At 40.7% G+C, this 286,606-nt stretch overlaps 18 protein-coding genes, 1 long non-coding RNA gene and 2 other non-coding genes across 29 annotated transcripts; 12 read left to right on the top strand and 9 right to left on the bottom strand.

Moving 5' to 3' along the window:
• Positions 1-3,463: 3,463 nt before the first annotated feature.
• On the top strand, positions 3,464-18,423 carry pcsk1 (proprotein convertase subtilisin/kexin type 1). The gene is made up of 14 exons (XM_067587971.1): positions 3,464-3,857; positions 5,177-5,281; positions 5,371-5,493; positions 8,587-8,733; positions 9,868-9,944; positions 10,638-10,726; positions 11,441-11,613; positions 12,022-12,234; positions 12,434-12,534; positions 12,658-12,891; positions 14,047-14,204; positions 14,296-14,429; positions 14,672-14,833; positions 16,167-18,423. Exons 1-14 carry the CDS (start codon positions 3,675-3,677, stop codon positions 16,587-16,589), a joined length of 2,322 nt encoding a protein of 773 aa, XP_067444072.1. The 5' UTR covers positions 3,464-3,674; the 3' UTR covers positions 16,590-18,423.
• Positions 18,424-19,627: 1,204 nt separating this feature from the next.
• LOC137181888 (globoside alpha-1,3-N-acetylgalactosaminyltransferase 1-like) lies at positions 19,628-23,020 on the top strand. The gene is made up of 3 exons (XM_067587969.1): positions 19,628-19,873; positions 21,071-21,133; positions 21,462-23,020. Exons 1-3 carry the CDS (start codon positions 19,840-19,842, stop codon positions 22,418-22,420), a joined length of 1,056 nt encoding a protein of 351 aa, XP_067444070.1. The 5' UTR covers positions 19,628-19,839; the 3' UTR covers positions 22,421-23,020.
• Positions 23,021-27,063: 4,043 nt separating this feature from the next.
• On the top strand, positions 27,064-43,346 carry ell2 (elongation factor for RNA polymerase II 2). Its single transcript, XM_067587968.1, has 12 exons — positions 27,064-27,259; positions 30,248-30,295; positions 31,262-31,386; positions 31,500-31,663; positions 34,582-34,841; positions 35,302-35,426; positions 36,258-36,330; positions 36,413-37,091; positions 38,413-38,485; positions 39,643-39,814; positions 40,292-40,336; positions 40,515-43,346. The coding sequence occupies exons 1-12, from the start codon at positions 27,086-27,088 to the stop codon at positions 40,629-40,631; spliced, it is 2,055 nt and encodes a 684-aa protein (XP_067444069.1). The 5' UTR covers positions 27,064-27,085; the 3' UTR covers positions 40,632-43,346.
• A 4,412-nt stretch (positions 43,347-47,758) lies between these two features.
• On the top strand, positions 47,759-53,175 carry glrx (glutaredoxin (thioltransferase)). Its single transcript, XM_067587967.1, has 3 exons — positions 47,759-48,009; positions 49,861-49,992; positions 52,669-53,175. The coding sequence occupies exons 1-2, from the start codon at positions 47,803-47,805 to the stop codon at positions 49,972-49,974; spliced, it is 321 nt and encodes a 106-aa protein (XP_067444068.1). The 5' UTR covers positions 47,759-47,802; the 3' UTR covers positions 49,975-49,992; positions 52,669-53,175.
• On the bottom strand, positions 52,671-73,929 carry rhobtb3 (Rho related BTB domain containing 3). Of its 2 annotated transcripts, none has more exons than XM_067587965.1 (13): positions 73,413-73,929; positions 72,734-72,965; positions 71,656-71,848; positions 69,113-69,270; positions 68,652-68,760; positions 65,841-66,036; positions 65,489-65,685; positions 61,188-61,297; positions 59,764-59,869; positions 58,738-58,911; positions 54,339-54,505; positions 53,899-53,995; positions 52,671-52,809 (listed from the first exon to the last, which is right to left on the bottom strand). In XM_067587965.1, coding segments are annotated over exons 1-13 (1,860 nt in total). In that variant the 5' UTR covers positions 73,415-73,929; the 3' UTR covers positions 52,671-52,690. The 2 variants fall into 2 exon arrangements, with proteins under 2 accessions (XP_067444066.1, XP_067444067.1); XM_067587966.1 differs by having other exon boundaries at positions 72,734-73,068; positions 73,413-73,928.
• Positions 73,930-76,254: 2,325 nt separating this feature from the next.
• On the bottom strand, positions 76,255-79,855 carry rfesd (Rieske (Fe-S) domain containing). Its single transcript, XM_067587964.1, has 4 exons — positions 79,706-79,855; positions 78,578-78,737; positions 78,181-78,215; positions 76,255-77,890 (listed from the first exon to the last, which is right to left on the bottom strand). Exons 2-4 carry the CDS (start codon positions 78,732-78,734, stop codon positions 77,609-77,611), a joined length of 474 nt encoding a protein of 157 aa, XP_067444065.1. The 5' UTR covers positions 78,735-78,737; positions 79,706-79,855; the 3' UTR covers positions 76,255-77,608.
• A 647-nt stretch (positions 79,856-80,502) lies between these two features.
• On the top strand, positions 80,503-82,948 carry nudt2 (nudix (nucleoside diphosphate linked moiety X)-type motif 2). Of its 2 annotated transcripts, none has more exons than XM_067587962.1 (3): positions 80,503-80,619; positions 81,639-81,827; positions 82,170-82,948. In XM_067587962.1, the coding sequence occupies exons 2-3, from the start codon at positions 81,668-81,670 to the stop codon at positions 82,490-82,492; spliced, it is 483 nt and encodes a 160-aa protein (XP_067444063.1). In that variant the 5' UTR covers positions 80,503-80,619; positions 81,639-81,667; the 3' UTR covers positions 82,493-82,948. The 2 variants fall into 2 exon arrangements, with proteins under 2 accessions (XP_067444063.1, XP_067444064.1); XM_067587963.1 differs by having other exon boundaries at positions 80,511-80,619; positions 81,697-81,827.
• A 3,035-nt stretch (positions 82,949-85,983) lies between these two features.
• On the bottom strand, positions 85,984-95,818 carry ube2r2 (ubiquitin-conjugating enzyme E2R 2). 2 transcript variants are annotated; one of them, XM_067587961.1, is made up of 6 exons: positions 95,598-95,818; positions 94,674-94,863; positions 91,793-91,879; positions 91,445-91,542; positions 90,670-90,804; positions 85,984-90,521 (listed from the first exon to the last, which is right to left on the bottom strand). In XM_067587961.1, exons 2-6 carry the CDS (start codon positions 94,848-94,850, stop codon positions 90,236-90,238), a joined length of 783 nt encoding a protein of 260 aa, XP_067444062.1. In that variant the 5' UTR covers positions 94,851-94,863; positions 95,598-95,818; the 3' UTR covers positions 85,984-90,235. The 2 variants fall into 2 exon arrangements, with proteins under 2 accessions (XP_067444062.1, XP_067444061.1); XM_067587960.1 differs by having other exon boundaries at positions 95,197-95,817.
• Positions 95,819-97,210: 1,392 nt separating this feature from the next.
• ubap1 (ubiquitin associated protein 1) lies at positions 97,211-106,272 on the top strand. Of its 2 annotated transcripts, XM_067587959.1 has the most exons (8): positions 97,211-97,386; positions 100,100-100,125; positions 100,910-100,958; positions 101,100-101,224; positions 101,363-102,178; positions 102,317-102,475; positions 103,018-103,119; positions 103,326-106,272. In XM_067587959.1, the coding sequence occupies exons 3-8, from the start codon at positions 100,919-100,921 to the stop codon at positions 103,464-103,466; spliced, it is 1,383 nt and encodes a 460-aa protein (XP_067444060.1). In that variant the 5' UTR covers positions 97,211-97,386; positions 100,100-100,125; positions 100,910-100,918; the 3' UTR covers positions 103,467-106,272. The 2 variants fall into 2 exon arrangements, with proteins under 2 accessions (XP_067444060.1, XP_067444058.1); XM_067587957.1 differs by lacking the exon at positions 100,100-100,125.
• A 921-nt stretch (positions 106,273-107,193) lies between these two features.
• dcaf12 (DDB1 and CUL4 associated factor 12) lies at positions 107,194-117,055 on the top strand. The gene is made up of 9 exons (XM_067587950.1): positions 107,194-107,616; positions 109,690-109,980; positions 111,817-112,095; positions 112,624-112,684; positions 112,811-113,004; positions 113,392-113,457; positions 113,663-113,825; positions 114,706-114,884; positions 115,068-117,055. The coding sequence occupies exons 1-9, from the start codon at positions 107,557-107,559 to the stop codon at positions 115,224-115,226; spliced, it is 1,452 nt and encodes a 483-aa protein (XP_067444051.1). The 5' UTR covers positions 107,194-107,556; the 3' UTR covers positions 115,227-117,055.
• Positions 117,056-117,479: 424 nt separating this feature from the next.
• Positions 117,480-130,701, top strand: ubap2a (ubiquitin associated protein 2a). Its single transcript, XM_067587948.1, has 27 exons — positions 117,480-118,665; positions 119,275-119,412; positions 119,815-119,892; positions 120,173-120,283; positions 121,694-121,856; positions 121,989-122,069; positions 122,152-122,215; positions 122,949-123,046; positions 123,213-123,271; positions 123,369-123,439; positions 123,734-123,923; positions 124,025-124,295; positions 124,420-124,724; positions 124,879-125,105; positions 125,503-125,785; positions 126,632-126,671; positions 126,844-127,018; positions 127,198-127,243; positions 127,368-127,689; positions 127,784-127,875; positions 128,171-128,221; positions 128,318-128,411; positions 128,489-128,905; positions 128,993-129,097; positions 129,185-129,252; positions 129,366-129,557; positions 129,902-130,701. Exons 1-27 carry the CDS (start codon positions 118,654-118,656, stop codon positions 129,995-129,997), a joined length of 3,849 nt encoding a protein of 1,282 aa, XP_067444049.1. The 5' UTR covers positions 117,480-118,653; the 3' UTR covers positions 129,998-130,701.
• A 1,288-nt stretch (positions 130,702-131,989) lies between these two features.
• nop56 (NOP56 ribonucleoprotein homolog) lies at positions 131,990-138,552 on the bottom strand. Its single transcript, XM_067587949.1, has 12 exons — positions 138,406-138,552; positions 137,070-137,159; positions 136,869-136,983; positions 135,874-136,038; positions 135,415-135,613; positions 134,948-135,135; positions 134,361-134,512; positions 134,061-134,161; positions 133,385-133,533; positions 133,026-133,147; positions 132,719-132,835; positions 131,990-132,459 (listed from the first exon to the last, which is right to left on the bottom strand). Exons 1-12 carry the CDS (start codon positions 138,535-138,537, stop codon positions 132,154-132,156), a joined length of 1,836 nt encoding a protein of 611 aa, XP_067444050.1. The 5' UTR covers positions 138,538-138,552; the 3' UTR covers positions 131,990-132,153.
• Positions 132,922-132,989, bottom strand: LOC137182324 (small nucleolar RNA SNORD57). Its single transcript, XR_010928324.1, has one exon. It is a non-coding gene; the product is annotated as a small nucleolar RNA SNORD57 (small nucleolar RNA).
• Positions 134,629-134,748, bottom strand: LOC137182316 (small nucleolar RNA SNORA26). Its single transcript, XR_010928317.1, has one exon. It is a non-coding gene; the product is annotated as a small nucleolar RNA SNORA26 (small nucleolar RNA).
• Positions 138,553-138,674: 122 nt separating the features above from the next.
• mlnl (motilin-like) lies at positions 138,675-143,838 on the top strand. 4 transcript variants are annotated; one of them, XM_067587955.1, is made up of 6 exons: positions 138,675-138,779; positions 141,512-141,699; positions 142,260-142,390; positions 143,175-143,276; positions 143,425-143,530; positions 143,711-143,838. In XM_067587955.1, the coding sequence occupies exons 3-6, from the start codon at positions 142,271-142,273 to the stop codon at positions 143,716-143,718; spliced, it is 336 nt and encodes a 111-aa protein (XP_067444056.1). In that variant the 5' UTR covers positions 138,675-138,779; positions 141,512-141,699; positions 142,260-142,270; the 3' UTR covers positions 143,719-143,838. The 4 variants fall into 4 exon arrangements, with proteins under 4 accessions (XP_067444056.1, XP_067444055.1, XP_067444057.1 ...); XM_067587954.1 differs by lacking the exon at positions 138,675-138,779 and adding an exon at positions 139,469-139,526; XM_067587956.1 differs by lacking the exons at positions 138,675-138,779; positions 141,512-141,699 and adding an exon at positions 141,748-141,846.
• A 290-nt stretch (positions 143,839-144,128) lies between these two features.
• zgc:64106 (uncharacterized protein LOC393348 homolog) lies at positions 144,129-156,018 on the bottom strand. Of its 2 annotated transcripts, XM_067587952.1 has the most exons (7): positions 155,909-156,018; positions 154,536-154,696; positions 149,634-149,873; positions 149,246-149,335; positions 148,782-148,970; positions 148,134-148,243; positions 144,129-144,567 (listed from the first exon to the last, which is right to left on the bottom strand). In XM_067587952.1, exons 2-7 carry the CDS (start codon positions 154,690-154,692, stop codon positions 144,388-144,390), a joined length of 966 nt encoding a protein of 321 aa, XP_067444053.1. In that variant the 5' UTR covers positions 154,693-154,696; positions 155,909-156,018; the 3' UTR covers positions 144,129-144,387. The 2 variants fall into 2 exon arrangements, with proteins under 2 accessions (XP_067444053.1, XP_067444052.1); XM_067587951.1 differs by lacking the exon at positions 155,909-156,018 and having other exon boundaries at positions 154,536-154,847.
• A 9,206-nt stretch (positions 156,019-165,224) lies between these two features.
• Positions 165,225-170,747, top strand: aqp7 (aquaporin 7). The gene is made up of 6 exons (XM_067587944.1): positions 165,225-165,594; positions 166,948-167,074; positions 167,191-167,328; positions 167,487-167,605; positions 167,744-167,961; positions 168,199-170,747. Exons 1-6 carry the CDS (start codon positions 165,457-165,459, stop codon positions 168,395-168,397), a joined length of 939 nt encoding a protein of 312 aa, XP_067444045.1. The 5' UTR covers positions 165,225-165,456; the 3' UTR covers positions 168,398-170,747.
• Positions 168,777-172,638, bottom strand: tpgs2 (tubulin polyglutamylase complex subunit 2). The gene is made up of 7 exons (XM_067587945.1): positions 172,467-172,638; positions 172,249-172,328; positions 172,073-172,160; positions 171,455-171,595; positions 171,171-171,284; positions 170,844-171,007; positions 168,777-170,365 (listed from the first exon to the last, which is right to left on the bottom strand). Exons 1-7 carry the CDS (start codon positions 172,540-172,542, stop codon positions 170,147-170,149), a joined length of 882 nt encoding a protein of 293 aa, XP_067444046.1. The 5' UTR covers positions 172,543-172,638; the 3' UTR covers positions 168,777-170,146.
• A 73-nt stretch (positions 172,639-172,711) lies between these two features.
• Positions 172,712-187,812, top strand: kiaa1328 (KIAA1328 ortholog). The gene is made up of 12 exons (XM_067587943.1): positions 172,712-172,824; positions 173,352-173,387; positions 173,502-173,776; positions 173,911-174,011; positions 174,186-174,301; positions 179,978-180,102; positions 181,135-181,517; positions 181,640-181,858; positions 182,005-182,094; positions 182,303-182,403; positions 182,673-182,781; positions 187,397-187,812. The coding sequence occupies exons 1-12, from the start codon at positions 172,770-172,772 to the stop codon at positions 187,623-187,625; spliced, it is 1,839 nt and encodes a 612-aa protein (XP_067444044.1). The 5' UTR covers positions 172,712-172,769; the 3' UTR covers positions 187,626-187,812.
• Positions 187,813-192,838: 5,026 nt separating this feature from the next.
• celf4 (CUGBP, Elav-like family member 4) lies at positions 192,839-280,877 on the bottom strand. Its single transcript, XM_067587947.1, has 14 exons — positions 279,933-280,877; positions 259,042-259,124; positions 213,589-213,637; positions 205,630-205,758; positions 204,596-204,675; positions 203,954-204,094; positions 202,303-202,441; positions 200,900-201,052; positions 200,347-200,457; positions 199,273-199,335; positions 198,820-198,900; positions 196,795-196,938; positions 195,458-195,651; positions 192,839-192,964 (listed from the first exon to the last, which is right to left on the bottom strand). Exons 1-13 carry the CDS (start codon positions 280,213-280,215, stop codon positions 195,524-195,526), a joined length of 1,584 nt encoding a protein of 527 aa, XP_067444048.1. The 5' UTR covers positions 280,216-280,877; the 3' UTR covers positions 192,839-192,964; positions 195,458-195,523.
• On the top strand, positions 199,243-203,483 carry LOC137181873 (uncharacterized). Its single transcript, XR_010928198.1, has 2 exons — positions 199,243-199,397; positions 203,000-203,483. It is a non-coding gene; the product is annotated as an uncharacterized lncRNA (long non-coding RNA).
• Positions 280,878-286,606: the final 5,729 nt, after the last annotated feature.

Raw genomic sequence — 286,606 nt, 5'->3', positions numbered from 1 at the left:
GTAAAACAGAAACGCTGAACCATAAACTAACCATAAATGTACTCTGAGTTTAGCAGGAAGTGCAGTTGAAGTCTTTACATCTATTTGCCTCGCCTAATTGATTTTAGCTGAATTGCTGTCTGTTGAGGTGGTTCACCAGTCACTGCGGCCTCATCTGCGTCATACTTCAGCTAAAAGCAGCAGTTTTCCTTCACTGTCTGCCTCTGGAGCTGGAAAAATAATTAGCTGATGACACACAGTTAGACTTCTGACCTCATTTGACGAAACTGGTGTGTATATTGGTTTTGTGCATTGGTGTGTGTGTGTGTGTGTGTGTGTTCTCTCAGTGGAATAAGGAAGGCTGCATGAGTGATCTCAGGTCACTATAATGAAAAGAATAGTGAAACGAATACTCAGAGATAATGACGGATGATGCAACGAATCAATGAAGACAGATTTAAAGATTTTAAAGAGCTCTGTAATGAAACTATGGCCTGTTGCAAACAACTGTCCATCATGCTGTTTTTTCTCTGCAGCTCTTCAGCTGTGTGTGTCTCTCTTGCGTGACTGAGTGTCTTTGTCAAAGCAAACATTTGTTGCTAGGTAAAGGTGGATTATACCGCTGATCTGGTGCAGACCTGTTTGCACACAGCCAGATGACCGAAGGTATCAGTCAGTATGAGTTATGATAAGTTTAAATCACAATGACTAACAAGCTTATTCTATTTTTAAATAAACAATATTTCCCTGAAATTTGTACATTGAATATAAAATAAAAGAGTCCTTTTGTATAATTGTTGTGTAGTTTGTGTAGCTCTTTTTGCTGTGTTTGTTTGCTCTTAATTAAACAGTTTGTCTGACATGAACCGTGTCTCCACATCCTCCATTCTCGTGTCAGAGAGGGGAAAAGAACATCCACTCTTACAACACCTTTATCTGCGTATCCTTGTACACACCTGTAATTAGAGCTCACTGACCCTCTGTTTCCATCAGTAAACAACTTGAATAGCATCTGAGGTCGGCAATAATATTGTCATAAAAGACTTCAAATAACAGCCTGCAAACAGGGTGCAGCAGAGTGACAAAATAGCAGAGGGACACATTATTCTCGATATTTTATAATTTAAAAACAATACACATTAAATTATCCAGTGCTCTTTGATTTCCTGAATGAAATAGTAGCAATGCCTCCAGAACATTTCTCATTGAAGCATTGGGAACCATAAAGTGTTTTACATTCACATTAATCTCATCATGATTGTTCCACCATAAAGTTGAGATATTCATACATACTCTCACTGCCTCTTTTCTATAATAACAAATGAAACAATAACCATTTTGATCATTTGTACCATCATATATACTCCCAAAGTGAATGTGCAGCCACAGAGCTGGTGACTTTTAAGTAATGATCACATAGTGATCATATGAAGCAATTAGTGGTAAACAGCAATTATAGTTACTCTAGTATATAATTAAGAGCAATTTTGAGGTGCCTGTACTTTATTTCCATTTTACGCTGCTTCATATCTCTAATCCTCTACATTTCAGAGGGAAACATTAAACATTTTTATCATAATATATTTATCTGACTGTCATAGTTAATACAAATATTAATATTTCACATTCAAAATAAATGATAAGTTAATAAAAAAGATTGTATTATTATTATTTAAATGACTCAAAATGATTTGATTTAGCACCACCAGCTACAACATTAACCCTCACATGCTGTTCATATTCTGATCCTTCACAGTATCCCTTCATCATTAGTCTCTATACCAAACTTCTGAACCTTCTCAATACCTGATCAGTCATTAATGAATGGATGATTAATCCGTAATGAAGCTTTCAGAGAGCAGTGATTGTATTCTTTAGGGTTTACACCATTCGTTTATTTAACTTAATATTAAACTTATTTAACTCGGATCACAGCTGCACAAAAAAACCCAAAACAACAACAACAACAGCAACAAAAATAAACAAAATAGCACCTTGTGCATTGTATGTATTGTACATAACTGTTTTAGTGTTGTAAATAATTGTTGTAAATAATGTAATCTCTCTCAGACTTTTGCTGCTCTTCTTTATTATTTAATTTTTAACTTAATCTATTGTAAATTTGTTTTTGTTTGTTTGTTTGTTTGTTTGTTTGTTTGTTTGTTTGTTTGTTTTTTAAAAACTGACTGGATGAACCAATGAGCATATACCTTATGTCTGTGCAATAAAGTCTTCTCAATTCACCTTGAGTGTTAATGTTGGTCTGTTAGATGAATTTATTCACAATCAGTAGGCTGACAGGTTGAAATATTTCCATTTTTGTTTCCCTTCCTAAAGTGATCCAGAATATGATTTCAGACTAAATGAATGATGTGTTTTAATGCTCTTTAATGTAAAAATTGGTCCAATTTGACCTGAACAGTATGTAAGGATTCAAATGTAAATGCATCACTAATAACAGTCCAATAAAATAACACTACAAGTACGTGTAGCTGATAATACTTCTGTTCTTTACTTCAGTAGCATCTGTAACGCATTTTCTCTGTTGTATTTCTGTTTTTTTTCTTACAGTAAGTAAATTATCTGAATACCACTCCCACTACTGCTTGTCTCTGACTAATCACTTGTAATATAATTAAGTGAGTCACACTGGAACAACTAATGAACATCTGCTGTTTTATTCTGAATGTTATAATTGTCCTCTGACCCAGTTTCCTCCACATCGCTGTGTTTGGTTTCAGTTTCAGCTCATCTTCTGATATCAATGTGCGGTGTGGACGAGGAGCTGTCTGCGGTGCTGAAACCTCTCTCTCTCTCTCTCTCTCTCTCTCTCTCTCTCTCTCTCTCTCTCTCTCTCTCTCTCTCTCTCTCTCTCTCTCACTCTATCTATCTATCTATCTATCTATCTATCTATCTATCTATCTATCTATCTCTCTCTCTCCTGGTGACTCGCCCACAACCTGTGGACAGAGAGAGACCTACAGTATTATCGATCGAGTCACATTTCTTGTCTCTTCCGTGTTTTCATCAAAAAACAGCATAAGCGCAGATACATATTGTCACAGCCTGTGTTAGTCTCATGCAGATTACGCAGACATTGGTTGGGGGATGCGAAGGAGATGCAGTAGAAAGATGCTGCACCACAATCCGCCTCAGAATGATAAAAAATCTAAAAGTAAACACGTTTATATGATCAAATCAGATGTATCTTTTTTGTTTTATGTCTTCCCTGTCCTCTCCTCCTCTTCTTCCTCCTCTTCCTCCTCCTCATCCAGGTAGAAGCTATGGGATATTTTTAGTCGGATCTCCCCCCTCCCGTTTAGACTTTCTCCCAAAGGGACTCGAACTCACATCTTAGCAAAGGTAGACGCCAAACTGACGTCAGAGCATCCGTAATTTGACGTGTGAACACCCCCCATCGCGACCACACACACACACACACACACACACAAACACACACACACAAACACAGAGCGCACAAACCAGCCCTCCCCATCACCAGTATTTCCTTTCCCACGTTCCCTCCATCTCAGCCAGCTGTGTCTAGAGGAATACGACAGAAACAGAACACAAGGAGATTTCTTCATTATCACCACAAAAAGCAATTATATCTCTGAGTTGCAGCTGCTTTCTTGGGAGCATCTAAGGCTGTGAAGAGGCTATTCTTTTTCTCCTCTGGTTGAATTCGCCCTGAGATGGAAGTGAGATGTCGTCCAGCGGTGATGTGTTGTGTTTTCGCCATCCTCTGCTCCGCGGTTCCTCCGTCGGTGGGATACAGGGACAGACAGTACCTGAACGAGTGGGCAGTGGAGATCCCAGGCGGACTGGCCGCTGCGGAGGCGATCGCCAAGGAGCTGGACTACGACTTTGTCCGACAGGTAGGCACCAACGCTCTGGAGCGGTTCCCAAACGCAAAAGCATCAGTTTAGACCTTAAAAATAAAGCTTTAAATTACTCTAACATGAGGTGTGTTTGTTGGCATAAAAGGAAACCTGAAAAATCATCCAGCACAGCTTCATTTTAATATCAAACATCTAATTGAACACTCTCCAAATAGAAACAATTAAAACAAAATGAATCATGAAATATTAATTGAGCCTCAGCAATCTGTAAGCTTTGGACTGTGTTGTAACAGCAGACCAAACAATAGCTGTATCAATTATTCTGCTTTGCTAGATAAGGCCATTAGTGTTGGAAACTCATTGCTTTTATGATGGTCCAAAAGCACACATTGCATTCAGCACCCCACTAAATTAAAGGAGGTGGATTTAATCAATCTATGACTCACTGTTTACACATTTCTGATAAACCACAACTGGGACGCGGGTGTTCATTTCCCTCTTTCCCAGTATTATAGTCTGACTCATGTTGTTCTTTCCTAACCAAACACATCAGGTTCTTTGTCAGTTTTAAGTCGAGCTCATTAATTTCTATGAAACCTGTAGCTCTGAACAGCAGCCATCAATGATTAACAGATCTCTCAGGTGTCACAGACACTGAGACACTCTGCATCCACTGAGTCAGAACTGTCATCAGTCTGTGCAAGCTTGTTTTTATATCATGTAGCATTCATTCTTTTGCCCAAAGCAAATGACAATAAGTGCATTCATCCTCACCAAAAATGTTATAGTATGCATGGTTCAGTTGTAGAATGGACACATTGTCGCTTTACTCGAGACATCTTAATGCTCAGCATCAATCCATGGTATTAATGTAATGACTTGATATCCCCACAGAGTGATGTAATATATCCTGAGTAAAACATACACACCTGTAGGTTCTGTACATTCTGCTTACTTTGTTTTCAATAGGAATAAAACCTGCAAATAGTGTATATCTCCTGGTGTGGTAGATTGTTTGTGATGTCCAACTATGCAAAGTAGATCACCATCCACATAATTTAAAAACACATACACTGTATCAACATATTTTTTGCCATCTGGAAACGAGTGTGGTTGCTGGTGGAATAGAAATACAGTTTCAGATGTAACGCTGTAGTGATGTTATAAATAAGTCACTCTCTGAATGAGCAAACTGTTTTGTGTTTGTTCCTCCCTCAAAATTGAATTCCTGCAGCTTTTGTTAGAAATAATCATGTTTCTAGACTTGCACGGCAGGCCTCGGTGACCAGATGGCTGGTATTATGTCATTTCCTATCAAACACTCAGCTGCATCTCTCGTGTCTTCCTCTGTGCAGATTGGGGCCCTGGAAGACCATTTCTTGTTCAAGCATCGCAAACATCCTAGCAGAATGAAACGAAGTGCCGAACACATCACCAAGCAACTGTCGGAGGATGATCGGGTGAGCGGCATTTTTTGACTCTTATCTGTGCAAGTCAGGTCTTCTTGTCTCACCATAAGACATTAAAGTAACCACCTGTGTGCGTGTAGGTGCTGTGGGCAGAGCAGCAGTACGAGAAACGTCGCAACAAGCGAGCATCCCTCGGGGAGTGCAGGGACTGCCCGGTGGACAAGCTGTTTGATGACCCCATGTGGAACCAGCAGTGGTACTTGGTGAGTCTTTGAGAAAGCTTCAGGATCATACAATAAACACACGACACATAACACTGAATTAAAAATTACAAATTAAAAAATACATGAGGAATTCAACAAGTGCCTGGATTTAAAATCTAGTTTGTGCTAGTTTAAAGATGTCTGTACACATGTCCTTTCCAGTGCTCCATAAACCACAGATCTAGGTTGATACTCACTTTACCAGTCATATGTTGCCTACTTTGTGTCTGGTTGGGCTGTCTGTTCACCTGCAGCCAATCTGTTGAGACGTACTGATGCCCTGCGAGTGCTGGACAGCTCCACACTGCTCACTGCTCTGTCTTCTCTGGGCCCTCATGCTTCTAGCATACACAAGCAGTAAAAACTATCTACTCTCTCATAACCCCCACCACCAAAAGACAAAAACACACCCAAAACAATGAAACAATAGCATGCTATCAAGCAGTTCTAGCCAAAAGAGCCATTTGCTTAATTGGTAAAACAGTCTGTGTGGAGATGAGAGGGGTGGAGAGACCATAATCCAGCAGGATGGAGTAGAGTAGAGCATTAAGTCCCAATTTACCCTGAATGGGATGTTTTAGCCCATTGAGGCTAAGTAGTAGCAGAGAACAGTAGATTGTCACAGCTGTGCATGCCTGTGCAGATCCATTACTAACACTTTCACTTTATCCTGACCGTCAGCTGACCCTGACATTGCCACTTTCAATGACATCTTTACTGATTTTGATCCATAAGCTTAGAATGAACTGTCCTGTTGACCACAGTGTATACAAAGTAGTTGAATGCATGAGAGGGGAAAATATGTCTATTTTCTGATGCTGCTCATATATTTATCAAAGCAGATTAACTCAACATATACATCAAACCACCAGTAGCTCATAATTCTGAACATCTTTTACAATATGTAATACATTTCTACCAACATGGAGCAATGACTTTTCATCTAAATGTATCATTAATCAAACAAATTAAAACTCAAGAATCAAAATTTCACTATTACACATCATCCCACATCACCAGGAGTAATGGGTAAATCACGTCAGCCTGATTGGCTATTAAATTGATCACATTCTGCAAAGCAGGGTCACTGAATCATCCTTAGCTCAGTCAACGCCATTAGTTTGTCCATGCTTTACCACAAGATGAAGAAGTGTATGTAAATGTGTGTTGCATCAGCGTTTGTGTGTGTGTGTGTGTGTGTCTGCATTTGGGAAAGAGAGAGAGATACATATTACGTTCTCTTAGCGTCCACTTCTCCGCACCTGCTCTAACTGAACATGAGTCACACGCTTGTGGAGCATAAGAAAACAAATTGACATGAATCATTTTTGCCGATGAGGGATGATGACACTAATGGAATTGGCCTTAAAGTGCCGCTTAGTGTATTTCCACATGAGCCCATGTCTGTGTCACTGCAAGGGTCATCTAAAGCATTGTGATTCACTCGCCTCGTTCATTCACAGATGAAAAAGCTACGTAGGAATAGGTAAGACACTGGAGTGAAAAAAGGTTTTTAAATCAGCTATTTCGATGTGATAATCCCACAGGGAATTGGCACCAATATACCAATATTTGCAAATAAAGACGCATATTATATCTCATTAAAAGGAAACGGGGGGTAATAGTATATATGTGTGTGTAGGGGGGTTAAAGGGATTGAAAGGGAACAAAAGAATATAGGCGACTGATGCAGTGTAAAGAGGTGCCACAGGTTAGAAGACGGTGACGTTGGCAGACCTGATGATCACTGACATTAGGGGGGGGTGGTGGAGCTGTGTGACAGGGGCAGTGGCCAGTGGCTGAGGGATGTAATGGCAGAAGGGGGGGGGGGCTGCATGGGCCCAAGAACCGGATGAGTGTCTCCATCTATCACGAGTGGGTGACTGCCTCATAATTTAATCAGGGAGTGACTCATACTTGTAGCTTGAAATTCCTCTTGCCTGCACGGCTGTGTGTGTGTGTGTGTGAGAGAGAGAGAGAGAGACACAGAGTGTGCATGGAGGGATATGTTTCTCCTCTGGCGTGTGTGTCCACTCACTCGTTTCATATGCAATAGGTGCAGCGAGACTTGCATAAGCTGCTGTGTGTGTTTGCTGCGTACCATTAAAATCTATGCATGGCTGACCACTGAGAGCCCCCCCCCCCTGCTGCTTTACCAGCATCAACAAGTGAGTCATTTGGCGTCACAAGAAAACAAGCAAACTGTAGATATGAGCTGGTTGGGAGTAAAAGCCTCTCTGGCAAATTGCTACCCAAACACATTGTCTGAAAGTGTGATGTGCTGCATATCTACATTGAGATCTGTGTCCGCTGGAACTGATGCTGTCCAAAAAGAAAGAGATGTATGATAAAGAGATGCCCCTCGCAAGACGATAGGGTGAAAAAAAGAGAATGAAAGTGGGAGCCGAGGAGAGGAAAAAAGGCGATACATCACAGGGATGAGTCACGTCTTGGGGTGGTGTTCTGCAGTGTCTGTGCATAATGCGCAAAGAGCAAAGAGAGTTCTTTTTTTAGTCTTAGCTGTTTCCAGCTCTGAATCATACTCTTCCCCAGGCAGGCAGGCAGGCATCGGCTCTGTTCGCTCTCCATTCCTCCCTGCTGATTTTCCATTTAAAACAGGCTCGGCACCCCCCCTTCACTCCTTGCATGTAATATTAGATAGCCTCAGAGATGGATTTCTAAATAATCCGACAGGGGGATTGAATGTGAGTCAAGCCAGAAGAGCAGTGGGTTTGAAACACAGCGCATCTCTAGGCACTGCAAGGCATCTTGTGGGTTAAATTAATCAGGGGAGTTGTATTGGGCAGCTCAAAAGCCTGTATCATTATGACTCTCTGGCAGCAGTCTGCCTACAAGTGGCCGTAGGAGTGGACTCGAGTCCTGACAAAAGAGAAGCCAACAATCCAGTAATGAATTTCTGTAAAGGTCAGTGGAAGAACTGGCAGGCTGAGTAAGCTGGAGGACTCTACTGTGGCTGACCTTTTTAGCATATATGACAACACTTAAAAAGCCTGTTTAGATGAAGTACTGAGATATAATCATAATTTAGTTTTTACAGATGTGTAATTTTGTCATTTTGTCCCTTTCTTCCAGCAAGACACACGGACCTCTTCTTCTCTGCCAAAGCTGGACCTGCATGTGATCCCCGTGTGGCAGAAAGGCATTACAGGAAAAGGAGTGGTCATCACCGTGCTGGATGACGGACTGGAGTGGAACCACACAGACATCTACTCGAACTACGTAAGACACCGTTTCCATGGAGACAGCCCCGTCGTCTGGGCCTGCCGTTGCCATAGCAACGCTGCTGGTGACACCTTACAAGGCGATTCATAAAGACAGTAATAAATCTTCTATATGATAATGTCTGCCTCTAAGGAGCTTTTTGGTTTTTAATTTCCAGATGCAAAAAGGGCATTTTGCTGTAAAGGCAGTTCAGCTATGAATGACTATAATCCTCATGTTTAGGGATGCAGAATTTGAAAATATTTCTCATTCCTCCAATAATGTTTTTGACAGTCTGCAAGGAGATGCAGATAATTATGTGCTAATGAAAGTGAGCGTGGTTGAGGTTCCATTCTGGCATAGTTTTTCCTGTAACTCTAAAAGCCTTAAAAAGCCCCATCTGTGGTTTGGTTTCATACAGTGCTGTTGCTCTCAGAAGCCAGTGCAGAGAACGAAAGAGAAAGAGATGGACTGTGAGGGAGGGGAGAGAAGGAAATAATGTATGACAACAGAGGTGATGGAAACAACTCCCACTCAAATTAAGTTAACACTTACTAATCAAAGAGGCTCAATCAACCGAGACGTTCATCCTTAACAATCAAGGCATATGAGTGGCATGCATTTGCATCACTTAATACCTGTAATTCTAAAATGACAGACACGGGCATCTGATTTCAATCAGATATTAAAGCTGATACTTTGAACTAGAAACTGAGAGGAAGCTTTAAACTGAATAATCATTTAAATGTACTTTTTTTATAAGAATAGGCCTACACTAAAATGTTTACATTTTATATTATATTTGCTAGTGCAGGAGAATGATAGGAAGGCAGACATGACTCATAAAGTGTGACAGAGAATGTAACATTCATGACGTACCACACACAGTGTAGCATCTTCTCCAGTCATGACATGACTCTCAGGCAAAAACAATTGTTTCCAGCAATCTGAATGCATCGACAGCTCACCGTCATCCTCAGAGTGACTGCTTTCATATATTTGTTGTTTCACTACTTGGTCAACTCTATCATCACCAATCATATATCTCTATGACAGCAGATTGGTCGCTGAAAAAACTGTACTGCACACTGACATCATCCCCAGCTTTTTGAAAAGAGATGCCTGATCATTTTCTGTCTGTTGTTTTTAAAGGATGCAGCAGCCAGCTTCGATTTCAACGACAACGACCCGGACCCTTTCCCCAGATACGACTCCACCAATGAAAACAAGTAAGATGACTGTTGAGAAGTGCAGGAAAATTGGGACAAATCTGCCACTGCTATTTATCAATTTAAGACAACCTCATAATGTATGGTTTCTTTGATGATGTTCTCTCATTGGAATGTGCTTAAAAGGACTTTGTTGCTTTGACTATTGCAGTTTGCATCCTAGTGTAATAATAAGTCCATAATAGACATGAATTGCTGGAACATGGTCAGAGCAGATTCTGCCAGTTGATTTAAAAAACTGTTGGATTTTACAGCTTTTAGACTCAAGCACAATTGCTGCTCTTTTGTTAACAGAATACTCAACAATTCAAAGCCTATTCTATTAATATTTGCAGCACCATACAATTTAAGTACCTCCATTTTCAGATGACGCAGAGGACCCTGTCATTACGATCAATACCTTCTGCTCTAGACATGAGATTTTGTGAAAGAAATTATGTAACCAAACAATATAGTGGGCGTCTGTAATGGGTTTTGCATCCTCTGAAATAATAAGGGCAGGCCAAATTGTTCAAAATAACCATCAGGGAAACTGCAGTGAAATTCCTGCAAAAAGCAGCATGTGATGTTTTCTTTTTTTTAATTTCTTTTGTACAGAAAATATGAAAGAATATGTATATATGTCCAATAGTGTATATATATGTCTAAGAGTGTTTATGACATAATAAATGTTAATGTGTTATTTGTCTGTAGGCATGGGACCAGGTGTGCTGGGGAGATTGCCATGCAGGCAGACAACAATAAATGTGGCGTTGGAGTGGCATACAACTCCAAAGTTGGAGGTAAGAGCTTTTTTTATACATATTTTAGAAAGCTACATTACATCATATAATCTATGTCAAGGTGCACATTTGTAAAATAGAGACTTATGACTTGATTTAAATGATTGTGAATTACATCGGTTTATGTATCAGAAATGATAAACAATAGAGGCGTGTTTTCTGAAAGCTGTGTCTAGTGGATGCTTGTGCAACCATGCTTGTTAAACAGGATACAGAAGAGCAGGACGTAATAAAGGAATTAATTTATGTGGGCGTCACTTTTCCTTTAGATACCCTGGCTGCAACAATTTTATTTATTTTATTTATAGCCAGTAGCGAAGAAAGATTTCCTGATGGAGACCTAATTTTTTTTACACCAGATGGTTGCATAATGTCACTCTCCAAAATTACTGAGCTCCAATCCACCTGAAAAATGGTTTGCATATCAAGGCTGGTTCTTAGTGTTCCAGCAGCTCCTTAATATATAAACATTACAAATCTTATTTCCCTAAAACAAAAATAATTATATTCATAACCTTTGAATTAAGGGCTTTAATACATTTTCTATTATTATCTTTCTCTTAATTTATTGTAACGAGGTAGTAAATTGCAATAGTTGATCATCTTTACTCTCTTCCTAAGGAGAGGCCATAAATTGTCAATACCAGAAAATTATGAATAACCAAAGGGATAACTGATCACTCTGGTATAATATTCCCGTCTCTTTCTGCTTAGGAATTCGTATGTTGGACGGGATTGTGACTGATGCCATCGAGGCCAGCTCTATTGGGTTCAATCCAGACCATGTGGACATCTACAGTGCCAGCTGGGGACCCAATGACGATGGCAAGACAGTGGAAGGTCCAGGTCGGCTGGCTCAGAAGGCCTTCGAGTATGGTATCCAGAAGGTAAATAATGAGACAGGCCCGATCTCAGACTGAAGTTCCTAAAGGGAGCTATTATCTGCAGCACTGATGAATCAGATAGAACAGAATCAATAAGGACGATGTCATTAGTTGCCAGGAATAACTCTTCTAATGATCAAGTACCAGTGGTTGTAGTTGTTAGCAAAGGTTTTGCATTGGTTTATGTCACACAAATTTCAGTCAAAACATTAAAAACACTGAAACTTTGTGCTTTATTACACCAAATACCATCAAATCTTTTAGATTTCTATATAGTATTATGAGATCATCAGCATCAGTATTGTATACATGGCATAAAATATGTTTTTAGTGACAGCAATAAGTCAAAATTCGATACAATAACACATGTAGCATTTCTTGCTTCAGCTCTCTCCATCATGTCTTCTGCAGGGTCGTGGTGGGAAAGGCTCTATCTTTGTTTGGGCATCAGGTAATGGTGGTCGCCAAGGCGATAACTGTGACTGTGACGGCTACACAGACAGCATCTACACCATCTCAATCAGCAGCGCCTCCCAGCAGGGCCTGTCCCCGTGGTATGCTGAGAAGTGCTCCTCCACTCTGGCTACAGCGTACAGCAGTGGAGACTACACTGACCAGAGAATTGTAAATAACTACGCTTGTTTTGTTTTGTTTTGTTTTGTTTTGTTATGTTATGTTATGTTATACTGTATTTTATGTTGCGCTACATTATGTTACATTACGTCATGTCAAGTAATGCTATGGGAGTGTTTTTCAAAGGACATCATGTTATTCAAGGTTATCTTAATCTGTGAATTTCTTGTTCTTGCCTGTTTGCTTTCAGACGAGTGCTGATCTGCACAATGAGTGCACTCAGACTCACACTGGAACATCAGCCTCTGCCCCACTGGCTGCTGGAATATTTGCTCTGGCACTGGAACAAAAGTATGTAATACTGCAGATGAAAGGCTCAAATAACCTGTATATTATTATTTTTTCTAATGTTAGGGTCAAAATGTATATCAATATCATACTCACTGGCCTCCCTGTCCATCTTCCCTCCCTCAGTCCAGATCTTACCTGGAGAGACCTGCAGCACATTGTGGTCTGGACCTCAGAGTTTGATCCTCTGGCCAATAACCCAGGCTGGAAGAGGAACGGAGCAGGGCTGATGGTCAACAGCCGCTTCGGTTTTGGCCTTCTCAATGCCAAAGCCCTGGTGGACCTCGCTGACCCAGCCACCTGGAAACATGTACCAGAAAAGAAGCAATGTATCGTCAGGGATGACTCGTTCCAGCCCAGGTATGTGAATGTCTGACAGCTGCTCTCTTTTACCTGATTTTGTTAGAATGATACAGTATCTAATGCAAGAGAGAGGAAGAGGGAAAGTGAGTTTTATTTGTCCTTACATTTTGGGTCCAACAAAGCAAACAGACAAAACCATCTGTGTTATTAAAGATGCATCTGTTGCTTTTCAAATGGAGTCATAACAATAACAATAACTCTTAAGCCTGGGAGGGTTTTCTGTGCCATGATAATGAATGAGAAAGGGTTTTTTTTTTTTTAAATGATGACAGCTGTGATCATTTAATTTTGAGGTCAATCATCAGCCATGAGTACTTGTTGATAAATGCTAATTGCTAAATGGGATTAAACGTCCAAATGCAAAGCTGTCAAGCACAGACAGAAACTCAGAGGAAGCATTTCCCCTTCTGTTGTCTCACTAAATGCTCTGTTTGCAATGCTTTTTGGATTAATGACCTGAGGAAATCAAGGGCAAAAGCTAACTGCAACACTCTGTCCTCGAAACAACCTTTTGATTTTTGCATTGTTCCACCAATAAGCAGCAGCTTTGGCCAGCTGTAGTTGACAACTCTGTGCTCCTTTAAGTGTCCATTTTGCAATTTGCTTTGAATTATGAGACTCAATAGCACCGTCACCCAGTTTCCCCATTACCTTACTACATCCCTGTTTAATCCAGAGGATTTGGCTCTACATTTCCGTCAATGCTTAGTGGTCTACAACTCCCTCCAGCTTTATGCCAGCTTGAACACGGAAATCCTTTCATTCATGTCTGGGAGAGTTAGGGATTAATTGTTTTTTGCAAATGAATGACCAAAGGCATTCAAATATGCCTGTACATCTTATGTATGCTTGTGATGTGCTGAATATGTCCCAACGACTTCATTGACCCCATTCAGAAATTGTTTTGGGCTCACTGTGCATTCATTTTTTTTTTAACAGTGTTCCAGTTTTTTTTTTGCATGAAGGTTAAACTGTTGGATATTTCACCATTATTATACAATAATATGTAATGTGTGTATGTGTGTTGTTACCCAGACTCTTGTACAGTAATGAGAGCTTGTCAGGGAACTACATGGCACAAATGATAGACTTCTGTTGTTATGGGGAGCTGTTTGTGTGTCTCATTCGCTGCTATTTTAATGCATCCCATAGGGAACTGAAGGCAGCAGGGGAGATCACTATAGAGATTCCAACCAAAGCCTGTGCGGGGCAAGAGAACGCAGTCCGCTCATTGGAGCATGTGCAGGTGGAGGCCAGCATTGAGTACACCAGGAGAGGGGACCTACACATCACACTCACCTCCCCAGCAGGTTAGAAACATGCGCACACACATGCAAACACACATGTGAGAGTGAAATAACAAAGCTCTCAAATGATCTTTCCCTTTTCCATTTTCCTCAGGCACCAGTACAGTGCTGCTAGCTGAGCGAGAGAGGGACACATCCTCTAATGGCTTTAGAAACTGGGACTTCATGTCTGTGCATACGTGGGGAGAAGACCCTGCTGGTACATGGACCCTGAAGATCACTGACACTGTGAGTTACACACATATTTGGTGACAAAATACCCTGTTTGCTCTTGCTTGCTTGACTATTTGCTGTTAATACAATTATAGAAAGAATTGCCCCTGTTAAACACAAAAAAGCAGTTACGAAAACTTTTATGAAAACAAAAAAAAGGCTTATATGCATTGTGTTATTATGCAATATGTTGGCTTGTTTGAGCTCCTGTCAGTCCCTTCTGAAATTAAAGCATCATTATTCCCATTATTCCACAGTCGGGGCGTATGGAGAATGAGGGTCGGATTTTGAACTGGAAGTTGATTCTTCATGGAACATCAGAGAAGCCAGATCACATGAAGAAACCTCGAGTGTACATACCCTACAACGCCGTGCAGAATGATCGCCGTGGTGTGGAACATATGGATGACATGATGGAGGTGAGTATAAGTGCAACTGTGGTTAAAACTAGAGATAAATGCCCACATAGACACCTGGTTTGGATGTTAGGGGAAATATATGTCGTGTGATGTTAACATGTGGGTGTATTTTAGACTTAAACACATAACATTGGAGGCTGAATCTAGTGATGCTGAAATTACACTTGATTACACAAAGTAAAGTTAACTCAGGCGTGACTCAAATGTAACAGTGTTATCAAATACTTGATAATGTGAAGTGTGACAATGCCATAATAGTGATTTACGTAACTCCCAATGGCATATATGAGCAAAATCTCAAATAAAATGCTGTAGACATGATTAATACAGAAATGTATTTAATTGGTAAGGTGAACATTTCAGGATATTTTATTGTTTATTTAACAGAGATGATGCATAATACATTTACTGTACAAGATAAAGCTAAAAGCCTATTTCCATGTGGAGTCCCTGTGTGGAGGCTACCATAACTATTATATTTATTTAGAGATCCTAGGTAACTAAAAACACACTACAATCACAAATGAAGCAATAGATAACAGTCAGTTGTGGTGAATTAAAATATTACACTTTGAAAACACCATCAATAATGTCAACATCATTGAATACAAACAATTCATTCATCAGTACAAGAAATTTCCAACCAGACACGTAGTACTAATGCTGGCCAACATAATCAGTGTATCTCAGCTCAGTGACTGCAGATCTGTGTAAAAGTACAGCATCCTCCGATACTCAGTGGTAAATAAATTCCACATACCAGCTGCTGAAAACAAGAGTTTTGACCAAACTTTGCATGAACCTTGTTTAGGTCTGGTCTGTAACATGTGATCAGGATAGTGGTAATGACAACCTGATGTCCCTCCTACAAATGCAAATTATGTCACAGAGACATTGTTGTACATATAAAGGTTTTTGGAAATATATTACATACACAGTGTAATATATTTGTGTGTGAAATATTGTCTTTTCCCTTGGTCCTGTTCTCCAGCACATTGGATTTGAAGTGAAACAATGAGGTTCAAGTGTTAAAAGTGCAAGTAAAATTCTAAAAAGTTAGTTTACATCCACACTGGGTAAGCAGTTTAGAAATTATATCCCTTTTTATATCCACAATTTTAGCACTGTGCAAAAAGACAAAGAGAAAGTTTAACTTCACATGCACTGTGCTGGAGTACAAACACATACTGTATCATGAAACTATAACGCTAAATGACATATCATTTCTCTTGGAACCAAATAATATGGTACACAGTTATGTCGTCTGTCTTTAGATGCGCACTCTGGGATCATTTTTGTCTCATGTCTCCTCTCTGTCTGTCTGGTGATACAGGAGCCCACTCAGGCCCATCCACCTCCAAAGACTGAGACTGCACAAGCCTCCCCTCCTTCCAACCCAGAGAAGGATCCTCAAATTCCCGCAAATTCACCGTACTCTCCCACCTTGGCCCTGCTGCGTCTCCTGCAGACGGCCTTTAACAGGCAGACCACAGCACTGCAGCAGCCGCAGTCCGTAACCAGGCCCTTCTCTGCCTGGAGGAAGCAGCAGCCGGGCAGGAGCCTCTCCCCTCCTGCTACAAGACTCCCTCCACAGAAGCTGTACCAGGCTCTGGACATGATCAACAAGTACCGCGGCCCGGAGGACAGTGTCTACAGTGACTACAGTGATGGCTTCTACAGCACCAAACCGTACAGGCACAGAGATGACCGACTGCTGCAGGCCCTGTTCGAGATGTTAGATGATGATCAGAAGTGAAGGTGTGGAGGAGAGAGGAGAGGAGAGAAGAGGAGAGGACAGGAGAGGAGAGGAGAGGAGAGGAGAGGAGAGGAGGGGAAACACGGAAGAGGGGAAGCATGGTTACGTGTTGGTTGGGGAGCAGAGGAACAAGGCAACGAGAAGAGAGAAAGCAGAGGGAGATGAGAAAGGAAGAAGAAATGCAAGTTTGTGTAACTGTTTTGTTCCCCAAAATGCTGCATATCTTATCTCCTGACCTTCATTTGCCAAACACCACTGATAATTTCTTCTTTCATTAATTCGTTCAGTTGTGCAAAATTTCAGATACTTTGTTCCATGAGTCCACACGTGATTCAAAACATGGATTCTCTGCTAAACACCGTTTCTCCATGTAGTAAAGTGAAAGCATTTAAACCACAAGAAAGGAGGGGTGGGCCTTGTCTCTCTTCTCTTCACTGCCTGCTCAAGCATGCCACATTTAGAATATAAGTTTTGTAATAGTATCTATATATTATCTATATATTATACAAAGACAATGATTGTAATATGGTTTTGAAAACACTTTACATCAAAAAATATTCACTTTCTGACTCAAAAATCCTGTTTCTGATCATATTTTGCCATTTTTCATATGTCCTACATATTGTAGTTTGTTCAGTGTGTTTTACACTATAACAGGACACCTACTCACTTTATTCACATTGGGGGACAAATTGATTTTAAAATAACAGACATGAATCATTTAATTAGAGTCAATTAGAGTCATTCAAAATGGAACAAAGATTTAGATCGCCCACATATTTGAAAAATTTGAACTGTGTTGACAGATGATTTATTCTCAGGGTGTCAACAAAGCTCAAGTGAGTTGCAGAATTGTTTTCTGAACTCCTCTAAGAGAAATATATAAAATATGAAAGATTATATAATATAAAAGTATGCAGATGAGATGATACTATTAGAAGAAAAACCTTAACCAAACTCCACTCCAGTAGAATTGTATGACAGAACTGTGTAGCTATACATTTAAAGTGAGAAAAAAAAAACACTAACTGATGATTCTTCTTCTTGTGCAATTTGTTTAATTTTGTATAAGTACAATGCTGCATTAAATGAAATATTTTTCTATGGATCCTCATAGTTTATGGAAATAATATATAGAGTATCAAACCCTTAAACAGTTTATTTTCTTGTGGCATAGTTCACTCGATTACTGCAAAGTCAGTGTAGTTATAACTACCAATGAACACTGCCAAATTCTTTGCTGTCAAGCTTCTGTGTATTTCAGTGAATGTGCAAATGGCTAATATGTTGTTTGTTCATCATCTGTAATATGCCAACTATAAAAAGTTCCTTGAATCCTCATATTTGCAACTGAACCACTTCTCGGGTATTATTTATTTGGTATTAATGGACCTATCACAGCCAACCAGAAACTGTGTAGAATAGGGGCTCTGCACTGCAAACCTTCAAGCACATTCATCCTGAACGCCTTAATATATGCTGTAATAAATGTCCATACTCATCTCCACATGGTGTCGATCAATTTACAGATGCTAGTGTAAGTTTTTATGACATGAATAGTTATGAAGCCTCTATGCAGAGTCTCTATCCTCCAGCATGGAACTGCCTGCCCCGCTTCTCTGCCAACAAGGTGACAGGAAAAAGATGATGAAAGAAAACGCTTCATGTGCACCCTGTAATTTATCCATTCTTTAGTGTAGTGCTGTTTTTCTTTATGTTTTTTGTTTTTGACTGATGCTTCAGTCCAAAGTTGTTTACACAAACCAATATTATGTTGCAAATTCTGTATGGATGTACAAAAATAAGAGATTTATCGTAATAAACTGCAAAGTGACATCTTGAGTCTTTTTGATTAGCAGTATACAATTAATAAGAAATTAAATTTTTATTTTGTTCAATATGTAAAATGACTATATTATGAAAATTGAGTAATTAAAGTGCAAAATTCTAATTTGTCCAATATTTAAGTTTATGACCAAATACCTGCAGAGCTAATGACATTCCCATCAGCCTCATCTGTAGGCTACCTTGTGTTTAGTACTAATTAGCAAGTGTTAGCATGCTAACATGCTAAACTAAAAATGTGACCAGTGACCAGGGAAAAAACTTACCTGCAAAACATCAGCATGTTAGCATTGTCATTGTGAGCATGATAGCATGCTGACGTTAGCCTTTCATTCAAACGGCCGCTGTGCCTAAATACAGCCTCACAGAACTGTTAGCGTGGCTTTAGTGTAGACTTAAGTATGCATGACAGTAAACACCATTGCAAGTGTCCATTCATGTTTTAGCCCTCAGTCTTTCTGAATTAGTGCAGAAAATAATTGTTTCACTCAAACGCATGTGAAATTTCATCATGTAGAATTCAGGAACTAGATGATAAAGATCCTTTTGAGGGCTTTTTATTCATATAAAAGTCATATCTTTGACAATATATCTCTCTGACATGGTCTTTCAATATCCTCTTTGAAAATAACATTACACAGTATAATAGCTTGATAAGGGAGATTACAAAAAAAAAAGTGTGTTATCCATCTATGTTTACTGTTGACATGCTTTTTTCATTATATTTTATATTGAGTGCCACCACCTTGTGGACAGAAAAAATACAACATTACAACACAGTATGGTTCATAATACAGTTTTATGTCTTTCTACGTCCTAATTATTCTCTTATTCTCCTCTACACAGCATCATGAGATGTGTAAACTGACAATCTCAATGTGAAGAGAATGAATGTTTAGCCATAAAGGTCTACAGAGCTTTTATTGGGATTGGGAGTTGTTGAGCTGACTGAAGTTTTTTTTTTCATACAGAATCTACTTCTTTCTGCACTGTGTATATAACTTTACCTTTCAATATATACTTTTTTCTTTCCTTGTTTGTGTCTACTCTTCCTGTTCAACTCCTCCCATTTGCCCAGATTCCCAACACATCTGGTGCTTTGGTTTTGCTTCAAAACTGAATACTGCAAAAGCTTAAGGAGGAATGGAGGGGGGGCAAATACGTGAAGAAAAGGGAGTGGAAAATATTTAAAAAGCCAGGAGAAGAGAAGAGAGGGAAAGAGAGGAGGCAAGGCATAAAAAAAATAATCATGGGCGGAAAACTGTGAGTTAAACAGCACATTTCCAGGAAGAGACAGAGTGAGAGCATTAGAGAGAGAGACAGAGAGAAGCAGGCAGAGATTTTTTTGGCAAAAATAGTGGCCTCAGACAAAGGTTTGTGTGTTTGTTCAGCAGCAGGTCACAGTATGGCGCTGTTCCCATTCTGCAAGACGCCCGCAGGTCAGTACAACCTCAACAACTGCTCCACCTCTTCTACTTGTGTCATTGTTTTCCCTCACTTGTCATTGATTTGTGACTGCTGTATTTGTTCATGCTCAGTTAAAGCACTTGCCTTTAAGACGAGGAGACTCAGGTTTGAGCCAGCAAGCAAATGAAATACCAACGATTTTCAAAGCTTTTCTCAGAGATTTTCTATGAGCAATTTGATCCTGAAAATATGTCCAGGAAGGCAATTCGAGCACTTGATTATTTCAAGAAGTCTTGTGCATTCGTCTTAAATCTCTTGGCTGGTGATGCACATCAGGAGAACGTATGTGGAGAATAAACATCTACTTTCACTCAATTGTGCTTCCACTCAAGTTCTATCTCATGAAGTCATGTGAAACTTTTGGCTCTATTCCAATCTATCTTCTTAAATCTCTAACAGCCATCAGTCCTGTCTGCCTTCTGCTATTTATCTTTACTCATGCAGCTGTAGATGGCAATGTTTTATTACGTTGTATATCCCAGCTTGTTCAGTTGAGGTATCACTTGACGTTTTACTTAACTTCCTCAAAATCAGAACAGGACTTTGCCCTGTCCTTCACTCTGTACACTCTTATTATCTTGTTGTACATCAATAGTTAGACAGAATTCTACGAATTAGAATTTTATTTAAGTATATAAATAAAAACACTGTCCCACACATATCCATGTCTTACACTACTACCTGATACATTTTAATCCATCATACACACCTTTTGGCTTGAATAACTATCAAGTAATGTTATATAGCCTATACACATGCAGTGTATTGTGTAGGCTATAGTGTAAAGCATATATATTGCAGTATTGCACATGCTTTGGCGATTATATTACATTATTGGTGCAATCACAGGTTGCTACATTTTCTAAGGGAGATATTACTTCAACAGCACATTCTTTTCATTCCAGTGAGTTCAGGTCTTTCTACCTGATAGGGTTTTAAAGGAACATTTATAAGTAGCATGCATTTAATTGAAGAGCATAGCAGCTATCACTGATTTCATTACATTTGCTTTTATATGCAGCCACTTTTGTGTAAATTTTGAATTGCATCAAGGAAAATTTAACATGAGCCTACAATCGAGATATCAAAGTCTCTTTTATTTCAGTTATCTCATCTGTATATGTGCATGTGTTTATCCATGTGCATTTGTGTGTTTGTCCTCCAAATAGGAGCAGTCAGAGTGACCAGACTACAGCTGGTCCTGTACGGCTTTCTACTGTCTCTTATCATATGTAAGTGTACAGAAGAATTTGTGCTGCTCTAACATGTTGTGCCAGAACACTACAAATACACATAAATATTTTGCTTCTAGCACAGTAAATGTAAAATAGTTGTCCAGTTTTACAGTCACCTCAGTTAAACTAAGCGAAAATAGCTTTTTGTCTCTTTCAGAAAGGTTCCTTCCTTTCACCGACAGATTATTGCAAATATGCAGCATGTATGGTGAAAATCATTTCAATGACAACAGTATACTTTGTAAAAAACTGCCACTGCTATTTCTTCTACGGACAAAATGTTTTTTTGTGTTGAAATAGTAAATTGTGTATTTTGACTCCTCAGACTTCCTCCATGGACGTAAAGTCGGTGTCAGTGTGAAGTCACCTCATCCTTACTTTCATGCCGTGGAAATGGCTGGGGGAAGAGGAATGACAGACATGGCCGCTGTCAAGGCAGCACCAGCACAAACTCCTGTAGAGACACCTTGGGGTGCTCCTTTAGTGTGGGGTGACACCCGCAGCTCAGCTTGGCGTAGGACCAAATATGCACAACAGGGAATTCGTACAGGTCTACTAGCCCTAGTGGTGGGAACTTATGCGCAGTACATCCGGCGTTTCCTCTCCTCAGCAGAAACCTACTTTCTCCCTGGTCAGATGGTCACATACTACATTCTCACAGATAATCCCCGTTCATTGGATCCTTCCATTGAGCTGGGGCCTGAACGAGAGCTGAAGGTTGTTCCTATTGCGGAGCTGCCTGGGTGGGGAAGGTTGGCGCAGCGCCGCATGACTCTGCTCGCTGATGCCATCAGAAACCCAATTGGCAGTGAGGTTGAATATATCTTCTGTGCTGACGTTGACCAGGAGTTTGTGGCCCCTGTGGGTGAAGAAATCTTTGGAGATCTCGTGGCCACGTTGCACCCAGAGCTCTATGGGATGCCACGAAATGCATTTCCTTACGAAGTCGAAGAAGTCTCATCAGCTTGCGTAGAGGAGGATGAAGGAGACTACTACTACACCTCTGAGCTGTATGGAGGGCTGGTTTCTGAAATGTACAAACTGGCTCGTGCCTGTTCTTTGCTCATTCTGCAGGACCAGGCTAACGGGCTAACGGCCAGGGGCCTCGAGGAGAGCTACCTGAACCGCTACCTGATCGATCACAGGCCGACCTGCGTGCTGTCACCAGAGTACAGCTGGTGGGACTCGGACCTGTCTGCTGATGTACCTGTGCAGAGGCTAGTCTCCTTGGGGAGGCAATGTGAGGCTTTCGATAAGGAAAAGAGAGAGCAGTACAGATGTTGAGGACAACTGTTTTTGTGTTAAATTTTCTTTGGAGAGGATCTCTGCTCAAGCACGCATTTGCATTTTCTTTACCGCACTTTGGAATTGTCTTTTCATTTTCTGATCTCTTTGCTAGTAAATGCTGCCTGAAATAACACAGAAGCAAACTGCACAATCTGCTCTCAATTAAAGAGCCATTTGTGTGAACGGCATCTCTACATGCTCACTATCTCCCCCACACCAGACAAAAAAGAAATTGACCTGTCTCTTTAAACGAAACACTGTCCTCTCCATTAATGTCAGCCTCGGAGATACTGCTCCAGTGGCTTTGTGGTCAGCTGCGATAAGAGTCAACAGTGTAAGTGCACACTTTCCCCGCAGTGGCCAATCATTAACTGCAAGAGCTGCTGTTTCAAGGTCTTTAAATACCAGGTGAGGGGGAAAATGGATACAACATGATGCTGGTTCTCCAAGCTACACATGTATAGAAGCTACCGTGTATAAGCTTCAGCAAAAGCAAAAACAGTTTTGAAACTGGTTCAGGATCTATGTAAGACGTTTTTCATAAAAACTGTTATTTTCCCCCGTCTATGCGGTGAAGTAAAAGGTAAACTCAAATGGCTTCATGTAGGTGGTTGTTATGTTGTCTATGTGTCTGCCTCCCTCTCCCTCTCCCACACACATACACACACACACACACACACACACACACACACACAAACACACAAACATGCTCCCACATTCACACTCTGCTTTCTCATCCTTGTGTGCTGTGTTTTAATGGGAGGGTTAAACAGCAGCAGATGGCTCTTTCTCACTGCCAACAGAATCTGTCCTCAGGGCCAGATCGCCACGTGGAGTTGAAGTTGGAGGTGAACTGCAGATAATCCTATGAGACTAATTTTCAATTGTTTTTCACTAAGAATCCAGATGATCACTGCTGGCCACGCACATTTTTTTTTTTTTTTACACAGGCTACCTGCTGGCTATCCATACTGAGTGCCCCTTTTCATGCCATAATGCAAAGCAGTTTAAAGAATTATTGGCTTTAATCCCTGTCATGTGGTCTACTGGTGGTCAAGGAGCCTGTTGGCAGCAGCATAACTTAAAGCAGAGGAATAGGCAGTATAGGAATCCTCAACAGAAAAACCAACACGCCTTGCTTCCAAGATTATCAACATTAAAATAACTTTATTGAATGATAACAGATGGAAATCTCCCATGTGCAAACAAAGATAACAAATAGGCCTCTGTAGCTATAAAGAGAGGCTCACGTGCAATTATCATAATGTAAAGAGTTCTGACCTCTGCAAAAACAAACGGTACAGTCTAAAAGCTGTCTGACACTTGTTGTATTTCTTTTCCTATTATAAAGCAGTCAGCCATCCCTATAATGACACTTGTGAGTACACTAGCCAAAGTAGTAGTTGTAGTAGTTACGATAGCCAAAACTACATTAATAAAAAAAGTGAAAAAAAGTAACTTTCCTTCAATTTGCTATCGGTCAACACAGTGTAGTCTGTGTGTTTGTTGGTTTAAAACAATTGTGACCTGCTCAAACACAACTAAATAAAACCCATCAATTAGCACAACTGTTTATTATGTAATTGGCTAATTAATAGTTTGTCCCCAAAATAATGAGCTTAAGGTGTAACTTTTGTTTTTTACCACCAGTCTTGTTTTCTTTTTACTCATGTGAATGTGTCTGGCATGGGCCTGTACCATTTATGACTGCACAAACAACAAGAGCAAGTCAAGGTGAGTCAACCTCTCCTCTCTTTTGTGCTATAAATCAGTCCTGTACATTTACAGACAGTGAACACGAGGATAATTTGGCAGTGTGGAGTCTTCAGCTCACCTGTCCTGCATGTGTTTGTGCTGAAGGAGGGCGCTGGAGCATCTGGACAAAACCCAACCCCAGGATGTTGCTGTGAGGCAACAGTGCTTGCTAATGAGCCACTGTGCCACCGCCACGCCTGCTTATTAGTCTCAGTTACAGGTCACTTACAGGTACGCTGAACTGCTGGAGGCTTTTTGATGATGGTGCAATTACTCAGTCACGAGTAGGTGTTGATGATTTAATTCCCCTTCGCCTCAGTTGTGTTGTGTACTCAATCACAACATTGTAAATACATATTAAGGTAATTTAAGTAATGAGCCAATTCAGGTTGTACATCACATGGCAGATTCTCATCTGCCAAAATGCCACAGACAAATCATACAGTATGATCTCAGTAAGTACCGCACTTAACCCCAGCTCTATTAGGATGACCTATCTTTGAACTTACATGTGAATGTGTTCAGTCAATATCTCTTTGCCTTAAGTTGACTAAACCGCGTAGACAATATTTTAAAACCGTTATTGTGCAAACATACTGTAGTTCCAACAAACAACTCAATTGGCAACGTAGATGAAAAACTAATTCAATCATTATCAATGTTTAACCATAATCAGAACCACGTGAACATATGACCAGACACAGAACAGCAAAGTTTGATGATGACTGATTGACTTAGTTGATGTTCATCAGAGAAGCTTTTCATTCACTTTTTTCAGCGGGTGTGGGTAGCACTACTTGCTGGATTTTCCTTCATTAGCAAAATAGTAAAGGGTCACATGGGAAGGGCAAATCAGATTTTGAAAAGAAAACAGCAATTGTAAATGGAAAGACTCTGACCTTGCAACAAAAAAGTAGCATCTTTACTGATTTTTGGCTCGAGGCTCAAGCCACTAACACATGTCTGATTAGCACCAAAACCGGAGTCTGGCCGAATAATACACTTACTAATGATTAACCTCTGTAGTTATTCAGAGTAGCTTGAGGGGTAGACGGATATCTCTGGTGTTACTCAGAACTTTAATGAAAAGTAATATAGAAGAAAAAAATAGTGAGTAAGGAGTGAGCAATGTTATATCACCCCTATGTTGAACAACTAATTTAGCCACCTTTGAAAATACTAGTCAGTGCTCCCTCTTCATGGCAAACTAGTAACACAATTAAGAAGAACTTTACAGTTATCAGTAGTCTTCCTGGGTTTAATGTTTAGCCTTAAACAAAGAGTGTGTAATTTTAACTTATTCTTCACACTGTGCCCTTAAGCTTCCATCAGGTGACACCTTCAGGGCTTCAGTAAACACAAAAGCCCTAAAATCAATGAGACCTATCCACCCTAAAGCCTTTATTTAATTGTTTGCACAGCAGGCGGCCTGTCAGACAAACCAGAGCACCTTCAGGATTAAACAGACTTGGTATTTAAAATTAGCACGTATTTAAACAAAGTGAAAGCACAATACAGGAAATGCAATGCTCTGAGGCAAAGCTGCCAACCCAGTCAGAGTTGTGTTTCATTATTGTTGAGTAGATAAAGGTGTTGTTACAGATTTGACACTGTCCACATGTATGAATTTTCAAACAGACTTTATTAACCTCACACAGTGCTTGTGAAGTTTATTGCAGTTTATTTTGAGAAATAGGAAGAATCGATTTGTTGATGGGTTAATGTGCAAGAAGTTTCCAATAGTTTAACATCTGTGTGTGTGTGTGTGTGTGTATGTGTGTGTGTGTGTGTGTGTGACTTGTCAGGGGGATGGGTGCGGTGAACAGCTATGGTAATCTGCTGGATTCACACAAGCCTTTCCCCACCCTGCCCGAAGCTATGCCACACCAAAACATGCTGCCCTAATCACTAGGTCAAGGGGAGTGACACTGGGAGATAGTGGAGGTGCCACTCACTGGGGGGCACACTTTGTGCCCATTGTGCTGATGTCACATTATATCCCACATCATTAAAGAAACCACAAGAAAGAGGATTATAAGCCAATTATGGCTCTGAAAAAGTGGTCCAGGGTGACTCTGGCACATTATAAGAATTTAGTGGGTGCATGGGGGCTACAGCTCCTAAAAGTAGCTCAAATAAAAGATTGAATGCATTACTGCTTGGTAAAACTACTAAGCACCATTTATTACTTTATTAACCTCACGGAGTGTTTGTGCATGTTTGTGTTTGGCAGTTTATTTTGAGAAATAGGAGGAATCCATTTGTCAACTGATTAATGTGCAGAAAGTCTTGTACATAACAGGCCAACATACAGAATAGTGAAGTAGTTCACTATCTTGTATTTAGATTAGGTCAATATTTATTACAGGGCCTGCTAAACTGTCTTTGGACGAGAGAGTTGACACGATACAGTAGGCCTTTAGTCTACAAAAGCTACCTTTAACAGCTTCAGTAGGCTAGAATTAGTTCTACCATGTCAGCAGAATAGAGCAGGCAGAGGCAGTTTTGCCAAGAGGTAACTACATGTGTGCGTTTGAGAGAGCCTTTGGGCATACAGGGAAAAGGAAACTATAGCTGCAAGAGTTTTTTTTTTCTTTTTCTTATAATGGTTTAAAAGAGTAATGGCCCCAGTTTTGGTTCTCTGTAACACACACTCAAACCCCAGTTGAAGAAGTAAAGCAAATCCTGGTACACTTCTTAAGCACAATAATATATGTTAAAGGACAATAATATCAAAGCACGATGATATATGCCATACTGTAAGTGTAACGTTAGCTACTGTGGCAGTGTGGAAGTGAAAAACTAACAAGCTAGCAAGTGAGGACCAATCCAGTGTAACCAGCCGTGTAGGCAGCAGCTGTAGTCCCTCCCCGGGCCGGAGAGAGCTCAGGGAAGCCGGGCTGCTAAATGCTCCAGCCTCAGAGGGACGATGGTGGAGGGCTGGTAAAGATGGCGGCTCTCTCCGAGGATGGGAGGTACGGATTAAATTGTGGCCGACAGAGCGCAGATAGAATCACCGTTTTACACGTCAAATTGACCGAGACAGCACTGAGAGCGATAGAGAGCTACCAAAATTGCATGGTGAGTGAATCTGCCGTTTATTTCAATTAAAATGAGCCCAGACTGTCAGGGCTGACACGGCTCGTCTCAGCTGGGAAGCCCAACTGCCACGCACAGCTAAAGCTACGAAGTTAGCTAAGCTGTTGGCAGAGCGACTTTCTGCTTGTTTTTTTAATCATATTTTGTCATGTGTCCTTAAATTAATCAACTGAGCAAGATAAATGAGACCTTGGCCTTATGTTCTGGCCAGGTTTTACGAACTGACAAATGTTTTTTAACCTGGAAACCCTGTTGTTAAACTCAGACACTGATTAGCAGACGTTAGCTTTACGTTAGTCTGAAGCAGCTGTGCTGTCCATTTTTTTTCTTGCCAAACTAACGTTACTTTGACCAAATTAGGAAAGTGGTAATTTCATATCGACGAATACACCCGTCATCAGAGTACATATTTATAAACTAAGAAGGTGACACGTCTCATAAACTGAGTGTTTAACGCAAACACTTGGTTAACAAACGTGAACTTTAATTCGACGAGGTTGTATTTTTGTCAGCGCCTGGGTGCAAATATACAGACTGATTATGACTAATGTAACTTCATTAACGCTACAAGTTACTGGCGTTTCAAGCATGTCGCTGTCTGGCCTGCTTACCATATGGTTAGAAGTTTTAGCTAGCGTTAGTCAGAAAACCTAACATCACAACCTGGAAAGGATATGAGGCTCATAACTGCTTAACTTTATTATAAAATGTTGCAGTCCAACAAACTGCCACATTGTAGCTGGAGGATGCAGCTTATTTGAGTAAGTGCCTCAAGGGTTTACATGGTACACATTTTTCATTTGGGCTTGTCTGACATTTACTGACGTTTTTTGTGCATATATGTACCAATTAATGTCAAGAGTAGGCCAACAATTACAAATATAACAACCTCTATACATAAAAATATTTGGATACTTGCCCTTGCTGTCTGTGTCATCTTGTTCAAATGCATTACTATGTATTTATGTACTTTTTTAATTTTATTTTTTTTTAAGCTTTCAGCAAACTACCTCGTCATGTACTGCATTTCACCCCTGAGCTTGACACCGCCAGTCATTTAAAAGCTTTTGAAACTGAGTGTGCTAATAGGGCACTTGCATACCTTCTGGAGATTAAATATAACTTGTTAATCTTGAACTGTACAAATGGTGTAATCTTGTAGAGGTGCTACACAGGTGAGCTAATCTGGAGATACCTCTGCAGTCTGAGGTGCGGAGGCCTGAAGCCAAGTTACCTGACCTTAACTCTGCCAACAACAACGCCATTATATAACACTGACTGGGCCTAGGTCTCCACTCAGGGCTGATGCACTGTCGCATAGCATGGGGCTGTAGTGTTCAGAGGTCTCTGACTGCTTTTTACGGCACATAGTGTGTGTGTAAATATGCATGTCGCACACTATTCACACCCCTGCATGTGAAACTTTTGCTCATTGTCAGCCCGGTATAATGCAGGCGTTGCTTGTAGGGAAATTCATGTTAAAACTGTAGATATAAAGCACAATATAAAATGATTATTTAGTCTGTATCTGACAACTGGCAAATCGAGTGATCACTAAGTTGAAGGAATTCTTTTGTGACCAGCCCATGCTACAACCTTATTGGATGTGGTAATGTTGGTCTATACGCTGCATTGAACGGCAGCCTGCCATCTCTTGCTGACTGAGCAGCCAAAACTGCCTGCTTTTTGTTTCTGTCCCTCTCAGTAATGTGTGTTGTAGCTGAACCAGTGATCGAACTATGGAAGCTGGCTATCTTTGTCTTTCTGTGGTGATGTGAAATGTGATCAGAACTGTGTGTGTGTGTGTGTATGTGTGTGTATGTGTGTGAGTGAGTGTGTGATGGTGGGGGAGGGAGTCAGTCAGTCAGTCTTGGCTTGGGAGTAGCTTAGCTTTAACACAACTGTGACATGGTTCTTTCAGTCTGATTTGAAAATACACATTTTTATCTTTGTTTATCTCCATCTTGTTTCATGTATGAGTTGGCATGCATATTTTTCAATATCCATGAATGCAGAGAAGCTGTTGTTAATAAAATGCACATTCTACTCAAACCAGTTTGAAGCAGCATTTTAGAAGTCTATGATTTTAGCCAACTGGTTCTTCTGTTGGCTTCGGCTGTGTGAAGAAGCAGGGAGTCGCTACGCTTTCCTATCCCAACTTGCACTGCAGCAGAGAAGCCTCTGCATATTTGTGGCTGTCAGCGCCGTTTCAAGTAGCCACCAACACAAACCTGCAAGCCTACACAAAACAAAGATGTTTCAGAAATAACCTCTTCAAAATATCCACTGTGTTTGAGTGTTGTCCAAGTTCAGACACTTGTGTTCAGATGTCTAGCGATCGATTTTACATATCATACCACCTACCTGTTAACCTCTTAAAAAGAAGAAAATTAACATGGTTGCTCTGTAGATTGAAACTTTGAGACACCGTGCCAAACACTGGCTGCTAGTGGCCCGTCATCAAGTATTTTGTAACTAACTCATGGTGTGTGTAGCAACACTGGCACTAGTCAGCCCTTACTGGTGTGCATTTATCCCATTAAGCATAATAAATCGTGGCAAAGTCAAGGGAAAAGCCACAAGCTGACAACAAAACAACACTGTAAATAGATTCCCATAAAATAAAAATCACAAGCTACTTTGTTTAGTTTTACGTGATGCAGGATCTTCAGGGATATGTTTTGTTTGTTTGCTTTTTGGGGATTATGAAGACAGTTTATTGACAGTCTGCTAGGTCTGCTTGGTGTAACAGGACCCTAAGGCTCTGCTGCTGCTGCTGCAACCAAATGAGTTCAGAAGTGTCAGTCAAATAGTGTAACATGTCTTGCAGGTTCTAGACTATGTGTTTTCTTACTTTGGTTTTGTGTAGCTGTACTTAATAACCTACCAAACTAGAATAGCTCTCGCAAAGGTCCTTCACATTTCTTTGGTATCAGTAGGTGTTTAACTGTTGTTTCCCTTCACTTTCAGAATGTACCTTCTTCACGGCCAACGATACAATTCAAGGGACTCCAAGGAGTAAGCACTTTTTTTCCTTTTATGATAGGAGTCAGGTGAGCGATCACCTTCCCAATTGTGAATTTCTGATGTGGAATAAATAAAACTCTAGTTTTATTTCAGGTTGTCACCAGCAAGCTTAATTTGGTATTTATTAATGACATGTAATTTATGTATTAATTTGTTCATTCACTGAGTTGTATTCATTATTTATTGAGATGCCCCTAAAGTGTCTTAGAACCAATGGAACCACTGATTTACACTGTTCAGCTACTCAGTTAACACTGATCTATGTTACTGGTATACATTTATCATAGCATAACAACAAGTGTGTTTATTTATTAAGTGATCAGACTATACATTAATCATACTTATTTATTCAGCATTTCAATATATCCATTTTTTGCTTTACAAGATTTATAGTATTTTCACACAAAGGACAAGTTTTGTATTGCTTCAAAAATCATTGTTATATTGGAATTAATGTTGTTGTTACATTTTAGTTATTATCATTGCACATGTAGTTGTCAAAGCTAGTTTTGAGTTGGTGATTAATTTATGATTTATAACATAAGCTGTGTCCTCTATGTACACACAAACTAATTTCAGACCCTTCTGAAGTCTGTTAACACTGTCATGCACTGCTCGGAGTCCATGACGCACATGACACACATACAGCCTTCCCTTAGCTGCTGGGTCCTCACACACCTTCCTGTCTCATGCTAGTTCCTATGTTGTTCACATCAAACCACATAGCCCAGATGTGCATCTGAACTGTATGCACATGCACACATATTAGATTATAAGGTGAAAATCAAGGTGAGTTTTACCACATGGTAGGGTTTAATATATGGTAGCTATATATTAAAAAGTTAACACCATGTATATGATGATCCTCCTCACTTCAAGTAATCACTTGAGACACCATGCAGGAAACAATAAGTTATTTTTTTTTTCCATTTTTGTGTGGATTTTTTTTTTTTACAGCACATTAAAATTCCCAAGACCGATTCCTCCTCAAACTCCTCCCACAATTTTGATTTCTACCTGTCTAATGTGGGCAAGGACAACCCTCAGGGAAGCTTTGAGTGCATCCATCAGTATGTGTCAAGGTAATGGTAATCACTGGTCAGCTGAATCAACAGTTACTGTCTTACTACACATTGCTAGAACGTAATCCTCCTTTGCCTCACATTTCTTTCTCATACTCCCTCTTTGTCTGCAGCTCAGGGGCCTCACACCTGTCATTGTTGGAGACGGTACAGGACAAGGTCACAGTGTGCGCCACTAATGACTCCTACCAGGTGACCCGGGAGCGTATGACCCAGGCTGTGGAGGACACACGTGAACGTGGGACCAAAGTCATCAAGCCTGGGGGCCAGTACAGAGGCAAGGCCCTCGATACATTTTTACATATTGTCTAAAACCATCAAGCCTCTGATTTGCAACTCCCACATTCAGATGCCAGGTTGAATCCCCACTCACCAGCATGGCTTTACATCCTATCAACGCCTCTCCTCTCTTTTCAAACCCAGCCCCTTTTGAGAGACTGAATAGGTGAAAGCTGACAGCCTGACTCCATTCAAAGCCATTATTGCTACTGACTAAGCTATTCTGCCATCTCAGTCTTTTCCAGATTAGCAGTCTGACTGATAAGGGCCAAAGGTTGAATTATTTTTTTATTTTGAATTATTTTTCATTGACACACAGCCTGCCAAAATGATACAGAAAGTGCTGAGGTGTCACAGTCCTTGCAGTGAGTGTTGCCTGTGCTTAACACGTATTACTGCAACCAATTAAGACTCTTTTCCCATCACACTTGACGAACATAAACTCATGTAGACAAGTTTTCTGTCCATGGCATCAGCCAGTGCCTGGATTTGAGTCACACAAGCCGAACAGAAAAAGTCATCTTTGATAACCTAATTTGGCTCATCACTCTCAATAGCTTCTCTCATATGTCTTAACCAACACAGCACAGGTTGGGCAACAAAACAACTCAAACAACTCACTGATGTAATGTTTCATGCCAAATGTGTTTTCCCCTTTCCTGCCTTCCTCTCATTTCAGTATGTTTTTAGTCTCATTATTGACACTTGCTGTACAGTCCCCCAACTACAAAACAAATGCATGCTTAAAACACATACAAATTTAACACCAGCAGCCAGACAAGAAAGACTGGCTCACATGTTACTGAGGTATGTACCTGCTTACAGTGAATGTCAAACTGCTTTTTTGGGTTTAAGACTAAGATAATATAGTAGTTCAGATAAAAAAAAAAACCGACTCTCTCATTTGGAAATGGTTTGGCTATCAAAGACTGACAAAATGCAAAGTAAAACTAGGGAGGAAATATCTTGATGATTATATTATTTGTTTAAGTTTAAGAGGTTTCAAATTTCAGGACACCAATAGAAAATATTGTTAGGTATTTTCAACACTGTTTCCAAACTTGAAAAAGTGTTATTACCCAAATTCAAAATGCATCAGACCACAAAATGCACTAAATTTCAGAAGCTCTAATTGATTACTTTATAAAAATATTTTTCATTAAAATGTCCATTAAGCAGTATTGTAGTGGTAGCCTAAAAGTAACCCTGTGTGCACAGTGGAGAGGAATGCTTATTGTTGGCAAAATTCTTACATTTTACCTCGTTTATTTTGCTTGGAGAGTTGAATATGGCTGTATCCATATCAGCATCTTGTTGGTGTGTGCTCTCTGCTACATTTGACAAATCTTCAGCAGCACACAGTAAAGGGGCCGGTATAATCTGTCAGAAATGCTTATCAGATAGTTGAATAGCTTCAGAACCCACCCGCACACCTTTACAACATCAGAATAAGAGGGGCTGTGTAGGGCCATTTCTGTAACTTTTCAAAACTGCTAATCTGACATTCACACTCGCCTCATGCAGTGACTGGCCAGCTCTGTGGATGTGAGAAATTTGTCAGGGTTTTAACTTGTCTCTCTAGTTCTCTTTTTACATTCTTGACATAACTGTTTCACTTCTAATGTGAACAATACATCTGAAAATATGCGCCGTTATTCTCATATTTAGCTTGGACAGCCACATTTTTTCCATTTGAATAGTCTTTTTTTTTTTTATCAAGAATACAAAGTAAACTGTGGACCATCTGTATATTTAAAACTGGTTTGTTACATCTAACACCTTGTCAAACACTTCTTTGTGAAACCAGGACCAGAAGGCAAGTTCAGTCCACAAAATTTGTTAATTGAATTAAAAACTCCTCAGGCCTGTTTTTCTCGGCCTTGGGGATAGATTTGCATACAGTGGCCCAGATAGAAACTGGGAAACGAGAGGAGCAGCAGAGAAAAGGGGTGGGACAGAAGCTTGTCACAGCTTGTATAGAGTTAGCACCCTATTTACTGAGGGGGCTTTTAGCTACTTGTTTTCACAGGCTGGTAACTTCAGGTAACAATCTGTAACTGTATTTTTATCTTTGTCTGTAGCCTTTAAATGAGAGCTGCACAATCCTAATAATTATGAATACAGCGATAATATTCTGTTCAAATTTGAACATTGTAGTCATCAACATCACATGGTTTTAATAGGATCTAGTTGTGCTTGCTATGTAAGTTGTTATCCAGTCCAGTATGCAGAGTGACTTTCTCAAGGAGACGACTTACTGACATAACCTTTTCACCTACAGCAAATTGTCATTGGCCTATTGGACAACGTAAATTGTGTGTGCTTACACTTCCTCACATTGCTCCTAGTCTCTGGTTTTTGACAAGGAGGGAGGGGGAAGGTTTTCTTCTCTCTTCCTCTCTCTAACCTTAATCTCTTAAAGAGCTTTAGAATTTCATAATGACTGTGGAGCAGTATAGGGAAATGTACAGACACCCTGACTAAGCACATGGCTCAGCAACATGAAGCAGAGGTGTCTTGAGTTCTAATCACCTAGCCTTTTCCACACAATCACTTTTCCAAACTAGTCTTAGTTGATACAAGGAACTGCAGCCCATTATAGAGTGTAATTTAGTGGTTGCCCCCTTTCTCTGTGGTTGTGTCAGGTGGTAATTGGTGTGAACATTAGGACAATTGGGACCTCCTGCTTGAAAAGCTGAAAAAAAGTAATAGTAGTCTACATGGCAAAGCAGGTAGTTTCTGCCTGTTACTTATTAAATTGAAATATGAGGAACTTCTCTCTTGTTCAGTAAATGGTGTCTGTGACTGTGTTGAGCAAAATGACAGATATTTGATAATCTGATGTAGACCAGCTAGCTAACGTCACTGCAGAGAAAGAGGGGTATTTAACATTAAACAAACACTTTCTCTCTTTAGGAAAGAAAGTCCATATTCGTAAGCCTGCGCTATCAACCCCAGAGGTGGTCCCAGAGCGCAAACGATCCACACCCATCAACCCAGCCAACACTATCCGCAAGTGCCTTTCCAGCAACCCCGTGTCCCAGCGGCCGTTCCGGGACCGCATCATTCACCTGCTGGCGCTGAGGTCCTACAAGAAGCTGGAAGTGCTTGCCCGTTTGCAGCGGGACGGTATCAACCAGAAGGACAGAAACTCCTTGGGGACCACCCTACAACAGGTACTGTAAGATGGCTGTTCTTTTTTTATGGTTTTAGAGTCTCATAATATGTCTTATCAGTAGTTAGAGAGCAATTTAAAAGGGAAGCGGCCCAGTGATTGATAGTTCCACGTACTCTATTAAACAGATGGCCTGGCAGTAATAACTATGTTCTTTAATAGCTGATACTAGGTATTTGACACTAGTACTTGTATTCATCAAGTGTCTAATTTAATCCCAAAGATCCCCTTACCTTTCTTTAAACATGAGACCGAGATACACAAAAATCTACATCCGGTTCACAGTGTAAAGGCTTCATTCACTTTGACACAAAACAAGCCATATAATAGTTATTATTATTTGCATACACAGATGTCTGGCCAGCACAGGAAATGTGAAGTTTCTATACATAATGTATACTTCTCATGCTATTGTAGTTTAACTTTGAAATTGTGTCCATGTGTGTGCCTATATGAAACAGGTGGCAAATCTGAACCCCAAAGACAACACATATTCATTGAAAGACTTCATTTTCCGTGATGTCCAGCGAGACTGGCCTGGCTACTCTGAAGATGAGAAGGTCCAGGTTGACCGGATCCTGGCTCGGTACAGAAATGCATTCTTAACCTCAAGACATGCTTACTTTAACTATTAAAGCATTTACACTTTATGGTGTGAGACTACACTTAAGTATAAGTAGTAATTTAAAGTGAGGGTTGTATGTGGTTTTGGTTTTACAGTTGGTTGGTGCTTTGAGTGCTGCTTGAATTTAATATTGGTAACAATGGATTCCAAAGTTTTCGTTTTTTTTTAAATTTTTTTTTACTTTTGTTTAATGAATTTCTGTTCACAAACATGCCAGATATCCTGTGACTGTACAGCTGTGTATACTGGCAGCTGAGGGATGGTCAGTGGATAAGTGAAGTATGCTGCAGGACTGGTTTTAGTAGTTTATATGATGTCATTATTTTTCTTTCTCTATGTTGAAAACTTGTCACCACTGGGGCACATTGTCACTGACATGTATTCAAGGTGACCACAGCTGTTGTGCTCTACAGGCAACCAAACTAACTTTAAACAGCCACTTTTCAATCCTAGAGGGAGTGATTGCTTAACGATTATGTTAAAAGAATAGTTGAGCATTTTTAAAGTCTATCAACAGGTTCTCACCTCTCATGTAGTACACTCGTAGGTTTTAATTTGCAGTTTAATGCCTTTCTTTCCTTATTAAACAATTACATTTTAAATCATCTATTGATGTGATCCATTTTGCTAGCTTCAAGTCTCTTATTCCGTGCTTTTGTTAGCACATTGCAAACAATTGCTTTAATACAAGTATGAATTCATTAGCTGAGCCTGGTGAAATGATAGTTAATATGCTCTTTCTTTTCTGTTCCACCGTTCACCACTGATGCCACTCTCTCCTTTCTTCAACAGCAAATTAGGTCTTCCTACTGAGGCACTCTCATCAAGCAGTTCTCCCAAAGACAGTGTCCCTGCGTCCCCCCTGGTACCTGCACAAATACACACACATGCACACACAGACAGTGAAGTGTGTAACTTTCCTCTAAATTCTAGGTGTTCTCTTGCAGAAGCGCCAGCCAGACTTTGACTTCATAGATCCTTTGGCGCCAAAGAAAGCCCGCATCTCCCACCTCAGCAATCGAGGGCCAGCCGCATCTTTATCCTCATCCTCCTCTGACCGCCGTGAGGACGAGGGGAGCCCTGGCTCCAAACGCTCGTCCCTACCCTCCAACGTCACCTCGGGCCCTCCCAGCCATCTCCCCATCTCGTCCCACCCTCCTGCACCCTCTCACCAGCAGCCCAGCCCAGCCTCCAACTCCAACTCACCCAGCACCCCGGAGGGCTGTGGTACCCAGGACCTGCCCATGGACCAGAGTTCCTCCTGCAGGGACCCTTCACCCAGCCCCTTCTCCTCTGATAGGATCCTGCAGGACCGCTATCGGCCGCCCATCCCAGTCCCCAGACCAGCTGCATCCCCCAGCCCTCCTCCTTGCACCTCACTCACAGTTACCTCCACTGTCATCAGCAGCCCTCCCTTGTCCAGCAGTACCACCAAGAAGTTCAAGAAGAAATCCAAAAAGCACAAAGATAAGGATCGAGAGAGGGAGAAAGGGAAACGGACGGAAAGAGGCAGTAGTCCTCCCAGTGTAGCAGAGCAGGCTGAGGAGAGTCGTAGGGCCAAAAAGAAGCGCAGTTCTGAGGAAGCGAAAAGAGAAGTTATCGACAAGAATCCTCACAAAGATCAAGGTGTGTTTCTGTCTTGTTAATTATCTGCATCGGTGAACCAAATGTCTCAAAATGACCATTTACTGCTCTGCATGCACACCTCACATTACTATCAGCTATTTTTCCATTTTCCAAATTGCACTTCACCTTTTTTAATAATTTAATGTTACTTTAGGGAGAAATTTGTTCCCATTCATTTGGATCTATTACTGGTTTAATGTAGTTGAAGGCACATCTTCAGAGACACATTAATATTTTTAAAGGGGTCACTCGTAGTAACAAATCCAGTTTTTATCACCCAACTCTGCAGCTCTGTGGAGTGTTGCTTTGTACTTTGGCCTCTTCTTGCTTTCAATACAGTACCTTTAATTTGCCTAGCTATCATTTTCTCTAAAAAATTGAGTTCAAAATTCCTGTCTTTTCATAGTATTATAAAAGGGTGGGTCAGTGTTACATCACATGTTTAAAAGCACTCTGGAGACATTAGAGGATACACTAACAGAGAAAGGTGTATATATTATCAAAGTCAAACATTTATTTCTGGAAAAAATTAACAAAAACAAAGACCTTTGACATTCAGTAAAAAGTATTTTAATGTAATACAGCACAGTGGAAAATAATGGTAAACCAAAAATACATTGAAATACAGCTTGAGTCCAACTTTAAGAACTTTGCTTCATTAGGGCAACTTTGAGTAAGTGTGTATATATGTGTGTGTGTGTGTGTTTGGACTCACTAATTCAAGCAGCTTTGGCATGTCTTGTGACTGACATGCCTCCTCTGTCCAAGTTTCCAGACAGTTTATCTTTCAGACTTTGGATTGTAGCTCACCATGTTTCAGTGTTTATCTCTACACAGTCTCCTATGACCCACCCAGTTTGATTACTGTGATGCATGATGTATTTTGGCTGAACATGCTGAGGCATTGATCCGTGTTCTTCTTTACTCTGTGATCGTCAGTTCTGGTTCACTTCATACTGTTAATGTTGTGGGGGTAGTTTGAGACACTCTGCTGCTTCCTCAAGGTCTGTGCCCCATTTACGATCATGGAGTCTTGACGTTGTTTCACACTACACAACGAAAGTGCTGATCCTATGACACCTGTGGTGACGGTTGATTTTGAGTTTCACTCTATAAAACGTCAGTAACAGCTGTAGTAACAGCTGTGACTGTTGGGTGGCAGCAGTACATCTAACTGCAGTGTCTAATATATTAAGGGAAGAAAAAAGGATAAATAATCTTGAAGGCTTGTATTTTTTTTGTCAAAGACAGAGAAAGATTCTGTGTATTATTATTGTAAGTGTAGTATTTACATGCTAACACTTTACTTTTTCCTCCTCAGACTCTTCAGAGAAAGAGAAGCCAGTCCAATCTACTGAATTCTCATCTACAGTTGATATACCTGACTATGTAGTGTGAGTAACTGTAAATATACAGTATCTTAAAGAGCCCATTATGCTACAATGTGACCATCTTTACCTCTCAGGTCTCTCAATTTATCTCTGACACAAAAGAAATCACACAGTTTAAAACATTTGACCATAATTAAAGGGGATGTTAATAATAGACCCAAGCTTGAGAATTAGATGCAGCGTTAAACACATCTGTGTTTAATCTGTGCAGTCTGGTATTCTTCTGTCATCACTGTACTAGGACTGTTTTGTAGTTTCTTCACCATTTGTAATTACTTAAAGGAACGTGTCGTCAATGCCACATCACATATCGAGAAACTCAGTAGATGTAAAACATGATTCCCACCTTTCTTTAAAGGTTCTATGTGCAGAATTGTGACGCAATTTACATGTATTAATTATTTTTTTTATTGACAATGAGCCAATGAACGGGTTGTAATGTAACTTAAAATGAGACTTTCTCCAACTTTCTTGGTAACAGCCTTTGGACTCATTTCTATGTAAAAGACTGGAGCCAAATTTTACGCGAAAATCCAAGGGAGGTGATGTTTTCGCGCGCTCCAGAGTGCCTTGTCTCTCTCTGGCATAACGAAACAACACAAAAAAACCCGCGCTATCCAACTAAAAGCACCCTGTAGATATTAGCTCTCCAGCTAATTCGCTGCCTCCGTCGAACACAACACATTTCACAACAAAACAGCCCTGCAATGACAACATTATTTCCTCAACCAAGGAGCAGAAAACAAGCTCCAGATCGATAGCAGAACATAGCTTACCCCTTTTGTTTTTTCTGTTAGTAGTCCAAAGGTTGCACATTTCACAGCAAAACCACAGCGAGTTGCTGCCTGGATATGCCACATCCTGCAATAGTCTCACGCCACTGCTCGAGCGAGTGCGCAAGCAACAGGATGTTGACTGCAGCTCACTTAACCGCCACCAGTGTCACTAATGAGAGGGAATTTCTGATTCTTACAAACAGAACCTTTTTAAATATCGTGACTTTTACAGAGATGTAGGATGAGGAAATTTAGGGGAAGAGTTTGTTCATAGTAGAGTTCTGGTTTTAGTCTTGCACATGATAATTTTTGCTGAAATAATTGTATATGTGTATCCAATATCAAAAGATTAATTCAGTTTAATTCCCTTTCCTATGTTTACAGAAAGTACATGCCGTTGGTGTCCACGGACCAGCGACAAAGCTACAAGGATGACTTCAATGCAGAGTATGATGAGTACCGCCAACTGCATGCCCGTGTGGAGAACATCACCCGCCGCTTTACCCAGCTGGATACCCAGTGTCGGAAGCTGGTACCTGGCACCAAAGAGTATCAGGTCGAAACCATTTGCCTGCATATACTTGATTGATGTTGCTGTTATTCCATTGATTTCAGTATCTACACAGTTATATGCCAGTTTTTTGTTTTTGCTGATGCAAAATTGATGAGCAACATAGGAGGCAGGATAATTCTTTTTTGTTTGTATTTAATTAAAACGATTAGTGTTACATTTCCAAGTGCTCCTTGATGCACTGAGATCTGCAACCACCATGAAACAAACACTTTTAATGTCTAATGTCATCATGATTGATAAATTCTGAGCATCTGTGCTGCTGTTGTGCCAAGTTATCACATAGAGTTTAATGTCTGTTTAAGCTTGACATAAAATTTACAGTATTTTCAACCATACTGGCTAAATACTTTTTCCTGTTACAAAGTGAATGCAGGGTGTGAAGTTTGTAATATCTGTGAATGATATGCATTTGCATTAGAAGTGATCATTTTTTTAAATCGTTTTTATTTTATTTTACAGAAGGTGCAAGAAGAAGTCTTGAAAGAGTACAAAAAAATGAAACAAGTAAGTGAGGCAGAAGCCTCAATAGGGTGATTTATTTATTTTATTTTTAAGACCACTGAACTTTGGATTGTTCATGATTACTAACTACATGTTTGCTAGTAGATTTTTTTGTCAAATACAGCAAGAGTTGTGGTCAGATTGATAGCTTATGTGTATTTTTTTTTTTTTTTTTTTACAGCACAGCCCCAACTACCATGAGGAGAAACAGCGCTGTGAGTACCTGCACAACAAGTTGGCCCACATCAAGCGGCTAATAGCTGATTTTGACCAGCGCAGAGCCCAGGCCTGGTGCTGAGAGCACAGCACAGCCCACCAGGCCTCCCACAACATCTTCACTAATCAGTATTGAGAATGGAGTGTCGAACCAGGAGGGGGTGTCCAACTGGCTCTTATTTATTAACACCCCCACAGTTACTGCCTCCACAACAGCCCCCCTTCCTTCCCCTTTTTCTTTTTCCCATCATCCTTCATTCCTTCCTTCTTTTCTCATCTTTGATTCCACAGGCAGTATTGTTGCCTGCATTCTTGAAAATCTCTGACTCTACCCCCCCATCTTTTGCTTTCTCAATGAGCTCCTGTGGAATTTCATACCACTGGACGAGTGGAAGGGGCTACATGAGGTGTGAAGGAGTTTGGGGAAAATCTTTAAACTCTTCTAACCTTTGAAGGACTTTATCTGGCAAAAAAAAGAACAAAAAGTATTTTTGAGCATCAGAGAAAATAACGTATTTAAGTAAAAAAAAAAAAAAAAAAAGAGGGAGATCTATTTATTTTGGGACTCGTAGTGCAAAAGAGTCCGCAGATGATATATTAACTTTTGTTGAAAACAATGCAAAAAAAATTACCGCGGGCCTTATGTGTTTTGACTTTGTGAAGCCATTTTGCACGCAGGATCCATATGTCATCTCACTCGGCAATGACGTCTCTCTTGCCTCATTTCCTCTCTATTCACACAAAACTGTACTGGATAACCTTGCTTCAACACACTGCCGTGTGTCTGCTGAGTTTGAAGAGGAAGGAAATGAGACAGGCAGGAGAAATCAATGAGCTGGCTGAGAAGCAACAACAATATGTGTGCATGGATTGTAAATTTAGTTGTAATGGCCACGTGGAGTGGTGAGGGTGGGGTAACTAAAGGAGTATGTTCCCCTGTTAGCAGGGGGCAGTATTCCCTGCACCAACAGTGTTTAATGTTCACGGTGCATTATGGGTGCCTTAAGGTGTTTACACTCAAACGTCGAGTTAGGCCGACCCACAGGCTACACAATGGAACTACAACTGCCTGGCAACAGGTTGTGCGTGTGTGCGTGCGTGCGTGCGTGCGTGCGTGCGTGCGTGCGTGCGTGCGTGTGTGTGTGTGTGTGTGTGTGTGTGTGCGTGTGTGTGCGTGCACAAGCATGTCTGAGCAGGGGAGGAAGGAAGAGATGTTCAGTCTGAAAGGCGTCAGAGCGTTACAGATTGTATGAGTTTGTGTATTTGTATGGTTGTGGATCACGTGGAGTGAAAGGTAAAAAAAAAAAAACAGAAATATGGGGGAAAAAAAGTGAGAAATAAGAAAAAACAACAAAAAAAAAGCTGCTATAGTGTTTGACCAGCCAGAGCACTCAGGATCAACCTGGCTGGAGTAACAGTACCTGATCTTAATTGAAGAGATATAGAGGATCCTAATATTAATTTTCCAGAATGGTTCATCTCTAAACCTTGGAAAAGACTGCGCCCACCTCTTCAGGCAAACAGTATGTGTTTCTCTTCACCGGAGGACAAATCTGTATGATGTCAAATGTATTTGATTCTCAGTTTGAGTTCTGCAGAGCATTGAAAGATTTCAGAGTAGCATTTTTTGTTTTCAACATTGAAACAGATATTTAGTTAAATGAATGGATGAATGGATTCTATGAAAAATGAAAATTTATTTTTGAGTTTATTTCAACAAGGGAAAAATTGTTTACAAAACCTGTGTTAGAATGTTTGCCAAACATTAAATACTTTTCTGGTACTGCATCCATGGAGTAAAAATTTCTGATTGGGACTTAATTTTAGGATTCATTTATACTGGAATATGTTTCTCATTCACTGAAGAATAAATCCAATAATGTTGCATTTTGGGGTGTGAAGAGGAACTTAGTTACTGTGCCCCTAAATAAAAAAAAATCAACAGTTGAAGGGTATCGACTCTGACGTCTCTGTAGTCATCAGCTGGTCAGCCCCTTCTCAGCAGTCTGGTCTGAAATATATTCAGCTAGTGAGGACATGTAAGAGTCTGTCTCCTGTATTGGGGGAAAAAATGTAGCACCATTTTTTCCCCCCGCAAACTGGAGATTTAAGTAAATACGGGCCAGTTCTGTTCCACATATATTTTGGTTGTGGCATCCTGTCGAACAGTCAGTCTCTGCAGTAGACTGGCTGTATTTGTCGGCTGTCAGAGTCAACTTTAGTGTAATTGCAAACTTGGCTTAATGTGCTTGTTTTCTCTGAAGTTATTTTGGACAGAAAATCAGCACTTGTATATTGGAGGTGTAACAACAGCAGATAAAAATGTCCACAAGAGGCTCCACTCTACATTTACATTTATTACAGCTGTGGGATATAGGGTCAGTGTTTTGGTTTATTTTTCCTGTTTTCTTTAGGTGATTCTTTTGGTCATTCTCCAGAATCTGGCGAGTGCCACTCCAACCGCTGAAATAGTGCAGGAGGCCAGGGCTTTACATGTTGTCCATCACCTGCGTCATCCTCGCAGCCCTCCAAAGATTTCTGCTCCTATCAAAGACAGATAAACTTAAATGGGGTTTGAACAACAGCGATTAGCATATAGTGACTCATTATTATTATTGGAGGAAGGGGAGAAGAGGGTTAATCAAGAGTCTTAATGAGGAAGTGACTAAGTTTAAAAATGCCCTGGCAGTATTTGGAAAATGAAAAACCACTGAAAATCAAGTGAATTTTGAGTGAAATCTGATCCTGCCCACCTGAAAATGTACAAGGCATTTCAATAAAAATCAACTTAGTTTTACCTGGAGTATGTCTTTTTTCTCTTTTGTCCTTTTGTCTCCTTTTCAGCCATTTGAAATTGTTAAAAATCAGAAACATTTTATGCTTTAATGTATTGTTTTTTATGACAGAACTGCAAATGTTTTCAAAGCTGACACCATTAAAGCAAAATTTAAAGGATTTGGTTTTCTTGCATAATGTTGAAGTTATTGTATCTGAATTTAATGTGCTGGTTACCCAAATATCCAAGTTGAGTGTTATAAAGTGAGTCCAGATAGTGCTCTCACTATTCAGCTTTGCTGGATCCACTTCAACAATAAAACAATGTCTGCTAGATTAATGATGAGATACAAGATAAATCATTATTTGGACTTTGTTCTTCCGAGCATTTTTTAAGAAGTATCTTTCATCTAGCTGCTTTTATGTTGAGCAAGGAAAATATGTAGCCTACAGTACTGACACACATTTGGGAAAGACACTAGATCAGAAATGCTGATGTTTGTAAAACAGTGTTTTACATAAAAACAAGATAAAACGTATAACAAAGCAAACGCACCACCTGTCAGCAGTTCATGATTAAGATAACTTCAGGACGTTACGTTTAATATACAGTGTCCTTAAAAAGGTTCATATGTCCACTAGACTTGAAAGATTTTGGCACTGTTGTCGTACACTGATTATTTGCAGTTTCATGGTACATAAATACATCAGATTATCAGTCAACACAGATTTGGCTACTTCGTGTCCAAGGCTCTGTTGACCCTAGTTTTTCTTGGCATCTGCAGTTTATATACTTTAACATTTTATCCAAAATGCAGAAAATCTGATTCATACCAGCAACATCTGTACATAAAAAAGGGTCTAAATAGACCGCTGCCTGCAAGCAGAATCTGTCTTCAGGTTCTGTTACTTAATACCTGAGAAAAATAGGAGACTGGTTTTAAAGAGGTGACCTGAAAGTGTCACTGACTTAAAACATATATTTGGTTGCAGCCTGCATCATTAAAAGTGTAATTTAATTTAATAACATACTAAACCAACTTTGTTTTTCTTAGCATCAGCAAGGGAACTGAAATCATGTTTGAACTACAGCGAATTTAAGACGAAAGATGTGATATTGGACTATACTATGTTTTTTTGTGAGTAGATTTTATTTCCATGGTCAACCAGGACTGATGCAACCTGCTAAACCAGTCAACATTTACTAATAAATGTCTAAAAGAGAGTACTAAAGCTCAGTGAATGTGACAGATTATGTATTTTTTGATGCACCATAGATTTATTGGCTAACATTAATTGAAAGGCATAGACAATTCAACACTGACAGCACCATTAGGCATTATTTGTTTCAATATTCATTAAAGTACTAACAGACCTTGGTCTCAACTTATCTACTGAGCCTAGAAATTGAGGTCTGTCCAACCGACAAGAATATCGTAACATGAGATTTACTTATGTGAAGATTTGTTTAGAAGGTTATCTTATTTTAGTATTGGTTGGATGTTTTACGTGATTTGATTAATGGTTCGTGATTTGATAGATATATTCTTTATATGTTTATGTAAATTGGGAACTATATTACACTATGCAGCTTGTCTATAGTGTTTAGGATAGTTTATATTGGGTGGAGGGATACGCTGTACAGTGTAAGTGTGTGGTCTGACTGTTTTGACAGATATTGAAGTACACATGTTCCAAGGATGAAGCTGACCCCGCACCCAAAACTTAATATGAAACTTTGTGGTCACTTTTTTCACTTTTGCTGCTGAATTTTTCAGTCTCAGTTCAGAATTTTTCTGATTAGTTCAGACGCAAAGCTCTCATGTGGCTGCATCCCTATTAGTCATTTACATTTGGAGGGACAGATTAACGGTAAGTCGTACTACTTGTTGCACTTCCAGACCATTGAAACTGAAAAATTCTGAACTGAAACTGAGAAGTTCAACAGCGAAACTGAAAAATTCAGCAGCAGAACAGCTGTGAAAAAAGTGACCACAAAAGAGAAATCCAGATCAGTTGAAGAAATGTGGAGAGTATTGTAATCAAATGTTTTCCTCTTGTATAGTTTTATTGTAAGTTTTGCGTTTGAGGTCACTTTTTTGCTTTATTTTTCAATTTCAATGACATTTTTTTGTTTTGATTCTTGGGAGATAGTGTTCAATTATTATGAGACAAATTTATTCCCATACAAAAATATTTAATCAAGTAATAGTTAATGCTAACATACACCAGCATTACAATATTATAACTTTTGGAAAAACCTCTGCCTACAAAATGCTGTGTACACGCTTACGTGCTCGTGCAGGCGTGTGTGGTTACCTGTATCTTTAAGAAGGAGGGACCTGCCTCCTACGTCATCCTGATTAACTTAATTGACCAGACATGGAGCTCTCTGTTTCATCATTCAGACCACCAGCGTTGCCAGATTTATGATAATTATCGTATTTGTACAAAGACTTTGCCCTTGGTACGTTGTACAATCAATAATGCCAAAAGTCCCATAAAGGTACGATCATTTCATCATTTTGTGACACTTAGTAGTTGTAATCAGTCTAGGCTATCTCATTTTAATTTCTCTCCCTACACAATCAGGATAGTAAAATATGGATCATATGTCTGTATTTACGCATCTCTTCTCATATGATGTTTTCCAGCCAATCAGACTACCCCCTTCCACACATCATATAACTACGTCAGCAATTTTTTATGTTATTTTTTAAACAATGTGGCTAGATTTGTATGTGGTGTCAAAAAGTTGTTTGTCTCAATAAATATGTGTATTTTGGAAATTATACATTTACGTGTTTCTTCATTGTATGTGTAAGGCTGGAGATATATTTGCTTTTTAACCACGCATTTACATAGACAACCAGCTGCGTCGTGAGCGTAATTGTTGCGTATGTAATTTGCGTATTACTGGAAGATTCCACTAGAGGGCACACCAGAGAACTCAGGATATTAATAGAAGTTATGGATTTGCATGATGTAAAATCATGGATGTATCCGCCAAAAAACGCAAAGAAGATGCATAATGTAAAAAGTAAACATGGCAACACTCAAGGAGGTTACTGCTTTGTTACTTGTAGCATATTTGTCTCTGTGCAGCAGCAATGATATGTCGTACAGATGCATGTAATTGCCATTGTTATTGCTGTTCATGTGCCTACTGACCCTTGACCCTGTCATATCCCCATACTGCCCCTACTGTTCATGTTAGTATTGCATCTTGTGGATGTGTTATGTTAATTTCTGAGGACGTGCACAACCAACACTCCAAACAGACGCAGGATAGGCAAGGCAGCCATCACGTGATCGTGTACTTAGAAGCAAGTATATCTCCGGCCAAACCAGCCTGATTTATATTTCTGTGTTGAGTCTACACCGTACCCTAACCTTAACCTTAATCCTAACCCTAACCACACTCGTGAGAGTTCATCCCTCTGGCTGATCCAACCTATCAGTGCATAACCAATGGGTGGAGCTCAGCCTAGTCCAGCTCCACCCCAAATCACTCGTACAACTTAGTAGTGCTAGTTCAGTGAGCATCACTTGGAAAGGTGGCGGACAAACACAACTCGGAGCGACTGCTGGCTGGGCGGGCTCTTGAGAAAGAGGAGGATGACCCAGAGGAGGAAGACGGCCAAGTTCAAGACGGCTGTGACGACAGTGAGAGGGCAATGCTTCCTGAGACTGACCATCAATGGTGGGAGGCTCCGGTGGTCTTGGAGGATAGTTTGGTGAAAGATAAGCAGGAAGAGGGCACAACAGAGAGGTGGAGAATGTGAGTAGGCCTATGCAGCGGATTGTGGTTCATGAAACGTAATAAGTTTTACAAGTTGTCCTCTTTTCCTCCAACAGACTGTATGACCTATGATGACATGAGGAACCTCGCCATGGTGTCCTGCTACATGTGTTTAAGAGTCTGCAACTTCAGATACTCTGGATAATGTGATACTGTATTTATTTCAGTGCTTCACAGCATGGACTGATGATGATGATGCTGGCAAGATACACAAACAAAATTATTTAAGTCAACTTTCTGATTCTCAGTTTAAACAATGACCACAATATTGTAGCTGTTTCACCCAAATAAGAAAAAATTGGAAGCTCATGAGCTGCCAAAGTGGCCCATTTTAGGCCTACTAATGCACTTATGTATGTGATATTTATTTGTTTCATAAACTTAGTTATTTTTTGATGCATTTGTTTCATATTTAAGGAAATTAAATGGGTAATATTCTGGTTTTGACTGGTTTTGAATCGTTCTGTGACTGCATTCTGTGTCTTATTATTAAATTAAATACACTGGTTTAGCTATGACCTGTGCGTGTGTGCAAAAGTGCAATTTAAATAACAAATTGCATGAAGTTTAGGCTTCAATAAAAGAGGGGTGGAGCTGGACTAGGTGAGCTCCACCCACAGTAAGCACCCTTTGCCTCTTTTTTTTCCTCCACTTCACTCCCCCCGGCAGAGTGAAAATGGCGCAGCAATTTGTGCAGACCAAAATCAAAGGAGACAAAGTGGTGCTGTTCATCAAGCCCACGTGCTCGTTTTGTATCATGGCCAAAGACGTTTTGTCCAAATACAAATTCAAACCGGGACATTTAGAGTGCATTGACATAAGCGGCCGCAGCGACATGGGCAGCATGCAGGACTACTTCCTGGAGCTGACCGGAGCCCGCACGGTGAGCGTTTTGTAAACAACTGGACAGTTTCATCTGAATTATGTCCAATTAAGTTATTTATACCTCCAGAAACAACAGTGAAGGTTATTTGAACGACATATCAGTGACGCCACAGGTGATAAAAAATCACGTTTTCCGTGAACTGACGGAAGTTGAGCTTTTAATAAATCCATGTTTGTGTTCATATACAAGACTTCATAGCAGTGCTAGCTATATTAGCTAATATCAACAGTTAAGACACCTTTCTGTTTTTGGTTTATTTACTTCACTACACTTCCCCATGAAGTCTGTAAATGGTTGAGGATGAGATTTCATCAAAAGTTGAGCATTATGAAATAAATCAGGGCGTCTTAAAGAGGAACTGCTGCATGCAAAACACAACATGACCTCACATGACTCAGCAAAGTATAAAGACACGTCAAGATCCAAAACCCAGTATATGACTGGACCGACCGTGGATGGCCAATGTCTAGTCAGTGGTAGTGTCTACAATGTGACTTCCTGGATATTAAATGTTCATCTGCAGTTTTTTGTAGTGGTCCCAGTAATATTTGCTGGTAAATTGTACTGAAGTAGCATATCACGTGGCATGGTTAAGCCACGTTATAAATGCAGCTGCCAGAACAATACTTTCCATTCATGTCTTGGGATGTTTGATTTGAAAGAGAACTTATTTTAATTCTAAGTTTAACTATTATAATTACCTGTTAACTCCTCCTGCTCTTTCATCTGTTTCTATCTGTGGATGTTTCTCGTTTTTCACTCTGTATTGAGTGTTTTGTCAGAGTGATGGTTTTATTTGGGGTGCTTTAACTGTGTGCTTTGCCTCTATGCACCTTTTTTCTGCCTCTTTCCTGGTCGATGATCATGGAGAGGCAGTGGTGGAACTTGTAAATGACAGTTTTGACAGCATTTTCGATGCAAATTCAGGAGGCGTATCTCCACCCAGTAACTGCAGTTACAGTCAAATCAAGTGCACCTGCAGAGCACTGAACTGATGTAACAACTACATGAGTCACATGTTTTACCTGCAAGACTCCTGTTTTAATGCTGTTGTTCATCATTTGAGATGTGAAAACGTCAGAGAAATAAAAAGCTTGCATCCTGGTATTCAGTTATAAAATCCAAACGCACCACAGAGCGTCTCTCCTGTTGGCTGAGAGTCGATCACACTGGATGGTAGAGGAGGAGACGGTAGAGACACTGGTACGTGTCTCTTTAAACAGGAGTTTAGCCGACTTCACTGCTTTTAACACCAGAGCTGAGTGCGTCAGAGCTCAGAGCAGGAAACACAGTCACTCTGCGTCACTGCTGCCCTCCGCTTCCATCATCTTGCTCCGATTCATTTTGAAAGATGAACTGCCAATGAGGAAACTCCAACACAGCTGGCTGACCAATGGTGTAACTTCATCACTCAGTCAGTCAGGCAGTCACTCACGGACAACCGGGGTTATAGGGCTGATCTGTGGCTATGTCTTTGCGTGCATTAATAGGGGTGGCTGATAAGATAGAATATCATGGTATATCTAATTATATATTGCTGTATCGGTATATCCTGATACAGTAAATTTTATTGAAAATCAGTTAGGAAAACTTATACCAAACAATAACACACAAAAATAAGAAATATATATAATTACCCAATTCTGTCATAAAGCAGTCCTGCATATTGACCTGCAGCGTTGCCCATGAGGACCTAACACATCCAGAGATGTTACAGGACAATTACCAAGATAGAAACAGTATGGCAGAGTTTCTGACAGGAGATCAATGTATATTGTCTCATGGCATGTATCATAACCTTGAAAATAATCGAGTATCCCCAATTCTCTTGTATTCATTTAATTGTAGGTCCCACGGGTGTTCATTGGTGAGGAGTGCGTCGGAGGCGGCAGCGATGTAGAGGCGCTGCATAGGAGTGGTAAACTGGAGGGCATGCTGCAGTCTATTGGAGCCTTGCAGTGACCCTCTGAAGACCTGCAGGTACAGGACACCGCACAGACTCACACACTCCTGTGCCTTGGTATAGACACTCATGAAAAGTGAAAGACAAATGAGTGAAAGAGGGAATCCATTTGTTGTAGCCCACAAGAAAAGGAGGTGGGTGCTCAGAGGATCCAGAGCAAGCGCATGAATTAGTAACAGAAAGCTCTCATTAGTGTAGAAATGAACAAATGAAGGGAAATAAGATGAAAGAACTAATTGTTTGGTTGTAAAGACAGATGTAAAATCTGCTCTAAGCCCATAGTTTATCACATCCTGATGGAAATGTACAGATGGGTGACAAGTTAAAGGCAAACCCTGAATAAATGACTTGAGAAACATAATTAATGTAGACGCTTCCACACAGGGCACAAGGGCTCACTGAATGGTTTAATGAGTATCAAAATGATCTCAATCCAACCAAAAAGTTGAGACATTTAGAGTTTATAAGCTCATGATGCCCCCATGACTATAACACACTTTATGTTAGCTTTTGTTTCGTCATATATGTAAAACTGGCTAAAATACCAGAGATAGAAGAAAAAGTAATCCATAAAATGTACACACACACACACACCTGTACACACACAGCAGAGTACAGACATTCATGAAGTCTGTGGTATGTTCATTCTAAAACATGTCTTTATTTGAAAGTCAGACGTCATGTTATCTACAGTCTGTACAACACTGGCCCTTTGGAGCCACATGTGTGTCTCCACGAGTGTGGATGCAGCACTTGGACACACTTTGTTTTACAGTCCAGTGTTTCAGCTGCTGTTCACTGATTGTTTTTTTTTTTTTTTTCTAAGAGAAGATTTTGGATTTACACACTTGCATTGATTGTTGTGTTGCAGCAGCAGTCTGACATCATTACCGTCAGAATCTATCAGCGGATGCTTGCTTGTCCGATATGTACAGCCTGCTGCTGCAGTACTGGATACAAATACAGCTACACGCTGTTTGTTCACTATCAAATACCTGCACAATGTCACTATGAATGTTTTTGTGCATTAAGTTTGTTGGTTTATCTGACAGATTAGTTGTCTAACAGTGAAGCATTGATTACACCTGTTAAGTAGATATCAGTGAAACAGTAGACTGTAAAATAAACTGACCCATTTATCTCCTCTGAATGTAAAAAAAACAACAAAAAACAACATAAATGTTCACACACAGTATAGTTTACAAAAATAATTGCAGCACCAATAAATCATAATCTCATTATGATTAAAAACAACCTCTCAAATTAAAGAAGAGGATCAAATAAACACTGTGTATCCACCCAGAGGCATTGTGGCTTTTAGTGTACCAACTTATGTTCATGATATGATATTTCTCCCAACTGTTTACCCCTTTCTGTACATGTTAATGCTACAAAAGGCTTTTGCTTTTTTGTGGGACAGACATAGACAGACTATTATTATTTATTATTGCAAACAGATAAGGAACAGTTTAACATTATTTCATATCAACCTGCAAAGGACACAGTGTTAATATCCTGCTCACGCGCTGTAAATAAAAATTAAAAAAAAAAATACATAGTTTGATTATTGTTGTTGATTTGGTGTATGGAGCACATGATTTTTAATACAGGCTAGTTTAATTTGAAGATTTAACTGTGAATGAAAGTGCGATGGCCTCATTTGACACAGACTACGACCACAATGTATTCCAATAAAATCGGTTCTGAGACACTTACTGATGTTGCATTATAGATCTGAAAGAATCTAATAAATGTGTGCAAAAGAACTGTAATTAAATTGGTCCTGCTCGTATGCTAATCTGAGTTTCTGTTAGATTACAGATGAAAATGAGCATGAACGCGCCACCAGCAGCATTACTAGTTGCTTCACACTTTCCGCTGTGTTAATGTAGGTCACCGCTCATCTGAAATACTAATCGAGCCACTGGAAAGTGAGACGCTCAAGAGTTATTTCAACTTGAGAAATGATTATGCTGCATGTTCACATTATTTTTTTTTTTAGATCCAACAGGACACCGATGTGTCATAGGCCATGGTTTGACTGGAGAGGGAGCAGCCCTGTGTCCAGCATACAGAGGATACACATACCGACTTCCAGGTGTCGAGTAGAGAAGAAAACACCTTCCTGCTTGTTCAACCTGAAGTCGCGTTATCCGTTACTGTTGTCTGAACCAGTCTGCATATGACCCTGGTTTGTTTTCCAACAGATGTATGGTCATTTGATGTATCTGTACTCCAAACGGAGCCATTTTGTGTCACTTTGCAGCTTTGAAATCCACCATTTTATATCCACCGATAGAAATATAATCTCCCACAGAGCCTGTGGCCAGCCAGTCATTTTATATTCATATTGGGTTTTAAGGATCTGTCATTTTGCATTGCCCATGATGGAATAGTCATTATGCAAAGGACGCAGAGTCATTGCTCCGGGGGGGGGGGAAGAGAGGCGTGTCGCAGTGGTGTATGTCACTGCTCGATGATACTGTCCTGTTGGTTAAGGAGTCTTGTGACGTTTCCACTGCAGCAGGGTCTCTCAAAATCAGACCTTCAACCAGCAGGACAGACTGTAAAAACTGTTTGTTCTGTTTCTTCGTCTCACTCTTTGTCATTATTTTCTCCCCTGTATTCTCCCCTGCCTTCCCCCCCCCCCACCTCCACCACCACCACCACCACCACCACCATGTTCTCCACAGGGTTTCGGCATCCAGGTGGGGGTCACATGACTATGCAGCGGGACTTGCGTAGTTTGCGTCGCCGCTGCTGGTACTCGCTGAGCTCCTGCAGGTAGCCTCTGGACGGCCAGCGTAGCCTCTCCACCTGCTCACGCTCCTCCTCTAGAACACATAAACACAAAGACATATCATAAAAGTAAACTACCGCAAACACCGACTATAGGATGCTTTGCTGATAAAACAGTTGCATGAAGTATTTACTATACTTGGCACATACTCACACAAACACATACAGTAATAACTCCTTGGACTGTTGCCATGAACACGGCCAACAAGGCTGAAATATCTGATATGATTTTGTTTACACCAACAAGCAACTGAAGACCAGTGGTGATCAATCATGTGCTGTCTCTTTATTTTGGCCTTTGACTTTCGCTTGTGCCCTTCAGTACCCGTCCAGTGAACTTTAATGAGTTTTGTGTGTATGACTAATGATGACAATAAAATGTGCTACTGCACCTTACAGGAGCGATGCTGCAGTTAATCTTTTTTTAACGAGCCTGTCTGTAATTGCTTTTATGTGGCTTATTAAACACATGTGACTATAATACTTGAGAAACAATCAGAGTATTATAATCTGTATTCCTCAAGCCCTCAAACATAAACACTGCTAGCAGGTTTCATTCTGAAGGGCTGCTATTGCACAGATGACACAAAGCTTATTTTCCAGCTTTAATGTATCATCTTATACATACAGCAGATTCTGCTGTATGATGAGACCATACACATAAATACTGCCATATTCTCTATGGCAGTGTAGCATAAAATACAGAGGTTGTCACAGGTGTCTGAGATCAGATCGAGATCACTTATTCTCTAAAAATGAATTAAGTGAGAAGATTTAATTCCATTTACCAACTGATGAGTGGACACCTTGATTACACCTCATGTATTATGCACACCAGTAGGCCATTTGACAAAAAAACTGAAAACAAGCCTGGCATTCACACTTTTTCTAAGAGAGACAGACTAACCTACATACACTGTTTCAAAAAAAACACAGCAGATCCTAAAAAGCCTGGAGGCCCTCTGACCTAATTATTTTTCAATTTAAAGTCTGAAGCCTTCTAAAATTGAAATGGGCACTTCAACTGTGCTATCAGTCTGTGCTGCAGTTTTAGTTTGCATAACCATCACTCAGGAGGCTTATTCAGAATAGTCAGATACTTGTTTACAAGTTTACATGCTGACCTGAGAGCTCCAGGAAGTCAGGTTTGTGACTGAAGATCAGGTAGTTGTTGGCGATGAAGTGGAGGAGCCAGACGTACAGCTGCTCTGCGTTGTGACACTTGAAACAGAGACAACATGCAGAATAACAATTACTCTCTTTAGAATTTCAGCTTTTTAAAATGTGCAAAACATGAATATCTGTGGCAGACAAAGCCTAAAGCAACTGCAAGTTAAAAGATTAAGCTTGCCTCAACAACACATGGCACTGGGTGATTCTTTGACAAACAACTACGTTTTCTTTTATACACAGAATTAGCATCTCAGTGGCTGAAGGAAATGTTACATAACAATGAAGTAGTAAGTGGTTTCTTCAGACACACTACCTCCTGGAGGTCTGTTCATGCTCTCAAATCATCTCTCTTGCCCTCTTTTACCCTCACATACTCAAAAGTTGCACTGACCTTTGCTCGGCGGAGTAGTCGAACCACGCTGATACCCGTTGATGACAGCTCTCTACTGGGCATGCTCTGAAGGTAAGCGCACACACACACCTCACACAGGTGCTGCAGTCGTTTCACCTGGTACATCTCGGCGCAGACGAGCACGGCCATGGCCTGCAGCACACTGGCTGGACACACAAACACACACAACACCGTCTGGTATATATGTAGTATGTTTTATACATCACGTCACGTAGAGTACGTTTGTTCTAGATATAAACAACAATAGGTGGACATACTTTTTAAACACATTCAGAAGAAACCAGAGAAAATGCCTGACTTAATGATTGTTAGTCATTGTAATAAATTTGATCACAACCACACTGTGATTGTTCATTAAAGCTTAACACAACCAATTAACATTTAAGATATGTTGCATATCCATTAAATTGTCCACTTAAAGCAACGTTTTTATAGGGCACTTAACCGTAAGTTTATTTATTTGCACAGTGTACTCAAGGCAAAGAGTGCAATGAACATGGTTGAATGCTTGGACCTCTCACTGTAAAAAAAGTATATAATACATTGTTAATAAAGCATAAAAAATGTGACATTTAAACAAAAAAAAACTGATGTCAAAGCTGCACTAATCATTATTTTTATATTAACAATCGATCAAAGGTGTAATGTGAAAAGGGTTGCTTGTAGTGATGAACCCCCAGAATGATCACCAGACTCTGCAGCTCCCCTCATTGTTTTGGTATTCAGACACAAACTCTGCTCTCGTCAACCTTGTTTCTTGCTGCAGTAAGAAAAAAAAAAAAAGCTCTGATAAACTCACTCTGTGCTACCTTTCTGGGACCTAAAGACACCCAAGTTATCCACTAGCTGATGAACAGTGTGAGGCATTTAGAAGCTTAAGAGTCAGATATTTCCCTCAGGAGCTGGTGAAGACCATAACAGAGATAAGGACAGTGAATATTGGACGCCATCCGCCAGGTGGCCAGAAACACGACTCCAAATAATTGTTAATGCTGCTCTGTGTCTACTAGATGTCTAGACAGGCAAGTGATTGCTGAAACGTTCACCATAACAACTATCTGAGGTGACAATATGGCAGTGTTGTGCTTGTTCCACTGCCCCTCAAGTAACCATTCAATGAATGCTGCTGTAATTGGAAAATTAAGACATAACTGAAGTGCATAATATGGCTCGGCTACAGTATCACATGCTATGTTCAGCTATCATATGGTTCAGAAACAATGTTCATACAACGCTTTTCTTAGTCTTGCAAAGTGCTTCACAAAAAAAGACAAGATGAGCTAAATCAAGAAATGTATGTCAAGCCCTTAAACACAATTCTGAAACGCTATTAATCACAAAACAAGAATACAAACATTATTAACATTTTTCAGCCATTATATTTCTAATTTATTAGTCATATTTTACTCAGGGCAATAAACATTACCACCTGTTGTGTAAAACCTCTGACTGCATAAATTTCATGCAAATCTCTTAATAAAAGCCACATGATTTCTATGGTTACAGCACACATTATCCTCACATGGACGACTTCTTAGCTGTGCTTTTGAATCCAACTCATTAGTCAAATCACATTAAACATATCAATAACTAATTTCCTATTGCTCATTCTGAGCTGTCTAATGACATCCTTACATACGTGCGAGAAACAAACATTGTGCCGTCAATCCTATTATGTAATGTCACCATGTCAGCTAGAATTACTCCTGATGTAACCCAATTCCTGCCATTTATGTCAGTCAAACACCACCCTCAGCATCTTTCTGCAGCCTGCTGTAAACACTGATTCTCTGCATGCTTCTCTGACAGGTTGATGCACAGTCTGAGCAACAGTCATACAGAGGTTTTGTTATATATTGGCTTCACAATATTCTAAATATGTAACTCAACATTGGCAGTGTATTCTGCTATCATATGTGCAGTGTTTCTCTGAAATGAAATGCTGGAATCATGCTCGTCATTTGATTTCACACCATTCCTTTTGCTGGTGTGTTACCTTGCTTTGACCTTGAATGCTGAGCACTTACATAACAGTGCAGTGGCTGCAGCCTCTGGAGCTGTTGCATGACTTTAATTTCCTGTTCCCACGACACAACATCAAGCTGCATCTCTGGAAACAGCTTTCTTACCCTCTTTGTACCTAAGCTGGATCTTAAGGGTTGCTGGTTGATGTTTTTAATGATTTTTTCATCAAAACATCTCATGCCACAGAATAAAGGGATCATCACACCAGCTGGTTCCTTTGCATTGTCTATTCAGCGTCTTCATTAGCCTATATAACAATACAACAAAGGAGGCTTGCAGCCAGTGTTGTAGGTAACTCATTCAGTAATTATAAGTTACAGGTATAATATGACTCTGTTACATAACACATCACATTTTTGCGCTTTCTGAATCTGTAATCATCTGTAGTTGTAAGGCTCGATTCAAGAGGGACTGCAGTTGTGATATCACTGTGGATGTCATGAAAACGCACGCACACAAACACACACGCACACACACACACACACACACACACAAGTGCAAATCTTGTCACTCAAAAATGTATTTAGCACTTTTCACCACTAGGGGGCAGAAAGACTCAAAAATAAACTCTCAGCAGGGGACCTTAAAGACCTTTAAGACATGTTTTAGGATGTATAAAAAATCCTCTGCTTGTAGTAATTAGTTTTGTCCAACATGTTTTTTTCCACAAGAAATATTCAGTTACCTTATTAAAAATCCTTAAAATGACATATCCTCCTTCTCTCTCATTAGAAAAGTCAGACTGTATGACTATGCAAACAATTTAATTTCAAAAGTTTAACTGCTGGAAACAAGATGTCTCCTACTTCAAGGAAAAGTCCATTCTCAGTGTTTGTGCACTTGACGCTTCAAGTTTCTACATCACACTTGTGTAAGTTGCATACTGGGCCTGGATTGGCGCCAAACTAGTTGCAATGTCACAAATCATGCTCGTAGGTACACGCCTTAAACTCAGATTTTCAATGAGCACAGAGAAACTTTCCACTTTCAGCAGGTGAATGTAAAAACAGGCACCATATGTCAAACTCTGCACATTCATCATTCTGCACAGTGAAGCTCAAACATCCAAGTAACAAGGAACAAGAAGAAAATACATTTTTGGCTGAAGGGCGGACTTTAATATATCAGTTTATCCTGTTGTTTTGGCTAAACAGTTGCCCACTTACACATGTGGCAGACACAAAAACATCATCAACTGGAGTCCCTCTGGTCACTCGATAAAGGTTAAGTCTCTTTCTGCATGTTCAACTGTGTTCACCAGTCTTTCACTTTTACTCTCTGCCATTAGTCACTGGATGGGTACAGTTGGGATGCGTGAGCTTGTGTACGGAGAACAGATGCCTACAATTTTCACTGAACCAGAATTATTCGAATTGTTGAACCAAAACAAGCTGAAAGTGACTAAAGCTGCAGACTGAGCGTTGATTTTCAGTGGGATTGACACTATAAGCAAAATTTTCACATTACAAGGAGTTTCATATACTGTAAAAATATTGTTTAATGCAACTTTATGGTTGTAGAGGCTCCTCAGATGTCATTCTATGCATGTAGTGTACTGTAGCTCGGTTCCAACACCAGGGAGAATTATCAGCACTAATTACTTTGAAATTAAACACACAGTGTGACAGGTAGTGACAGGAAAACAACAACAACAGTAACACGTGCAGGACTGTGATCTGGCACCATTAAAAGCAGATGAAGCAGTGATGCCACAGCTTGATTTTGTCACCACTAAATATAATTTCATTTTAAGCTCAGTGCTGTTCTCCACACGCCTCCTGAGACCGACACTGGCAGCATGTCGTAGTCACACAGATGGCTGATGGGACTTGTCATCTGTGCTTTTGTTTTAGGCTGCGTTTAGTGAGCAAGGCCTCGAGGAAAACACTGCTGTAACTCTCTCAAGTGTTTTTCCGATTTAGGATTGGTGCTGATTCACACAGTACATTAAAATGATATCAAGGGTCCATTGTCCTTCTGTAAAAGAGTGTCTTATTTTGTTGGTCAGATCCATAGAATCTAAAGCGACTTTTATCTGAACCAACCATCTATTTTGACTTATTGTGCCTTATTAAACCAAGCAAACTCTATTTTTATTTGCAGCAACAGCCTGAGGGAGTAGTTATAGGCGGCTGAATGAATAACACACTGACTGAGGGTTTCCCAGTGCAATCAGTCCCAGCACCACACAAAATCTGCTACAGGCTTTAATTAGCCCACAAGATGAAGAGGAGAGGAGCGCACTTTTCTGGCTATATTTAGAGATGTGTTTTAGGTGCCATTTGGTCATTAATCTTACGCAGTCATAGTGGTATCGTTGAGTACACGTCTTGGCTGTGTGTAGTAAACTCACCAGGACAGCAGGAGTCAGTGTAGAGGTACTCCAGGAAGGACAGGAAAGTATCTGAGGAGACACCATGGATGGGCACCACTCGGCTTCGGGCCTCTGCATACTTCCCACTGAACATGGCCGCCATGACATCACAGCGCGCTACCAGCACTGCTCGGTGGGCTGGCAATACACTCCCTAGAACACACAGACACACACACACACATGTGCAAAATTAACATCTAGGTTTAGAATTTAGCATCTGAGAAAGTCCCAAAGAGGTGTGAAGTGAATGCATGAGAGTATAAACTGTCCATAATTAATAGGTTGAATCTTAAATAATAATAACAGAATACATCTTTGATCTTAAAATTCTGAGGATAGTTATAAATTCAAACACTTTTTCAAACAGTCCTAATATCACTGACATGTCACTTTCATCACAGAAGTATAACGCAACAGTTTGGCTTGATTTATGAGTAATGATCTGTCATAATGGGCCATTTAAATCACCAGGAAGCAAATGACATAAAAAGCCTGCGCACAAGTCCTGATATAATCGCCGTCATTAAGTGCCATTCACAGTCAGTGACAGCTCTGCCAATACTCCATCGGCAAGTCGAAGTTATAAAAAAAAAAAAAAAAAAAAAAGCAGAAATGAACAAAATATTCATGCAGAATTTTTCCTGAACTTTTTGGAACTTGTAGCTCAGAGGTGCAAGAGGACAAGAAAATCCGTCCTTGCATGAGATAAATATTGATTATGAGAGGCTTTGGGGCATTATTTCTGGATTTCTCTGTTTGATCCTTTAATAGAGAAATGGCTAAATGCAGCTCATGGAAAAGCTTTTGGCGAGATGAAACATGACAGAGACGGAAGGCAGCCCGTCCCTCGGAACGTTTTATCTTATTTCGTCTCCAAATGGATGTCCAGGCCCGGGACTGAGATCATAATTCAATCAAGGCTAATAAAATGTGACCTTCCTCTGCGGTGTGACGGAGCATGCAATTTTAAATGTTTGTACATCTCACAGATCAGCACGGACCCACCTTGCACCATGAAGATGACATCAGAGTAAAGAGGGGAGTTGAAGAGGTTGACGAGAGTCTGGGGGCCGAGCTGAGCCGCCCGTGCACTTGGGGTGTCCCTGGCGCCCTACATACACACACACAACAGAGAGGAAGAGGAAAGGACACAGAGGGTTAACATTCCTCTGCTGGATGTCAGGTACTAGTTACCAGCGCAATTGCCATTCTATGCATTTATACCACCTCCCCTGTGGAATACAAATGGCCCCTCTGCCAGTCTCGCTTAGCGCTACCCAAACACACTTGAACTGCAATGCCAAGAACGACAAATGATGGAACTGGCTAACACTGAAAACAAACTGGAAACCAGATGGTCGTCCAAAGCAGTTCATTATTAACTAAATCATGTGCGTTTTAAGACATTTGAAGAATGCATAATACAATATTTGTATTTACAGTAAAATGCACAGCACAGCATGTGAAACCAGCAGTCTGTGTGTGTGTGTGTGTGTGCGTGCGCACTCATTATTTGAAGTCCACAAATGAGTGCCATAAAAGCATCCCATTACCATTATGTGACCTTTCTCTGTCAAGGAAAGCAGAAAGAACTCCATATTTTCGCATTGCTGTGCTGCTGAGGGAGTGTTCGGCAAACACAGTCTTCAGTAGAATCAGTCCTCTTTGATTTCGTAAATCAATGGAAAGCGAACTGAAAGCGAATTTCAGCCGACCTGGGGGCATTTTTGTGGAGGACGAGATCAAATCATGACAGGACATTAGGATGTCTCATTGTGTTAAAGCGGGCCAGCCCTCTCTCACTGTGTCAGCTCGTCTCAACACTTCCTCAGGTAGACCTAGTTCTATCCAGATGGGTTGGTAGACCATGCATGGTGCCAAAGGTTTGTCAGACGCAGCCATGTCATATCTCCTGTTCTCTCTCTAAATATTAAAGTCTGCTGCCTAAGGCTTTTTACATGGAGCCACCTCATGTTTTCTAAAAAAGACACAGTACACGACATGTTGAATTTCAGAGCTGATGTCCATTGTGAAGTCCTCACAGATCTTGTGTCGTGCTTTTGCTCCTTTGAGAGCGTCTCTTGTTTATTTTGTGCTAATACCCACAGTATCTGAGAGCTGATTACGGGCAGTAATTATGTAAATATGCTAATTATAGCCACATGATTACTGCTCTGTTTCTAAACAAGGCCTTGCTAATTAAGGCACTGTTAGTTTGCAACTACAAAAACGTGTTTATACCTTCAAAGACCAAGTTTTACACATTACAGATATTTAACCTCTTTTGTTGGGGAGGGCTGATATCGCACACACACCATAGTATATTCTGGTCTAAGATTATGCAATCCTTATGGAATTTGTAGGTGTTATAGAAATTGGAGAGAGTATAAACGTGTAAGCAGAGTGATTTTGAACATATGAGACCTCACCCTCTCTCTGCCGATGAGTGATCGTATGCGCTCCATAAGCTGAGCCACGGCCAGCGAGTTCTTCAACTTCTCTTCCAGGGCCTCTTGGAGGTGATCCCACTCCCACGCTCCTACAAGACATCCACAAACACACTGATTCTGTGGACCCACAATAGTACAGTTTACAGAAACAAAGAGGCAAACTCTTCTCTAGCTGGCACTGAGCTCTGACCACCCACATACCTTACACCCAACTTTGAGGGGCTGTTTTTGTCAAAGTGGGTTTGTTCTAAAAATGTGTCTGCTTATATAATCTACAGTGGGTATGGGTGGGACGCCCAGTCCAGATTTCAAGAACGTCAGAAACAGTGACCCACGAGCCTTTACAAAACACATCAAAGACCATAATAATTCTGCCTCCACCTCAACTGGTTGATATGTCTTATTTTGTTTTAATTAAATATAATTTTAGTCTCTTTTTTTAGTCGCAGCACAAGGTGAACTTGTGAAACTATTAAAAACACAAAAGAAGACAAAGTAAAACTGCATTATCAAAAGGCAAACATTGATGCTGCATTTATTCACTTCAGAGGAATACTCCTGTATGTAAGCCTGCAGCTTGATTGGGATGGCGTGCTCTGTCTCACCAGGACATAAACAGACTGTCGAGGGAAGAAGGGAGCTGGACTGGGCAGGATTTAGCTCATCATTAGTTCATAATGACGGTATTTCGGCAGATAGAGGGATTACCTCAACACACGGTGGCGGATAATGACACTGCACAGCACAGACACCTCTTAGGCAGGGTGAGAGATTAGCTCGGTAGCTGTGGTGCTGATGCAGCCAGACATGAAAAACAGTACTGGATGCACTGGTAGATGTTGTTAAGAAGTGGGATGAAAGGGAACGGAATGAAAGGAAAAAATATATGCAAAAAAGCAAAAACTTCAAAATGCTTAGATCACATCTAAGTTTCAGTGTTGATGTGTTTCTTCTCACCCTCTTACACAAACACAAATGCTAAGACTGGATCATTTTTAGAACAATTAGTACAGATTAACACTCATTCCCCAACGGTTTTCCTTAATCTTATCCATAACTGCTACATTCCTGACTCTAAACCTTAACCTAACTTTAGTCAAATCCCCAAAACAAAGACACAAACCAGTGTAATTTACGCTACATTCAGCTGTAAGGAAAACAAACTAAATCCATTTTTGTTCCAAAAACATCTGGTTTGTGGTCTAGAATGTGACTTAGATGAGGTCAGAGTGACCACACAACACAATAATCCCTCTGTGTCATAAACATGTGCTAAACATGCACAAACACACAATAGCAACCCGGTGACAAATTCAATAATTCAGCAGCACACTACACAAGGAGACACAGTCTCACAGTGTTAACATCACACTAGCAAAGTCCACCGCTGTCTGTCCGCACACACACTCAAATCACAAAAACCCAGAGCAGGGAATTATAACACGCTGTGTGTTTTCAGAGGTATGATATTGTTATGGAAATTTGCTCTACTAAGCCAATTAAATTAGTTACAACTGACAAAAGAATTGAATTGAGAGCGTAAAACATTTGTCTCAACTCTAGGAAAGCAGAGTACAGCTTGTTGTGGGTTTATGAAACGAAGATCAAACACTGGCTCGCAGTGCTGCGAATGTTTCCGTGGGCAAAGAAGGCACGCATTCACATCTGATTAGCCAATTCAAGAAAATGCACAAATACAGAAATGCATAGACTGTATGTGAGGTCAGCTATTTTAAACATACAATCAGACCCACCACCATGTTTAGACTTAACATTAGTCATTTTTCACATGAGACTTAACATTGTCTCCCTGTGGCGTTTTATGGAAACGTGACATTCGTATTCTGCTCAACACATGCTCACATATTCCTCTTTGCGCTATTCTCTCCAAACCACATACACATACCACCCAATCACTCTCTCACCATCATATTATCTCCCAGAAACACAAGCAGCACCTCTCCTCTCCTTCAACACTCCGCCCCCTCTCTCACCCTCACGTCCCACCACCTTCGTTTCTCACCTTACTCACAATTTTCCACTCCTTGTTTTCTCTCTCCTGTTACTCAAAAAAAAAAAATCCACTCAAGGACTTTTATATGCCTGCGTGTAAACATACACTGCACCCACCGTCTTTCAACCGCTGGCTTTCTTATTCTTATTCATACAGTCACTCAGACTCAGTCTAACCCTATAATCTTCTTTCCTTCTCCGCTCAGCACACATACACACCGAGCTCATGTGTTTGTGTGTCTGCCTCTGTATGTGTGTACGTGTGTGTTCATTCAGACCATCAGTACCGCTCACATACATGTGAGGAGCTATGAATCAGATGTTAACACAGCTTTTTTGCCATAAGGACTCCTGCACGGCATGCAGCGTGTGATGAAGAGCTGGCATGCACGACCGCAGCAATCTAACATGCAGCAGGCACAGCACTGCAGACTCTGAGCTGCAGACTGTGAAGATTTTCATTACGGCACTGAACTCACAGAAAATATCACACGGTTGTTTAACTAGGCTTCATATGCGGAAAGAAATACACAACTACGGAACATTTTGCAAGCCCCACAATTTACAACATCTGTAAAGATTTTATGCCCCTACATGCCTGAATCCTTCTCATTCAGTTCATCATTTGTTAATGTAAATACAAGGTTACTGTAACAGGCTACAGAGTTTAATTCTCTCAACAACATGTTGTTAGCTGTCAAAATGATGTAAGTCCAGTTTCTTCAAAGACTCAGTGCCTCTGTGTACAATCCATCCTAACTGACATCTATAATGTTTCATAGAGCCGAGCCCGGTGGAGATAAAGGAATCATGAGAGGCCTTAGGCATCTAAGTGTAAATGGGTTAACAAAACACTGTGAGATCACACAATTGTACAAAAAATGATCAGGTCCCAGATTAAAATACTACAGTTGCTTACGATCAAGGACTTTTAGTTTGATTTCTGTTCCTCAGCATAACAGAACACTGGACAAGACCCAACAGTAGACAAACTGCCCTGCGCTGCCAGGAGACATTAATCATCACATCTAAGTTACTGGAAAAAAAAGAGTAACTGCTCTGATGTCAGTCCAGCTCTAATAGTCTTATTTAAACTCCAGTTGTAGTGTGTAGAACGTATCTAAAGTGTTAACAGGAAGCATCAAGGCTGAAACACATGCGAAAAAACATCACTAAAACATATTATCTTATTATCTAAACAGGGTTATCAATGGTAAATGCAATTCAGCAGTTTAAGCAGTTTGTAGCACTTGCTGAGCCCAGATTTCTCTGGACCAAGTGCATGTTGGCCTCAGTTTCGGAGACAGTTTTGTACTCTGATCTCTACTTTCTATTTGGCACTTCCCATGCAACTGATCCTGGTGCCAAACAGTCAGTTTGGGCAACTTCACCCTAGTGAAACTTCAGGGTTTTAATTAGAAGGGACAGGATGCTTTTCTCTGTTGCAGCCCTGTTGTTGTGATTTAGGTTTCTACATCTTTGAGTGCAGAAGTAATTTAGCAGCATTCTCTAGAATTCAGATATGATTCACCCACCTGGAGACACCTGGAGACACCATAATAAGTTTTCAGTCGTATACTCTGATATTAATTGTACCTGGATTCTTTTTATGACAGGGCTTTGTTTTAAAAATGACCAGAAAGAGGAGAGTCTAGTCTATTGATACATACTTTATATTAGTTGAAACAGTTAGTAGATTAATTGATAAGTCGATCAACAGGAAATTATTCTGCAAAAATTTTGGTAATGAATTAATTGTTTAAGTCCTTTTTATGGATGCAATGCCAGCTCTTGATTGGTCCACCACTTTTGTCAAAACCGAAATATCTCATCTAGTGGATGAATTGCAGACATGGTCCCCAGTGGACGAAGCCTGTTGACTTTGGTGATCCCTGACTGTTCCTCCAGCACCACCATGAGGTTCACATTGGACCACTATTTGATGGATTGCCATATAATTTGTTGCAGACATTTATGTTCCTCTCAGAATAAATTATAATAACTTTGGTGATCTATTTGTCCAATAGTTTGATTTATGAGCAAAGCTGCTAGAATGGTTGTAGACTCTTAGACTTGTTTAAGAAAAAATGCCAAAAATTCAGCAGTTCCAGATTCTCAAATGTAAAGATTTGCTGTTTTTCATACTTGACATGACAGTAAATTGAATATCTTTGGGTTTTGGATTGTGATTATGTGTCAACTTGGGCTTTGGGGAATTGTAATTTTGGGAATTATGTGACATGTTTCACAGTTTTCAGGTGGTTTACCTCTGTAAATGAACATGAGAGTCTCCCACAAGCACATACACAGGAGGGGGTCCTTCACCACTAGACGAGACAGCCGTCCAGTCAGGTGTCCCTCTGATCGTGGCATGTCATCAATAATCCCCCCGTCCCAGGTGGAGAGCAGCGAATGGGGTCCTCCATCCCGCTCTCTGCAAACACACCGCGACTGGGGACGTTCCCTGTCAAACCAGAAGATGAAATTCAGCACAAAATCCTTCACAGTTCTACTAAAGATGAGTTTGTAGTGAAGAGGTAAGTTCCTCCTGGCAACAGACTTAGATGGCTAAATAGCTCGTTAAGCTAAATCCTGTGAACAAGCTAATATGTCTCCTACCTGGTCTTGGGCCCCAGGAGCAGCTGTCTGAAGTACGGGCTGACAGCACACAGCACAGCCGCGTGCGCCCAGCCCAGTTCTTTCCCAGAGTCCCCAGCATAGAAAGCCACATCGGCGAACTGCACGCCACGCTCCAACAACCACTGCATGTCCTGGGAGAAGCTTGACTCCTCCACTCGTATAGGGGGAAGACGTGCTGAACGGAGGGAGCATGGAGGGTGTAAAGAATAGAGAGAGGAAGATAAGGAGGATGGGTTGAGTAAATCAACAATCAAGTTTGTCCTGATTCAGAAAATAAAAAAGGGAAAATCCAGCAAATTTGTTATATTCAACGTCTGTCCAGGGGCGTTGTGATTCACAGTTCAAGTATGTTCATTTTTGCTGAATATATCTTGTCTACTTCTACTAGTGACCTCCCATTTTTGTGGCAATGACTTTTGACAACTCAAGAGAAATGGGGTTCTCTACACTGCACACAGAGCAGGTAGAGAGAGACTAACATCTTTTACTCAAGAAAGACAGAGCAGAGAAAGGCCGAAAGTCATGTTGTGCTGTTGTGCCCTGTTGCTCAAGTTAGAAAAAAGTCAAAAAAAGGCTTCCAGATATGTTTGTCTTTGCACTAATGACAGACTTGCAAAGATGCAAGCAGAGGCTGCTGCACTGCATTCTGGTCTACTAAAATAAAGTTGTCATGTGTGCCTGTTGTACAGTGGATTTGTCCCTACGTCTCTTAATCTTGAGGGACTGACACTAAAAGTTGACCTTTACTTGTTATGTTTTAGATTGTTTTGGCAATAAAAAAAATAAAAAAAACATCAGCAAGCAACCAAATCAACCCAGCACACAAACACGTCTAAAAGCTTCTTTTATAAAGGTTAATGTTTAAAGAAGATGTAGGAAAAACCCAGACAACCGTAACAGAGAAATGATTTGCAGTGAACTGTGTAACAATGAAAACAAGAAAAAGGAGAAAAATGCTGCAATGAAAAAAGTACAGAGCTGGAAAGCCTGTCTGGAGCAACAACCCGTAAAGAAAGATTTCATAGAAACTTTGTGCTGCATATATTCATGAATTCAGGTTTATAAAATGTGGAAATAGCACTGAGCAGGAGAGTAAAAGAAGAGGGGTAAAGGGCTTCGCAAATCACTGTCTATTATATTCCCATGTATGCTTAATACACACTGCACCTCTGGACCTCATCTTTTTTTTATGGGGGTTCAGATTTGGCTGTGAAAACGTTGCTGTCCCTGAATCAGTGTCCGTCATATTTAATGCAAGCTACACTGTAAGTACAGTAAGGTGGTGTTGGACAGGCTCCAATAACTTCGCCAGCACTAGCTGCTGTTTTGGAAGAACTTAAAGCTGACAGTCATGCATCAGATTTAGACATGTAGCAGCAAAGTGTTCAGATCAATATTTAACACTAGTCTAACAGTGTGGTTTACCTTTAATATTTTTAGGTGATTTATGTTGTAAAAATTAACTACAGGTGAGTGCAGTTAGTTGGCTAAAAGTACAAAAACAGAGATACAAATTATTCACCTTCTTAAAGAAGGAGCTCTGGATTCCCATTTTTAAAATAAAACGATCATACTGGGAGTTTTGGGTCCTTTCTCTGGTGTGGTAGTGGTGCTAATAGATGAATGAATTTGTATGTGATTTTAGTGAAACTAGATGCTATCATATATTTATGTTAATTTTGGAAATTTTAAATTTGTACTTGATTATTTCGACTATTTAATATTCTGTTTCAATTCAAATACATTTTTAAAAACTGCTTTAAAATGACTTTCATCAATAGAAAGTCAAGTACTCCATGTCTGTGGTTCTGTGTTTTAGACTCTTTTGATCATGATTAGCATTGGCCTTTTATAGGTCTACATTTTGGGAAATATGCTTATTCACTTTCTTGCCTTGAGTTAGATGAGAAGAGTGATACAACTCCCATGTCTGTGGCGTAAAATAAAATATTCATACTAAGCTAAGCTAACTGTCTGCTGGCTGTAGCTTTATATTTACCACACAGACACGAAAGTGGTATCAATCTTCTCATCTAATGCGTATTTCCAGAAATGTAGAACTATTCCTTTAAATCTGTAACTGCCTGGACGTTGCTGCCACAAACTAAAAATGTTCTGCAATTGAGTTCAAACTCGTGGCCGGTTTTAAACAATAGAAAATCCTGAATTTCAAATAAGCCAATAAAAACAACATTCTCCATCATATTCATAAAAATTTAAAACACTAAACAGTAAACTGCAGCAGAAATGGTACCGGCAGGACAAATGTTTCTGGAGTTCACGGTGTTCAGGTCAAATACCTACACTGATTAAGAAAATTTGGTTGAAGATAAGCTTAATGAGTAATCCTCTCCAATCCCACAATCACTGAGCTGCCTCAGAACAAGGCACTAAACTCACAGTTGTTGCTGTGTCTCGTGCTGAAAAGAGCTCAGTCTCAAATTGATTCAGACGTCATTGAATAAAATTGGTCTACCTAGCTCTTGTCTCTCTTCTTATTTCCAGTTTGAAACAGACGATATTGATCTGAATAAAAACCTCTGTGCTCAGCTCTTTTTATGGCTATGTAAGCTCAAGAAGAAACAATCCCTTCAGTTCAATTGAATGATATCTATACACACCAAATGATGATTTTAAGAAACAATAATTACCTGATAATATAAAAATGAGATGACTAATTGAAACAGTAGTTAAATTAGTTCAATGAAATGAAAAAAACATTTAAAGTTTGCTGAAAAACAGTTAAAACTCTATAGAAACCAACAGGACACAGGTTAGTTTTCCTCTGACCTGGTTGTTCCAAGTGAGGTGGACGAAGCTCGTTCACTTTATTTCCTCGCCTCTTCTCTGGCCTCTCTTTGGCTTTGTGTTTCAGACACTGAATCATGAAGTACTCCAGCTGAACAATACAGAAATACACACCTTAGTTCAAAGACAAGGCACAAAAATAGTTGTTACATCATCAGTTCTTCGATTTGGAAACAACTTCCTTGGAAGAGTCCTTGTCTCCTCCATTCAATACTGGATCTGTCTCAAAATGCAGAGTTCTTTAATTGATAGGAATAGTATGAAAGCTTTGCATTGCAGCTGCTCAGCATAGTATAAGAACCACAATGCAACAAAAGCAATTAAGGGCTTATTCAATCACAGCAGCTGAAAAAATATCATGAATAAATAGTCTGCGGTGACATCTGACCCCATGTTAAATTCCTATTTTAATGATTTGACTCCTGTGTGATGTCCTCACTCACCACGCTGCCAAAGTAACGGCCCACGAACACATGGTTGAGAGAGGGCAACTCCAGGTAGGTGGCCCCCAGGTCCCGGGACAGCTGCAGACCTTCACTGTGAGGCACACAGCTGCTCCAGTCAGACGCACACAGCGGACACGTACAGGGAGGGCCTTCATCTGAACACAGAGAGGAGAAATAATGGTGAAATAATGCAAAGTGCATACATAGCAGAATCTAATAAATGTATGCAGGTATCTGACAAGCAATGGGTGAGTCATTGATATTGCATTATGCTTTTTAGAAAGCATGAACCTAGTATAATTGAATTACTAATGCTGACAATGCTAGTCCCATGTTTGACTGAATAGCTGCACCGGACTATAGCATACAGTCTGTAGAAAGAGCATTCAGCACAACGTTCATATTCATTAAAATATTCAACTAAAAAATTTAATTTACTGCCACACATACCCTCAAGCAAAATAGTCTGATACAAAATGTTAATATTCATACCAGTTTCTTATTAACTGGACAGAAAAGTACTAACTAACTAAAAGCATTTTTCAAAACAAATAAAAACAGAAAAAATATTTCACAAAACAGAACAGAAAACACAACCAGATGCTTCAACCATGTGTGGTTTTATGGTGCGGTTACCCTTCTTCCTAATTTCTCCAGTCAGAGTGAAAACATAAACATAACATTAGATTTAAAAGGGAGATAGTGCGTGTGTATCGTTTTCCGTTTCATTAAATAAAATAAATAATTACGTTTTTGGTTTTCTTAATTTGTTCTGAGAGACAGTGATGTCTTTTCCATTTCCATGCCTCCCTTTTTAAATCTTCACTTAGTTCCCCCCCCCCCCCCCCCCCCACCCCCTCACCCCAACCACCACCACCAGAAAAACATCTAGATCATCTTGATATGGCATATCTGCAATGGCACGTGGACTAGAACCAGCCATGCTATGGCACTGGGACCAAAGACCAAAGAGAAAGAATGAGACAGAAAATTAGAGGGATTAGCTTGAAGGAGAAAAAAAAAGCCCACAAAAAGACTGCACAAAGGAGAAGAGGGCCAGGGAGAGGTAGAGAAAATGAGCGGGACACACAGCTAAGTGCTGAGGCGTTTGATAAATCATACTCTAATAACCTACAGGCATGACACAGAGACGGAGCTAGACGGTGTGTGTGTCTGTGTGTGTGTGTGTGTGTGTGAGAGAGAAAGAAAGAGACTGAATGAAAACGGGAGTGTGTGAGTGTCTGACAGGCGGTGACTTGGCATATCAGTGGTATGTTTGTGTGCACGAGGGTGCGTGTGTGTGCCCTTGTATAAATCTGTCTATACTCCTGCGCTCGGTGCTGGTTTTATGGCTGCATTAATGCACGTACGGCAGCGCCACAGCTGTGTCTTAGGTGGTCGAAGTCGAGCAGCGGAAGCGCTCAGAGCTCAGCTGTCATTCTCTGCAGTCATGAGGGGATAGCATAGAAATATTCACAGCAGCCACAAACAAAAACACAAACAAAGGCTCTGGTCTACAGCTACCCACTCCCTCTCTTTCCTCCTCTCCCTGCAAAGACCTGACTTACACTGTGATCATTCTGCAGCGCAGCGCTGACAGGATCTCAAAGTATGTTGAGCAGGAAAGCTAAAAATACCTGCTGTATTTGATGAGCTTATTTACAGAATTTTGATTCAACAAAGGTCAGTGTGTCTGCAAAAACACTTGCACTGATCTATATACATATATGTATATCTACACTGCAGTGCATATATATATATATATATATATATATATATATATATATATACATGTTCACTCCTGATGTGTTGAGCAGCCTCCAGTAAGGCTACACCCTAATATGCTTCTCCTGCTTAACGAAGTCAGGTTGTTCTGCACTTTTGGGCCATGACAGTGTATATATTTAAGCTTGCACATGTGCTGTGGTAGCTCTCTTCTGCTTGCAAGGCTTATAACAGCCCTAAAATATAAACTTTATGTCTTGCTTTGGTGTGTTTCCTGCCGGGAAGCTGACAGCCCGAAGGCAGCCAAGAGTAGATTTAATCATGAGCATCCTCCTCATTGCTGTGAGGACATGCTAGAGGACACAAGGATCAGACAGGGATATCTCTAGACCAACACGATGAACATGATATTGTCCCAAAATCAAAATCAGTAACTGAGGCAACAGAAAATGAACTGTAAAACAGCAGAGAATGAAGTAATGACTGAGAGCAGTGGTTCTCAAACTTTTTCACATCCCGACCCCCATCTGATAGGATTTTTGCTTTTAGATGTTTTATTACAGAAAGTGTATGAAACCCATGACCAGAGTAATCATACATTCTGTCATTATGTTACTTGGATAGAATTATAGTGAAAATAAATTATTCCCCTTTTTGTTGGGGACCCCTTGGGACCACCTCAAGGATCCCTGGGGGTCCCCAGACCCCACTTTGAGAACCACTGTGTTAGAGGAACCGTCAGTTGTCAAGGCTTTGTTGGCAAAACTAAACTGACTCTGGCGCCAACCAAAAACACAGAGCAAAGCCATCCTCACCATTCAGCCGCGCTCCAACAGCGACCAGGATGACAGGCACACCCCAGTGCCTCAGTAGTGGGCGGAGTCTCGGGGCGTAACCGTTCCTGACTTGCTGGAAGGCCAGTTTGTCTGTGACTGAATATTTAATGACCAGGATATCTGCCTGCTCAAGAACCTTCCGCACGCTGGCCCAGTCGCTGTCCAGCAGGTCCTGGAGAAGCCAGAAAAGGACAACAAATATAAATAGTATGAGGTTAAAGGAGGACAGACACATGAGTAACACAACTCAGAGTTGCCGGCATAAGATCACACTCAACCCAGACCACAGATCTCACCTCAGATAACCCCAACCCTTCCCCTCTATGTCTCCCTAAATACCTAAGTATATCTCTTGACTTTACCCCCCAGGACCTGTGTGAGGCTAGCTGCTCTTAACCAACCTGATTCCACTCATTAGTCAGGGAAAAACACTTCAGAGAGCTTTGAGCAATTTGAATAAAAAAAGGACAAAGAGACATAGAATTAGACTGACAGACTTTCCCAAGCACCTCCCCTGACAGGGTTAGACAGCCTTATAATAGGACGCATACAGTGCTGTTACAAAATCAAAACAGTGCTTCATTTCATATGCTATTAAGAACAAAAGTTCTTTCATCAGTTTTTTGCGTGTGCACAGCATATTGAAATAGTGTCCTCCTAAAAATAGAGCCATTCTTATAAGCCTGCAATCAGCGCTGGAAGGCAAGTGGCCTTGGAATTTGAAATGTTGTACTTCTTCTGAGAAACAGAGGCAGAGTGAAAAGTGACGCACATATTCTCACAATGACAACGCTCTGGCAAAATGACACTACTTTTTCATGGTGTGTTTTGCCATCTTGGCTTGGCCTACACTTCTTGTGCAAGTCCAAATTAAATTTGGTATCACACAAGCAGGACCACATCTTAAAGAGTGCGGGAGAAAAGAGACACAGCAACACGTTAGAATGACTCTCTCTAAAGGGTGGACACATGAATGAGCAAAATTTGTGTATCCACCCCTGCAAGTCTCTCTGCCTCTTAGTCTGTTGTGCACACAAACAAACCACCAGGCCCTTACCCAGCTGGGACAATCCCGAACCACTACAGTGACATCTCCAAAGACACGTGAGGTGTACTCCATGAAGGCCGGGTTGTGCAGGCTGCTCTCCAGGTCGCAGGGTCCGACCAGCGCTCCGTGACCCAGGTAGCTCCACAGCAGGCCTCCCTGCAGCTGCCCCTGGCCCATGATCTCTTCCCCAGGCCCGACCCCTCCAGGGCACTCGCTGCCCAGAGCCACAATGTGAATGGACCTGCAAGCCAGACAACTCGTGGATGAGAGTGAATGGATGCATCAGCCAGCAGCATACAGGCAGAGGAGGCACCTCTGTTTCCTCTGGTCCTTATTATTCATGTCTATCACGGAGACAGTGCATCACTGTTATGTCACTGAAAATCTGAGAAGAAGCTTGGCAAGGCCGTTATTATTATTATTATTATTATTATTATTATTATTATTATTATTATTGTTATTATTATTATTATTGTTATTATTATTATTATTATTATTATTATTATTATTATTAGGCTACACCTGAGCGGGTGTTATGGTTCACTAAATCAGACTCTTATAAAGAAATATTGCTGTATTCATATGTATCAAGCTGTGATATATTGACAAAAAAAAATCAAAGCATGCAGCCATACCAGGACCCCCCCTCTTACATCCCATAATGAGTTGCAGCTTCAGAGCAACTTACATTGTGGTCACCGCGGTTTTGTTCCGCTGCTCTACGCTATGGAGCCCGTTTCCCTCACGGTGCGTTTCCACGCCAGTCTGCAGTCAGACTCGGCTTTTTTTCCGCAATGAGCCGCGGCTCCGCTCCGCCGTTAATCCCTCTCATCGGTGGCCGGCCCCCCGGGAGCTCGGCTGCTGGGGAGTTTCGCAGTCACTCGCATTTCTCCCCCCAGGTCTCGTTATTCATTCATAAAAGCGGAGCCCGATACCGTCCCGACCGACCGCAGAGGCACACCGGACAGCCCAGCCGGTGGAGCAGCAGAGTGCGCAAACAGCAGCGCCCATGGGCAGCCAATTGCGCTAAAGACAAACAAGTTGTCAGTCGGTAGGAAACACAATTAACGACGGAGAGGAGGAGAGGGCTGCCTCGCGCCTCGCTGTCCAGACCAGATGAATGACGTCGGCGGATAAAACAAAGTCTCACTGAACAACTGGAGCGAGAGAGAGAGAGAGAGAGAGAGAGAGAGAGAGAGAGAGAGAGAGAGAGAGAGAGGGAGAGGGAGAGGGGAGACACACACACACACACAGAGAGAGAGAGAGAGAGAGAGAGAGAGAGCAGCCGACTGAACCGAGAGTGGTCGCGCCTGACTCAGCAACACGCACACAAACACACTCACTATAGGACCATGCTGCCTACGTGAAGGAAATGCCCGTCTTTGTTTTGTTCAACTGACACATAGTTTTACACGTTGTTGTCTTTCCATAGACGTCTAAATGTCCTCTGGTGTCTGCAGTACACACAGCCCATGTGTGTCAATAACTTCCACTCTCTTGTCCTTGACTCACAAAGACAACCACCGAATTCAAACACATGAATAGAAACAAAAAAGAATTGCCAATAGGCACGAGCATGGGGTGCAATGTTAATGACAATGGTAACAATACCTATAATGAGAAGAGTTAGGAGATTATTTGCTGATGTAGCAAGAAAATATAAAATACTTGAGGCTTTGTTGTAGGAGTCAGTAGTAGATAAAAGGTGATAATGAGTTCTGGTTGTCCCTATTGGACAAACTCCAGGGCTTTCAGAGCTTTTTAAGAGGAAGAATAGCCTGAGCCTTAAAGGTTTAATCAGAGCCTTTTGTGTCATTCACAACCATGATGAATAATGTAACACATAAAACCAACAGAGAGTATTTAGGCCTTGTTATGAATGCCCTGCAACACCATAAATCTGTGCTGCTTACTTGCTGTGCAATACTTGCCTTCTTGAAAAGGACACACTGGCCCTGCTAGGCAGTTTCCCCAGACAGTCTGCTCTTTATCCTGACAAGCAGCCCTCCATTTGACCGACTGCAAATGACCACCTGCACATAATGGTTCCTGCCTTGTATCAAGATTCTCAATTTGACTACATAATCATATATTAATATTTAATGTGTAGTAACTTTGCACAAGTGCTCACCCTACTTGTTCCATAATCCAGGGTCCTGCATTTCTTGATTGTATTCAAAGCGTCACATAGGCCGAGGCCTTCAGAGTCTATTGTGAGTTTGCTGTAGGCCAGCTAGAGAGACCAACATCGTTCATGCATAGAGGAACATCATACCCCACAGCCTTTGTGTTCTCAGCCCATTGGCAGTTCTAGGGCCATGTCACCATTTTAGCCTGCACTGTGGATACAGAAACAAAGAAATAATCTGAATGTGACAGGCTGTCCTGACTTCTTTATATCAAATGGTTAAGAACTGAATAAACCTAATTCTTTTGCATATAGCTGAGAAATACAGGAAAGCTATAAATAAATTATAACTAGATTTTCAACAGGAGAAGGAGGTTAACAGGAAATGAGGGGAGAGAGAGATGGGTAATGATGAACTAAGGTCCTCCATCGGATATGAACCGGGTACATTACAATGCATGGTCAGTGCCTTTATAATATGTATGTATGTATGTATGTATGTATGTGTGTGTGTGTGTATATATATATATATATATATATATATATATATATATATATATATATAGTGTCATCTGAAGGGAGCTCCCTAGATCTGAGAAAATAACCCTGATGACATCATCAAGAGTATCTCAGTTTGGGAAAGCCTTACAAGTGCATTACAAACTTGGGTGATGGGAGGGAAATGTCGTGGTTTTGGAGCTTGACCCATATTAGGGACTAAAAGTCAGGATATCTCAGCCTCTTATGATGTCGGATATCAATGCTAAACATGGTCAAAATTCCAAAACTTGAGGTTAACGCATGTAGGAATGCTCCCTGCAAGTCATAAACGGAGGTTCAACCATAAACAGCTGTCTGTTCCATAGCCTTTGTTACTAAGGTTTTTCCATGTGTTGTTTTTGATGTCCACTTGTATATTTCAGATCGGATTTCAGCTCAGACATGTACAGATGTATTGGACTGGCTGCATAAAAGGTGAGTATGACTTAGATAAGGAGTTTTTAAAACTGTAAATCATGCAAAGATGTTCCAGTAGAGTCCCAGATTAAAAATATAGATCCGTAAATGTGCATAATATGACCCCTTTAAAGTAGAATAAGCTGTTTGTTGAATGTTCACAGCAACCTGAGCTTCTGCACAGATTGTGCACCAGGGGCCCTCCAGCCAGCCACAGTACCTGTTTGAAGCTTGCTGTCAACACACCTTATGACACCCTGGGGGGTTTGCTGAGTGTCTTACCTCTCTCTCAGTCAGTGGAGAAATTCTTTGCCAATGGACAAGGTACATGTCACAACAAAAATATCAAACGCTGGAATCTATGCAGCCTGTGACCTGATGTTTATGCTTTGTGATGTTATCCGAGGCAGCAAACGTACATGGATATTACAAAAAGAGTCCAATATTGTGGTATGATCTTTTTATTTTACATTAATGACTTTCCACTTTAGGGCATTATCGATCAGTATAAACCTTTTTATGTTATTTATTCAGTCACTGTATGCATAATACATGAGGAGTATTGAAATGCATAGGGATACACCAGTGTGGACATACATCTTTCTACCATTGCTAGAACAATAACTAGAAACTAGGGATGCACGATATTGGATTTTTTGCCGATATCCGATGTTTCCAACTCATTGTGGCCGATTGCCAATGCCAATACCAATATATGCACATATTTTTTTCCAGCCGGCTGAGGAGATAATTATGCATGCAAGCATAGATTGTACTAATTATGATCAAGAAAGACAATATATGAAGGAAGAACTTGGGAAGACTGGAGTTCAGGAGCTCAGCATAAAAACTTTGATGAACTTGCCAAATAGGTGGAGCAGTAGTTTTCTTTGAGTTTATAAAACAGACAGGATTAATGTGTAGGATTTAATCTCTGGTCCACACTCTGGAGCAGAAGGTGGCGGTAATGTACCTAATACGCTGGTTGCCAACCGCCGTTATAAACCAAAAAGAGGAAGTTTTTTTTTTCCAAACAGAGTGGTACATCCTGGCAGCCGAAGTGTTTCCGATCTGTGCAGCCGAACACAGCAGCTCCTCAACGGACTGTTTCACTTCAACGGTCCTGGTGTTTCCTCCGCAGGCTTTACTTCACTCAGCTGCCCATCAGGCCCGTTGCTTCTTATCCCCGGTTCTGCATGTGGATTCAACCGGAGCACTGAGCCCCGGTTTGTTATTCAGGTTAAAGTGGGCAGAAGCAGCGGGTCTGACGGGCAGCTGAGTGAAGTGGAGCCTGCGGAGGCAGCACCGGGACCGCCAGGGTGACACAGTCCGTCGAGGGAATCGCAGTCAGGCGGTGGAGGGGAAGGCGACATATCGGCCTCTTGTAATCGGCAGAAATGGCCGATGCCGATATTTCATTTCAGAGCTTTTATCAGCCGATACCGATAATGTGCCGATAATATCGTGCATCCCTACTAGAAACGATTATTTTATCAAAACTTTTATTTAGTGAACTACATGATGGTTTTGAGAACCAAACTTATAGGAAACAAAAATGTCAATTTGTGACCTAACTTTCTACTAAAACATCACCATCATGTAAACAATTGATAACGCAGAATTAAAGGAATTTCAAATGATCTGTATAATTAACTATATCCTCCTCACCTCACTAAAAAATTAAACTCACTTGAAAGCCTGCTGATTACTTGAGGTAGAGTACTAAATGCATGTCAGTCATCATGGAATCATTTAGAGGAGATCAGAGGAGACCAGAACAGACAATTCCTCATCCACAATCAAGATGTTTCCTTCTGAAGTTTCGCAGCTTCGGCCCTTGCCACCTTGCCGTCCTCTCCCTGGAAGTAGTCTGAGTCGAGCCAGCCGCAGTCCTCAGACATCGTGACATAGACATCCCCGTCGGTCTCTGTGACTGTGTGGGTCCGCTGCTTCACACCCTTCGAGAACCATCTGGGCTTTCCTTCCTGAGGGTCTTTGCCCTTGTATAAGCCCTCCCCTTTGGCCAGAGAGATCTTGTACTTGTGATTCGGACAAATTATGCACAGCTTGCCATCAAATTCCTGTGTGTGTGTGTGTGTGTGTGTAATAGAGAAAAAAAAGCAGGTAAACAACCTCATGTGGAAGAGGACATTTAGGACATTTAGGCCCTTTGGCACATTAACATTAGCATAACATTATATTAATATTATGCAGGTTTGATGTCTTAATTAAAGTCTCCGGTTAAGATTTTAAATACAGATGGAACATCCTGTGAGAGCATTAAATGTGATAAAACCAAAAAAAGTACAGCACTGTACTTATACTCAGACAAAAACAACTTCCAATCTCTTATGTCAAATGTAAACCTCACCTCGATGTCTCCATTCTGCAGCAATGTCCCAGCATCTGTTGAGAGGATGGAGGATCAGTGTATTGCAGAATAAGCAAACACTTTACAGCACACCAACCTTTCGCTGACTGGACACACTTTAGAGGCGTTATGAGCTAAAATGGCCCGTGGATAACAAAGACAGGCAGTCCCAGTGTTAAATGCCCCTATGACAGGATTACATTAGCTTCTTTTTGAATTGGTTCAGTGAAGGTCGGCATGTCTCAACAACACCTGATCAAGGCGTAAATATATAAAGAGAGTATTGTTGGGTAAAGTCTAGTGGCCATTTCAGATTTGCCTATAAAGTAAAGCATCACTTTCCTTCTCCCTTAAGTAGCAGCATGTTTGAGTTCAGCACTGGAACAAGTGTACTCACGATAACAGTAAGAGTCCATAGCATAGAAGGCTCCCTGGTGGCAGATGATCAGTATATCTCGACCCTCTATTGTTCTGAAAGAGCGCTTTGCTTCAATCAGTTCGTCTTTCTTCCCCACAAAGTGAGGCCCTGGTGTTGGCTGCTTTTTCTCCTCCATGGCCTTGTGAACAGGGAAAGCAGAAAATGTCACATTTTTAGATTTATCACAAAGAGCCACCTTATTTTTATTACAAGATCTGATGTAAGTATCCCACAATCAATGTGCAGTGCAGTAACAGTGCTGTATTTTTGGGTGAGAACTTCAACTTAAATCTTAACTACACATGAAAGTGTGTCTTTTGGATTTGTCACAAGGATTATTGTGTTGGCACCTCCCATCACAGCTGTCAGCTTAAATTTAGTCCACAACACCTCCAAAACATTCAGCATCAAGAATCCAAGCAGGACACGTCTTGACATTGATCAGCTCTACTCCAAACACACTCAGGCCAGCAATACAATTCTGAATATCTGTCTCAACACCAGCCTATCAATCAATATCAATCAATATCTGTCCCTCAAGGGATTGGAAGTGGAACTGTATCTATCTAAAGATTAAGGATTGTTTATTATGTGTTACACAGTACCCACCCAGAGATTACAGTATGTGCCCTACATGAAGACACAAGTAGGCCAAAAGAAAATGACATAAAACATAGATTTGCTATCAGAGAATTGGTCATCCAGTGACTAAAGTCTAAGATCTTCTCCAAGTGTAATCTCTGTGACAGTTTATACCAAAAATATCTCGATGCAGGGGAACCTGACCCCAAGTGATTCATGTATAGCGTAGTGAAATAATGAGCACTTCAGTGCAGGCTGAGTAAGCACAGTAGTAGCAGAGAGCGTCACATGTCTTGAAGCCTCTGGCTAAACCACAGACAGCTACATGCTATGAAGGAAGGAGCTACAGAAAACAGCAAAATGATGATTTTTGTTAGGAAAACAATACATATTCCTCAAGTGAGCCCATAGGGACGATATCATATACAAACATTTATTCTTTCAAATGTTATGTTTATCCATCCTCTCAGTTCCTACATATTTTTGGTTTCTGCTTGAAAATAAGAAAACACATTTGGACTTTACCTTGAAATTCAGCAGCAGTTTCTTCTCCGTCAAGTTGAACAACTGTACTGCTGACAGCTCTGGGTTACGTAGGAAGGAGGTCCAGTCTCGATAATCTTCAGACACAAGCTGTCTTCAGTTGCCCCTATCTGCTGTACACTGGGTACATTTCTTATCTGTTTCCCACAGGCACATCAGCTATTTGATTGTGAGGAATATTTATCAGTTTATCATTAAAGCATTTGCTTAATTAGGAAATGTCAGTCACAGGACAGATCTTATTTCTTTTCTAAAAATGATTATTATTTATGAGGACACTGTAATCTTATCAGGTCACCTGTTAAATTATTCTATTTCTAGTAGTAGTAGTAGTGGAAAGTAACTAATTGCTGTATTTAAGAACAGTTTTGGTGCACTCATCATGTTCTACCTCAGGTACTTTTCTTGAGTATTTCCATCTTCTGCTGCTATATACTTGTATTCCACTACATTTCATAACATTGAGAAACACTGTACTTTTTGCTTCATAAAATGTATTTGACAACTATACTGGCTAGTTAATTTGCTAATTAAGATTTAACAAACAGAAAATATGATCAGTTTATAAAATACATTGTTATAGATTAACGTACCCAGCAGTAGGTCTAAATAAAACAATTGGCAACTACAACACTAGAATAACAAAATAAACCATTTATAGAATTACCACTATATAATATAGTATAGTGTATTATTATCATTATTATTGTTATACAGCACTGAATAAAACGTATTTTTACTTTTTATTTTGACTCTGACTTTGTTTTACAAAGCGGAACTATTTACGTCAGTCTTTGTGGAGGACCGGACTAATTTATCGGTGCACCGCTGTGCTCTCTGCCGGTGAGAAAGAAACTGTTTCCAGTCAAATCTTGTCCCAGACCTGTCAGTAAACCGTAAGTTTCCGTCATGTTTTGAAGATAAGAAGATAAAGTAAACTCTCTGCAGAACAGCAAACATGTCGGCAGATTAGATAAATAGAAACTATTAACATCAAACCTGAGCAGGTCCAGTTGCTCCAGGCTGATACTGGACATCGGATCTGTGCAAACATGCTGGAATAAACAGATTTCTGTGCTCCTATAAACAGTCCTATTGTTGCAGCAATGTTATATACTGTATGGATTCAGACTCAGTCATATAAGTGACAGTGTTTAAATGGTAATGACTTACAAACCGTCTACTGCTAGTCAACTATTTAAAGAAGCCGTTTAGTGTCCTTAAAACGTTTGAATTCACAGATAATGAAAACTTGACCAGATGATGCATATTGCCTCACTTTGTTCACTTTATTAACGTTATCATTTTTGCTTGGCATGTTCATACTTACCCCATTCAAAAGCAACCACTCGATTGGTTTAGTCATCAAACAAATACTAAACTTAGGCAAATACTGTTTTTTGATAGTCGATTAATCGTTTTTGGTCACTTTTTAAGGATAAATGTCCAAATTCTCTGAATACAGCTTCTCAAATGTGAATTTTTTTGCTTTATTTAGTTCTCTATGATAATAAAGTGAATATCTTTGAGTTATGGACTGCTCATCGGGACATGCCCATATAGACATGAACCTTTTATTGAACATTTGTCAAGGCATAATGCACATCATCTGTGTCCCACCTGCATCGAGACTCTATCTGTCAAATACACTTAAAACATACTTAACTTTGTAAAACATTTGTGTAGATCTACCATCATGTAGAAACAACATTGTGACAATATATTAACATGATGCTTTACAATTAATCTTTCAAGTTACATTATTTTAAAATTCAGGTTTATGTAACAGTTTCCCCAAAAACGTTCATGAACTCACAGCCCTGAGAAACACTTTGCGCTGCCATGAGGGGAAGCTGCTCTTTATTTCTGCTATAGCTCTTCTTTAATACAGGCGTCAAACTTTTGTTTTCTATAGAGCAAATCTGGAACACAATGTAATGCAAAATGTGTTTGCGTGAAAATTCCTGGAACAGGAAGATGGCGCTCCGTGCCTGTGGCTTCATTGTGTTTCGTCGTCTCTTGAGCTGTGTTCCTCCATCAGACAACATCGAGTACCTCCTCTTGCAGACCTCTTACGGGGAGCACCACTGGACCCCACCTAAAGGTATGTACAAGTTCAAAAACAAGTTTTTTTTTTAGAGCTGCAACGATTAATCGATTAGTCGATCTACTGCAACTATTTTGATAAGCGAATAATCGTTTCAGTCAGTTTCAAGCAAAAATGCCCAACATTTTCTGTTTACATCTCCTCATATGTGAAAATTTGCTGTTTTTCTTTGTCAAATATGATAAATACTATTTTATGGTGAAAAAGTATTTTTTCAGCTTATTAATCAATAATGAAAATAGTAGTTAGTTGCAGTCCTAAATGTTTTTTTTACTGTCGCCACTGTTTCTACTTTTAAATGTCCTTTTTGCCAGTTACCTCTAACCTGTTCACCATCAGGTCACGTGGACCCAGGTGAGGATGACCTCACCACAGCTCTGAGAGAGACCAAGGAGGAAGCGGGGCTGGGCGTGGAGCACCTGCAGGTGATTGAGGACTTTGTGCAGGAGCTGCACTATGAGGTGCGAGGCAAACCCAAGGAGGTGCTGTACTGGCTGGCCGAGCTGAGAGACCCCGGGATGGCGGTGACTTTGTCTGAGGAGCACCAGGACTACCGCTGGGCCCGGCTGGAGGAAGCCTGCATTCTTGCCCAATACAAAGACCTGCAAGATACACTGAGAGCAGCCCAGAGACACTTAGAGGCTCAGCAGAACAAACAGTGACATGGCAGAGTGTAGACTGTACAGACAGGATGATTTTAAAAAGGGATGAATTGTTGTATCAAGTGCTTGTACATCAAGTACGTCTTCTAATTCATGTGATTATGGATGCTGATCAGTGTTGAGTACTGTAAGTCTTGGTTTAAATACTTTGTCTTCCCTGTGCAGTGTTCAGTAAGGAGGAGAAAGCTGCAGGTGCAGATTCCCTTTTGTCAAAGGTGAGCAGGGAGAAAATGAACCAGTGGTTCAATCAGTGTCTTTGCATCTTCCAAGTCATATACAATAAGATTGAATACATTAATGTCATTAATTTGAATGTAAATAAACTAAAACACAAACTCAGAGCACAAAACTGAGTGAAGGACAAACACAATCAAGGGGGCACCTATCACTATTATCACTAGAGTCCTGCTAGAAGTCAGTAATACACTGTTCCAATAAAATATATTTGAAATAACATGTTATGTCCTACATCTTGATATTTTGTCCGTTCAACCTGGAAATTTTGAAAAATATTAACATTTCAAAGAATTGATACAAGGGGAACTCACACTCCAATTGGGTGAAAACAGATTGCCAAGTGAAAATGTGCATGGATAAAAATAAATTGCAGGCATTAAATGCTGCCACAGGGTGGAGACAAAAACACAACTTCTTTTCACAACATTTCTCTACATTTGCTACTGTAGAGGAGAGAATACACACCTTAGATGACCCATGATTTCAGAAACAGCCTCAGGCTTTTTTCCCATCTCTCAGTATTGAAATAAAAATGAGATACACATTTCTCTTTTACAAATTAGTTCCTGTCCCAAAATGAAAAGCCAGTAATGGAGATCATTTTGATCATTATGTTAGACACTGGTCATAAAATTGAAGAGAGACTATTATTACGCCATCAGTCTATGTGGATGTACTCATAGATGTCAGATAATGAACACTGGGATAACCGTATTTGTCAGGGATAATATATTAAACTATATACTATACAGTATAGCACTGTGTAATGAAACCATTTGCAAATACATAGAAGTGCTGCATCATAAATTGGATTATGGACACATGAGACATTACCAAGTCTAACTTACGTTTTGTGAGTTTCTGTCCTAGTTAAGCTATTCACCTCCTCTGTGAAAAACAAAGTGATCAAAGGAAAGGAATAAGCTCATCTGAAACCGAACATCATTGGCAGCCCCTCCTTATTTTGAGATGAGATAATGGAAAACGGTTTTGTCTACAGGCAGCATGATCAGGGCAAAATTATATTTAATATATTTCTTTATCCAGTCAACTACTCCTCATTTTGTACAACAATCTAACAGTTTATATAAAATATATCCAGTGTGCTTGTACTCTTAGAGGCAAAATCTTAGTTTAAGCTAATTTGTAGCATTGACCAACTCTCTTTTGTACAAATGGTCAGATTTCCTTGAGTTGTATCCCTTCCATTGAATCATGTGTTCAGATGACAGATGATTTGATCTGCTCATCGGAGACTCGTTCAAGTAACTCAACTTGCAGCCAGTGTTCATGTAAATGTGGCTGTGCCTCAAGTTTCCAGCAGATCATTGCTAACTAAGTAGTGTTGTGATAGTGGGAAACATGGCATCAGAACTAAGTGAAAGTGTCAGAAGACAAATTGTCATTCTAAGCAAAGAGGGGCTTTCTCAGTGTCAAATCACAGCAAGACTAAAGGTTTCTAAGGGGGCGATGCATGGAATTCTAAAATGCTTTGCAGAAACTGGATCAGTTGTATCCAAAGCACGATCAGGTAAAGTGACCACACCAATAGAAGATCAATACATCAAGCTTAGTTCCCTAAGAGATAGAAAAGCAACTTCATCACAGATACACAATTTGCTAAATAAAGAACGCAAGACTCCAATCAGCAGAAGTACAGTCAAACGAAGGCTGTCTTGTAGTGGTCTCAGAGGACAGGTTACAGTTTCTAAACCACTTCTCAGGAGGGGGAACGAGGCCAAACGCTTTGGATGGGCTAAGAAATACCAGCATTTCACTACTCTCTACTTATTGAGGAATCCAAGTTTGAGGTGTATGGCAGTAACACAAGGGTGTATGTAAGGAGACGAACATGAGAGAGAATGATAGCATAGTGTATCAAACCCACAGTGAAACATAAGGTGTGAATATTCAAGTCTTTGGATGTTTTGCGTACTCTAGAGTTGTACACCTGCACCGAATAGACTACACTCTGACCCAGAGAAGTACCACTCCGTTCTTCAGAGACATGCTGTACCCTCTGGTTTGCATCTTTGTGGATAAAGATTCATTCTGCAGCAGGATAATGACTACAAACGCACCTCAAAGCTTTGTAAGAACTACTTGAAGACCAAAGAGGACCAAGAAGTGCTGACCGCCATGGACTTTCCTCCACAGTAACCTGACCTCAACCCCATTGAACATTTAAGGGGGGCACATGAAGACTGAGGAAGCCGAGCAGTCTGGAGTCCATGCCAGCTCGAGTGCATGCTGTCATTAAAGCAAAAGGGGGACATACCAAATACTAAGATATTATGAAATTCATGTACATTTTTCAGCTTTTCACGCAAATTTTTAAGCTGCTATTGTCATTTGTAATGAAAATAATATTACATTCAAAACAAATGCAAAATAGAAGTATCTTGACTAGCAGTCTCAGGCTTTTGGACCCCACTGTACAAGGACATGGTGATGCTGCAAGATTATATTAATAGCCTCTGCTGAAGAGATGAAATAAAAGTAATTAAAAAGACAAAATGTGCTCCAACCCATTAAGCAGAATAGAATCGCTCACTTTAATTAACTGCCATTTTTCTTCTGGGTACTGGTCAGTAAAAGTTCCCACAGGTAACCTGTGTCGTTTGACTCTCATGAGATATACACAGAATACAATAAAGTAAAACAGTTGTCCACTCTGTTGCTTTAAGACCCATCTGGCATCATTGAAGCAGTAATTAATTTTATGCCTGGCAGAGCAAAAACACTCCTCTCCAAACAATACAAGAGTGCAAATTATTCTGAATTTAAATGAGCAGTTCTCTTCCTGTTCAAACATTTACTTTGCAACTTGTTAATTTATGTGTTGTCTTATTACTGAGATGCATTCAGTGTCATAAATCATTTTAATTAGCTTGCAATTATGGACCATGTGGAATAAGTTTGGCCATCAAGGGTTTTAAAAGGGTCGGTTCACCCAAATTATGAAAACACATACTCCTTTACCATTTGTAGTATTTAACTACCCAGATAGTTTTGGTTTTCTGCCTTGAACTCAAGACATTAGGGGTGAATTGTTTTTGCTGCTCTTTGCTTTGAAAATGGACATTTATAAACTGTACTGATAATGTGACTTCCCAGAAACAATGTCAAACTGTTATTAAGGCTTATTAAAAAGTATTTTCAATGAAAACCACTCACAGTGAAGTCTGTGGATTCTCCAGAGAGACCAGGGACATTATTTTTGGATGGCAAAATAACCTTTCAGCAGGCTTCAATGACAGGCTTCAATACTGGTTTTATTTAGAATGATTTTCCAACTTAACCACAATAACGGTATTCCTCAGTTTGCATATCACTCCTCTAATTTTACTCCAAAAACCAACTTGCTGTGTTGTCTCTTTTCCATGACATGTGGGCTTAGCAACAGATATCAAAGCTATACTGCAAACAAAACCAACAATGTTTTGTTTTTTGTTTTGTTTTTTTTTGCTTTTTTTTTTTTTAACAATAGAAACTTTATGAGTGACATTTGCATCCTCACAAACACAAAATGATGAAGAAAATAAAATGAATCAAAGAAGAAACCAACAAGGACAGCATTAACATTAACAGGTGTGGACACATTGTGGTAGCACTGTGGACACACTCAGGTCAGTCTATTAAGTGTGTGACCGTGTGACATCCTCAGGAGGATCTCACAGCGTCAGTGCACACTTCAAAAAATACACACTTGTGCACACACATGCTCACACACACAGATTAAATGAACTAAATGATTTCATTCAGGGTTTTTTTTTGTATGTAACAGTGTGGATGGAATAACATCTCAACATCTTAGACTGCGGCCCTTTTTAGTGAATAATTTCTTAAGGTGAGTTTGGGAATTTACTCGAAAGGCCTCCTTAGCTTTTTTCCCATCTGCCCTCAGTAGGAAAACAAGGCATACATTTAAGTAAAAAAAGTGGAGGATTTTAAGATGGAAGAGCTCTAATCTCATCAGTCAATTGCTATCATACAGGCTACACTACACCTAAACTTTACTAAGAAATAGAAACAATGACGATTCCGATTTCCAAATTTGTAGTGGGGAAAACCTGGTTTCAAAGCAACAAATCAATATTTGGGAAATACACTTATTTGCTTTCTTGCTGAGAGTTAGATGAAAAGATTGATACCATTCTCATATGTGTTAAATATGAAGTCACTGCCAGGAGCCGGTTAGCTTAGCATAACACAAACTAGGGACAACCTGAAGTCACTGCTCCTGGCCAAGAAATAGTCCGGCCTGTAAGCCCCTATACCATCACAAATGGTAACTTTTACATTTCAGTTTTTGTACAGACTACTCAAACAAGTCCAACATGTTAATTAGTGAGCTTCAGAGGTCCTGGTAGGCTGTTTTGTTCACTTTGGGATGGAGCAAGGCTAGCTGCTTCTCCCTTCTTCCAGTCTATATGCTATGCTAAGCTAAGCTAACTGGCTGCTGGTGGCAGCTTCATATTTAACAGACACACATGAGATGAGTACTTATCTTAACTTACTATGACTTAACTTATTTTCTATATGGTGAGAAATGGGCAAAAAAAATGGGGACCACCTGAAGCCAAGTCCAGAATCTCTGACATCTACCCACTTCCTATTGTGCCTTGATATCACATCCTTTAAAGATCCCGTTTAGGAGTGGATTTCCTCTTGCCTTTAGTCTCTCCGCATCCTCAACAGAAGTCAGTCTCTGTGGGTTTCCAAAGCAAAGGGTCTAGGGGGAAAGTTTCACTCCTTTGGCTTCACATTAAAATGCAAAACGCATCTCTTAAAGAGTTTCAGCTTGAAAATCCTTTACATGCATCCATTGCTCCATAGTCTTTAAAATTAATGGTTGTTGGGTTGTACTTGGTTTCCTTGGCATAAAATCCATCCATTGGAATCAAAAGCTTTGTCCGGTGTGCTGTTGTGTTGAACAAGTCAACAGATTCACACCAACAACCATAAAACGCATCTCTAACGTGTGAACTCATGGTTTACTTGATGCCACACAAGTAATATTAGTCACATTATGCGGCTCTGTGTGTTCAAAAGTTTAATACTCAGAGGGTGTTTTTTTTTTAATCAGTCAAATCCTCAGCAAGTTCAGACCTCCCAAAACAGCACAGTGCAAACACACATTGAATGTTTTCTCAACTGGACAAAGTCCAAAAGGTCATTTGGGCAAAAATCACTCTAGTGACAGAAGTCTGCACTGATTCCACAGAGACACTGTAGTCAATAGATGAATAGGAAATGTAACTATACACGCACACACGCAAACACACACGCAAACACACACACACACACACACACACAGATAACAGGCAATCAGTGTCATATTCATTCAAATGCTAATGTGTAGCTAAGCTGCATGTTGATTTTGTCCCTGTCGATAAACATACTCTGGATGTGGTGTAGCACAGTAACAACGTCCAATTTTCACTAAGTTGCATTAAGCGTAAGTTGGAGTCACAGCGCAAAAATGTAACATTTTCACATCTATAGCAACATAATGTGAGCATCGTCTGGAGGAGAAAGTCATTAGTTCATATTTAGATTTTTTTGTTTTTCCATTTGAGTCTAACCTACCAAGAAGGAAACAACTTAAAAGGACTCTTATCAGGACCAACAGCAACACTCTGCTGGCGGTGAGATTAGAGACTTTCAGGTCACTCTCTGCCCTCTAATAACACCAGTGATAGAGAAAATCAGAAATAAAATGGAGGTGAGGAGCAGTTTGTGTGTTAAGTTTCTATTTTTACTGTTTTTTTCTCTCTCAGTGAAAGTCTTGTTGAGGCCCTGAGGTTTAAGAGGCAGAGAGAGGTGTAGGAGGCGACGGTAGAAAAGGTCTTCACCTTGTTGACCCCCAACCTAAATGAGTTTACTTTGAGGGATGGTGAAGGGAGCAGTTGTGATGGACACTACTGAAGGTGGGTCCAAGAGGGTGGAGTGAGTCACGGCAGAGCCTGGGTTTGCAAGTCTTAAGTTGATTGCATCAAAGTCGAACAGACAGGCGTGAGCAGGACAGAGATATTCTGCCATGGGACGGTGACAGGACAAGCCGGCCAGCTCATCGACTGGTTAATGAGCCAAACTAAATCATCCATTAGCCAGACTGTCTGCACCAGCCCAGAAAATACAAGACACAAGTCGAGGAGGACAAAATGTCAACTAAATAAACATTTAAAAAAAACATAAAGGAGACAAGGAAAGACATGGTGGATAGAGCGAGTCTTTTAACACAAAACCATACAATACCGAGGTTGACTCGCCAGACAAGGAGCTGACCAGCGACAGTGGGGTTCAAGAGACCACCACAAGGACAGTTTGTTTTCATCATTTATCAAAAACTAAGACAATTTATTTACTTAGCTGATGGTTTTCAAAAGAATACATTACTAATAACTGATAAAAGTATTTTTTTTATCTTTGGAAAGTGCTTGAAAGTAACTGTAATACTGCTGTAGGAAACAAATGATGGGAAGATTTTCTAAAAATGTTGTTTTGCCTTGTGTAAAGTATCATTCAAATATGAACCCATGTATGCTCCTTCTACACTGTTAATAGTTATTATGATTACTGTTTATGCCTGAAAATTTGTCTATCAAAAGAATTTTGCAAAGCAGCCATATTATTTTTAGAGGGCTGTAAAATGCAGGCTGGAAAGATTTTGAAAAAAAACAACAACAAACAAACAAAAATCAGGAAATTTTCAACCAAACCAGGACAGAGATGGCACCAACTGAATACCAGAGCATAAAGCTGGCATGTTTACGAGACAGAACTGCATCTGCATCCAACAGACAAAGCCAGTGGAACAAATGAAGTCCTATTCTGACTAAACTATAGTTAAAAGACCAACAAACTGTAGGAAACCACTTCTTCAATGAAACGAGTCCTGATGATTTAGTGTGGACTGAACAATACTGACATTTTACTGCTCTAGACTCGAAGAAACTTTTGTTTCAACTTCATGGTGGCAACCAAACAACTTGCAGAATAGGATGAGGAGCTGGTTGCATGAAAGTACAATACGAAGACAACGGCGCAACACGTCTCTACAGAAATACCGCTCTGTTCTGCCGATGCGTGCCATCGATCCTCATCAATGCGACTATTTAAAAACTCTCTGGGTGCTCTTAAACATTGCTGGAATAATTTCAATTCTCAAACTCTGCAAAATGTTTGTTGCCGGACAGAGTGCAAGCTGTAATTAAGGCAAATGGTGGAAACACCAAATCTGACTTTCAGTGAAAACAGTACCAACAAACTTTAGCTGAAAACTTATATGATAGTATTGAGAGCTGTTATTTGACAAGTCATTTGTATTAGTTTAATAAATGATGAAAAGTTTTTGGCAGTAGACTTTTGACCCCACTGTATGTGCACATACAAACACACACACACGCACGCACACACATACACACACACACACAGAAAGTAACACATAAAAGGAGGAGGGTGGCGGGGGGAGTTGGCAAGGAGCAGTTATCATCCAGATCATCATGAGTCTTCGTTGCCAGAGTCGTCCTGGTTGTCGTAATGTCTGGTGGACGTCCCACCGTCCTCCACGGCGCTGATCCCCCCCGCTTCACCTATGGACTCCATCTCGCTCTCATCGTCCTCCTCGTCCTCCTCCTCCATGTCGTCATCATAGAGGTCATCGTAGAGAAGGTCTGAACTGCTGTCCTGGGAGGGGACCCTGGTCTGGACGCAGTACTCCGCCAATGTGGTGGGCACCTTGACGCCATCGCGCTCAGCCTCTGCCGCCGTTGACATCACCTGTTTCCTGTAGCAAAATAGGAATAAAGATAAAGTATTTCCAAGTTAAGGACATTTTTGTTCTGATTACAGGGCAGCAACACACTGCAGGTCTTGAGTGTAAGCACAGTGTACATTTGTGTGTACATGGATGAAATATGCATACTGTGTTTTACCTGATAATCTCTGCATACTCCTTGTCCTTGCCTTTGCTGTCCCTCCATTTACGAAACATGACAGAGGCGTCCACATTGGCCGGGGAGAAGGTGTTGGGCTCATTGAGCAGAGAGATGACACTAAGCAGGATGGTCCTGATGAGAGAACAACACATAAACATGTGCGCACAAAAAAAAAGAGGACACTCCGATATCAGATTCTGTCGTCATCCCAAAGAAAAGCTGCGCACGGGCAATTTGAAACTGTAGTACACCGTCATCCCGGCACAGACGGAGGCGTTACTTCACCGCTTTCCCCTTGCAGCTCAATTACATGTTCCGCCCAATCTGCTCAGGTTCTCAAATGCAAACTCAGCACTTTACCTCTAGTCTGGGAGAAAAACGCATCTTGTTGACGTGCTTAATTTGAAAGAAAATCTTAAAGCTACCCAGCAGTAGTGTCTTGTTCTTTAGATGTAACACAGAGAACTGTTAATTTACACCATTCATTTATTAAACATAATCTTCATTTATGCAGTATGTACATCACATGACCTTTCATGCTTTTCTTTTCTTTTTCTTTTGATAGACGAGTGGGGCCAGTCCTCTACTTGCACCTTTCTTACTCTATGTTCTGTCGTTTTAATCAAGTTTATTGCACTTCATGGCTGACATCAATGTCCACATCATAGTTACAATAACAGAGAGCCTCTGAAAAGAGCATTTAGACAGCCTGTCTGTGCTGTAGGATGGATTAAAGTGCATACAGAGGCAGAAATCGTACGGCAGAGATTACCTGACGTTCTGTGTGGGGTTCCACCTTTCAGAGGGCAGCTCCCCGCTCTGAGGGTCATCGACAGGAGGGTGCAGGATGGAAATGCACACATCCCCGTTCTGGAGGGAGAGATAACCACTGACAGTCAAACAAACTGATACAGAAACATCCCTCACTTGCCAGTGTGTAATTTAACCCACATACAGTAAAAGGCAAGATAGCTTGATAAAACTAAATAAAAGAGTGATTGAACAAACACACAAACTAAATACACTGTATAACATTTGTCACAAAGGAGTGAAGTTGTTTTATTAAGCAGAAAACCATATAAATGCCAAATCAGCAGTGACAAATATAAAGATGTTTTACCTCATAGATGTTGGGGTGCCACATCTTGGTGAGGAAGCGGAAGGTTGGTGGGGAGTACGGGTAATCAACTGGGAACTTGATGTGAGCCTGGAAAAGTAAACAGAGGTTGACAGTCAAGCTGTGGGGTAGAGGATGTTTTGGGGATTGGAGTTACACATTGATATGTGAAATGTGAGAAAATACACTTTTTACATGAAAATACATTCAGGTCTGTGATCTTTTTCTGGTGAGAGAAATAAAATTCTTCAGTGATGCTTCAATAAACAAAAATGAAGTGAAATGCATGAAAGAGTGACATTTACTTCAAAGTTTCTGCACACAAGTCTAAATGACAGGTGTGTCAGATAATAGAAACCAAAAGGTTGAAGGATTGAATTAGGGCTGCAACAACGATTATTTACATTATAGTGAATCTGCAGGTTATTTTCTTGATTAATCAATTAATATTCAAGATTCATTCATTATCTTTTTACAACACAAGACTGTATAACGAAATGTAGTTTGTTTTTGTCTATAAAATGTCAGAAAATAGTGGAAAAGGACAGTTGTAATTCCTTAGAGCTCGTGGTTACATCTTCAGATGTCTTGTTTTATCTGATCAACTGTCCAAATATCGAAAGATATTCAGTTTACTACCATGTGTGACACAGAAAAGCTCAAAATCCTCACATTTTGCAGCCAGCAAATTTTGAGTGTTTGTGCTTAAAATAGAAATGACTAAAACGATTATCCGATTATCTAAACAGTTAATAAAGTGAGAACAAGTGCCTGACAGTGTGCAGAATTTTTTTCAAGAACCCTCAATAAAGCCAAATTTGATACAGCGATTTTTAATATCCTGTCCAGATTAGCACGATATGACAAAATGTAATGCAATAAAAACACATCTTCTCTTGACTGACAAGCCTTGCAAGTTGACTAATAACAAGTCTCTAACAACAAAGTGGCTTCCTTTTCACATGTAAAACATAACGACAGAGAAATATATAACACATTCAGCCACAGCTAGAATCACACTGCATAGCAGTTGAGTATTTCAATAATCTATATCAACAGTAATTAGAAATAAACATTTCAATAGACCTAGAAATGAACTTAAAGGTGCTTCTGGTTCTGTGTTTTCTTTCCAAATGATTGCGCAATTATCTAGGTGAAAGGCTTGTAGGCTTGGGTGTGCATGTGTAACACCACCCCAGCTCTCACTGAACTGCTCAGATAGGACTATCATTACTCCACAACTAGTCACTACACTGCTGCAGCCTTGGGACGTGAACCAGACAGATATAATAACACACTGACACGAGTTTCAATGTTTAATATCATAGTACTAGTAAAACAGTAGTAGGTGGCTGCTTAATGGCACAGTCAATTTTCTAGAAACAGAAAAAAGAAAAGATATGCAATCAGCAGCAGAAATAAAGATGATGAAATGTATATGCGCTCACTTTAAAGGCAAATATCAACCCTTTTTTTGCTACACTAGTCAATCTCTATTACCCACATTTCATTTAAATGCAGGTCAGTTACACCAGCACCGAACTAAAACAGTCAGAGCATTCCTGTCTCGTATACCAGACTCAACAAGTCAGCGTTAAAATTATATTTATTTATGTCATTATATGGGTGCCAAGGTGGCTCAGGTTTAAGCACTACAGCCTCAAAGCAAAGTCCTGGGTTCAGACCTGTCAGTAGGCCAGAGAAACTCTGTCTTCTGTGTTAGATGTCTTTTTCAAAGACATCTAGGGTGTGAACTGGAGACTCTAAATTGCCCGTAAATGTGTTTGTTTCTCTGAGTTTGTTATCCGTCTGACAGATAAGAAACTTCTTCTCACTGCTTCTCACAAAATGTACGTTAGAATAAGCTCTAACCCCCTCGTGACCCTGGACAGATTCCTCCATACTCTAAGTCTACTACTGCCACTTGTGTCTACTCTGGACCTATAACATCTACTGCATGTTTATCTGTGCTGGAAGAAGAGATCTCTCAACTGTTGGCTCTTGAGGTTTCTCCTTTTTTCCTTTCCTGTGATAAAATGGTGTGTGAACTTATCTGAACTGAAGGTCTAATGATAGAGGGTGTCTGTATGCTGCTGTACAGATTGTGAAACCCTCTGAAACAAACTTATAATTCAGGGATTTAAAAAACAAAAATGATTTGACTTGACTTGACTACAGATAATAGATAGATGTCACCGTAAAGGCAAAACATAACACAATCAACAAGATATAAGAGTAGAGCGCAGAAAACACCTGCTCTGTATTATTCTGGCCTTCCTGGAAGGCTACAGCATCACATCTGCATTGTCCTGACTTGAACGTGGCGTCTCGCTGTACTGAGCTTTCTGGATGTTTCACTGAATAAGTAACATGAAAGAAAGAAAGATGAATCTCATCATGCCCTTCTCTTTTACTCTTTCTCTGCGCTGAGGTGCCATTTATATCGGTCTCACAGCTAAAAATAGCCATCTGAGGCACAACCATCATACAGCGAGGGGGGAGGAGGCTGGACAAGGAGAATGGAGGGACAGGGAAGGAAGACTGAATTTTTTTTTAAAAGAAGAAATACAGGGTTTGCTCAGAGGACTGTAAGATTACAAAAAAGGGTGGTGAGCAGGTAGAGGTGAGCCAGGTCATTGCTGAAATATAGTTTTAAAAAGACTTTACATGATTTGACATATTAGCAGTGAATTACCTAGATATGTATCCTACTTCAGAAGGACACATGTGCACAGGAGCACCCCTGAACTATACAACATATTTATAATACGCTGCTGCTAAATCTAAATTAACTTTATGAATGCATCTTATTAACTAAACATGTCGCCTGCTTTCTGACCTCATCATTTTCTGACCTTTAGCTATTAGAAAGTTTCTGTCCCACCTTAAAGTAGCCTCCCTCATACAGGGTGTTGGGGGGCCCGAAGATGGCCACTTCCCAGTTGTAGAGGTCAGACTCCTCCACCAGTGTGATGCGGAAACCCTCCACTGGCTGCTCCTGCAGAGACTTCAGCTCCATCATCAGGGCCTTCTGGGAACTAGGGGTTGCCTGGTGGGCCATGTTAATCCCACTTCTGACACCAGTGACCACAGGTCAGGAGGAAAGGAAAAAAAATCATGGGCTTAATGATACAGTCAGGTATCTTTAAAATCCAATATATCTTACAGTTTCACAAACACCTACAATCTGTGAGCTTTGTTGGCACTGACATGAGTCTTTCTAGAAAAACGTTGGGATAAAAAAAAAAACAGCAAAAAATCTGAATAGATAACAGCTCAGCTGGTAAAATGAACACAACATTCAAACACAAACAGGATATGTGGCCTGCCAAGCTAGCTCAGATCACTGGTTTAGTTCGCAGGCCCTTCACTGGGGGGGCAAGCAAAGTTAATAAAAAAGTGTTTACCTCTGTCTCCTTGCACTGTAATAGGTACTCGTTTCGTTACAGCTGAAAACTGGAGGGTAAAGTCATTGGTTGTCCATGCTAGCCTGGCTATGTGTTGACAAAGAGACAGTGGCAGGAGCAGTGGGTTTTCTGCTAATGCCTATGGCTGGTCCTCGTGTTGTGTTTCCGAGATTCTTTGTGTGCCAGTGTTGACAGTTGACATGGAGCTAGTGTCAGTGTGAAGTCACCGTCTCCTGCGGATCATTCTCGGGCGCAGAAGAGCAAACTCGCTCCCCCTGACATCTCTCCGCGCTGCTGGCTCGGTTCGGAAACGGGCGCTCAGCTGATCCCTGCGTGTTTATGTTTGTTTATCTGCTCTCTGGCAGTCTCAACTTCTCCACACGTCAGCTAAACCCTCTTACCCGAGCAACTTGGTTTCAAACGGAGCAGCTCTTCTGCTCTCTGCCGTCCCCTCCGTCTCAGTGGCAGCGTTAGAGGCCAATCAATTCGAGCCTACGGTCGCGGAAAAAGGACAAAGTGAGAGGTTTTACACTCGCGAATTACAGTGGTTTTAATCGATTTTTATTTTCCTCCCATCGATGCTTCCGGCTATCATTGCGCGTGTCTGCGGAACGTAAAAGCACGTACGGGTCTGAACGTGACGTGCGCGCACTCGCTGCTGAACAAAACATAAAACCTAAATACAGTCACAAATGGGTTTATTACACAATTGTAGATATTTTGACAGTTAAACCTAACCCTATAAAAGCATATATATGTGTGTGTGTGTGTGTGTGTGTGTGTGTGTGTGTGTGTGTGTGTGTGTGTGTATGTATATATATGTATGTATGTATGTATATGAATGTATGTATATGCTGAACAAAACATAAAATCTAAAAACAATCACATATACAATAGATATTTTGACAGTTAAACCTAACCCTATCTAACCCTATAAAGGCGCGCGCACACACACACACACACACACACACATATATATTTTCATATTTTGATCAATAAAATGTCATAGAAGCTTATTGTTACCTTTTATTTCCTGTTCATCTTTTATTTAAATTGCTACATTAGAGATTGTGAGTTCATGGAAAAGGTGATTAACACTTGACATTGCTGCTTGTCAGAATCAGTTCTGATAACAATGAGTGGATGAGCTTTCCACATCATCTTTATAACCTAATTGATTGCATCTGTGGTGCCCTTATCTGCTGTCATCTTGAAATAAACAAAGGCATTTCGATAGTTTGGGAGTTTCATTTCCAATTTTAAAAATGTGGCTGCCTAAGTGGTGCATTATATTCTAAATTTGACCACTTCATTTCAGAAATGAATAAGATAGTAAGGTTTAGTTGGTCTGTCTACTAGAGTGTCAAGAAGATAAATCCGTTTTAATAGGTAGATCTTTGGTAAAGAATTGGAAAGATTACTCTCGATGTCTCTTAGCCTTTAGTCTCTATTCAGACATTTTGAGGGCCCCAAGACTTGTTCAGACAGTGATTAACTAAATAAAAATATAATACAACCACATTAAATTACAAAGAAATATATAGTTTATTTGCAAAGTTGATTTAAACATTAGTAGCAGGACATTATACACTTATCTGAGAAAAGACAATACTGAAGAGAATTACATTAAAGGGCAGCATAAAAAAATGGTATGAGGCAATTTAACGGTTAATCCAATAAACTCTTTGTTTTTACCATCATCGTCACCACCATCATAGATTTTTTTCTAACAAATACTACAGTAAAGATGACATGCAGTAAAAGTAATAACTGACAGTCAGATAAACTTCCTGTTTTTTTGTTTTTGTTTTCATAGTATAGTATTACATCATTGGCTTCCAGTTTAATTGAATGGTTGGTTTGAGTGTAAAAATAATGCTATTTTTTCCACAATCCTGATGTATACTGACACTCATAAAATAGATGTAACTTGTGTCTTCTTTTTTTTGTTTTGTTGCTGATTCCCACAGCTGGAGGTAGTTTTGTGATGTTCTGACGTCATCTAGGTGAGTGACGTCAGACAGGAACCAGTGGGAAGGAGGCTTGACAAATCAAGATGGCGTCCCACGTTGAAGCAGGAAAGAGACTTCAGTATAAATAAAACTCGTTCGCAGGCTAGTTTAAAATTGGAGTGTCACCTCGACGAGACGTCGTTTTGGATTTTGAGAGAAGAAGACGGAGCAGATACAGGTGAGAGGAGTCTGTGTTTGTGTGTTAGCGCAGGTTAGTTTCAGGGCGGTGGCAGCAGACACATAACGTTACAGTCAGGCCGAAGCTAAGTGTGTTAGCATGTACGGGAGCTTTCTCCCTTAAAAAACATGATGGTGACTGTTAATGAATCCGTTTATTCGACCTTAATACCACACTAATACCAAATCCTTATCTAAACTGTCACTGTGCGTTGGCTGTTAGCGCTGTGAGCGAGGAGTAACGAAATACAGTAATAGCTTAGCTTGTTGCTAATTAACGCCATCAATAACTTAAGTGATTCCAGCTAATGATTATGTCGTGCTTCAGTTCATTTGCTGGCGATATTACGAGTCATACGTGACAGTCGGGGCTTAGCTATTTAAAGTTAACTTGTCTGTAAATGTGACGAAGTACAGTTAATTCAGTTCCTTTCGTTATCGTTTTAAGTTAGAAGCCATGTAGCTTCCGTGAAGCTACTCCTCATTTAGTTTAAATTCCCATCCACACATTTATTAAGACATACAGAAATACTCTACTTTACAATAATGTGTGTCTAATGTCGTTTTTCTACAAAAAAAAGTATAATTACCATGTTGAAATCCATAAAATGGCATCTACTTCTTCTCCCTCATTAAAAATTCCAGTCAGTGAATCTGCAAATGTATTTCATTTCAAATGTGTAACTACTTTACGAAAGATGTCTACTACTTCACTGTTAAGTCAATTTTCAGTGTATGTGCACTGGAGGCTTCAAGTTTACACATCACACTTGTGTAAGTTGAATATTCGACCAGGACTGACTCCAAACTAGTTTGATGTCACCAATCATGCTAGTAGGCCCACCACTTAAAATTGGATTTTCAGTGAACACAGAGAAACTTTCCACTTTCAGCAGATGAATCAGAAAACAACCTTTAAGTGTCAAACTCTGCATATACATCATTCTGTACAGTGAAGCTTTAACAACTGTAAGAACAAGAAAATAAACACATTTTTTGAGTGGAGGAGGACTTTCACTATCTTAACAAGCCTTACTGTGTTGTTGTCACTGATACATTTAATATTAACACAAGATAACTTGATTTTAACTGTACTCTAAGTGTGAGTAAAGTTTGAAAGTTTCAAGTGGCAACTTAAGGTGAATGGGTGTTACACAACGTTACTAATAAGCTACTAATTATAGGTCAACTACCAAATTCCTATCAGTTAACGCTTAATAAGCGTCAAAGACATCGTCATGAGATAGCTCCTGATCATGTGTTGCCCCGCCTCCCAGTTCATACATGATGAGCCAGAGAGCTGACTGATGATTAATCTTCAATGGATGTGTCCAGTTTTCATGTGAGTGTATTTTAAGTAGCACGCCAGTAGGTTGCAATTTTTAAAAAATGTTTTAAATATATATTTAATAATTTTCAAAACACACACACAAAACCTACACCAACAAAGAAAGAAAAACAAAACCTCCAAACAAAACGAAAAAGAATCATGACAACACCTAAATCAAGAATCAAAGCCATGTAACAACAGACATTACAAGACTTGTGTAACACAAAAAGAGATCTACTGCATTCCAGTATTAGGCCGCTAGTTTTCAGAGAAAGAGGATAGGAAAGAAGAGACATCTGTAAAATGTCAATTCACTATAATTTCATGAGATGGGATTCACTCTGAAGGTTAATCCACCTCTCTGTAGTAAGTCTGAAATTTAATATGCTAAATGAACTAAAACTGGTTGCCAGATATGTGTCATTCCCCTTTTAAAGTAGTAGAGAAGCTTTCCATAGGTAAAACCTTGTGTAATTCTCTGTACTACTGTGTTACTGTTGGGGGCTTGTCTTCAATCCACTGGAACAAAACACATCATCTTGCTAGCAACAATAGTTTGGTTACGAGAGTATACTGTGAGGGGATCAAAACCTTCTGCCGAGAATCCCAACAAAGTCAATTTAATTTCCATATGCAAGATTGTGCAAAGCTAGAACTGTGCGATCACAGGGAATTGCCATATTAAGTGAAAATAAGTCCCCACCACCTTCTTATATTTTTTTGCACATGGGAGATATGTTTGGGCTAGTTGTTGAGAAACTGAGGAGGCTGTGACCTATGAAGTATTTTGGTTGCATTTTTACACAGATGTGTTTAAAAGTGTAGATTTCCTCATGTGTGCTGCTGGTCATTTCTACCCTGTTCAGACTGACACACACAGGAGTCACTGTCTGAAGGGAGTATTTGAGAGCCTGGGGCTTTTTATGACCGGTACTGGAAATGTTTAGCAGATTGCAATGTATTACTGACTCGTTTATTGCTAATCATTTTATATTCTCAACAGAAGGCATTAAATGAAACAATATTACTAGTAGGGATAGACTGATAACATTATTTTTATGTCCAAGCTTTTAGAACCTTTCGTGCTAGAGAATAACTTCAAGTGGACTATAATAAATCACATAGCCATATTTTAGCCACACAGTATTGATCTCTCTTTGGTGAAACCTTTCCTAATACAATGATGAGGGTTAAACTGTTAATCTGTAAGTGAATCTATGACTATAGTCATGTTTCACTCAATTATATCAGCATTAAAGCTGCATTAAGCATTTTTTGACAGCTGGGGGACATAAACACTTCAAACTGAGCATTATAGTATTGGATTATCAGCTGTTTATGGTTATTGTGTAAGTAACCTGTTAACCACCTACATGTCCAACAGACACAGAGCAACCCAGCTGCAGTCATGTGAGTCCAAGACCAATATCCACTTTCCTTTTTAGTGCTAGTTTGATCCCACAAATTCATGAGAAACGTTTTTGTCTTTCTTTGGCTTGCTAGATGTTCAAATGTCTTCCCCAGTCATTCATTTTCATTTTTGATGCTGAGAGAGAGCTGTATTGTAGGGTGTTGATTTTCAGTGGGGTAGTCAGTACTAGCAACCTGATCATGAGCCATTTGATTTAAGTACTTTTTCTAACAAATCAGCCCCTTTCAGTTGTATAAGTGGATCAAATTTATCACTTTTTCTGCTGAACATTGGTCTACACCAGCACACAGATCAAAGGTCTGTGTTCAGCAGATGGGAGAACAGTGGCTTCTCTATGTTGATAATGTCAGGCATTGTTGCACGGCATGACCAAATAACGGATTATGTGACTTAAGATTCAAAGCAGCGGAATGTGCAAAGCCAATGGAATAGTGAAGAATTATAATTTGAATAGAAGGGACTATTTGCGCTGCCATGTGAGAAAGTGTCTTTGCTTTCATGCTTCGATTTAAACTGTTGTGTAGGACCAAATTCTAGGCTCAGTGAAAGACAAACTATAAATATTAGAAACTACCATGACAAACACGCAGGACTGAGAAGCAGGACTGGAAAAATTTACCTTTGGCTGTTTTCATACTGTTTAATCATGGTGTGTTTTTACACATTGACATATGACTTATAATCATCAACTTTCTTCGTCATTTTAAAAAAAACATGGCACTCCTGCTGTTCACTAAGTGATGTACTAATGTCTTTTTTCAGAGTCTCTAAATGGCTGCGAGGAAGTCTGGATCAGATACATACAACAATGGTGAGGGGCTATTTTTAACACTATTTTCCTGTTTTACTGTTTGGCCATACTGAGGTGTGAGTAGTAGGTTCATGGTCTGCTGGTGTCTGTGGTTCCAGTGTCTGCTCTACTAGCATATGCTCACTTTTTATTTTAATTCAGGACCCATCAGCTACCTTGATGACGTTCCCTTCAAGATCAATGAAAAGTTCCGCTGCCCAGCCAAAGTGGGACTGCCTGTTGGCTTCTGTCTGCCAGACTGTGGCTCTTTGTTGGTGGACACACAGGTAAGTGACATACAGAGAGAGAGTTGTGTTGTGTTAAGCTGGAGTTGTAATATCATGTGGCTCTTATATTCATAATTCTGTTTTTTCTCTCTTACTCTATTTCCTTACTTTGCCCATCATCCCCATTCTTCCTTTCAGTATGACTTCTCTCTGGAGAAGCGTAGTGTGCGCTGGGGGTTTGAACTGGCTGAGGCCAGAGCAGCAGAGGCCAGAGCAGAAGAGGCAGCAGCCAAGCAGGAAGCAGAGAACAGGGAATGTTTGGCTAAGGCTCAGGACATTGATGGTGGTGGAGGGAAGAAACCCCTGTCTGCTGCAGACGACCAGGACCCTCCACCACCGGCGTTGAACCCCGTCCTGGCGGGACTGAGACATAACGCTATCCTCACTCCACTGCCGGCACCAAGCCTTGGCCCCAGGAAAACCCAACCTAGCACTCCTCAGCCACACAGCCTCAACCTAGCTGACTTTGAGCGGGAGGAGGACCCCTTTGACAAGCTGGAGCTCAAAACTTTGGACGATAAGGAGGAGCTCAGGAACATTCTCCAGAGCCAGCCCCAACCCCAACCTCCTCCTTCTGTATCCCCACCAGAGGTCTCCCAGCCAGGGTCAGCGTCACGTGGAAACAGCCCGTCTCCTCCCAGCACCAACACCAGCCTATCATCCAAACCTGGCTTCACCCACAAACCCAACGGGTTGGTTTCCTTGCTGGACATGGACAGAGTTGGGCATCCTGGGAGAGCAGGGTTTGACACAGATGATCGACCCTGTAACATCCGCTCTCTTAGTTTTCCCAAGCTTTCTGACTCTGACCCAGTGAGGTACAAACCACTCTCTGCACCCATCCCTGCCGCACGACAGAACCTACCCAATGGAAGTCCGCCAACTGTACCCAAGACGCAAGTCATTGTTGCTCCTAAGCCACCCAGCAACACCAAGAGCAGTGCACCAAAACCAGTAAGTATGAGAGTACATTTTGCATACCCTACTAACAGAATGCATAGTTTATGAAGGATATAGTTATACAGATAAACTGGAGAATGTAAATAAGGAATCTCTGAACCTCATTGACATTCACTGATGTTTCTACACTAGGTCAACCCGGGGACAGGATCTGCTGGTCTGCCGTGTGGCGGTGCCCTGCTCAGCATGACCCCTAGTGAGCGGCAGTGTGTGGAAACCCTTGTGGGCATGGGTTATTCTTATGAGGGCGTCCTACGGGCCATGCAGAGACAAGGGCAGAACGTGGAGCAGGTGCGACTCCCTCTCACCCCAATGCGCAGAAATTTGGATTCCTAGTATATTCTCTGTGACTTGGTTAACATTTTCATTGTGTTTTTGTTCTTGTGTTATTGTGTTCATTGAAACATCAATGTGGTACATGTGTAAATATAGCCTTAACTTAAAATAAAGGTGTTGCATTCACATCGTACAGTCTGTTGTTGTCGTGAAAGTCGTGTGGGATAAAATAACAACACAACATAATGGGTCATGTGGACTCAGATATATGCCAGATATCATTTGTAGCTGCTGGTTTTAAATGATGAACTAGCATTGGGCATATAACTTCTATAGATGTCGGGCACATACAGCAGAAAGAGGGCAATAAACGAACCCTATAGATTGTTATTAGGTAATTCCTATCCACAATCTAACCTCCTTTATTTTCTCAAAATAAAACTAGCCACATCCCATTGGCCTTTTATTTGTCATTTGTGTAACTGAATGTAATTTAAGCTTCAGTAACAATGTGATCAAAGCAGAGACATAATAAACATGCTTATTGTTTGTCTAAGGTACTGGATTATCTGTTTGTCCATGGACGTCTGTGTGAGCGGGGCTTTGATGCAAGTGCAGTGGAGGAATGTTTAGAGATGTACCAATGCTCAGAGGAAAAGGTTTGTACTTTTGGCCAGTAGGTAACAGAACATCTCAAGAAAAACAAAAGTTTACACATTGTGTTTTTAAGTTAATATGTCGAATCACTGGAAAGCTAGAGAACATTTTCTTTGAAATAAGAAAGACCACCTGTTCTTTCAGTAACTGAGCCAGAATGTATAGGTTATGTAATATTACATATTAACATTTTTCTCGTCCTCACCAGGCCTTGCAGTTCCTTCAGCTAATGTCGAGATTTGGCGAGATGGGATTTGAGCGGGATGCTATCAAAGAGGTGTTGCTGGTCCACAACAATGACCAGGACAAGGCTCTGGAGGACCTGATGGCTCGTGCTGCAGCAAGCTGAGCCAAGCTAACCAGTCAACCAAAGCCCAGCCAAGGGCTTGCCTCCCGCTACCACCCAACACAGCCCCTTTCCTTCTGCCTACCCTATCACACCATGCCCTGCCCTTGCCTCGGCTGTGGAAGGGACAGCTGGGAGACACTTATATTTCTCTCTGTGCTAAAACGTATTGTGTCTCAGCACTTCTTAAAGACTATGTGCCTAGAGTGGAGGGGTCAAAGTGTAACAATACTTCATGGTGGTGTTTTTTTTCCCTAATAAATCCTGGGGTTAGATTCCAGGATTTGGTTCTGCTGGGGTATTCAAAAATGTGAGGAATGACTGAGCTGGGAAAGAAGAGCTGGAAGAATTGGGCAGCGGCGCTTTTGATACCATTTTGATTTGCTTCCACTTGGAAGTGCTTATCTCACTGCGGGCCAAGCTGCAGGACCGAATGGAGAGGAGCTGGTGATGTGTGTGTGCATCACAGAAAAACAAGTTTGAACTCCTGAAACTCCTTAACAACTAAGCTGCCATCTTCCACTGCTCAATGCAGACCTAGTACATGGTGGAGGGGACAGGGGCCTTGAAACATCAGCAAACATCAGAAGTATAAAAAGAGAGGAAAAAACAAACAAAGGCACTGTCACCAGACAGAGAACTGACCCTCAAGAAGTGCCCTCTTTGTGCTGGTGCCCTGCACCTGGTTCTGTGCTGTTTAATGCTTTCATTCATTCATTCATTCATTCATTCATTCAGTCATTCATTCATTCATTCATTCATTCATTCATTCATTCATGTCTTTTTCTGTTCATTTGGGCACTTTTTCATGTCAGTGTAAAGATTTCCATCTCTTTGCTTTCTGTTTTAGAAATTGCATAATAGCTCCTTTGTCATTATAACTCAGAACATAAGAGATACTACTGCCCCAGTACGCTCTTCAACCTGCACTGGAATCACCTGCTAAAGAAGGGGGGAGAGATGGGGGAAGTCCCCCTGTAGGAAATATATAAGAAATATCCTATACCCCGCTGACACAGACGTGTCACATACTGCACAGGCGTGCACACACACGTTTCTTAATTATCAACTTATTTAAAATAGTACACTGACACTTTCATTTAAAAAATGTAGAGTTTGATATGATAATGTAAGATATGTTAACTTACAAAAGTGACACTTTTAACTGTCATGGACTTCTGTTTGCAGACTGGAAAAGGGTGAGTGGTTAAAAAAAAAAAAAGTAAGTGTATGGTTGTCTTTTTCAGCCACATCACAGTGCAATAGAGACATTTCATATTGTGTGACTGTTGACTGGCACTTTGAGCCACAGTAATTGTTGGGAGATAAGGAATGGTCCTCAAGCCTTGCTGGAAATTTGGATGGAAAGGTTTGATTTCAGTGATTTCTATCATTCGTTCTGTCATTGGACTTCATGCCACAAAATCTAATCAAACATGACTTTAGGTTGTTGACTTGTCTGTATGTATTTTTTTTCTCTCACATGGAATAAGAAGTGAGTGTTCATCTTTATTTTGAGGTTTGTTGGCATCTCTGCTGTCTTAAATGAAAAGTAAAAAAAAAAAAGGTTTAGTCTCCACATGTTAAAAGCATTTTCCAGTTGGGTGATTTGCTATTTGTTTAAAAGATGACCAAGATCCTTTTATTTTTATAGTATGTGTTGCTGGGTCTCTTGAGTTAAATGCTATGTATGTTTACGAAGCATGTCTGCTCAGTTGCACCAAAGGGCAAATATGGCAGAAACTTCCATAATCTTGACCTCTGTAGAATTGATGGGGATCGTAAGATGCATGGTAACAGATAAAGGGCTTAAAGTTAGCGAAATTTGAGAACTTGTTACTTTCCTTGTGCAGATCTAATACTTAATCCACTGTTCCACAAATACAAAGAGAACATTTCTAATCACCAGTCTATTTTAGTTTGACAAATGTTTTCATAGTGCATTTTGTTGCCAAAGCAGATCATATTTTACTTGTTTGATAGAAAATATTAGTCTGCAGAATATTAAATCTGCAGAATATACAGTATCAACTGGACAGTTCAAATTGGTGGCTTTCTCCTTTTCTTTGTGGTTAGAGAGCATCCCCAATACACATCCTAGTGTTTCCTCAAGTGACACACATTATAAATCTGTCCTTCAGTCCAATTTTAGCAGTTCTGTTGTGCTATTAGTACAGTTTGCTTGCACATTCGCTGTAGGCATTTAAAATATGAGCAAGGTGAGATGTTTGACCTAGTATCCACACTTCAGCCAATATTTTAAGTCTGATATGTGGTTCACATTATGATAGACAAATGTGTTTTGCTCTAGTTCTGTTTTTTAATTGCCTTTCTTCTTGATTTACTGTGATAAAAAGAGGTAAAAAGTACTCTTACCTTACAGACACATAAGTGGTATTATTGTCTCCATACATAACTTGTGCATGGGTTCCTTTATCATGCATAAAGCAAGCTGATGTCCACTTACCGCTCCTCCAACAGCCACACAAATTGGCATGAATGCAGTATAGGTGGTTCTGGACCTTCTCCATCAATTCCTCCTCCCATTTCTGTGATGATCTAGTTGTGTGGGGATTAAATGCAACTAGCTTATTTGGGGGATCAAGTTTAAGGGTTTGTACATCAGAGCCTCTTCTAAGTCATCACATAATGGAACACAGGGCTCTAATGAATCTAATCTTAATAGTATATTAAACGGTGGGTGAGCTGAGTGTTCTTTCCCAGGCTCTTGAAATGTGATTTGCAAAATGTCCAATTTCCCCTTGAATGATTTGGAAGTTCCACATGATTAAATGTCTACATCTTTTCAGTGGTGAGACTGTTGATTGTTGCTTTTTGAGCTTAATTTTATAATGGTCATTTTCTCAAGTATGATCACAACAGATTAAATGTGTTGACATAAAGCTGGTGAGGAAGCTCAACTCTCCTGCTCCTCCTTTTCTGTCTTCCACAGCAAATACACTGCATTTTTATTCTGTTTGTTCAGTTGACAAGATGGCAACAATACAAATGGATGATTGTCCATCCAGGTATTGTCAGTGGCAACTGGAAACGTCCAACTGCCAGCAGCCTAGTCAGCAGAAAAAAAGACTAATATGCAAGAAAATAGAGGCCATATATGTCCTGCCTGATCCCACCAGAGTAAATACACTGAGAAGATTTTATTGTTGACTGTTTCAAATTAAGATCCTACTGGAGGTAGTGCCCAAAATAATAAAACATATGATTGCTTTCCTATAACCTAAAAAAATCAAGGTGGCTACTAGGAAGTCCTTAATGCTGGTATTTAAGAAATACTCAAAATAAAAATTGTAGCCATGCCAGGGTACAGTATGTGACCTACATAATAGACACAAAACACATCCCAATAAAATAATTAATTAATAATTATATTTGTGACTCAGACAATCATATATTAAAACACTTTGAAGGGAGCACATACGTTTTTATATTTTTCTGGTTCTGTGGGGGATAATGTAAGTACATATATTTCCTAAAAATCAATTTAAAAAAATAAATGTTGATTGAATTCACATTCATACATAACAAACGTGCATATATGTGAACAGAATAAGATGTGAAGTCAGAAACAGGTCTGTTTTACCATTAATTTTGCAAAATCATAATATGTTCTCAAAACAGAGAAATCTAAATCATCTGATATGGTCTGACGCAGTTGACGTGAACGAGCACGCAATGACGCTCGAGTTCACGTACGACCTTGTTTTTGTTGATGTTTAATTTGAGTGCGGCTGCGCGCTGCTCAATGCTTTCGCCGTTGCTGACGCGACTCGCTAGGAAAAAAGAGTGTGTGAACCCTCTGGTTTTAGCTAGCGACTCTGTCAAACCTAATAGGTTGTACGGCCTGAGTGTAGTATTGTTTTTGGAGGCTAGGAGGCAAGCTAACGATAGTAATTCGGCAATAATCTTAGCCTGCGACCAACCGACCTCTCCCGTATGTGATCGCCCTTCCTCGTCGTCGGACGCTGCCAGCTAGGGCCAAGGAACAAAATAGCATATCGCCATTATATGATCCAGTGTCCAGCGTCAGTTTTACCCTCCATGTGGGTGAGGGAACTGTGTGTGTCAGACTATGGCGAGAAAAACAGTTAGCAGGAAAAGGAAGGCAGGAGAGCCCAAGGACCAACAACAGGTAGGCGGAAACCCGGTGCTAACCAGTCAGTTATGTTAGCATGCTAACTAGCACGGGGCTAACTTAGCCTGGTTTAGCTGAATTAAGCGATGTCAGAGGGATAATATTGATGACATTTTAACACATTAACAACTACATTATATCGCCAAGCAATCACAATTTTTGCCTTGTTTAAATAATAATACAATGTGTTCGCATTAAAAAGTCAGTACCTGCTAATGTTAGCATGACGTTAGCCAACGGCAGTCCGTTATCAATACGACAGCTAACGTTAGCCAAAGGTCTAGCAAACCTAATCTTATTAGGGCTATTATTTAATTGTAATTAAAATTTAGTATCTTTGCCTTCAGTACTTAACACTGACAGTCAGTTGTTCGGTTGGGGTAATCACTTGTCACCCACAGTCACCATGCAGAGTAGTGTTAATCTTTCTTTTCTGTTTTCCTTAAAGTAAACATTTATTAGGCATAGCTGTAGCTAACGTCAACGTCAGCTAAAACGTTAATATCAGTTAGCTCTAGTTAACTTACATTCAGACTAACCGTAGATCGGCTGGCCCAAAACAATGAAATTAACCTTTGATGAATTGACAGACAAATTATATTCCTCATCAGCACGAATATCTTTGCCTATCCAGTCGGTCCTTAACATCACGACTGAACCCAGTTGTGACACCATAAAATATGCTTTGACATACTGGTGGCAGATCTTTGTTTTAAAAATTATTGTAAGATCTGCTTTTACTGCATTGTATGTCAACTGTGTCAAGGCATGTCTCGGGCCTGAGGGGCCACCATTATTCACAGGTAAAACTGAACCACATCCATATTAACTAATTCAGTCTATTAATCACTCACACCAGACAAAAACCATCTAAGACTACTTGAAAAAAAAAAAAATCAAAAAACAGCCAGCAGCACTGATTCCTTTAAGACCCTGAGCATATAAATACTATATGTGTGTTTATGTCAATATGTTACACCACATATAATGGGTATGACTAATTTTGCCAGGTTAAAAATCAACAGTAATGTTTCAAATTTTTCTGTGATCTAAATTCAGATGCCTCTGCCAGTGTCTGTGTGAGTAATTAAGTGTTACAACAAAATATACACTTAAAGTGATAGTTTTCAATGTTTTATTTAAATTACTAGATAAATCACACAACTACGTTTAGCCACTTGTGTATACTTCTGTTGGTAGGGAATACTGTTGCTCTTCATGGATCCCTGAAAGTTTCCTGTGTGCTCAGCATTGTTTTAGCAGCTTTTAAATTAATGAAAAGTCACCCATCTGATGATGTCTTTTGATTATAAGACTAGCTTTTCTGGCAGTGACCTCTTTCATTTGTAAAGAGTCCCATAAAAAATATCTTGGCATTTTCACAGATTGCAGTTCTTTTACAATAATAGTGAATTAGTTTTTATTGTGCACTGAAATGTCAAAACAAACTAAATCAAAATAATTAACCAACAGCATAAACTGAAATGTTATTTTTAAAACTGGTGCTGTGAACTGAGGTTGTCCATTTTGAGTTGTGAATAGGAGAACTTATTTAATTTAACTGTACAGACCAAATTTTATTTTATTTGCCCATAGAAGTCTCAACAAACCACTCACTGCTGCAAAGATTAAATGTATTGACTGACAAAGAATGCGCCTGGTGTGTGTGATGTGACTCATCCTTGTGTGTTTGTGTGTGTGAAAGAGATTTTTATTGTGTTCATGACAAGTGATAATGCAGTCAGTACCTAGAGAGGTTTTATGAGGTATAATGACTAACAATAGGTGTAGACTTCACCTCCATTGTAGACAGCCAATAATACTGGCCTACCTGAGCAAGATGTATCAAATTCAGAGTGTGATTTTGCTGTAGTACTCCTATGAGCCACTATTGCTCTTAAATCTGTGCCAATGAGGGAGTGGTATCAAAAAAGGGATTAAGAAAGCTGAAAAAGATGTGACACAAATAGATCTTATTTATCATTCATTAACATCATTGCAGGCTTCCCCACATTTGTATGTAAAACATAATTATTGATTATCTATAAATCCTTTTTTCTCTTTCCTCAGCTGGGCTGGTGTCAGGCACCACACAAGCGGAGCCGTGTTTCATGTTCATCACGTCATGCCCAGCAGTGGTGGTGCAGTCGGCGCTCAGTGGTATGTGCCCTTCGGGGGCGGGAGTTCAGACCTCAACAGCAGCATGAGTTGCGGCTCCAGCGGAGCCTGCGGGGCTTTGCTGCCGGCAGGCTCCCTGGCATCCTCAAGGAGAGGGAGTTCTCTCTGGGGCGACTTAACAAGGTGTTCGCTTCACAATGGCTCAACCACCGGCAGGTGGTATGCGGGACCAAGTGCAACACGGTAAGATGTTATTTTGCTACTAACCTGCATTTATTGCTTAAGCATTCCTATATATTCCAAGGCCAAGACTTGGTGTTAATCAGAGAGTACTATCACTTAATCAGTAAGTGATTGATAATAAACAAAGAAAAGCAATTCTTAGATTATGACAGCTGTCATATAAACACCATAACCAGATTGCAGATAACAGAGCTGAATTAGCTGTCAGACTTTCTTGTTTAGATTCAGTGAAACAAAACGTAAAACAAAAGTCAGCAGGGTTTACCCAAGGAAATTTGTTAGAGGAGGTGATATATTCTCAGGTTAAGAAGACTAATAATATATTTCATTATATATAATAACTAGCTTTCAGTACATTTGAATAAAACCAAGTTGAAGTTGTCAAGAACTATCAGGTTGAAAATCTTTTGCAACAGAAAGAAGGAAATTGTGTCTCAGACATGGGTCTCATTTACGAGTAAAATGCTTGACCAGTCACTCTACTGTGAATATGTTGTTTCTATAATATTATCTAAGAGTGCAAGCAAACTAACATTCTTATTTCATAACAAGGCTTTTTGACTTTTATGTTAAGGAACTTGCGGTGTTATCATTGATACAGGGGCATATTGATTATGCCTGTTCTGCTTGGTATGATGGTTTAAATACTAAATTTGGGAACAAACTGCAGGTGATGTAAAATAATATTATTCTGCATTTATTAAGTGTTCCCTCAAACTCATGTTTGGCAATGATTTCAGAAGGTAGGACTGCTGCCAGTTACAGCTGAGCTCAGGGAAGAACAACAGAAGCTGCATCATATGTACAATATTACTTCTTTCACACAACCAGCTGTTAAAGAGGAGTGAGTCTTACAGGAGTTAAGCAAAGACTTAGGGTTACAGATTAATGAAGAGATTTTCAATGACATTTATACTGCAGCCATCAAATTGTCCCTGTTGTACATAGGTGTTTTCATGTGGGCGGTTTTAAAAATGTATTTTTGAAATTTTATTATTCATTTATTCTGATTTTGGATTTCAGGATTTTATCGTTTAGTGGTGTGTCTTGTGTTTGTCTTTTACATTTTGGGACCATGTTTCAAATAAATGTTTTCATTTTAACATGGTATCCCTCTTGATTTCTATATCTGTGATCCATAAATAAATAATATCATATCATATATTCTGACCTCAGTGGAGGCTCACTTTATTTCAGGCAAGATGGTCCAATTCCACCATAAAACAATGCTCTACAAAAATGTAGAGCATTGTGTTTGGGGAAAAAAGGCTGAGATCATGACAGAATTTCTAGGTGCTGATAAGAGGTGAACTCAGGATGGCTGAGGCTCAACAATTCCAAATCTGAGGCCATGTTACTCCATTTTGGTCCAAAATAGGTGGTTTGCCCAAACCGAGTTGAGCACGAGTTACTGCCTCAAGTGAAGTTTAGTGTGTTCACATCTTGTTCATAAGCCGAGCATGGTTGTACCTTCAAGACAGTGGCAATCATCATTTATTGGGACAAAAAAGTAAATAAAAAAATCCACCATCCAATAGGTGTCCACAGTTTTTCATATGCACAGCTGCTTTGGTTTATTGTTTTGATAAGAAGTGCAAACTAATATGAATTATGCACTAGCATTTCCAGGAAAGTGCCATGTTAAACTTTCTATCATGCGTTGACTCAGTAACTAATTTTAACATGATTTTGTTTCGTAGATCTGCCCTGATATTTCAATCAGATCACTGGACACACAACAACATTTATGTGTTTAGTTCTGGCTCAGGACTTTTCTTTGTTTTAACGCCCAAACATGTTGGGATAACCAGATGTCTTTTCTTCCTTTATCTGCAGCTTTTTGTAGCCGATGTCCTGACTGGGCAGATAACGCGTATTCCCATGCTGAAGGACAGGGAGTGTCGTGGTGGAGGCTCTGGGGGGCAGGGTGCGGTGGTGGCAGGGCGGCATTACCACCCCACAGCAGGCTCTCGTTCCCGGCTGGACCAGCAGGGCTGTGGGATCCACGCCATTGAGCTCAACCCCTCCAGAACACTGCTAGCCACCGGAGGAGACAACCCCAACAGCCTGGCCATCTACCAGCTGCCCACATTGGACCCTGTTTGTGTTGGAGATGTAAGTGGTTTGCATCTGTTTGAGTTTAGACATCCAGTAATGTGAACCACTCTTGGTCCACCATAACTTGTGTTGATGTAATCCTTTCAAACTATGTTGAACTGTCCGTTTTATTTGTAAAATCAGCTCCTGTATTGTTTCCCCTTGCTGTGGGTTCTTTCAACTCTGATTGGAGCAGCAAATACAGTAACTATACATGTTCTCTAGTGTGGCAGCTGCTCTCCACCTCCTTCTTACCGCCGCTATCTTGTTAACATTGAAGAGGAGCTAAACCATGTAATTTTGGTGATTATTTGTCAGGGACCATGTACAAAAAACATAAATCTCACATAAGGAGAAGAAATGTATTGTACCAGATTTAGCTGGTAGCTAATTTCCATCTGAAATAAAATTCTGTATTTCCATGATATGAAATTGTTAGTATTGCCCAGCCACTGTGTATCATTGGCTTTGCAGCTTGTCGAGCTGAAGCACTTTAGGTTGTATGAGACTTACTTTGCTTTTACATTATAGTGATTTGTTTTTTAGGATGGCCACAATGACTGGATCTTCTCCATAGCGTGGATCAGTGACAATATGGCAGTTTCAGGTGAGTTGTTTGTATCAGCTAAGGTGTATGAATGAACACTGCTGTTCGAAACTGTGAGGCAGAACACATTTTTAATGCAATTAGAGATAAATAACTAATCTAGATATGTCTTATTTATATTTCTAGGGTCTAGAGATGGCTCCATGGGCCTGTGGGAGGTGACAGAGGACGTGATGAGCCAGGCAGAGCGGAGTCAGAGTGAGCAGGTAGTACCCTCCTACGCCCACATCTCCCACCGTGCCCTCAAGGACATCCCCAAGGAGTACACCAACCCATACAACTGCAAAGTCCGTGCTCTGGCCTTCAACAACAACCATAAGGTAAAGTTCACCTTGACGCAACTGTTGAGAAATCATTTGACTGTGTTGTTCTTACAGATCTAAATTTACTGTTAGGATATAAGAGAGAGATAATTTGTCTAATTGCTTATTTATAACGACTGAAATATTTATGAGGGTTAAATATTAGTCAATGAGTAATCTGTGAGGATAAGGAGATCACTTCTCTGAATGGAGAAATTGACTACGATTAACAATAACTTTGTCAGTGAGAGTGTTTGATTCTAAAAACATAAAATGTACATTGTGGAAGCTTTTTTTTCTTCTTCTTCTTGCGAAAAGGTGATATGCAGTGTCTGCTGTCTCTTTATACATCTGCTTCCACACACCTCAGCATCTGTTATGTTCCCTTTTTCTTTTTTTTTTCAGGAGCTGGGTGCTGTGTCCTTGGATGGCTATTTCCACCTCTGGAAAGCTGAGCACAACTTGTGCAAGGTAAATAATACTATATCACAAATCAGTAGTAACTTTTAAATACTAGTTCAGTGTAATATGTCCTTTAATTATCTACTGTACTAAGCTAAAACTTGATACTCTCAATCGTTCAAACATCAGGATTGTACTTGATATAATTTATTCAGTGTTAAAGCTAAAATCCTTACTTGGTTCTCATTTAATACACTGTGTTGCTTCCCTCCAGCTGCTGTCCACCAAGCTGCCTCACTGCAAAGAGAATGTGTGTCTGGCATATGGACAGGACTGGTCAGTGTACGCTGTTGGTTCTCAGGCCCACGTCTCTTTTCTGGATCCACGGCAGCCTACACACAGCATAAAGTCTGTCAATTCCAGAGAGAGAGGAAGCGGTGAGTGATCCGTAAACTTCTTCTGTAAAAGAAGCTAATAGCAGAAGGCAACTGACCTTCCTAAACTACCACTACATAAACCGTGTGTCTCAACCTGTAGGATGCCATCTTGTATTCTTAAATATATGTTCCTAAACGAGCAAGCGTCCATCAACCTGTGGTTTCTGGTTTAGAAATGACCATACAGTATATAGGGATGATATCGTAGGCCATCCTCACTGATGCTGTCAGTCGATGTCACTCAGTGCATTCAGCAGCATGGCCTTTGATAGGGTAGTCCAACTCCTGGCCTCCCCCGTCACCACATCTCGTACCATACTTTGTTTATATTCCGGTATCAGGAAGATGGCTGGCACAGAACATCATGCATCAGTGCTGTGTCGGCAGCTATCTATAGTGTTACGGTGCTTTCAGACAGCAAGCAGCTGCTGACTGGCAACATCACTGTTTCTTGTTTTGAACTGCTGGCAGCGAGGCGCTACGGCTCCCAGCTACTGCCGATCCTACCGGCCTGTACATCACAGACTGCCGCTGTCCACCTAGTAAAATCTCATCACACAGCTAAATGGACCGGTGTTTATGCTTAAAAAAGAGGAAATGCTTAGCAACATATAGATAGTTTATTGTGCCAGACCGGATAATCAGAATTTGAAGCTGATGCTGCTCCAATACTGTTTCTTTGTTCTCTCTGTTTCTTCATTGATCTGTCTGCTCTCTGCTGTTGAAGAGGTGGTTAATTCAGGAAACTCAAGTTGGAAACCTCACTAGTTTCTGTGGTTGCCTTGTCTAAGTTAAGCACAAACAAGCGGGGGGAAGGTTGATGTTTACCTCTTGTTTACTCTGCTCTTAATATTAACAAAATGCATGTCTGTCTGTGCAGGGATCCGTTCAGTGAGTTTCTATGAGCACATTGTGACAGTGGGTACTGGCCAAGGTTCCCTCCTCTTCTACGACATCCGGGCCCAGAGATTCTTGGAGAACCCTTTGAATCCAGCTGGGGGTTACCGGAAGTGCCCAGGAGATGGCATCCTCAAGCTCACTACAGGGAAAGGCTGGCTGGTACATAATCTTTTTGTTTATTTGTATACATTAAACTTCTCTTTTATTGAAAGATAAGGTGCTAAACTGAAACGTACGTGATACAAATGTAATATTGTAGTTATATATTACTTGCATAGTTATGTCTCCCTCCTTCTTTTCTCCTTCTCTTCCTGATCTTCAACTCTCTGTGTTGCCTTTTAGAATCATGATGAGACGTGGAGGAGTTACTTCTCAGACATTCATTCCTTCCCCAACGCGGTGTACACCCACTGCTATGACGACTCCGGCACCAAGCTGTTCGTAGCAGGTGGACCTCTCTGTTCTGGCCTGCACGGCAACTACGCAGGACTGTGGAGCTAGCCTCTTCGTCCCCCTCCATCGCTCTGTCACTACATCCTCGTCCAGATTTTTATTTAACCAGTCCCTCCATCCCTCTCCCTCTTCAAGTCCATTGACATCACAGTCTTTGGTGTCTCTCTGTTTTGCATTTTGCTCACACGTGGACTCAGGAGCATGATCTTGCCCTCACCGTATCACAGCTTTGAATATTGTCGTTGTGTTTCTGTGTCCACATTACACTATCCATTCTCCTCCAGTTATTCCTTTGCTCCTTCCACCTAAGCTACACGAAGCGAAGTCTGCCACTGAGGAACTCAGAACAGTTTATAAAGTTATACAGGCGCTCATTTTAAACAATGACATACCACTCGCAGGGATTAGGCTATGGTCTTTTGCTGGCTTGTTTTTGTATGTAAGGATAGTGTTTCCGCTGCTTCCTCTGTGATAAATGACGGTGTCTTTGTGAAATGCTTGTGGAATTTTCTCCCAAAAGTTCCTTTTCATTCTCTCACTGAAATGGACGGCAATAAAATAAATAATAAAAAAAAAAGAGAGGGAGAGAGGAAGAAGGACTGAAGAGACAATTAATTTTGAAGGACTGAACCGGAGTGGAGTTTGACATTTGATAGAGAATATTTACTGGTTGGAACAGCCCGTCCTGTCCCACAACAATCACAAAGAACTTCTTTCTTCTCCCGTCAGAAGTAAAACGAAGAAGACAGCCTGCCCAATCGAAACAGGACTTTGTGTTCATATTGAGATGATGTAAAGGAGAAACATTAAGATTGCTAAATGCAGTGTTGTTGTTCTGCTATTAATCCCAACAAATGCGTATTTTATTTTTTTGACACTGTGTGATTTGACAGGCATACCCCCTGCTGATATTCTAATTTGCTTTATGTGTATTTATTTTCCCCTTTCTCTGTCACCCTTTTTCAAATGGTCAGGGGTGTTAATATCTGTTTTTTTTTTTTTTTTGAAGGATGTATTGTCTTTGTCCTTTGTTTATGTTCTCGTTCTCTTTGACCAGAATGCTTTCAGCAGATTTGTGTTCAAATCCTGATCTGTAAGTGTTGTGGTGTTACTAGAGAATTTACCCCAAGATTTTGAGTTTTGGTAGCAAGTTCTCAAATATGATGATTCATAGATTAACTGGGTTCAATCATCCCTGTGATTCTGGGACTCTTCCACAGGGACTGAGGAGAAGATCTGTGGTAGCTCACTTTGATCTTGCCAACCATCCACCAAGAAGGATGCAAGGAGAACTAACGAAATTTTTTGGACTCTACCCTGAAGTTAGATGCTGCAGGCACATACACTTGTTGTCACAGTTGTAGAACTTTCTTTTTTTCCTCTTTTTGTATCAAGGAGTGAGTGATTCTGCTCTTTTCCTTGTTTGGTAGAGGCAGGGTAGGCTTGAGTTACGTTTTTGTTTTGGTTTTTTTTGCCTCTCTGAAGTCTTTCTGTGAAAGACTGCCATAGGCGATCATAGTTTTCCTTTTCTACATGGAACTTTTCTCCAGTTTTCATGATAATGACAGATTGAAAAGAGAAACCCCAATTACGACCACGAATTGATCAAATAACCAACACTTTTAAAGTGTATTTTATATATAAATGTGTATATGTATGTGTAAAATACATAGGGACAATTGCATACATTTTTATGTATATGTCTGAGGAAGTGTGTGGATTGATGTGTCTACTTGGTGATGCCCTGTTTTTTTATACACGCCTCATGAATGTTTTTACAAATGACTGAATCTGAGGATATTGTAAGATATAAACATCTGAAAAAAAACAAGCTATTAAATCTATAAAAAGAGTAAATAATAAAAATTAAACGTATATTGATGTAATGTTTCCCCTTTTTCATGCTCATTGATCATTCAACTTCTGTAAAGTATTGTATTAAAACGGGTCACTGCTTATTTAGATGTTGCCATTAGTGATATCAAACCATATGGTGTCACTGGTAGATCAGTCTGCACTATTGATAATAAAGAAATCATGCACTAATGTACATCTACATAAAGCACAATATGGAACAAACAATATATAAACTGGTGAATTTAACGTACAGTTGTAAAGGATGCGTGTTTGATAGTGAGCGTTGGATGTGTGGAAGTTGTGACCCGGAGAGGAGAGCGGAGCATCCACCGCGGCAGCGTAAATCACGTGACCACCTTGTCTGCTGCTGGCTGAGTGAAGCGTGTTAGCAGGTAATAAAAACACCAATTTTCTTATGTTTTTACAAGTTCGGTTTCAGCATTTTAACGCGTTTAAACCATATTCCTAAGTGCGCTTTCGCTGAAACAGTTGGTCGGGCGGCTCGGTTGTTTTGTTTTCACGGGGTTGTGAGGGGATGTCTTTTCGCAATTTTCTGTTGTCTTGTTTCCCGGCGAGCAATGTCGGGATGGGATTGTGCTCCGCTGCGAGGCCCCTTTTTTCGTTAGATTTGATACAGCTTTGTTGTTAGCCGGCTAGCCTGTTGTTTAGATGTCGAGGACAAACCTGATGTAGCTGCCATTATGGTTAGATAGCTGTAAATACGCATAATAAGACTTTGGCGAGTTAGTTTGACGGCCGTTGGCTATCAACTTGTAGCAGATTTAGGTAGCATCGTTAGCTAGCTTCAGCATCGTTTGTTCGGACTCGACGGTGTAGTGTCAGCATTAGCATGTTAGGTAGCTAACTTCAGTCCATGCTAGCGAGGACAAAGGGGTCCCCAATCGGCCAGAGTTGTGTTGAAAACGACGCTATCTGAATTGTTTTGGCAAGATGTAATGCCCAAGATATAAGTCATAGCATTTGGCTACGTTAGCATTGGCTCAAAACACCGCTCCGCTTATTCTACTACTAAATTAAAGGGAAGGTAATTGTCGATTAGTTAGCTGCAAGTTAACCAGGTAGATGTTAATACACGTAAACACGCACACTTTTAAGTGCAACTTCACTGATGTTTGATTTGTCATTTCTGTTTACCAAAAATAAATGTAATGAACAATTGAGATGTACAGAGTTCACTGAATGATTGTTTTGTTATTGTTGTGTACAAGACCGTCGATGCTCATACTTGTAGCGATATGTAAACATTTGGTTTTTGAAACACAGATTGCAGCTGCAGCTGCTGTTGTACAGTTCTCGGTGTGGAAAAACATATTTTGTCGCAGTTACACCGAAATCTTGGATTGAAATTGCTTTTGAAGCCAGTTCGTCCTTTTGCATTAGCTTTGTTCAGTCCAGCAGCCAATAGCGACAGTGCATTTGCCAACGTCACTCAGCCACTGTAAGCTGCATTGCTATTGTTCTCTGACATAAAACAAATGGGTCAGTGGAGATATCTGTAGTTATTATTCTAGAAATGGACACCCTGGTTGAAGTTTACAACTTAATTCGCACTACGTGGTATTTTTGCATCACAGGGTATTGAGCAATCACAGCTTTTATGTATTTGCAAGTGAGTAATAAAGCCCGGTGTGTATGTTGTTTTGTTAAATATTTGCAACTGAAAAGTGCCTGGTTATGTAGCCATACCCAGTTTGAATATCTATATGTGCAGGACTCAGTTGTCAAATACGCACAAGAAGAATTCAGCGTTTTACTGCATTTGTTTAGGTTTCAGCCTCTGTAATGTGTGTATATTATTATAATCTTAACTTTCTGTAAACCATCTAACATCGAGAGGGACTGTAGGGTCAAGATGTGTAGTGTTTGTTCTGCTTCATACACACACACACACACATTGCTGTTTGTAAGAGGACACTGGGTCACTCTCCCTCCTCGACCTAGATTTTCAGCAAAGCTGTTGCGTCACCAGGCCAACTGTGTGTCTTACAGCCTTCATAAGGGCAGTATTCATGATTGTGCAATAAGGCTTAGCTATGCTCACAACACATATTTCTTGTATTAACCGCTCGCTACCTTCTGTGCACTCACAAGGGAAAGCACTGAAGCGGCTCTGCTGTAACAACATTGTAAATGAACTGTGTATGTGTTGTGGACAGATCTGTGGGCGTAAGAAGTGTGGTTGATTACGCTCTTCTTTCCCTCTTATTTCCTTTTGCAGATTTTTCTATTTTGTACATACAGAGTTTTGTATATACTGTATATGATGAGCTCGCTGGGCAGCGACAAGGCCCGGGGCCCTCGGGAAAAAGCGCTGCCCGCTGCCACTCACACATCACAACCACAGAAACAGATACAGGTGAGCCACCGCAACCACATGACCATGAAAAACATTATGAAAGCAAGTACACTCACACCTCTCAGCCGCAGACACTTTCAGACAAAAACACAAGTGTGCACATGACTAGCCTTTGCCATCAAAACCACATTGCACACATTATGCAAGGAGACCTTCTTAGTCAATATCGAAAAGGATTTTGTAGTTGTCGTTTTTATTGCGACCACACAGCACACATATCTTTTTAATTCTGGCAATGGTAGACATTTGTTTAGTAACCATTTCCTTGTTTTAGTGATTTTAGACAATACAGACTAAGTTAATGATAACTTTCATTTTTTATACAAGTAACCTCTCACTTTATTCTCACTTTTTTTCTTCTCTCCAACTGAAATTGGACCCATTTGTCTGTTTGTATTGCAGGCTACTGCAGAGCAGATCCGGCTTGCCCAGATGATCTATGACAAGAATGATGCTGACTTTGAGGACAAAGTTAACCAGGTGAGGAACTGTTTGGGTGTTTGCCAGAGAGCACAAGGCTCAGTGTCTGAGTAATGGACTGAATCAAGTTAAGCTGTTATGTTCATGCATAACTGGACGGACTCTTGCACTCTATATTGACATCTGATCCGACAATTAGACATTAATATTCGATGCTATGAGTGAGGCTTCATGACTTTGTGCTGGAGTGCAAACTTGCATGTTTAAAAGATTTTATAACAAATTGCTTTGTTGACTGGCACATGTTTGTAATGTGTAATGTGCTCATTGCTTTCCCCAGCTGATGGAAGTGACTGGCAAGAACCAGGATGAGTGTATGGTAGCACTTCATGACTGCAATGAGGATGTTAGCAGAGCCATCAACTTCCTCCTGGAGAGCACCTCGGACATGGTAGGTATAGAGAAGTGGTCTGCTATGTCTCATTTAATATATTCATGTGGCTTATCACTTAACTTCCAATTGTCTGAATTTACTCTGTCAGACTTTGTGAACAGATTTCTGTTATTTGGACGGCAGGAAGTGCAGCAGCTGTCTATGATAACTATGATATAAAATTTGGGAACTTTATGAGCACAGATTAAAAAAAAAACACAGTGAACTATTTCAAATTGTACGTGTTGGGCCCCAGATTGAATTAAGTAACAGGGACAATTTTACAAACAGCTGATTTTGTTGAAAGTTGACAGCTGATCTGGATTTACGGGGCTTTTTTTCTTTTGGTTATTGAGATTATGTGGAAGTTATGTGGAAGTGGCATCTTATAAAGGATAAAGACCAGAAATATGTGTTATAGTTTTCAAAAAAAAAAAAAACAGTTGGCATTTTTTGAACCTAAAATCAGTCTGCTGTCCTTTGCCACAGTTCAGCAGTTGTCTCTCTCTAACATCAGGGGCTTTTTGGCAAGCATGAAGGCTTACAATTGTACATCATGTTTCCCTCTTCTGCCCAGAGAGACAAGTCAAACAGGCCACCAAATGTCTGGCGAACACTCGGGTGTTGTTCTGCCTGTGTGCTGTGATTCTGAGCGAGTGTCCCAACATTTCTGAAGAATACCAGCTGGCACAGGCAGGAGAGGCTGTCAGGGCAAGGCAGCCAGCCAATCAGCTGCCATGCTCTTGTTTTGGTTTCCTGGAAGTCCAAAAATAGCAAATAGCTGATTTTTGCTTTAATATGCAGGTCTTTACTGTTATCATATATACTGCAAGCTTCTGATTAAATCTACTTCTACTATACTGAATAGCAGAAGAATGATTATGATTACTGAGTGAGTGTTGTTATGCTGCAGTGACTAGTAAGACTAGGTGTAAGCCTATTAAATAATTAACACACAAATCAAAGTGACTGTATAGTTCAAATCAGTGTTTTATGTGTGTGTTTTTTTTCTGCCCTTCATCTCAATCTCAGTGACTTAATACTGAGATACTGTGTATGCACCAATAACAAGTGCTCATCTGATATTTGTTTCTCTTGTATAACACAGCTGCACAGTGGGCACTTCACTACATAAGTTGGTCAAAAAATAGCCTGCATCACAGCCTTCCTACAATGGTTTCCACTGGTGTCTTTATAGCGCAGTGTTTGGTCTAGTGTTGCTTTATACAAGTAAAAAAAACAATTAAAGCTTTCTTTCTGTTATGCTCACTGAAGTACTTTGCAAAAACGAGTGTTTTTACATAAGTGCAATGAGAAACATGTTAACTATATAGTTTGTGCTTGTATTGAACATTGTTTTGTGTTTTTGTTGTTGTAATTTATTCTTTCTCAGTTCTTTCTCCCTTTTGTCTTCTGTTCTGTGTTTAGACCTCATGGGAGACAGTGGGGAAGAAGAAGCCCCTGGTGAAGGAGGGTCCATCAGAAAGCAAGGAGAACAAGGAGAACAGAGAGAAAAAAGGAGAGAGGGAGGCTAGCAAGGGCCGCGCGGCAGCCAACCGCAAGGGCAAAGGGGCCAATCGCAGCCGACAGGGTATACAGATCCTTTCACATGAATTCATATCTCGTTCAGAGTCACCTGTCTCCTCTCTGGCTTCTCAGTATCATGTTTCATTACATCATTCTGTCACTAATGTAGTTTCTAAATGAATTTGTGTGTGCGCAGCTCGTCCAGAGGAGAACGGCGTGGAGGTGACACCAGTGGACAGAGGTTCAGAACGAGGTCGGAGGCTGAGAGGTGGCCGAGGTGAGCAGATGCACATTAAAACACTGTCTGTTCACCCAGCACTTGAGCAGATGTTGTTGACAATTGTGTGACTTTTATGAAGGATCTGGAGGTCGAGGAAGAGGCAGAGCACCAGCAGGGAGCAGGTTCTCAGCCCAGGGCATGGGGTACGGCAACAACAAGACACAATCTCTCACACACACTCGTAGGGGTTATCACCTAATCTTAAAATTGAATTAAATTAATACCAAAGTGTTGGGAAAGCAACACCGACTTTTGTTTATGTAGATATGGTGTCTCAAGAAGTACAATTGGAGCATTTTTCTTGCATCTGACTTTAGAATTGGGCATTTAAAGCTATATGTTTACACCTGAAAGATTGTGTGCCCTCAATCTGACACAGAAACCGGGTAAATGATAGTTTTATCCCATCTAAGCCAACACAGAAGCACCAGAAACCCAAAGGCCAAACAGTCAGTAATTAGAGTTTAATCTGGGAATACAATATCTTGAATTACCTGTGTAATTTTCATCTTGATATTATTCAGAGTGACAGTTGGGCTTATTTGACAATCGTAAGACCACTGATGAAGATATCAAGCATGTTCAATCATGATCAGGACGGCACATATGAGGTTAGGAAGAGCATGGGAGGGAGACTCAGAGGTTTCATAATGACTCTGCCACCATGCAGATTCTAAAAACACAAAGATGGGCTCACTCGTCTAATAGGAGCTTTGTCTGAAAAAGAGTAGACGGACACTGTTTATTAAGGAAAAGATCGAATTGAGTCTGATTTCACTCACTGTCAGATACTGCTTGTCCTTGTAGTTTATTTCTTTAGTTGAATATTCCTTTTCTAAATCTCTAACATGATGTAATTCCAATATTCCTCCCCAGGACCTTCAATCCTGCGGACTATACCTCAGAGGCCGGGACAGGGACCACACAAAGTGAGACGTGGGACACGGTGGCCAACAACAGCACAGATGGGACAGGTGAGCTGTAGAGAGCAGACAAGTCGCTCTTTACTTGTACAGGCAGTTTCTGTTTGCTCGATGTGGACGTTATTTGAAGCAAATGTACATAAGCTCCAAGCATCCCGAATCTTATTTACCCACCTCTGTATTTGAACTTTGTGACTCATCGTTGGTTGTCCTCTAGTTGCCTGGAGGAATACCTTGGAAGACTGGGCAGCTGAGGACTGGAGTGAGGATGTTAGTGTGAGTTGACACAAAGGTTTCAACGATTGCTGATGAAGTCTGTTAGTCACAACGAAATGTTTTGGTGTGTATTTAAAACAATGTTGTGCTCCTGCAGCTCTCAGAGACCAAAGTGTTCACCTCCTCATGTGCACCTGCTGCAGAGAATCACATCACACCTGGACAAAGGTAAGTAACTGGCTCACCCCCAGTATGATACATCATTTATTGTATTGTAATAACAGTGTAATTACAGTGTAATAAGCGATAATTTCACAAGAAATACTAACTATATTCTACAAGAAGATGCTTGGTAGTTTCAGTTCTCCCTATTTTAAATTCTGACAGTAATGAGAAAGTAGCTTCACTTTTGGGTGGTATATTCATGATACGATACATGACCTTCCATTAGCAATCCGGAAGTTGTCAATGTTTGTCCCGTAAACATTTCAAACTTGAATTTACTGTCTGTTTCTGCGTTAGTCTGGACCTCGCCTCTCTGCTGCAGAAGCCTGTGGTCGGAGGAAGAGAAGCACCTTCCTCCTCTTCCTCTCAGAGTCTGGTCTTCACCAACTCCCACCACCACCAGCCGCCGCCGCCGCAGCAGCAGCAACAGCAGGCGCCCCCCAGCCGCAACACCACCAGTGGCACAAGCTACGCACATGCTGCTCTGGTAAAAACAAAACGTGCTCGGTTTCCTGAATCTTTTATCCATCACACATTAACACAGATACACAGAGGACTGATTACACATTCTCCTCCTGTCTGTGCCAGTCGTCAGTTCTGGGAGCCGGTTTTGGGGATCTGGGCCAGGCCAAGAGGACTCAGCCCAGCGCTGGAGCGCAGATACTGGAACAGCTGAAGGGTCCTGGCTTGGGTCCGCTGCCCTCATCCCAGGCAGCCCCTCCTGCTAGCACCCAAGGAAGCAACACTTCCATTGGCCGACTGCCAGGCCTGGGAGCACCTGTACCTCCACCCTCCTCCTCTAGCTGGGACATGAAGGCTTCAGAATCCAACGCCACCTCGCTGTCCTCACAGTTCAGCCGTAAGTGTGCAATTAGAAGCGAGAATATGTCTGTTTTTTGTCTTATGTATTCATGTAGGCATATGTGTTTATATAACTGTTTTGAATCATTGTCCTGTGCTGGTGTTTTGTTGTGTGTCTGCAGGTGAGTTTGGCCTTCAGCCAGAGCCTTCTCTCGTGCTGAGCCAGCTGGTCCAGAGGCACACCGGCCCCTCTTTGCCTCTGGCACGTCAGCCCAGTCCTCCATCGCAACAACAAGCGCCCCCTGCTTCAGCCTCGCCTGCCCCCCAGCACACCAGCACGCCAGCACAGACAGGCCCGGTGATGGCTGCTGCTGTTACTAAACCTCCTGCCCCCAGCGCAGGGCTGGACCCTCAGGGCGGCAGCACGCCACAGCAGCAGCGGGCACAGCTCAAAGGCCAGAAACGAAGAATACCTCCGACATCGAAGGTAGGGGACGCAAGGTCGCGGTTACACTCAAATGCACATTTGGCTACTTGGGGATTTTAAAATGAAATAAAATCTTAAATAAATGACCAACTACCAGCAGTTAAACTTAATCTCATGGTGCTGAAACCTGGCTGTGTTCCCTCCCTCCTGTCAGATCCCCTCCACGGCGGTAGAGATGCCAGGCTCAGCTGACGTCCCCGGTCTAAACCTCCAATTTGGAGCACTAGACTTTGGCTCGGAGTCAGCATTGCCAGAGTTTGGAGTTGTGGACAATTGTGTCAGTGCGGCGTCCAGGGAGTCCACGCCGGCCCCTGCTCCTGCACCACCTGCATCAGGACCAGGGACACAGAGCCAGACAAGCCTGTACTCCAAACCACTCAGGTACTGTCGCTGCTTACTGACTAGTTACAACTCTATATGTTAATACAGAAACTGTGCATTTGAGGGGTTCAGTTCCAAAATACAGAAATTAAAGGCTCACAAGATATCGCATACCAAACAAATCACCAGGACAAATATACATGCTAGAAAGTTATTGCTAGCAGAAATTTATTAATATTTCAAAACTGGAATTTGAGTCTCAATGCAGCTGTTTTGTAAACTAACATTTAAAAGATTCACAGTGTTTTTATTACACCGAGACATAGCTTTCTTTTATAGCTCCAATTATTTTCCAACATGCCAATTTCCTCTTTGTGACTTCTCATCTGGGCTGATTTGATCTAATATTTGAATCTAATTCTTCCTCCTTCGTTCTCTTCTCCCTCTTGTTTTGCAGCGAGTCGCTGGGCAGCCCTCTCTCCGTCGCCCTCCCCCCGCCCCTCTCCTCATCAGAGCCAGTATATCACTCTTCGTCGGTGGCGCTACCCAGTCTCACGCCCTCCTCATTAGGGACTGCCAGCTCCACCAATCCTCCCTCCTCCTCTTTGACCACATCTGCCACCTCCTCCTCTGTACCCACCTCTCCGTTCTCCACAGTGGGGGGAAGTTACGACGGGACCATGCCCCCTCACACACGACTGGCCTTTTCCCAGAGCAAAGAGGCCTCGGGGCCAGTCATGGTGAGTTGATATAGAAAACAGAAAAACTTCATCCTGCCTTTTAGTTAATTTACTGAACCATCCAAATTTAAATATGCCTTGAGGGGAAAAATGTGCAAGTATTACAGCCTGCTGCAATGTAGACAACTGCATCCTATTTCTGCAGCTTGTATAAACAGCTTGACATTGAGAAATTACAGTTCACAGTTCATTTGATCCCACTTGAGTCAGCCCCATGTTAGGAAACAATGACTTTCCCAATTCTGTACTACATACTAATTGCAATAAGCCTTATAGTATACTGTTTTTTTTTACAGTTAGTATACAAGAAATCATTGTTTTATACTAGCAGGAAATGATGTAGTAAGTGTGCAAAGTCAATCAAACTGCAACTTCAGAGAGCCAGTTGAATCAAACATAAAGACAAATCAAGAATTATTTTTTGTTTTCTGAGGTATTCTGGGGTTGTTTAACTACCATCCATTATCACAGTCCACTCAAAAATCAAGAGCTCTACATTACATTTAACCAACTTAATTTTGTCACTTTTACAGTGTGAACTGGATGGATTTCGGATACAACTTAAGACTTAACAGTTGTTTGTGTATTTGACTGAACCTGTAGCTATGTTTGAGAATTTAGGTTGCCCAATCAAGACTGAAATTGTCAGACGTAATAGGAATAATATGAATTCTCATGACGGTTCATAAAAAGATTTTTACTTCTTTATGAGGTGAATATGATCATCCGATCAGTAGTTCAAGCCTAAACTAAATTAAACTGAGGTCTTGCTCATGATATGTATGCATGGTCTTGATCTATTATCCATGTATACAGACACTTACCTGCTTTTTTTCCTCTCACCAGAATGGTCTGAATGGCGTACGGTCCTCTGCTGCTTTAGACAGTAAGTTAACCACTACAGATTTATTTGTTCAGTACACTAGTTATATTGCAAATTATTTACCAACAACCATTTTAATCAGGCTGTTAATATATTTGGTCATTTAGGAATAACACAACATATGGGGTTATATTATCTATTTATTATAAGATCTTTTCTACCTGTCTCTCTTTAGCTTCATCAGCGTCCTCCACACCGAAGCCTGAGTCACCGTCTCTCAACATCAGCACCAACGGCGCTCCAGCACCCTCCTCCCACTTACCCTCCAACCTGCCTGCACACAGCTCCACCACACTCTCCAGCCTGGCTCAGGACCTGCCCTCAGCCAGCCAGCTCAACTCGCTCAACAGGTGAAACACGTACACATGACAGACCAGTTACCAGCTTTGACTTGGCTAAAAAAGAAAAAAAAAAAGTGCAGTAATTAAAAAGAAGCAGGGTAATGTGAGCTGAGATACTTTAACATCGTGACTTGCTGACATGTTGAGGAAGGATCTGATGGTCATTCTCCTCTCTTTGCTCTCTGCAGCCATGCCAGCAGTCATTCCTCAGCTCTGGGCTCCAGCTCACTCACTGTAAGTACCTTTCTAGTCTGCCACAAGCATGATGGCTGAAACCTTCTGTTTAAATGCTTTTCCTCCGTAACAATATACAAGCAAACATCTGAATGCCCCCCCCCCTTTGTCCGTCTCTTCTCAGTACACCAGTGTTGACAGCAGCAGCGTGAGCTCTCTGGCTCCCTCCTCTGGCTCTTACACATCATCGCAGCAGCCTTCAGCCTCCGCACTCCACTCGACCCACAACAGCAGCAACAGTAGCAGCAGCATCAGCCACCTGGCCAACATGCCCAACATGGGCAACAACATGAGCAGCACAGTTGGCGGAATCACTGGCACGAGCGGACTTCACTCTGCTGCCACCGCCGCCTCCAGCACAACGCTGGGACTTGGCTCCAATGGAGCTACTGCCACGTCCAACCTCTCTGCACCTAGGACCACACCCCTGCTCTCCTCCTCCACTGGTACATGCACACACCTCAGACACTGGGAATGCATAAAGTAATATAGTAGTGATAAAGTATATAAAAGTGATGGTTGTTGTCATTGTATTGACAGGTAAAGCTCCTCCTAACCTGTCCCAGGGAGTGCCTCCTCTACTGCCCAACCAGTATATCATGGGCCCAGGGGGGCTGCTGCCAGCATACCCAGTAAGTAACCCTTCAAGATTTTAGAGTCATTGTAGTGTTCCTCTTTATACACTCAGTGAACACAACACACGCTACCTGCCAAACTCATGTGTTCACTTTGGTTCAGATGTCTCTCTGTTCTTAAACTACACCTCTTATGAGCATCAAAGTTAATTCTACAACTGTGGTTTGACAAACTCATGATCACTATATTAGCACTACTTCTTAAATGGCATTCAGTGATTGTCTAAACATGTGTATTTGGACAAGTGTTGTGTTTATATAACTGACGTCACCTGTCCTTTGTGTTTCACAGCAGATATATGGCTACGAGGACCTCCATATGCTCCAGTCCAGACTGCCAATGGTGAGCCTCACTACCACACTTCAAGGACAGCCCTTTTACTAATAATTACACTTGCCTGTGTTTGGATCTTCTACTGATCCCCTCCTGTCTTTTTAGCCCTCTCTGCAGGATTACTATGGAATCACATTCCCTGGCCCCGCAGCGACTCTCTCTGGCAGAGACGGGAGCCTAGCCAACAACCCCTACTCAGGTAAGGCACCTTCACTCTTGGCTGGTCTCATCTAAAATCCTAAAATCCAGTCACTTGACATCTTTCCTGTTGTTCAGGTGAAGTCACGAAGTTTGGCAGGAACGACTCCACCTCCCCAGCACCCCCCACAAGCCTGGCGGCCCCACAGCCCCCCCAGGGCCAGAGCCAAGGACAGAGCCAGGCCCAGCCTCAGCCTCCTCAGGCCCAGCCTCAGCCCCAGGGCCAACCACAGCATCACAGCAGTCAGCAGGCCTTTCTGCCTCCCGGCTACAGCTACACAGGCCTGCCTTACTACCCCGGGGTGCCCGGCGCCGTACCTAGTGCTGCCGCATTCCAGTATGGCCCCACCATGTTTGTCCCTCCCGGGGGGCCAGGACCAGCCTCGGCCAAGCAGCACAGCATGGGCCTCGGCCTGGGAAACCCCTCTGCTAGCCCCTTCCAGCAGCAGACACAGCAGCAGCCCAGCGGTTACAGCCAGCACACCTTCAGCTCAGGTTAGTAACAAGAGCAGATCAACAAAAATAATGTTTATGGTTCGGAGACTCTGTTTCCAACACTGAAGTCGATGTTTTCCTGTGCAGGGTACGAGGAGCTGACAGCAGGGCCAGCAGGAGTGGACTACAGTAAAGGCTACAATTCCTCCTCACAGGCACAAGCCAAATCTGCTGCTGCTGGGCCTGGGAAAGGTAAGAAAAAGAACATTTCTATGACTGTTCTTCGTTTTTTTGACGTAGACTTGTGATGTATTAATTATGTTCTTATCGTGCTGCCAGGTGTCTCAGTGACGTCCAGTAACTCGGGTGTGCCGGATATCAGTGGAAGTGTTTACAATAAGACCCAGGTGAGTCTTAAAAACCACAGCCACCCCCCCCCACCCCCCACTTGCTCTATAATTAGTGTTACTACTAATTACTGATCAACTAATGAGCCTAACCTGCTGTGTCTCTTCTGCAGTCTTTTGATAAGCAGGGTTTCCATGCAGGGACCCCCCCTCCCTTCAGCCTGCCATCAGCGCTGGGGGGTCCAGGGCCTCTGAACCCTGGAGCAGCTCCGGGAGGTTATGCACCGGCCCCTTTCCTCCACATCCTGCCTCACCAGCAACCACACTCACAGCTGCTGCACCATCATCTTGCTCAGGATGGACAGGTAACACTCACAGATATTTTTCAGCAGTTATCGAGGTTTGAATAATAAAAATAACCTTTTTTTTTTTTTCTGGGACAATTTTTGTGTGTGTTTGTCTTGTTTTGCTTTGATTTGATGTTATGGGCTTGAACTTTGAATAGTATAAAAACACCTTTTTTAAAAATGCAGAAAGAATGGCTTGTTTTTATTTGTTATTATGTTTCTATGTTTTCTCTGTGATTCTCATTGTTCAACTGACAAGGAAGCTGGTTCAGCAAAGCGAGCAGCATTGACGTCTTCAGCAGTTATTAACGGGGGTTGAGGGATTCTCAGTGTTGATCAGTTTATTGTCTGTCTGTGTTCAGGGTGGTCCGAGTCAGCGCGGCCAGTCCAGCAGCCTGCAGCAGAAGAGCCAAGTTAACAAGTCGAGCTACGGCAGCTCCCCCTACTGGGCCAACTGAGGTGGATACATCCACAATGTGTGTCTACGTGTGCGTGCGTGTGTGCATGGACAGACACCAACACACACAGCACCACACCTGCGCATCTGACTGACGAGATCATAGAGGGACAAACCATTTTACAACACAAGCTAAAACACACACTACCACCCCTCCCCTTTGCTCTGTATATCCCCTTTTCAAATTTATGGCTGTTGTATGTAAAATATATTTATGTATGTATTTATACAGTATATATGTATTGGTAGGACATGAAATGTGGTTTTCTGCATTCTGTTTTTATTTTGAAGGACATTTTATTTCAAAAAAAAAAAAAATGTGGAAAGATGAGAATGCTAAATCATGGAAATGAAGTTGGTGAATATACTTGAACACAAGCATCTTGTGATGTGGATTTTTTTGTATGCATACATGAACTGAGAATGATGTACATAGATTCTACACATCATTTTCATGGCAAAGGCCTTTTTTTATTTCAGAAGAAATGCCGTTTTTGTAACTTCGGTCTCCCGCATCTGTGAATCCTTATATTGAGGGTGACTTGAGTTGATAGCTTGACTTTTCTTTTTGCCCCGTTCCCTTCCATCCGTCTCTCATTCCTCAACTCTTAATCGTTGGCTGGTATGACCAGCCAGGCCTTGGATTTGATGTCATTTTAACATTGGTTTAATCCTTGTTGTCCAAATTAAAAGTTATGAACAGTTTGTCTGGCATCAATATTTCACACCACATTGGGTTTTTTTTTTTTGTGATCAGACCCACACGTTTGTTTCACACACATGATCATACTAATGTTTTATGGACCAAAGTCAGAATGATACTACACCAGTCTAATAATGTAGTCAAGGCACCAAGTAAACGCATATCTATCTATCTATATCTATCTATATAATAAATAACCAAAGAATGTCATTGGACAGATATCAGTACATTTGAACTTGTGCCAAAATTCACAAAGTACCAACTCTTTAGTCAACACATTGTGCAGGTTCAGTCGCCATTAACAGTGAAACTTCCAAGTGTTGCTGTTGATAAAATCTGATGTTGAAACTGCAGCAATAACTACAGAAGATGCCAACTAACGACAAAGGAGGGTAACGTTCATTTTTTAGTTAGTTCACTAGTCATCTTTAACTATTTACTAGGTTTTAGTTGTAAAGGATGAGTCAAAATAACTTGTAATATAATCTGAAACAATAAGACATTTTGTCAAAGCAGGAAAAGTTCAGGTGCCGTTAATAATAACAGCTGAAAAACAATTAGTTTTTCCAAATTCATGACCCTGGGTAGTGCATGATGGAACTGATGTGCAGATGCTTTTCCTATCATACAGTGAATCATTACTCCAGTAACTTCAGGCATATACCAGTGATAATATGTATGTGGTGTAATTGACAACATACCATTCATGTGTATTAGTTCCACAGCACTGGTATTGTGCACACCTGTTATTAGTTACACCTGTACTTTCCCCTCTGAGACAAAATGCCTGCTGTGATGAAGGTTAACAATCTCCGGGTATTAATAAAATGGAGATACAACAATACTTAGACATCACACACGAGATGTCATGAATTCCAAATACTTTGTTCAGGAAAGTATTGAGGTTCCTTCAAGTATTTCTGGAGAACATCAAGCAGTTTCCATCAGTCTGAAAGCTAAATAAGTTGGACTGTACCATCAGACCAGACACATTTCAGGTGTCAGTTTTAAGTAAAGTTTTCAGGGAATTACGCTACAGCGGCCAGATGAATGTACTGATGTTGTAGTTAAAATGTGAAAAGTAGATTAAGTCCTAAAAGAGAAAATAGGATAACTGCCTTAAGAACAGTGGTCACTTGTAAATCATCACATATTTGCTTCAAACTAGTCTCCCAGTGACTGAAGGAAACATAACAGGAGCTCCTAAAACCCTTGAACCTGATTAAAAAGAAAACTTTTACTTTACTACAAGTGGAAGTATTTTATTTACAGAAGTACAGTTTCATTGAATTCAAGGCACAATGATGAGCATTTATTTGCAGTCTAACCCACTTTGAGGTTTCCAAAAAGACAATACAACATAAAGCTGCTAACATAAACAAGCCTCAGATAACAAGTAAAACGCATAAAAAATAAACTATACACAAAAATGATTCAGTCTTTGACCACATTCTTTAGTCGCCGTTCTCCTTTTTCTTCTTTTTCTTTTTCTTCTCAGACACGGGTGCTTCTGAGGTCTCTTCTGCCGGCTCTGTGTCCATGGTCTCAGTCTTTTGTTTCTTTTTCTTCTTGGCTGGAGTACTGGTGTCCTCCGCCTCCTCTGCTGGGACCTCTACCTCCTCGGCCTCAGACTTTCGCTTCTTTTTCTTCTTTGCTGGAGTGTCCTCTTCTCCGTTCTCTGCTTGGACCTCCATCTCCTCAGCTGCTTGTTTCTTCTTTTTCTTCTTCACTACAGTGGCGTCAGCTTCTCCGTTCTCCACCTTAAATGAAGCAAAAGAAAATACAGTCAAGGAAAAGTAACTGACAACCCATTCATCTTCATGGCTAGCCTTAAATAATGCCAAATATCAAAGTAGCTGCAATGTCTGACTCGCTTCAGTGATCAAGTCCATTGTTTGGGACCAGCCAATGGTTCGGAGTCAGGCTGATCTAGCATGTCGTACACTGAGACAGGACCACAAGTCTGGGTCAAATCTCAAATCAAAACATGCATAACCAGACGGTATGATCAAGGCTTACCTCAGCTTCACCGTTGGTTTCACCATTTGCTTCTTCTTGCAACTTCTTCTCACGCTTCTTGCGTTTCTTTTCCTTCTTCTCCAGTTTCCGCTTGATCTCAGCTGCAACATCAGTAGCCTAAGACAAAAGATAAAAAAAAGAAAAAAAGTAAAAATGTAATTACAATCAGGGTGAAATCACTTTTTCTGAAGAATCATAATGCTGCATCAGGCTCATTAAATCAGTTTTTACCCTCACAGTGATGTCAGGGAGAATGATGTCATCATTCACAGCATTGACAGACTGAATGATCCTTGTCTGAGCTCACCTCTTTCACAGCATCTTTCATGACATCCACATTCTTCCGAGGTACATCGCCAGTCTCATAAAAAGACAGGCGCTCTTCCACCTGTTCGCGCAGCTTGTCACCAAACACACATGTGGGTATTTCTGTAAGAGAGTTGACAACAAAATGAAAAATCACACAGTCAGCAGGATGCTATAGTAGGCTTAAAAAGCATCCTAACAGATTTGTGGCTTTGCTCAGGAAAAAAGCTTCTCAACATCAACCCGAGGGATGCATACTGTTGACGAAAAATATGAGCATCATTGCAAGTTATGCCACACGTTTGCATGGGCTCGAATGAACTGAAAGCAATAACATTTGACAAAGGTCTTGTCACTCACCTGAGAAACAGTCGATGCGTGAGGCAATGGTGCACTTGTTTGCCAGATATCTGGAGATGCGGCCTTTGTTCTTGGCAGCAGCCCGTCCAATGAAGGTCGAGTGGAAGATTAGTCCGTACTTGGGGGTGTTGCCACGTGTCTTCAGGGCTCTGTGTAAAAAATATTGCTGCTTTCACATTCAGGATGAACAGTTATGTTATCCAACAGGCATAATCTACCAGGCTACATGGATTAGTTAACATAATAAAACCAAATGAGAAATCAGGGTAAAGCAAATATGCTGCCTTCGTTGGATTACTTGATTCAAAGTCCATGTGCTCAACAGCTTTGATGGCTGTTGTGTTTAGTCGTGTTATTGGTACAGTCCTCAGTTCAAAAAGATCACAATCAAATCAATCAGATGAAGGATGAGAGGATCTTAGAACATCCAATAGGAGACTAGGTCTTTACATTGATAATGTGTGCAAAGCTCTAATGATTCAGCTGCATAACTAGCATTTCCAAGTCACTACCTCAATGCTGTGAGTGGCTGCTCAGACTGTGGGGGTGCATTAGGGCGAGAGGGATCACTCCAGAGAAGACTTTAGTCTTTCCCAGTCACCCTGCTCTGCTCCAGCCCAGCCCTGCCATCACTGCAACCACTTCTTTCCCCAGCAGGGAGGGGGCGCCCCAGTACCTGAACAGGGCCTTCTCTGCTCCCAGGATCTGAACGGTGGAGGCTGGGTACTTGGCCAGGTTGGTTAGACTGCCTGCATGAGAGATGAGACGAGCACCCACCTAAAAGCAAGAAAGTGATAGTGTCACATCAGGCAGCAGGGGGGCTCTGGTAGAGCATGTCTTCAAGAACTCATTAGATAAGCAGACCATCAGCACCGGATTAATTTTTCATCACACTGATTCAGTGGATTGACAGATTTTGGTATAACATCATTGGTCTCATAGGTCATGTAAAAACTGTACAGATCAAACAACTCACCACTTCTCCAATTAAGGCTGCCAGGTTTGGAGCCACTTGGCTCATCTTGGATCGCAGGTATTCCTGCAGCTCCAGCCGGTAGGCAGCCAGAGATACAACACGATTGGAGAACCTCTCGATGTTGATCAGGTCAATGGGAGAGATGTCCATACCTGGAGAAGAACAATCAAGAGAAATTATTGAGGGGAACACCGCTACTCAAATATTTCAGTTTGTGCTGTAGATGCAACTTCAAAAACAATTGGATTTTACACTTCACATGCAACATGTTTGTTTCTCCCGACAGGATCCGCAGCGAGGATTTGTGCCTTCACTACAGGTTTATGAGAGAGCTTCTCTGCCCCCCTGTGTTAGTCACCAAGGACAATAATTGGTCCAGGGTGGGCAAATAAGGGGCACTGTGTGGTTTAAGTCTAAAACATGGTTCTGAATTTTAAGAATCTACAAAATGAGCAGGTGTTGTGTTGTACAAGTGTCAAAGTTTGATTTTGGAGGCAAGCACATTGGCTCCTCTGCAAGCTAGTTATTCAGAAGTGTTTTGCATCAGTATGTTAAGGCCTATACTCTGAGTTAGATTGTGTGCTGACCCATTGAGGACCGTGATGCGTCTAGGATGGCCTGGGCCTTGGCGCTGTCCATCACCACCTCCTCCAGGCTCTCCAGACTCTCCTCCGACAACTCCTTCCTGTTGCCGATGAGCTGAGCCAGGCGGCAGTACATAGAGTTGTCTGACACGATCTTGATCAGCTCCGGGAAGTGGTAGCCATACCACTCACTGAAGACACAGAAGAGATGGTCAGCCAAGAAAACACTTGTGAAGCCACTGTAGTGTCAAGAGGACAAGCTAAAAACTTCATACACCTCTTGCCAGACAGCACCTATAGAGTGTGCTGTCTGTGGTAAGCATTAGGAGGATGCTCAAACATTATGAATATTTCAAGTAACTGAAATGTTAAATCTTTTACCATAGAAACTACAAAACTAAAGCTGTGTCTAAAATTTTGCACATGACAGTTTTAAACAGACAATCCTAAGCCAAGAAAATGACCCTTACCGGACACGCATGGAGAAAGTGTTGATGTCCTTATCCAGCTGATCCAACAGAGCAATGGACTGGATGATCATGTTGTCGGCCCTGTTGACATTGAATTTGACTTTTGCTCTGGAGTAGCTGTGGCCGAGACCCAGCTGTGCCTTGGAGGCAGCCAGGCCGGTCAGACCCTTCACCAAAGAGTGGAAGTGCAGACGTATACCTGAGAAGACAGAGAGGAAATAAAAAGGTTTGTTGGGGTTAGGTGGAACAGCAGCAGGAGCAGCATGTGACCAGTGGCTGTTCAGATTTTCAGTATGAACCTTCATGAGTTTCAGGATCACAAAAATCACATCACAACAGGCCACGTTATCTTCTTAAAATACTAGGATTCACACATTCTAGTAGTATGCTTCAGTTGTAGGAACTGACTTGAGAAAACCTCAAAACAGTGAACGTGTCATAGGTTAGATGTCTTCTCACCTCTTGTTATCTCTGCCACTACCCCACCGGTCTGGATGGAAATGGTGAATTCTTCTTGTAAAGCTGCTCCGACTTTGGAATCAGAAACTCCCAAAGTAGCTTTCTTCTTCCCAGAGAGAGGCAGATTTGTCTCAAGGAACAACTTCAGGTCTGCATGAACCACGCCTGCAAGTAGAGGAGGAGACGAAGCTCAACTATTTGTACACACGTGGTTGATATGTATGTGTGTATATATTCTGCAGTAATGCCATTTTGAAAGTTGTGCCACTTAACGTGAATTCTGACCTTTAGTGTGCTATGTACGCATCTTGTACACACTAGTTTTTAATACAGGGTTTTTGAGCAAAACAACAAGTGACGAGACCACTACTGATTGTTCATGGTCTCAGATTTAATTTAGCCACTTAATGCAATAGCAAGTGTTGCCCAGCAGGTGTCACTATCGCCCATATTCAACAGAATAGCTTCATGATTCAGTACTTCAGAAAGCTCTGTCCTACCCTCACCCATCACTAGCTTTAATAATAGTTGATTTTATTAGTCAATAGACAGAAAAGTAGTCAACGACTAGTGAATAATGGTTGATTTGGCAACTAAAAAAAAATTCCCCATCTGTTGGTTTCACCTCCTCAAATGTGAATTTGATGCATTTCTGTTTTAGACTTTTAGTACCTGAAAAAAGGCCTACTGCTAATCTATGAAGTTCTGGGTGAATGCATAACAGTACATTTGTTATTAGATGGTGATAAATGGGTACATTCTTTTAAAATTCAAACAAGTTTAGCGTAAAACAAACAAAAATCACCAAATTTGACATTTTCTGCAATTGTCAGGTCTGCATATTCAAACACCACTGCATTCAAAAAGGCTTTCCTCAGATGTTCAGGTTAGACATTAAAGCTGTCAGCACAGTAACTCAGGGGATTGACAGATTATAGAACATCATTACAACTGAGGAAACTTAAAAACCACCAGAAAGAAAGAAAACAACTCACCTTCAGAGATGGCGTTCATGTTCTCCAGGGCAGCCTGGGCAGACTTGAAGGGGAAGAAGGCAGCCAGGCTCACCATGCTATTGAACTTCCCAATGTTCAGCACGCTCTCCTCAACCTGCAACACACAAACATTATTATATATGTGCTGCATGGGGAAGGGATAGTTATCACCAGCACAGAGCAGTGAGGACAAACACCTACCTGAGGCAGCAGCATGCCAATCTCCTCCACCTCTTTGACAGCAAACAGTGCATATCCTGCCGCATGTTCGAACAACACGTGCAACAGCACCTGCAGAAGGTAAAACACATTAGATCAGTGACAGAGCCAGACATCAACCGACTGATGGGACCATCTATTACCAAGACAAGCAGAGTCAATACTATACAATGTTGAAGTGTTACCAGTTCTCGCATGGTAACCATTAACTCAACCTTACACGTTATCTTGGGCAAACATGCAATATTGGATTAAATGCAGTTATTATAATTATGTTTTTAACTACTGAACTACACAACATGTAGTTGTATAAAGGGGAGTTTTTACTTGCCACAGTTGCCAAGTGCTTGTTCATGAGGGAATGTTGGGTCCATAAAGTACTGTCTAGACCTATTCTATGTGAAAAGTGCCCTGAGATAACTTCTGTTTTGGCGCTATACAAAAAAATGACTTGAATAAATTGATTAGTCAGACCGTGTGAGGTACAGCCTTGTTCTTTAAAAACAGCTTTACTGAAACAAGTATACAAGTTTACAGCACCTGTTATATACCACTTGAGTCTACAATCACACATGCCAGGAGGACTAAAGGTTGTTAAAAGAAAAGTTAAATTTCTTATAAAGCTGACAGTGGTTATAAGTTTGAACAGCTTTTAGTTTGTACATTCAGATATTGAAGAATTGTTATTTTAAACGGACAAGTCAGCTCTGAGAAGTTTGGCTATTTACTTAAGAATTTAGATTTGTAAGTATAAAATTTGGTCAAAATAGTAAGCAAATATGTAGGCGAGATGAAATTAAATGTTCCCCACAAAAAAGAAGTAGCATAAAAAGACAACTTTCATCAATGTCTTTGAGTTTCTATAAATAATGATTAGTTGGATAAAACCTGTGAAGCATCTCCAGTTTCACGCAACCACGTTGTCGTGATGATGCACCCACGTGTCGACCTGGGCCCGTGCGGGAAGGTGCCATGAAGCTAACTTGTGCTAACAGCCTAAAATATACACCAGTAACTTATGTACTGCGGCTAAAAAACACGAAACACTGGGTTTCACTTGCATGACTGAGACTTACAACGCTGCTCGTGTTTCCTGACAGTAATGGCAGTTTAAATAGTTTAAATAAAAGATGCATATTAGCCACATGGGAGGCTAAGTGCTACACTCGTGCTGAGCGGCCTTCACCCGCAAAGCAACAAACATGTGCAAATAGACATTTATAAGATTAACAGTCGGTCATCTCAAAGAACCTTCGACTGTATCATACAGTGACATACTTTATAAGTACAACCTGACACCCAGCACCACTTTTCTTACCATGATTATTAGTGTATCTCCGCAGCAGCCCGCAGTGCGTGGCCGCTCCTCTCGTCCGCTGCAGGAAAAAGACGGCGGGGCGAGAGAGAGAGCACACGTTTCAACTCTGCCACGAGCGAAATAACGCGACATCCCATCGCGAGACTCCACAAAAGAAGCTCTCGTGACACCACCTACTGGATACAGAGCAGAAAACAAACTAGCAATATTGCCTTATATTGATCCACATTTGTTGGAGATATGTGCTGGGAAAGAGTTTGGCCAATGCTGCATAAGTTTTGTTTTGACCAACAAAGTCAAATAGATCCTTTAAAATGCTTAACAAGTTTTATCAAACTAATCCTTATTTGCAGAAACTCAAGAAACACATTGATGTAAGTTGTACCTTTTGTGGGGAGCTCAGATTGGTCTTGACCGCACACAAAACAACTGTGGAGTAAATCGTCACCATTTATTACTTATATCATATCTACCCTCACTTTTTATTACTTTGGAAAAATGTATTGTTTCGATTCACTAAATATGACAGAAATCTGCTCTCAGTTCTATTTGATTTTCTTACTATATAGATAAAATTTTATATTCACAAATCCAAATTCCTCAGAAATAAGCCAAACTTTTCAGAGCTGATTGTCCATATCAAACAATACATTTCCTCAATATCTGAATGTACAAACAAAAAAGCTGTTAAAACGTTTAACCACTGCAAGCTTTACAAGATATTTAACTATTTTTCTTTTAATTGTGATTGTAGACTCAATTTGTATACACAAGGTGCTGTAAACTTGTTGTATACATATGCAAATTAAATATTAGGATAATAGGATATGGCAGACATTGATTTATTCATCAACAAATCCCAAGAAAAGACCACAATCAACCATGTGACAGTGCATCTCTGAATACGGCTGAATTCAGCGTTTCCACCCTGCTGCACATGACGCCACTCAGCCCCATGTCATTTATGTGAATACTTGCACATTCACACAGACGTTTTCAATTACTCTGGCTGATTAGAGTCATGTTGAAGTTGACTTCAGGAATGAACAGATGCAACAGATGAGTGAGGGAGATGCCAGTCAAGCACAGTTTGCACAGGCCAACGGGTCTAATGAGGCAAGGCAAGTGAAAACAGCTGTGTTACTGGGCCATAGGCTTTGTGGAACCTTTTTTTCCAGTTATAAAAAGGATAAAGTCATTTCCCACAAACAGCTGGGCAGTATTTTTAGCAAATGTAACTCATGTACTATTTTCAGACACTGATCAATACACATTTGATAGTCAGTGTTTACAACAACGGATGTGGGATAGACTCAAAATAAACTATAGTGCCCATGCGCATCATAAAGAGGGAACATGCTCACTGATTTGTTAGTTTTTGGACACCGTTTATGTGTAGAGAAGTATGCTGTTAGACTTTGTCTACATAGGCAACATTTGTTAGTAGGATCAGTTCATTGTTATTTTTTTGCTTTCATGGGATTTATTGACAATAAGAAATACAGAACAATGTCGTTCTTATCCTTTTAAGTCTTATACAGATAAGCTACAGTACTCAGTCAGTGCAGTAATTAGTGACACAGTTTCAGTGATTTTGTGACACTTGTCCGTGTTGAAAACCTATGGACTGTACTGTAAATCAATAAACACTGAACACCTCAGCTTTCATTTGTAATTTGAACAAATCTCTTTTTGAGCTGATCACCACGGTATAGTGATTATTGAGTAATTGGACAACTTAGACACCATGACAGCACCCCAAGTTATTTGGAAGTATTTTAAACAAAAACTCTTCAAGCACACTGAGTTAGTGAACTGGAATAAGTCCAACAAGTGTCACTGGATGATACGTCTTGATGTTTTTATTCCCAGTTTAAGATGACTGTTGTCTCTGTGTATAGATATTGATTTAACAATACAACACAACTGGAAAAGGAAATTCTTTTCCTTTATGGACTGAGTTGCTAATCTGTATGAGCACTGACACAATGGCAAACAGAAAAGGCAAGCAATCCATTTCCTGCAAGTTACCTTCACTCAATGATCATCATAAGACAAACATCACTGAACAAATATCGTTACTTTTGCTGAACATGTTTTTCTTTATGCGTGTGACTCACATGAGTATGACAGTGGTAGTATCTGAAAAACATGTACACCATGAATATTTAAAAAATAAAGAGATATTTGAAAAAATGGGATAACACTATTTTGCTAGAAATAGTGATAAGATAGGTGATGGAAAAATGTAACTCGAGCTTGTGCGTCAGTTGTTACATTAAGTGCCACAGAGGAGAGTAAAAGTTGTACTCCTGTATTTGAATTGCAGCAAATCGGATACGACGGTGGCAATATTTTTAATTGTCCACTTCTACAGAGTATTCTGACAACAGCATAAACCCAACCTGCAATATGCCATTTCACTGCCATGCAGGAAAACAGTGAAGTGTCATATTTAGGAAAAAGCATCATTAAAGTTCTTTAGAGTCATGAGGTTTCCAAGGAGCGGATGCATGTGGGTCTGTTTGTGCACAAGTATAAATTGCCGGCGGGTCATAAATGTCACATTATGTTAGATATTACTTTAAAGCAGAGGATTTATGGCTGACCTCTTTGGACAGATAACCAGATAGTTGGGCACAACACTCACACACAAACACGTACACAGTAGAAGTCCAGTACATTAATCAAAATAATCTTTTTCAGGTTGAACTTTGTTTCCTTTTGCTAACTTTCTCAGTAGTATTCTATTTTAAGATGAGCTATGGATACGTTAGTTTCAAATTATCTGTTAATTTTAATTCAACAATTTTACAAATTCAAAGTTTGCTGTTATGATATGACTATTAAAATAAATGAGACAGAATAGTCATTGCTTTGTTTTCTGCGAGGGAATATCCAATCTGACAAATAATTCATTATATCACGTCAAATGTATCCAGCGTGTATAAAAAATATGCATCCTATACTTATCTTAACACACATCACAGGAATCCTCATCAATGTGTCATTTTGTCAGTCTTGTCAAAGGCCTGCATACTTTCAGCACGGTGAGCTTACTATCCTAATAAAAAGCCAGATTCCTGAGTAATATCTGTGTTTCCAGGAACCTGGATGAGAGTGCTTGAAGGAGCCTGTTGAGGAGCGGATGTGTGGGAGGATAGTAAAAAGCTCAGGGATCAGGAGAGGGCTTGATATAAAGGCTGACTGGGACAAGCAGACTCTCAGACCGGTGGAGCTCTGCTCATCTTAAAGCACAATTCCTTAAGCAACTGACCAAAGCTGACATAGCACGTGAGTATCGTACGGCTTCTTCTGCTTCTCTGTCTCTCCCTCCCACTCCTGGGCTTCCCCCCTCGCCCCTCTGTTACTCCTGTCCTTCTCCTCTTTCACGTCCTCCCGTCATTCTCTCACATGTGTGTACAGAGCTGTCTTGCTGTTGTAAGTATGGCCGGTTCACTCCTGCTTCTTATCTTGCTTGTCAGTGGAGCCGTTTTGTTGTTTGTTACTTGCACGCTCCCCCCTCCCGCCTCTCTCTTTCCCTATCTGTTCTCTATTTGTCAACCTCTCCCTTACATAATGACATGGGATCCCCTGTGTCCTTTTTACGGCTCTTCTAAACTTAGTTATTGTTTCTGGCACGGACACACACACGCACGCACACACACATACACACAGTGTACCTCAAGTCAAATACTGACCTATTTTGAGTGTTGCCTCTGTCATTCCTGAATTTCTGTGACCTCAGTGCCACTCACCCCTGTCTGTGTGGAAATACCTACTGTACTGCATGTCTGGATGAACCCTCTTGTTCTGTATGTATAGCTATGAACAGTATATGTGTATGTGTCCAGGACAGAGCAGAATGAGCATGCGCAGAGCAGTGGCTGGTTGTGTGGTGCTGGCATGCCTGGTGGCGCTGCTGGCTGAGAGGACAGAGGGACACATCACCTTCTTCAGCCCAAAGGAGATGATGCTGATGAAGGTAAGCGGCTCGTGTGTGATTGGACGGTGTGCAGAGGTAGGACTGGACAATAATTTGATAATAGTGTTGAATGTCTTTTTGAGTTTTGCATCACATCATACACTCCTGTGGCTCTGCTGGATGAGCATCATGATTATGTAACGTGATTTTTGCATAAAATGCAGCAACCAGAGCTGAAACCAGTAGTTGATTAATCAGTTAGTTGATTGACAGAAAAGTATTATCAGTATCGATCAAAGTATTGATCATTCATGTGTGTAATTATTCAAGCAACATTCCATATTTCCAGCTTCTCAGTTGTGAGGATTTCCTGTTTTTCTTTTTTCTTTCTTTCTTTTTGCACTGTTTTTTGCACTGTTTTTTGCACATTTTTTAGACCGAATAATCGATCATTTAATTGAGATAATAATCAATCAGATCAATCAATAATGACAGTAATTGTTAGTTGCTGCCTGAGTAGCAAATAACATATCAACATTGACTTTATTATTATTATTATGATATTTTGTCCACTTTACTCAACTTTGTAGTTATTGAACACATTCAAACTCACAGTTCTCATGAGTTTTACAGAGAGTTACAAAACACTCAAGAGGAAGGTTGCCTGCAGTGCCAAATCAGTATAAGGACCTGATAAACAGTCTGCTGCTCATGAAACAAAGTAGTTTATTGATAAGGGTTGGACGTAGGTGTCATGGCTCTTCATACTTGTATAAAATGAAAATGCACAACAATAGTTTTTCATGTTTGTGTTTGTATATGTGCATCTATTTTGTGTTTGCAGGAGCGAGAGGGTAGGAAGGACATGGAGCCTCGATCAGAGGACGGTCAGTTCGAGGAAGTCACCGTCCAACAGCTTCCTCAGGTCGAACGTGGTGGAAATCCTGTGAGTACACAGACAAACACAAGTACACACACACACACACCCACACTGGTATCACTGCTATTTCAATTAATCCACTGCTAAAAAAAAAAAAAGCCTTTAAATACAAGGCATTGATGCTTATTTTCTGTGTTTTTGTGTGTGTGTTCAGGATAAAACAGTGGAGATTGCCATCCGTCTTTCACCCAAACAGCTGGATCATGTGGCTCCGGTGCTCGAGGAGATCATCCATGAAATAGTGGAGGAGCGTCAGAAAGGTAGAAGGATTTGATTGGTGCAAGAAGAAGTGAAACTTTTTTTGAAGACTTGCACTATGGCCATGTTTATTATTTTACTATCAGAAGATGATTAATAGACACAGACTCTCAAGTGACAGTACTTTGATTAAAAGTCTCTTTGATAACCATAATGTTCTTTCACTATCTTTATCTCTGCAGCCAAATAGCGAGGCCAAAGACACGAGTGGATGAACGCTGTATAAATTCTTCAAAAAGCACTGAATGCCCAAATGTTTTATTGTGTTTTAATGAATCAGTCAATAAAGGGAAGTGATTGTGTCACATTATTGGAGCCTCTGTTGTAATTTCTACTTCTGAAAAAGCATGTCAACCCCAGCTGGCCACATGGTGTCAGCATTTCTCTCAGGAAACGTCATTTCACACATTCACTTACCTTAACTCACAGGACTCTTTTGAAAAGAAAAAAAAACATAACCACCATTTTCCAAAAAGACAATTACTCCAACAACATGGCAACTTACTTTTTAGTAATAGGGATTAACCTATACCTACCTAATCTTTGGCCTGTTATTAAAGAAGTATCCACATCAATGCAAGAAAGAGTGACAAAGCATAATTTACACATTTTAGGAAATGTTTATTTTATATACTGAACGGAAAATATTTAGCGGTCATAGTCAGGGAAACAGCTATTGAAAACATGTGTTTTATGCATTCTTTTGTGTTAAAAAATAAAAATGCATTCAGTTCCCCTGAAGATTTTAGACACAGCTCTTCACATAATGTCACAATTGTTCACTCAACAAAAGCTTTTGCAGTAAAAGGATGGAATTTGACCCCTTTTTTGTTATCACGCCTCCATTTCCACAGTTGTTTCACAGCTTTGACGTCAGTCTCTCACAGATCTCAAAGTCCTTGACTGCGAGGGCAGCATCTCGAGCTAAGGGGGCAGGTAGAACCATGGAGCAGTCGGAGTCAAAATACTTCCCAGTTATCCCCTCCGTTTCCTGTGCTACTGCACAGTAGATAGTGCTCACTGCCCCCTCTTCTGACGACTGAGAGGGAGACAAAGATGGAGAGGAACTGTGAGAGTACAGTCAAATATATTATTGAAACATCTATGACCACCAATGCTGATAAATATGCGACCACAAGGTTTGTGTAATCTCTGCTCAGATTCATATCTAGTATAACCAATTATTGAGCGTAGTCTTGCCCAGTAGACACACATCACAGATACTGAGCAGGCAGGAAGCAGGTTAAGTGTTAACTGTGTAGATCAAGAGTTTGAACACAGTTAAAATATTATTAAAGCTGCAAGCAGTGTTGAACGGGCCCTCGCACCTCCACGTACGTCGGGCCACGACGCAATTGAAGGGCTTCTGTCATGGGCATGTAGATGTCTTCAGACCTGGGCTGTTTTCAGACAGTGCAAGAAGGAGATAAACATCACTTCCTTTGTCCACTGTTTAGCCTGCTGCTGGGGCTGCTTTGCTGCAATTTTTTAAGGGGCACTATTCAGCCAGTTTGCATCACTGATGGAATATTGTCATGTAGACGTCCTCAGGCCAGGACTCTTATCAAACATGTAAAGTTTGGTGCAGACTGCAGCATGTACAATAAAGTTATCGCAACTTCCTCTGTCATGGAGAAGCATCAAATCTAAATGGTGTGAAGATGAGAATTTTCTGCAGGGTGAGACATGTCTGTCTTGCTCACACCTGTGGCATCAAAACTTATGCCAGTTTTGGGCCCATTCACTTGAATTTCAATCAGTAAACAAAACTCTTGATGAGTTTTATGTGTAAAACAAATTAGTTTCCTAATTTTCATCAAGTTTATTTTTAGAAAAGTAAAGACTTTTAACCCACATGACCTGGTCAAAGTTTGATTGAAATGTGTACTGTCAGGTGTGTAGAGACAATAAGTAACTGCAGCTGGACACAGAAAAATACTCATATATTTGAATGGAGAGTGTGAGTGAACCGCTAGGTGCTTGGGCCCTAATAAAGGAAAAACTGCAGTACAGAGCTACAAATGTTAGTTTTGATTTTATTTTTCTGCAGCACTTTATCACTAAACTGTCACTCTCACTTAATGAGCTCCATTCAACCCCCACACCCACCCCCCCCCCCCCTCCTATTCTCTCTCTCTCCCTCTCAGTTGGAGAGGAGAATGTCACTCTTCTTGTGAAATATCCTCATAAATCCCATGACTTTGGCCAAATCCTACATTAAAAATCACATTGTTGTGTAGGAAATTTAGTCGCGAATCTATTGATACAGGTTTCAAAGTGGTCAGACTTATAGTTTAGACATCAGAACCATTTGTTTGACACAAAGTCCATGCCTAGAGATTGCCTCCCCATTGGTTTACATTGTAAGGTGTGATGTGGCACTACAACTTTCAGGACTTACAATATCTGAACCGTTCGAGTTATTATAAGGTTTTTAACAACTTTTGTTCAGCACAGTGTCATAAGTCATGTATTCAAGTTTGAAGCTGATACCATTAACGCCCTAGGAGGAGATAGCGTTTCTTGGGGGTCCAAAATTGGCGCAAAGTCATACTTTGATGGGCATATTGCGGACTTCCTGTTGGATTTAGGTCAGGGGTGTCAGCGTATGATTTGTAGGTCTTGATGAGACGAATAATTGAGTTTTGGTTCGATCTCTCTACAACATTCCTATGGACCGTGGCAGCCATATTAGATACATAGGTGGCGTTCTTGGGCACGTTTTGGCACTTTGGCGGTTAATTTTGACATTTTATCCAATTTTTCACCAGAACTGATGTGCGTGCCAAATTTGGTGAGTTTTTGCATATGTTTAGGGGGTCAAATTTAAGGTTGAAGTGGCGGAATAATAAAGAAGAAAGAAACAAACAAACACACAAAATACAATAGGGTCTTTGCCCCTTTGGCGCTCAGGCCCTGAATATTAAACAGAAACACTCCAGTAAAAGATCCCATATGTGAAGCTCATGAAGCAATGATGAAGCAACCAGGCATGAACAAGTGAAATGGCTTATTAAATGTACAAGTGGTGTATGTGAGCATTTGCATGTGATATACTAAGTAATTCTATTATTAGTGAATTCATTTAAAGGCCCTGAAAACCTATTTTCTCAACCAGCTTCTCACTATGCGTGATGGGATCCACATGAATACACTATTGTCTTAGAACAGTTTGGGTTATTTCACATGAAGAAGGTACTTTCATGCATCAATCAGGATTTAGAAATATTTGAATTTGACAGTTGTGAGGCTGTTTGATCTGTCAATCAAATCTAATCAAATCACACCCACACAGTCCTACAGAGGCCAATCAGCAATAGCTATAAATATTTATCTATAAAATGCAATGCATTGCATTGTGGGATTGTCAGCAGAAAGTAGAGTCCATGTTGTCCAGAGATACAGTGCACTAGGCTATATAGTGAACAGGGAGTGATATGGGAATTTATAATTTACGATGACAGTCCGCACTTCATCTTTAACATATTTAATTTTAAATCCCACATCCTGGAGTAGATAGAGCCAAAAACAAAACCAACAACAACAACACCAACAGTTGTAATTGCTTGTTCCTCATATCTTGTGCTGACTGTTGTGCTGCATCTGGTTTACTGAGAGTCAAAGACTTCTTTGAAGAAAAAAGAATTCCTGGAACAGTGATTACTTGCACCAGGTTTTAAATTTAGTTCATTGTATGAGGTCTCTACCATGAAACATGTGGTAACATTTACATTTGTGGTCTTGGGTTTTGGCACAATGAGTTTTCATTGTGCACAGTGAGTGTTCTAGCAGTCAAAGCTATTCATTAAAACAACATACTGCAGACAGTTAGACACTGATCCATGCATACTTCTTTTAATCAAGGTTTGGGCTAAATTACATATTTTTTCATTCTTATCAGCTGTAGTTTATCATTTCAAGGTCACAGAGGTTCCATCTGCATTAGCAGTAAGATTTTTAAGATTTGTCCTTTATATTGAGTTTTAAACAATCTGAAAGCAACACAAGTATTCAAACAGCCTAAATTTATGTTTATATATATTTATATATCTATTTATATGTGTGTTGTCACTATGAGCACGAGTGTCTGTGAGTATACATACACTATTATGTGCATGTATGTTTCAATTCTTTGCTCTGTATTACAGGGAATATATTAATGCTCTAAGTTGTTTTCAGATATGATTTAGAACATTAATATATTGCCTGTAATACAGGTCAACTCTCTTCGCTGGGGCCACATGCTTTTACTTAAGTGTGTTTCACAATAATAAAATTCATCTGATAGTCACGGAGGGTTTCTAGCTTTCCCAGTTGAGGAAATTGCAGATTTCAATCTCGTCTCTCTCTTGGTTCTGGCTTCTTAAGAAACCGGGCCTCTGTCACACTAAGCATGCTCAGATCGGCATAATGGGTACCTTAAGAAAAATTTGCAATAATGATTCTGCTAAACCAGTCTCTCAGTTTGCAGTGTATACTCAGGGAGCTGGGTGAGAGTGGATTTATAAAACAGAACAACACATTCAGCATGGACAGTAGAAAAGCTGATGGCAATGAGCGTGGATACATTATGGGTAAAGCAATAAAATACAACAATTTACTCACCTTGAAAAAGAAAAATCCAATTAAGTTGAAGAGAAAACGAATCATGAAATGATAGTGTCTCATTACTTCTGTTGTGACAATACCAGGATGCACAGAGTTTGCAGTGACTCCTGTACAGACACATACAAAGACACACATATATTCAGAACACAGAGAGAAAGAGAGAGTGACAGAGAGAGGTAAAGAGAAACTGTAAGTAAGGGCAGTAAGTAAGGGCAGTTAGCAACTCAGCAACAAGTCTTTGAATGCAGATTTATTCTCTAGATTGTTATTTATGGTCTTTTGACTCAGCTGGGAAAAAGCTAGCATGCCGACATCTGTGTTCTTTATGGAGATTAAAACTCAAAAGGACAGACAGAAGACATAAATGTTTATTTTGCTTTCATTTCTCAGAAGAACATGCTGTTTATCTGTTTTGTCCAATAGAATATACATGAGGCGTGATGAAACCCACATGAACTTCGCTGAGCTGGATTTACATAAACAAACTTATGCTTGCAAACAAAACCTGTTTTATGAGCAGTGTTTGACACAGATGTTGTTGTTGTTCTAACAGTCAGCATATAAAATAACTCCTCATTCAACAGAAAGACCATACATTAGCTATACTAGTGTATGATAATCATAATCATCTTCATTTAAGCATACCTGTGCCCTGCAGCCTGCGTGCTAGCTCATTGGTGCAGATGATATTGTGCAGTTTAGTGTGGTTGTAGACTTCATCCATGTGATAACTGAGGTTCTCCCCATGAAAATGAGAAAAATCCACTTTACCCCTCTTGTGGTTGACTGAGCTAAGGGTGACAATACGTGCCGGAGCTGATCGCTTCAACAGGTCTGCAATAAAAGACATGCAGAAGAGAATATTAAGAATATTAAGCTTGTCATGGAACAGATAGAGCATTGTGTAATTCCCTTTTTGGGACATTTTTGCCTTTTTGTGATAGCTGACAGCGTAATAATAAATAGGAAATCTTAGGGGGAGAGGGCTATGACACACAACAAAGATCTCATTGTGGTTACGTAGTATGCACGTTAACCTTTAGACTGCTCTGTAATCAACATTTAACACAATATAGCTGCTGTATTAAAAATAGACCACATAGTCTTACCCAGCAGCAGATTAGTGAGGAGAAATGGTCCCAGATGATTGGTGGCAAAAGAAGCTTCAAACCCATCTTTGGTTATCTGCCGGGGTAAACCTAATAGAAGAGTTAAAAAAAATGTGTTACGCAAGTTAGATAGTACAGACTCGTTTGTGCCTCTATACTCCTTATCACTCTGAAGGACATTACGTTGACTTATTAACTTTTATCACTGGACTTGAAGGCCAATATGGAGGCTGAACTTGGCAACTGTTTTGGAACTGTGCCTGTGTCATCCAGTAAACGGCAAAATTCAGTTAACTCTTGTTGACTCTTGTGTTCTCCAAACATACAAAACTGCAGAGTGCATGCTCAAAAGAAATTAATTTATTCCTGCTGTGGGTGCATGTTTCACCTGATACTCCAGCATTGTTGACGAGGATGTGAAGAGCTTTCTCTTCCTTAAGAATCCTCTCAGCAAATTCCCTGACGGAGTCCAAAGACGAAAGGTCCACCAGATGCAAGTGGACATCAGAGTTTCCTGTTTTCTTCCGGATTTCTTCAAGAGCTGCTGTCCCCCGGGACTCACTTCGACAGGCCAGGATAACACGGGCCCCACGACGTGCAAAGTCTAGAGCAATGAACTTCCCGATCCCTAGCAGGAGTGGAAGACAGCAAAAATGAATCTGCACTAGCTGATAACAAAATTGTCCATAAAGCAGATAGCAATCAACAAGTGACTTTTTGAAGTGGGAATAATACAAATCGTTGAAGAGAGCAAATGATGACATACTGAATGTTTGAACTGGGTGTACTACAGGAAATGTAGGAAATGACCAGCTAATCCTGTTCAAGCATTAATGTCCAAGCTTTAAAATCTCAGTCCTGTCTCTGTGGAATTTGCATGTTCTCCATGTATTTGTGAGGGGTTGTTTCTTTCCAGAGACATGCAGCTCTAGCAAGTCATCCGCTTAATACAGTCATTTACAACATGGTATGTAAAGCCTTTGAAAAAAGCTCATGATAAAAAGATATATGAGTAATCTTTCCTTCAAATCCAAGGCCTTCTGAAACAGTGATGCCCATAGGCACCTGAGCAATGGAGTGGAAGTGGAGCAAATGCATCCCCATTATTCAATTAGGGGGAGCAAAGTTATGGTTTTGCTACCCCACTTTTTGTCTTTTTAAAAATAAACTTATCATCATACAGTCCCCACATTCATGTCATTATATTTAAGCAGCCCATATCAATGATCATTTTTTCTATTTTCAGCAACGAACAAAAACAAGTAATCATGTTCAACAGTCAAATGTTCAGCGGTGGAAAGTAACTTCTTTAGACTTATACTTTAGTTTCAGTTTTAGTCAGACTTCGGATGTACTTATTTTTAAATATGATGAAGCATCACTCTGTGTAATGATCTCTCATCCAGCTGCTCTGCACTGTGCTCTCATTATTATGATTATTCTCTTATTTTCTCATAAAGGCTAAATAAGAGCTTCGAGTTTATGCTAAGGGGCAGTGAGGCTTAGTCCTCACCTAAAATGGTCCTTATAAGTACAAAAATCACCTTCTGAGTTGTGCATTAAAATAGTCCTTGATATGAGATAATGTAGGTTAAAATAATCTGCTTTTGAAGTTATGATTATTCATTCCTGTATAACATTAAAATTACAATAGCTACCACTAGAACCTGTGTGTGGGATTGGAAGTAGATAGTTGTTGTGAGGCCATTTAATTCATCCAAATTCTTTGTACTTTGTTGCAATTGTTAGAATTTGAAGATGCCTTGTGAGTATTGAGAACAGTAGCCCTCAGGTTTAACATTGTTTAACCAGGTTTCATTATACAGATCATATTTGAAGATGTCCTAGTAGCCTGCAAACCTACTGACATTTTAGGCTAAATAATGATTTTATAAATATAATTTCAAATTTGAAATAGCCATTCCTCTAATAATCACTTCCTGTCCTCATCCACCCAATTATAAACTGTTCTTGATGTATTCTTGGTTTTCATAGCATCCTCAATCTAACTAATCTAGACTAGAGGAGGTGGCTGTTTCTTAACTTAATCCAAGAGGTTTGGTGGTGTAGAAATGCAGGAAATTTGTTTTAAATTCCATTTTTTGAGGGGAGGACCCCTGGGTTGGCTGGGTCATGAGAAGCTTCTCCAAATTTTCCAAAACAGAGGAGGAGTGAAGGGACAGAAGATAAAGAACATCCTGGCAATAAAAGATGCGGGTAGTGAAAATGCAACGGTTATCCTTCAGCTTTATTGGGGAGGTTATTTGAAGATTTTATTGTACCTAGATAGATGTTCATTTAAACATATTTGATCAATATTAAGATATAAATTTAATTGTCCTTATTTGCACAAGTATACAACAATACTGCAATCATGTGCTTAATCATTGATCTACACACACCAAAAACACTGCTCTTCCACAACCTGTTTTACTCCCTGTTCTACCGTTGCACCCATACTGGACTAAATATTCTCTTGCTTTATGGCCTGTGTTTTAGTGTGACAACATCAACATCAGGAGGGAGTGTATCCTCAAAAGCCTTGTTGTCTACCTCAATGAGGATCCATACTCTCTCTTCAAGGAGTACCTTGTAAGTTTGTGTTTTCTGTGTAGTGCAGAGCAGTGCTCCCAGTTACTTCCCTCAGTAGCACACTATTATGGAATAGGATGAGTTACAATATTAATGAATGTGTAGATATCTATTAGTGATGTTAAGCATTGTATGTATTTTATATATATATTATATTTCCAATTAATTATACATTTGAGTTGAACAAACACAAATCATTTTAACTACTTTAATGTAGTTATTTTATTTAAGCTCTATTTGACACAAATGAGTAGAACTAACTTGATTGAAGTATATTACATAGATGTTTTTAGTTTGAGTAGGACCAACAGGAGAAAAGCAAGTTGGCCAAACTCAAATACATTATAATGCAGAGATGTACATATATTTATTGGATGGAAATTCTGCCTACAATTTAATTGAGTCCCAGATCCAGATGAGTGCTTTAACAGTCCTCTACACCTCGTGTCCCACATAAAACATGAAGCTTTTGTTGGAGTTTACTGACAAAGTTTTCTGTATGATGCATACCTGTAAATTTTTCAATGATCCAGCTATATTCTGCTATCACCTTGATATCAAAACTAGTCATAGAGGAGATAATAATCTAAATCCTTGGAACAGCAAGGAATTTGCTTTGTTTTAATTAAGAACCAATTTATGGTTAACGCCAAATTCTTCCGTGGGCAAATTTTTGTTAAAAAGAAATAAGAAAGATAGAAAAGAAAAATTAGACACACAGCAGCCTGCAGTGCTGTCTGCTGCAGTGTTTTTGTTTTTTGACACCATTACTGTCTGATAAATAGCTCTGAAATAAGTTACAGGCATCGCTATTGAAGCTGAAGATAATGTTTGTAGTAAGTAAAAGATGATCAGCTGTATCAAAGGCTTTTCTTAATTGCGAAAATATGGAGGCAGGGTGTTTCTCATTGGCTGGTTTCTCATTTAAAACTAAGATAACAGATTCAGGTTGATGTGAACCATGCAAACTCCTCTTTTGCTGCTTTTATGCAGAAGGACCACATGAGTGCATTTCCAACAACACTGTGGATTATGCATGAACGATTAGATATGCAATACATGTTAAATATACAGTGCTGTGCAAATGTTTTAGGCACTAAAAGTAAAGTTAGAATGCTATGAATTGTTTTAATTTATCAATTAACTTCTTACAAAGTTGAGTAAACAGCAGAAACCTAAATGAAATCAATATTTGCTGTGAGCAGCTTTGCCTTTAAAACAGCAGCAGTTCTATTCGATTCACTTTAGCACAGTTTTTCAGGGTAACTTGCAGGTAGGTTGTTGTAACCATCCTGGAGAAAGAATGTTCTTCTGTGGATTTCTTATTTAGGCCATCTCAGGTGCTTCTTCATGTAGTCCCAGATTGACTCCATGATGTTGAGATCAGGGCTCTGTGGGGGCTGTACCATACCATCTGATGCAGGACTCATCATTCTTCTTGTGGCTGAAAATAGTTCTTTATGACTCTAGCTGTATGCTTGGGGTCGCTATCATGTCATAAATAAATTTGAGACCGATCAGACACCTCCCTGATCGTATTGCATAATGGATAAGAATCTAAACATCTAGGGTGCCTAAAACTTTTGCACAGTACTGTATATTGTATGTAATATGCTATGGAGTGATTAGTGCAGATAGATCTTTAAACTTTCCAACAAAACAGAAAGCCACAGTTCGCTGAATGCATGACCAATAATTGGAATTTCCTACTTAATGCCAAACAGCAGATACATTCATACGTTAAAGACAAAGACGTGGTTTTTTAGTGTAGTCAAATTTAAGAGGAATTTGTGAGTAAGTCCATTCAGCATTCTGCCAGGGCAGCGCTGACCTCCGCTGGGCATTTCTGCACCCCTGTTCAAACAGATTAAATCTACAAACAGCTATGTCACAATCACTGAAATCATATCAGATCTTGGTACAAAGAGTCACAAAACATACAGCCAATTTGGGTTGTTCAAATAAAGAGCCCTGGGTCTTTCTAGGTTGATGTGATTGTGGATTGTCCAGAGGAATTGTCCAGAGGTAAAGACTTAAGCAGCAGAGATAATGGTACAGAGAAGAATTGATTGAAAACATAGCAGAGCTTTTTGGGCACTGAGTAACATGTCATCACAACAGATGGGATAAGTCAAGCAGGGTGAACAACACTAACACAGTGAGAAAAAAAACATTAGAAACCAAGCCCTCTTTTCCTTATGAAAAGACATAACATTATCAGGATTATTTTAAAGTAGAGTTAAAGTTTTTTGTCATCGTAAAGTTTCACTTGTAACACAAATGTTAACTTAACTCCAATATGTGTTTAACAAATACATTTTTAATACATGTTATCATGACTTCATCATTAGAGCTTTAAGACTGTTTCATGGTCACAAATGGCATTTCCTGTAAAATCCATGTGGTATTATAAATGAAACTTGTGAACCAGAACTTTAAAAGTGGATAAATAGAATTTGCACCCATGGGTCATAAGTTTGTTCACCCTTGTTACAATAGCAGTATTCCCACTATAATCCAGTATAGACAGATGGTTAGTTGATCTCATATGGTATTCCTCTGATTTGTGTGTGTGTGGGATTAAGTAAAATATTTACTTAAAAGTTTATTTATTAGTAGGGTACAGCAAAATCAATACACCATGGCTCGCAGCCGTGCATTATCAGCCTGGACATGGGAATGAACCAGTGACACTAACCTGTGTTGGCTCCTGTCACTATAGCGGTCTTCCCTTTCAGCTGCACCGTACAGGCTTGCGGGTCCCAACTCCCTCTCCTCTGGATGCGCACAACCAACGCCAGCAGCGCGGTGGAAACTGCCCACAGCGGGTGATAAAGTATATCCAACCAAGCCATCTCACTGCCAGAAAGAAACGAAAAGAGAGAGCCGCTGGCCAGTGCGCGACAACTTCTTATACGTCGGAAGGGAGGGGGCTTGTGATTTTCAATAACTCACTACTTCCCTCATGAGAGCGTCCGGTTTTAATTATCTTCACATTGTTATATAAACTCTGAACGTCGTGAGGGTATAAAGTACAGATTACTGCAATTCATGAGTTAGATTCTGTTTCGTCAGCGCATGTCCCATTACTGGAGAGATAAATACTGGTTTAAAGTTTAAGCCGAATTTAGAGACGCCAGCCAAGTGCCACGTAAATTATCTTGTTTATCCAAATGTCAGAGTCAAATCAAAGTTAGTATTTCTGTCTAGTTTGGCATTACTTGAGGGTTTGTAGTCAGCTACTGCAATATGGATGTTTCTCCGGGCATTTTTAAGTCCCAGCAGTGAAATTTGGGATTTATGTTAAAATATAGGCTATATAATGCTTGATAAATATATACAGCGTTATTACACATCTTGATATAAAAAATAATAACTAAATAATGTGATTGAATAAAATTTATGAAATGTGTCATGGGTCCAAACATCACTTTCAGAGAGAGACAAATTCAAGGTGAGTTATATATTATATTGCAAATACTGTCTATTGTAAATTTAACATAAACATGTCATTTTTGCAACCATATGTGACCTGCCTAACTGGACGGTAAGGCTAATCCCACCTTAATCCGGGCTCCCCCCAAGACCACCTACTCTATACAGGTCAACACACAGATAGGGTGATGTCAGGTATAATGGGACATATAAGCTTTGAGGCACTTTGCTCTTTAAATATTAGCAGCCAATCACTGAAAAGGTCATTGAATTGTTGCTACAATACTACTTAACATAAAACAATCATTTTGATTTGTCTGTGGTACCCAGGAAGTGTGTGGCAAAACCTTCAAGGTCATCAGGTATAAGCATTTGAAGCACCGTCCCATTTTATCAAACAGTGTTTCGCTTAGCGATTTCAGCTTAATTGGGACAGTTGTGTAAGTGTTAATATTTGCAATAAGATTGTGATTTAATCAATTTTATAGGCTTTTTCTTGTATTATTTTGACCATGTCACACATTTTGCCTCACACATATACACAACACGCTAAGCTAATGTACATTAGCCTAGGCTAATCTACATTCTGGTTCAACAATTTCATGAAACGTCACAAAGAACTGAAGATCAAAAAACCTGAAGCACTGTCTGCAGCAAGGGCTGCGGGCCTGAACCCAGTGGTGGTGGGAAAATGGTTTGAGGAGTATGAAGCCCTGCTCACAGAACTAAACATCATGGATGTTCCCTCACATCTGTGGAACTGCGACGAATCAGGACTACAAGACCAGTTCTGCTCCACACGGGTAGTTGGGGAAGTGGGGAAACAGTGTGTGGAAATAACGGCTAGAAATAACGGCTAATGTGCGTACACATTAGCCTAGGCTAATGTGTGTGTACATTAGCCTAGGCTAATGTGTGTACACATTAGCCTAGGCTAATGTACACACACTAATGTACACATTAGCCTAGGCTAATGTACACACACATTAGCCTAGGCTAATGTGTACACACATTAGCCTAGGCCATGTCACACATTTTGCCTCGCACAGATACACAATATGCTAGGCTAATGTGCATTAGCCTAGGCTAATGTAGGTAATAAAAGTTGATCAGAGTTTATTCATTCATGCTAGCTCTGTTCACTTGCTAGCTCTGAACAGTTTAGTAGCCTAAAATTAACATTTTGTAAAACTATTTATTGTAGACATGGTACCAAGGAGAGAGACAGGGAAGAAAAGACAGGGAGAGAATGTCAAGGTAAAATACAATCAGTGGAGAGAGGACAGGATGGAGGGTGCCATTAAAGAATATAGGGAGACAGTGGAGGCAGGGCAGAATCCCAAACTAAGATTCTTGGCAAGGGCATGGAACGTGCCAAAGTCAACTTTGGAAAGACGGGTCAATGGGAAGATCAGTGGCTCCAAACATGCCTCTGGCAGGAAACCCTACCTGTCAGAGGCAGCAGAAAAAGAACTTTCCAGCATAGTAAAAATGCTATCTCATCGTGGTTTCCCCTTGGGCAAGAAAGATATTCAAAAGCTTGCTTTTAGCTTTGCCAAAGCTAATGGCATTAAATGCTTTTTGGAAGCTAAGGGTTCAGCTGGTTACCACTGGTTCAACAATTTCATGAAACGTCACAAAGAACTGAAGATCAAAAAACCTGAAACACTGTCAAACTACGTTTGATACTTAGTTCTGTCTTCTGTCTCTTGATTCCCCTCAGACCAAGCCAGTGACATTCATTGACCTGATTCCCATTCCAAAGAGAGAGAGAGGGATCCAAAAGAGGGCTAAACCCCCCAGCTATCGACTTACCAGAACAGAACATTTCGACTATGTTTCTGCAAAACCTAACAAGAAGCCAACAAAAACCAAGAAGCCAACAAAGGCTAAGCAAGCAGCCAGCCAAGCAGAAAGCCAAACCTGCAGCAGCCACCCCTGTGAGGTCTGTAGGAAAACGTATGGGGACAAAAGTGACCCAAAGGTGACAGAGGAGTGGATTAGCTGTCAACAGTGCCATTGCTGGTTCCACGAGAGCTGTGGGGAAGACTATGGCATAATGGAAGATGAGGGGTTTGTCTGCAAAGACTGTGTATAATTTCACAGTAGCAGTAGGCTACGCACAGTAGGCCTATGAATGGTTTCATAACCAGTATTCTGGCTTGTTTCACTGGGAAGTTCAGCCCTTTTAAGTTTTAACAATTAAAATTAAAACCCAAATAACATAGTGGGATGAAATATGATGAATATGAAATATGAAACTTTTAAGAGTTATGTTAAGGTTTAAGGTTAAATCATTTTTTAATTATTTTTGTATTCATACAACACCTGATTCCCTATTTTACTCTGTTCAGCCCTTCTATTACTATGTTCAATTGTACTATATACTATATGTTCAAAAAAAAAAAAAAAAATTCAGCTGAAAATGAATGTCCCAATCCTTACCAGTTGTCCCATTTTACCTGAACATGCCAACAACGTGAGAGAAGGGGTCTTGGTGTGTTTGAAGGTCTGTAGTTTCTAAGCAAGTATACTTTACAACATAATTTCAAAAGAGGAATACTGTAGAGATTTGTGATAATTTATAAAAACATTGGCAGAGTGAGTAACTAGCTTTTTTGATGGTCTCCTGGTAATCTTACCAAAAAGTGTCGCAAATTACCTGATTCCACCCTATATAATGCTTGATAAATATATACAGCGTTATTACACATCTTGATATAAAAAATAATAACTAAATAATGTGATTGAATAAAATTTATGTCATGGGTCCAAACATCACTTTCAGAGAGAGACAAATTCAAGGTGAGTTATATATTATATTGCAAATACTGTCTATTGTAAATTTAACATAAACATGTCATTTTTGCAACCATATGTGACCTGCCTAACTGGACGGTAAGGCTAATCCCACCTTAATCCCCCCAAGACCACCTACTCTATACAGGTCATCACACAGATAAGTGTAAAGAAATTAAACAGAGACGTGGCTTCGAGTCCAATTGTATCAAAATTTATTTAAAAAGATCAATTTATAAAAATGACAGTGGCGTTGTAATACATCCAGAGATCAGAGTTAAAATGCCTCACGATCATGCTGTGTCTGTCTGTATAATAAAAAAAATATATATTCAAAATACTCCTCACTCTAAAGGAAAACAAAAAAACAAACAAACATATGATTAACAAGCCAGGCTGACTGGTACAGGATAACCGCTTTTTCCACAACTTTATCACCATGTGCCTTCACAGCACTGCCACCACTGCAAACACACATGCACACACACACCAAACTAACACCCCTAGGTGCCGTGTAAAACTTGCATGCAGGCATGCAGGTGCACAACAACCCATACGGCTAGAGCCCCCACACAGTACAGCCCGGGTATCTAAAGCTAAATAAAGGGGCACAGAGACAGCATTAATACACCTGACGAGGTCCTTCAGGCGCAGTGGGTTCGTCCGATAACACAAATCAACCAATCCTACAATCAGTCAAAATATACTAAACCAAAAGAGGCAAAAACAACACTAAATATAATTAAACAAAAGAAACCAAGAAAAGAGAAAAAATAATAACCCCCCCCCCCCCCCCAAAAAAAAAAAAAAACTATAGGCAAAACAATAGCAAACTATCCTCTACCATAATAACACCGGCCAGTTATAGCGCAGCTCAACTGCTCCTCCGCAATGGACCCCTCTACTCCCTGTCTGCCAGCTGATCACCGGGGACTATAGCACTCTGCCGCACGCGACGGGAAAACACTTCTCTCTGTGTGTGTATTCAATGAGTAGCTATTTACAATGTGCCCGGATGGTAATTGAATTGGACCTGATTGCGCTATTGGCTTTTCCCTTATATGGAAAGTAACATACTAACAAAAAAGTGAAGGCGAGACTAACCCTTCTACACATAGATGAGACCAAATTCATTCACAATATTCTGGATCATGTGCATACCTTTGAAAATGCTTATAAATAATTTTGTGTGGGTGTATTTCAACCGAGCCTCTGCATGTGTCATATCGTGGTTGGAACACAAGGCTACACCCACATGGCCCTTTGCGGATAAGATTGGACACCACTGACATTATGGGAATATGAGAGCATAGAGCTATTTTTTAAATATCATATGATGTATGAGGTAGAATATCTGATCATCCTTCAACATTGGTCTCAAACTCAATACCTCCAGGAGCGCAGTGTCTGTGTGCTTTGGTCAAAGAATGTGTTGAAAGTTCAACTCTATTTATTATTATTTATATATAATTTCAATTGGTAACAAATTAAACATAGTTTAATGTCTTGTGTGCTGAAATAGTTCTGAACCATCAAGGATGACTAAAATGCACACAACACCCCAAACTGAGGCAACTGTCAGATAATCTTAGGCAAAGGAGAAGCTGTGTTTCTGCACCTTGCAGACATCCCTTGATAATTAAATAAGATGAGAGGAAGTTGTAGAGTTATGAAATGAAAAGCCAAGAGAGGCTTAGGGAGGTTCCTTTTTTCTTTTTGCAGGACCCCTTTTTTCCTCACGGCCTTTTGAGGCATCTCTTTGACACTCTCTTTAGTCTTTTAATTTTTGCTTTTTAATTTTTTGCTTAAGTTTTTGTATTTTACTTTTTGCATTCTTAGATTGCTTGTTTTGTAAAACCAAATAAAACTGGTTTGCATTTTTATACACTCTAACCAAAGTTCCTGACTTGTGCTCATCTCTGAGGTCCTCTGGTGTTCCTTTAAGGTAAGCAAAGACGCCTCCTTTGGGATAGGCTGACATTAGTTTTGAAATTGTTCAGATTATAAATTATATTGTTATTATTATATTTTGCAAAGGTAGAAATTAGTGCTGTTTATTGAATAACAGAGTAGGAATGGTTCAGGTTTAGAGACTGAGGATAATATACTGCTGTACATGTGATAGAGGTATGATTTCAGTGTAAAATTAGGTTGAGAGATTTATAATTAGGGACTAAATTGGCTAAACTGTTAGGGCTAGGGCTCTGAAGCTGCCCTATAGAACCGGGCGAGTGCCCTCGACTGACAGAGTGGGCCTCCTCCAGAGATGACCTGTTAGAAGGCCATCTTGGAGTACTTTCAAACCTCCAACACCTATTTGCACCAATACACTTCGTTGTGACCTAGGCTGTTAGGAATTCCTGATTAAATAGGCCCGTTGGTAGTGGTTCAACGACAGCTGGTGATAATAGAAGCCAGGCTGAATTTGGTTCCCTAGGCAAGGCTAGGATGGTTGTGTGTCTGTAGATTTTGGGAACTACGTTTGATACTTAGTTCAGAGGTAGAGGACAGCCGTCTGTCGGTGCCTTATCCACACTGGAGGGGGTATCAGTTATCTGTAGGCAGAAACCATTTCAAATGCACAGGGTAGGGATTGACAGGTTTTATCAATTCAATCAATCAATCAATCAATCAATTTTTATTTATATAGCGCCATATCACAACAAAAGTCATCTCAAGGCACTTTTCACATAGAACAGGTCAAGACCGCACTCTTTAATTTACAGAGACCCAACAATTCCCCCATGAGCAAGCACTTGGCGACAGCGGTAAGGAAAAACTCCCCTTTAACGGGTAGAAACCTCTAGCAGAACCCGGCTCTTGGTGGGCGGCCATCTGCTTTGACCAGTTGGGTTGAGAGAGAGAAAGAGAGAGGGAAAAATGAAGGAGGGACAGAAGAACAACAGTCATAACAATTATAATAAGTATAAGCATCAATAGCCAGGGAAGGATGCCATCAGGATTGTGAAGGACCACGAAGGCTTGGCCCAGAACCCAGGGTTTCATGAGAAAGCACAAAAGACTCATTGTGTGACTGTGGTTGTACTTGTGCCAGAACCAAAATAGTGATCTCAAGGTGCATGATGCTTACTGACTCAATGTAGAAAGAACTCTGCTCTAATTTCAAGTAGTTTCCAGTACATGTATCAAAAACCTCAAAGTTGCAATAAGTTTAGTCCTCGGGCTGAAATGTGAAATAGTTGGACTTGATACACAAATGTAATTTTGTGGCAAGATGCTGTTAGTGTTATGACTTTGTGTTAGTGTATTAAAATTAATGTTCATGCCACATCAACTTTAGGCCATAATATTTTTGAAACATGAAAATCAGTCTTTACTACTATACTATCTTTGACACATGAATACTTTCTGTTTTTGTCTGTTACTGTTGCTCTCCACAGTAGCCTATTGGTAACATTTACCATTAACATGGTGTCCTTGCCGACAGAAGATGTAATTACCGCAGCAATGCTTTATTTTAACTATTATTATGATTTTTATTGGCAAAACAATATTTTAACATTTAAGTAGAGTGACATTAGACACATTAGAATTGCAATATCTATCATAAAAGGCAACAGGTTTTATCTCTTGTGTGTATGAAGACAATTAACATCTTTTTTATAGAAATTAAAAGGAAAATGTATAAAATGAACGTTATTGTAATGTTGCGGTAAGGACATTTTATAAGTGATGAAAACCATAAAAAATAAACATGTTGCAGATTAAAATCTTAACGACTATATGCAATCAGACTCTGATGGTTAAAATTAAAATTAGAGGTTGATTTTTTTTTGTAATTTGGGAAAGTCAAAAGTGATTGTAGTTGCAGAAACACCCATGTTATGTCTCAAAGACCTATTGTGTTAAACTGCTGTAGTGTTTGCTGTAAAATTGCATACCACATACAATTATACATTATAAACAATGATGTGCTATGCACTATCCACTACTTTGTTTAAATAACATAATCGTATTGTAGGGCCATTTAATGGCCTGCCTTGGTGTAATTATACTGTCATATACTGCTATCCTTTGCAGTACAGCCATGGAGAATTAGTGTAATACAGTCTCTACAGCTTACATACCATATGGTATTTTTATTGTGACACCACACACTAATTTTTCAAATACATGTAAATGAATAATCCCCTTAATAATCCCCTGCTGTTCTTTTATTCTAAAGGCTGGACGCCAGATTCCAGCTATTTTATTTTCAAATTATTCTGGCAAATTCTATGCATAATTGTCAGGTTTTTCTGGTTACTGGCGTACATTAAAAGTTATATTTGGCATTTTAAAAAAGTGAATAAATTGTCAATTTTAATGAATAAATTTTAACTCTAATCATGTTAAATATTTTTAAAAGGACTGAAGAAAAGAGCCCGACAAAAGAGGATTAGGGCAACATGTGAAAATTGTATTTGAGTTCTGAGTGTAGAGTCAGAGTTCTGAGAATAAACTTTATTCTCAGAACTCAAATGCATTTTTCACATGTGGCCCTAATCCTCCTCTGTAGAGACCAGGCATTCACATGCTCCAAATCAATCCCTAGTCAATCATTTACACTAAAAAAACCCCCCAAAAAACAAAACAAGCAACGTTGAACGGGCCCTTGCGCCTCCACGTACGTCGGGCCACGACGCAATTGAAGGTCTTCTGTCATGGGCATGTAGATGTCTTCAGACCCGGGCTGTTTTCAGACAATGCAAGAAGGAGATAAACATCACTTCCTTTATCCACTGTTTTGCCTGCTGCTGGGGCTGCTTTGCTGCAATTTTTTAAGGGGCACTATTCAGCCAGTTTGCATCACTGATGGAATATTGTCATGTAGACGTGTTCAGGCCAGGACTCTTATCAAACATGTAAAGTTTGGTGCAGACTGGAGCATGTACAATAAAGTTATAGCAACTTCCTCTGTAATGGCGAAGCATCAAATCTAAATGGTGTGAGGATGAGAATTTTCTGCAGGGTGAGACATGTCTGTCTTGCTCACACCTGTGGCATCAAAATTATGCAAGTTTTGGGCCCATTCACTTGAATTTCAATCAGTAAACAAAACTCTTGATGAGTTTGTGTGTAAAACAAATTAATTTCCTAATTTTCATCAAGTTTATTTTTAGAAAAGTAAAGACTTTTAACCCACATGACCTGGTCAAAGTTTGATTGAAATATGTACTGTCAGGTGTGTAGAGAAAATAAGTAACTGCAGCTGGACACAGAAAAATACTCATATATTTGAATGGAGAGTGTGAGTGAACTGCTAGGTGCTTGGGCCCTAATAAAGGAAAAACTGCAGTACAGAGCTACAAATTTTAGTTTTGATTTTATTTTTCTGCAGCACTTTATCACTAAACTGTCACTGTTACTCAATGAGCTCCATTCAACTCCCCCCCCATTCTCTCTCTCTCCCTCTCAGTTGGAGAGGAGAATGTCACTCTTCTTGTGAAATATCCTCATAAATCCCATGACTTTGGCCAAATCCTACATTAAAAATCACATTTTTTCACAAATCCATTGATACAGGTTTCAAAGTGGTCAGACTTATAGTTTAGACATCAGAACCATTTGTTTGACACAAAGTCCATGCCTAGAGAATGCCTCCCCATTGGTTTACATTGTAAGGTGTGATGTGGCACTACAACTTTCAGGACTTACAATATCTAAACCGTTCAAGTTATTACAAAGTTTTTAATAACTTTTGTTCAGCACAGTGTCATAAGTCATGTATTCAAGTTTGAAGTCGATACTATTAACGCCCTAGGAGGAGATAGCGTTTCTTGGGGGTCCAAAATTGGCGCAAAGTTATACTTTGATGGGCATATTGCGGACTTCCTGTTGGATTTAGGTCAGGGGTGTCGGCGTATGATTTGTAGATCTTGATGAGACGAATAATTGAGTTTTGGTTCAATCTCTCTACGACATTCCTACGGGCCGTGGCAGCCATATTAGATACATAGGTGGCGCTTTAGAGCACATTTTGGCACTTTAGGGGACGTCATGGCCCGGCGTACATGGCGGCGCGAGGGCCTGTTCATCGCTGCTTGCAGCTTTAATTATTTTTAGTTGTAGCTTCATATGATTAGTGTTTTACTTTGTGATAATTGTGCTGATTATACTTGTGCATTATTGTTCCAGTTAACAGACAAAATCTACTAATACAACTTTAATCAAAACATAAAACAAAACATGTTTGGCACGCACAAATGTAATACAATTACGGAAAACAACCAAATGCAGGAGGGCTGCATGTTACACAGCAAAAACCTAAATGAGTTAAAACACCAAAAAAACAAAAACTAATTTTGAAACTTCTGGGTGTTTTTATTGTCACCTTAAAACTTCTTGTGTTTTAGTTGTACTCATCAGAAAGGCCTTTTGTATGAGATGTAAACAGAGGACTTCATTTCAAAAGCAAGCTAAGTGTCCAGACATTTCTCATTCTTTTGTTTTAAAGATGTGTCTTCATCTGTCAAGTGATATTGACAAGTAATTGTCCAAGAGCAAAGGTCTGCAAAATCAGTGGTTGTCCACTTTGTGAACATGCCATAAAATGAAGCAAACTTTTAAAAATGTCCACTTTGAAGTCCAGATAATGCGAATCAATACTTTCTGTTGGATTGATTGTTTTTTGACCTGAATCCTCTCAATCTTTAAAGTGAAATTGTTTCAACACAATAACAATGCAGTTAATATTGTAAAATGAACCAAACAATATGGAACAGAAGGTTGTGTTGTTCACTTAAGAGTAAGAAACGCGGAAAAGGCAACATTTGTCTTAAAGAGCTAAAGGAGAATGTATTGCAAAAAGAACTGATACAAAACATCCACATATCTCAAACTGAGCCTCACATGAGGGGGAACTATCTATGTTTAAAATATATTCTTTACAAATGTGCATTCATGAAGTAAACCAGCTGAACTGAATATCACGTCTAAGCGTTTTTTAAAATAATATAGGGGACAATTAACACTTCTGTGTTGCACAGCAGGTTGATTTTATATCCATTTTCCTTATTGGCTAAGTATCCTCAGCTAATGCAAAGCTATTGGAGGAAGTGTCTGAATGTGTGTGTGTGTGTGTGTGTGTGTGTTTCAGCATATCCAGGAGGAGGGGTGGGGGGATGGGTCATGGCTATAAAATGTGGGCAAATCCCAATGAGTATGTGTGACAGAAAGACACACACACAGAAAGGAAGAGAGAAGAAGTGAGAAGACAGGAAGAAAATAGCCAAAAAGAGACTTGTTTGTGGACTATGGGAGACACCTCATAAATTCTTCAGGGCAGTCTGGACTTGAACCTCACTTTTGCTAAATTAAAAAAATAAAGTCAAGAAAAACAAAAGGGGGAAAGGAGAGAGGAGCTGAAACAACAAGGTGAAGAAATGAAGGACCTGGTGCAGTCAGTAGATGTGGGGGTCTCTCAGTGGAAAGGAGTTCACGTAACTCGATCCAAAGTTTGGATAAAGAATGAACTTGTTCGTGTTGGACTTGCTGAATTTCTTTGCACATATGTCATGATGGTAAGAAAAATTTAATTACAAAACATGTCTAAAGAGATTCATTAATTTTAAGCTGATATCTAACCCTGCTATATCATTCTGTTGACAAGTTCACTTTTTCTGTTTTGGCATACTTATCTGTAGGAACCATATGCCATTAATTATTAATGTCATGCTCTTGACCCTGATAACATGCCTGTGCTTCCAAACACGCACACACACAAGCACGTTTTACAGTCACATGGCAGGGGTCATGGGAGGGTATTGGAGGGTTCAAGTGGGCGAACCAGGAAATCTACCCGAGGAATGGCCAGGCAGTGGGCCACATGGAGAGGGTTACAGAAGTCACATGTTCTCAGTCAGCTGTAAATCCTATACTTAGAACCCTGGAGGAAATACACACACACACACATATGTCAGATCATGGTCACTTTTGAGGGCATTACATAGACTTAGATTCATTTCATGGAGACTTACCCTAACCATAACCCTAACCCTTACCCTAACCTAACTCTAACCTTAATCACTGACCCAGAAATCAGATTTTTCCCAATTGGGGACACGGCTTTTGTCCCCAATTGGACAAGCTTTCCATAATTAACTGGTCTTTAGTCTGAAGATTTTCCCCAAAAGTAGCCTATGACAGACCACACACACACACAGAGTAAATACATGCTGAACAATGCACACACATAAGCATATGGGCACACACACAGGCATTTAACATATTGTAATAATAATGTACAGAACTAGAGGTACTGCTGTTTTTGTACTTGGGAATCACTGTCACTCTTAACCTAAATATGCAAGACTTTTGTAGGAGGAACCTTCCTGTTTCCTGCAATTTATCAGTGTCAGCTTTTTTTTCACAGTACCACAGCCTTTTTTGGGTTAGTCACTGAGTTCAGAGTTAAATGAAAATGAGGAAATGATGCTTCATCCCAGTTTATTTTACAGTTATAGACACAGTGCCATAGTCTGAATTTTCAAAATACAACTCTAACGGTTCACTGGATTAGTTAGCACCCAAAAACATAAAGCATTATGTTTTTGTCTTGATGCTTTTGTGTTTTGCCTGACATTTTGTTTTTATACCTTGGTCCTAAGGAAACTATTATTTCAGTTTTTATTGTTGTAATGGCAAACAGTCTAAACTTTAAGTTGAACTTGGTTGTCTGACTGACACACTGACATACTTGAATATAAGATTTACCACAAATCATTAAACGTTTTACCTGTCCATTACTCGTTTGCTAGTTTACGTATCCCATCTGTTGGAAAATTAGACAGTCTACAAGGTTTCCACTGTAATTTGCTTGTCTTTAATCATCTGTGACCTTGCTTGTGAATGATTGGATGTCTCTTTGTGTCCAGGTGTTTGGTCTGGGGTCTTCAGCCCAGGTACTAACAGGACAGGGAGCGTATGGACAGTACCTCAGCATCAACCTGGGTTTTGGACTGGGTGTCGCTATGGGGGTTCATGTTGGAGGGAAGGTGTCAGGTATGAGAACTGACCCTTACAAACCCTACCATCAAGAATCCTCAAATGTCATTACAATTATTGTGTTGCTTATTTTATATATATTTTATATTTCTCATGCTTTCTTAATCTATCAGGAGCTCATATGAATGCAGCAGTGTCATTCACAATGTGTGTATTTGGCCGCCTTGCGTGGAAGATGCTGCCCCTGTATGTTTTTGCACAGCTATTTGGGTCCTATCTGGCAGCAGGGACAATTTATGGTGTCTACTACGGTGAGGGCACACTAGGCACTGACTTCCTACATTGTGATAATTTCCCATTTAGAATACTGTACATTTACTTATTCTTGACCCTAATATCACAGATAAAACTTTATTTGCAGTCATACATCTACAATAATAATTCTTGTCAAAATTGTTTCCATTTGCAGAAGCCATATATGACTATTGTGGAGGAAATCTCACTGTAAATGGTGTACGGGCCACAGCTGGTATCTTTGCCACCTATCCAGCACCATATCTCTCCTTGCTGGGTGGATTCATGGACCAGGTAGACATGAACCAAATCACTATCATCTAAAACATTCTGTACTAACCCTTTGCTTTGTTGTATTGTTTTACATACAGCTATCTTGACATTTTGTTGTGATGTCTGTGCTGTGTGTGTGTGTGTTTGTGTGCGTGCCAGGTGTTTGGCACAGCTATGCTGCTGCTGTGTCTGATGGCTCTGTCCGACCAGAAGAATAAACCGGCCGCAGCAGGCAGCGAGCCTGTCGCAACGGGTCTCCTGGTGCTGCTCATTGGCATTTCTCTGGGCAGCAACAGCGGCTACGCTATCAACCCAACCAGAGACATCGCACCTAGAGTCTTCACTGCCATTGCAGGCTGGGGGGCTGACGTGTTCAGGTACAGAATGATTTACTGGTAGTTGGGGGAGGGTTTGCTAGTTCTTGACATTGCATGTCACTTTAACTAGGGGTCAGCAGTAAGGTCAAAGCACCTCTGTAAATTATTATCATCTGTGCAGTTTTCCCACAAACATTAAGAGGATAGCAAAGGAAAAAAATGCTTTATCTAAACACACACACAAAATATATTCTTTTCTTAAAGTCTTTTTGTGGTTCTCTTTCTTTATCTGTGCAGGTCTGGAAATGGGTGGTGGTGGGTGCCTCTAGTTGCCCCTCCTATTGGAGGTGTACTGGGTGCTGGGCTGTACAAGGCCTTGGTGGAACTGCACCACCCTCCCCTCCCTGAACAGGTTGGGGGACTGATGGAGGAGTTGAAAGAGGAGACCATCCCTCTGGAAAAACAGAAAAACATCTGTGCTGATGTGTGTGTGTGAGAGCCCCAACTCTTTGTATAGCTTGTAAAGCTTTATTGATATTTGTATGCAGTTGAAACATTCCATGACGATGAAGGATTAAAAAAAATAGAGCAACAAACAAATTTCTTAGATGGGGGATGGCAGGACCTTCATAAAAAGAGAGCATGATTCAAATAAGGTTTTGGATATATCAAGCAATTTTAAAATGAGTCTGTTTTACATCATTAATCTTAGTTGCTCAACTAGAATTAATCTAATTGAGAGCGACTGCAATACAAAAAAATATACACATAAAACATACACTATTTGACATCTATGGCACATTTTGAGCAAAAGGTTGAAAACTAAACTAGAGCTGTTTTTATGCATGGAAGACAAAGAAAATGCACACACTGGCTTAAACTGTTTTATGTTTTTATCATCGAGGCAATAGCAGCTGATATAACCTTGGAAGACACCATATAGCAAGTATCACTCATTGTAACAATCAATGAGGGACCACTTACATGAGCTTAGAAAGTACAGTGTAGATTGAAAAAAATAAACAGCCCCTATACATTGCACTTAAATATCTTTTCTAAAATAAAATATAAACAGTAGGAGTTGGCTTCTCACAGCTGGTAGCACAACGAAAGACAATATACATGCTCATCTCTCATACACTATAGCACACAGCAGCCTCGAGCCAAAAAAGTATATAATGTATGTGTCTTGATGTTGAAGCTCTAAAATACTTAAACCAACAGCTCAGCCTAGATGTCTTTTCAAGTCTGCTCAGCCACATGCTTCTGGCATCAAGAGTTCAAACATATTAAATCTCGTATCTATTAATGTGGAATCATCAGGGCAGATGTAATTATAGAAAGGCTCAGCAGGCCTAAACTGTATTTTTTTTGTTTACATGGAAGCACAGTATCAGTGAGGCACTGCAGTGACACATTGGCCAGTGAGTGACTTAGATTACTGAAGCCTCGCTTGATGGTATATTATAGTCTTTGATAATGTAACATGAAGTAGGGTTTTTTTTTTTTTTTGGGTACAGATTTGCATACACTTGATACACTGAAGTGATGTAATGTTTAATACCGAAGCTCCGTCACATCTGTCCAGTACATATTTCTACTGAAGCTCTGTATCTTGTCTCATAATAACAGTAATTTTTGGTGAATCATGATCAATTTCATCCTGTAAATTAATGTGATCATTTAATTTCATGTTTCACATGGTAAATACCAGTATCCATTCGTATAAGCACTTTTACTGTCGAACTGAAACCTACTCAGTATTATTTTCCTGTTTCCTTCAATTTTATAGTCACATAAACATAAAGAGATGTGTTATTTACCCATTCTCAAACCTCTCTTATAATTTCATATATTATAAATATTAATGTTGTATAATACATTCAAAAATGAAATATTTACAACAGCAAGCCAAGTCTAGTGATACAACTACAGTAAACTTATGCAGTGCCAAAAGAGTCCTTACTGGTTACAGCAGTGGTTCAATTTGCTATAATGTGGTCAGTATTTTTTGTGCTATGGCAGCAGCCAGTGATCCTTTATTGGCTGCTTTAAGTTATGTTTACCAGTAGGTGTCAGTAGTGAACACTGTTAAATGAGGCTGCCAGTAAGGAATCTTTTGGTGGTTTAATTGGCTAGACAGCCCCAGTGCTTCAGAAAGCCTCATTTTGACTGCTCTTGTAAGCCATGTTGGTCATATAGACAGTAAAGCTGGTTGAAATGTCTTCCTCGGATAGGAACCTTCTCACCGCTTTGTCCCGCTATGTCTTCCTGTGCTGCCTTGGCTCTTGGCAGTGTTCCCTGAGTTGCACGGTGCTGACTGCTTCTTCTTGGGGGCGGGTACCTTGACTTTGCCTTTAAAGGCCCTGGTAGGATCCAGCTTGTTGAGATGGGAATCTCCAGCAGGATCAGCCAGGCTGAGCTCACTCCTGTAGGTCAGCGGTTGGTACAGCGATGCCCACTGCTGTAGAGGGAACAGGTGGTAGATAGTTTACAACACAGTTTATAGTTATTCTATAATGTTCATTGGAAACTGGGTGTAACAGTGAGAACACTACAGAGAAATTGCAAAAGTCCCACCACTTGCTTTACTAAATATTCCAGCGATGTATTTTATATTCTCAGGAACTTTGGCATTCAATGGATAGAAGTAAAAAAACTTAAGATGGTGAGTCTAAAGGACTAGTCTGCAATTGTCATGTTTTTGATGTTAAGGTAAAACACTTGTATGCATTGTTTCATCATATTTTGAGTGTTGTTTCATCTTGTTTAAGTTTAAATCAGCCAATGTTGTAATATATTGTGAAAGGAACAGAATGAATAAAATGTATTTTATATACCTGCAACTACCTTAAGTGTTTTTATTAAGTATAATAGATGCCATTTAAACCACAAAACATGTGCTCTTTGAAAGAGTGATTAGACACTCAGCCATTGACTACCTTGGCCTGGGGGCTGGGGCCATATGGAGTAAAGGAATACTGCCACTCAGGCAGACCCAGGTGGGTGATCATCAGTCGGTAGTAGGAGGTGAAGGTTGCTGTCAGAAAGTGCCAGCACAGTGAGCGGTCAAGGAACCAGATTTCACTCTGCTGGGCTACCACACCTGGAAAATACAAAGTATAAAAATACAAAAATTTAAATTATAAAATAAATGCAAAACAAAACGATTTCAACATAGACAATATATTCATGTCTTAATAACGTTTTTAGTTTAACATTGAAAAACATTGCTGATAAGAGGAATACAAAGAAAATAAACAAAACACCTGGGGTGCACTTTTTGTAGACCAGGCACACCTTGCCATTCCCACCACAAGAATCCAATTCGAAGATGCGGCTCCGGGAATCAAAATGGGGTACGGCGGGAGCATGCTCTGACCCTGGCAGATCCACATTAATGAATGTTGAATAAATATTTACTTTCCAATCAACATTTCATTCATTAGCCTGCTCTCTGCACAACTGAGCACACGTAAACAGACTTGATCAAACTTGACACACTGTAATTGTTGAGTTAGGCCCACATAAGGATCTGACAGATGAGTTTTACCACATTCTGCGCTGTTCTCCTCCCAGTCCAGGTCAGCCAGTGAAGGGGCATTGGGTAGAGAGAAAAGTGATACTGGTTGGAGCAGTGGACACAGCCTGGCCACACTGTTAATCACCATGCATCCTAAGGGAACACACTCATCTGTAACAGAAACACACACAGAAACACCCACACAGTTATGATAATGCTGTGCCATTTGCATTGGCAAAGCGTCATGTAACTGTAATAGAAGCCTTTAATTTGAATAAACAAAGAGTTTTGTGATATGACATTCTTCTTATTATTTTAATGCTTTATTGAACAATAGATTTACAAACAGCAAGGCAAGTGGTATTAAAAACCTGGGCATGTGTCTGAGTAAGAGAAAACAAACAAAGAAATACATTTAAAATGTGTAAATTGTAAATAATACAATGTAAATAAGACAATAAATAATGTTGAAAAGATAAATTAACATGAATCAGTTTGAATTAAAGGTTAGTATATTCAGGGTTTATTCGTTTGTAAAATTGTGCACTTTTTTGGTGCAGATTTTAAATTCATAAACTTCAGGGATTTACAATACAGATATTATACATTTACAATGAATGGTGATATGATATTATGGAGGTCACCTACCGTCTAATTTAACGCTCCAGGTTAGTGTGAACCCGTCAGTAGTCAGATAGAAATCTCGCAGGTCCTCTGGCAAAATACAAGTGTTTTTCTGGGGAGAAATACAGCTGCTTTATTACACATGTGACAATAGTGCACAGACCAAAATTTGACTTTTCTGTAAGGTGTATTTTTTTCACCTGCTCCCATGACAGCAGGCTCCTCTTCTCTGCAGGCTCCCTCTCTGCGAAACGCACGTCGACCACACCAGGCATGTTCTCTGACACAACAGGGACAAATTAAGGACATTTATTTAACGCTTAGTGCGGTTTCCATTATTAACACATCAGACTGTTTTGCTAGCTAACCTGCACGTTAACATTATTGCTAGTTTCAGAGCAAAGACAATAACACACACCAAGTATTCGAGTAATGCCAAGCGTCAGTCTCTCAGCGACACCTTTAAACGCTAAGTTCTCTTTTGTCTCTTCCATTTAGAAGATTGCAATCGTCAGTTCATATATTACACCCTGCAAACATCCTTCCTTTTCCAGCCCGGTATCGTTAACCTCTTTCCAAACGGTTCTGCAGGCAACACACCAATAGAAAGCCGTCTTTCTACAAAAAAGCCAATCGGCTCTTCAGTTGTAACAGAAAGGCGGGACTACTCGTCCTTAGCAACGCTTTGCTCCCAGCTGGGAGGGGTGGCGGTTGTTTCAACATGGCGGCAGCGGCAGCAAGAAGTGGAAATTCGGGGATATTTTGGATGAACGGCGGTATGCTTACTTTTATTAAACTACGTTGGCTTCATTGTTCAGTATCCATGTGTATATATGACATAGGGAGATGCAAAACATTTCGAAAGAGTATCATAGATGTTACTTCTGTGTCAGTGATGAAAAGTTTTTAGTTCTGGGGAAGTGAGACAGCTAATCAGTTAACGTTAGCTAAGTTAACTACGTGTAAGTTACATTAACGTCAATTTAACGTTAACGCTGCCTGTTTTAAATTACGTTAACGTTACCCATTTTTTATCGAAACTTAGTGCAACTATTAATGTTGGCTGTAATTATATATTTTGTTAGTCTGTTTATTCTTTTTTACTAATGTCAATGAGTTCATAACCAAAAGGTCATCTACAGTAATAGATAGCTAGCTTTTTGTTTTATGTGCTACATGATTGTAACTGTTTTCTCAGAAATGTCAAGCGGACGAATTATTTATTTGACAGTAAGCATTAGCATCACCAGCTTTCCATCCTTATGACTGAAAGTGCTTGTCTTCCTTTGTACTGTTCACACAGTGTCCGATGAGGAACAGCCCTTGGTGTTTGTTCCTGGTGAGTCTCAGTGACATTGTGTGAACTATTTTAGTCACAGTCTCAGATTATTTGAGGTAATTTATATCCTCACTGCATCCTCTTCTTCTCTCTGTTTCTCACAAACTGTCCCAGGAGTTGATGGAGTGATGAAATGTCAAACCCCTTTCACTTTGGGACCAGGCAGCGCCAGTACCACAAGTAAAAAAAGCACCAAGATGCGAGACAGGCACAGCTCTGACTGCAAGAATGAGGCCACACTAAAGAAAGTTGGCAAGAAACAGGGCCACTTACAAAACGATCGCTCAGGGGCTTATATTAAGGAAAAAGTGTCAGTCCATCCCAGTGCTGCTGTAGCCACAGAGCACACCCTTTCCCAGGCCTCTGGTACTTTTCTTCCCCTGTCACAGGTAAACCGGAAGATGTTATATTTGAAAGAAGGCATATGTATAACCTGAATACTAGTGGTGTATTGAGACTGTCAAGTTTTCAACATCAGTCCCTGTTTATAATTCGTAATACCTGCTAACCATTCTTTGCACAGGTTATTTCTGAAACCAGCAGAGCCCAGAGCCAGGTCTGTTTGAAAGACCTCTGTCCTGAAGATAAGCGCCGCATTGCAAACCTCATCGAGGAACTAGCCAGGTAACCACCTTTATATAACACTTTGAGAATGTTAATGTTAATATGCATTTACAGTATCACAATGGAATCATTTAAAGCAACACTGGATTGAACTGTGTAATTTTGTACTCCTGTATCTTGGAATACATAATGTGGACTAGCTACCCTTTAAGACTGTAATTTCCTTTTCTCTAGAGTGAGCGAGGAGAAAGAAGAGTCAGTGCAGCGCCTGAAAGATGAACAGGAACATTTTGAATGCAAGATTCAACAGCTGGAGCAACAGAACCTGCTTATAGCACAGGAAAGAGAAAGTATCCTTTAAAAATAACCAAACACAGTAGCGAGTGAGACTCTTTTTAGAGTAGTGGGTGAAATGATTTGTTGTATATTTCATATTGTTTTTTGACAAGATAATAGTGCATTAAATGGGGTATTGCAAATGATAATAAGGGTTAAAATAATGAATTGTCTGAGTGCTCCTCACTGAAGTTGGACATGTTTAATGGTGTAAAATGTGCTTCACTGTGTCATGATTGCTGTTTGGAGCACTGTAGTGTCTTTACACATTAAGGAGATTGCAAAATCACTATTATTATGAGGAACCCAGGGGTCAAGGTATGATGGTTCTATCAATTTGGAAAATCTATTGCTATGATGTTTCTATGTTGTATACTAAAGTTGCACGATATGATGCACTTAGCACCCTATTTTGAAATAGGAATGATGGTGCTACAGTACAGTAGTAGTATGGTGGTGCACTGCCATTATTCCATGCCTTAAAGGGGAACTCCATTGATTTTTACACATCAAAGTCTGTTTACAGGTCATGAGCAGTACTACTGCATATGTGAAAAAAGTTGCAGAAAGCCTTTTGTGGCTACAGAGGGATCTGCACAAAGTCTAATAAATTGCTTTAAGTGATGTCACTTGAGGAAGTGTCAGTTGGAGGTGAAGACTAGAAGTTTGAAAGTGAAAAGATTTAGGGGTGTGGAGTTCGAAAGAAGTGAGGCTACCAGAGCTCTGTAGCCTGTTCTGTGTTGCTAGTGGCTCGAGGCTATATTAGCCCATACTGGCATGGTACTAACACACCGAAATCTCTGACTGAACTGTCTGTGGTCAAGTTTGGTAATGTAGGCGCCAGGTTTTGACAAAGAAGAAGAATACTTGGAATAAAAAAATAAGATATCTCTCTCTGGTTCTGCTGCAGCAATTTGGATCGAAAACTGCCCATCGTGAGTCCCACAATGTTATAGGACGGAAATGCTAAATAGTTGAAGTACTTAAAAAAAGTACTCAAAATAAATCCCTAGAGGAAACATATTGTCCAATCAGACAAAATTTCACAATGTGGTACAAAAAGATATAATACTGAACATAGCCCAAGTGATTTCACTGCTTAGCACAATGTCAGCCTAAAAGGAGGGGCTTATTACTAAAACTATCCACTATAATAATTGGTTGGAATAGAAACCTGTTCCCGGCACTCTGTGGCACATGGTTGCCTGTCCCTGTAAGATGCTCCTGAAGTGCTATTTAAATGATATATTGCAGACAGCGTTGTATGTGGTATTCTATAGGAAAGTCTGCAGGGGGCAGTGTTGCCTTAGGTAAGGTCAGGTAGTCAGTCTATGTGTAAGACTCTTCAATTTGATACAAAAAGCAGAGAAATGGAGCAGATTCATTTATATTTTTTGATGCCTGCTGCAGTTGTCTTTTGCAAGTGCTTGTAGCTTATCCACTGTTGTGTACAGAATCAATTTCATGGTTGGAGCCATGGCCAGAACCATCTAAATCATTTTATCATACAAAGATGAATTTTGATATTTACAGAGAAGACTACATTGTTTTCTTTCACCATATTTTTGTAGCCCTCCCTAAATGACTAACTGTAGACTACTGTATAACATTAGACTCTCTTTCATTTCCTCCTCTCAAAACGAGATGAGGTGGGCAACCAGCTCATTCATGATTGTCTAGTATGAGGTTAGTGCCAGAGTTGTAACGATAGTATGGTTTTTTTCTCCACCCTACAACGCACCTACTGTCTTAATCTATCTACTGTTCTTAACAATTCCACTCAGGTCAAACCAGAGCATAGCCAGCAGTCAATTTAGGTTAAAAACACTGCGAAATATGAAGAGTAATTGACCCGGCTGGTAAATTGCGCGATTGGCAACGGCGGCGGGGAAAATTAGGAAAGCACAACTCAATTAAAGGCACTTTGGCTTGGAGACTTGGCATTTACACCAAACTTCTAAACTCCATTAAAAAGGTATTTGAGAGGAAAAAGTGTTCGGATCCAAGCACCTCAGGGGGGGATAACGTAGTCTTTTAAAGTGCGTGCAAGAGTCATGAAGGCTCTTCTCAGGCATAAGGTTCCAGCACTTCTCTGAAAGGTTAAGGAGACACCAAAGGCAAACACACTGAATGAGAGTCTTGTCAAGTCTAATTCCATTAGGCCTCAGCTTATCTTATCTAACCAAGATTCAGGGTTGTCAGTGGTATAAAGAATGTAGGGCTATACCTTAGCCCCAAGCCACCTAGGATGAGAGGGGAAAAGTATCCTTGATATTTTGGGTGTTCAGCTGACATTTGGAACTGACTGGCACGCAGGATCGAATTTGTGTTTCAGAAAGGAAGGATGCCTTTTGTACTTCAAGGCATGTTGGCATGGGCAGAAGTCAAGGTGGCGTTACTAACAGGGTGCACCGTTCTACTCACTGTATCCAGAATAAGGCACAGCAGGTGTTGCAGCTAATGCCATTTATTGAGTTGAAACAATTGGAGGGAATCCTGAGGCCATGGAGAGAGGGGAATAACAGCCCTGTTAGGATATGTCATTGAAAAAATGCTTCATGTTGTGCTAGAAGATTGCCAGAGCTAAATCCATTTTTATCCTCCCACGTTTGGATGGATGACATTTACAATGTGGAAATCTGGTTGTATCAAGTGTGCTTTTTGTGATAAGCATACATCAGAAGCTGGCTTTTGGAGAATCCTAAAATCATTGTTTTTATGGTGGATTAAGCCCCTAATATTCCTTGATGTCAACTTTGTGGTGATTGTCATGTTCTGGTCCAGGTGTTACCTGGGTTGAAGCCGGGTGCTGTTTATTAAGAGTGTAAAAGCAAATGAAAATCTAAAATCTAGTATCTACTACTACTACTACTACTACTACCTACTGACTATCATCTACACAGATAAGAAATAAAGTAAATGCTGTGGTTTTGACTGGCTCGATTTTTGTAGAGCCCTCTATTCTGTAGAGCTAAATTGGAGGAGAGTGTGTATTTATGAAGAAGTTGTTGAAAATATATAAACACTGAACTGCTGGAGGCTAATGTTTGGCCATGAAAATAAATGTCATTCATTGAACTGGTGCGTTGGTCTAAGGTTTATATTATTATCGACTGACTCAGTTTTGCTGCTTAATTGAATGTAATAAAATTGAACCAATTGTGGGCTTAATGTGGAATAATAATGCACTGAATCTTTGTTAAAATGATCAAAACTGAATCGAGTTGTTGTTGGATTACATTGGTACACCTTTACCATGTATGGTATAGAGTGTTTTTGGCTTGTGCATTGACATATTCCATAGACAGATATACAGATGTGAAGTCTAATCGTTCAGCAAGTAGAAACTTGGTTTGTGCCTAATGGAACTGAAGTTTAATTTAATTGTGATAATAAAAATGAAAATGGTTGTGGTAAGAATGGTATTTTGTTTGTTAGCAGACGTGTGGAGTTATTTATTGATTTATTGTATGACTTGCACACGTCTTCTCTTCAGACTCAGTAGTATTGAAGCAGTTATGTAAACTGTCTTCTTCTATTAATTCCCCGTCATTGCTTCCTTACACACACATTCATACACATCAGTCTCCGCCCACGTCTCTCTCTCACATTCCTGCTCAGGCTCAATCTGTTTGGCACAGTGTGCTAAAGCAGGCTTTAAAATATTCCCCCCTCCTGTGCAAATTTGTTCCACCTTGAAGTGGATTTCATTATTTCATTTGAGCCTCAGCCTGACAGGGAAGTGAATCATTTTGACAGACCCTGTCTGAAGCCTCTTCAACCCAAGCCCTTGATTCTGAGTATTTTTGGAGCAGGGGGGAGGAGTAAGTCATTGTTGGCACTTTGCAGGTCTGATGTAAACTAGGGGCTTGCTGAGTACTTGGCCCCTATTGGCTGTTGTCCAAGGCTGTGGAGGAAGCATGTTTAGTGTAGCATCAGGCAGAGAGGTGGAATCTTATCAGTGTTGCTCCACTCGGTTCAGATTACCTTGCACTTGCCGTCCAGGGACTGCATCAGCCTGTCAACACATTAACACACGTTACCTTCATTTTCGGCACTGGGGCACTATGGTGCTGCTTGCCTGTTGGTACTACAGCACAGCTAGACTCCATGATGTGTGTATTTTTGTTTGTGTCTCACCCCCCACCATACCCGATTTGTATTGGCTCTTTGTATCCAGTGTACTGCACTGTATATTTGTGTCTATCGGGAAACATTTGTTTTAGGCATGAGAAATCATGTGGAAATGGTGTTTTATGCGAATGTGGTGAAATATGCGCAGCATGCATTTTTCAACTCAACACACAACTCTCTATCTTGAACTGAGGTAAGGTGTAGCTGTATAAGCATATTCAGTATCTCCCCTTCAAGACCCTTATTCATGCTGCATAAATAGACCTCCCAGCACAGGTTTACATGATGTGATGTCCTTGTGATGTCCTTAAGCTTTCCATATAGAGCTACTCCCATGGACATTATCAGTGCAGCGGTAGAGGAGCCTTAGTTAGATGGAGGGTTCAATCAAAGTGTTTCCTCACATTTTCCCAATGTTTATGGAAGCTGCTGCATTGCATTTGTCTGGTGTCTGGTCCTCAATTCAAAGTCATCCCCGCTCTCTTCTCTTTCCCTCTGTTTCATTTCCACAGCCTGATTGAAGTCTTCTAACAGCCAAAGTGTTTTCTTATGGAGTGTTCCGCCAACTATCCCTTCAATAAGACTCTACTTTGAACTTTGATTTTCTCTTAAAATGGGGGCCTTTTTTTTTTTTCAAACTGATGCTGAGAAACTCATCAGCTGTGGTAGCAGGGCCACCATCATAAAAAGATATGGCCTGGAGGAACACACTTTATGGTCAGCCTGGGTGGGAGTGTGTGTACTACTTGCTTTATTTGTAGTGTTTGTGTGTGTGGGCTGTTTACAGTGCAGGTGGGGAATTTGTGCTCTCATGTCTCACTGTGTTTGTGTGTGTGTGTGTGTGTACTAGAAAGCCAGAGTCAGACTGAGGTTGATTATTGAATGTGTGCAAGTGTGTCTGTGTGTGTAGTCTCTCCACTCTCATGCTCATTATCTTTGTATGTGCTGGTGTGGTGTGGTGCTGCCACTGTCATTAGTGGGCTCCTGAGGCGCAGCAGTAGTTCCGCTCCAGATTAGTTTTCTTGTGTCTGCCAGCTCTCTGTCTGGCAGATAGCCTGGCACGGCACTGCCCAGCTCAGCTCAACACAGCTTGGCCCGACCCAGATGATGAAAACTCAGTGCCGCAACAACTTTGATTTTGCTGGCCTCTTTTTCCTTCTTTTTTTAAACTTTCCAGCCCTCTCTACTTCCCCGGCCCAATGTCTAATTGATTGAAGAAACAAGGGTTTAATTCAGATTGTCAGTCTAAATCTAGCATCTATCTTTTTTTTCATTGAAGTTACATAAGAAAACCTTTTTCCTTACCAAAATGGCTGATCTGAGCAATAGAGCCTCTCTTTCAATTTTAATGAGTTCTGACTTTCTGTAAGAATTTCTTTAACATTTTATTAAGAATGTTTAAGTGTGCATCTGTTTGAGCCACACACTGTCATGTGACCCTAAGTCTACCTTTTCTCAGCTGAATCCAGGTGTGGATTTAAATGTTCCCGACTAGAGGTTGTATTTAGTTTTGTTGTTGTATAACTTTGTTAATTACTTAACCTTTGGTACTCCAGGCCTGCAGCAGCAGTACAGAGAATGCCAGGAGCTGCTTGGGCTTTACCAACAATACCTTTCTCAGCAACAGGCCAAGCTCAACCAGTCCATTTCTCAGCTAAGCCAGGCATCAGCCCACAGCAAGGTAAGGAATGGGATAGATTTGTACATTTATGTGTTCTTTGCAAGTACATCATGCTGTATAACATGATGTCCGTGCTCCCATGTGAGCCATATTCAGAGAATAATTCACCAGGCACTCAGGCACAAAAACATCCAGTGAAACCACATGCAACAGCACATTGTCCCATGGCCAAGCGCCATCATAATACATAACAAATCATTATAGAAGTCCACTTCTGTCACTGGTTCGATACGAGTACAACAAAGTGAAAACTCTCTCAAGGTGACACTTCAGAAGCGGAGACGCCTCTCTGGCTTCAGCCTCTATAGATAGAATAGATGACTTGGCCAACCTCATTGTCCCGCGCTGGCTCTGAATAATGTGTGTTTGCCTGCTCTCTGACCCTCAGCAAATTAGTCACAGTCTCTTCCCCAGTCAACTATAAGATGGGCTTTCCTCCTTATGTTTATCTCATAATGTTCTTGACCTTGGCTTACCTGCCATTTATGCTCAGTTGAAAATTGTCCTCTTAATCTTGCGGCCACTGTCCAGTTTACAGTTTAGAAGGATGATTTACATTTGTGCTGCTATTAAGCTCTGCCCCATCCCAACACCATGTCTATACAAGGGCGCGTAGTGAAAACAGCAACTCAGCAGACTAGCAGCTTCAGTCTTCCATGAGTGTCTAAACAGGATACGTTTAGGTACAGTACCACTGTGTACATCACTGAAGTTAGGTGCGTAAAATGGAAGAAGCCTAAAAAGACGTTTCAGATCATGGTAACCCACATAAAGCGTAAGTGAAATGTGAGCTTTTATGGAAAAGCTCTTGCAAGCACCTGGGGAAAGCTTTTATTATACGTAGCGACATGAGGAAATGAAGTTGGTGAGTGGCAACTAATTCTGTATTGGCACATTTCAGTTAGTTGTCCAGCTCTACATTAGGCTTTTAAGGAGCAGCCTAATGTTTTTGGCAGAAATACTCCATCAATTTTTCAGAGGCTTCCTAAAGTGGCCAAAATGCATTCATTGTCCTTTTTGTTCTCTGTCCAGGTGCTCGGTAGTGAGGAAGCCCCCAGCAGAACTACTAGCGGAGCTAATGGTCCACTCTTTGATGGCTCATACCTCAGCCTTGGTACTACTCGGGCACGACAGCCTCAAGTGCACAGGAGTGGTGGTGGAAGAAGAGAGGCTGTACAAACTGTTTCCTCTCTTTCCTGTGATAGTGAGTTCAGTCCAGCTGACAGGCCAATCAATCAGCATAGGATTCAGAAAAGGGAGTGCAGGGAGTCACACTCAGAGTCCCGCCACAGATGTGAGCACTATCAAAGCAGTTGCCAAGACAGCGGCTACGGAATACAGAAACGGAGAAGTGATAATGAACATACTCTAGAGAATGGCCACCAGGACAACTTTAACCAACATGAGTGTGAAAGGTACTGTAGTGCTCTAAGCAGTATACACTTATCGCTTTCCTTCAATCAAATTTAGCGCTTTTTTTCAACACACAAACAGGGTGACAGGATATTAAGCAAATTAAAGGTGTGTTTACACGCAGGCTCCAGAATGGGAATGCCATGGACTCAAAGACTAAGGAAGCCCTGACCAGCCCTCTGCTGGGTCAAGAGGACTGGGAGGAGAAGAGGCACCAGCTGCTGCTGCAGAAGATGCAGTTGGAGATGGAGAGAGAGAGGCTGCAGGCACGGCTGGCTGAGCAAGAGGAGAGGCTCAACAGACAGAATCAGCAGCTACACCAGTCGCTTCTCGACTACAAAAGGTTGAATACAGAAGCCAGAAAAAAAAAGGCCCGTATCTGGTGACATTTGCTTAATGTCGAGGCGGTATAATTTAATAGTTACGTCTTGTTAGTTAATAGATAGGTAGTCTTTTCATCTTTTTCTTTGTCTCTTTTGTTCTTGTTAGATTTCAAGAAGCCACTCAATCTGAGCTCAGCAGCTCAAACACTAAGAATGGAGATCCAGAGGGTCTCGCCCAACAAGATTTATCCTCCAGGTAAACCTAATTGTCCGATTGACAGGAAGACAGACACTCTGACAAACTTCAACTGCTTTAGTCACCTACACACAAACGCTTCCTCACATACACACACACACACACACACTTCAAAGTCAAATACACATACACAGCTGTATACACGTAGGTACGTACTCAAGTTACACACACAAAAGCCAACTTGGTGTATTATGTCTGTTGTTTGCAGTGTGCGTGAAGATGCAGAGGTACCTCCTGCACAACAGAGCTTGCATGAAAAATGTTCGCAAACTGTGCCTGCTCCTCGGGACGATATCATTCACACTTGTGGTGAGTTGTAAGCTTGTATTTTCTGGTAGTCGGATATCTGTCTGTGCTTACTTGTCTCCACGAAGAGGAACATCTCCGCTCAAAACAAATCTCCTTCTTAAGACTCGAGCCTGTCAAGAGTTTGCTTTTCCTCAAACAGTATTTATTTCAGTACCTTCATATGCATGTAAAACTTTGAAATATATCATGAAGGGGATTTTTAAAACTGTCTTGCGTGCATTGTTGCTCTTGCTTCTAATGTAACACTCATCTCTTGCATTTCTCAACAGAGGCCTTAGAGCGGTCCAGACGGGACAAGGCCACATCTCCTGCAAGATCCTCTGCAAGTGTGAGGAAGCCCACCTCGGTGTCTGTGACTCATAAGAATCCCGAGGCCAGGTAACACTTTTACTGGACATCAAAGAAGTATTTAAAGGGCGGGTCCATTGTTTTTTGTTTTCTTTTTAGCTTTTTATATCATTCTGTAGCTTCCCTATAGTGTTTCATATGTATTCAAATATGAAAATTCAAATTTTGGTCGAAGTTTGTATGTTTTAGTGTCAAAAGGCCATTTTCTCAATCCCTTTTAAAAACTTTCCCCCCGTGACCTGACGTAAGTTTCTGCATGATGACGTTGCTACATGTAAACCGATATAAACCCCCCAGCCCACCTAGCCAGTAGCCATAGAGACAGACTGAGCACTCGCTGTTGCTGCTGTCTCAGCACTCTAACCCACGTCACTGTTTTTTGCTAACGGCTGAGTTTCCATTTTTTTCTGTTACCCGGAAAAAAACCCAGATGGAGTCGTCCTTTAATAAACATTTAGCATTTACTCTACTAGTTTTTTAGCATAGTGAAGAATTACAAGACTATTTATTATAACCTTTATGTTAATAGCTTTCTAGAAATTCTGGTGAACATGACCCTGGATAAGCAGTAAATTATAGCAAGCATTGAAACTAGCTGACCTAAGAACATCCTGTGGGCTTAAATTCAACAGAACAAAAGTTCCAGTCAAAAAAAAAAAGATTATTCTTAGAACCACGATGAAAAGCAGCACAGGTAACTCCTGCCTTACGAGGGACATTGGGAAGATTATTTCCAGGCTGTTTGGCCGCAGTGTTTTATTTGTTCTCTTTGACCTTTTATAATTAAGATAATTTATGTTTTTCCCTAAGTTATGAAAAAACATAAACAATATTGCAACACATAAATATTAGTGCATGTGAAGCTTTTATCTGTGTTTGCAGATACTGCAGTTTTGGAGGCTAAATGATGACTTTTCTTAGTCTAGCTAACTTTTCGAGCTGTGAGAAGCTAAATGAAGCTTTTTACTGGGCTAGCTAGCTCTGTGGCCAGCCTGTCAGGAGACATGCTGCGTTCCATTAGTCGGCCTAGCAGGGACCCTGCAGCAGGTGTAATTGAACAGACTTCTGGATGCACACACTGCCCTCCCTCCTCTCACCGCCACAGTAATGAGACAGAGAAAGCAAGAGTGAGGGAGAGATGTTAAAAGTGTGTTTGAGGGTGAGTGAGGAGTGAGAGCATTGGATAAAGTGAGAAATGGGAAGTGAGGAAAGTTAGAGCAGGTTGAGATGGATAGAAATGGAAATGACGAGAAAGGTGTAAGAAGGGAGAGAGATTTTCAAAACGGGAATGAATCACTGATTGGAAGCATCAGACTTTCCAAAAAAGAGAAAGAAATTCATTACCTTTTTTCTTACACCCTTCACACAGAATGGTAATTAACCTGACTGTGTGTGAGTGTATGTATGTATATGCATTTTCTTGCCGCTATGTGAGGACTTCTAAGTTGCTGCGGCATTGTAAATGCAAAATATATCAGATGTTAAGAATTAATTTGTAACACAGTTACTGAAAACATCTATTTGTTTTCTAAAGTAGATACTATTTTTTCTTCCATAATGTCTGAATTTCTCTACTGTTTTATGACAGCGGTGGCTGTTAAGAGTCAATAGCTGATAGGAGTTGGAAAGCTAATTGTTTAAAACAGGTGAAAGTTTACAACTTCCAATGAGTAACTTTTAAACAAAGCAGTGCATGGTCCAAGTTGATCTGTGAGCTCCAGCAGATGCCCATTAATTCCAGCAGGGGACCCAGGGTATCAGATCTTATTACCATCCATTTACACCTCCAAAGCCTATTAAAATTGTTGGACTCTTAGCTACTGACAGTGTTTTTTTACTACCAGTAATGAGGAGGTCTGCCTCTCGGATGTCTTTTGTGGTTTTCTTGCAACATGTTTTTTCATGTGCATCTCTTCAGATAGTTGTAATCCTTTGGTAATCCACTGATTTGGATTAGACATATGTGTTTTTCTTTGCTGGTCCAAAATGTAGAAATACTACATAAATTGCAGTAAGTGAGATGAAGGCAAAACAGTATGTTGTGGTTCCCAGCTCATGTTTTAGTCAGTTTAGCTGGATGGTTATATAGATACTTTTCTGATCCCAATGGAAATTCAAGTGTCAAAGAGTTTAATTTAGTGAAATTTAATTGAGAGAAAGAAAAGTGCCTTCAGTCTGTAACAACAATGCTAAAACAACACTGTGGTAGTGTGGTAAGCCAGATGAAATGAAGCAGCTTACTTTGGTCCATCCTACTGTAAGATTTAGTATGTTACCTGAACCCTTTCCTTTCACTTGGCAACAACATGCCCCTAGTGACTGTCTAATCTTAACCAGTTCAATCTTGATGTGCAAATTGCCAAACGAAGCCGGGGTTAACAATAAGTGACCTCCTTAATCCTTTCATGAATCCTGTGCTAGTTAGTAATGAGACAGTTCCAGCGCACCCCGCCCATCTCATCTCCATCCTTCCTGCCATTGCCCGCCTGCTATTGATTGGCTGGGAAATTGACATGCGGGATATACGCAGTGGCCATTATAGGTTTTTTATCTTACTGTTTGGACTGCAAATGAAAAGGAGCGCCGGGGCGAGACGGCTATCTTTAATGAAGGAGAGGAGCCAAATAAGCAGTGAAAAGTTACGAGTGGGAAGAAGGTGGCGGGGAGCGTATGCAGAGGAGTTTTGTGGAATTTTTTATCTGGCCTTACAGAGCTTGGAGAGAGCAACAAAGTATTGGTGTATTGGGAGAATGAAGCCTAACAATTTTTATTATACTCAAAGGATACAGTTCTGTGTGTGTTCGAAGATAAGAACGTATTTCAAAGCAGAAGAGTGCAGTTTGTTTCGACTGCTTATGATTGGACCTTATTTTATGTTTTTTTTTCTACTATGACAGAAACATATGTTCCTGCAACTGTTGTCTATGTCGGTTCTGTATGCATGTAGCAGTAAAATAGATTTGCCAGGAGTCCCTTGGGGGATATTAATATCGAGCAGCAATTCAGAACTTTACCTCACACAAACTGCAGCCAAGAAATGAAGTTCTTTGTTGTACTGTATAGCCCTCTGAAAATCTATTGGCATCCTCTCTAGCCTTTGTGCAATCTCTGTGCCACCCCCTCTGCTACCACCCCCCACCTCCCCCACCCCCCTCCACCCCCCTTCCTGCCCAAACTGTACCCCTACCCCCCACACTCCCCTTGTTATAGATTGTGACCGCCGGTAAGTGATGCATTATTCATTACCAACATGTCGTTTGTTGATGGATGGCTGTTTGAGAGCCCTGTCCGTTAAATAAATCAACAAATAAAAATGCAAATTCTCACATTTCGAGAGAAGGAACCCAGCCAAAGTCCCTCCCCCACATTCCCTCCCTGCCTTCCTCTCCATCCACAAAGCCGCACTCGCTTCCAGTCTCTCGCACAAGCAGACACACACACACACACACACACACTCACTCTCTCTCTTTTTTTTCCTCTCTCTTTCTCTTTCTCCTTTGCTGTTGACAGGCAGGAGACCAAATGAGGAAGACAGATTTACTTACTTGAGCTTCACTCTCTTCTTTTTTTTTTCATCAGTTATCATCCCTCAGCCGACTTAACCCTCATTCGCTTTCTCTCCCTCATGCTAAAACATACGCATACATTAGTTGCCAAAGGAAAATATAGCCTTTTAAAGCTTTCCAGCTACTGATATGTGCTGCCTCAAGCTAGTCAGAAAACATGACATATCAAGGTCTATAGTTACGTGTGAAGGAACACAAATGCGCCGTGATTGGATGTTCCACCAGTGTGTCTGTCTGCTGACCACCCACATGCATATCAACAAGTACACGCCAAAGATTGCCCATACCTGGGAGAGCTGCGCGCCGAGCTGCACGATGCAAATCGATGCAGCTTTAAACGAGCAGAGAATTATGTTAGCAACATCAGTGGAGCGTGCTTTAAAGAATTCATGTTTTGTATCTGGAATGGCCGTCGTTCGACTGTGTATACACTGAATAATTTATCAAGCCAGCCAGACTGAGGGATTGAATCTCTATTAGCTTAATCTCCCCCGTTTTGGTTTATTTATTTCACTGCACATTCCCTCATTTCTATTCCAGGGGAGAAAGCACGGGGTCCTCTCCCTCTTTTTTTCTCTTGCACCTGCAAGAAACTGTTTTTCTGCCGGGACGCCCCAGTGGTTTTGACTTGTTAAAGCTGCTTGTTAGGGTTCAGTAGGTACTTCAGCAAGAAAGATTTTGTTAACACTTCGAAGAGAGATTTGCTTTTATATTGTCGGTGTTAACAAGTGAAAGGTGAATGACAAATATTTTAGTAGAAGCGTTGAGCCCCAGGTATACTTTAGCCTTGTGCATGTCTGGTGTTGGTCCCCTTGCTTGCACCCTGTCTGCTTAACTTTGAGGGCACGTAGCTGACTGTCTTTGTGTGCATGTCTCTGTTACAATCAAACAGCGCATGGATGCTCATTTAAAACGCTGTCCATCCACAGGGCTCTGCTGGGTTCTGTATTATAAATGTAGCCTGTGCCCATTCAACCTTTGAAACTTTGAAACAAGCTGAGGTCACTTGAAAAAAAGAGACTGAATTGAATTAAACAACAAAAAAACTCCCAAAGTTTTACTTATTTATTTTTTTTCAGGTTGGACTTTTCTGTGGTGGAGTTATTGGATATCTTTAGTCCTGTCTCTGCATCTGAGCAATGCAAACCATCCACTCGAAGGCCCAAAACATCACAACATAGATTGGCCCTCACTACCCCCAAACCAGACTGCAGAACTCTGCTTACCCCTGCCGGGCCTTATCCTCAATGTACTCAGCAGGACCTGGAAGAAAGCCAAATACTGGAGGATATTTTCTTCATTTGCTGACAAAGAAGAAAATTAATAGCAAAGAAAAGAAAACAACAGTCATCCAGTCACTTGATATTCACCGTTTTGCTCTTAACTTTGTCACTGTCTTACATTTAATCTACTGTTGAGTTGCTAAATCAGAATGATCATGATGTTTTGTAATCTTGTTATAGTGTTTTTAATACAAATAAACGATTATTCAGAATTGGTTATGCTCCTAGTTTGTAATTTGTGTTGCCTCTGTAGGAAAACTGTTTGACACTGAGATACATTGATTATCTCTGAGGACTGTGGCAGTGCCCTTTTTTAAATGATGAAAAGTCTGGATTACCACTAGTATGTAGTCAGTGGTGAAAGAGAAGAGAGAGAGGGAACATTCAGAACATTTTTAGTGGTTGCGTCACAACAAGAGATGTGGGAATACTAGTATTGACAAGTTATCAGTAATTATGACACGACACAGGACACTTTATTCTAGACTGTGCTTTATTATTGGGCTAAGCTGAGACGCATCATTCATTTAAAATTACAAAAAAAAGAGTCCAGGGGACCAGAGAATGGTGCAGTCTGGAGAGTTGGGGGCGGGAGCCTAAAGCGCACTGCCCAATCAGAAGCTTAGCTCATCAGGAACCTGGCAAAGCTTAATAATGCAACATTCATTTCCCCACCCTCTGTATGTGCTGAAATTGGGAAATAGATTTCCAGAATACTTTTAAAACCACATGAAGTAAAATGTGATTCTAGCAACTCTACTGAGTTTTTAAAATAAAACCACTTATAACAGCACAGAAAAAAATGATAGTAACTCAATTCTTTTTGATGAGATAGTGCAGTTTTCATTGAATTTTGCTCTCGGTAGAACACATCAGTTGAACAAGATCAGAGCTCTGTCAAACGATGCAAAGCAGGATGGGAAAATGGGAGGAAGGGAGTAAAGATTTGAAAACCAAAACTGGTGTTTTATGCAAGCAGTTAACCGGTGATTAACAATTCATCAGACATTAGCTCTTTACATTGCAGCAACTTATAGTGACCTCAAGGCATATATTCAGTTGTGAATACATATCTGACTGAACAATTAATTTACGAGGGAGCGCTTAACTCATTTTCACTTTGCTTAAATGTTTTAAAATTGAGGCAAATGGTACTCAAAAGCAAGAGGAATCTTCCAATTGGCATTTTTTTTTAAACCACCTTTGAACAGAGCAATATGATTATGAACACAAATATACATAAGGCTTAGAAACACAGCAGCTGACTGCATTGCTTTCAGTAGTTTATCACAAACAGGAAAATGTAAAATCAGTCTTTGAAGTTTGCCAATACTTAAAAGTGGTCATATGTGATGTAGCGATACAAAGAAGCACTTATAAGCAATAATAGAGCTCAGATCTTGAGTCAAACAGCACAAATAAATAAATAAATACATAAAACACAAATAAATAAATAAATAAACATAAATAAATGATTCAGATCTGTCTTTGACATCACTTGGTCAATAGGAGCATTTTTCTCCATCATCTAAGAAGTGCTGAAGGCATGGTCCTGCAGACAGGAACAATGATCATCTGTGGACCACAACAGTGGCCCATTCATGTCATATAAAAACTATTTGGTCACGTACCAACTCATAGAAAAATAATGCCATGAAAGCATGCATATCATCTCAGACATAACTTATAAATAAATATCTAAACAAATAGATAAATGAATAGAACCCATCAAAGTATTTCTGTTATAAAATAGGTCAATGTGTGTCTAAGCTCTAACTGAGGTCAATGCTCTCCCTGACTGTATTCTGGATAAATGCCTTGGTCAGGTCCTACAGTTTGTACCGTATCCTAGCAACTATTTTTTTTTTTTTTTGTACCTGGTTTTAATGAGCATTATCATGTTTTCATTCATATATTTTTTTTTTAAAGTATTTAAAGTACTTTATCCAGTCCTTGTAGATAGAAGTAAAAGTCCTATAAAATATGCAAACCTATGTACAGAGGAAAACAGAGCAAAAAAAGAAACAATTTACAGTATATTCATCGGTTTATGTATATATTTATATATATATATATATTCAAACTTCTGCTCTGTTTCTTGTTGTTTTTGAACCAATATACTTTGCTTTACTTTTCTCATGTAAACTTGCAGCTTAAAGTTGGAGCGAATGAAGATGAGGTGCTTGGCATTCTAGTTCCTGTGGTCGTTCTGCTTCTCCCTCCGTTATTTCACTCGACATGGAAACATGGGCTGGGTGAAAGACGTGAGTGATTGCTCAAACAAACCATTAGAAAAGCACCGACCGTGTCAACACCTTTTTCAGTTTCCTCAGAGCAATGGGGGGAGCGGGCAGTCAAAGAGGGCACAGTGTGTGGCGATCAGGGATACCAGACATATGACATTTAGCTTTAGCTGTTACTGTTAGCTCAAGGACAGTTCAGGTGGATGTACAAGACGTTTTGTACTAACCCGCCCTGGGTACTGTCAGAGCAAAAAACTATCATGATGGTCATCGGGTCTGCACTGTATGCCATGCTCAGGGCATTGTCATGAGGTGCACACAAACAGAGACATCCTCCGATGTGGTGGCATCTTTTAGCCTCACTGGATTTGGAAGGTAAATGTAAATGTTAAATTATTCAATCAGCTAAAAAGGTTAGACACAGACACTGGGGAAATGGCATAATGAGCAGTTTATAGGAAAACTAGTAACAGCACCCAACAGGAAGCATTGTCTTCCAAAGTGTCATATAGCCTTATAAATATTCATATATATAAATATTCATCGAGTAATCTCCACCAGCTGAATAGTGTTGAATGCAGGGTCCAATAAATCCAAGTCTGTTGACCTTTTGCAGGTATATAGTAGCTGTTCATACCATTTTTGTAGACTATTATGAGAAACTGTACGCTAAAGCAATATGAAACCAGCCTCGGTGTTACAGCAATTGTGATGGACAAATGGCTTTTCACACTTATTGCTTCATTTTACAGTTTCATTATGCTTATATTTAATTGCACGAGGATATATAACATAAGGCAATATAACATCTTCTAAAGGATATGCTTCGTGTCAAGTATTACCAGCAGAGAGCCACACATTAACTGCTGGATGGGAAAGTACATAAAACCTTCTCCCTTATTCTGTTCAGTTGGAAGCCAGCTCTCTAATTATAACATATTCATCAATATTACATCACCTTCATAACCATTAAAACCTAACGCCAGGACGAATAAGCTCAATCACTTCTCATATCAAGACATGTCATGTCAATCGCAACCCTGAACTTTACCCTAATTTTTTTGACTCCAACCAGTGGAACGTAGTCACAGGTGCCCTGCACACAGCTTTGATAGTTAGTACCAACAGGTTACCTAATGCCCACTTTTATCTGAAGTATAATCGCATGAGTCTACATAGTTCTAAATGCTTTTTTTTTTTTTTCAAAGACATTGATGGACCATCAGTGGTCGGACGGTTTGTTAAAGTGGACATGCACTGAAGCTCTCTACACGGCTGAGACATGATATGGATCTGGCTGTAGTTTTGACATCATAATAGCGCACTGGCTGCTTGCAGTAGTGTGTATTTAGTTTTTTTTTTTTTTTTGAGAGCACAGTGTTTGATGGCAGATTCTGCAGGTGACAAGGCACACCTTGACATGGTGACGGCACATACGCTACATGCACTTTACTGAATGCAAAAGAGAGCAAGGGGTGAAAGACGTATTCATTTTGGTTCAAGTTTCAAAGAGAAGTTTGTGTGTGTGTGCGTGTGTGTCTGTGTGTGTGTGTGTGTGAAGCTCAAAAGATATGTTTGGAATAGAGTCGAAGATAATTGTCCTTTTCCTCTAAAATCGTTTAGCCTGATTCTCTTAAAGCCTGCTACTGAGATGTGGCTTTTTGCATTTTCAGATAATATTTACACCGTATGTGTCTTCTCACACATGTATCTTTTAGCAATATATTGTGTGTCAGCATATAGGTAATCAGAGATAGGAATGCCTGCAGTTTTGGGAGCTGCCAGATTTGCGATTCTTCCCAAGCAGAGCAATGTTTCAAACTCCAGCTAAAATCTACAAAAAATTACAGCTCAACATAGTCAGTAGCCGTTCTATATACAGACACACATATATAAAATATGTGCATATAAATACATATATTTGTTTGTGATTAATATCTATTTATCCATATATACTGTATATATGAATACATTTGCTTGAATGCTTGTTATACATATATATGTACTGCAAATATAAACAAGTTCATATATTTCAAACGTTTCTGATGTTATTCTATCTATGAGGTTAGGATGTCAAGTTAAAAAAGATAAGGCTGTGATACGGAGCAGCCCCTCCCATGCACTCTCCATCCCTCCCAAGACAAAATGAGAAAGAGAAAAAAATAAACATTTTGAGTAATTGTAAACTAGCGAAGTGAGAGACCCCATTTGGTCATCTGAAATAGTTTTGCCTGTATTCAAAAAGCATATCAGCAATATATATGTATATATATACATGTGTTGTATATATTCGAAATGTACACTTCTTTTAAGGGCAACTCCTCAACCAGTTAACACTGACTGAAAGAGATGCAGTGGTCCGAGTATATTAGAGCTACAAGTCCTCAGCAATAAAAATGTTTGGTCTTTTGGTCCCTAAAACAACTAAGGAATGACAGGTAAGACTCCCTGGAGACCGTTGCTATGGCTCTCCTTGGCAACGGTATCCCCTGGAAACGGACAGGCACTCCGAGCTAAAGATGGCCATCCCAAATCGAAGCCAATTTGTGTCCTGAAAATATCACATTCCCTACTTAAGTTCTTGCTTCGAGAATTTGTCCCTTCGTGTTTCAAGTCTTATAAATTGGTCTTCAAAAGTCAATTGCCCCCAAACTGAAACCATCTTACAGAAAGATCTCCTACGGCAATCCTCTATTCAGTTTTTAAAAAGTTTGTTTTGTTCTTGTTGGACTTTTGACATCCATATTCCCTTTAAGAGTTCAGTGGGGTTGGTCATTGAAAGTAGGTTTGATATAGTTTCTTTTACTTTTTTTTCCCTCCTCATTGTTCAAGTAAAAGTTTTTGTGGTCCAGAAAAAAGGTAGCTGTCATTCAAGCAGTGTTTTGTGGGGAAAGAGGTGTGTATATGTGTGCAGAAGAAAAGGTCCTGGGGCTAACCAGGCTGGTACAAATTCTCTCTGAGTGCCAAAGTTTTAGTACATCCAAAAGGAGGTGTCCTTGACTCGGGTCATCGCTCTCTCTCTCTCTCCTCTGTTTCTGAAGCAGCCTCAGTGGTCCAGATGTTGAGTTTGCACTCAGTGGCGGGTAGCAAGTAGTCAACATATGATTCAGCTCAACAAAACCTGGAAAGCACAGAGGAAATAAAAATAGTTTAGGTCAAATAATATGTAAGAAATAATAATAATAATAATAAAAAAAACGGGTTGGCGATCTGTCAGTCCTCCACTTTTTGTACACACTGAAATATCTCAACAACTATTGGATGGATTGCCATGGTCTTTTTTTTTGTACAGACATTCATGGTACCCACTTGATGAATCCCATTGACTTTGGTGATCCCCTGACTTTCTTCTAGCACCATCATGAAGATGACATTTGCATTTTTTTGTGAAATATCTCAACATCTATGGGATGGATACCAGATATCAGTGGTGTCCAGATGATGAATCCCATTGACATCGGTGATCCCCTGACTTCATCTGCCACCACCAGCAGTTTTCACGTATTCAGTGAGATATCTTATCATCTATGGGATGGATTAGGACAAAATTTTATACAGACATTCATGGTCCCCACGGGATGAAGCCTAATGACTTTGGTGATCCCCTGTTTTTTTTATGAAGTTGACATTTGTGGTTTGAAGTGACTTGTTTTGACAGCTATTGGATGAATTGCCACAACATATGGTACATACATTTATGTTCCCCTCATAATTAATTGTAATATATCATCAAGTGCCATCATCCGGTCACATTTTAAATTTGTCCAGTAGTTTAGATTATGACCAAATACCTGCTAAACTGACACTCCAGTCTTCCTCAGCTGTACTTTGTGTTTGTGCTAATTTAGTTAAACTAAAACAGTAAACATAGTAAACATTAAACCTGCTGAACATTAGCATGTTAGCATTGTCTTTGTGAGCATGCTAACATGCTGACATTTGCATTTAACTCAGCCTCACAGAGCTGCTAGTCTAGCTGTAGTCCTCTTAGTTTGTAGTCTTTTGCTAAAACGACTATATATTGATATAGAGTCAGTGGGTGGTAGCTGTAAGTATCCAACACTTATTTGCTCAAGTTATATGTTTTTTGTGTGTTAATTCGTTTATTTATCTCTATAAGATGATTCAAAGAGAAACTTATCATTACTAATGATGCTTTTATGAATTTCTCAACACTTTTGCACTGCCATAATATACAGTAATTCCCATTTTGTTCTTCTTTACTGTGGATATTAGTTGTATTTACATGCAGATGGAGCATAGCAGCATATTTACAGGACACCTGCCTCTCCAAAGCATCTTAGCCAGCACAAAGACTCTAAGTTCTGTTATGAATAAACAAAGATAATTTTGCTGAGAAAACAAATCAGCGCTCATCCTACAGCGAGTTAATTTATCTCTTGGCAGTGGCAGTGTTTTAAACAAACTTCTTTCTCAATTCTCTTTTGTAATAATGAAGGACTTTTAATCAAAACATCTTAACTCTCTTGTGTCATTAGAAGTTAGGTAGCAGTCCAGCCTGCTGTCTGAATATGAAGTCATCTGTACACTGATAGTGCATTATCTGGATATACTAATAGCAAAACTAAGAATGCAAATGCAAAAGTGACACTATGCTTGTTTATCAATTGAAATTCCAACTCTGTATCTCACATAAAAAGCAAACCAAAAAGAGGTTTTCTCTAATGTTCTGTATAAAAATGTTTTGATATATCAAAAGGAATGGAGCCACATATTTTTGTGACACATTCATATGAGATTGCGCTATTCTTCCTGCAGTGATTTGCCTCGAGACACTGTCTGGTATGGTTCAGTTAGTTTGTGAGTGGGTGATAAGTTGCCCTTGAATGAAGTCATCAGTGGTGAATGAACGACACAGCCTAAACTCTCCATCACACAGATGAAGGGAGGAGACAAAGAGGAACGGCACAATTACCCGCCTGAGGGGTAATAAATGCCTCTCCCTCGGAAGCAATTCCTTCCCTGTGCAACATGCTGAACCATTTACCAATTATCGTTTACCTATAGCGTAACATACAGGGTCACTTACTGTAAAGCTGTTCTACAAAACAGAGGAGGCTACATGTAAGTAAATACTGCACAGCTTTGTTTAAATTAAAATGATTACAAGGCAGGTATATTGTAGAACACACAGTAAAGTAAAATTTTAATATCAGTTACATATTCAAACTTTTTTGTCCCGGTATATATCAGGTTTTTCACTTATGCATGTGTACAGTAGCTGCCAGTGAGATAACTGATAACAAGCGGGTTGATAGGACATTACAATCTTAAACAGTAATGAGCCATAATGACAATTGTGGAATTAATATCTACAAATGCCTCCTTGAACCATCAGCAAAGGGTTAAAACCTCATCACTATTCTTTGCAGGCAATTTTCAGATGATCAGCTAGTTATCAGGCATTTGTAAATGTTTTATAACATTTATAAAAGGTTACTGAAACCACATCAGGCACCTCCGTAAATGGACTTGCCATTTGAGCGTTTCTCAATATGATATGCATCGGCTGTGTATGCACAGGTTCAGGTAATCACCTATCACACTGAAGTGACAACAAATGTTTCTGGATGAATTAAGCTCGACGTCTGACCTGTCTTTCCCTGTGTGCGACGGCTGCCCCGGCCGCCAGGATGGCAGCGGCTGGCTGGGGCGGGGGCTAGTAGGGGCGGTTGGCGTCTTTTGGCCTCTTCAGCTGCACCTTGAGTCTTTTCATGCCGATCTGGAAGCCGTTCATTGACTGGATAGCAGCCTGGGCACTACCTGGGTTATCGAAGCTCACAAACCCTGGGGGAAGGGGCGAAGAGAGAGAGCGAGGGATGTGGTTAGATGAAGACGCGAGGAGAGTTTGGGGTCACAAAAGAATGGATAATGAGGATGAAGTTAATTAAGATGAAGCAGGGTTTTTTTTTTTTACATGTGATTACAGTTATAAACCTTAATTGGAATTCAATCATTTCATTTATACATAAAACAAAGAACAATTAGCATCAAATACTTCTCCACATAATGCAATATATCATAAGCATTAATATAACTTATATAGCATCCATGTATGTCTATATATGACAACAACAACAATAGGATCACAATAATAACAGAGAGTGGCATGCAAGCAAAATCACAATATGAACTCGGTGATGGGATTTAAAAACCAAAACATCAGCACAGTTGTGCTATTTTTTTGCGTTTCACTTTTTAACTTCCACTTTTAAGTGAAAAAGCATCAAATCACAAATTAAATCCTGCATCTCAAAATTGCAACATGAATAATACAACATTAATTTTGTGTTGTATTAATGAGCAAAAGCTACTACTGCAAATGGGTTGCACCTGACGGACTCTCCATTAAATATTCTTCACAATCCATTTATAATTTGCCACATAATTATACGTTCTGCTAAACTGTGCTGTCAGTGGCACAAAGTGAGACAGCAGTTCTCTATCTTTACATGCTGGAGCCCACTGTACTGCTTTTGCTTACAGTGAGTTATAGACAGAGGTAGAGACTAAGAGTCACCTGCCATAGACGATTACCAGCATTTGTATTTTATGTCACAAAAAGCACAATGGCAATGTAACCACAAATTCTCTTCATCTGGATCACTTTGACTTGTGATCTAAGTGCTTTATCAATTATATGTCATTGAAATATTTATCAAAATTAGAACTTTGTCAGAGCTTCAAGAGAAAACAGCTTCAATGATTAAAAGAAAATCCAGACACACTCATTACCCATTCATTCTTTTTAGTGACAACCTGCTTTTGCACAACTGTAGACAAATCCTCACTGTTTTGTTTTCATTTGGTTTAAGGGAGGGGTGTTGAGAGGTTAGGGAGGGGTGTTGACTGCAGTAAAGAAGGTGATTAGTAAAAAAGAATAATCAATAAATAATCAATAATCTTTTGGTTTTGTTCATTTTTACCCACCAAAGCATTTACTTTGGTTTGTCGCCCGATCCACAAACACTTTGGAGGAGATGACATTACCGAAAGGCAGGAACATCTGCATCAGCTCTCCATCCCCAAACTCCTGAGGGAGGTGGTAGATGAACAGGTTGCAACCCTCTGGTCCTGCACACGGAAACAGAGAGAGAGACAGAGAGAGAGAGACAGACAGGGGGAGAGAAAAACAGAGATAAGGGGAAAAGGTCAGAGAAAGAGAGACAAGGAGAGAGAGGAAGGTGGGGGTAAGAATGAAAAAAGGTAGACCACGATAGGAGGGGACTCAGAGGTGACAGCAAGAAAATGCAAAACAGCAAGACACCTGAAGGTGTAGAGAAAAAAAGTAAGGAGGATACCAGAGTGTATCTCAGTGAATACTTATTTTATCAAGCAGCTTCTTACTACAAATGAACATGAATACCAATTTTTTTTGCTAAAGTTTCAGCTATTTCACATGAGAGATTTCTGTATTTGCGTTTTTTTTTTCTGTTCTTCTCACTGATTTTGAATAGCTGGAAAAAACATGATGTCACATACTTTCATGCACCAAACAGCATTTAGCAACATTTGCATCTAAATGTGATGAAAGTTGTGAAGCAGTTTGATTGCATTTCCAGGCGACTGTCAATTAAATCTGATCAAACCACATCCACACAGTCCTGATGAACTTAGCTGAGTCAGTTAGCTGAGTTTTTGAGTATTAAATTCTTAATAAATAATATCTAAGGATGTTTTTTTTCCTCACTTTAAACTTGAGTGTTGCTTATTTAGTCATGACTTCTTAATACTGAAGAAAATTACTTAGGATTTGAAGCCAAGTTTTCAGAGACTTTAAAGGTGCAGTGTGTAGGATTCAGTGGCAACTAGCGATGAGGTTGATTACCCCCCCCCAACCCTCACCCCCCTCCCCTTCCAAGCATGTAGGAGAACCCACAGTGGCCGCGAAAAACGTGAAAGGCCCTGTGGGCTACTGTAGAAACATGGTGGTGCAACATGGTGGTCTCCATGGAAGGGGACCTATAGATATAAAGAACTCATTCTAATGTAACAAAAACACAACGATTCTTATTTTCAGATGATTATACGCTAATGAAAACATACTTATTAATATAAAATTAATATTATTATATTCCATTTCTGACAAGTCTGTCCCACTAGATGCCACTAAATTCTACACACTGCACCTTTAAAATATGTCCAAAATACATTTTCTGAATATTAGGCCAAGTGAAATCAAGTTTATGATCATCAGTTGCAAAAACAGACAAGTGCAGAGCAGTTTGTCTCATTAAATGAATGTAATTTTGGTTGATCGGATGGTTTGACAGCGTTCTGCTGTAATGGAGACGTCATAGGTTCAGTATTCACAGCAGTCATGTATCCTACAAATGACCACTAAATGTTAAATGGTAAACTGTGGGATGCCATGGCTGTTGAATGATTTGCACTATTTTGTTTGTTTTCCACAAGAGGGCAGTAAAGTCCCAAGCATGAATGTCCCAAGCCTGGAGGTCATTGGGTTCATGAGTAGGTTTACGGCTGTATAGTAGTGGTAGTAAAGTTAGTTACCCCACAGCCAGCTAGCCACTGCATCATAACCTGACACTCTAATTATCCTTTTTTAAGTCTTTGCTTCACAATCTGTCTTAAATAACTCTCTTTTAGACAGTTTTAAAAGATGAAAAATTAGAGTTCAAGCTAGTCAGACTTCTCTAATTAGTCCAGGATGATATATTATACTGTGTTGGTGTGAGTATACAGAATGTTTTGCTTTTAAAAGTGCTCACTGGCAAGAGGTTAAATTGCTCCTGAAAACAGAGTGAAGACTGTGAATGGATTGGATATTTTTATTCCAAGACTGCATTGGCAACTAGACAAAGGATGAACAGAGAAGATTTAAATGTTTGATTAATGTATGATTGTCTTTAGTAAGTGCCTGAAATGTGTAAAATGTGTGCTTTTGATTGGTGAACGGTGTGCCGCGTGTGTGTCTGTGTGAGTGTGTGTTACCTTCTCGTTGCTGCTGTGGGATGATGGGTGGAGGGTGGGGGAAGGCTTGGCTGATCTGGCCATATGCAGCGGGGTAGGCTGCTGAGACACACACACAAACACACACGGTGGATCAGATAACAGTCATCACTAGGGCCGCACAGACACGCACACACACACACACACACACACAATGGATACATACAAACAATGTGATATATGCAGGGGCACAGCAGGCAATCGATCAGATAACAGACAATAGAGTCTACATGTTGCACACACAAAACAGCAGGGAGAATAAATTGATGTAGTACGACAGCAACACTTAATGTTACATGATCAAAATTCAAATTCAAACAAAGACAAATCTTTATCTTTCTCTCTCTCTGTCTCTGACACACACGCATGCATAATTCCTCACAGATGCACGAACGCACACACAGATCAGTGCTGCTGTGAGAGTGACAGACAGACCTGCATACTGCTGGACTCCTGTATAAGCCTGCTGGAGAGGATCAGCTGCAGTGGGACTTTGAGCTGCTCCAAAAGAGACACAAAAAGAAGAAGAAGGAGGTGGAGTGGAGCATGGATGGATGGAGGTATATGTGTGTGTGTGTGTGTTGGGGGGGGGGGGGAGAGACAGAGAAATGAGACAGACAGAACAGGAGAGAGACGGAGAGAGAGTGTAGATGGAGGGGAGGAGAGGGCACGGAGGAAGATGAGAGTAATATATAACAAGGATGAGAGGGAGGAGGGAAGGAAATGAGAGGCGACGGAGAGAAGAACAGACAGGAGAAGAAAAGCAGAAAGGTTAGAGAGCCGAACAGTGCCGTGTCAACTCGCTTCGCTTTCATTGTGTGAGTAACTGAATTCTGAATCTCTCTCTCTTGCTGGGCTTTTTACTTAATGTTCCTTCCAAAGCATTTCAAAAGTAGCTCATTTTTCCCCCAGAAAAAGCAGAGAAGTAACTTTGAAAGACCACAGTTCAAACACAAATACAACACACGGCTCCACTGTCACCACAGGAATGGAAAACAGCTTGTACCTATTATACACACATCCTATGAAACATAATTATATAAAATAAGAAATACATTTATTTCCCTGACTATAGTTAAACATGTAAAACAGGACAATTACAATACACACTCACAAGACTGTACTGGATGCACCTGTTGCTGTCACTTCACATGTAGGAGATAATAAATTACTTTAAAATAACATGTAAAAAAATAATTCTCCCTGCACTTTAAACACACTAGTAACTACCACAGATGCCGCGCCACACTTTATAACCCATACCCTTCTGTACACATGCACATTAAGTACACTACTGAGAAAATACACACATACACACACATACACACACACACACAGTGATAACCCCACTATCACTAAAAACCAAAAGAAATACTGAACACACCGGGGACTAACATCAACACTGAAAAATGGTTCAGCCAGCCAGAATAAAGGGGGAGAAGTGGGATGAGGGAGAGTGGGGGTGGGGGGGGGTGGGAGGGGGTTCGGGGAAGAGGATGGGAGTGCTACCTTCAGAAAGAGAAGAGAGGAAGCAGCCACCCTGAACCCCAAAACAACTCCGCGGAGCCACGCCCAAGCCGTTTTTCTCCGAGTCCTCCCTAAAAACCACCTCCTGCAACACTGGGGAGACAAGAGTATAAAAGGGGGAAAAAAAAGAAAAACATTTTTCTTCCACCTCTTCACAGACAAAAACCAATGAGGTACTAGCCACGGCTCATGACACAAGTGCATACTTAGGCTCCAGCAGCCCTTAAGCACCTTTGCCAAACACTCATCTCGTCGACATGCTCACTGTCTTTGGGCTACGTTTGTCTGGCCCCGGCCTCCTGAACATGCTTCAAGGCTATTCACGCCTGTAAGCCGGCAGCATGCACACTCTCCTGTTACAATGAATGTGTTTACTGCAGAGTATGTCTTTAAGGATTCAAGCTTTATACTGATGGCTTAACATAACAGTGTATTTATAATGCATACTGCATATGTTGCTTGATATTTTTCTGTACCGCTGAGAGTTTGGTTGTGTGTGTGTTTGCATACGTGCCCCTGAATTTATCAGACTTACCAGGGTAATGGTGTATCCCGTTGGTGAAGACAGCCTCTGCAGGGGGCTGTCCGTTTGCCTGGGGGGGCGGCATGCCGGTAAAACCATTTACACTAATGGGGGAAGGGATGCTGGTCACTGTGGGGGCGCTGATGCCTGGAGGAGTGCTGCCACCTGCAGCCACAGGACAGGTGAGCAGGGAGGGAGGAAGGGGAGACAGAGAGAAACAGTGAGCAAAACACTGTAATTTTTACCCCCAAAGGCATTATGGAGAAGTTTTGCTTTGACTTGCCACCTAGTAACTCTGCAAATGTCAGAGAGGCCGGTGAAGACACTAAATGTCAGGGCTGATTTCTTGTCCCAGTATGGCCCTTGTTGTGACACAACAACCATTAGATGCTAATCTCAGACATATTGTGTGAGAATAATGAATACTCTGTTGATTATGTTTCATGTTTTCTCAGATGATTGCCACATTGTGTTATGTTCATTTGCACCCCTTCAACTTGTCTACGAAGAAACATCTAGTAGAGATTCTGTGTGAAAATATGTCCATTTAAATCCACTGCACTGTGTTCCTCGATTCTGCCATGAAACACTGAGGTCGAAAAGGAAAATACTGTATTTTGTTTATTATATTTTACATTGCAACTACCACTATTTTTAAAAACAGTTTTTTTTAGATTAGATTTTTTTTACAGGTTAGAGTTTAGAATTTTAGAAGCCATAGACATTTTAATTCAGTATATAAAAAAAATATTTTCTTCAGGGACTATTTTCTGATGTAGATGCACATTATGTTATGTTGACATCTATAAATTTGACAGAGAAATATCAGATATACGGATAAAAAGCTTGTTGTAATTAATAGGACTGCTACTTTTTATTCAAAATTTGGACTACTGTTTAAACATATCAAAAACGAAATATTTTAATTTAAAACATTGATCTGTTCAAATTTAAAATTCTCAGTGCATAAGTGCAACAGGTTGCACCTTGTTCTGCATTAGGTGGAACTTATAAGTGTACTGTCTCTCTGACCTATATACCCTTTTGCCTTATCTGTAAACTAGGCTCATGTTGTGAGATGAGCTCAACAGATAATGACACCAAATATTTTGAGAACTAATGTGAGAAAACAGTTAGTATTGGACACAGTAGATGGAAAAATAATGGATAAAAGTTTTGCTGATTTATAAAATGCAACTGCCTTACAGTAATGTTAGCTTGTCGTTCAAGTGAGGCAGTGAAGCAGCACAAATGAACAGAACAACGTCTGTTCTACAACATAGTTTAGGTTTAGGATGCATTGATTGAATTCCATTTAATTCATGTGCAGTGTAATAGTTGCCATTTCATTGGGAGAGTAAAACACATGAAAACCCACTATGGTACTTTAATCTTTGATCTTTTACCACTGTTACCTGACGTGGGAGTCAGTGGTGCTCCCGGGAGGCCATTGATGGTGGCCATGTGCTGCATCTGGGCAGCAGCAAAGGCTGCCATTGGACTGAGGTAGCCCCCCTGGCCTACGGACGCCATCAACGCCGCCTGCTGCTGCACCTACAAAGTAGAGGGGATTGCAATTATAAGGACGATGAAGATTAATAAAAGGAAACAGGAAAAAGAATTAGAGGTTATTAAGTTAAAGGACATGTTCACAATTTTTCAAGTGCCCAGAAGTACATACGGTATTTACTCATACTGGCCATAAAGAGATCCCTTCCTAATGATGTGGGGCAAAACCCACAGTCCTCATACTGTGCAAAAACACAGTCTGAAATGTAGCTGAAGTTAAAATGAGGCTTCAGTAGTCTGAGTTCAACAAATCAAGAGAATATCTTCAAAGTTACAATCTTTTTAGTTATCAAATTCCATCTTTGTGTTATTATCCTTCCACTGCAGCACAGCATGGAAACACTGGGGAAGCACAAAAAGGGAAATCTTTACTCAAAAGACAAACACAAAGAAAATACCCACATGATTTGATTAACTCAGACTACTGAAGCCTTATATTTATTTCAGATAAACTTTGGAATGTATTTTTGAACAGAACAAACAAGGACTGTGGATTTTGTCCCCTAGTATTGTCATGATCCTGTGTCTCCCTGAGCGCCACAGAGTCTCTGCTGCCCAGCCTGTTCCCGAGCCGTCGGCCGCCCCACCGATGCTTGGCCTGTTCCTGTTCCCGAGCCGTCAGCCGCCCCTGCCAACACCCAGCTTGTTCCTGAGCTACAGCAGTCCCCTGTTCTTGTTGAGCTAAAGCAGTCCCATGTTCCTGCCGAGATGCAGCAGTCTCCTGTCCCTGTGCTATACCGGCTTACCTGTCTGTCTCCCAGCCACTGGACTCCAGTCCTGTACTCCAGTCGCCGGTCTCTTTTCCTGCACTCAAGCCGTCTGGTCGACATCCAGATCGACTCTGTCCATCTGTCCTACCTCCTGGTCGCCCTCCAGAGCAACTCCGCCCGTCTTTCCTGCATCCTGTTCTCCCTTCCGAGTGACTCCCAAGCCAAAGCCTCAGCCTCAGTTTCCCAGCTTCCAGCCCAAGCTTCCCCAGGTCTGCATTTCCTTTCCCCAGCCTTTACAATAAATACCTTATTTCTATCATATCTGTGTCTCCTCACCATTGAGTGTCTGCACTTGGGTTCACCTGCTCCATCCCTCGTAACAAGTATTTCCATTGGCACCATGTTAGGAAGAGATCTCTTGATGGCCAGTATGAACTGGTGCAATGTCTCCATGTTCATATGAACCTGACTATTGTTTTAGGACAAACTTAAAAAAATGTGAACCTATCGTATACTTATAGTATAAGTCAGTAAGTTCAGAGTATTGAATTGTACAAAATGTGCACCTCATGCGTACTAAATTATGTACAGTAAATTGTTTCACGTTAACATGAATACAGACATTTCACATCACATCTATATCCAGTAGAGATTATTATTGGAGGCTGATCATCTTTTTTGTTTTTCCAAATTCATGTGTGAGTTAGGCTTGAGCACTCCATTTAATCTCCGTGGTTCATTGAATAAATAACTGTGGATAAAAAAGACATTTTGCAGGGTGTCTTGCCTGAGCGTAGGCTCCATAGGCTCCAAACTGCAGGGCCATAGGGTTGAAGATGCCCATCTGACCAGCCATCTGCTGCATGCGGCGGATGGTGCGCTCCTTATCCGTGTCTGCGAACTTCACCACCAGACTGGATGAGGCACCCTGTGCACCCACCCATCCACCCACACACACATAAAAAACACACAAGTGCCAGGCAATACATGTTAGTGTCTACCGATGGACACATGACATAAGCTTCTGTTTGGACTTGCACACACTTAAAATGATATAAACACTGCATTTGCCTAATTTCTCTGACCAAAAGAAGACAAAGACAAGACAAAGAAGAGGCTGAGTAGTTAGCACTGGCAACTTTTAGCAACAAGGTCCTGCATTTGAATCACACTAAGACTGACTAAAATCTCTGTGTAGAGTTTCCTACATGTGCTCTGATTTTCTCCCACCCCTCCCGTATATCCTGCAAAGCCAACAGCCTCAAAGCTGTAGTTTGCCCCTGATGGGTGAAAGGCAGAGGACAAATTTCCTCACTGGGATTAATAAAGTATAACTTTTTAGAAGGTAATTAAGTGCTATGTGACTCATCTCTCTATGTGACTCACCTCTCTCACATAAATCCACATGCTCACACACACAGTTACTCACAGGCATTGTCTGGCTGCCGTGTAGTGCACTGATGGCTGCCTGAGCTTCAGCATGAGAAGAGTATTTTACAAAAGCACAGCCTAAGAAGAGTAAGAGGAGAAAATGAGTAAGGGGGAAAAGAGACAGTGGAGAACTAAAAGGAGAAAGTTTTCTGCAACGAATATCACAGTATTACAGGAAATGATTGCCGGTCACAAGACAAGTAACATGTTTTTTTTTTTTCCACACAGGATAAACTTTGTACAGCATTACAGCCACAAACATGTAGTAAACAAAGCCCTCTTTGCTGAGGAAGGTTGGATCGGTGTTGATTGACGCTCAATAAGCGAGTTAAACATGCTACTCTGACACCATTAACAACTTTGGGATCCTCTGATGGGGCTTAAAATGCCACAGCATTCTGGTGTCGCTTACTATTGACAAGCCCCGTTGATGAATTTGAATGATCAAGTTCCCAGTAATTATTGAGCTAAAGCCCACTTAGCCGAGTAAGCTGGCTGATGAGGCCTTGTTAATGGAGCTTCACGGAGGAATCAGAATGATCAAGCCCACTGTAATCATCAGGCTTAGTTATCATCGGGCCACATTGATTGGCTGCTAAGCTCGCTGATGAACTTCATGCAGTGAACTTGTGTAGCACTCTGACTACATTTTGAAAGGACATTTTTCTGGCATGACATGAAGCCCAGTGGTTAATAAGGAGGTTGACTTAAGTTTTTTTCTCTTTATCAGAGTGATGTAGGTTGACTCATAAGGTTAATAGGGTTCATCTGTAAAGAGTCGGTGGTTTATATCTCTCATCCCTGTGGACAAAGCTTTACGATGGCATTTACTGTTGAAATTTACAGAATCTACAATATTCTTATGTAACCACTCATCTGATGATTGTGAAATAACCCCCTTTGACTCCACTCAACATGGAGTGGTTAAGGAGAACTTTGCAAAGTCACCAACTTTGAAAGGCCAAATCATTTTTGTGCAGTAGCCTGTGAAAAACTCTGCTGGCTCAAAGTCACAAACAGCTATAAACTCACCTTTGCTGTTTCCATCGGGACCTCTGAGGATGGTGCATTCCTCGATGCTGCCGAAGGACTCGAAAAGGCGCCGCACGTCATCTTCTGACTGTTGCTTGTTGAGCATGCCCACAAAAAGCTTTCTGTCTTCTAAAAGGAAAAGGAATAGGTCACCATCAGAGGATCAGAGATGCCTTTTGATATACACGCTTTGTTCCCTGAAATAGCAGTATTTATGTTCAGCAGTGAGAAGTTTTGTTATATCATGAAATGCAACAAATCTCGTAATGCAAATTATGCAAGATGACGTGTTATTCACCCATTTATTCATGTTACAAACACATCTTTAGATCTCAGCAAAGCAGCACTCATCAGATTTTTTTTCCCTTTTTGGTCACTCACCAACAAACTGAACATCGCATACATATTTGACATATTATAACCTTATAAAGTTGATCCGGATAGACATCTAATGAATGCAAGTCCAACATTCACTCTCCTTTAAGCTCTGTTTTGGTCTCCTCAGAAAACTGTTTAGCTGCTAAATGCTTCATTATGTTCACATGCTAGTCACTCACTTCTTCTCTCTGCTGTTTGGTGCTGAGCAGATAGTGTACAGTGGGATCATTTCAACTGAGAACAGCTTCTTGCTGCGTCTGGAAATGTAGTTGATGAGACTGACCCAAATTGTAAAGTTGTGGGCTGTAAAACCAAAACAAACAGCTGAAATCTGCTAAAATGCTCCGTAAGGCTGCGAAGAACTGTGAGTTTGGTGACTGTTAACTGTTAACACATAGCCACTTGATCCCTATATAAAGTAATGATTGCATAGCAATTATAACAACAGAATAACCATAACAATACATGTACACCCATACATGTAAAATTTGTTAAATCTAGTGGCACTAATGATGCAGTCCTCGCTCATTTCATTATTAGATGGTGCTTGCTAAACAATGTCTGTAGTACAATGTGTAGTTTAAACTGAGTTACTGTGTCCCAGAGGATGTTTTCACAAGTCTGCGTTAGAGAGCAGTTTTTGAATATTTGATTTGGAATTTCTTATCTAATGAGCTGTGTTTCCATTACAAATTTGTAGGGAATTTTTACCTAGGACTGAGAAAAACAAAATCATTTTCTGTGCAGTCTCTGTCCTTATAGGAACACAAGAGTGGCATGATGCCTGCATGGGTCACAGATCATCATAGTACAGCATGGCAAAGTTGCCTGATGGTAACATCATGGTGCGCCTTCATATCATATTTAATAGTGCTTGCTTGGCCTGTGTCTGCAATAAATGTGTGTTAGTGCATAGTTAGTGACAAAAATATTTTTACTGGCTAATTATTTACAATTAGCTTTCAACCCGTTTGTCTTAACATTTTTGATAAGAGGCTAATATGAAACTAGTCTTCTTGACAGTAGTGAGTCGGTGTTGTGATTGTGTGTAGCATCTTGCTCCATACTGTCTGAACTGTGCCTGTGATGATGCCAAAACCAATCAACGTGAAGCAATCTTCTTTCTGTTTTAGGCAACTCTTTCCTGCTGTACTGTTAGCAAGTATAATGCTTTTTGTGCCAAAGTGCACATGTGAACCAGAGAATGAATAGATGTTAATAGTCCTGCTCATTTGTTTATGGCAGCCAGACACACCTGTACTTTCACCAACCCACCAATCTTTGTGCACAGCGTTATGTGTTTTGCATTTCTCCCAATTTATAGTAGCCAGAGCTCCCTGCACTGCTGTCTTTGTTACTGCTAACACCACTGTTGGCTTGGAAACGCTGTAGCTAGCCACATGGCTCCTCACATACACATGAAGTCACCAGCTGCTTCTATTTCTCCAACAGCAACAAGCTTATCAGTGGACATTAAGTTTACGCTATTCCAACCCAAATCTCGCTGTACTCCACACAGATATCCTGACTAGCTAGTCGCTAGCGCAGTGTTAAGGACCCAATCCCTCACTGGATTACCCACTACATGAACACTGCTGAATTAGTTAGGTGGAGTGCCGAGCCAAATTGGAAGTACCACCAGATGGGACTGAATGGTCTGTGTGGTGGCGGTGCTTTTTACCCCGTGCAAAATACACTTGAGTTGGTTGGATTTGAGAGTCTACAACATGTCATACTAGAAGTGTAGTATAGCTATAATTAAAGGTAGCGTCAATTATTCTGGAGAGAGATTGTTGATATTTGAACTAAACACCCAAACAAATACACCCCTCCCTTCGCGCCCCTTCAGAAGTTCCGCCCCCCAAATTCATGGACGCGTATTGCCATGGCAACGTCCAAAAGAGAAATCAGCTGTAGAGTAATTTCTGTTCCTCTCACACGTTATCAAAAGCAGGAAAAAAAATTAGTCTCATGTGAGCACAAGAGTCCATCCACACTCTCCGCCTCTCTGCAGCCTCCCCACTTCTCACTCGACCTGCGTTCAGTGTCTCTGTCCATAGAGGCAGCCGTCTGTCAGCTGCAGCTCCTGGAGAGCTGAGAGGACAGCGGCTGGACAAACTGCCTTCACCAGACTGACTGACAGCAGAAATTTACTGAACCAAGTTGGCTCCACGGGAAGAAATCGACAGTGTTTGTATTTATTGATTTATTAATATGGTTAATAAGTTGAAAACACATAAACAGCAGGATATTTATATGTGGTTTAAACAGCTGCCTGCCTACCATTCAGTGGGTGCTGGAGATGGCAGACTGTCATGTCCTCACACAGACAGCTGCTTTGATGACTTCCCCCTGTCTTGTGCACGAGCATGAATGCCCCCTGTTGCTCATTGGCTGGTGTAGTGTTGTGTTGCTCGGTCTTTTATTTATTTCCCATTTATGAACACCAGATTTTTTTTTCAGCTCACACACAGAATGGACAACTAGCGGACTGTGAGAAGATATTTGCTGAATTTGACAAAAAGTGTATTGAACAATCTTTCTCCAGAATCACTGACTCTACCTTTAAGTATTTCTAAACATGGGAGATGAACAAAATTATCTCTCCACTTAACTTTAGGCATTGTAAATGTTAAAGACACATTTATTTTCATAGAACATACTAAGTATGATATAAGATATAATGTGGGATATGATATCTAATGTAAACTAACATCAGCTTGTGTGCCAATCCATGGGTCTGGCTTGTCACACCATCAGCCAATTATTACACATCAATCATTTAAAACTCCTACCTGTATGTAAGGAATTGTGCCTGTCACAGGTATTAAATAAGACAGATGTGACAGTGTGCCTTTCCTCGGGTCAAGACATGATTAAACTGTAACTGAAGTCTCAGGTAAGGCCACAGAAAGTCTTTCCAGGGGGCTACATTTACATAAAGCCACACATTTTGTTAGTATGATTAAATGTGCATCACAGACAGGATGCCAGTGCCTGTTCCACAATAATGAGACAGCAAGTTGCACTGTGAAACGAATAAATATATTATAAAAAATAACAAGTAATACGCAAGGTTAAGGTTATGCTGAATCCAGTAAACAGCTACATAAATGTGAGGTTGGAGGAGAGGATAACCTGTTGTTACACTGAAGGCATGGTACACATTTTTGTGCAGCTTTCTGGACCGGGTTAAATCAAGAAAAAACATCCAGACATATGGCACCAATTTATAATATTTGTTGGTTCTCATTTATAAACACATAGCAACCACTATTTTGCACATGGCAACGACTGTCTTTTTCTATCTTGGGGGAATAATTTAAGAACATTTACTGAAAAGTCTCTGAAAGCAGCACATAAGCCTAAACTAAATGTCTTTTTCAAAAGTTTCTGCAAACAAACTTTTGCTCTCAAAATGAATCAGAGGATGATATAATCAGATAAAAATTATACATGTATTGGCATTAATACAATATAGGCAGACTGAGGTCCAGGATTGGTTCATTAGTGTCAGCACATGACACTGTGATTGAGTCACAGAATAAGTGTTTGAGGGAAATCGTGAGGCAGACGGTGAAAGCGTGTTAGGGCACAACAGTAGCAGATGTGTCGGTGTGCAAGGCAGTCTGTTTTTACGTTACGCAGAATCGGAGCTTTGTGGAAATGGATGTATATGTTGGGAAATTAATGAGCCTCGGTGCAATTGCCTCTGAATACGCTCTGCAAATTAACGTGTGTGTAGGTGTGTGTGTGTGTGTGTGTGTGTGTGTGCCTGCGTGCTTAGGGTCCGTTCCCCACTGCCTGTGCCTGACAGGGTGTCCTTGCCGAGTCAACAAGACTAATCTGCGCTCTGGCCTTGCACCGGGGAGTGGGGGTGTGGGTGGAGGGGGGGTGTTTACAAGAGTGGAGCGCACATCAGGGGTAGAGGACACACACATACCCATACACACACACACGCACGCACGAACGAACGAACGCATTCACGCACAAATCTTGAAATGTTTGCCGCCCCACCTTCTCACACACACAGACAGTACACACCTCATTGGTGGCCAAAGCCTACAGTTCCCCAGGGAAGACACCAATAAACATTACATCTTTCTTTGGGAAAGGACTGTTAACAAACACTCACACGCACATGCACACACACTTATATTCACACACTCATATTCAGCTAGAGAGCAAATCAATATACACCAAGAAGACTTAGAGTCTCAACAACGATGCAAAGCTCTCTAAAACACACAGACAGCATATGACAATGACTCTCCCTGATTTCCCTCTAGGGCAGGAGTGTTACTAAGTATTACCAAGGAATCATAAAACGTATTTGTATCTCATCTCATTACTTATTTTTGCTGCACTTATAGTATGTTTGTTTTCTTTACGGCTTTATCAATTGCACCTTTTAACTGTTCCTTTGTCCTTAACATTATGAATCAGTCAGTGATGGAAAGTAATGAAGTATATTTACTCAAGTGTTACTTGAGTATTTCCATTGTATGCTACTTTATACAAATACTCTTCTGCATTTCATATGGAAATATTGTACTTTTGACTCCATTACATTTATTTGACATTAGTTACTAGTTGCTTTTCAGATCAAGAATTTACATTAAAAAAAACATATAAACTTATAAAAAAGATTAAAGCAGCGGCTCCAACTCCTTACAAAAAGCAGTGCTTATTTGGAGCCCCTTTTGTAATGTTTCAGATGTCTATGAGTTACACCAAAGAGTGATTTCCTCTCTAAACTTATCAGATGGTTTTATTCAAATGAATGTTCAAGACCCAAAGAGGTGAAATTATCCAAATTCACAGTAGAGCAAAACTGATATTTGATTGATTTTTTTCTTATTTCCAACTTCTTTAATCATTTCACGACCCGTCAGATTTATTTTGTGACCCACAGAAGGGAGCCAACTATTAATGTTGGAATCCACTGGACTTAAGTGCCTAACTGTATATAAAACATTTAAAAGTAGAGCGACCTCGGCCAGCTACGACAGTAAAATGCTGCTTTTATTGATGCATCAGTATTAGGAGTCTAATATATAATGAAATATCACTCACAGGGACATTTATCTGCAGAACAAGTACTTTTACTTTGATACTACATTTTGCTGATTAAAGGTCACCTATTATGCAAAATTCACTTTTTCATGCCTTTTCAGCATAAATATATATCCACGGTGTGTCTACAGACCCCCAAACTATGAGAAAAGAACATCCTCTCTTCTCCTGCTCCATCTTTCAGTAAATGTATGTTTTGGCTCTCTTTATGACATCATAAAGGGATCTGTTTAACATAGACCTCCCCCCAGCAGGCTGACAGTCCCCAACCACTGAAACCTACTGAATCAAAGTTTTGTTGTTTGCTTCAAGAACCAATACAACAGTCTTTATGTCCTCCCAGCATCTGAGGAAGTGAACACCTGTTGGATTCACTATATTTTTGATGGAAGTGTCCCTACAACGACTGGAAAACAGTTGTACTTTATGTGTTTGTGATAGATCGATACTGGCTGTCCGTGACCCGACCTCAAACTTGGAGCTGCAAGTTTTGCCATGTTTTATGCTGTTTTACTGTTTATTTAGCAGGTTAGCCTGCTGAACTTGGTGTTAGCATGTTGCATGGCTAATATGGCTAGCAATGTTGGACTACTGTTGAGTGACAGTCAAGAGAAAGTGTGTGATCGTTAAGCCTCATTTGAAGCCAACTAGATAACAACAGTAGCAGGTTGGATAGTGGTAACTGTTTTGTCATGTTGCTTTTTGTGGAACTTTATACTCCAGTGCTAGCCCAGCTAGCTTTGTTGTTACACATTAGGTGTTATGTTTTGCTGCTGTAACGTTATGTAAATGTACAGATGATAGACATGCCATGAAGGTAATGATACACATGTGAAAAAGAAATGTTCAAACCGCAGGAATTCCTTTGCTTGGCAACGTTGTGTAACTTGGATTAGCACCCAGCAGCTACTTGCTCAGTCCATAAAGCTGTAGTGGCCTGCTACTGTATGTAAAGTGTTTGTAATGTCAAGCCGAGGCTAATATGTCCATTCTGGTCCACAGATACACTTAGCATTACTGTAATACAAGTATTAGTGAAGCTACTGCAGCTCCGTTGCAGTTGCAGTATGAATATGAATACTGTTAACAGTGTTGCAGTCATATAATCTCACATTGTATCGCGGCTGGAAAGTCAAACAGTTCCTGAGTGGGGCGTGGGGAGCAGCGGCTCATTTGCATAGACGCAGAAACAGCCCATGGAGAACAGGACTGAAACAGAGGGGTATAGAGACATGCTAGAATGCATAATCTCAGTGGTATTTTCAGCAAAGAAACCTCAAAGACATGTTTTGGGGACCTCAGAGACCCATATTAACTTATTGAAAAGGAGTATAATATGTGACCTTTAAGTAAAGAATCTGAATACTTTTTCAACCACTGCTATTAGAAATGACAGTACAATGTCTAACGTTGAATTACAAAGAAAATCTAAGGGATAGAGACAGACAAAGAAATAGATACAAATAATCTTGCAAAAATAGGAGTGTGGAGAATAGATGAGGTGGGTAGAAGTGGGCTGAGGACAAACAGTATCTACAGAGGCAGACAGACCCCAAAAACAGACAAAGGTATGGACGTCCTGCATTGCCCTCACTTTGCTTCCTCACGCTCAGTGCTCACCTCTCTTCCCTCCCACTCCATCAATCATACTCAGAGAGCCACCAAACTAAATAGAAGAGGATGTCGCACAATCTCTCTTCCTTTCCGTTTTTAGTTTTTTTTCTTTACGGGCTATAACCTCTTTCTCAGCCCTTCTGCTTCTGCTTATCAACCTTCAAGTCCTTGCATGCTCTTCTTTTTTTTTTGCCTCCTTCTCTCCCTCTGTCTTGTGGCTGAAGAAATGCTCTGGTGCCAATTATATTAAAAACTACAAACTTTGAAAGACTCCGGCCAAAAACGGTCAAACTGCATCAATCTTCTCTTGTACAGTCCATTGATTGATGTCAGGAGCAGGTCACTACATGTCTAGACATAGAAGATGTGCTTTAAGCTGTCGCAGCTGTCAATACAGCGCGACGCACACAAAATACCAGACTAGACATCTACTTTCATTTGTCGTTTGAATTGGCGGCATGTTCGGTTGGTACGAACTTATGACATTAGTCAAATAGGATTTGCTAAGTGCCGAGAATGTTATTAAAGGTGTGTGACAAAAAGAAGTGACCTGTTTTCCCCTCAAGCATGACAAGACACGCGTGTTAGTGTGTATGTCCGTGCATGTGCATGCATCAGTGCATATGATGAAACTCCAAGAAAGGAGCTAGAGGCCATGCTGGCCAACGCTGGCGAGGAGGAACGCTGTTTACATAATGTGTTCTGAATACTGGAGGGTCCGGCCAGGCCGCACTGTCAGCCTGCGTCGGGGTACAGGGCATCGTGTAATGGGACAGATAATGGTGAGGCTGATACGCACAGGCAGTATGTTTGTAGGGCTAGAACAAAGGGAGAAAGAGGAAGGTAGCAAGGAAGAAGGGGGGGAGGAAAGGAAGGAAGAGAATACAGTACCTCCTCGACTCTCACTGTCTGCTGGCTTCACTTGGATAGGTCTGTTCATCTGTTACACAGAGAAAGAGAAGCGAAGAGAGGAAAGCCAGACAAATAATAGAGAAAGAAGAGAAAAAAAGAAGAAAACAAGAGACAAAGAAACCGGTTAGCATCATGTAACGGCACATGCTTTTACTCCTCCCTTCCCAAAAATAACTTTTTTTAGGATCACTCAGCCAAATTGCTGGTAAAGTGTATTGAAAATCTCCAAAGCTGTAGCACTTACAGCCACTGGGGGGATAGCTGGTTGGGAATATTGGTTGGAAATATTGTTTGATCTGAGATGAAAGGGGAAAGAAGGGTTGGAAAGGGGGATAGGCAAAGGGGTGAAGGGAATGATAGAAAGAGGGATGGCAGGAGGATGGTAGAGAGGTAACTCAGCAGCAGAGCTACTGTGACTGTGTTTCATCTCTGTGTCTGCCTCTGGATGCTCATGTGCTATCATGATGTGATTTAAGTGGACTTTGTGTATTCAGATATATTGTTGTGGATGTACACACACACACACACACACACACACACACAGACATACAGCAAACACATACCATGTACACATAGTAGGAATATAGTATGTATGGATTTTCAAACTCTTAAGCCTAACTACAAAATGTTCTTGCACAATTTCCTCTTAGCCTCGCCTCACACACAAGCTTGTACATACAAGTGCAACCCCCCCCCCCCAAACACACACACACACACACACACACACACACACACACACACACACACACACACTGTCTGTCCCCCAGTGAGACCTTTCCACAGTGTGTCCGCTGAGGCCCTCCTTTCATTTCACTCCTGCCTGTCAAACCTTTCCTCTCCGCCTCGCCACCCTGCTAAACGCTCGCCGCCAATCAATTTTTAATAATGCCAATCGCCACGCTGCCAGGAGTAATGGAGGGAAGGAAGGGAGGTTCGAGAGGAGAGGAGAAGATGGAGAAAAAGGAGGATGAAAGGGGAGGAGGGAAAGGTCAAGGTTCTGTGTGATGCAGCATCAGTGTTTTGTTAAATGTCATTAAATCTTTTCTTTTGAGTTTGCTGATACAGTCATCATATTAATGAATCGGCCAGCATTCAGATGATTCACCAAAGGCAAAGCCTTTGAGCGCGAGGACACAATGTCATGATGCAAACGCAATTAATGCTCGGACCTTCACCCTTTCCTTCTCGTCTCCTCCCTCTCTTTGACAGCCAAGAGAACCCTACTAATGTTTTTAATGTACTGTGATGCATTATTTATCAGACTGGCTGTTGATATGGAAAAAGGGAGGCGAGGGGATAAAGAAAATGGGGAATGGATAGAAAAAAAGGAGGACTTAAAATGAGTAAAAGAGAGAAATAAGGATGTGAATAAAAAAAGTGTTTGATAGGAAAGACTGTGATCATAAGAAGGGTGAAACCAAACAGGGTGAGAAGGAAGAGAAACTAATTGAAAACAGTAAAAAAAAAGAAAAAAGAAAAAAGAGGGGGTGTTTGAAAGGAGAGAAATGTGGTTATAAAAAAAGGAAGTGTGGGAGGAAAGAGGAGAGACAGAGGGAGGAATGAGGAGAGAGGACATAGGGGGAGATGAGGACATAGATCAGAGTATGGGACAAGGTCAGCCCAATGCTCCCACGGGGCCTATAAGCCTGCATACATATGAACGCTTTTACTGTGACCCATACAAATGGTCTGGCCTCAATCTGACCTAATTGTGTTCCACCTCCACTGGTTTTATATGCAAGCATTGGTCTTAACCTGCACAGTATATGCCAGCGCTGACCCTCTGAGGAATGTTTAATTTTCACAGTTTTCATTTCACTCTGCATTGAGATTTTACTGTAACACTTTTTTTCATTTATGAACTAAAACTTGAAGCTAATTTTTATTAAATCTGTAATTCTTGATTTTGTTTAAACATCTGTAATCCAATGAAGCGACTTCACAGGTTAATCAGTACATTTCTTCATTCGTCATTGCTGGTTGAGCAGCAACACGCAGTGTGTCTGCTCATAAATTTTTACATTCACTTCAAAATAATGTTAAGTGGTTAAACTATTATTTTCTTTTGTCACTGAAAGCTGAGTGGAGTTTCATGGGCTTTCTATCAGTGGTTTCCATTATCCCGGCCCCATAAACTGCTTCAAGGTCAGTTTTATCATCCTGCTCATAATAGGGTGAGTTAGCACCAGCCCACTGGACAACTGATCCCAAAACAGTTGTTAAAACCAGACGCTGACTAGCACGGATAGCTCCCCTAGGATGTCTGTGGTGGTGCTGTGGCCAAAGCCAGATGGCAGCATTGAGCAGCAGAACCAATACAATACACAGACTAAACAACAAGCTCACTTTAGTCTAATGCCGGCATGAGGGGAAAAAAAAAACATCTACATTTACACAAAAAGAGACTGAGATGCAGATATACATGCACAAACATGTTCTCACACACATACACAAGTATGTAAGCTTACACGACTAGACACACATGCTTATACACATTAGCCTGGCACATACACAAACATGTAAAATCACAAATAGGCCTATGCATCCAATCATGCATGGAAGCCTACAACGGGATACATATGAACACACACACACACACACACACACAGAATAGACACTATGTAAATGTATCCTTGTGAGTCAACATGTGCAGTAAATTGGCTCATCTCTCAGTGTGCACACCTAATACCTTGCATGTAGTGTGCTTTTTTTCTCCTCAGCCTTGTAAATGCGTCGGCCTATTCATCCACGCATATGCCTTTAAAAACACTAGCGAGTGCACACATGGACACACACTTACACACATACACACACACACACACACACACACACATATACACATACACACACAGGCTAAGCTCCATTGTTGCTGAAAGTCCACCTCAGCAGCCTTGTGTTCGAGTGGCCTTGGTGTGCCACATGATCGACAGCTCAAAAAGAACTGCAGCTACACAAATGCACGGGCGTGCGCGCGCACACACACACACACACACACACACACACACACACACACACACACACTTGCTACACTCCTCTGTTGATTATGTAACTCAATGACAGCGCTCTGCTTCAGTGCTGCCATAGATTCCCTGCTAACTAGAAGCTGAGGGAATACATGGTCTGCATGCAGTCTGTGCTGTACCAAACTGGTGAGTCATTCTTCTGAATCAGTCTAGTACGACCTGAATGTCTAGCGAGGCCCACAAGATTAGCTGAAAACAGTGTGGGACTATAGTTTGCTATATTGGATTCTACCTTGAAATGGGACAAAATTGGAGTCCTTGATCTGAGTTTTGCTGCTTACTGTATTGATTCCACCGTGTGCAAACCACAAAAAATGAAGTTACAAAAACAATATTACGATGACAACTGTATGGGATTTCTATCCGCTGAATATCTGTAGAGTACCTTGTTATGTCAAATGTGCTTCAAATACAGTCTATTACCAGTTGCTCAAGACAGTGCAAGCATCCACACACGAGCCACACACACAGACTAATGCATGCGCGCACAGCTACAGCAACACACAACACTGACAAGGACACAGGCGTGCACAGTCACTCACACTCCCATCATTGTCTGTGAAAAAGAATATTGAAAGTATGCTTTACGAAACTCGGGAGAGGAGGTAGGATTTTCTCATTTTCACCCTTGTCTGGCAGATGTGTCTTTGAGAGAGAGAGTGGAGCAGTGCAGGCCAGGTCATTTCATTATCACAGTGAGAAAGCACTCCATGAAACTCTCCCAGGGAAGCAAGGAAGGCTGCCTTCATAATATTCCTCCTCTACTATTGTCAAAACTTGCTCTATTTTACATTCTACAGCTGAGGGCTTTTTTTCTTTTACATTCCGGTCACTTTCATTCGGTCTCAGTCCCATTTGAATGTTGAATGTTTTTTTGTGCTCTCTGTTCTTACATATATTTACTGATTCTTGAGAGTACTCTATATGATCGCAAGTATCTGAAAAGAAAGCAGTTCCCGGTGTTGAGATGCTCTGCAGGAGCAAATACCACTGGGTCTAAGTGTAACCAAATGCCTTTTCATGTCAAATGAAGCACTGGCACACGACCTGGACCTGCTTTCCAAAGTATCTCAGCATGCATAACACTCATCTTGGGATGGAAACATGCCAGTGGAAACATTAGCTGAACAAATATGGTTATAACCCTGAGATGCTTTTGGGAAACTGGGCCCTTGTACTGAGGAGGAAAAACCCCTCAGTGAGAAAATTAGCTGGAAAACCTAGAAACATTTAGCAGCTATGTAATAAATTTCACCAGTGGTCACAGAGAGGACAGTGTATTTTAAAAGAATTGATAGAATACCCCCCACATTTACATCAAAGCGCCTACACAACATCTCAAATTTTCATTTTATTTACTTTTGCAACCTCTTGAGTCACAGCAGTTTGTTTTTTTTTACAGCATCTTTTGCAAAAGGGCAGCTCACACCCTTCCACCACTATCACCACTGCAGATTGCAGAGAGAAGTGCCATAATGTGACTAATGGAGCTGGAATCAGCTTGTGCGAGGAGGAAAGTTATTTTTCCCATGGCGCAAGATGTGTTCATCATGGAGCCAAATTCAGGTCAGTCAGTCAAATAGCATCGCCTCACCTCCTAGTCAGTGATCCTCTTTGCAAGTGCACAGGCTAATCTAGGTAGCAAATGTTTTTTCCTGCCAATAAACCACCCAGCAGACAGAGCCAGCGAAGCAGTCGTTGTATATAACATCAAGGTTGGGAATTAACTAGATTTATCCAATGCTAATGGCATGCTTGCTCATGTCCTATTCAGTGGTGCTGAATAGGACATGAGGTGCAGGTAAAAATATGTTTCTGTGACTGCAGTTCCTAATATATGTGTGACATCAAGTATTTTTACTCATGAATATCTTATTTATAACTATGTGGAGCAAGTAGCTTTTTTTTGTTCATTAGGTTTGGAATCTTTCTTATTTTATGCTGTTGTTATACAGTATGTGTCCTATATGTAGTGATGACTGCTGGCAAAACCAGATTAAGCTAGGAAAGTAGTTTCATTTTACAGCATGAAAATGCAAATGAAACATTTTAACAAACAGGCTGATACAAAAACAAAAAAAAACAAAGTGAAACGTTCAAGATGAAAACAAGGTGAGTAAGACAGTCCTCTACCTGTTTGGCCTCTAGGTTTAATTTAGTATGAGTTAGATGAAATTCTTGAGAAGAAAATTCACAACTCTGGTTTTATTTGTCATACAGATAGAAAGTAACAACAATGCTGACAATTTAATATTACCCTGATTAGGGCAAACATGTTATACCCCATAAAATGCTGTCTATAATCCTTTATTAATTGTTTGTGTCTTCTTGTAAATTCGGCAGTGAAATAATACATCAAGTTTTGTGATTTCAAAAATAATCTTCAAAATATTGCCATTGTTCACTGCTTGTTTATTGCCTCCCTAACAGTGACCTCTCCACTGCGTTTTTCAGTCATTGTCAGACAAAAGTCTCTTGCTGACAAACAACAGCTACTATAGCCTACAAGCCCCAGAAATACCCAGAATGCTGTGTGATGCGATGTTGACTCCCAAGCCCTGTTTGACAAGAACATTCAGATTAGCCTGTAGCCGAGTTGATGAATGGTTAAATCCCACTTGGATTCCCATCAGGTTTCATCTCAACAAACGTCTACACATCTCAGTCAGTAGTTTTCCTCTTCTCTTCCCCCTGTAGTTCTTCATCCTGACATATGGCCCAACACCAAACCTCTCTTTTGATGTTAAAGTGAAACATGTTGCGTAGAGATCAATGTCTGTGTGTGAGGGTAAGACGACTATAAAGCAAAACATCCCAATCTCTTTCCTTTTGTTTCATTCTCACTTCCTTTATCCCCCTCTCATCTTTACAGACAAACAGAGTTGGGCAATCTTTTTCACGTCAGATCAAGGATGAAAAGAGTGTTTTCTGACAATGGGACGGCCTGGCCCAGTTGTTTGGGCAAGGATTGAGTGGCATATTGCAGTCCGCCTGAGTGGACGGGAGCTAGATAAACACTAAAAAAAAAAAAAAACACATCCAGATGAATTATGAATTGGTGCAGACTGTGCTTTTTTTTGGCTGTTACACCGCAGCACTGAGGTGGCTGGTAGTACAACAACGTGGCTGCAGTGTGCATTATGAGACATTGGCCCTCATTTATCAATATTTCCTTATGTTCAAAATGTTGCAAGATGATGAAGCACCACAGCAAACTTACTCCCAGCAATAAACATGCATGCAAAATCTTATAAGGACTTGTTACACACTCATTTGCTGCTGAAATGGCTTTGATGATGGAGATTTAAAAGATTTCTGCACATTTTTTTGTGTATTCGCATTGATAAGAAAGAAACCATACATACCAAAAGTAGCACACAAGGCTGCAAGGTGACCAAAACAGAAATACATGCCCACACACTCTCTGGCTTTCAGTTTTCTCGAGCCTTTCAGATTGTGGGTGCAGTTTTTACTCTCGCAAAAAAAAAAATAACTGCACTGAAATGACATTTGGTGGCTGATTTATTTGAACGGTGGAAGTAGTATGTTAAATTACCCCCCCCCCCCAACAAATATCACCAAAGCAATGCAAATTCATTATGAGGTGCTTTCCCTATCCTCACCCTGAGATCCCTCTCAGAGTAACGTGCGTGAATGAAAAACGCAGTCGCCATCCTTCCTCGGCCTGCTTCTATATGCTGCTGCTCGCTCTGTGGTGCTGCTTGTCCCAGCAGTGTCCACTGAGATCACTACGTCTCCACAAAGGCAGATGAAAGGGAAACACACAGAGATCACAAAAGGAGGCAAGCCTCTCTGTCCGACCCTCTGATCATTGCTGATTCCTTCATCAACATGGCTTTTACACGCCGCTCAAGCATACACAGAACATGAAAACGGAGAATGATAGACAGGCGTAAACACAGCACACGCAGACATTAGAGGAAGATTCATTTTTAAGGATGGAAGCTCCATGACCTTGGGAACAATATGTGTGTCAGAATACTCTCTAAGATGTGGTTGGAAGCTTAAAAAAAAATAGTAAGTGAACCTTTGCGTTGAGATTATTTTGTCACACAGATTCCTCCTGGTTTGCCATCTGAAGACCATTTCTTTTGCATGCTAACTACCTCCGGAAATACCTTCTCCAACTTTCTGAAGACCTGTTGTCAAAAAACTAGTTACAAAACACATTTTAAAAGCTGCAAGTTATCACACACCTCCACTCCTCCTCCACTCCTTTCTCTTTTGCCTGCAGTTGGTTGAGAACAGCAATGCTTTTCTCACATCCATTGTTTGATCCATTTCACACCAGCCCACCTCTTCTTTATCTCCTCCTGTTTTCTCCTTCTCTCACTGGCAAGCCGCCTGAACACTCGTGCTAGTGGGACGGCTTTTCGAGCAGTTTTGAATGAGAGGTTAAAATGCAAATGTAGTGCTCTTTCTGTTTTCCTTTCTATTCTTGTTCCACATCTTATTATTTTTTCCCTTGTTCTTCTTCCTCCCTCTGCCTCTGTACAAACTTGTTGTCGAATGGAGTAAATGAGTGTGCGTGTGAAAACTATTTTTTCACAGCAACTTAATGCATAAAACAGTGTTTTCCCCCCCGTTTCCCTCCATCTTTACAGTGCTCTACCTGGATAAGAATCAATGTAGAATGAGAGTAGACAGGGTTTACGCTTCCCACGAACACTTTAATAGGAATCGACAGTTGAGAATTCTGTTGTCACACTGTAACTGGATAGAAAAAGCACATCATCTGCACCCCCAAATGATTTTACCCTGTCAAAACCTGTTATAACTTCACACTTGCCTGTGACATGCACTTGTACGTACACTACAGCCTCACACACACCACAGGTGCAAATGAGACGCACACACACAGATGCATACGCGATCTAAACCAGATGTAATATATATTTACTTTTTCTCACATATGCACATTAATACATATACATATTCCATTTTGAGAGTGTACAAATGTTTAAGCTTGTTGCTTTTGACACAAAACATCACGGCTGACTCTGGAAATTCCTTTCCAAGCCCTGAACACAGATCGATTATCACACCACAGCTTGATCCATTACAAAAAGAGGCATTGCTAATAGAGGACAGTGCTGGGGTGAGAATCAAACGCACACACAAACAACACAACCTCTTGCGATAGTTACATAATTAGATGTACAGCACCTTGGCAATCAACAAGTTTGATGTTGCCATGGGGACTATAGCTTTGACTATAAAAAGAAAGGATCTATATGTGGAGGCGGCTGAGGGCGGAGGTGCAGAGTGAGGCAGCGAGAGAAAGAAAGAGAAGACACGGAGAACAAAAAAGTGTGAGAAAATTGGTGTGAGAGAAGTGAAGGTGTCGCTGAGGGGCTGATCAGCTCTCAGTTTCTGTGCGAGCGTGCGTCGGTGTGCATAGTGCACCTGCATGTGTGTGATTAGAAGTGTTCAGTTTGTGTACCTAAGTGTGCGTGTGTATGTATGTGTGCTACTGTGTATGTAAGCTTGCAGGGGAGGAAAAAAAAACCAAAAAAAAAACGACAAGGACAAAATGTGATAGAGTTGGTTAGTAAGTGAGAGGAAGAGAAAGAAAAAAGAAAAAGCTAACTAGAGAAAGTGTAGAGGACAATTTTCAGCCTCTCTCGCCCTCTCCCTCTAAGCTTACTGCATTGCCTGGGCTTTGCAGCATATAGTGAAGATTAGACCAGACGAGAAAGCCATAAATTCTACTTTTCTCTTTCCAGAGGTGAACATAAATCATGGCTGGTACTGGCGTGCCATCACTGGGTTTTTGCTTTTCACTTATCTAATGAAGAAAAAAAAAAAAAAGAAAAACAAGTTCAAAAGCTGTCATATTCTGAACCGGGGCAGACTGCTTTCACTTTTATCCCCCCACAACTTTTGTCCTCTTCTTCAGCCTTCGCTGCGGTACAGAGACGATGAGTGGGTTTCCCATAATTGCTGCGGGAGTATTCATGAGCTGCATATCGCTGGACTGTGTGTGCGAGTGTGTGTGTGCGTATGAGAAGAAGAAGAGAGTGAGAGCTGACTTGAAAGGCCTGTGAATATGAAAGATACCTTACAGCATATGCAAATGTAAATATAGACACAAATAGCAGCATGGGCAAACACACTATAAATGCACTCAGTGAGGAGCCCACATGCTTTCTTGCACGCGCACACACACATACACACACACACACATGCACATATAAACACACTCTTGTTTCATGAGGTTAGGAGGTGAGGAGATGGTGTTGTAATGAGCTGTCAGTCACAATAGGTCACAATAGGCTGCTCAAAATAGGTTGTATCAGAAAAAAGCAGTGAGTCACATTAATGAAAAAGACAGATTTAAATGTATATAAAAAAAGAAGTTACAGAGCTACAGTAAAAACAAATCAAAGTACATCTTCAACAAGCTTGCTAACATTCTTTTTCTCTGCCTTGATATACTTTGATTTGTGCAAGTCCTCGTTTCGCTGAATCTCTATAATGGAGCTAAAATGGAGGGTGCAAAGTTAATACGACTCATAGAGTCAGAATAGCCACATTTATGTGAAATGCATCCAGTTGAAATAAACTGGAATATTTCTTTAAGCCAGTTTTTAAACCTAAAAGTGACCTTTGTCAAAACAGTCTCCATGGTGGATAAATCTGAAAATGGCGGTCTTGCCTTTTAGTGTGGTCGGGGAAAACTGAGCTCTTGGAAAATGATAATGTATGGCCGGCTTAGATGCAACCTGGGGCTGTGTAGCAGTAAAGTTTGGAAGACAAGTTGCTGTTACTCAAATTAATCTAAATAAAATCTCAATGTTGTCATTTACCTTTTTTTTTTTGCCAGATGACCCTGTGATCATGCGATGCCTTAGTGCAGCAGTGTCTTAAAAGGTAGTATTTGTGAGCCACGATCAAATCACTATTTAATGCTTGTTCAGTATACAAACACAATGTGACATCATTCAGCAAAGCATTTGCATCTACATTCCTGGTAGATTATTTAGTAACATGAAATGCATATATATACTATATATATAAGTAATCTACGAGGAATTTAGATGCAGGTGCCTTGCTGGATGACGTCACATTGTGTTCCAGCAAAAGTTGAACCAGGTTCCACTTTTCTGCCGTACAACCCATCGTTTTTTTTGACCAGAGGCCTCTGTGTTGGCACAGCGGTCCCATTCAGATGAATGAGGAGGCTGCGTTTTTTCATGAAAAGCTAATGTTGTTCTGATCATAGTCTTAGTGTGGGGTTTGAGTGGAAACAGAGAGGCATGAGGGACATTACGGAAGAGTGAGAGTGATGCAAACATAAAGAAAGAGAGAGTGAGAGGGAAGTAGCACAGAGGTGTCAAGCATGTCTGTAATGGCCAACTAAAACCCTGCAAGGGCTATTATGCAAAACATAACCTCTATACCCCTCTACTCTCTCCAAACTCTGCTTTACCCTGAAATTACAGGAGGGTATGAGGAGATCTAGACAGATAGATGAGAGATGAACACTTCTCTCCTCCACACACACACTTGCGCACACATGCACACACTCTTGCTTGCATATTTCCATCAAATAATCACTAATTCCACACTCCCTGGCTGATTAAATATAAAAAAGGCAGGCAGGGAGGAAGACGAGAGAAAGAGATGAGTGGCGGGAACTGAGGAACACAGCAGATTGAGGGAGAGGAGAGGAGTAAGAGTGGAAGAGGAGGAGGAGTAAGAAGGAAGTGATACAGTCAAATCTGCCTGTTAGGCTCCGCCAAAGAAACAACAGGGAGTTTTTCAGTAAGAAAGCTCTATTGGCTCCCAGCTAGAGCCCAGGTGGGCGATGTGAATGTTCTCTCACTCCCACACACTTAAGAGTCAAAAATATGCACATGCACGTGATTGAGTACAGTATACACGCACACATGCGAGCATTGATATTTGCACATACCAGCCTGCCTACGCTCACACACCATGTCAACAACAAAACAGAAAGGAAAAGTGTGTCCTCTTAGTCAAGGACGCAACAGCTAAAATGTCAATCTATCTCTCATCTTTGTCTTTTATTACTCTCATTCATTCTTATATTCACACTGATGGCTTTAGCTATTCAGTGGTCTGTGATAATGTCAAAAGCTTGCTACCTCTGCAATGCCATTTGAAAAAAAAAAGGCAAAAGAAGAAAGATGAAGAAAAATTGAAAGAAAAATACATTTTAACTCTAATAGAATGTAGATAGATCGCATATCTTTGTCTTTTTGTCTCTCTTCATTTATTTCTGTGTCAAGTGCCAGCCCCTTTGTGTCTTTCCTCCTGCAAAAACTGAAGGTTTAGCTAAAATTAAGAGGAGCAGACTTGAGAAACTAAGTGTGTGAGAGAGTTTTAAGTAGGGATGGGCATTTTAAATAATTTCAGTATTTGAGTACTTGCATTTAATTATTATAAAGTACTTGAGTACTCACACAAAAAAAAATTGTAAGAATAGGGTCTGAAATGAACACCCAAGCAAAAATGTGGGTATGCAAGTGTAATGTTACATAGCTTGCACTGCACATTCATTTCATTTACTTTGTTGAAATACTTCCAAACATTATGCCTGGTCACCATTCTGCCTGTAATGTTAGATTGAGTGATTCCTGACTGAAAACACTGAACATTCTTTTTACTTAAAAAAACATGATCTGCAGCTGCGCAGATCTATCGTTTTTTCTACTATATATGGATCTTAACAGATATTCATAAATGGCAGTTACATCACTGCATCCCGTCCAAAAAATGTAATTTATGTCAATTTATGTTTATATATATATAGTAAGGATGTGCAGAGGGCCCAGTAGTTGTATTTGTATCTATATTTGTTGAGGCAGAAAAATTATTTGTATTTGTATTCATATTTACATTCCAATAAAACAGAGAGAGGCTTAAAAATCCTGTTTTTGTTTTTATTACGCTTTTAATTTTAGAAAATTAAAGTGTTACAATAAGTGTTGAATAAACTACCTTATGAAGGAGGTCCCCACACCGGGTCTTGAACTGGAGTCTCCCAGATCACAGACAACTGCGCTGACTACTGAGCTAAAACTTTACTCATTGCCTCATTGTAGACAGACCTTTACCTATTTATACACCCATAACACAGAGACAGCGCACTGTGTAACATGTAGGGAGGAACTTCAAAGGCGATTCTTGCTTTGCACTTTTCATTTATTGCCTATTTTTTACAACCTAACTGTGTCAGTAGCTCAGCTTTATCTCTGGGGAACACCCCCAACTCCGGGAGCGATGTCCAAATAAGGAAATGTGCGTCATGTAGCTGACAGACATAACAGTGGAGCACAGGAGAGAGACTGAGATAGCGATGTAACCGATCTGCATGCTGGTATTTGACATGTTTTTTTTTTCTTCCCGAAAACAAATAATTTGAAAAATATCTGTACAAAATAAATATTTGTAAAAAACCCACTTTGCCGAATAACATATTTGTATTCGGGCACACCCCTAATATATAGTATAATACGTTGAACGAATACTGACGTCTAAATCGAGTACTCGAGTACTCATGGCCATCCCAACTTTTAAAGTAGCAGCAACAGAGCAGCACCAAGTTAATTCCAGGTGGAAGTTGGGGGGGGTGGGGGGATAAAATTTCATTATTAATGGAGGAAAAGTTCTTTCAAATTGAAGTATCTCCAGCTGCCTATCCTTTCAACCAATGGGAGCCCAGAAAGACCAGAATAAAGAAGTGGAAAGGAGCAGTGAGGAAGGTGACAGGGTAACCTTATACAGGAAATTATTTAGATTCCTTTTGGCCATGTTCTGGTCTATTTTGATATTATCTGTTTTCTTACTTTTGCTTTGGGGTGGCTGTGGCTCAAGAGGTAGAGCGGGTTATCCACTAATCGGAAGATCGACAGTGTAATTCCTGGCACCTCCACTCCGCATGTTGTAGTGTCCTTGGGCATTATACTGAACCCAAAATTGCTCTCAAATTGTGAATATGTCTGTAAATGGTTAGATCCTTCTAATCTGATCTGATGCCTTGCATGGCAGCCCATGCCATCAGTCTATGAATGTGTGTGTGAATGGGTGAATGTGGCTTGTAGTGTAAAAGCACTTTGAGTGGTCAGAAGACTAGAAAGGTCCTTTATAAGTGCAGTCTATTTACCATTTACCATTTTGTATGCTGTCAAGCCAATGGGTCAAACTGTTTTTGGTCTTTGAGGCCAGTATGAGTGGACATGTAACCAGGAAGCTTTAAAATGTCCATGTACCACATGGTTTCTCATCAGTGAGTTAATTTAACCATTCCCCCACTGTGCGGCATCACAGGTTTTTTTTGTTTTGAGCAGAGGAGCTTCTGCTCACATGCGATGCTCCCTTGGTATTAATTTTAGTCCTATGCTTTGATGTAGCCCTATTGTGCCGGAATGGTGCCAAAACAGAAGTTTTTCATATTTATCTCATCTTGTGAAGCAGACTCTCTTTACATCTGGCACTAAATGATTCAAATTAACTGTTTTACAGACTGAGCTTAACCACACAAAAGTGTGTGTGTAAATGCACCCAAGATGCACTGGAGCAGGTAATCCAATATACCAAACCACTTCAGAGATGCATTTGGCTGTAATGATGCAACAGTGTAAATCCACCATGGTTTCAAATTCTAATACAACTACATATTATATAGTAACGTCATTGAAAGTGAGGTGTTTTCAATTTTTTGGGGTCTGTCAAATATTTTGTATAAGTGCTTTGTGGTTAAAAAGATCTAGATTGTCAGTAGCTTCCACCACTGATATGAACAATAATTGCTTGCTATATGAGACATAAGACAATTTTGGAATTAATAAAAAGTGCATGCATCATTACAACTTTCTAAATGTTTGAGTAATTTTGCACTTTCTGTGAAAGAAATATATCAGGCTGAATATGTATTCCTGCATTGTCCTGCAGGGAGAGAGCAGATCGATTCAGTTTGTGTCACTGAGATGCATTTTAATGAAATGTAGAATAATATCTCTATATCAAGGAGACACACATTACAACCCATTGCATGCCTCAGGTGTGAGCACTGAAATAAAGAGTTACATCTACAACACAATCAGGGACCACTTCCAATTGTCAGACCTCCACCTTTAACATCCAACCTCTCTGAAAACTTCCCTTGGGATATCCCATATGCCAGGGGTAATGTTTTACGTTGTATGAGCTAAAGTTGAAGCGCTTATGCAACTCTGCAGTAGAGCAGCCTTTATTTTCATTACCTGTCAGGATAGGTATTATGTCATTCTCATGACAGCGCTGGCCTCTTTAGGCTGAGTGCATCCATCTGTGTTACTATATATCTGACTGTAATATCTTGTTGGCCGTTGGCCAACTGAATCTTGGTCTGCAAGGGTTGCTACTGTATCTCACTGTATCTCTCCTGCTCTCTCCTCTACCCTCTCCACCCCCACGGACCTAAAAATATTCGACATGGTGATAGGATAGCAGATGCTCCAGCCAACTTTTTACATCTTTTAAAATCCATGAAAAGAACTGACCATTTGTACACTTCCAAGAATTTCTGTGAGGACCAGAATCCAAATCTATAACTAAATGCACAAGTTTGTATTTCCTGTGGTTGCAAAGACATTTAGCAAAAAGAAATCTATAGATATCCAAGTGAATACTCTTATAGAGAAGTGCCTGGGGATGCTGAGGCAGAATGACTGATTTCAGGCGATAGTTTCTCCCCTGCAGAGTTAAGAGGGCCCACTGGCCCTTGGGAGCAGCCTGTCACAACTAGAGAAACTCCTGCTGGGGCCACTCTGTTGAGGTTTTCAGCTGGCTCCCAGGGGGTCCCCACCACCACTTACCCGTTGAAACAAAAATCAATGGCTTAATGATCCAAAACAGGAAATAGAATGAGAAAAAAAGAAAGTCCCTAAAACAACAAAATGTCTTTTGGCAAGGGACACTCTGTCCTGGGCCTTCATTTGTTTGTTTGTGTGTGTGTGTGTTGAGAGAAATTTGCCAGGATGGTAAGTGACTGTATATGTGTGTGTGCGTACATGCACGCGCAGCTTTGAGAGAGTGAGCTTACCCCAGCTTAGTGGCGCAAAACATATTGATTTATTGATTGCCTGTTTCACCCCCTCGCCATCTCTCTCTCTCTCTCTCTCTTTCTCTCTCTGCCTGTTATAGAAGCTCCAGGGACTGGAGACTGCAGCAGGGACTGAAAAAGGGACGTGAGGTTGGGAGAGATGGAAGGGGAGAGAGAGCAAGAGAAGGAGAGAAAGAGACAGAAAGCGAGGGAGGGGTGTCCCATCTGAGAGTTGATCCAGCAGCCTTTTAACCAAGGCCCCTACATCATTCAGATTTATGAACTAAGGTCACGACCAAATCAAAACCTTGACCTATCTGCGAGGATGCCGATTTATAAGCACCTTGTAGTGGGGAGTGGTGGGGACTTGGCAGGAGCTAGTATTCTTCTCCTTGGCCCTGGCTTCCCTGTGGAGAGAGCTGGATCAGGGCTAGAGAAGAGGCTGGCTGTAATTTGTGATTAGCAGACAGGTTGTGCTTTATGATATACTACCCCCGGCTGGTGCAACTCCCAGTTCAAAAGAATGTCACTGTCCCGTACCATATAAAGCATGCTGTCTCACTAAAGCAGAGCAGACTGGAGGAGGTCAAGTTCCGACCCTGTACAGTAGGATTTTTTCAAGATCTGCTAAGTCACAATGGCTGCATTTGTTAGCATGCTCGCAGGAAACCCTGACAAGCCCAGTTGAGTCTCCTCAAACAGACTTTGACAAACCACTAAACATTGCCACAACGTATCACTGACACATAATGACACTTAATGGGAGCTTATCTGCAAATGCTTAAGATGGGAAAATGGCATTGTGTAACTCACAGAAACATGTGTCACCATCGATTTGTACCCCCTCCAGTTGCTTATGGGGGGATGCTTATGACAAGCATCCCCCCATGTTAGCACAATGTCCCTTCCTAAACCTAGTCTCTCCATAAATTATGGACAGGATGAAATATGAGTCCCCATTCGACAGGACTTTATTTCCCCCTCCCAGCACAAAGAAACATTTGCAGTTTTTTTTGTTCCCCTCAGAACAAAAACAAGGTATGCGAAGAAATGAACCAAAGTGAATTGCCTCACAGACGTTAAGAAACAGTAAATAACATAGAAGGATTCTGCCAGGAAAGAAAGTGCAAAGTCAGAGAGAGAGACAGAAGAGTACAGTAAGTCTTTCCATTTTCCCCTCACCAGTTGCCTCCTGGTTGTCATGACGACTTCTTATCCCGGGGCTGGTGCTGGTCCGCTCCCCCTGGAGGCAGCTGGGAAATCAGGTAGGGGAGGGCCACAGGGACCAAGACCGTTCTATTCTTAAATACACAGCATCAGGCAAATGCAATTACAAACCCGAGGAGGGCCAGAGTCTAATCTAATAAAGTAGAGGTGGTCCACGTGGTGAAAGCCTGCCACTCGCCTCAGATGGCACGCCCAGGCACAGAGCGCTGCGGCCCCCCTGTGGCACTAACTGACCCCCTGCCATGTGCAGTGCTGGAACAGACTGGATGTATGACTGTTACAGAGTACATAGCAAATCCAGTCATTCTATCTTTAGTTCAAACCCAGTGGAACTGGAACAGTTCCTGAGTGATCTGTTGATTGACTGTGAATAAACTTTATAACACAGTCTCGATAGGCTGAGCCCTGTCTCCTCTATATAATCTTTTAATTGTAGAAAATGTATCTCTGACACTTTTTGTCCATATGGCACTCATGCTTATGAGGACACTGTATTTAATTGACAAAATATCAAGAGATTTGGATGAAATGTGAGGCTACCTGGAGTCAAAAATACTGTATGTATGTATGTCCACTGTTTACACCATTACAGTGTTTTGTCACGTCTCTCTGGTTTCATGCACTTTGCAACATAGTTCCTGCAGTATTGCGTTTGTCTGAGCTGGTGAGTCGAACAGACTCTGTCTACTCAGAGGGGTTAAAGAGTCCGATTGAGTCTTGGACGTCAGCTCGTCAGCCGCAGCCAACTCACTCAGATTACAAATGAGAGGATCTGATGATGTCGACTGCGGCCAAATTCCTCTAATTAAAATCACAATGGCTGAAAATGCTGGAACACTGGCTTGTCTTTGCTTAGGGACGCCCACTTTGCCCTTATTAAAGGAAACATAGAGAGGAAAGGTTAATAGCACAGAGCTTTGTGATACAAGTACAGGTATAATCCTATTAAGCACAGTATATAATACAGTTGTATGGACAGTGACTATATATATATATGTCACATACTGTATGTGACAATGTTACAACTCTGCCATGTGTTACTTTCCTGTTACACCTCGAAAACTGTCGATGACATTTTTTCTGCTTTAAGTAAGTGTTGCAGGAGATTTATGTTCTTCCCATTGCTCGATAAAATCAAAGAGCTGGAGATACTCCCACCTGGAGAAAGACAACTTTTCTGCAATTCCTCATCCAAGCTACAGTAGTTCAGTGCACATTCCTGCCAGCGGACTGAATGAGAATGAATTATGATGAAAATAAATCATTACGTGATATTAAAGTCTAATTGATGAGTTATTTACCTTGGGTTTGATATCCAGAAGGGGTCATAATTGTTATATTAATAGTATAACTAATATAACTGAAAGTCAAATAATTCTTTTTTAGTACTTGTATCAAATGTTTATTGACTGAATAATGTTTTACCACTCAACACTGATCAAGCTTCCTAAATGAATGCAATAATGACATTCCTGGATAATATAAAACACATATAACAAAGAAAAGGTATTGATTATATTGGACTACTCAAGTGCACAAGGTACCAGAAAAAACAACAACCTATTAACTCACTCTCTCCTTTCTCACATGAATGTAGTGTTATCTACTTTGGCCACACAGGATCTCAGCACTGATGTGAAACAATTATTTCTGGCTGGTTTAGACAGTTTAAGTATCAGTCAACTTTGTGTTGAGTTAGAAGGTTAAATGCCGATAAGAAATCCCCATTCTGTACTGACTGTTGACTGAAAAACTGATGCACAGAGACAGATATACTAAGGCTTTTGCACCTTTCAAATTTACTTTGTGCCTGGAGGCATGCATGTTATTTATCAAACAAGCTCACTGGCCTGGAAGTAGGTCTTCACGGGTCCAAAATGTTGGACCTGACCTGAAAAGGACCCGTGGAAAACCTACCCGAACCCAACGTGCAGAAATTAATTTTGAATAGACCCAAACATAACAGACTCGATCCAAAATGCAGTCAACCTGATCCACTAGGGTGTTGGACATAGGCCTTTTGACATACAGACCCGAGACCCATGGCAGTAAAAGGAGACTCCTCCTTTTTATTTCTTTATCTCTTTTCTCTCTTAAGTGAAGAAAAGCCAAGTTGAATGCATCGTTACATTGGTTCAGCTAAACATGCTTGTCACTATAGATCACTAGTCAAATAAATGAGTTGGTGCAAGGACCATGTTCTTGAGGCTGGAAGGAAGAGTGTGAGAGGTGAGTGATGCGGAGGCTGACACATGGTGGAGGGAGCAACAACCTGAGTTAATGATACTCCATGACACTACAGACATGTGCTTTTAGATTGTGATGAATTATGCAGACAACTGAAGTCTTGTAAATTCAGGTGTTCGTAAGGTTTTGATGTCTTGTGAACATGCAGCTTTGATGGAACCCACTTCTTATGGTGTCTCATGGACTCTTATTAGGTTTTCATTTGTCTCCCCAGATGTGTATTTGGTGGCTAGTGTCTACTTAAGCTATCTCCAAATGAAATTCCATACCTGTGTTTGCATACAAAGGTGAATCATCAGCATATACAGTAAGTAAAGCACAATCTCATTGACATTGACCTGGTCATTACTGAGGATGATGGAAGGCTTCCAAAACTTGTCCTGACTGCATAACCTTTAAGAATCTGTTTAGCTTTGGAGCCTTTTTAATAGCTTCCCACACAACCTCCTTTGGAGGATAGAATCCATGATCACCCTTTTTCAAAACCAGGGAAAAACAGTTGCTGTTGGGCCCCTAATGACACCCCCAGACACACTGTACTTCCTGCCCCCTATGCATTGTGTATGTACCCTGTCACCTCCATGTTCCCAGTGTTAAGTACAGTGCACACAGCAAAACACAATATATATGGTAGCTTAATTATTTGCCCAGAGACCCTGGGACCAACCAGTACTCCTGTGCTGAAATAATAAAATCTGAGAATTAATTTGTGGTAAATTTTATTTAAGATTGCGCACTGTGTGAGCAAAATATAAACTAATAAAAAATAAAGATCTTAAAACTAGATTTTGACACAACGCCCATCTACAAGACAGGGCCACAGAATTAACTAACAATGTAGCCAATCTACATTAGTCAATATGTGTTGCAAATTCCTTTGGCAATTTTCAATCTATCAAATTAGGTGCAGCTAATAGACACCCACATGGGGCTGTTAGGGCACGTAGAGGTCTTGTTGTTGAAAATGTAGCCCTAAAGGGATATGGCCTTCTATTTAAATGAATCTACTGGGTATTCGTTAGTGTGTATTGTTATAATGAATGAACGCAGCCTCAGACCATTTTATAACTACAAATAAATAGGAGACATACAATGAGCTGATATTGAAAAGTCCAGATTTGTATTTTTAAAATTCTTGTGAAAAATCTGGATTTTTAAAACTGTTTACATGAACACTTCTTATTTTGTTGCTAGTTATACACAACAATGCAGGCTAATTTAGCGAGGAGTCACTATTAATTAATTGCTGGAACTGAGAGAAAAAAGTCTATTTCCTTACATATGGTTATGATTTCTTTGAAAGCAACCCCCTGTCGCTCAAAATATTTCTCCACATCAAAGAGGTCAACCAAAGTGTTGCCTCGAGGAATGTAAAATGCTTCACACAAGGAATTAAATAAACTCTGTGTTGCTTCTGTAGAGGATTGAGAAATGACAAGAACTGAAAGTTATTTTACTTGCCATTATTATGAGATTCATTTGAACAAGGGAATTTTAATAAAAACTATGAAAACAGCATAGGGTAGAGCTAAGATAGAGAAAGAGGAACAGGAGGAAAACACTCAGGGGAGAGAGCAAAAAGCAGAGAGAAAGGTGCAGAGAGCTGAGGCTGACATGAGATGATACATGCATGGTAATAAATGAGAAATAAAGGGAGAAAGGGAAGCAGAGAAGAAAAGAGGAACAGTGCTCTTTCCCCCAGATAAAAGAGACTTTCAAGACTCAGCTGAGTTATGCTCAGTTTACTTTGAACACATTTTGACATATAATATTTTAAATTCGACATTTCTTTCTCTGTATTTTTCTTCAAAAACAAATGAAAATGAATCAAAGGAGCATGCAAACTCAAAAGGGGATTTTTTCCCCTATCTGAAGATGTGTTTAAACAACAACACCTCAAAAATAAAATTCTCCAGCTTAACAATTTTACTAATAGGGAAGGAAAAAACTAATCCTGTAATCTGAGCCAATCTGCACACAGGAGGCCAAACAGCCAAAGAGCTCCCAACATGTGGGCCAGATGAACCTGCTCTCTTGGAACCTTGCCTGGACAAACAAGAGAGCAAGCTTGTAAGGTCTGTGCATCAACACACCTGACACCAGCCAGGACTCTGCTCTGTAACACATGTAGGCTTTGGCAAGGTATGTGAAAATGTAGCATAATATTATTATATGGTATTCAAGCTTTCCTACTTTTCTGTACAAATTTCTCTCTATGTCTCTGTTCTTACTCTACAAGCACTGATATTTATAACAACACAAATAACTAAAAGTCCAAATATTTCTTAACAATATGCTGTGTGGCTCCCATCAACTAGATAAGGACATAAAACAATCTGATATTGTTGTTTACTTAAAGTCCCCCTCCACTAAAATATGTGTTTTTCTTAATCTTACTTTAATTGGATGTTTGAGCTTCACTGTGTAGAAGTATGTACGTGCAGAGAGAAGACTGTCTTCAACTGCTGAAGGGAGAAATTTTCTCTGTGCTCACCAAAATTCTGAGTTTAAGTTGTGTACCTACGAGGAGGATTTGTGACATCACAACTAGTTTGGAGCCAATAGTGTTCCAGTATGCAACTTACATAAGTGTGATGTAGAAACTTGCAGCAGCCAGTGCACACTGAAAATGCACTTTCCAGTCAAGTAGGAGACATCTTGTGTCCTGCAGTTAAACTTTTGAAATGAAAAATATTTGCATATTCATAGATTCTGGATTTTTCGATGAGGGAGAAGGAGGATATGTCATTTTAAGGATTTCAACAAGGTGATTTTAATTTCTTTTTGAGGAAAAAACATATCAGACACAGATTATGATTCAAGGCAGAGTATTTTATCTTAAAACAACAAGGGATCTTTAATATTTCTGCTTACAGTGGCCTTTAATGAACACTATTTCCCATAAACCCCAGACTGTCCTGGGCTACACATCATGGCTCAACAAAAGAGGTGAGTCCATGGGTTAGTTGAGGCCGTTGCGGTTAGATCAGACATGTCTGTAATAACAGCAGGACAGCGAGGACCGAACAGTGTAGAGGTTTTTAGACAGCAAAGTTTTCATTTCTAATAGCAAATGGTGTAATGGATGCCATTTTGTCTTAGAATATAAATAGTAAACCCAAAAAATACATTTATTTAGTCACAAAAACAGGTTAAAGAAATGCTGAATGACAGATTGCATTGAGTTAAAGAAGATAGTGGAGCAGAGTCCCGAATATGATGTCAGGACTTCGGCTATCTTTTTTGCACAATATGCAGTAACTAAACGCTGTACTGTATTATTATACACAACCCTAACTGTTCATGTGCTCAATTGTATCTTGCAGACATGTGTCATCCATTCCTGATGATGCACACAACCAAAGCTCCGAAGGAACATGTGACATGCAGAGTACAAATCATGCACATGCAAATGCATTGTTAAAAGTATATAATCGCTCTAACTCTCCCAGTTTTCTCCAACATTTTTTCTCTGTGAGGGGTGATGCTCCTGCCCATTCTAATCAGGCTACTAATTACTCTAAAAAGCCCCCAAAGTTTGCATCCTCTGACTTCACCCGCCTGACAATACCCCTGTCGTCCACTCCTCCACATGCCCTACACGAGCCTTAAGTAGATGTTAGTTCTACCTTCTCACCTGTCCTCCTCTGCTCCTTTGTTCCTCTCCTCTTGTCCTCCTTCACTCCCCTGTTGGCTCTCCTCCTCTCCCCCCTACCTCTTCCCTCTGCTAATGAGCAGGGTAATTATGGTTGGCCCAGGCCAAAGGAAGAGGGGGAGGTGGAGGAGGAGAAGACAAAATAGGAGGAGAGGAGGAGGAGACCCTGCCTAGTCTAGCCTGGTGCTCCAGATAGCATTAGTTCTCTCCCCTTCTCTCCCTCTCTCTCTGACACATAGCCCTACGCTTAATTAAACATGCCTCAGAGGGACGCAGAGAGAGAGACCCACACTGAGAGTAGAGAGAGAGAGAGAGAGGGAGAGAGAGAGAGAGAGAGAGAGAGAGAGAGATTGGAGAAAGTGAGTTCATGTTGGCAAAGAGTTAGACGGGGGGAGAGGGAAAAGTCAGGGTGATGCAAATGCAGAGAGAGAGGCAGATAAGAAGCTGGTGATGGAGTGTGAGAGAGGGGGAGGTGGGGAGGGTGAGAGGAAAGGTGGGGAGATATGGTGAGGAGGGTGGAAGGGTGGATGGTTAGTGAGCCAGAGAGAGAGAGAGAGAGATAGAGGGAGTAGCTGGAGGGGGATCGGAGTGAGGTAAGAGAGCTGAAGATGAGGACATCTTCAGTAGAAAAAAGAGTGAGGTCTGATGGAGAAAAAAAAGGAATTAAAGACCGGGGAAGAGCGAGGGGAATGAGATTACTATAATATATGAAAATAATAGCAAAGAGGCTCCCAGGAGACTACGGAGTACCAGTGCCTGAGAAACCAAAGTAGTGAAAATGGCTCCTAGAAATAATATATCTGCGTCCTCATTTCACAACAGCAAGTGAGAGGGAAACAAGGCTGCAATCTAAAGCTTGGCTAGCACCATACATCTAGTGCTCATTACACTCCACAATATGAAAGTGTTAAACCGAACAAAGAACATACTGATGAGTATGCTATTTTAAAGTGGTCGGTCGTGCCAGGGAGCGCTGTATCAGCTGATGCCTGTAGCACTCACCGGACACATCATACAGACAGAAGAGGAAGTCAGGGTACGGTTGCCAGGATGTACAAATTCAGGGACCAGATATGATAAAATTGCTTCTTTTTTGGAGAAAACAACGGGTGTTTTGATGCATGTCATATGCTACCACAGTAGTGGTGTTAAAAGGGTAAATTTATCATGGGGATGGTGGTAGGTGAAAGGCCATAGGGTCATTAAAATCAACAGGTTTTATCCCCTGTGAGCATTAGAGTGTGTAGTATAGTATCTTATATAGTATCTTGTGTGCAAAGTTGATATGTCCTCAGCAAGTTTAATGGCTATCTGTCCAAAAGATCTTGATATTTTTTGTGTACTAGAGGAGATTTAGGCCTAATGGTGGTGCTCAAATGGTCATCAAAAACACCGGGGAGCGTGAATATCTACAGCAAAATTGTTGTGATTACTTTTCAACACACCTTTGTCATGGCCTGACATAATGGATGGACCTTACAGACCAACCAACTGACTAAACATCACCATGCAAGCAGGGCAGAATTAAGAATTTGTCCTGTGATGTTCCTGATCCGAGCCCATTTTCTTCCACTGTAATTTTTAAGATGGAACATGTTTAAGTATTCAGCCCCTACGGCAAGTAGCTAGAATACATGTATTCATAAATAAAAAATGTAAAATATAACGCTAAAACATACCTTTAATCAAGAGAATGAGTGTCAACATGCTGTGGACCCATGCCAATTAGTGGGCTTTGCTGTTGTGAATAATAAACTAGGCTAATAACACCACAATTATGAATGTGTAATCACATTAAGGGGACATGGGGACTGGTTTCAACCTGGTAATGATGACATGCAATTAGAGCGCGACTGTTATCTCCGGGATCATATCAATAATTCATCACCACAAGCATTTTGTGTTGCCCAAAGATGACATCCAATGATTAATAACTGGACACATGTGTCTATTTGTTCTCCAAATGATGACAGTTGATGGCACATAATTGGACAGAACCGTTGCCTCAGTTCTGATACAGACTGAAAAAGTTGGAAGAGAAATGATAAAAAAACATACAGGCCAAATAGTCTCTGAATTTAATTAGGGAATATCAGTTGCCAGACAGTTGTTAATGCTTACTAAGACATTCTGTACTTTACCACAATGACAGAAATGGAATCAAAGAAAAACTCAGAGCTTTTGTTGTATTCACACAAGGATTTTAGCAGTAGTCGCATACAAATGATATATTTCCTCTTTACAACAGAAAACAGACATAATCATATAGTTCTGAAAGAATCTGAAAAATGAAGCTAAATGTCTAAGTTTCAGCAATTCAGGAGGAGATGTATGACCGCACACAGCTGGATACTCTGTCAGCCTCTATTTAAAGAGATTTATTTAACATCTTTTCGCTCCCAGGACCATGTTACGTAAGTTTATCTTCTAAAACCCAAATGAGTCAAGTTCTGTCATTTGAGGGGTAAAAAGATTCTTTGCCAAGACTCAGGGTAGAAAAAAAACAAAATAGCAATCAAACAGAGCCAAAACATTTTCTCCCACATATACAAAGACATTGTCAGTGCAGCCAACATAGAGTGAAGAAAAACCCACTGAAAGTTTAATTAAAGAACAGGAGCATTGTCATCAAGAGTCAACTGCTAGTCTCAACATCTGGGCTCTGTTGAAAGCACTGCAGCTTAATGCTGCCTTGTGCGTTGGCAGATTTTCTCAATGGCCCGCCTCACTGGTGAGATAGAGGCAGAGAAAATGAAAAAAAACACACACACACACACACTTCCAGGTCGTCAGCATGGCACAGAAAAACAAAAAGATGAGAGGGGGTAAAGATACAGAAATGGAGAGAGCAAAGAGCCTGGGACAGAATAACAGGGTCTGCTTTATTCACTGCAAGTGACTTTGGAATGCATTGTACTTTTAAACTTTAATGAATACAGCCCTTAAGTCATGATGTAATGAGATCAAGAGAAGAAAAATAACAGAGAAATCCCAAAGAGCGAGAGAGACAGTGAGGGTGGGTGGGTGGGGGGGGAGAACAAGAAAGAAAAGAAATGCTGTGTCATTATTGTTGACTCAGCACTCATTGAGTAAACACACCAGTCATACCCTGCTCACGCTGTCCAGTATATGCACATATCCAGCTATAACTTTTAAATTACTATTGATTCACCAGTACTACTGCCTGCACACAGCTCTCAACAAAAAGATTTCAAAGTTCTGCCAGCGACTCCGAAGATAATTTTGTATAGAAGAAGAGAATCTGGAAAAGTAAGCATAATGCACAGTTGTCCACCCCCAAGATGTACTAAATCTGTGACTGAATGAGAAGCGGTGATTCAAGAAAAAAAAAAAGTTGGTCCCCCATCATCAATTCTGTTTTCCCATTTGCTTACTAAGCACATTTGAGCAGAGATGAAGAAAATACATCTGTGAATGATCTATGTTACCCATCCTCCCTCATTGTAGCTCACATGGACAGTTATTTATTGGTATGCTAATAGAATGCTGAAATAGCTATAGTTTTTAACTGCAACTCATTGTCAGACAGCATTTGTACCGTTTTACAGTCCCCTATTCTGAGTGGGTAGCTGCTTCCTGGTAAAAAAATCCTCTGGCGTACACTAAGTGATGACACAATTAAAAGAGCAACTGTGTAGTTTGTACGAGCAGTCACCAAGACTGAGCACATGAAGAACAGAGCGCCATCTGCCAAAGCCCACACTTTTATACAAAGTATAGAAAAACATCATTCGCTCAGAGGGAATCAGACTATACGATATTGTTGTCTTTCACAATGGTCACCATGTCAGATTAGGCAATCATAGTGCCATAAATTATTGCCGTGTCTTGGTCGGGACACTGGCAACACTACAAGAATGACCCCAACCAATCATCATTCATGACCTTGCGCGAGTTCATAGGTTGTCGGGGAGGAGGGTCAAGAAATTGTCAATCATGGCTTGGACGCCTCCTGACAACCCAACAAAAAGTCTAGCATGTTGGAATTTTTTGTATTTTCCTGCCTAGTTTGACATCTCCTACGACGTGTTGCTTGATGTTGACCAATAGGATGACAGAGTACTCTCTGGTGCACATATGTAAGCACCAACACAGAAAGTCAAAGCTGTTCTCCAGCAGCTGTCTGACCGAACTGAGCCACGTTTCGTGTCTCAGACAGCGGGGAGAGCAGCAGCTCATCTCCACCTCCTCCACAGGCAGGAAAACCTGATAAAAAAAAACGGTCACTGATGACTGACGGCAGGTTTTCCTGCCTGAATCGATTGTGTCACGTTACAAGGCCTGTTGGCTGTTCCCGACATTCATAATCGGGCCCAACGCTGGAAATTTGTCAGCAATGACAAAATCGTGTCAAAATCGGGCTGAATTCATGTTTTCTGATCCTGCCATAAAAGGAAAAGCAGCTGTCTTTGAGTTTAAGGGAGAGTCAACATCAGCAGTGCCTTTTCCAGATGAAAAGAAAAAACCTCGGTGATGGTGACGGAATGATGCAGATATTTTCCTCTTGGACTGACTGAACTGTCGTTTATTAGCTGCAGTCCACGTTGACTTATATTATTATTTTGGAGGAGTGCCTAGATTGAAATGCAGTTATTTAGATGTATTGCTAAGTACTAATGTACAGTAGGTCCATTGGCAAACTTACTAAGCAGCAGATGGCTTTAGCTGATATGATGGTTTTGGTTGAATATTTGAGTCAACTGTAACATGTTTATTGTTATCATGTGTATCATGTGTGATGTATTAATACAGTGTAGATATTTCTCTGTCTCAGTAGAAATGGTCGTTCTTAAGGCCCAAACGCACTGAAAGCGCTAATTGACGCGCCTCATTTGACACGCATCATTTGATGTTCCTATGGCGCACTGCAGGCATCAGATTTGAAATGCCAACACCACAGAACCAACACACATTTGTCCTGTTGTTCTTTGTATTTACTGCTGCATTATTTGGATGTAATGAATGAATGAAAAGGAGAAATACAGAGAAGGGAAATTAAATTAAGAGTGTCTGTTTTCACAGTAAATTGTCTGTCGAGTGTTTGATGGTTATTTATTTGTGCTTTAGAACATTTTTTGTGCTTTATTTATGTTTACTGAGAGTTTGCTGTATATGTTTACTGTTCATTTTATTGGTTATTCTTGTTTTATGTTTTTTTTTTTTGTTTGTTAGATGGTCGAAATAAACATACAAACAAAGAACGGAACCACCATGAAACAATCAGAAAATAATGTTTTATTTCTCTCATTCACTGTACCGCCGCTCCCTCTCCTCGCTCGACCAACGCTGCACTGTCTCTCTCTCTCACTGGCTGGTGCTCTCAGCTCGCTCACACTATCTCTCTCTTTTTTGGCTGCAGAAAAAACAGCTTTGGTTGCTGGGTCCTCATTTGACGCCCCAAAATCGAAACAAGATCAGAGTAGGGGCATCAAGGCAATTTGACACACCTCATAATGCTTTTGGTGTGCATTTGGCCATTTAAAACAATAGATGTACTTCAAAATGAGTGCGTCAGATGCTGTCAGTACATTTGGGCCTTTAAAAACCATCTTACATCTGCTTTACTAGTGTCAGTAGTTCATTTCATGTTGTTTGGGATTACGGGGAGTTGCTGTCACAAATGCAGTGCAAAAACACAAAAGCAACTACTTCCACTACCAAACATGCCCCCAGAATCAATAAAAAGAAAAACGGGAATCTCAGAGATTAGAATTTAAAAATGTACTAACGTGAAGAAGCAGACATTTTAATTATTAGTGTGCAGAGAGAGCTACTCGCGGCAACCATTAACGGAGAAAATATACACTAGGTAGCTTACCACTAAGTGCTCCTGCAAGAGCCACGTCGAACTTTTAAGTCCTTTACTGCCCAGGAAGATGTGTTACTGTTCCGTAAATGAATTATTGGTTGGACTGGATCCTTGCCAAAGACAACCTTGCTGTGGAACATGATTGTTAATTAGGTCTAGATGTGCTTAGGGCTAACAAAACTGCACAAGCACCACATCTTCAACATCAAGCTGAGAATACACCACTACACTACTACAGCCTTATCTTTACTTCCTTGAGTAACTTTACAGGCCCAAACCTCTGACTAACTACCTCAAAATGTTTTGCCCTTTAGCATTAAAAGCAGTTAATGCATGCCTCAGTTTAGCCATCTTTCATAAAATGCTAATACTCTGTTTCGCAGCCGGTGGGGAATTCATTTGTCTGTTTAATTTCACAGGTGCCCTTAACGCACCGATCAACAACAGGCGCTGGTCGTGAACAGGCGGCACCATCTGTGTGCAGGGAGTGCCAATGGCCCTGAAGTCTTCGCTCTTTGCCACCAAGCACTAAGACTCCATTAAGAAGCCTGGGTCCATGCATCTTTGGCCATCATTTATTTGGCAAAGGCAATTAAAAAGCTCCCCCACGCAAAGACAGCATGTGTGGTAGAAGCCACGTCTCCTCTCTTAATCACTGGTAGTAATTAGTTCCTGCAAGCGGTATCATTAGGTATCAGCGCTGGCGCAGTTGTCACAGCCAGTGCATGTCTAGGATGACAAAAGGAGATGGAAGAAAAAAGAGAATCATCCCTGTAACAGAGAATCTGGACGAGTTAGAATCCTGTCCAAAAACGTTACAAGGTTGTCCCACGAGGAGCATAATCCATCAAAGTGATTTTTCTTCTCTCTCTTTCTCCCACCCCCTCCTGTTCCGCCCCCCTGTCTTCTTTGCAACGTAATCATTTTCCTCTCACAGGGTGTGACATTCATAAAGGATGCTGGTGTAGGTGCCACGTCTTGCCAAAGTTTGGGATGAGTTTTAGAGGTGTACTTACAGTGTGGGATTGCCAGAGGTGAGTTACAATGCTCCTCAGCAGACTTACCCTTCTAACTGTCCTCCTTGTCTGGTTTCTTTTGCCCTGCTCTCCTTTCTATCCTTTTGTCCTGTCCACCATTGATCAGTTATCTGAAATTACTTTTAAAAGATAGGAGCCCTTGGCTGTACTGCCTTTGGAAGGCCAGGTTCTCCGTACCTCCAACATTTAGCTTCATATGACACTGTTTGATCGAAACCAAATAACTGAAATGAAGACAAACAGGAGTGGTAACTAAGAACCTGAACTTGAAGCTGAACTGTGCTAAGTAGCTTGATAATGCTTGACAAAGCATTATCCAGGTCACTCAATCCTACTTTCACAAAGACAAGCCCAACCCTCCTGACTTCCATCAAATCCACAGGATTCAGGACCCTGGGAGCTGGCCTCAATGACACTTTACTAAGCAAAATGAGACACGAGACATATCGAATCTCTCTTAAAGCCAGTCAATAGTCAGTACCAGTTATTTCAGCAGGCAAATAATGTCCTTAGTAAAATGGAGCTGGAGTGTTTTGTTTGTTTCTCTGTGGAGTTCTGTTTCAGGTTTTGGTGGCAAGAACGCAGCTGTTCAGTCCCTTAAACACCTTTGGTTTTCAGCAAAACATCCTTTATTCAAAGTTTCTGGGGAGCCTCTGTGGAAAGGTTGTTTACTTATAGTCTTCACAAATATGCTAACAAGCTGTCTACATACAAACCTTATTATCACACAAACCTTGTGACTCAGTCTGGCCGCCCCTCTTTCCCCTCCCTCCGCAGATTCCTATTTCAATAATGACGCTGCAAATTTTCATTCTGTTGACGTGCGAGTGCGGTGCATGTCAGAGCACTTTGTCAAATATGTAGACCGAGTTAAAACACACACGCGCGCGCTGAAAAAGAGGTACAGAGAGAGGGTGGAAAACAAACATCATCTGACAAGTTTGTGGCACATTTGGTTCAGACAGTGTGATTCCCTCTGGATCTAGCGGGGAGACGAAGTGTGGGAGAGGAGGGCAGAGAGAGAGAGACAGAGAGACAGACTGAGTGAACTCTGTCAGAGCAATTGTTCTTCCATGTGGAAAGGTGACAAAAGAAAAGTGTGAAAGGGCCCACAACGGGGAGGGGGTTATACAGGATGCAGAGAGAGGAGAGACAGATAGAAGGGGAAAAGGTAGCAAGAGAGGCTGTAAGAGAATGAGAGGGATGTTAAAATTTTAGATTCCAGCTGGTACAATTGTTGTTGCATAAATAACACTACTGTACTGTAAGGGATTGGTTTGGATTCTGTTGAGTCTGTCTTAATATAGTACTCACATGTCATATGTAAAGAGTTATTCATTACTGTAATCATTCCTCTTGTCTATACTGGCTGTGAAGAGATCCCTTGATAATGCGCCTACAACGTAACAGATGGAGGACAAAATCCACGGTCCTCGTCCTCTGCAAAAATGCATTTTTAAGTGCAGCTGAAACTAATGTGAGGCTTCAGCAGGCTGAGTTAGCTAAATCAAGTCAGTATCATTGTCCTGATAGTCTCGAGTACGTTTATTGGCGGTGTTTTGTCGTGGAAACGCGACTACGATGACATACCCCTCTGCCGCCACTCAGCAAGGAAACACGGTCCATGGAAACACAAAGAGGGAATTTTGTACCAGTCTGTAATTTTGGAAGATACACACTTGATTTGACTAACTTTGACTGCTAGCCTCATATTTGCTTCAGCATGGAAAATGAATTTTCACCTAGTTTTGTTCACTCAAATTTGACTGCTGCAATGTTTTTGCTAGCTGTAGCTAGCAACATATGTGCTTATATTATCTATGGAGATTGGCTGTGTGTCTTAGCGCTGCATGTTTATCAAGTGGAGTCAGTTTTCAATGAAGCTGCAGACGTGGACAGAGAAAGTGAGGATGTTGGCTATATGTTAGGTACGTCCAACCCTCTTGGCCACCAGGACGCCCCCATGTTGAAACTCATGTGAATGTGTTTTCACCTCAATTTGTGTCATCCCAGGAAAATGCGCTTCTACTTGTGTCTTTGTGTTGACTTTATTGTAATCGGGCTACCACTAAAATCCGCTTTGCATTCTGACTGAACACACCTTTACCATGTCAGGAAGGGATCTCTTCATAGCCGTTATAGAGAGAAAATCTGAAGCTATCCTTTAAGAAAGACATGGCACCACTATCTTACATTGAGTAGAAAAATTAAAAAGACATTCAATAAAGCAAACTATTTTCCAGGGTCACTTCTCACAAAAGCAATACACATGCACACAGACTCTTTTCTGTCTCTCTCTATCACACACACATAAACACAAAGAACATGTTACGTGTGCTGGTCAGAGTTGATGCTCCCAGCAGTGGCATATCAGGCCATAATGAAGGCGCATTGCACACAATCTGGCAGTGTGGACAAACAATCTTTCTGTTTCCCCCCTCACACACGCACACACAGTCACAAACACACACTGTGAAACACTTAAGTGGGTGAGTCAGACCAACGCTCTTCCTGTGTCTCACACACATAAACACTCACCCAGCAGAGGCGAGGCGAGCGGCAGAGCCCCTGCCAGGTTATATGGAGGGACAGAGTGTTCTGAGTTACTGCACAGTGCAGCCACTCTCAACGGCAGCACCATACAGAGTCCATAAAGCATGATGGATGGCCTATCATCATTTACCTCTTTGGTGACTTCTCAATGCTGTCACACCCCGCCAAGCACATGCAAGAGAGGTGAGACACACCAAAACAGACAGGCCAGCAAAGGCAGAACATAACGACGAAAACAACACACACACACACACACACAAAAAAAAAAGGCAATGCGGACAAAATGATGCTAAAAGGAGGATTAGAGAGTGACAGAAAGAGGGAGAAATAGAATGAGAGGAAAGACAGAGAGATGGATGAGGGAGCATCTTTGATGTTTGCTAGAATTAATGCACACTCACACAAACAGTTGCACACACACACACACAAACACACAAATACACTCATGCACTATCACAAAAGAACTGAACCATCCCTTGTCCCCTCTCTCCTTTGATGACAGCACCCCACACACGTAGAGGCCGTATTTAGAGCATGCAAAATCTACTGTCTCCTCCACTCTTCTCTCTTCTCCTCCTCTCCATGCCACAGCAGAGGGAACCGGAGGAGGCCAGAAGAGACGGCGAGACAGAAAGAGACAGACAGACAGAGAGAGAGAGAGAGAGAGAGAGAGAGAGAGAAAGAATGAACACCAGATGCAGCGAGATGACACAGTGATAGTTTACATGTCAAAGCGGGTGAGATATCAACAATGGGTTCAGGAAAAAAGAAGAGGAAAGTAGAAAGTGCGTGTGTGTGTGTGTGTGTGTGTGTGTGTGTGTGTGTGTGTGTGTGTGTGTGTGTGTGAGACAGGGGGAGGGAGTCCGTTGCTAGAACAGTAAATAACTTCCATGAGAATGAGTGCAGCCAGGGAGCCAGAGGGGGCACAGGGCTCAGTCTGTACTACAGTGGAAAGTAAAGCGCTCTGTGCATTGTGATGAGGCTGAATTTGAACTGTTATTTTAATCTCTTACACCTGAGGCTGCTTTTCACTCTCTTCCTCATGGCATTGTCACTACATGTCTCATCAGCAGGCAGCAGACAGAAATTGGAATTTTAAAAGGGTAGTCTAGAAATTTAGTATTGCACTTCTTCAAAAAATAATTGTAAAAATCAATGAAGTAGAGGTCGAGATATCCTGAATTTTAATTCCCTATTACGTGTCATACTCCGAAACTGCTGCATGGATCCTACATTGCCCATTTTAGTGTCTTTTCATTAGACACCCTCTACCTGGTAAACTCACATCTTTCAAACTATACAACCCCAATTTTTAATGCAGCCTGTCTCCATTGCAGCTGAAATAACCCCGATGACATCATGAGGGGTTATTCTCTCAGACATGACAAAGCACCCCCACAGCCATAGCTCTTTTTGACTTTTTCAGCGATTCATATAGTTGAAGGCCAATCTCTCAATCCTTCACGATTAAGAATGGGAATGTCATCCTCTTGTGCCAGAGCCAGAATCCATTTTAAGCAAAAAATGGGAACAGGCGTGGATGAAACTGACACAGCTATACAGGTTGTTGTAGTGCCATTTCAGCTTCTGTTGTCCATTAACAACAACGTCGATGGGACACATGCCTGAACTAGTGACTGGTTTGGGCAAAATAACCACCCGTGACAAACAGAAAATGTCTAACATGAAGATGTTTTCAGAATGAATAATGAAGTTGAAAAGTGTGTGTCTCATTTTCAGGGCAACAGAAGACACAACCGGTTGAGTGAGTCTCCCCATGAGTAGTGAAGTGTTAAAATTCTGTCGAGTTTGCCTTTAAGGAAATGTTATGCTTCTTAAAAACAGCATCATTTAGCATATAAGTGGCACCGGGTTTTAGGATACTCTAGACTTTGAAAAGTGGTGTTGACGAAGTTAATGTGTATAGCAGGTGCTCACAGTGACTAAGATCTTAAATTGAAGCTGGTATTTTGATCTTCGCCGGAGAAAAAAATCCCCACAGTGTTGTTGCTGCACAGAACACTGAAAGAAAAATGTTTCCACCAGACTTCTCGCCTTCATACAAGCAGAAAGAGAGAAAGCATGAGAGAGAAAGAGAGAGAGAGAGAGAGAGAGAGATAGACTGCATCTCTGGACAGTGCCTATTGATCGCCACCCGGCACACATCACCACAACTTTCACAAATTGCTATTGAGAAGTGACCTGTAATGCAATTACTGGCCAATCCGGGGCCTTGGTTGCCATCAATTATTAAAAGCTGCCTGAGTCGTGGCCCGCTATCCTGCCTCAGCTGGTGTGTTGTGTCATTATCACATCTGCCGGCCACCAGCTCGCCAGCTGCTGCAGCGGGGTCTGGAATAAGATTTCCGAGCGCCACTTCCCACTCTGTCGAACACATCAGATGATATGGCCAAACGAAGAAATTGAAATTGCTGTATTATATATTCCAGCAGCTACAGTGAAGGTGAGGTGGTGAAGGTCACGGAATAAAATGGGTTTGGCACATTACCATTGAGCATGAGAATGGGATTTACAGAAGAATAAAAACCCTTTGTGAAAACTGTGGGGTTAGTTTGTGCTTTATAAGAACTTTTGTAAAGTGGAAAAACAACATTAATATTGCAGTATGGCTTGCCAATGGGTCCTAGTTTTAAAAACATTCAGTATAGTCAATGCCAGCAACAAATCAATGGCTACTGTTTCTACACCTAACCTGCTTCTTCTCGCTGAGTCCTGTAATCATTCCCTATATGTTTCCACTTTACTACACTGGTAGCTCTTCAGTAATCAGTTATACATTCCTTGAGTAATTTCTGCCATCAGGGTTATGATGAAAGAAGACAGAGAAAACAGCAATGCAAGCATTGCATGATAATTGCCCTTTGCTTTGAACTGACACAATAATTTTTCTTATACTTGTTCTCATTATAACAGCCCTTGTTCAAACTGGGCCTGCGATTTTTTTCTCTGCAGTCATTGTGAAATAATTTATTTGTTATCCAGCATGACACCAAAGTAGCACTTGGTACTTAAATACTTGGGTATCTCACCAAAAGAACAACATTGCATCTACAGTAGAAAGTAACTTGAACATCAATTTTGACACAGTAGAACCATTTTATTCCAAAATTCTGTAGCCATTTTGGAAAACAAGTGATACCTAATTCCTTAAATAAAGTATATTACATGGGCTTGTAATTCAATTATTTATGTTACTGTTGAGAAAAAAGACTTGTAGTCAACAATTCTCAGTAAACTTTAATTCACACCAATGCCAACTCCATTCTTTGTAGATATCTCATTAAGAAAAAACTTGACTATAACTTAATCAGACTAGTATAGAGAAATCAGAGTAAAGAATGCATCACATGGTGGGTTTCATGCTGCACGGTAAAAGCTGCAAGAGCCTTGTAAAACTTGAGGAAAAAATGAAATTACTGAGTGAACATTTTTCTGTGGTGTCTCAATGCCTCTGCTATCTGCTGCTCTGAGTGACAAACATAGGACTAAAGCAGAGTAAAGTCACACTAATGCACAACAAAAAGAAAAGGTATACTATATGGACCATAATATTCTCCAACGATCAATAAAACACCACTCTAATAGATAAATTATATTGTAGGTGTGACTGATTTATTGGGTTTTATTGTTTTCAGTTATCTGTTCTCTGTTCTTCAACATTTAATGTGTGTGGTAAATTAACTGAACAGGCTACTATAAAGACATCAGACAACACTGCACTTACTGTTGTGGAAAGACATACTGTACTATATGTGTGGGGGCTTAAAAACATGAACAAGACAAGAAGATATAACAGTGTGACACACAAGTATTCAGAAAAAAAATCCCTGAACTGGCAGGATATTTGAAAGCAGCTGGAGTCGGGAGAACTCAATCCAGCCGCAGCAGCAGGAGGTAAAACTATGACAATGCCAGAACGACTATCACAACCAGCTTAGGGAAATACCTAAGTCTATGAACTATACGCACGGTCAGAGCTGAAGTCGGGCGCACAGTGGTTAGGATGCTATTAAAGATTTTCTTTTTTTGAGAAATAGCTTGTGCTGCAGCAGCCCATGCTTCTGTCCTCTCCTCAGTGCCGGTCCTAGCACTGCTGGGTTTATATCAGTAAGGAAGTGCAAGACTTTTGGGGGTTTATCAAACAACCCAAAACATGCCAGAATTAGACGGCTGATTTCTCAGCACTTGAACAATAATATGGACACCGGAGAGAAGTTTGTGTCAAATTTTCTCACAAGTGAGAACTTATCAACTGTGCCTGGAAATGAATGGAAGACCTTTTTTTTTTTGCCACTTTCCATTCAGGTGAGTATATAGATGAATCATAAAGTGCCAGCTGTGACGTTAAACACTTGTAAATGCTCAGTGGAGCGGGCTGTTGAGGATGAAGACTCATTGGTGCGTTGTAAGGCTATGCTTTTGTGGATCAATACAAACTCAAGGAAAGGACAAGTTGATTTCAGACTGTGACAATAGCTTGAGCCAGCAACAGATTGAGATGCTGAAAAGAGCTATGGCACCTCTAAAATTTCTGAAGTGGGGACAAGCTTTTAGAGAGACTACGAAAAACATTTGGATCACCCAATAATAGCACTTACCAGAGGTGTTTTGAATTGGCCAGACAGTTCAATCAATCCCTTTAGAGAGAATATCACACTGTTTAGTACTGCTGGCTGAGGACTCTGTCTTACTGTATCTGTCAGCCACAATTTGTGGTAAATTCAATTAAAAGAGAGGAATAAGGGTTATTTGAAATTATCATAAGCGTTAATACGGAAAAGTATTTCTCCGTACAACATGTCCCAATGGAAAGTGATAATGGGACATTTTGCTAAATTCTTATTTTAAAATATTGACACTGGGGAGTCCCGGCCAATACTCAAAACTCCCCTTTTTAGATGAGATTAACATTAAATAAATTCTCTGGGTTGCTACTATGACATTGCATGCACTGCAATATGGCTTGGTTAAAGGTGTGTAATTTCACATATGGATCATCAATCTATTAGTCCAGCGGGTAACATGCACCACCTCTGAAATTAGTTGGATTACTGGACTAAAGTGAACTGTTGCCTCCAGACAGATGATTTTTTCTCATTTGAACAATCTGCTCAAACTCCGCTTGGCAATGGGAGGTTGTAACATCAGGCCTAGAGCCCAATGATAATGGCAGCATTCAGACTTTATATGACAAAGGATGATGTGTAGGCAGCTTGTAATGATCTTTGTTACAATTATGGTACCATTCGTGTGTCACTCCTTCAAGGTTTTTAACCAAAACTACACTATATGGCCAAAAACATGGGGACATCACATCCATATTGGATTGAACATAATCCAACATTTCTGTAAAAAAAAAAATTGGACCCTTTTAACCATTCTGTTCTTGAATCTTCCGATCTTTATTTATCTTACTTCATGAGATGTAGTTTGTTGGTTTCAAAAAGTTACAGAAATTGTTGGACACAGCCTCACCAATTCCGACGTCAGAAAAATGTGGGGGGAGGGAGGTTCAGATGCTGTTCAACCATCTGACAGGCACTTTGGTCAGAACATAGAGACAGCTTAAACTCACATGGGCTGTGCACCATGTGATGCAGGAAACAAATAAATAAATCAATATATCAAACCAGAGCCATGGACATAATACGCTTCTATAAGAGCCTCCCCTCCTCTTGGAAGGCTTTCACAAGATTTTGGAACCTGGCTGCAGGGATTTGCTCTCATTCAGCCACAAGAGCATTAGTGAACTCGGCCATTGATCTTGGGCGATAAGGCCTGGCTCCTACGGTAGTCTGTGTTCAACCCCATGTTGGATGCGGTTGACCAGTCAAGTTCTCCCACACCAAACCGAGAAAACAATTTATTTATGGACCTGCTTTGTGCACAGGGGCATTGTCATGTTGAAACAGGAAAGGGCCTCAAACTGTTGCCAAAAAATTAGATGCATACTATTCTCTAAAGCACCAAACTCTAATAGGTGGCCTGTGGGCCAGGTCCAGTCCGTGAGAGCCAAATATCTGGCGAACGGGAACGCACTTGTAATAACGTGAAATGAAGTGTGCACTGCTCTACTTTATTTTGACTTCATCCCACACCGTAGACTTGACCTACTGTATGACCTACTGCGCTTTCTACAGTCCTCGACTAGACAGCGCCACTGACCAGCTAAGCCACCTGTCATCTAAGTGAATTATTACCAGTAATTCACAGATAATCAATAACTGCCCTAAACCAAGAACAACATGGCCTGCACAAAAAAGTGCAAAGTCAACCAGGAAAACCGTCAGTTCAAATCTGACTGGACTATTCAGTTTTGTTTTATTTTACCGGACCATGCCAATGCTAAACCGGCATGCTTGATATGCATGCAGACCGTAGCTATCTGCATAGCAGATGAGCTAAAGCAGCACTTCAGCACTATGCATGCTGCCAGTTTTAATGCCAACTACTCTCAGCATTGGCACAACAGAATACATCTGAAGGATTGCCTCATCCCATCGCTCTCACCTCTCTCACTGATTGGTGAGTGAGTATCCATTTATTTTTGTCCATTTGTCACTCTTATTGTGATATAATAATAGTTACAACAACAATAATACTAATAATTTAATTTGTATAGCACTTTTCATACTTCAAATGTTACAGAGCTTTATTAAAAAGAATAAATAGATGAAATGAGGGAACAGAAACAGTGGAAAAGGCAGTACTACTAAAACAACAGTGAACTATAGTTGGTCAAATTTAATGCAACAATTAAATAATATAAAAAGAAATTAAAATAATACAAAAATAAAAGCAAATTATATTGTTTGCAAGAAGAAAAGCAAATAATACTATTTGGTATTTATAGTCTGATATTATTTGATAAGCACACATTTTAAAAGTGTCAAAATAATAATAATGTGCTGTGTTATTGTGTTACTTAACCTCATATTTATATACTGAAAATCTCTGTCTGTCTCTATCTGTTTGTCTTCCTGTTTCTGTCTCTCTCAGTGTGTGTGTGTGTGTGTGTGTGTGTGTGTGTGTGTGTAAATAATTAAATGCTTGGTTATGGACTTATTTTGTTTCAAGAGTGCATTTTATTTCCTGTGTGACGCTCAGCACAGGCTTTGAGAATCCCAGGCCTAAATTATTACTACTAGCACCACCATTACTACTACTACTGCTGCTACTACAACTACTGCTACCACTACTACTACTACTACTACTACTACTACTACTACTACTTACTGCTTGTCATAATTTGGCCCATGGGGAAAACTAATTGGTGAACCCTGATCTAAAGTGTCATTGTATACTGTAGCATTAAATACAACTAAGGGTCCTGTAGCCCAAACAATGAAAACAGCTCCATACCAAAAGTACACATAGTATGTGTACAGGGCCACATGGTGTATGTGATCTAACAAAACATATTCCCTCTGTAAGCTTTGAGAAGAAAAACACAAGAAAATGACTGAACTATGATGAGATTATCAACAAACAGTGGAACTTAACTCTGAATTTATTACAAACACTAATTTCAGAAAGTCTTTCTTCTTTTGACTGTTGGGGAGACTCATTTGAATTTTTATTGCAGGCTTATGACCTGCCAGATTCAGGCTGCATACTGCCTCACTTAAAAGCTTTGCTCTGGTCTGGACACTGGATACTGTTTGTTTTTTTTTTGTTACAATGACTCCTGGCAGTGCCTGCTGATGTGCTGGTCTTTTTACTGTTAGGTGACTGAAATAAGTTGCTCATTAGGTCTATAAGTTTACAAAAATCTGTGTGTTTGTGTTAAGTGTACTGTATATGCCTATTGATGCGGCATGCCGCTGGAAATGTTGCTGTAAAGCCTGAGGAAAGAATGAAATCACTGAATGAACGTTTTTCTCTGGTGTCTCAAAGCCTCTGCTATGTGCTGCTCTGAGTGAGAAACATAGGAGTAGAGCAGAGTAGTCAAGTCGAACTAATGCACAATAAAAAGAAAAGGTATACTATATGAACCATAATATACTCCAACAATCTGTAAAACACCACTCTAATAGATAAATTATATTGTAGGTGTGACTGATTTATTGGGTTTTATTGTTTTCAGTTATGTGTTTTCTGTTCTTCAACATTTAATGTGTGTGGTAAATTAACTGAACAGGCTACTATAAAGACATCAGACAACACTGCACTTACTGTTGTGGAAAGACATACTGTACTATATGTGTGGGGGCTTAAAAACATGAACAAGACAAGAAGATATAGCAGTGTGACACACAAGTATTCAGAAAAAAAATCCCTGAACTGGCAGGATATTTGAAAGCAGCTGGAGTCGGGAGAACTCAATCCAGCAGCAGCAGCAGGAGGTAAAACTATGACAATGCCAGAACGACTATCACAACCAGCTTAGGGAAATACCTAAGTCTATGAACTATACGCACGGTCAGAGCTGAAGTCGGGCGCACAGTGGTTAGGATGCTATTAAAGATTTTCTTTTTTTGAGAAATAGCTTGTGCTGCAGCAGCCCATGCTTCTGTCCTCTCCTCAGTGCCGGTCCTAGCACTGCTGGGTTTATATCAGTAAGGAAGTGCAAGACTTTTGGGGGTTTATCAAACAACCCAAAACATGCCAGAATTAGACGGCTGATTTCTCAGCACTTGAACAATAATATGGACACCGGAGAGAAGTTTGTGTCAAATTTTCTCACCAGTGAGAACTTATCAACTGTGCCTGGAAATGAATGGAAGACCTTTTTTTTTTGCCACTTTCCATTCAGGTGAGTATATAGATGAATCATAAAGTGCCAGCTGTGACGTTAACACTTGTAAATGCTCAGTGGAGCGGGCTGTTGAGGATGAAGACTCATTGGTGCGTTGTAAGGCTATGCTTTTGTGGATCAATACAAACTCAAGGAAAGGACAAGTTGATTTCAGACTGTGACAATAGCTTGAGCCAGCAACAGATTGAGATGCTGAAAAGAGCTATGGCACCTCTAAAATTTCTGAAGTGAGGACAAGCTTTTAGAGAGACTACAAAAAACATTTGGATCACCCAATAATAGCACTTACCAGAGGTGTTTTGAATTGGCCAGACAGTTCAATCAATCCCTTTAGAGAGAAAGTCACATTTTTAGACTTAAAAGAGGGCAATAAGGGTTATTTGAAATTATCATAAGCGATAATAGGGAAAAGTATTTAGCCGTAGAATAGACACAGTACACGTGTCCCAATGGAAAGTGATAATGGGGAATTTTGCTAGAGCAAAGAAAAAAGCATTTTCTTTTGCTGGAAATGTTGCTCGTATCACTCCAGTGTTCTGTCAATGACTGTGGATTCATTAATTGGAGCGCGTTATGTGGCAAACGGTTTTCTTTTGGATAAGGGTGATTAGGATAGTTGATGAGGTGATGGCTTGGGGAGAGAGAGGGGGTGTTTTAGCTCCAGGCCCCGCAGCATTATTCATGTGGATGTGCAGCTATGGCTCCTGCACACTGCACCACTAATCTAAATCTACAAGAAGGAGTGAACTACTGTACTTGTGCACACTTAGGAGAAACAAATCATAACTGAGCACCACCAAAACCCCTCTCCAACCCCTTCACCCACTTTACCTGGGGAGCCTGGCAGTTATCGACCAATGAGGGCGACTTATTGAGAAAAAGCTGCCATGAAACTAGGTCGCAGGAGCCAATCAATGCCATGGATTTCTTGCCCTGGCATTATCTCAACTGAGAGAAGGTAGGGTGGGGGTTGAAAAAAAAAAGAAACAGACACAAATCAGTCGGTATGGAGGCACCTCGACTATACCTCTCCTCCCACTCCCTCCATCCACCCACTCTCTCCAACTTGCCTTCATCAACCCCTTCCTCTTTCCTCCCCTCCTGCTATTCATTTGCTTTCCCGTCTTTTCTGTTGTTTGTTTGCCCCTGGGCTGAAAACTCTGCGTGTGTATGTGTGCTCCATTATGTGAGTGTGTGTGTGTGTGTGTGTGTGTGTGTGTGTGTGTGTGTGTGTGAAAGCGCTCTGAAATGACGCATTGATTCACAGTGTTCTATATTTTCTCATCTGGCTCACTATTACACTGTGAGTCAATCGACGCCGTATTTCTCTCTCTCACTCCCTCTCTCTTTTACTTTCTCCTCATTTCTCTCCATCTACCTCTCTTTCTATGAGTATCAGAGTATCATGTTGTTGAATGAAAGTGTTTACGAGGAGTGTTGTATTCCTGTTACAAGAGAAGAGAAGGTTTGGAGTGTGAGTGCATGTGTTGTGAGTATCAGCGGTATGTTTAGTACCTGCACATGCCTCTGTGTGTGTGTGTGTGTGTGTGTATGCATTATTCTCTAGCTTGAAACATGTTGCTAAGTATTCACGAGTGCTCCTTTTGTGCACTGTGTGGGGGTATATGGTAGTGCTGTGGCCTATACTGTATGTATCTGTCAGTGTGTTTGAGTGGATGCCAGGTTGGTCTTTTCTTTTTTTGTGTGTGTGTGTGAGTATTTATATGTGTGAGGGAGGTTTTGCTAGTGGGTATTTGTACCCTGTGGTTTCTACACACACTGCACTTGCTCTAGCTCTGCAACTCCACCCTGTGACCCACACGTACACACACACACACACACACGTGCATGCACAAAATCACATCCTCCCACTCGTGAGGACGTTTGCCAAAATCAATAGAGGCTTTTTAATGCCTCTTGCTGTAGTACGAGTCTGAAACTGGAGCGCGGGATCACAAATATGGCAGCTAGGGCCCAGCGTTTGGGACGCGCCCCATTTTAGGCCTGTCTCTTGTCACCGGTATCTCCAATACCTCCTCCATTTATCTGCTCTATAGCTGTGTTCCTCAAATAAGGAAACACAACTATTTCAGTGCTGATATCTTGTATTATCTTACTTTTTCTCAGAATTTTATTTATCTGTTTTCCAGGCATAGGCAAAGACAGACTCCTAAAAAGCTTCCTCTCCTACCAGGCCTCATCGCTTGTATGGTTTAATATCTTTTTCAGGTTCACCATAAAATGCTGCTGTTGGTTGAACTGCACTCATGTCTATCAGTATTTTATTCATGCTGTAGATGAAAAGAAGCTGTCCAAATCCTTTACAAAGATTCCTGCCGAAACACATCTACACTGACACTCCTCTCCACAGATCATGTAGATAGAATATACAGCACGATACTGGTTATATTTTCTTAGAGCAGAGCCTTCCTGCTGTCAAATTGCTTTTAAAATTTAAATGCAGGCTAAATGTACCTGAAATATGCACTGTGCAGCTGTATTATGTTAGAAAAAATAAGCTGAAATATAGTATATATCTGATCTGATTGGCAGAGACCATTGAAGAAGTTGGATTGGGATGAATGTTTCGAATGCCCTCAAACAATTCAGTAACACTGTGTCAGTAGAGCCGATTTAATTACGTTAGCAGAAAATGTTCCATCTGCATAATCCTGTGTACCTGTAGTTTCTGGCAATATAATGGGATGAGGGATGTGGAAACAATTTGTCATCTATCAGGAGCAGTTCAATGTCAGTGTCACTTTAACATCAGTGTTTTTGCTTGCTACTTGTTTACCCAAAATCTCTCCTGGCACTGCACCAGCTCAGTTGCATGCACACTCACACACACACACATACACGCACACACACACACACACACACACACACACAGGGCAGTACTTTGTCTGAGCTACACCAACAGCCTACAGCCATGCTTACAGGGCATTTCCACTAGGAAGCCAAATCCCCTCTTCTCTCGGCTCACCTGGCAGCGAAAGAAAAAAGATGGCAGAAAACATTTTAAATGTAAGGGTAGGGGAGCAACTTTGACGATAAAAAGCGCATCAGGACGCAAAGTGAAGGGGAAAGAGGCTTTGAGGGGGAAAAAAAGGGATTTCATTTGCAGGGTTTTGGTTGTGTTGGTCTGTGAGTGGGGGATTGATAAAGGATGGAAGGAGGCAGAGAGAAGAAGCTAGGTGAAAAAAAAACAAAACATGGGTGTAGTCGTGCGCCATAAAACGTCCCACTGCCTTTCCCAGGGCCAAGTCCTCGCTCTATTTCTAATGAACTCATTTATTCTGTTTTGCTGGCTTTACCTCCACCAGCAACAAAAGACAGTCTCCTGGTCTGCCTCTCTGAATGCTCTGTTTCAGGGTTTGTTGAACATCTAGGTCTGTCCTGTGGCATTACCTTTGTTTACTTAATGCTCAACATCGATCAAATGCAAAACCTGAGACTGTCCTCTGCTGGCAAAGGCATTGCTAATTAGCATTTCCTTTTAAAACAATGTTGATTGCAAGTGACTGATTAAATTTATTTGCTGTTGATGCATTACTATGTAGCGTGTGAAGCTAAATTCAGGCTCTTTTAAAGATGTGAAGACAGAATCCTTAAAAAAGGTTGTTATTGTGCCCATATATTCTGGTCCAACAAAGGCAAAAACATCAATCGCAGCACATTTTGTGTGAACACAAAATCGCATTCTGGTTTTGGCCAAATATTTAATCTCTCCTCCTCTCTCTCTGTGTGTCTCTGTCTCTCCCTCCCTCTTTCTTTCTGAATAATATGCCACTGGGAAGTGAAAAAAAAACTGAGAGCACGGATCCCCACTCCTCCGCTCTTCTCGGCTGCACGTCTGTGATGTCATAATCACTCACATCAAAGGCTATGCGCTCAACACGGCGACTGTCAGCTTCCCTGGAGGCGTCATTAAAAACGAACAGAGCAAACCGAGCCAGGCCTGACAGAGACGCATCAAAACTTCCGAACGCGCACATATGCACGCATGCAGGCGTGTGCTCGCACATAAATGCGCCGCACACGCAAACGCAGATGCATGTGTTTTCAGGTGCATGCACACTCAAACACATATTAACCGAAATACATTAAAGAGACACATTCACTCACACACAAATATGTAATCATAAAATCATGTATACCCTAAAGAAAATGTCTATAATCCCTCATACCCACATACACACGCTAACAACTGAATATCTACCTCTCTTCTCTTTGACAATGTCAAAAATCTCTCGTTCTATCATGCATGAATAAGAGCTGAACATTAAAACAAGACACGCGTTGCTTCCAGCTGCATCGTACATGTGAGTGGTAACATCCACAGCATGTGAACATCTGTTGTGAAGATGTGCTATCGTGATGTACATTCATGATGCACACTCATGTTGTTGCCAGTCCGGGGCCTTAATGCAGAGCGCGTACATAAATGTACAAATAGCCTACATCCACTCGCCCACCAGCTTTTCATCCCTCTCTGTCTATCTCTCACACACTTGCCCACACACATGGATGCGTACACACACACACACGCACACACACACACATACACACACACACAGAGGCACACACTCATTTACACAAACTGGAGGAAGGACTATAAATAGTATGCCTATGATGCGATGCTGTGTGTGGTTTCTCCCTATGGGTTTGTGTGTGTGTGACTGTCAAAGTGAAGAGAGAGGGAAGCAGTGGAAGGGGGGAGAGCGGCAGAGGAAGAGGACGGATATTTAAGAGAAAGCTGGGCTGTGCTCATGTCTGGTGTACAGCCAGTGATAAACAGTACATGACAAGCATGGTGAAGACGGTGAGTCCCCTTTGATTTGGAATAAATATAAGACATTATATGTTAAAAATGAGCATCTGTGTTTGTGTGTATATGTCTGTGTGTGTGTGTGTGTGTGTGTGTGTGTGTACCGGAGTGAATACGATGTGTTTATGTATGATTTTGCTTCTGGGCCAACATGGCCGTTCCTCATGTATGACTTACCCCTGGCAGGGTCTTCTGCTCGTGCAGTGCATTCTGGGCTTTCAGGGCCGACTCTCTGGCACAGTAGGTGAGGAAGGCACAGCCTGAAACACAGCATGAGACAGAAAGAGAGACAGATAATTATGTTATATGAACTGGGGACAGAAAAGAAGAGACAGCCATGGGAGGAGGCTGCACCAATCATCAGCGAATAGCCAAAAACAACACACACACACACACACACACACACACACACACAGAGTACGCCTGCAGCTTTAGCTCTAAAACTGTACGTATCGGTCTACATGGGCGCATTGGGAATTGCGCCTGTGTTTGTGTGTGTGCCTGCGCGTGTTTGTGCACAACTTAGAGCATTTCAGTGACTGAACAAACTGAACATTCCTGTGTACACAAACGCAATCCAATACACATGCAAAAAAGAAATGAGAAAAAAGGCGTGACCAACAGTTACATTTTTGGAGATGCAAAGATTTGTGCATTCTGTTGCGTAAGAGCCTGCAAAACACATCAAATCTGAGTTTTCTCCCCAGCAGTCTGAAATAGCAGTTATCCATCCGTCCATCACACTCTTCTGGCTGCTGTGACAGGGATAGACATTTCCCTGACAGCTTCTCTCTCTCTCTCTCTCACCCCTCCCCCTCCCCCCTCCCCTCCCTCCACCCTTCATTTCTCCGTCTCTCTGCTCCATATGTTCCAAGACTACCCACAATCCTCGGTTTTGTTAGCACCTGGGCTGACATGTGGGGGTGGAAGGAAGATGGAGACGCAGGAGGCAAGGCAGAAGAAGAAGCCGTGGGGAACGTGTAAGTCGTTCCCTCGCCACCCCCTGTTGACAGTGAGGCGCACGCCACTGTCAGAGAGCTGACAAACTGTCAATCTCCAGATCAAGGCAAATGATTCATGTGTCTGACAGTTTAATAAAACACTTACAAAGACAATTGCACAGTAGGCTGCGGTGACAAGATTCAATTTGAGACAAATATTCCTCATATTGTATGTGCAGGTGTTTTGCTTGTTTGCTCTGGAAAATTTTAGCTAAATACAAAATAAACATTTAAATTGAATTCAGTTAAATCCAGTGAAAGAAAAAAAAAAAAAAAAAAACATCCACCAGGGAGAATTAGTCTGTGGGCTTACACAGTGATAAGAATACTAGCAGACATTTCAAGCGTTTGAAAAATATCGTTCTTTTAGGGAACAATGAGGTAGACACGAGCATTAGCAGCAGGAAAAAAAAAAAAAAAACGCTGCCATGCAACGAACACAAGCACAAAGAACGACAGTTTGTTCTGGGAACATCAAGGGCTGAGTATTAGACGATTATCATAGACCCCTCCCCCCAAAAAACACAAACACAGTGCAGTTTAAAGAACCCCCCCCTCCCCTTTTATAGCTCTTCCATGTTGTGCTTTGCTTTGTTCTTTTTGCATACTGGGGGCTATTTATCGTTGAGGCCAGCACCATGTACTGTATGTAGAAGCAGCATGCCTCTCGACTCTGCGTCTTTAACCCCGGGTCGTCCTGATGGCGGGACACTGGGGAGCTCCGCCTGTTGGTGTTTTTAATTAACGGGCCTCTCTCTCATTAGGGGAAGTGGGAGCTGGCCGCTGACAGCTTGGCTACCTCCTCATCCTCTCCGGGCCTGTCGTGTTAACGCTACATGCCGGCGCCGTCCCACAGGAAATACATGCACGAGCCTCTGATTCACACGCCTGACACTCACTTGCATGTTTGGAGTGCAAGCACCCACCACATCCAGTAAATATATAGGGGTGGAAAGGTGTTCAGATCCAGCAATACCACAATGTAAAAACACTCCATTAAAAATAAAATGACCTGCATTTTAAATGATTTGATGCAAAATATAATTCATTTTAAAGTCACTTTCAAAATGGAAACTGAAAGTAAGAAGTAAAGTACAAGTACCTCAAAATTTTACAAGACTACTGCTTAGTTACGTTCAACCACTGACTACATTCACACATGTGTGGAAGAGACAAGCTCACACATAGATGCTAACATGGTCACACACGCACACACATGAAAAGTGACAGTCAACAAACGTTCAATTTATCATCATTGTCACAAGTCAGATGCTGGCAGCGGCTCTAGTATCTTACTAAGACCCATATTGGCCCAGGAGAGAGAGATAAGCTGTTTGTTTCTGCTGTCAATGCTGCCAATTTGGTTTCCCATCACTTCAAATTCAAATCAACAGCAGCGCAGAGGGGATCTGAGAGAATGTGTGTGTGAAAGGAGAGGAGAGCTGGGGGGTGGGGGGTGGGGGGTGGGGGGGGGGGGGGGGCTGGTGGGTGGAGAAAGAGAGGGAGAGAGAGAGAGAGAGAAAGAGAGAGAGAGAAAGAGAGATGAGGGAAGGAAGAAGGGCAAGGGAGCAAAAAGAAAGGGGAGGGGGGGTGGAGAACAGCAGAGAGGAAAAGCCGAACAGCAACGGATGCTCAGTAAGAGAGGGAGAGGTAGAGAGAGAGAGAGAGTAGATAAGATCACCTAGCTTCTGTGAACACCATCCCCCTGTGTCCTACACTCGCTTCTTATCTCAACTGCTGCAGACACCCTAAAGGGACACACACCCGCCGAGAGGGAGAGAAACTGGAAAAGAGTGAGAGAGAGGGAGAGAGAGAGAGAGAGTGACAGAGAGAGAGAGAGAGAGAGAGAGAGAGAGAGAGAGAGAAAGGGAGAGGATGAAAGAAAGCAACGAGGGAATGGTGACTATGAATACTTAGGTGGGGGAGGAAGAAAAGGCACGAGCTTCAGTGGTGAAATCCACCAACTGTCACCAAGCCTCATTTAAACGACAGCTGTGTCGGACCACATAGAGCTTTGACCTTGTTAACGAGGTCAAAGCCTTGACTTGATGAGCTGTCTTTGCTGGACACAGTTTCCCAAAAAGTTGACAGTTTGGGAATATCTGTATCTTTCATCTTTCTATATCTTGAATGATATCCCTTTGTTTGTTTGTTTTTTTTTTTAAAGTTATTTAATTTTATCTAATTTGGGATCAATATGTTTGCAAACTTGATTTAATGAGTTGTGAATTGAATGACTGAAAACTAATTGTATTACTTTGCCTGGTTTTCAACTACTTGACTAACAGCAAAATTTCAAGTAAGTCATATTTTGGATATGGGGACAGTTTTTTTTTCCTTGCCTAAAACACACATTCAACAATATTTAGTCCCATCATGTTTAATTTGTGGGTAATTAAATCCTTAGGTCATTAAAACCCCCAAATTCCCAGAAACAATACAGAGAACATGACCTTTGTGACCTGGCTACAGCCTTGAATGGGGACCCTCCAATCTTTAAATTCTCCATGAAACTAATTATGATTGTACTAAAACTAAAATGAATACCAATGCATTCCCGAATTAGTGCTTTGCAGTGTCACCGGACACATGAATTACTTTTTACAAGCGTGCATTGCTTGACGCCACCCAAGACTAGAAAGCTAGGGGACAATGTTATTGCACAGAATTCTCTAATTATCTTGTGCCTATTAATTCAGGGATTGTAAAAGGCTGACATAAAAAGTTCCCTCCTCTCACTCTATCCCTTTATTCCCAGCCACAGACGGGGAGAAACTCCCAATGATCATTTAAATATTTCAGAACATCTTGGTAAGAGCCTAAAAAGAGTCAATAGCATTAAAAAGCTTTATCCACGGCGCAGCTGAAGCTCCACGCTGGATAGCCCTGGAACTCTGCCTCGAAAAACTTTGGCACAAAACTTTGTTTGAGGCTGTCCAATTTCAGTCAGTCAATAGAAATCTCCACGTCTCCCCTACCTCAGTTCTGTTAGCACTTATCTCCGCCTGAAAGAGTTGACCAAGGACAGCCTTTGCTCAATAAACAGAAGAATGTTTTTTTTTCCCTCCTTTTTAAAAGATTGACCTTAAGACAAGAACATTCTGACTGGATTTTTTGTGAGTGCTGAGGCTTAGATAACACTCTTCAATTCACTCCTGAAATGGGTCAAAGTAAAGATGAAAATTCTTGACTTATTGTGTTCAGAGAAAAAAGCGTATAAAGCCTTGGTCTTTTAGTCATACGGTGAAAACGAGTAGCACTGAGTGCAAAAGAGGAATACTAATAAGTGTTGAATTAAGAGAGATTCTGATTCAAGAATGATACAGTTGCCCTTGTACTGCTGTAACGGGGACACTCAGTATGAACCGTTGGATTGTTACTATTCAGCTCACATCTGGTTCAAAACGCCAAAAGATTAATACAGAAAAGAGGATGGTTGCAATGCAGAAAAGTCTACTTTTGAAAATAAAATATACACAAGCTTTTGAAATTACGATCTCTATGTGTATATGTCTACATCTTGAAAAAATAATCAAAAAGACACGCACATCCCAATACCCAGTAGGATGGGTACTGGATCAAAAGCAGAAGCAGTCTGAGGAAGAGCCTTGTGCTTGAAACGTCACGCATCACGTCCTGTAAATGGGAGCTATTTGGTGTGCAGATCTCTCTCTTTTTCAACTATGTCTACATCTTGAACATCTTTAACCACCTTACTGACTGTGCAATACGGATCCTTAAAGTGCTAATACTCAGATATATTGAACAGTTTTGGATTAATAAAGATTACAGACTGGTTAAATATCTCCCACTAAATCTGGTATCAAAGTGAAGACCCCGCAATTTTGGCTCTGTGAAGAAAAGTAATTCAATAAAGTGAGCAGCAGTTGCTCATATCCCCTTCACCTTTGCTGACCTTTCAGATCATTACTCACAATGGAAAAAAGAGACAGAGGATAGAGGCTATTTTAGGGGACATGGCCAAGGTCTCCAGGAACGCTCCTACTTTCTCCCGGTATCATCTTAAAATCTTTAATTGGCAGCTGTAAACCCTGATTAAATAAAAAAAAGCACTTTGAAGCCCACAATATGAGCTCAGAGAACGGCACTGTACTCTGTGTGAACAGGGACAAAAAAGAAAGAAAGAAAAAAAAAAAACTTCAATTACTGTTCAGAGACCACATCAAGCATGTTTTTTTTCATTGTGTAAAACAGGCCTTAAAAATTCAGGAGCTGTTTCAGGGACTAATGAATGCTAGTCTTGAGTATGATATTATTTCAGCAGAGTGAGGCAGAACTAAGGGGCAGTATTATGAAAGACGAGGTGAATTCATTTATAATGGAGTCTAATAGCAGTCCCAGCTCTCCTATAGGCGACTATATGCAGATCCTTTAGACCTCTCTTCAGGGGAACAAGAAGAGCCTGTAATATAGAAAGATGCATCGAGCAAGCCGCTGAGGGAGCTGGACAGCAAGACAAGACACTGAAAAAGTTAATAACCAGGTGACAGATGAAACTCAAAGGGACACCGCTACTGCTGTATATCTGCTGCAGTTTTTCCTCATTCTCAAAAGTGCAGGACAGTACAGTAATTTAGAGCAATAGCGACTCTAGTTGTAACTGAATTACTCTCTGAGATGAGGATATGAATATCGTTAAATAAAAGTTATTATACTGTATCCTGAGTGAATACTGAGTTCTGGTTGACTGGGGGGGTGTCAAATAAATTTGAATAACTGGGCATTTCCTGAAAAACTGTTCCACCTTCATCATGCAAAATAAATGCACTCTGAAGGTTTGAATGTTACGTTTCAGCAACACATTGAAAAATAACCTGAACAAATTGCTTATAAATTGCCCAAAAATGCAGAGTGCGGGAATAAAACCACTTGATTTATAGACAGAAGGTTCGAAAATCATTGATTACTAAATATGTATTGTGTACATATTGTGTGTATTGTGTTATAAGTGCAAAAACTCAATAATTGATACCTATACTTCAGAAGCCTGTATCAGAGACACAGAAAGTGGTACATGTGGGTAAGGAAAAAGAAAAAAACCCTAAAAAACTGTAGTTGTTGTTGGATGTTGGCAACCTCCATATTAAAATGCATGCAGTAATCCAGAGATTAAAAGTATCAATAACAAATACAGGCACACTGAAAATGTCCTCACACAGTTTGATGCATTTTCAAATTACAACCATACAGATTAAGACAAAACATACATACTTTCTTTAACAAAAAATGTGCAAGAAAAAATGAGAACCTTCAAATAGTATTTGTGTGTGTGTGTGTGTGTGTGTGTGTGTGTGTAAGAGAGAGAGAGAGAGAGTCCCTGAAGATAACAAGTCGCATCTCTCGCCCTGCTTCCCAGAGTGGCCGTCTCTAAGCTGTGCTAATCGATTGGCGAAGGAGGAAAAAGGGCCAGCTTTAATGTGTTGCATGTGAAGGATTTACTGGAGAGCAGAGCCACTGAATCAATGGAGTAGAAAATGCATCATTAGGACAGTGTCGCCCCCCCCCGCCCCCCCCCCCCCCCCCCAACACCACCCACCAACCCCCACCCTGCTCGGTCCCTTGAGGGTCGGGGACGGAAAACACACGCAAACGTACACACACACACACATACACACACACAGGCTTACATGTGATGCTTGAGCTCTCATGCCACAAAGTCAAACACCTTCGTAAACAAGACTCATACAGAAGGCATCACATGTAACATAAATGCTTAAACACACACTCATGCACACACAGCTTCCCTGATGGCTAAGCACACACACTGAAAGTCTAGAGCTGTCCCCAATATCCAGGCAGATGAATCGCCTTACTCTTATCCTACCTCAGCCATTTTGCCAGGAAATGTTTGGGAGACCCAATTTTAGCTTTTCACAATATGAATAATTCAATTTTGAACGAGTCCTGAGTTGAACCAAAAGTCTGCACCCTTACGTAGCATGTCAGGCACTCTGAGAAATATATTGCCACTGACTGCTAAAACAATGTTTGATAGATCACAGATGGACTTTTCTACTTTTTTATCATTTTCATGCCAAACAAGTCACAACTGTTCAGTGTTTCACCTGGGAACTTTATACTTGGCAGACTGGAAAAACCTCTCAAACAGTGTTTTGACCATCATAGAAAACTCTCCTCTTAAAACCAGACAACACAGCACTTTAAAGCTGAATGTCTTGCTTCACCTATTCACTGATTTTGGGTGCTCACACACATCAGGCATTTAAAAGACAGAATATACCAACCCAGTATCTGTAGGAATTATGTCCATTTTGGAGTTAGCCCATCACAGACCCGCAGTAAATGTTTTTTTTTTAAACTTTAATCATGATCTTCGCCAAATCTGTTGCCTAACCTTAACCATATTTTTACTGGCAAAACCATACCTTTTCCTAATCTTAACCAGAGTTTGCAGAAAGCTTGAAATTTAAAACATTACCACTGAAAGTAATTTGGAGTTTTGCAGAATCATCTAATCTTGAAATTCTTGTAGACTGAATAATAAAATGTACAGAGACAAAATGAGTCAAATTTTATTCTATTTTTATGTAGCTCTGTTCATAATGGAAGTGGCATAACTGGCAGACATCAAATTAAAATTAAAAGCCCAGATCAGCCTCAATTACAACCACACAAACACTTACAGTAGACAGAAAGACAGAGAGACAAGACAGACAGATAGAAAGATAGTGTCAAAGGTAACAACCTGGCAAAGCATATTAATCCGTCTACAGATGAATCATGTATCACTAAGAAGACAAAGTGCTTTAATTCTGTCATGGGAGTGGTCCCATGTCTTGTCCCGCTGGTAAAACACTTACAGGATAAACACTCCCATTAATATTCCTATGTGCACCTCTCCTCTTCTCTCCACTCCACTCGCCTCTCTTCTCCTTTCCTCTCCCTGTCCTATTATCCTGCCTCGGCGGACATCCTGTCCTGTCCCGTCCGCCTTGCCAACCTGCAAGATGGAGATGAGAGGACGATCCAAACGCAGAAGGGGGAACATGAATCATTACACTTCCTGTTGTGGCACGCCGTCCGGGGAAGGAAGAGAGAGGACGCCCCCGGGGCTCCGATTGATTCAGGAGACTTAATTGGGTTTATTAGCCAAGATGTTGGGCCCCGTGAGGAGGCTCCCAGAGGCCGCCGAGTCCCCCCCACCCCCATTCCCACTCTTCTGAAGGAGAAAGCCTGCGTAATTGTTTTCCCTCCATCTTCTGTGTCATTGTCAGATGGGTCCTGCGGGATTATTAGCAACCCCAGGTCCCTCAATAATTCATCCAGAGCTATTTATACACAGATGGAGAGTCCTCTAAAGTCTCCCCCAGTGAGCTTATCTGACGCTTAGACAGACAGACAGAGAGAGAGAGTGATGGAGAGAACCAGTGCTACAAAGGGAAAGCAAGGGAGAGATAGACATAGAGAAAATGGGAGAGACATACAAAGAGAGTAAGAAGGATGGAGAGAGGCAATCACAAAAAGAAATGCAAAGACGAGCAAAGCAAGTCTGACAGTGAATAAAATAGTGCGAGCGAGAGACAGCAACGTTTTCCGTAGACCCAGTGACAATGTTTCTGGTGTGCATTGAGTTTCAAGGTGAAACTCTCTTGTCTGCTTTGCCAAAGTGAACAAAAGCACCGTCCCGGGAATAGCATACCCTCACACAACACACATTAATGGCTTTTAATCTTCCCCCCTTTTTCCTCCATTTAACACAATTAAGATGTTTGCAAAGCTAACATGGACCACTAGTCGCTATAGGAAGGACAGATGAAAGACATTCAGGGATTTCCATATGCAAAGTAAACACAGTTATCCGTCCTTTCTAATGTGTCAATGCGTAAAACCAACAAAACAGCAGCCAGCCATTTCTTAAATCTCCTAATAATTCACTAACATAACATTAACACATTAGCATATTAACATTAGCACATTAAATAGCTTCTAATCCCAAACAGATAGTGGTTGGGCTACAGGAGGCTGCATGACTGCATGCTTTTAATAGCTTTGCAGATACCTGCATTTTTTTCCGCCTGCAAGTTGAGGGGACATGTTGTCGTCAGACTAATGAACCCTTTGGCACGCAAAGTTGATTTTCAAAGTCCCTTTGTTGGTGCTCCAGCTACAGATAATTATATATATTCATCCGCTTTTATCCAGCTCATTTAGAAAGCTTGGCTTCCTCTTGGACAAATTGGGACATTGAAAGGCAGATTGGAGTGATGGTTTTTACATTTTGCATCGATGGCACATTAATCAGGGCAACTATAGCTATGGGAAAAGACTTGCTTAAACACCCTGTGAAAATCTGGCCATTTGTCTGTTGCAAATAGTATCACAGAGGTTATGTCATTATCTAAAATGCATTCTTTCTGCCTGTATAAATAGAAAAAGTCTTGTACAGTAAATCCATAATGGATAAAAAATGCTAATCTGAAGCCTAACTACTCATCAATTTACCAAGTATGTAATAAACAAGCATGTTTTTTTTTTTTAATTCACAGGCTTAAGTCAGGGACTGTTTTACAACTCATATGATATAAAAACTCAATCCACTGAATTGCATCAGGGAGAGAGTCACCTTAACTTAAACTGATATTTCCAGTAGTTAAGCTTTTAAATAGAACTTTTTTTTATGCTGTGTGACATTTACTTAGATAACTTTTATCATGTTGCCTTTTTGGTGGTGAATTTTATTTGTTTCAAAAGAGAATATTCAACATTTTGATGTTGTAACTTTTGAGTTTTCAATTCTCACTTCAATTAAAACCAGAAATGCTTTTGGAACATGTTACTGGAAACTAATTTTCCATTTTTGTTTGTGAAGTGGACTTTAGTTAGCTTTGGGTGGAGTCTATGCCAAATTAATTTCTACTGCCCACTGCTCACCTCATGGTATTGATGAACGCTCCATAGAGGAAAGTGTTGTTTTCTCTCTCTTTCTCCTACGCATACAACTCACACACACACACACACACACACACACACACACACACACACACTGCTGTTGCTCCAGGGAAAGCAAAGCTTATCTACTAGCAAATGCTCACATACTTACGCACACACACGCGCGCACACTCAGACTTCTCTGTCTCTATCTATAAACCCCATGAAATCATTCCACACCAAGTGAAGCGGGGTATGTATAGGTTTGGCCAGAATTCCCATCTCCTGTTCTGTGATTAAAGGACAAACTAATAGGCTCTGTCTCGTTGGGAACCTGTGTGGGGCTGGGAGAGACCTCAGAAGCCATTAAATTGCAAATCTGTAATAATTTGCTGAAGGCTTTCTGTCCAGATCATTCCCTGGGCTGATTTGTGCATTGAGGTAACGCTCTGAATGGCCAAGCACAAACCCAGCTGAGCCCACCGGCTAACCAGCCAAGTTAGTCTACTGGAGGATACACTCTGGATGCACACAAGACCATATTTACTTTACAAGAAACCGCAGTGAAAACTTGCGCTGCACCTTTCATCCAATTCAGACCCACGATCTATGCAAAATGAGTGCCTGAATTATGAGCAGCTAATGATGCGATAATTAATAAGGCCTGGCGGATTCTGTGAGTGAAGATGCAACTCCATGATCTGAGGACTCAGAAAAAAAAAAAAAAGAGATCAAAATTCTTTAATGCTGAAATAAAATACTCTGATTAATTTATAGAAGAAGGTTTGTCAAAATATAATGTGAAGGACTTAAATAAACTTCAGAGGGAATGAAAAATGAGATGGAATGGCATTAAAAAAAACACCTTAAGGAAAAGATTGATTATAAAAAAATACAAGACATGAAAAGTAAATTACTAAAAGAGTGCACTCACCATGGAGCATCAGCAGCCGAGTCAACGCCATGTTCAAGTTTAATTTAATAACTGCAGCCACAAAATATTTTCAGATGTTGTGTTTGTTTGTTATTTGCTATTTCTTCTCTTTTGGTTGTATGTTGTGTTGAACTAATTCAGTGCACTTTTTAATTATTTCAACAGAATGAATTGTGTTTTGTCTAAGCCACCTCAACCTTCTGTTAATTAATCCTCAAAGCAGAGGATCTTCCTCCTGTAAATGCATAAGTATACATACAGGAGAGGGGACTTCACTGATCACATGTATGTTATGTGCTTCCAATTTGGTTTATCTGTGTTTGAAAAGATGCGCAAAAGGCTTAAAGTCTGGCCCTCGGTGACACTGATCTAAACACACACATTCATATGAAATATATGACGTCCCTCTTTCTGCCTTCTGCTTGTGTGATTGGTTTGACTTCCTGCTTTAGGAATCAATAGGCAGACTTGGAGAGGACATCAGGAAACTACCTACACCTGTGTAGTTTAGGCCTCAGCCTATTTAAGTGGCTTCCTGTTAACCTCTTTCTCTTCTCTTGCTCTCAGGTCTTCACCAGCCGGTTTGTTTAGGTTTTGTGTTTTGTTTGCACGCATCACACACTGCATTCATCCATACACTGCATTCATTACTGACCTCGCTGACTAACATTATTATTACATCATTTTTAGAAACTTTATTCATGTGTGATTCCTTTTTTTGTCACTGACTTTGAGGCAGTTTGTGACAAATAATAAATACATATAGTGCACTCAAACAGTTGATTAGTAATTGTCTAGAAGGTAATTTCATCTCTACTTTTGCAACAAACATTATAGCCTTCAAGTAACTTATCAAAAAAAGTTGACCAAAAGCTGTAATATTTGGTCCTTGAAAATTGATACCTGCACAGATTTATGTGCTTCTCTGTTCTATCTCGAGCAAATGCAACAAAAATACTTTAATAAGTCTTGAAGAAAAAATCACACTGAGCTTTTACTTTAGTTTATAACAAAGGTGCCTTTTTCAGACTTCAGACTTAAAAAAAAACAAAAAAACACCAAAAAACCAAAAACAATTATTGAAGGTGGTCAACCTGTCAGCTACAGTATGTTGATGGCAGTTTGACTGCACTGATATGCAGCAAGGAGTTATTTCTGCCATCTATTCTTGCAGATGGAAAACACAAAAACTTTTAAATCCTACACTGCTGCACCCTCACATGAACATATTGAAACACGTGAACAAACTGCGGGAGCTAACACATGCAGAAAAAAAAGACAAACATTCACTGAGACCTGTCCCGTTAACACGTTGTCAGAGATCCTGCTAATAGGGAGGGCACTTGGTTATTTACCCCCGGGGTGGCTGGGAGCTGCAGGGGTCTAATTCTGCTACCATCCCAGGAAGGTCATTCTCCCTTCTCGAGCCATGATGGCCACAGAGTAGTGCTTAAATCTGGCAAAACGCAGCCTATAAATTACAGCAGAGGACAGAGGGGTCAGAGCCTGGCATGGAACTGGGCCAGAAGCTATCAATCTGCCCGGGGCCAGCGAGGGCGACATCTGTCTCTGGGACTCCCTCACTCTTTCTACTTCTCTCTCTCTGTCGTTTTCCTCGCCTGCTTTTCAGTCTTTCCTTTTCAGCCTCTTCCCTCTTCCTTTCGTTCCTTTTGCTCACCCTGTGCCTGTCATTGAACAATCTCCTGGTGCCTCCATTTTTAGTCTGTACCTCTCTTTACAATCTCTGCTTTCTCTCTTTTATATTGTCTGCCTCTTGATATTCTCTTTCTGTCTTTGTGTGCAACTCCCCCCCCTCCAACCCGAACTCTCCACCATGGATCTCCCTCGCCTCTTTTCACGCATTCTCTTACATCATCCCTGTTTCAACATCTCTCTAATTCTCCTTCTCTCTCCCCCTCTCTCTCGCTCTCTCTGTCTTGAGCTCCTTGTCGTTTTACGCACTCTTGCACCATCTCCCTCTGCAGCGATATGTTTTGGTCTATCTGCTCTCCAACCAGCAGGATAGGATAAAGCCTTGATGTACTTTCACTCAATGTGATACCAATATGATTTGAATGGTAATATCTGATAGCAAAATGCACTGATCTGCACAGTTTTGGGGGAATGAAAATGGAACTATATGGACCCAATGGGTATGCAGAAACAAATAGAAAATTTGAAATACAAACTCAAAGCTGATCTGATGCCTTATGTCACTCAGAGCTGTTCCAACTAACATATTTCTTAGTAAGAAATTTACATTCAGTATAAAATGGAACGATTAGGAAGCTATTCTGAACTGAGTTGCTAACTTCAGATATTCTCGAGTAGTTTAAACGTTTAAACTGCTGACTCTGGCAGTCAAAATTTGTCGAACCTAATCTACAACAAACATCTCTTCTTGGCTGATGCTTCTGCTAATTTCATCAGAACATCTTACATTACATTTTCCACCCAAACCCTCGAAAACTTCTGCATGACTTATTAATCCGCCTCCATTTTCTGAATCAAACTTGGCCTTGAATAATTGAGAGGGATCTTTGAAAAGCCCTAACCTCCATCCCCACCTTCCTTTTACAAGTCAACGTGGTGCATTTTTAATTGGGGACATGAAATAGGCATGAAGGGAGATGGGAAGAAAGTGAATTGAATCAGGGACACTCAAACCTGGCATTCATCGCATAGCACAGAGGACTGTATGCATGCATACAGAGAAGGCTAAATATGTGTCTGGCCTGACAAGTCACACATGCTCAACAGTCTTTGACGTGCGTTCTGTCTGGGACAAATAGTACAAGACTCATGTAATCCCTGCTTTAGAGTATCCCAGCAGGCAGACCCAGATATGCCACTTCGAGTTATGTTTAGTAATTTGGTTGAGAATAAACATCAATTCAAGTTTCTATGAACCATAAATCTACAAAGCTGAATGATTTGTTTAGTTTATATATATGGGCTAAAAAGGTAATTGAAAGAACACGTATTACTTTCTGGAGAAATACTGAGGGATTGTCACAGCAAGGTAATGATTTCATTTCTCTTTGATATTAAAACAGAGCTTGACCTTGAGAACACTAGAAAACACACAAATATTGGGGTGGAAATATTTTTTACATGCATTAGATGGAGTTTGAAATGAATAAAAGACATTTGGAGTAGAATAACTTACAAGAATTAATGCTTGCTGGATATGCATTAATAGGCCACTGCCACAGTTAGCTGTGACAAACTTAAGGTCTATTTTTCATATTGCTGCTGTGTCATGCTGCTATTTCTTCGTTGAAAGCCTCTGCAGTAGAAGGCTGCAGCTGGTCCTCTTTTCAGTCAGGTTTGGACCTACAATATATATATATATATTACTATTAAACATGGACAGTTACTATAAAGCATTACTTTCGCGAGAGATGAAATTGCAGGACCCGAGGCCTGTGCATTACTCTCCTCTGCGGCACACACACACACACACACACAAGGCACATACATCCACACAACATGACAAATATTCAGAGAAAATTTATACACACACACACACATATACTGCACACACACAGATACTGGAGACGGATATTGTAATATCCCCCATCATTTATAATGCCTCCTGACTGTACAAAGCTTGATAAAAGGAGCCAGAAGCTCTAATCCAAAAGGCAAAACACCAGTTTCCAAGTTCACATACACAGAGGAGATTCATAACCTTTTGACTGCTGAACAAAGGAAATGGTGGTGTTTAAGCCTTTTACATTGAACAACTACATACAGAGCATGGTGCCCATCTAATTGCATGGCACAAATAAGAGCTCCAAATATTGAATAAAATGTAAAGTATATGGAGTTAAATAACAAAGAGCCTCAACTCACTACTAACACACTGCACATGTATTTAACTGTGAGGAATCTAGAAAATGTTATGGAAGCAGTACGGGTGAAACTACATGACTACTACATGAAGTTCATAATCAACCTCTAACCTCCTGAAATGCAGCCAGTTTTCAAAAACCTGTAAAAAATTCATATCAAGCAAAAAAAAAAAAAAAAAAAAAAAAGCAAGCCTTTTTATCATAGGAAGTTATACTATTAGCAATACAGACTTAAATGAATGCAATCATGACAAAAACAAAAGTACAATTCACAAACAACATGTAAGACTTTCCAACATTTCAAAAATATTGCATTCCCCATCTCCAGAACCGGCCACCCGGCCACCCTTTCAGCTACCCTGCCAGAACCGGGTAGCTGAAAGATTCAAGAGGCCCAAAGCGTCAACTTTTTAAAAAATTGAACACAAGGCACAATAATACTTAGCTGATGCAAGAGCCTGGAAAACAGAAAATATTTACCTCTCCAAGGAGCATGTGTCAAAAAAGGATTTTTTTTTTCATCTTATGAGGGAACGGTACACCGGGGCAATGAACACAGCAATAGGAAAGCAAGACTAAGGGAAAAAAAAACAAAAAAAAAACAGAAAGAAGCCAGTGCATGTTGTTTAGCCTCTCTTTATGGAAAACAAAAGGTCAAATGTTGATTAAACATTTAAGGCAGACTTTATTTTAACCTAGCTCTGGGCTATCAGCCAAGGAGTTTAAGTGTATCAAAACACAAGAAAGCTTTTTCATTGTACATATACATTTTTTAGAGACGTTTTCACCTCAGACATTGTTGGAAATATCATGGATCACATTTGTATTTGGTATATCAGAATATTGATATCCAAGTTTGTGAAGATGAAACACGTACACCTGGGGTGAAAAAATTAAATCGCAGAAAACCCCCCCAAAAACTTTGGTTTAATCCTATCTATCTATCTATCTATCTATCTATCTATCTATCTATCTATCTGTCTATCTATCTATGTGAAAATTGTTGAGATCAGCAACCTCTAACAATGGTCACAAATCTTCAGCGTTGTGCTTCTCCACAGGTCAGCACTGCCGTCCACAGTGACCCATGACTTTGCCATGTAGAACCATTAACTGCGCAGTAACACACTGGTATATGCTGACTAGACCATTTTACTCTATGATACTAGAGGCGCATGTGCTCCCGAACTGTTAACATAAAAAAAAGTTTTCTGTGAAGCAAATCAAGTATCTGGTAAATGATAATGTACTTCTAGAATCTTAATTTCAATCAATAGTCATTTCAAACTCGTTACAGAACTTGCAATTTCTGAGAACTGCTGAATGTATGTCATCTAGTTTCAGTCAGTCTTTAGGAAGTTAAAAGAGATGAATAGATACTGCCATCCCTTTACATGATCTCCCTCCCTCTCTCCCTCTCTCTCTCTCTCTCTCTCTCTCTCTCTCTCTGTATGTATGTAAAGGTCAGTGGTTTTAATGAGAGGACTGCTGAGGTCAGAGGAGCTAGAGGGCTCCACCTTCCTGACAGGCCTCATGACTCCAAACCTGCTGTTAGCATGCTAATCCTTGCAGGAGCTCCATGAGCACTCCCTCCTTTGGCTTCATGCGGCCATCTCTCACTGTGACTAACTGGCTCCCTGCTTGGCCATCAGCTGGCCCCCATCTGACAGTCCCCTCCAATAATAATGGACAACAGAGGCAGTGCTGCCTTGACAACGGTCCTCCTGACAAATTAGGCTCACTGTATTCTCTGCTCTGACTCCGCCTCTTGTTTCCCTCTTGTTGCTTGGCAGTTCTAGGCTCTTCTAGGACAGGGGCGGTGGGTGTGGTGTGGCGCCGGTGGTCGGATGTACTTTGGTGAGAAGCGACCTCCTCCGTGACACATGTTGCCGTTCTCCCTGACAAAACACTGAAAATCGATCGCGATGTGTCTTCATAGAAACCGGGCACAATGTGGGGCCTGAGCGCGCATTCTGAGCTGAGCTGAGTGGAGTATTCTGGGCCAAGGGAGGAGCAGAGGAGCACATAAACACACACACAGTCACACACACTCATCCCAAACCAAATGCGAGAGGAGGAGAGAGAAAGATCCCACAGAGAGGATGATGCAACGGGAGTGAAATTTTTCGGCCGGAACCGTGCTGCATTAACGCAGACCTGCAGGACGAAAAAAACACAAAAATACACCCGTACTTCTTTCTCTCTTTGTTCAAAGTCAAATTTGGTTTTATTCATCTTTTCTTTTTTTTTTTTCTTTTTGCAGATGGTACTTCTCTAATGACAACCTGTAACACCTAATTGCCTCCAATAAAACACAGCATGAGTCTTTCATGTTTTTGGCATCATGACTTCCTGGCCTTACCAAACATGATAAGTCCAATAATCTGTTCTGAACTTGCCTCCCTGACATATTCAGTTAAAAGGGCTGAAATATCAAAACCATAGGCGTTCAGAGGGAACCATAACTCCCTTTATGACCAGCACAGATTATAGCCCCCATCTGTAGCATAAGCCATCTGCAGTGTGGGTAAATTTAAACAAGATATTGGTCATTACACTGTATCTCCACTTGTTCAAACATATTAAACCTTATATGATCATATAACCCTTTTCTGAAGTATTGATATTAAATTACAAAATGGTTCAACAGCCAAGGTATTATCATTAATCCCGGCAGTCTGAGTAAGCTGATGGTCCTCTCTTACTGAAGAAGAGGAAGTGATCTGGATTAACAAACTCTGACATTTTGTTTACATCATTTTCCAGGTCAATATGGAGTGTTTGGCTCAAATGTAAATTAAGTTTCAACACTTGCTTTGACTTTGAGCAACTGTGGCTTTGTAACAACTTTAACTGTCTGAGCCTATGGAGAGAGCTGTTGCTAATGTATTTAGTTTGGGCCAAGGACAAATATATTGCTTGCATGAAATGAAACAACGCAGTAAAACAAACTTGGTGACAGTTGCATTTGCATTTGCTTGGAAAAACGAAGATGTAGACAATAAAGATTTGGCCAGGAACACAACAGTGCCTGATAACATGATAACGGTAAACAATAGATAACACCTTCAGTTATTAAACGTCTAGCCCATATCACCACACTTCAATTGCCCCGGTGATTATTACATGAAATCAGACGGATGAATAGTGCTAGCAATCATATCTACACCTTCTCTTCTTGAATAGATCCCCACCTCCCATGCTGCATTGCCAAAGAGAGGAGAAAGAGAAAGGGTTGGCTCTTTGTGCTAGCCGTGCCTCTCAGCCCGTTGTGCTTCGTAGCAGCAGCAGCAGCAGCAGCAGCAGCAGCCGGTGACCGTTATAAATGGCCTCTATTAGCATGGCTCGGTCGCAGAGGGGAGAGAAATAAAATCATTGGGAGAATGTAGGCCTGCACTGGTGTCCCTGCGCCCGCTCCCAGCCTCTGCAGACCCCTGTCCTATGCTCCCCTCCTCCCTGCTCCTTCCACCCCTCCATTCCAAGGGGACAGAATCCTAAAGACTAGATTACTAGTGATACATGGAGTCATTATGGGGAGGGTTATGGCAATGGTATCACAGGCACGGCTGACAATGGCAATAATAGGGGTCTTATTCTTCCGAGGTAGCATTACCATAGCAAAGGCTGTTTCTTTAGGCTTGTTGATGTACAGTAGAACAGGATCAGGGCCTTTTATTACCTGCCGTAGCAGAAAAAGCTCTGTATTATCTAGCTGAAGCCATGCTTATTTCTTTGTAAAAGTGTCTCTTTGTGTAAAGTTAAATGAATGCAACAGTATCCCCAGATCAGGCATTGCATTGTTAGTGATGACAGTTTCCAAGTATGTGCTACTTGAAAAAAAACCCCCAAAAAACAAAAACAAAACAAAACAAAAAAAAACAGGTAGAACAAATTTATAATGGAAATGAAAGTCAGTCATCTACAATCTGTAGTTCAAGCCGAGGCTTTGTGCTACCACAACCATTATAGAACATGATGCACTGTCGTGATCAGGCAACGTGTCCGTGCAAGTACATAAAGTGAAGACAAAGGGAGAACGACGGAAAGCAAAGAATGAAACAGATCGAGCAGAGTGGGAGAGAAGAATAGAGGAGCCTAGAGAGTTTTCTGGTGGGCAGCACTATAGACTTCACTCCACTGGAGCATTTCACACCTTAAAGGGTCATCAAGCCCTCGGTTTGACTCTCTGTGGCAGGACTCTGAAAAATGCAAACAGAGTGAAGGAGCTGAGGGAAAAGGTGAGAGGAATGAGTGGTGAGAGATTGTAGCATGTATGTACAACATGTACATCTATAAATGTGAAGTTGTACAAAATGTAAAAAGACAGTTTTAAATGCAGAAGAATGTAGTGAGAATATATGAACATGCAATTGCCATCAACATTAGCACTTCAGAAATGGCTTTGACTTTTAAACTCCCATACAAGACGAGACATAGAAAAAAAAATAGAGCATTAATTATTTCTCTCCAGAATATTTGTATATTTGCATTTAAGTATTGTCTCAAACTCTTGCTGTGACAGCTTACCATACCAAATTCATGTTACGCTGTGTCTCCTTCAATAAAACCGCTATAACAGCAGTGTACACAGTCAGTCACTCTGCCTGTTATTTGTGGGATGAGCTGTCTTTTACTGCTAATTTGGGAAGTGTCTATGGAAACCTCAGGAAGGTGTTAAGAATCTGTGGAGGGGATGCGGCCTTCAAACAGCTTGCAGTGAGCTAGTGAGCCAGGGAGTAGCTAGTGCCTCCAGCTAGTTAAAATATGAGCGCAGCGGGGGCTCGCTAATGAAAGCGGGGGCCCAGCCCGGGAAGCAGGGCCGTATATCGTAGTGAGGAGACAGTTCTTAGAATCAGCTGGCGAGCCGTGCCTATAGTTCTGGGGCCACTGGTGATTAACTGTCCAACAGGGAGTCGCTACTACAGCTGGGCTATTAATAAAAGATACCCCCCCCCCCCCCCCCCCCCCCTCACCCCCCACCCCACGCACACACTTTCCTTCTCCACCTCTTTGGTTTCCCCCATGCCTGCAGACAGTCTCTGCCCTCTGGAATTATTTGTATATCATAATCGTTTCCTGACACATGGTGCATGTCACACACTGTTTACATGGGGGCAGAGAGAGCTTTAAGGGAGAAGGAGAAGGGGTGGGGGGGTCCCAAATAAAAGTGATAGCTCATTCCTAATGTACTTTGCTCCCCTGGGAGATGTCCTGCAGGTATAGCGGATCAATTAGTGACCTCTCATTAGATGGTGATTTGCAGAGAATAACCCTTCCCTTGAGAGCAGAAAATAAAATACAGGGTTAAAGCACCATCATTCCTGTTGCACCAAAAGGCAGGACATTAATATTACAACACAAGGCTATGTAACACTGTTACAGCAAAAGTTTATGATTATTTAATTCACTGACATCATTACTGTAACAAAGGCATCCGCTCTGTGTCAGCCAGGGTAAACAAAGAAAACAGACTATAAAAAGTTGTTAAGATAGATCAAGTTAATATGCTGTATAAAGTCAGAAAATTCAGGATTTAATTAGAACACATTTCACCAACTACAGTGTGCTATTTGCTTTCCTGTTTTGTACTTTATTTTTAATCTTCAAGGAGGGATAACTCCGATTGATAAAACCTGAAAATCTTTAAAAAAAAAAAAAAAAAAAGCTTAAAGGCTGGACAAAAGTAGGCTACAATATATTCACAGGCCCACTCCCTCTGTGTTGCACACGTGCGTACACACGTGCACGCGCGACCGCCCCCTCACCACCACCCCCCCAACACACACACACACACACACACACACACACACACAGAGTTACGGGCAACAGAGTGTACGGTGCTGCGGGCAATCAAACACAGCCTCCCGCTACTGCAACGTGAAAACGTGAGGTTAATGGCCTGGATTTAGCACTGTAGTGAATGAAAGCACGTTTACAACCGCTGGACTAGATGTGTGAATACTCCCGTGCACACTGTTCAAACAGGAACATTGCTCCTCCTAATATCACCCTACATAAATTCATGCCGTCGTGACTCCCGATTCGTGACACCCTCATACTTGGATATGCTTGCTCAATAAGGTAAAAAAAATGAAGCATTGAATTTAAGAGATCCACAGACAACTCTAACAAAGGAAAAATATTCTTTTTTTGTTCGGTGCCACAAATCTTGACAAAAACATGCACAAAGTCATTCAGGCTTCAGCTCTACAGAAAATTGCCACAATTTGCCAACAATCTCGCAGTTCTACCCATCAAATCCTGCATGATTTACGATCCTCACTCTCACAAACGTGTGACAGATTTCACACTGACAAAAACAAGTAGAGAGCCATAGTTGTCTCAGGGAATATGGGCATAACCCACCTTTGTGCATGCCCGTGAAGCGGTCCTTGAGCACAGTGAGCTCGTAGATCTTGCCGAACTCCTCGAAGAGGGGCCGGAGGTCCTTCTCATCCAGGTTGCGGGGGATCTGACCGATGAAGAGTTTGATGGCATCGTGGTCCTTCATGGGGATGGTGGCCGGGCAGCCCGCCGGGCTGTGGCTGTGGCTTAATCCGTTCACGAGCCCGTTCGTGCTGGCGGAGACCACACCGACACCGACACCGTGCACCGTGCCGTCCACCTGCCCGTTGGTTAAAGTTGCCATCTTCGGACCGGCCAGTGAGTTGGGATGGGTACAACAGCAGCAGATGGTGATGGTGGAGAATCGTTTTACGTTGAAAAAAGCTGGTGGAAGTCTTGGTCAAAATTTGGTTCCGAGACCAAGCCGTGCCAGAGCTGATTCCGCTCTCGTCCTATCAAAGCCAATATTTACATTGATGTGAAAACACATGTAGCATTTGGCGAAGACGCATATCAAAAGCGCGCAATGCCGTTGGTCCCGGTGGAGGCTTTGATTCCTTATATTTATGTCCTACCCAATAACTCGTTCATTGATTTCATAAAAGAGAGACAGAGAGAAAGAGAGAGAAAGAGAAGGGGGAGGGAGAGAGAGAGATAGAAGAGAGAGAGGGAGAGAGAGAGACCAAGAGCGTTCACTGTCTATTTACACCCACGTTCCCTCGTCCCAGCTTCTTGGCACCCTTTTATTTTTTTGCATTGAGGAGTCGGTATGGGTGTCTTCTCGGTTTAAACGGACAGGACCGGTTCAATCCCTGCCAGAACAACGGGGAGGTTTCAGTAAAGAGGGGCCGCTATAAACTCGGCATATGTCAAACCCAACGTTTTCTGTCCCCCCTTTTCTTATGCGAGGACCAAGTGGTACATTCCACCAAGGGGAGAGGGTCTATAAATAGAGGAATATAGAGAATACGGTCCTTTGTGCTCCTACTCAGAGCAAATAACTACACATTCACGAACTCACGATGTTATTAGCCTACTTCGTGACTGACACACATGTTCATATTAATTGTGATGAGGTGTCTTAACAACAATTTACACCCGACATGTCTCGATGCACAATAAACATTCGCTGTAGATACGGTGTGATTGAAAAGGTGGATGTAGCGTTCTCAGGAGGTTTTTAAGCTTGAATCACATTTCACATCATCTTTTAGCCCTCCTTATCCTCGAAGGCAGCAGCAGCAGCAGCAGCAGCAGTGAGTCGCTGCACCCTCAGCTCGCTCCCGGGTGGCGGACAGCTCCGTGGTGCTGAAATGAAGTCCACAGGCGAAACTAAAACACACTGATGGAGGATTCCTCTGACGTTTCCGACCGCTGCTTATTGTTAAGAACAATCAGGTTTTGCACCGGTGAGACGACGTATTATTAGCTTCCTCTGCTATTCAGAAAGTCGTGTGGATTAGATGATTTGATTCCCAGAAAGGGAAAGTCTGTGAGCTCCGCCGAGTGGCGTATAGAGGGGGCACATCGGAGGGAAAAACACACACACAAGAGTGGGACAAAATGACAAGATGCACAGAAATCCACATTCACCGATGCCGTTAATCTTTTAGGTTCGTTCAGGTGATCAGAAAACTTCGTCAAAAAGACAAAAGGAAAAAAGTGTCAGCAACGAAAGATGGAGATTTGAGGATTAAAAGTCAGAAGCATCAATTTACACTGTAAATACTGTGAAAAAAAATCTGAAAAGCTGTTTATCCGTGAGAGATGAATTGATCATTTGAAAGGACATCCAATGTTCACTCAGTGTCCTCATCAAATTAATTTTGAGCTTAGGCCCTTTTAAATCAAACAGAGAGGGGCCAGGCTGATTGCCTCAGCAGTCCTTGATTTATGAAAATCTCAGTTTAAGTGACTCAGGTGTTGATATTGAATACCACTCAGGGTGGAATATCTAAAACACTTAAATAAAACTTTAGTTACGTTTGTATCTGTGTCTTACCCGAGTGGCGTCGGAGGAGAAACAAAGAATGAGCTGAGCAATGAAACCAGGTTCAACATTATCATCATGCCCCAGGACAGAGTGATCTCTATTATATGGTAGTGAACATGATCTTACTCCTGTAGTCACAAACAGGAGACTGTTTAGGCCCCAATGTGAGGTTACAAAGAAGGCGCAAATGGCAGTAGGATGAAACATTCACTGTGGAGTTTTTCTTTAAGAATTATAATGACACAAACTTATTTTGGATCAGATGTTTTAAATTTAGCTAATTCTTAGAAAACTGAGCACTACGACGTCCCATTTAAGATCACTGGCTATCTGGTTTATTCCTTTGTGAATCAGTTCATGTTGTTTAATTATCTCTATTCCCAAAGGACGACTACAGTACCCGAGGTCATGGCAATCTGTAAATGATAAGAGGGCTGATATTCCTGCTTAAATCCAATATGATGAATGCCATTTAAACGGTCAGCAAGGAGGCTCATGAAAAAAAAAAAAAATAGCGGCAGTGGAGTTATGACAACCTGGGCAGATGTGTCTGAAGCTGGGCAGTCTTCGAAAAAATATGGAAAACGGTGATGGTAGTATTGCATTTCTCTTGTGGATCAACCTGTGGCCCCAAAGACAAGCAAATTATTATCTACATATGAAATAATATACATTTTCATTTAAAGTATATGGTATACAATAAACTGTATTTCATACAGTTAGCCATATGTTTGCTGCATATTAGGCTCTTGCTAAAAGTGGTTGCCAAAATAAAAGCAGCAACACAGCTCCTATATATTCATAATATATTATATTCATATCAGACTAAAGGGTGAAGTGTCGGCACTGAACCGTTCTCCAATGATGAACAAAAATGAACTGGTGGTGTGCTTCAGTGTCTTCAGTTAAACCACGCAGCCTGAAGGCCTTATAGTATGGCGACGACATCCAAGTCTCATAATGTTGACCTATTTGTTTTCATTTTTGGCTATGAGGCATACCCCCCTCCGCCTAGACATTAGCCAGCCATTAAATAACAAAAGCGACACACTCGGCGCCTCTCTCACCTCTTTCTGCTCTTCCGCCAGCTAAATGGCCCGGTAATGTCATCCCGTTCTCACGGCATGACCGGGCCCCAGCGGGGGGAGGGGAGGGGGCGTTGTTGTGGGGGTGGGGGGTGGGGGGTGGGGGGTCTTTGCTTTCTTTGGCATGACACCGTGCTCTGCTCTCCAAGCTTTTCCCTCGGGCCACACTCCATTCACCACAGCAGTCTTGCCTGCGCTCACGCCTGACTTACTTCCAGCAATATTTTTTAATACAAGGGTGAAATGGGAGGGCACAAATCATTGTAATTATTTTCAGTGGGTACGCCATGATGATTATGTAAGGTATGGCGCCACGATGGTTTCCTCACGGTCTGTCTCGTCACACAACTTACCTGTGAGTACTATGAGATGTTTCCAGTGTCGCCCGGAGTGAAATGGCTTCGGTGACTGAGCCCATCGGACTGATAATAATAACACGCAATTAACGAGCAAGACGTGTAACAGAGTGTCTTTTCGCTCCCAAAATGGTACTTATTTCAATCCGTTTGGGTATATTTAAATATGACTGTGTAGCTTTTGCAAATCATTTGTGCTCACTGCACAGGCGTCCTGAAAGCAGTGCTCAAAGCACCCGGTCTGTCAAACAATTTTCACACTTATTTTGTGTTTTTCTAAACTCTGAACATTTCTCCAGAAACAGAAGAGAAATGATGTCAAGATATTGCTCTGTCCCTGGTGCTGAAACTCATGTAGCGCAATGGAAACAAATGTATGCCTCTGTCCATGGTGCTGAATGTAATATAGGGCAATATTGACAAGGGTTGCTCTTTCATGATGCAATAAGCCCCTCTAAATGCTCAAGAACACTTAAAAAAGCCTGAGGCCTATGAGTACACTGCATGGACAAGGTGTAGATGACCATATGTGGACTCCCAGTTTCCCTCACAACATTCCTCTGTGCTCATCAAAAAGAGGTCACTTCACCACCCCCCCCTTCCAAATGAACCTTTCCAATCATACAGCAGAAGAAGCCTATTTTGCCCTGGGAATATTGCTTCCTTTCTCGTCATGGCTTCAATTTTCAGTTTCGGCACTGTAAACGGTTGCAGCAAGGCAAATAAATGAAAAGGGAAATGAAATTCTGGGTAGCCAAGTTACACAAATAGATTGATAATCTGCATGGGGCACCATAAAGAGCTCTGGCGTTTTCAATATTACCTATTCTGCATAGTAATGTCTTTTCTCACCTCTCCTTCATATGGGACAAAGTTCTAAATCTCCTGTAGCCTTGGGACACCCAGGCGGTATATCACCTCCCAGTAATTTAGGGGGAAGAGCGCAAAGGAATGAGGAAATGGCAGGTGCATGACTAAATGCTCAGAAAGTTTAGAGGGACGAGGAGGGCAGGAAGGTCCCCTTTAACTTGATTAGCACCAATTTGTAAGATATTGGAAGGGATGTGCCAAAAAAAAAAAATTACTGCAGTAATTTAAAATCTGTGTATGCTGCCTACTAAAGAACACACAGGCACATACTGTATCTGTGTGGTATGAAGATTTTACATATGTGTCACATGTGGAATGATCATATTAATTATATGTAGAGATGCCCTTCTAGTTTACATATAAAATGATTTGTTTATGAGAGCATTAATAATTAAATACACACAAATATGCAGAAAGCCATACAAACATAACCAGTAACAGGGAGACTGAATATTTCTTAATTTCCTGAGGAAAAAAGGATTTTACTGGGTCATGTGTGGAATGAAAAGTCTTACAGTGGAAGTTTGTTGACACTGGGATGAGAGGCGGCGTATTATCTCCCCTTGGGCAAAAACAAACAAAGCCACAAATGCATTCAATAAGACATTAGAACCATTAAAATAATTTGTGAAATATCCTTCCAGCAGATGCGTGGACTAAACTGGACTAAACATGTCTTAAAGCCTTTGTTTAGTTTAATACACAACGTGATCATACTGTGGGAAGTAAAATTAGCACACACGTATAGCATAGGTCCTAAAATATTGCTACACACATTTAACTCATTTAAGTGTGCAAAGCATCACACTTCAGTGCAGAGGCAATAAAAATAATTTCCACAGTCATACACAAGTTTTACTGATTTCAAATGCTGCAGTGCAAAATATTAACAGGCATACAATCCAATACAATTGTTGCCGATTGCCCAAAGTTTCTAAAATGAGCTGATCTCAAAACAATGACAAGATGCTATGGATTTCATTTAAATAAAGCCTGTAGATTTGTGAATTGTGGAGTCTCCTGGGAATCTCATTCTGAGGAGCAATGAGGTGTGTCTTTCTCTCGCCCCTGCAGTTATACCTGGGCTGCATTGGAAAGAGATTAGTGCTGTAACATTTGACATGGGTGGGCGTCTCTGCTTGTGCCGAGTGCCGGCTGCACAGATCAGCCTGGCTGACAGCTCCTCTCCTTGACTGACTTGCTGCCCCCAAAACACAAACCTCTTGACAAACACCAGCTTCTTGACAACATCACACATACACCCTGGCACGTAAAGACACACATGTGCATGCACTGTGCACTTTAATATAGCTTAAGGCGCACAGATCCACACACACAGGCATACTTGAGAAACATGACAGAAAATTACCCTAATTTTTTTGTAGTTCCTTCGTGACTATAATATCGTATTGTTGTGTCTGATGCCATGAGTCATCTAGTCAATCATTCAAGGCAGAAAATGTCTTCAATGTCTGGCTGTTGTCTGAATCATGCAGCACCAAAATCCAATTTCCACTACAACAGATCAATTCCACAGAGGGGTCACAAGGTGAGATGAACTCTGACCCCTGGCTTTGTTGGCGCACACTGATGATACTCGGAGGGCTTGACCTGGTTGTCAGGGTGATGTGACACCTCCATTCCAGATAGGCAGCCATTTTGGGGCCAGAGTTTCTGACACCATGTTGTCATTAATTGCTCTGGGGAGGAAAGTGGGACTCACAGGGGAGTGCGATAACACCTAGTTCTCTGGTATACCCCTGGGCAAAAAAATGTCTAGAGTAAGGATAAGGTGTAGTGTTCGTGCCATTGCATTTGTGTGGAAGTGTGTGTGTGCTCGTTCATGTGTATGTGTATATTGTATTTTTAGATCACTGGAATTCACTTGTATGTGTGATGGTTGCCAGACAAGTGAGCAAACCCACATGCAGAAGCAAATATGAGCTTGTCTTTGTTCATGTGACCCAGAAATTCCGCCAGCCTTGTCAAGCTGAGATTTTGTTTACGAACACAGATGTCCTTCCACACACTTACACACACACACACAATGCTGCTGTGACAAGTTTACAGATATGTTATGTACTGTAAGGAGGTAGTCTTGCTGCTGATCCACCTATCCAGAAAATGTCAGGAAACCAGTTACACACAGATAATCTATCATTGATTTTCTTTATTAAGGATCCATTCATGGATGTCTAATATGTGCAATGAACCTCTTTAGAGGTATTTCACTCCATAGAGGTCCCAAAGCATACGTTTTGTTATAAAATTACCTGAACATGAATCACTGAATATCAATGAACCACATGGTCTGGCAAATCTACAGCCCTGTGTGTTACTTGATGACGGCAAAACAAGGTCTTTTAATTGTTTTTCTCAAAGCTCTCTCCT

Source organism: Thunnus thynnus, chromosome 4 (genome assembly GCF_963924715.1).
Source record: "Thunnus thynnus chromosome 4, fThuThy2.1, whole genome shotgun sequence".
Lineage (NCBI taxonomy): Eukaryota > Metazoa > Chordata > Actinopteri > Scombriformes > Scombridae > Thunnus > Thunnus thynnus.
Note: the sequence above shows the minus strand (reverse complement) of the source record. Positions and strands in the feature narration are given on the sequence as shown.

Excerpts from the sequence above, each read along its gene's own strand:
- rfesd (XM_067587964.1), bottom strand. The coding sequence starts at position 78,734 with ATGGAGGAGAAAAAGCAGCCAACACCAGGGCCTCACTTTGTGGGGAAG. Across the intron at positions 78,216-78,577 it reads TATGGACTCTTACTGTTATC|ATGCTGGGACATTGCTGCAG; the intron begins GTGAGTACACTT and ends TCCTCTCAACAG. Across the intron at positions 77,891-78,180 it reads TGCAGAATGGAGACATCGAG|GAATTTGATGGCAAGCTGTG; the intron begins GTGAGGTTTACA and ends ACACACACACAG.
- ubap2a (XM_067587948.1), top strand. Across the intron at positions 125,106-125,502 it reads CTGTACTCCAAACCACTCAG|CGAGTCGCTGGGCAGCCCTC; the intron begins GTACTGTCGCTG and ends CTTGTTTTGCAG. Across the intron at positions 126,672-126,843 it reads GTCCTCTGCTGCTTTAGACA|CTTCATCAGCGTCCTCCACA; the intron begins GTAAGTTAACCA and ends GTCTCTCTTTAG.
- nudt2 (XM_067587962.1), top strand. The coding sequence starts at position 81,668 with ATGTGTTTGCGTGAAAATTCCTGGAACAGGAAGATGGCGCTCCGTGCC. Across the intron at positions 81,828-82,169 it reads CCACTGGACCCCACCTAAAG|GTCACGTGGACCCAGGTGAG; the intron begins GTATGTACAAGT and ends GTTCACCATCAG.
- LOC137181888 (XM_067587969.1), top strand. The coding sequence starts at position 19,840 with ATGGCGCTGTTCCCATTCTGCAAGACGCCCGCAG. Across the intron at positions 19,874-21,070 it reads ATTCTGCAAGACGCCCGCAG|GAGCAGTCAGAGTGACCAGA; the intron begins GTCAGTACAACC and ends TCCTCCAAATAG. Across the intron at positions 21,134-21,461 it reads TCTACTGTCTCTTATCATAT|ACTTCCTCCATGGACGTAAA; the intron begins GTAAGTGTACAG and ends TTGACTCCTCAG.
- ubap1 (XM_067587957.1), top strand. The coding sequence starts at position 100,919 with ATGGCTGCGAGGAAGTCTGGATCAGATACATACAACAATG. Across the intron at positions 100,959-101,099 it reads ATCAGATACATACAACAATG|GACCCATCAGCTACCTTGAT; the intron begins GTGAGGGGCTAT and ends ATTTTAATTCAG. Across the intron at positions 102,476-103,017 it reads AAGGGCAGAACGTGGAGCAG|GTACTGGATTATCTGTTTGT; the intron begins GTGCGACTCCCT and ends TGTTTGTCTAAG.
- ell2 (XM_067587968.1), top strand. The coding sequence starts at position 27,086 with ATGCTCCAGCCTCAGAGGGACGATGGTGGAGGGCTGGTAAAGATGGCG. Across the intron at positions 36,331-36,412 it reads GTGTCCCTGCGTCCCCCCTG|AAGCGCCAGCCAGACTTTGA; the intron begins GTACCTGCACAA and ends GTTCTCTTGCAG. Across the intron at positions 38,486-39,642 it reads GATATACCTGACTATGTAGT|AAAGTACATGCCGTTGGTGT; the intron begins GTGAGTAACTGT and ends CTATGTTTACAG.
- kiaa1328 (XM_067587943.1), top strand. The coding sequence starts at position 172,770 with ATGGCGGCAGCGGCAGCAAGAAGTGGAAATTCGGGGATATTTTGGATG. Across the intron at positions 172,825-173,351 it reads GATATTTTGGATGAACGGCG|TGTCCGATGAGGAACAGCCC; the intron begins GTATGCTTACTT and ends CTGTTCACACAG. Across the intron at positions 182,095-182,302 it reads CAACAAGATTTATCCTCCAG|TGTGCGTGAAGATGCAGAGG; the intron begins GTAAACCTAATT and ends TGTTGTTTGCAG.
- nop56 (XM_067587949.1), bottom strand. The coding sequence starts at position 138,537 with ATGTCGCGTTATTTCGCTCGTGGCAGAGTTGAAACGTGTGCTCTCTCT. Across the intron at positions 137,160-138,405 it reads GAGATACACTAATAATCATG|GTGCTGTTGCACGTGTTGTT; the intron begins GTAAGAAAAGTG and ends TACCTTCTGCAG. Across the intron at positions 132,836-133,025 it reads TGAAAGATGCTGTGAAAGAG|GCTACTGATGTTGCAGCTGA; the intron begins GTGAGCTCAGAC and ends CTTTTGTCTTAG.
- aqp7 (XM_067587944.1), top strand. The coding sequence starts at position 165,457 with ATGAAGGACCTGGTGCAGTCAGTAGATGTGGGGGTCTCTCAGTGGAAA. Across the intron at positions 167,075-167,190 it reads TGTTGGAGGGAAGGTGTCAG|GAGCTCATATGAATGCAGCA; the intron begins GTATGAGAACTG and ends TTAATCTATCAG. Across the intron at positions 167,606-167,743 it reads TGGGTGGATTCATGGACCAG|GTGTTTGGCACAGCTATGCT; the intron begins GTAGACATGAAC and ends TGTGCGTGCCAG.
- zgc:64106 (XM_067587952.1), bottom strand. The coding sequence starts at position 154,692 with ATGGCTTGGTTGGATATACTTTATCACCCGCTGTGGGCAGTTTCCACC. Across the intron at positions 149,874-154,535 it reads AGTGACAGGAGCCAACACAG|GGATCGGGAAGTTCATTGCT; the intron begins GTTAGTGTCACT and ends CACTCCTGCTAG. Across the intron at positions 149,336-149,633 it reads CAACAATGCTGGAGTATCAG|GTTTACCCCGGCAGATAACC; the intron begins GTGAAACATGCA and ends CTCTTCTATTAG.
- pcsk1 (XM_067587971.1), top strand. The coding sequence starts at position 3,675 with ATGGAAGTGAGATGTCGTCCAGCGGTGATGTGTTGTGTTTTCGCCATC. Across the intron at positions 3,858-5,176 it reads ACTACGACTTTGTCCGACAG|ATTGGGGCCCTGGAAGACCA; the intron begins GTAGGCACCAAC and ends TCCTCTGTGCAG. Across the intron at positions 12,235-12,433 it reads ACTACACTGACCAGAGAATT|ACGAGTGCTGATCTGCACAA; the intron begins GTAAATAACTAC and ends GTTTGCTTTCAG.
- rhobtb3 (XM_067587965.1), bottom strand. Across the intron at positions 69,271-71,655 it reads TGTTGGAGCGCGGCTGAATG|ATGAAGGCCCTCCCTGTACG; the intron begins GTGAGGATGGCT and ends CTCTGTGTTCAG. Across the intron at positions 59,870-61,187 it reads CACTCATCGGCAGAGAGAGG|GGCGCCAGGGACACCCCAAG; the intron begins GTGAGGTCTCAT and ends GTGTGTATGTAG.
- glrx (XM_067587967.1), top strand. The coding sequence starts at position 47,803 with ATGGCGCAGCAATTTGTGCAGACCAAAATCAAAGGAGACAAAGTGGTG. Across the intron at positions 48,010-49,860 it reads AGCTGACCGGAGCCCGCACG|GTCCCACGGGTGTTCATTGG; the intron begins GTGAGCGTTTTG and ends ATTTAATTGTAG.
- ube2r2 (XM_067587961.1), bottom strand. The coding sequence starts at position 94,850 with ATGGCCCACCAGGCAACCCCTAGTTCCCAGAAGGCCCTGATGATGGAG. Across the intron at positions 91,543-91,792 it reads GGCACCCCAACATCTATGAG|AACGGGGATGTGTGCATTTC; the intron begins GTAAAACATCTT and ends CTCTCCCTCCAG. Across the intron at positions 90,805-91,444 it reads AACCCCACACAGAACGTCAG|GACCATCCTGCTTAGTGTCA; the intron begins GTAATCTCTGCC and ends TTCTCTCATCAG.
- dcaf12 (XM_067587950.1), top strand. The coding sequence starts at position 107,557 with ATGGCGAGAAAAACAGTTAGCAGGAAAAGGAAGGCAGGAGAGCCCAAG. Across the intron at positions 107,617-109,689 it reads AGCCCAAGGACCAACAACAG|CTGGGCTGGTGTCAGGCACC; the intron begins GTAGGCGGAAAC and ends CTCTTTCCTCAG. Across the intron at positions 112,685-112,810 it reads TGACAATATGGCAGTTTCAG|GGTCTAGAGATGGCTCCATG; the intron begins GTGAGTTGTTTG and ends TTATATTTCTAG.
- tpgs2 (XM_067587945.1), bottom strand. The coding sequence starts at position 172,542 with ATGGAAGAGACAAAAGAGAACTTAGCGTTTAAAGGTGTCGCTGAGAGA. Across the intron at positions 171,285-171,454 it reads GGAGAACAGCGCAGAATGTG|GGTCAGAGCATGCTCCCGCC; the intron begins GTAAAACTCATC and ends TGGATCTGCCAG. Across the intron at positions 171,008-171,170 it reads CTACAAAAAGTGCACCCCAG|GTGTGGTAGCCCAGCAGAGT; the intron begins GTGTTTTGTTTA and ends TGTATTTTCCAG.
- mlnl (XM_067587953.1), top strand. The coding sequence starts at position 142,223 with ATGTATAGCTATGAACAGTATATGTGTATGTGTCCAGGACAGAGCAGA. Across the intron at positions 142,391-143,174 it reads AGGAGATGATGCTGATGAAG|GAGCGAGAGGGTAGGAAGGA; the intron begins GTAAGCGGCTCG and ends TTGTGTTTGCAG. Across the intron at positions 143,277-143,424 it reads TCGAACGTGGTGGAAATCCT|GATAAAACAGTGGAGATTGC; the intron begins GTGAGTACACAG and ends GTGTGTGTTCAG.
- celf4 (XM_067587947.1), bottom strand. The coding sequence starts at position 280,215 with ATGGCAACTTTAACCAACGGGCAGGTGGACGGCACGGTGCACGGTGTC. Across the intron at positions 201,053-202,302 it reads ACCACTGACTCCCACGTCAG|GTGGCAGCACTCCTCCAGGC; the intron begins GTAACAGTGGTA and ends CTGTGGCTGCAG. Across the intron at positions 200,458-200,899 it reads CGGGATACACCATTACCCTG|TGTTGCAGGAGGTGGTTTTT; the intron begins GTAAGTCTGATA and ends TTGTCTCCCCAG.